General features: G+C 32.5%; 29 protein-coding genes, 5 long non-coding RNA genes and 1 other non-coding gene across 52 annotated transcripts in view; 15 read left to right on the forward strand and 20 right to left on the reverse strand.

The window, feature by feature from the left end:
* Positions 1-2,092, reverse strand: part of LOC25485057 (short-chain dehydrogenase TIC 32, chloroplastic) — a 5,354-nt gene extending 3,262 nt beyond the window's left edge. The window contains exons 1-4 of one of the 2 annotated variants that reach the window (XM_024786652.2): positions 1,869-2,092; positions 1,304-1,535; positions 580-659; positions 185-338 (exon numbers count right to left, since the gene is read on the reverse strand). In XM_024786652.2, the coding sequence (XP_024642420.1) occupies positions 185-338; positions 580-659; positions 1,304-1,535; positions 1,869-1,974 (572 nt within the window). In that variant the 5' untranslated portion in view covers positions 1,975-2,092. The remainder of the gene's footprint in view (positions 1-184; positions 339-579; positions 660-1,303; positions 1,536-1,868) is intronic. The other variant, XM_013614189.3, reaches the window with a different exon arrangement.
* Positions 2,093-6,919: 4,827 nt separating this feature from the next.
* On the reverse strand, positions 6,920-12,113 carry LOC120577921 (uncharacterized). 6 transcript variants are annotated; one of them, XR_005643860.1, is made up of 7 exons: positions 11,363-12,112; positions 9,773-9,938; positions 9,639-9,691; positions 9,456-9,532; positions 7,460-9,289; positions 7,309-7,376; positions 6,920-7,212 (listed from the first exon to the last, which is right to left on the reverse strand). It is a non-coding gene; the product is annotated as an uncharacterized lncRNA (long non-coding RNA). The 6 variants fall into 6 exon arrangements; XR_005643862.1 differs by having other exon boundaries at positions 7,460-7,634; positions 9,254-9,289; positions 9,639-9,938; positions 11,363-12,111; XR_005643863.1 differs by having other exon boundaries at positions 7,460-7,634; positions 9,254-9,691.
* A 3,513-nt stretch (positions 12,114-15,626) lies between these two features.
* On the reverse strand, positions 15,627-20,765 carry LOC25485058 (short-chain dehydrogenase TIC 32, chloroplastic). Of its 3 annotated transcripts, none has more exons than XM_039829922.1 (9): positions 20,587-20,765; positions 20,066-20,297; positions 19,375-19,454; positions 19,120-19,273; positions 18,907-18,985; positions 18,728-18,826; positions 17,946-17,952; positions 17,585-17,620; positions 15,767-15,964 (listed from the first exon to the last, which is right to left on the reverse strand). In XM_039829922.1, exons 1-9 carry the CDS (start codon positions 20,690-20,692, stop codon positions 15,912-15,914), a joined length of 846 nt encoding a protein of 281 aa, XP_039685856.1. In that variant the 5' UTR covers positions 20,693-20,765; the 3' UTR covers positions 15,767-15,911. The 3 variants fall into 3 exon arrangements, with proteins under 3 accessions (XP_013469646.1, XP_039685856.1, XP_024642447.1); XM_024786679.2 differs by lacking the exon at positions 17,946-17,952 and adding an exon at positions 18,513-18,604 and having other exon boundaries at positions 15,881-15,964; positions 17,585-17,631; positions 18,742-18,826; XM_013614192.3 differs by lacking the exon at positions 17,946-17,952 and having other exon boundaries at positions 15,627-15,964; positions 17,585-17,631; positions 18,742-18,826; positions 20,587-20,764.
* LOC112422901 (uncharacterized) lies at positions 16,265-17,082 on the forward strand. The gene is made up of 2 exons (XR_003013353.2): positions 16,265-16,580; positions 16,696-17,082. It is a non-coding gene; the product is annotated as an uncharacterized lncRNA (long non-coding RNA).
* A 2,457-nt stretch (positions 20,766-23,222) lies between the features above and the next one.
* LOC25485060 (uncharacterized) lies at positions 23,223-24,620 on the forward strand. The gene is made up of 3 exons (XR_005643864.1): positions 23,223-23,362; positions 23,445-23,582; positions 24,330-24,620. It is a non-coding gene; the product is annotated as an uncharacterized lncRNA (long non-coding RNA).
* Positions 24,621-26,825: 2,205 nt separating this feature from the next.
* LOC112418765 (uncharacterized) lies at positions 26,826-28,533 on the reverse strand. The gene is made up of 2 exons (XM_024775559.2): positions 27,503-28,533; positions 26,826-26,835 (listed from the first exon to the last, which is right to left on the reverse strand). Exons 1-2 carry the CDS (start codon positions 28,531-28,533, stop codon positions 26,826-26,828), a joined length of 1,041 nt encoding a protein of 346 aa, XP_024631327.2.
* A 522-nt stretch (positions 28,534-29,055) lies between these two features.
* Positions 29,056-29,924, reverse strand: LOC25485061 (glutathione S-transferase T3). The gene is made up of 2 exons (XM_039831300.1): positions 29,310-29,924; positions 29,056-29,190 (listed from the first exon to the last, which is right to left on the reverse strand). Exons 1-2 carry the CDS (start codon positions 29,922-29,924, stop codon positions 29,056-29,058), a joined length of 750 nt encoding a protein of 249 aa, XP_039687234.1.
* A 3,186-nt stretch (positions 29,925-33,110) lies between these two features.
* On the reverse strand, positions 33,111-37,068 carry LOC25485063 (short-chain dehydrogenase TIC 32, chloroplastic). Of its 2 annotated transcripts, XM_024786683.2 has the most exons (9): positions 36,876-37,068; positions 36,348-36,579; positions 35,671-35,750; positions 35,055-35,208; positions 34,479-34,557; positions 34,314-34,398; positions 33,732-33,743; positions 33,605-33,640; positions 33,111-33,423 (listed from the first exon to the last, which is right to left on the reverse strand). In XM_024786683.2, exons 1-9 carry the CDS (start codon positions 36,979-36,981, stop codon positions 33,371-33,373), a joined length of 837 nt encoding a protein of 278 aa, XP_024642451.1. In that variant the 5' UTR covers positions 36,982-37,068; the 3' UTR covers positions 33,111-33,370. The 2 variants fall into 2 exon arrangements, with proteins under 2 accessions (XP_024642451.1, XP_013469651.1); XM_013614197.3 differs by lacking the exon at positions 33,732-33,743 and having other exon boundaries at positions 33,605-33,651; positions 36,876-37,065.
* Positions 37,069-37,207: 139 nt separating this feature from the next.
* Positions 37,208-38,428, reverse strand: LOC11425108 (uncharacterized). Its single transcript, XM_003592206.4, has one exon. The coding sequence runs from the start codon at positions 38,117-38,119 to the stop codon at positions 37,379-37,381; it is 741 nt and encodes a 246-aa protein (XP_003592254.1). The 5' UTR covers positions 38,120-38,428; the 3' UTR covers positions 37,208-37,378.
* A 1,176-nt stretch (positions 38,429-39,604) lies between these two features.
* On the reverse strand, positions 39,605-45,974 carry LOC11419752 (uncharacterized). The gene is made up of 10 exons (XM_003592207.4): positions 45,796-45,974; positions 44,856-45,084; positions 44,449-44,591; positions 44,262-44,306; positions 43,923-43,976; positions 43,198-43,302; positions 42,892-43,095; positions 41,831-41,916; positions 40,198-41,258; positions 39,605-40,077 (listed from the first exon to the last, which is right to left on the reverse strand). The coding sequence occupies exons 2-10, from the start codon at positions 45,040-45,042 to the stop codon at positions 39,899-39,901; spliced, it is 2,064 nt and encodes a 687-aa protein (XP_003592255.1). The 5' UTR covers positions 45,043-45,084; positions 45,796-45,974; the 3' UTR covers positions 39,605-39,898.
* Positions 45,975-46,691: 717 nt separating this feature from the next.
* On the reverse strand, positions 46,692-56,055 carry LOC11424175 (U-box domain-containing protein 32). Of its 2 annotated transcripts, none has more exons than XM_013614198.3 (8): positions 55,688-56,055; positions 54,306-54,433; positions 53,436-53,551; positions 51,590-51,717; positions 51,333-51,448; positions 49,722-50,252; positions 47,675-48,427; positions 46,692-47,245 (listed from the first exon to the last, which is right to left on the reverse strand). In XM_013614198.3, exons 1-8 carry the CDS (start codon positions 55,881-55,883, stop codon positions 47,066-47,068), a joined length of 2,148 nt encoding a protein of 715 aa, XP_013469652.1. In that variant the 5' UTR covers positions 55,884-56,055; the 3' UTR covers positions 46,692-47,065. The 2 variants fall into 2 exon arrangements, with proteins under 2 accessions (XP_013469652.1, XP_003592256.2); XM_003592208.4 differs by having other exon boundaries at positions 53,436-53,557.
* A 1,571-nt stretch (positions 56,056-57,626) lies between these two features.
* LOC120579339 (uncharacterized) lies at positions 57,627-66,046 on the reverse strand. The gene is made up of 2 exons (XM_039831302.1): positions 62,143-66,046; positions 57,627-58,696 (listed from the first exon to the last, which is right to left on the reverse strand). Exons 1-2 carry the CDS (start codon positions 66,044-66,046, stop codon positions 57,627-57,629), a joined length of 4,974 nt encoding a protein of 1,657 aa, XP_039687236.1.
* A 2,420-nt stretch (positions 66,047-68,466) lies between these two features.
* On the forward strand, positions 68,467-73,327 carry LOC11429199 (GDP-mannose transporter GONST3). Of its 2 annotated transcripts, XR_003006466.2 has the most exons (3): positions 68,467-68,691; positions 71,299-72,475; positions 72,952-73,327. XR_003006466.2 is itself a non-coding variant. In XM_024769354.2 (2 exons), exon 2 carries the CDS (start codon positions 71,299-71,301, stop codon positions 72,418-72,420), a length of 1,122 nt encoding a protein of 373 aa, XP_024625122.1. In that variant the 5' UTR covers positions 68,467-68,691; the 3' UTR covers positions 72,421-72,719. The 2 variants fall into 2 exon arrangements, 1 of the variants encoding a protein (XP_024625122.1); XM_024769354.2 differs by lacking the exon at positions 72,952-73,327 and having other exon boundaries at positions 71,299-72,719.
* A 2,475-nt stretch (positions 73,328-75,802) lies between these two features.
* LOC112416170 (uncharacterized) lies at positions 75,803-79,181 on the reverse strand. Its single transcript, XR_003006483.2, has 5 exons — positions 78,950-79,181; positions 78,783-78,841; positions 78,159-78,213; positions 76,746-77,415; positions 75,803-76,124 (listed from the first exon to the last, which is right to left on the reverse strand). It is a non-coding gene; the product is annotated as an uncharacterized lncRNA (long non-coding RNA).
* An 848-nt stretch (positions 79,182-80,029) lies between these two features.
* Positions 80,030-83,263, forward strand: LOC11428503 (uncharacterized protein At3g49055). The gene is made up of 5 exons (XM_003592212.4): positions 80,030-81,026; positions 81,686-81,762; positions 82,074-82,185; positions 82,281-82,397; positions 82,780-83,263. The coding sequence occupies exons 1-5, from the start codon at positions 80,310-80,312 to the stop codon at positions 83,125-83,127; spliced, it is 1,371 nt and encodes a 456-aa protein (XP_003592260.2). The 5' UTR covers positions 80,030-80,309; the 3' UTR covers positions 83,128-83,263.
* A 2,498-nt stretch (positions 83,264-85,761) lies between these two features.
* Positions 85,762-86,630, forward strand: LOC11424176 (uncharacterized). Its single transcript, XR_003008737.2, has 2 exons — positions 85,762-85,963; positions 86,195-86,630. It is a non-coding gene; the product is annotated as an uncharacterized lncRNA (long non-coding RNA).
* Positions 86,631-88,717: 2,087 nt separating this feature from the next.
* Positions 88,718-93,007, reverse strand: LOC11419753 (kinetochore protein SPC24 homolog). Its single transcript, XM_024769355.2, has 5 exons — positions 92,684-93,007; positions 90,008-90,149; positions 89,810-89,911; positions 89,191-89,264; positions 88,718-89,069 (listed from the first exon to the last, which is right to left on the reverse strand). The coding sequence occupies exons 1-5, from the start codon at positions 92,871-92,873 to the stop codon at positions 88,963-88,965; spliced, it is 615 nt and encodes a 204-aa protein (XP_024625123.1). The 5' UTR covers positions 92,874-93,007; the 3' UTR covers positions 88,718-88,962.
* A 7,582-nt stretch (positions 93,008-100,589) lies between these two features.
* LOC11424177 (uncharacterized protein At4g17910) lies at positions 100,590-102,494 on the forward strand. Its single transcript, XM_039831307.1, has 8 exons — positions 100,590-100,619; positions 100,732-100,858; positions 100,938-101,042; positions 101,157-101,283; positions 101,375-101,426; positions 101,518-101,562; positions 102,112-102,210; positions 102,271-102,494. Exons 1-8 carry the CDS (start codon positions 100,590-100,592, stop codon positions 102,421-102,423), a joined length of 738 nt encoding a protein of 245 aa, XP_039687241.1. The 3' UTR covers positions 102,424-102,494.
* A 1,724-nt stretch (positions 102,495-104,218) lies between these two features.
* On the reverse strand, positions 104,219-104,335 carry LOC112418842 (U5 spliceosomal RNA). The gene has a single exon (XR_003008919.1). It is a non-coding gene; the product is annotated as a U5 spliceosomal RNA (small nuclear RNA).
* Positions 104,336-106,702: 2,367 nt separating this feature from the next.
* On the forward strand, positions 106,703-113,266 carry LOC112417123 (protein FAR1-RELATED SEQUENCE 5). Its single transcript, XM_024772076.2, has 5 exons — positions 106,703-106,709; positions 108,685-108,778; positions 109,044-109,125; positions 109,216-110,906; positions 113,173-113,266. The coding sequence occupies exons 1-5, from the start codon at positions 106,703-106,705 to the stop codon at positions 113,264-113,266; spliced, it is 1,968 nt and encodes a 655-aa protein (XP_024627844.2).
* Positions 113,267-114,230: 964 nt separating this feature from the next.
* Positions 114,231-118,536, reverse strand: LOC11420485 (uncharacterized). Of its 2 annotated transcripts, XM_039829923.1 has the most exons (6): positions 116,963-118,536; positions 116,433-116,491; positions 116,138-116,266; positions 115,798-115,933; positions 114,877-115,213; positions 114,231-114,570 (listed from the first exon to the last, which is right to left on the reverse strand). In XM_039829923.1, the coding sequence occupies exons 1-5, from the start codon at positions 117,665-117,667 to the stop codon at positions 114,902-114,904; spliced, it is 1,341 nt and encodes a 446-aa protein (XP_039685857.1). In that variant the 5' UTR covers positions 117,668-118,536; the 3' UTR covers positions 114,231-114,570; positions 114,877-114,901. The 2 variants fall into 2 exon arrangements, with proteins under 2 accessions (XP_039685857.1, XP_013469655.1); XM_013614201.3 differs by lacking the exon at positions 114,231-114,570 and having other exon boundaries at positions 114,585-115,213; positions 116,963-118,532.
* A 3,515-nt stretch (positions 118,537-122,051) lies between these two features.
* LOC11418800 (60S ribosomal protein L36-2) lies at positions 122,052-123,578 on the forward strand. Its single transcript, XM_003592219.4, has 4 exons — positions 122,052-122,210; positions 122,318-122,424; positions 123,007-123,206; positions 123,329-123,578. The coding sequence occupies exons 2-4, from the start codon at positions 122,323-122,325 to the stop codon at positions 123,360-123,362; spliced, it is 336 nt and encodes a 111-aa protein (XP_003592267.1). The 5' UTR covers positions 122,052-122,210; positions 122,318-122,322; the 3' UTR covers positions 123,363-123,578.
* A 4,535-nt stretch (positions 123,579-128,113) lies between these two features.
* Positions 128,114-132,914, reverse strand: LOC11421138 (protein NLP6). 2 transcript variants are annotated; one of them, XM_013614204.3, is made up of 6 exons: positions 132,499-132,641; positions 132,095-132,129; positions 131,289-131,854; positions 131,063-131,110; positions 129,868-130,774; positions 128,114-129,534 (listed from the first exon to the last, which is right to left on the reverse strand). In XM_013614204.3, exons 2-6 carry the CDS (start codon positions 132,117-132,119, stop codon positions 128,381-128,383), a joined length of 2,700 nt encoding a protein of 899 aa, XP_013469658.2. In that variant the 5' UTR covers positions 132,120-132,129; positions 132,499-132,641; the 3' UTR covers positions 128,114-128,380. The 2 variants fall into 2 exon arrangements, with proteins under 2 accessions (XP_013469658.2, XP_003592270.2); XM_003592222.4 differs by lacking the exon at positions 132,095-132,129 and having other exon boundaries at positions 132,499-132,914.
* Positions 132,915-140,687: 7,773 nt separating this feature from the next.
* Positions 140,688-145,640, reverse strand: LOC11418801 (signal peptide peptidase-like 1). Of its 3 annotated transcripts, none has more exons than XM_039829924.1 (5): positions 145,414-145,640; positions 144,121-145,044; positions 143,257-143,457; positions 141,539-141,643; positions 140,688-140,860 (listed from the first exon to the last, which is right to left on the reverse strand). In XM_039829924.1, exons 2-5 carry the CDS (start codon positions 144,916-144,918, stop codon positions 140,777-140,779), a joined length of 1,188 nt encoding a protein of 395 aa, XP_039685858.1. In that variant the 5' UTR covers positions 144,919-145,044; positions 145,414-145,640; the 3' UTR covers positions 140,688-140,776. The 3 variants fall into 3 exon arrangements, with proteins under 3 accessions (XP_039685858.1, XP_039685859.1, XP_024625128.1); XM_039829925.1 differs by having other exon boundaries at positions 145,292-145,559; XM_024769360.2 differs by lacking the exon at positions 140,688-140,860 and adding an exon at positions 140,931-141,425.
* Positions 145,641-152,713: 7,073 nt separating this feature from the next.
* On the forward strand, positions 152,714-164,087 carry LOC11434305 (pectin acetylesterase 9). The gene is made up of 13 exons (XM_013614206.3): positions 152,714-153,355; positions 153,466-153,548; positions 157,100-157,229; positions 159,934-160,013; positions 161,130-161,216; positions 161,319-161,443; positions 161,544-161,604; positions 162,462-162,521; positions 162,597-162,674; positions 162,780-162,885; positions 163,096-163,244; positions 163,587-163,724; positions 163,812-164,087. Exons 1-12 carry the CDS (start codon positions 153,199-153,201, stop codon positions 163,716-163,718), a joined length of 1,248 nt encoding a protein of 415 aa, XP_013469660.1. The 5' UTR covers positions 152,714-153,198; the 3' UTR covers positions 163,719-163,724; positions 163,812-164,087.
* A 4,877-nt stretch (positions 164,088-168,964) lies between these two features.
* LOC11434306 (pectin acetylesterase 9) lies at positions 168,965-179,227 on the forward strand. Its single transcript, XM_003592227.4, has 13 exons — positions 168,965-170,118; positions 170,229-170,311; positions 173,621-173,750; positions 175,600-175,679; positions 176,287-176,373; positions 176,476-176,600; positions 176,702-176,762; positions 177,619-177,678; positions 177,754-177,831; positions 177,937-178,042; positions 178,251-178,399; positions 178,738-178,869; positions 178,959-179,227. Exons 1-12 carry the CDS (start codon positions 169,962-169,964, stop codon positions 178,861-178,863), a joined length of 1,242 nt encoding a protein of 413 aa, XP_003592275.2. The 5' UTR covers positions 168,965-169,961; the 3' UTR covers positions 178,864-178,869; positions 178,959-179,227.
* A 2,043-nt stretch (positions 179,228-181,270) lies between these two features.
* LOC11429200 (tripeptidyl-peptidase 2) lies at positions 181,271-198,072 on the forward strand. Of its 3 annotated transcripts, none has more exons than XM_024769372.2 (34): positions 181,271-181,729; positions 182,869-182,947; positions 183,039-183,112; positions 184,311-184,420; positions 184,521-184,601; positions 185,460-185,546; positions 186,278-186,420; positions 187,247-187,397; positions 187,474-187,596; positions 187,744-187,827; positions 187,929-188,116; positions 188,206-188,380; positions 188,477-188,598; positions 188,694-188,773; positions 188,960-189,018; positions 189,574-189,728; positions 191,073-191,251; positions 191,664-191,776; positions 191,847-192,017; positions 192,186-192,314; positions 192,410-192,510; positions 192,592-192,709; positions 192,841-192,920; positions 193,194-193,266; positions 193,719-193,804; positions 193,896-193,947; positions 194,029-194,163; positions 194,350-194,418; positions 195,171-195,263; positions 195,460-195,567; positions 196,181-196,279; positions 196,863-196,955; positions 197,325-197,525; positions 197,706-198,072. In XM_024769372.2, the coding sequence occupies exons 1-34, from the start codon at positions 181,381-181,383 to the stop codon at positions 197,862-197,864; spliced, it is 4,119 nt and encodes a 1,372-aa protein (XP_024625140.2). In that variant the 5' UTR covers positions 181,271-181,380; the 3' UTR covers positions 197,865-198,072. The 3 variants fall into 3 exon arrangements, with proteins under 3 accessions (XP_024625140.2, XP_003592276.3, XP_024625143.2); XM_003592228.4 differs by having other exon boundaries at positions 195,460-195,555; XM_024769375.2 differs by having other exon boundaries at positions 185,469-185,546.
* Positions 198,073-198,122: 50 nt separating this feature from the next.
* Positions 198,123-201,283, reverse strand: LOC11430321 (cytokinin hydroxylase). The gene is made up of 4 exons (XM_003592229.4): positions 200,904-201,283; positions 200,486-200,715; positions 199,566-200,174; positions 198,123-198,764 (listed from the first exon to the last, which is right to left on the reverse strand). Exons 1-4 carry the CDS (start codon positions 201,184-201,186, stop codon positions 198,336-198,338), a joined length of 1,551 nt encoding a protein of 516 aa, XP_003592277.1. The 5' UTR covers positions 201,187-201,283; the 3' UTR covers positions 198,123-198,335.
* Positions 201,284-207,643: 6,360 nt separating this feature from the next.
* On the reverse strand, positions 207,644-210,525 carry LOC11428504 (cytokinin hydroxylase). The gene is made up of 4 exons (XM_003592230.3): positions 210,255-210,525; positions 209,888-210,117; positions 208,665-209,273; positions 207,644-208,072 (listed from the first exon to the last, which is right to left on the reverse strand). Exons 1-4 carry the CDS (start codon positions 210,523-210,525, stop codon positions 207,644-207,646), a joined length of 1,539 nt encoding a protein of 512 aa, XP_003592278.1.
* Positions 210,526-227,723: 17,198 nt separating this feature from the next.
* On the reverse strand, positions 227,724-235,344 carry LOC11419754 (DNA-directed RNA polymerase III subunit RPC3). The gene is made up of 14 exons (XM_003592233.4): positions 235,123-235,344; positions 234,912-235,050; positions 234,522-234,643; positions 234,357-234,435; positions 234,056-234,207; positions 233,230-233,371; positions 233,078-233,142; positions 232,498-232,609; positions 230,515-230,637; positions 230,306-230,343; positions 230,103-230,195; positions 228,875-228,958; positions 228,640-228,798; positions 227,724-228,044 (listed from the first exon to the last, which is right to left on the reverse strand). Exons 1-14 carry the CDS (start codon positions 235,189-235,191, stop codon positions 227,904-227,906), a joined length of 1,518 nt encoding a protein of 505 aa, XP_003592281.1. The 5' UTR covers positions 235,192-235,344; the 3' UTR covers positions 227,724-227,903.
* Positions 235,345-237,811: 2,467 nt separating this feature from the next.
* Positions 237,812-239,257, forward strand: LOC11421575 (uncharacterized). The gene is made up of 2 exons (XM_003592235.4): positions 237,812-237,990; positions 238,532-239,257. Exons 1-2 carry the CDS (start codon positions 237,915-237,917, stop codon positions 239,050-239,052), a joined length of 597 nt encoding a protein of 198 aa, XP_003592283.1. The 5' UTR covers positions 237,812-237,914; the 3' UTR covers positions 239,053-239,257.
* Positions 239,258-239,833: 576 nt separating this feature from the next.
* Positions 239,834-242,757, reverse strand: LOC11425110 (tubulin beta-8 chain). Its single transcript, XM_003592236.4, has 3 exons — positions 242,229-242,757; positions 240,918-241,187; positions 239,834-240,788 (listed from the first exon to the last, which is right to left on the reverse strand). Exons 1-3 carry the CDS (start codon positions 242,620-242,622, stop codon positions 240,103-240,105), a joined length of 1,350 nt encoding a protein of 449 aa, XP_003592284.1. The 5' UTR covers positions 242,623-242,757; the 3' UTR covers positions 239,834-240,102.
* A 7,357-nt stretch (positions 242,758-250,114) lies between these two features.
* Positions 250,115-254,102, forward strand: LOC112416234 (zinc finger CCHC domain-containing protein 9). Its single transcript, XM_024769394.2, has 3 exons — positions 250,115-250,754; positions 250,841-250,949; positions 253,448-254,102. Exons 1-3 carry the CDS (start codon positions 250,248-250,250, stop codon positions 253,618-253,620), a joined length of 789 nt encoding a protein of 262 aa, XP_024625162.1. The 5' UTR covers positions 250,115-250,247; the 3' UTR covers positions 253,621-254,102.
* Positions 254,103-264,320: 10,218 nt separating this feature from the next.
* Positions 264,321-269,226, forward strand: LOC11418803 (eukaryotic translation initiation factor 5B). Its single transcript, XM_039829926.1, has 4 exons — positions 264,321-265,674; positions 265,863-266,001; positions 267,915-268,000; positions 268,904-269,226. The coding sequence occupies exons 1-4, from the start codon at positions 264,418-264,420 to the stop codon at positions 268,940-268,942; spliced, it is 1,521 nt and encodes a 506-aa protein (XP_039685860.1). The 5' UTR covers positions 264,321-264,417; the 3' UTR covers positions 268,943-269,226.
* Positions 269,227-269,879: 653 nt separating this feature from the next.
* Positions 269,880-272,203, forward strand: LOC112416236 (actin-depolymerizing factor 7). The gene is made up of 2 exons (XM_024769405.2): positions 269,880-271,083; positions 271,788-272,203. Exons 1-2 carry the CDS (start codon positions 270,842-270,844, stop codon positions 271,936-271,938), a joined length of 393 nt encoding a protein of 130 aa, XP_024625173.1. The 5' UTR covers positions 269,880-270,841; the 3' UTR covers positions 271,939-272,203.
* Positions 272,204-286,005: the final 13,802 nt, after the last annotated feature.

Below are 286,005 nucleotides of genomic sequence, written 5' to 3' on the forward strand. Positions count from 1 at the left end.
AAACTTCATATTGAACTATATTCTTTTCAGAATCAAACCGATAGTAACGTTGATTGCCTTAAGAAAATAAAATTAAAGTTTCCGTTATAATTACTCTTTCGCACATACACAAAATAAATTCCTCTTCCAGTTTTAAAAACTTCCAGCACATCTCATCATGATTTGAAATGAAGCTACCAATTACCTTGATTGTTCATTAATTTTGTCAAAACGGATTCCTTCAGAATATGCAAATTTGTGAGCTTCTGAGGAGACATTAACAATTCTTCCTTCAGTCTTACTTTCACTAGCTGTTTTCTTCATAGTGTCCAACAAAAGATTTGTCAAGAGAAAATGACCTGTGGAATTATATTACATAAAAACAGAATGTTCATATCTTCCCAGTCTAAGCATTAAAAGAATCAGACATAAATAAATCTAATGACCTTCGCTCCCTAGAAACTACTGTGACTTGTGAGTGCCAAAGTTCCCCACCCTCCCAATTTTCATGGAAAGATCGCAATTGACAAGGAATTCATGTTACAAAAAGAACAAAAATAGTAAATTTGAAGTAAAGAATGAAACATGTTTCACAAATACCTAAGTGGTTTGTTGCAAACTGTAGTTCGATGTTGTCATTGGAAAGCATGAAAGGGCATGCCATGACTCCTGCATTGTTTCTTCCAATTGCAAATAAACAGATCAGAAAACATTACTACTACTGGTTTTCCATTAATGATCAAGACTAGAACATAGACATTCACGGTGAGACAAAGCAAGTAATTAACAACTTTAATAGAAACCAGGAAAAAGAAATAGTAAATGAAAGGCAGAACTGCATCAGGGGTCATTTTCTTTAGTTCGTGTCAAATTTCTCATTTATCTTTAAAAATGTTTACAGTGTTGAACCAAGTTAGACTCTTAGTTTACTTATGTACAAATTTGTGCACATGATCACTGAACGATATACGATGAATAAATTTTTCACCACTCAGCAACACCATTAGACCCTTGTTGACAACAGCAAGGTTAAAATCTTAGATAAAAACTAAAAAAGATCATTGATTTTCATAAATTAAAAATGTAACTTACTTCTTAAATGGACAAGTAAGACTTTTGGTAAAATATATAGATGAAAAATGAAATTTGGCCAAACATTGTTGATGTTTTTAAACATAAAAGACAAACTTGCGGTGGAAAAAAATTGACTAATTTGACTCGGAAAGAGTACATGTTTGAAACTTACAAAAAATAAAAAAGATTCATGATGCAGTTTTGCCTAAATCAAATTGATAATGAAATCCATGTCACTTTCTCTTCTTACATCAATATGTTCAACGGAAGACCAGAGGAATTAAATTCGGATGCAAATTTCTTGACAGATTCCAATGAACTGAGATCTAACTCCATGACATCAATTTTTGCTGAGGGAATCTCTTTAAGTATTGCTTCTCTGGTATTATTAGCATTAACCTTATTTCTAACAGCCATAATCACATGGACACCATGTAAAGCAAGAACACGCGTAGTCTCAGTGCCAATACCACTGGATGCTCCTGTTAACATACCATCATATCCATATACCAAATAAAATTCCAGTAATAATTAATCATAGCCAGTTGCATGAATTTGATGTAGCAGGCATAAACATAGAGAATATAAACAAATAAGTCTTGACTATGCCAATTTCAACAGGAAATCAATTTTTGTTTTGGATCTTCATAAAAAAAAAAGCTTGTAAAGCACTCCTCAGGCCTAAAGCTACTACAAGGTATTAATTCCCAATAACTTAGCAACATAGAAGCAATAAAAACTACTATTTAACAAAAGGGCATGCTTGAAAAATGAAAAAAAAAAAAAAGTGTAAGAAAGAGTAGTAGAAGAATCACCAGTGACAATAGCAGTGAGGCCAGTTGCATCAATTCCATGAGTAACTTCTTCAGCAGTTGACTTCCATGAAAACCCAGATACCCCTTTCCTGCTGAATGGCCACATGATGATAATCTCTCTTTCTCCGTCACAAACTCTCACCACTTTGAGAAACTTATGCTGTGATTTGATTTGATATCATCACATGATTTTGATCTTTCTTAAATTAAATATGTTATACTATAGTCATTAAATATTATTTTATCTATAGTATTATTTTAATTATGATTTATTGGTTAATTTGATTTTGAAGATTTCTTTTTAATATCATTTAGTGCCAACCCCACTGATGCATAAAGAAAAGGGAGACTGTGTCATCATACACATAAAAAAATGATCATATTGTTTCATGTGAGTGCTAGTTTCTATCTCATAATAATGTGCACTTTAGATATTTAAATACTCAGTCTAATGCAATTGGTTGATGCGTAGTGTAAGTGATTGTTTAATCTTGAGATGTCAAGTTTAATTACTTTTTGTTGAAATGAGTTTGTGGACTTTTTATTAGTCATCGATTTCAAACAATACAAACCTCACATCATTTCATGTTATTACGTGACTATGTTGAAGATGTGTGGAAGTGGAAAGTAATTAATAGGGTCACAAACTTTTCAGCCTGACTAGAAAATGAAACATTTTTGCAGAGAAATGATCTTTATTTATAGGATAGTCAAACGGTCTTTGTTTGCATGGAGAGATACCCTTTTGGGAAATAATTAAGAAAGACAAAAGATCAGAAGAAAATAATGGATTAGAAACAAAAAAAAAGTGTAATAGAGGAGGATCAGGATGGACCAGTGGCAATAGCAATGCGGCCAGATGCATCGTTTACATGAGTGACTTGTTTCTTTCAGCCGTGCGTCACAAAACAGTGAGAGAAATAAATATTTTCTTTCATCCTTTTCGATATAATAAATACAGTACATGTGTTGCTAAAGATGCCAAACATAAAAGTACAAAGAGAAATAATAGCAACACACATTTTACGATAACACTTGGGTGATATTGTGGTTCGACATTGGTCAACCACAATGTCACAAGTGATGGATTTCTTCTTTCTCTTTCACAATGATGTTTTATTTTGTACGTTTGTGACATTGTGGTTGACCAATGTCATCTTTCATAATGTCACCCAAGTGCTACCCACATTTGAATGCACACTTTTCAACACATTTTCTTAGATTGGTTAAAATCACATGAGTCCCACCAAATCATGTAGGATCCGTATAAATTTGGTGGAACTCATATGAATTTTAATCAATCAAAAAGAATGTGTCGAAAAGTGTGTGTTGGTAAGATTTCTCAAGTCCAAAATAAGTTTAAGGTTTAAATGTGTGTTTAGTCCCTGCACTTTCGCCCAGTTTTGGTATTGGTCCCTACGCTTTTTTTTGTTTGGCATTGGTCCCTGCACTTTCTAAAACTTTTGGCTTTAGTCCTTCCGTTAACTTTCCGTTAAAAAAAAAAAACCAAAACCAACGGTGTGCCACGTGGCCCAATCATGACACGCCACGTGGCACACTAAAAAACAAAAAAAAACAATTTTTAATTATTATTTTATTCATTATTTTTTTACTTAAAAATATCATTAGTCCCTGCACTTTCAGCATTTTTTTATATTAGTCTCTGCACTTTGGCATTAGTCCTTGAATTTTTTTTTTTTTTTTTAAATACTTTCAATGAAATTATTATGTTTTAATTATTGTTTTGTTCATTATTTTTATTGAGAATAATCATAAAAAATAAAATAAAAAAATATTTGTTAAAAAAAATGAAGTAATAATTGTATAACATTGCAAATGAAAATTGTATCGTATTAACATCGTAATAATAGATAAAAATCAACAAAGAAGATGGAAATTAAATTGCACTTTGGCAATATAGTCTCCCCCATAAATTGATTGTAACAAAAAATTAAATTCCTATATTGCCAAAGTGCAATTTAATTTCCATCTTCTTTGTTGATTTTTATCTATTGTTACGGTGTTAATACGATACAATTTCCATTTGCAATGTTATACAATTATTACTTAATTTTTTTTAACAAAGATTTTTTTATTTTATTTTTTTATGATTATTCTCAATAAAAATAATGAACAAAACAATAATTAAAACATAATAAAAAGTATTTTTTAAAAATAAAAATAAAAAAATTTCAAGGACTAATACCAAAGTGCAGGGACTAATATCAAAAAATGCTGAAAGTGCAGGGACTAGTGATATTTTTAAGTAAAAAAAATAATAATTAAAAATTGATTTTTTTTTTGTTTTTTAGTGTGCCACGTGGCGTGTCATGATTGGGCCACGTGGCACACCGTTAGTTTTGTTTTTTTTTTTAACGGAAAGTTAACGGAAGGACTAAAGCCAAAAGTTTTAGAAAGTGCAAGGACCAATGTCAAACAAAAAAAAGCGTAGGGACCAATGTCAAAACTGGGCAAAAGTGCAGGGACTAAACACACATTTAAGCCTAAGTTTAATAGAGACCTCTTTAATAGAGAAAAAGAAAGTTGAATAGAGACCTCCCTAAAATCCTCCTAAAAAAAAGTAGAATGCAGATATTTTGGATAAAATAAATATGAGTAAATAGTCAATTTTCCTCCGAAATTGTAAGTTTCGTCAATTACCCTCCTGAAATTAACAAAACTTCAATTACCCCCCTGAAATTGCATAACGTTAATCAATTTACCCCTCCGTCAAATTTTTCTGTTAACTGTTTACGGTTATGATCAAATACCCTCCTGAAATTTTGCACTTATATGCAAAATGTCCCCTAAACTTAAAAATTTATATTTTTTTTCTTATCAAAAATCATACATTTAGTTCTTCAAGTAGTATATTGTACCTATTGTCATAAAAATTCTATTCACAAGAAAATGAATGAATATATGCCAAAGAAATCATGGTTTTGTCATGTGTAGCATTTTCATTCATATTTCATATTTATCAACAAGGAGCAAGATAAATTTTTTACAAAAAAGGTAAAACTAAAAACCAAACATTAAAAAGATATCAAGTTGTTGAAATAAACCAAGACAAGAATGCCATAACAGCAGAAAATTGATATCTATCACATAACTTTGTAGTACAATGTGATATACCGGCTTCATGCAGAAGGTCTATGACATAATCTATTTAACATGTTGCATCTAATAAATATGACATTTCCTGCATTATAAAAATTATATCATTAATTAATTTGCAAATTCACAAATCTAAATCTTGTTTCTTCTTCCTTATGCATATATTAACCTATGAATTTTCTTTATGGATACACAATTATCAAAGACTTTTGTACTTTAAGACCGCATACTCTAACATAATTACCAACTTGTGTAAAAAAAGTCTTCTATATATGTATATATTTAAAACACATGAGAGTAACATACCTTCCATAAAGATTTATATGACCAATAGCTGCATAAACATACATTCCATAAAGATTTATATGATCAATAATTGTTAATTGTTTGCCTTTAATATCTTTTGAGTCAAGGATAAAAAAAATATAAATTTTCAAGTTTAGGGGCATTTTGCACATAAGTGCAAAATTTCAGGGGGTATTTGATCATAACCATAAACAGTTAACAAAAAAATTTGACAGAGGGGTAAATTGATTAACGTTTTGCAATTTCAGGGGGTAATTGAAGTTTTGTTAATTTCAATGGGGTAATTGACGAAACTTACAATTTCAAGGGGAAAATTGACTATTTGCTCAAATATATATATATATATATTATCATGTTCACGTCAATTTCTTTACATCATTTTGAATTTTTTTTTTCAAAAATTAAGGAAGGACGAAATTTTATCCTTTAAAATAGTATTAATGGTTTATTTTACGGTTGTCCTCATGAGATGATTTGATCTCAATACCTTTAATTTACAATGAGCTTCTACCCATGAGTTGGTACCTCAAAGATCTTCTCTAAAAAAAAATAAGCAACTCAAATATCTTTTCGATCAATTTAAATAATGTATCAATTTAAGATTTAACAAATTGACAACAATGATACTGCGAGGTCGAATATTGTACTTCTTCGCTTGAGTTCGAAGTTGAGATCTCATAGTTGTGTGTAATTTTCAACTGGTATTGGTAACTAGCTCAAAATCACTCTCTGTGTAATAACCAAACATCTAGACAAAATTCAATGAAAAAGAAGGACATGACTAAATATGAAAGGTATTAAATACATTATCGGTCTTGACTTTCTTCAACTGTACTAAATCATCTTGAAATGTACCTCGATCACTATCAACGATTTGACCATTCACCAAACAAAAAACAAATAAAAATACGTTCATCATTTTCAAAAGTCACTGATCAATATTTTTTTGAGAAAATGAAGAGAAGGAGGTCAAAAATGTCTCATCAATAACATGAGAAGTGATGCGGTTTAGGGGGTTCGTGTCTGTCTGTTGCCCCTTGTAGTGTTGTGTGGTTGGGGTCTGTTTTTTGGGCTCCTTAGCCGTCGTTTGTTTTGGCACCGTAGTATTTGTATTTTGTAAGTTCTGTTACTACTCGCGAGCTTTTGTGCGTCTTGCACAGTCTCGACGTGAATAAAATTTGTTGTTTCTAAAAAAAACGCGAGACGTGGAAGTTGCCTGTTAAGATTGAAGATTTGTAGGGTTGTTTCAACAAATTAAAGGCGGGACATATTGAGATGGTTATCATGGATGGCCGGTATATAAATTTATTAAGTTACATTTTACTACATCGATACCGTCGGAAAAAAACCTTGAAACACTAAACATATCATAAATACTGTGGAAAAAAAACAAAAATGTAACATTTCAAAAATAATTAGATGTTGTGAGGAAAGTGGTGAATCATTGTATGAGACACTTCTACTATATAGGTTGGTGTGCAGACACTATAAGCAGGCTCATGAGTTGAAATATTTTTCCCTTCAATATGCTTGTATTGAAAAGCAAGACTAAATCCATGTGTTATATATACTTGAACGGTTAAAAGAAGCATGAAGTCAATACTATAAATTTGTGTGCCACTGTAAAATGTTGAAAAATATTATAACTTTGACTGGCGTCAATCATAATTGGTTTCATTCTTATAAGATTATGCAGGTGAGAATGTGCTATAGGAAATGGGCTATATTTATCCTACTTCAAACCTATAAATCCTTAGAAATCTTTGTACCGACCAGACTAATAACTTGAATGGCACTTTGGCGGTGGCCGCATCTTCTTCACCAAGATCTACAACATCCAATTAGTCCACACTGGCAGCAGTTCTCTTAACAATGCCTTTGTTAGTTGAATCATCCTTATGGTAACACCTTCAATTGTTTCCTGGATGATTAATTGAACAAATAATTAGTCAAGGTAAGTTAGTTAAATAGATCTAGATTATATGCTAGTAAATGAATTAAAATAAAAAATATATACCAGTGGGGCTTAATCAGCCAACTGACACACAACTTCTTCATATTGAGCTTCCTCTCATCATTGGCAAGCTGAGCAAAATTGAATTATAGATTAATTGATACCAAAGTGATTAACAAATAATAAAATTCGGTTACTATATATATTAATGTACATTTATCCCATGCAACGATAGGAATTGCTTGGTTATCTCCTCATCCTCAGTCATTTTTTTAACTGCATAGGTGCGCCAATTCCGATATAAGTTGGCGTCACTCACTTCAACCCTAAACAACATCCGTTTGTCGACACCCATATTCAGTTCTTGAGGGTAGGCAACAAATGTTTCCCTAAATAGACAAAATAATAGACACGTTTCAAAAAGAGTAATTTGAAAGTGGGCATTCCTAGAGATTGTGCTTGACTTTTAATCAAAACAACACCCAACAAAATATATCATCTAGTAGCAATAAAAAAAATTGAATAAAGAAGATCGATAACAACAATTTTAAAGATACAGTATCGTGTCAGTTCAAAGAATTTTGGTTTAGCATTATCCAACAAACCGAGGCCAAGAATATACCAATATTTCCAATCATTTCTAATTAAATGATAAGCATACATATATACAAAGTGCGTTGCAGCAGCCGCACCTATGCTTTCTAATTTCAAGTCTGACGTTCAGTTAGCATGACAATAGTAATATATTCAGCTGCGAAACCTGAAATAGAAGGTCGAAACTGAACAGGGTAAATTAGTGTGGACCATACATATAGTCCACACTAATGATAATGGATGCAAGCTAATAGAAGCATATACTAATTGGAAGAAGATTTTCAACACTTCAATTGCAGGATTTTGGTATCTCTGCAGCCCCTCTATCTGCTGAGTTTTTTTATAAAGCAGAATTTTTCGCAATCCACTTTTTCACATGATCATGTGCCCGAAGGGGACAATACACCACACAAAGTCATAACCAATGGCAAGCTGAGCAAATAAAACACCAAAATTTCCTACCAAAGACATGCCATACAAACCAAAAACAGGTTGCTAACTCACCAATACATGAACCATAAAACAACCATGGACACCCTAGGACTCAAACAAACAAAAATAGCAGCAAAGTAGAACTTTCTGCTGGACCAAAACCAGAAAATTAGCAGCATGGTAGAACTGTTTGCTGCATTGAAACCAGAAAATAACGCTCCAAAATAATCTAAAGGCCTGCTCATTACGAAAGAAGGAAACACCAACATGTATATCCAGGGCTACAAACAACCGGAATGCACACAAATCTACGCCTACCAAAATTTGTGGTTATCCGAAATAGATGATAGAAAGCGATAACCTGAAAACCTCCTGCAAACAGATCAACAACAGCCTTGCAGAAACCAAACAAAGCTTAATTCACAAATCACACCACCCGTCGTCTGCTCATCAAAGATCCTTCCTTTGCTAGACAATCAACCTCTTGGTTTGTTTCCGTCAGGATATGGACAAATTCAACATCTTTCATAACCGAAATCAGATTTTTTTAATTTGTTACAGTAGAATCTCACTAACCACAAACTCTCACCAATTCAAAACAATATCAAACACAGGGTGGCAAGATTTGGTCGTTAATTTAAACCACAAAACAATAAATTAGCATTGGATAGACTACATATAACCTTAGCAAGTTGAAGCACAGACATATAGAAATAAAATTCATGAGCTATATAACTAATGACCATCTCAATTTGCTTTCATGATAAAATAAAATATCTTATCAATATATTATCTTATCAATATCCTTATGCATTCTTAGTACTTGATTTCGTCAATATCTCTTTATTCACGATATCCTTGACAGTGTCTTTCTCAACATGACCAATAACATCTAAAAATATGATTTCATTTTCCAAGTATATATGAGAAATGAACTAAAAACTCATGAAAATAAACAATTCAAAAGAGAAGAGTAACTAACCAAGTATCTGATCCTTCTTAGAGCATGCTAAAATCTCTGGAAAAGGCACAAATTGAAAGTGACTTTTTGGTATTTCAGTAGCAGAAGTAACTTTGAAAACAACAGTTCCTCCCATAAAGTTTAGTTTATATTTATGCTTGGTAATCTTGAAAGTAGGATCATTTTGTGCAATCATGAATTTTTCAAAAAGATAGACATATACCTTCTCAAATAGTTTTCCAAGGGGCGGAAAGAAGCCAACTAATAAAAGGACGACCAAGAACAATTACACATGTTAATCTACATAACCACATTGAAAAACAAAGACCAAATCAAGTCAAAATATGCATTTTGCAATCAAGTATTTACTTCTAATTTAGCCCAAACATAACTATAGTCCGTTTACCTCAGTTAGTGTAAAAATGCTTCATTGGTGATTTCTCCTTCTATATCATTTTGCTGACAAAAAAATAACAGAAAATAAAAATAAAATAGCACTAAATGTGTTGTTTAGAGAGAATAAGAGAAAGGTGCCATTACACTTGTCAATTGATGCAACAGTCGCAGGCGACCTGCCACTGCGAGCAGCATAACAAAAGTTTATCAGCAGGAGACTATTCATTGAACACATGTCTTTCCTTTGTTGCATTGTAACTTCAAGCTGCTCAGACCCTCTTCGACTGATACGTGACATTAGAAAACTTATCTGCAATTTAGATTTTATATTTTTAAAATGTATAATAGCATGTTTTTTATTTCAATTACCATTCTTAATGTATTACATGAAGCTAAATCATACTATAACAACTTTTGGACCACTGGTTCTAGTAAGAGACCTGCTGCTACTTGTTCTAAAATCAATTAATTGGCCATATTTTACTTTTTAAAGTTAATTGTTCGATTTAGACATGTGATTGAAACAATTACTTAAACACACATTTAGGCATTGAAGAATGCAAAAGGAGTTGAGACAATTTCAAATTCTAAATCAATCAAACCAATACTATATTTTTATAATCTTGCTAGCAAGTCATGGCATACAAATAAAAAATCAATCAAATCACTTAATGTCAAATGCTTCAAAAATAAGTTCTTAAAAATGCAAAGAAACATATCAATATCAACAAATAGAGAACAAAACAAACCACAAAGTTTTTAAAGTTACTATCCTACACATTGACACATTGCAGACTCTAATAAATACAGTATACTTTGTTTTTATTTTGGGCAATTATTGCGTTTATTCGACTGATCCACAAACTGCGAAAATCCCTTTTTTTCCTATCTCTATCCCGATGAGCCGAAACCAAAGCTTTTATTTTCTGTTGCGAAATAGTTCGAATAAGTTTTGAATGAGCTCCGCGAAAGCTTGATGTAAATAAACTCATTTTTGTCCTCCGTTTTCGAGCGATAGATCCTCGTTTAACTCTGGTCATTGAATAAGTGAGACTTTGATGAATAACTATTTTCTTTTTTTCTTTCGGTTATTCTTTTATCCTTACCTAGTCTATTAATAACAAAATGGATTTTTCCAATGTATAAAATAAGTGAGACATCTGAGTTATTGAATTAAATTAAAATCAATACAGTTGATCTAGTATAATAAATATAGTGATTGCAAAGATAAAAACAATGAAATAAGTGATTGTACAATACTCACAACGAAGTCCTAACATAAAAAAAAAAAATGCTTTCATCATAGTGATGCCCTTAGAGCTCTCAACATTGAGAATCTGATCAAGAATAATGGCCAAATAGGAATTAACTTCATAGACTGGAGAAACCATAAACAAATTCAGATAAATTATTTACTGACATAAATAAGAAAAAATAAGGGTTAACATCAAATCCTAACATGAAAATCCTTTGAGGAACCAATAAACCCTACATCTGTGATCATTTTAGTTATCTTCTGCTACAGTCTTCAATCCACCCAATTCACAGTTCAATAAATTCGATCAACAATCACTGACATTCATAGCTAACTGTTGGCAAATTCATTTCAGAACAAATCAATAATGATAAATCAAATTTTCCAGAATTAATCAACCCACTACAATAATGAAAACGAAGAAAGAAAAAAAAAGATCAAATGATTGAAACATAAGGAAATATGAAAATCGAAAAAACCTGTAAAAATTGATCTCCTCTCGTTAACTCCACCGCAATCCACTCTCGCTACCACAAACACCATCAATTTTTTCCTGAACTCGTGAACAAAGGGAAGATCCTGTCACAATCGCTCACTGAATCTCTTTCGGTTCCACTTGTTATGCTGCCACCGCCGTCTCAGTTTCGGCGCTATGCATGAGTAAGGAGAGAGAGAGAGAGAAGAAAAAGAGGCTGGTAATGAGAATGAGAAGAGAAAGGGAGAGAAGTTATGTTGTAACAGAGAGAAGAAAAGAAGAAGCTTTGGAGCAATTTGTCAATTCTGCAGTGTGAACCGTCCACTCTTGTGCAGTGTGCACCGGCCAATGCTTTCCACCAAAAGGGTAAAACGGTAATTGGCAGACCAAATTGAAAAACTTGGGGTTTTCCCGCTTCAATGCCATCAGTACAAAATGGTATTTCTTGCATAGTGAATTCTAGGGCAAACTTGCAGCATTGTATTCCTTTATTAATATATAGATTTGTCCTTAAACTTGCTTTAAATCATTACTTATTATCCAAGTAATTGTTCCTACTGAGGAGGTCATGAAGTGGATGGAAAAGCTTTAAGAGTCTAACATGTAGTTTAAAGCTCATGAAATTTTTAAGCATTTTTTTTGTGTCGTGTTCGGGGTTTGAATCCCGATCTTGTATATATTATGAATTGTCCTTACCAATTGAGTTAAGCTCACATTTACGAAATTTTTAAGCATTAACAACAAGCAATATTTATTTATTTTTGACAAACCAATATTTATTTTTATTAAAACATTGTTGTTTGTTTCTTCTTTTAAGGCTCATGTTATTAAATATCCACATGTAGTTAAAATAAAACCATTTTTCAAAGATGAATTTGAGATCCGGAGAAGAAAGAGAAAGTTAAAGAGTATGAGAATTTTCCAATTTTATAGGGATAAAAAACATATTTAACTATATTTTATTTACTTAAATACTGTTATGGACTAAAGTATATTGTACAATATTTTTATTGAGGAATGATGAATGGTGCGAATTAGTTTGTTTCTTTGAGTCTTTCTTATATTTGACATTAGTTTGTTCCTTTCTTATCTTTGAATGTAGTTGTAGTTTATGATGATATTATATATTTTCATCGAGTCTCTTTTTCATGACTCCAATGGCTCAAAGTGACTAAGAATCGCCTCCAAATCCAGTTTGGAACACGACATATGTTCCCCCTCCTTTGGATTCTCCGCGTCCCACGGCTTGCACTCGCTGCTCCTTTCCTTTGATACCACAAGATTAGCACTTATAGTGGCATGTTTATATGCTATGTCAGTCCAAGCAGCTAAATCTCCACTTGCTATATAATTGAATATTATTATTATTAAGGTTTGATATGTGACAAAATAAAAAGTGAGAAAAGCAAGATCAAATCTAATAGAAACTCAAAATTAATGCTAGTGGAATCAAAATTAATTGTACCTCTTTTCATTGGTTTATGTCAACTATTTTTTATTGAATAAACCGATACATTTGAAATTTTTGAATAAGCTAAAGAAGATACCACCAAAAGTCATTAAAATAAGGGTGCTGCTAACCGGTGCCTTCGGGACACTGGTTAAGAAACAATAAATGAATAGATCATATTTATTTTACCTTAATTAAAATGATATAAATAAGTCAATTAATTAAAATAAAAGAGAGTTGTATTTAATATTACATCAAATTTCCTTTCTTTTATTTTTCTTATGATTTTAGTTTTGGTAATTTTTTTCACGTGGATTTTACTTCTTTATCCTATTAAAAATATGATTTCATTTCCTTTAAATAAGTCAACTAATTAAAATAAAAGAGAGTTGTATTATTTTCATTTCTTAACAATTTTTTTTTCGCGTGGATTTTACTCAAATGAATTTTCTTTTTTCCGTAAATTTTTTATGAATCATTTTTTTCTTTCGAACCTCCGTGAATTTTTTATGAATCGTTTATTTAAAAAAATAAAATAAGGATTCAATGCTTTTATCGCAAAATAGGAAATTTGACAACGTATTGAATGCACATTTTCCTTATTTTAATTAGTTGATTTATTTCTCACTTTAATAGAGGTAAAACAAGTGTGATTGATTCATTTATGTTCATTTATTGCTCTTTAACCAGTGCCCCGGAGGCACTGGATAGCATTGCCCTTAAAATAATATCAAAACACAAATCCAACTCATTTAAACGCAAGCACGCGCGTACGAGCGCATGCGCGCGCACACGTATTCACATCAACCAATGTTTTCAATAATAATAATAATAATATATTTACTTCACATAATTTTCCTGTTTTTATTGGGTTGAATTAATTATGGTTAATAAGTAAAATATCCTTTAATGATATAATACATAATTCTAAATTTACGATTTGCGAAAATTATATGAAGTACTCCCTCCGTCCCATAATATAAGCAAAAAAGATAAACTTTTATCCTATTTAATCTTGTTTTTTAAAAAAAATCTCTTTTCCAAGAAAAACTTTTGTTTATTCTCATAAAATTAAATGCAAATTACATTCAATTTTCTATCTCTTTCATTTTTTCCATAACCAATAGTCAATGAAAATTGTTTTTACGTCTTCCTATAAAACTTTTTTCAAAGAAAATACATAAAACTATACTCTAAATTATTATGTTTTAGTTTTCTTAATAAGTGTGATTTTTTATTTTTTTTCTTATAATTTTGAACTGAGGAAGTACAAAATAGCATGTAATATAGCCAATGAAATCTCGACCGTGGATCCACCAATGATTAATGTTTTATTGAATGATTGACCTTTGGTTTCTAACAAAGTGTCATTTGATCGGGTGAACCGGGAATGTGTCAAACTTAGGAGAAGTGAAAGTAATTAAATGATTCAAAACATGTTAACTGGTCTAATTGAAAGATGTAAAATCTGATTAAATTATTCTACCTTCATTTCTTTTTAATTGTCACATTTTGACATTTTATACAAATTAAGACAATCAACAATTGATACTACTTTTGATGTAATAAGCTATACTTTTATTATAATGACTTTATTCATTTAATATCTCATTTCATATATTTCTCTTTCCACAATAAATAACTAAGGACAATATTGATAAAACAACATTTAATGTTGCATTGAACTTTGAAAGTGACAGTTAAATAGGAACAAAAAATTTCTCCAAAAGTGACACTTAAAAAGGAACGGAGGTAATATGAATTAGCGATTTAACCATTAATTTAGTGAGTTTAATAAAGTGAATTAGGGAATTTTTGTGGTAATGACTTTTCTTATGATAGTACTAGTAGATAAGGTTTATTAGGAAATTTTGGTGGTAATGACTTTTCTTATAATAGTAGTAGATATGTTCATCTTTTTTTTTTTCCTTCTCTGAGTTAATATGTCTTCTCAGGACCTATTATGTATATCATCCAATTTTTTATTTTTTTTAAGAAGAATGTATATCATCCAACCTGTATTTGGTTGATTAAATGTATTCAATAGTAATAAATTGAATTAGCAAAAAAAAAGAGTTATCTAAATATTTTATTTTTTGATAAAGTTTTTGTTACTTTCTATTCTATGCCTTGTTGTAATTAATTAGCAGGTGAGTGCAGTTGTACTGATACAAGTCTCATTAGATCTTTACCTCGTGTGACGCACACGGTGTCAACAATTTTAAATGATATTTACAATAGATCGAGATTAAAAAATGTTAGTATCTGTTATCTAACACCGATAATTGTGTTAACGTGACACATCCGTTAGCAATGATTGAACAACAGACTAAAAGTTTTTTTTTTTGAAAGAGCATGAGGCAAAAAGTTGAAATGCTAAGTAATATTCCATCTAATCTTTTTTATTAGAAACAAAAGTAATAATTGACAATAAGGTTCACTATTACCTTATACAGTTTTTTTTTTCTGAGGAGGAACTATTACCTTATGTACTCTATCAACTTGCATTTTTTGTGTTTGGTTGCGCCTTTTCTCTTTAACAAAAGTCCTTTTACTCTTGTAAAATAAAGTTACTAAAGTATGAATTAAAAAAATAATTGAATTCAAAAAACATAAAAAACTTCATGTTAGTTAATTAATAAACCAATATTCTTTTCTCGCATAATGTTTTTTTTTAAAGGCAATATCTGGTTAGATTTAGGAGGTCCATAAGGACCCCTATTTCATATATTAATTATGTTTTAATGCATTTCACACAGACTCAAGCAATGAATGTCACTTCCATTGTTATATGGAAATTTGGTTATGAACAATATTATTTGAATATGTAAATCAACAACCATTTGACAACCGGATAGAAATACATCATTTATTACTATTAATGTGACTATAAGAGAGATAAACAGTTAATTAAAAAAAAAATAGTATCTATATGGTACACATACGGTGTTGGACACCAAAAAAGTTATCCAACATTTCTCTTTGGTTATTCTATTTGTCCTTAATCAAATTCATGCTGAAATCCCATAGATTGTTAGCCAAATCAGCGTCCCTTCCCTGTGATCTTAATTTTGCCACATTACTCTCTGAAAAATATTCACCACTAACTCCCTTCACTTGCGGGTGCAATGCTACATAGCATGTAGTGGCTGCCCCCTACATTTAGATAAGAGAAAGTTAACATGATACTGACTACTAAGTTAACATGATCTGCCGGTTCTTTAACTTATTTCTTTTATTTAATTTTGTCCCATAAATTTTAACCTTATCAAACACGTTCTTTAACTTATTTCTTTTATTCAATTTGGTCCAATTTTAATAATTTTAATCCCCTAAAAAAAGAGACCGTTGGATTACGGAGATCTATCAAATTTTATAGTGTATCACAAACGCTTAATTTATTTACTTTCTTCTTCTTCTTCCCTCATCTTCATCTACATTCATCCTTCAATCATCTTCATAATTTTTTTTTTCATCATCTTCAAAAACCCAATTTTTTTTTCTTTCAAAAATTCATCACCACACAGATTTTCGTGCTCCTAGTTCTTTCAGTATCATCTTTATCAATTTTCATACAAAAATTGAATCAAAGCTAAAATTAAAAACACAGCTTAAATTCAACATCAAATTATGCTTTTAAAACCCCAATCTTCATGTCTTCCATAACTCAGATCTACTCCTTCTAATTCTAATTCCAATTCCAAACTGCTTGCCACAATAACTCGCAAATCACTGTTCTGCACTCATCTAACTCGCTATTCACTGTTCTGAGGTTTGAATAACTTTCAACTATTTTCATCGCTTCTGTGTCAGAATTTTTTCTTCCTTTACCACATCAATTTTCACACTTTCTTAACTTCAAAGTTTGAATTTTTATCTCATTTCAGATATGGGTTTTGCAAGAAATGACGATTTCGCTCCATAATCTCATCTGGGTCGTGCTTATTTTCACCTTCTCATATGGGTCGTGCTTATTTTCACCTTCTCAACCATGGGGTTTCAAGCAGCCGCCGCAAGGAACGTGAAGGGAAGGTTGTGCAAGTTTATGGCAGGAAATGGGTGATTCATATTGAGAGTATAACTCGTGAGGATTTGTTTGTGTTATTGTTGATTATTCAAACTGTTGATTAGTGAATTTGTTTGAAACTTGATTTTGTTGGTGGTTTGAATGTTTTGTGGTTTAGATGACCTATTTTAGAATTTGAGAAGTTTATGATTTTTGATTTAGATCTGAATTAATTTTGAATGGTTTAGATTGAATTATTTTTGATTCATTGAATTTCTGGATTTTGTATTGAACGTGTATGAATATCATGATGAAAGTGTAATGATTTATTTTTGAAAGAAAAAAAAAATTGGGTTTTATGAAGATGATGAAAAAAAATTATGAAGATGATGAAGGATGAATGTAGATGAAGATGAAGGAAGAACAAGAAACTAAATAAATTAGGTGTTGGTGATCCATTATAAAATCTGATAGACCTCCGTAATCCAACAATCTTTTTTTTTATAGGATTAAAATTATCAAAATTGGATCAAATTGAATAAAAGAAATAAGTTAAGGGACGTGTTTGAGAAAATTAAGATTTATGAGACCAAATTGAATAAAAGAAATAAATTAAGGGACCGACAGATCAATTAAATCAAAGTGAAATATCAGAAATCTTCTAATCTATGTTTCGTTATTGGTCCCTTAATAAATGTTTATAGCAACCAATATTTATTTGAATTGATCCTCGCATTTATAAATCATAGGTCATACTGATTATGAAATACCTGCTGAACATTTTTCATCACAAGTTTCCCAATCACCTTTATTATACCTGTTGCATAAATCAAACATAAGTAGTAATATCCATAAAACTGAGATACTGTCATTACTATACATTATTCCCTCCGTTCCTTTATAATTGTCACTTTTGCATATAAAATTTGTTTCCAATTAGTTGTCGTTTTCAAAGTCTAATGTATCATTAAATGTGGCTTTGTCTATATTACCCTTATATATTTATTGCTGAGAGAGAAATATATGGAATGAAGTATTAAATTATGGGTTAAATATGTTTTTGGTCCCTACGTTTTGCACGATTTTGAGAATTAGTCCTTACATTTCAATAAATGTTTTTAAAATCCCTACATTTTTCCTGAGTTAGTGTAAATAGTCCCTGTTGTCAAATTTCTAACGTGATGCCAATGTTGGCGGTTCAATCTCGCCGGAAAACGGCGGAGAACTTCACCACGATCTTTCTCCGCAGCTTCGTAGATGCGGATCGCCGGTGTTCGTCACACTTCCGGTGAAATATGTTGGTTTAGAGGGGAAGATTTGGAGGCCGAAAGCGATGATGTTATCGTTGAAAGCGCTTGTTGTTGCGGGTGTGGAAGGTGTTGTGGTGGAGATTTGGTGGGGTTGGGTTGAACTTGTTATGATGGCCTGTGTTTCATCAACATGGCACTGATGGCAGGGATCAATTGCACTAACGGAGAAAAAATATAGGGATTTTAAAAACATTCATTGAAATGTAGGGACTATTCTCAAAATCGCGCAAAATGTAGGGACCAAAAACATATTTAACCCTTAAATTATTAAGGTTATTAGAGAAAAAAGATAAATTGTTGTATCAAAAGTAGTAAAAGTATTTGTTGTCTTGGTTTATGTAAAAAGTCAAAATGTAACAATTAAAAAGGAACAGAGTAGAAAACAAACTCATTTTACGGACACTGGAGTGCTAGTGTTGTAGAGTGCCGGTGTGCAAATAAAACATCTATAAATGTAGTAGATGAATGATAGTTTGTCTCCTTGTAAAATCCACGATAGTGCCACATAACAACGGTAGATAATGCAGAAAAAAATCATTTAGAATGCCATGTCACAGGGCTTTAATAATTTCTAGACAAATCATGAATTGAGCTGAATAGTACAAGATAATAGTTACCGTCGATTACACTCATATGGCGGGAAAGATTGGTGAGAATGATTCCTGGATGAAGAGAATTCACAATGATATCCACCCCATCATCCTGATCAAGATGTAACAAGTAATGTTATATATATCAAAACAAAGAGTCACTTTTACACACAAAACAAAGAACTAGCATACCTTGAGGCGTCTTGCAAGCTCATTGGCATGTAAAATGTTAGCAAGCTTTGACTGTCCATATGCACCCCATTTGCTGTAACTGTAAACAAGGAAGCAAACATATTTACCACCATTCCACTCTTAATTCTTTATGCAAATAAGGTGAGACAATTGTGCTAACAGCACATCTCGTCATGATTTGAACTTAGGTTACCTATTGGATTTGGTTATTACCTTGATTGGTCATTAATTTTGTCAAAACGGATTCCTTCAGGATATGCAAATATGTAAGCTTTTGCGGAGACATTAACAATTCTTCCTTCTTTTTTACTTTGGTGTGCTGTTTTCTTCATTGTGTCCAACAAAAGATTTGTCAAGAGAAAATGACCTGTACAATTACATAATTTACATTACTTAAAAACAGAATGATCACATCTCCACAGTTTATAGGTTGACTGGACCTTAAAACCAAACATATTTCCCACATACCTAGGTGGTTTGTAGCAAAATGCAGTTCAATGTTGTCTTTGGACAGCATGAAAGGGCATAACATGATTCCTGCATTGTTTCTTGCAATTACAAATAAACAAACCAGAAAACATTACTACTACTAGTTTTCCTTGAATGAACTTGATCAAGAAAAATAAACTGGAACACAGACACACATGGTGAGGGAGAAAAAGTAATTAACAACTTCAATAAAAATCAAGAGTCAAAATAAATAGTAAATAAAAGGCAAATCTGCACATGGGTCCTTTAACTTAATTTAAAGTTTCAAACACGTCTTTTATCTTTATTCCTGTGTCAAGTTAGCCCTTTATATTTACAGCGTTCAACTAACTTTCATTCTTAGTTTACTTCTGTTACAAATTTGTTTACACGATCATTGAACAATATACGATAAGGAAATCCCCAGCGGTTGGCCTAGTGGTGTAGGCTTAAGACCTTGGAGTGCGCTCCTCTCAAGGTCTCATATTCGAATCCTTATGTGGGCTAGTCCATAAAGAGTTTTTCTGTAAACATTAAATAAAAGACAAACTTAACATTAAAAAAGGACTAATTTGACACGAAAAAGAAAAAATAAGACTCATTTAAAACTTTAGGTTAAGTTAGAGGAATCCTAGTGCAGTTTTGCCTAAACAAAAATGGTCCTGGGATCCAAGTCAATTCCTTTTCTTACATCAAGATGTTCAATGGAAGACCAGAGGAATTAAATTCGGATGCAAATTTCTTGACAGATTCCAATGAACTGAGATCTAACTCCATGACATCAATTTTAGCTGAGGGAATCTCCTTAAGTATTGCTTCTTTGATATCATTAGCAGCAACCTTATTTCTAACAGCCACAATCACATGGACACCACGCAAAGCAAGAACACGCATAGTCTCAACTCCAATACCACTGGATGCTCCTGTTACCATACAATCATATCCATGTAAAGTCACACAGAAGAATACAAACAAATAAATCCTGACTATGCAAATTCAGCAGCAATAATCTTGAAGTTAAATTATAGAGTCAACTATAAAGATCATTTGTTAATCACTCCTCAAGTCTAAGTAATGAAAAGCTACATATATACATACATACAGGCTAATAATTCCCAATAACTCTGCAACATAAAACTACTATTCAACAAAGGGCATGCTTGAAAAATGAAAAGTTAAAAAAATGGTAAGAAAGAGTAATAGAAGATAGACCAGTAACAATAGCAGTGAGGCCAATTGCATCAATTCCATGAGTGACTTGTTCAGCAGTTGAACTCCCTGAGAAACCAGAAATTCCTTTCTTGCTGAATGGCCACATGATGATAATGGAAACTCTCTTCTCCGTCACAATTCACAATGTCAATAGTGCAGATCATGCTTTGGATTCAACTAAATATTTTATAGTGTAGTCATAGACTTGAATGTTATTTATAATATTAATTTTATTTGGTATTCAGGTTGATTTGATTTTTAAGCGTTCTTTTTAATACTATTCAGTGCCAATCCCACCGACGTCATCATTCAAATAAAAACGCAGTCCATGTTATTATGTAACTATGTTGAAGATGTGTGGAGTTCATTCCAATGCACAACATATATATGATATTATATATAGCATATATAAATGTGTCTATTTCTACTGCCAAATTCATTTAATTACTATGCAAATATCATAGGATAACCAGTAGAAAAGTCATGGTTCAAGACCTTATACAAATCATCAAAATAAAATACTTTATCAAATCATACATAAACAACACCCTATAGGCTATAGTGACCTAATCAACTTAATTTACTTTCTGGCTTGAATAATACGCTTTAAAAACTCTAGGAAGATAAACACACATAATGAGACAGAACAAGTGACTAACAACTCTAAAACCAAAAATAAAACAGTAAAAATAAATCTGATAATTATATGACAAATGTAATCAATCTCCTCTTCTTACAGCAAGATGTTGAATTCAACTTGGATGCAAATTTCTTGACAGAATCCAATGAGTTGAGATCTAACTCCATGATATCAAGTTTAGCAGAGGGAATGTCCTTGACTATTATATCTTTGACATCTTTAGCGGCAACTATATTTCTCATACCCATAATCACATGAACACTGTGCAAAACAAGGACACGAGTAGTCTCAGCGTCAATGCCGTTTGATGCTCCTACTACCACAATGTCCATATATCACATTAAAAATACTCACACATCATGAGAATTATTCATTAAGAATTCAATGTAGCGGTAGCATCACAATTCTTGATATAGCAAGAAATTGCTGTCAAAGACAATTGATGCGGCTGTGGCTGCAATTGAGACATAACTTTTTTGCCATTGCAGCCACAATTACAGTCACACACCATTTTCTAAAACCTTGTTATGCAGTATTTCATATAATATTTATGCAATATGTGGAAGTTAGGGTATCCATGAAAGTCATTAAGGATTTGGATAAACAATTTAATTAAGCATAAATGTTTATCATATGAGTGCTTTTGTACATGTTATTTCTATAATAAAAGATAAAATAAAGTCAAATTATTTTCATAATTTATATATGCTATAAGCTCTTTTCATAAGATATCATGGAGATGGAAATAACTTAACTTAAGGGCATGTCATAAGTTGTTTTCATAAACTCTCTCAATCAATCGGTCTCATTAGCGTTTACGCCAGCAGATAAACTCATATAATCCAATCGAAACGTTGGTCTATTAGCAATATAGAGTTGGTAGGTAGTAAGAATTTAGTTGCTCGATTAGTTGGAAAGACAAAGGGGAATGAAAGAGCTAAAGAGGAGGAAAGAACAGTGACAATGGCAGTGAGGTCAGTTGCATCAATTCCATGAGTGACTTGTTCAGCGGTTGATCTCCATGAAAACTACTTTCTTGTTGAATAGCCACATGACGATGATGATGTCGTGTGTCACAATGCAATGGCGGAACACGAGACTATGTCGCTAGATATCTAGATAAAATGAGAATACACAATAATAATACAAGATAAATCCTTTATTATAAACGCCGGTCTTGCCATGCTGGCATCTTTGCCCTAATCTCTCCCTAATTTCTCTCCTAATCCCATATTAATTGCTAAGCTAAACTGCCAACCACCCAAGTAAATCTCAACCGTTGTTAAGAGGACGTTTCATTTTCCCTCCCAAGCTTGCATTAATTTCGGTCATTCCTGCCAATTACCCACTGAAATACTCCCTCCGTCTCTTAATAAATGACCTAGTTGACAATATACATTATTAATTTGACATACTTTGATCATACTTTTTTATTAATTTACAAAGATAAGTAATATTAAGATGTTGTTGGATTCGTCTCGATGAATATTTTTAAAATATTAAATTTTTATAATTTTTTTTAGTAAAGAATTGAAGATATCAAAGATAAAACATATGCATTGGTACGTGTGTCAGAGTCAACTAAGTCACTTATTCAGAGACGGAGGAGCATCCATTAAACATTTAATGTGGCCTTCCATATCTCTCCATGCAGCAGGTGAATTTGTATTCTACGAGAAGTCTCTCCAACTCCCCAATTCATTGTGTACACATGTCACCATGATTCAAATTCATTTTTGTCTATGAGTCCGGTATAAATAGTGGTGTGCACATACATTTGTGGTACAATTAATCTTAATGGATTTCCATAAAATTTCTGTTCTAATCAATTTTTTTTTTTTTTTTAAGAAGCTAAATTAGCCCACCTAAATCAGCATCGGAGAGAATAGAAGTTTGAGATCTCGAGGAGGAGCACACTCCCAAGTCCCAAACCAATACCATCAGACCAACCCAAGTGGGTTTCCTGTTCTAATCAATCTAATCATGTTTCATTGAATATATTTGGTTCTAATCAGTTGTTTGGTATTTTTTTGTGCAGCTCCTTTGAATCTAATTCCAGTCACTGATTTTGACAAAATTGTGAATGAATTACGACTTCAATACAAAAGGATTTGCATTGAGTTTCATGTTAGGGATGTAAGAATGCTTCAGTGTCGTTTTTTTCCTGTGCTGGACTTGAATCAATGTGGTAACAATTTGTTATTCTCTTTTTATGCAGGGCGCTAGAAGGCCTACTCAAGGAGCAGCAAGGATGATCTTTAATTTCCTGTTTTCTGTATCACTCAGTTTCTTAAGGTTGTACCAGCTACGCTCCTCCTGTTTACCTCGCCATCGTCTTGAATATTTTGTGGTTGAGGTAATTTTCTCTCATCATTTTTATTCATGTGCAATTCCTTTTCTTTTGAGGATAGTTGGTTTATCTTCAATTGTTGACCTTGAATGGTTAAAATGGATTATTGATTTCGTTCTAGGTACAAATTGTTTTCTTAATTTGCTTTGAATTGGAATAGTGAATTTAGGACTGTTCTTCATCGACAACATGGTTTGGGCTACAATTACATTGATGTTGTCCCTCTTCACTATTGCAGATTCAAGTGTGTATTTTCTTTAATATTCATCCAAATTCCCTCCTCTACAATTTATCCCATCAACCTATAAATAGAGTGATTACTCATGACTCTGACATTGAGAAGGGCATATATAACTCCATTTTGCATATTAGTTTTAGTCCTTTTTATTTTTGAAATAATATTAGCTTTAGTCCTTGATATCTAAGTTCTTTGTATATTCCACAATATTTTATCCCCAATATAATGGAATTGGGGAGCCTAAAAACTATATGTAATAGCACAAATCATCATTTGAAATATATGAATCTTTTTCTTTTTTTTTTTGCAAAAAAAAGCTTAAGTGTGTTCTATTGTATGAATATGAACCTTTTGTTGTTTTTTTTTTTATGCATAAACTTTTGATCATAAAGATAAAATAGGGTGTTGAATAAGTGTTGGGGAATATGAGATGTGTACATGTATCATTGTATTGTTGTTTATAAGTTAAAGCTGTTTCTTTTTTACTGGTATTAATTTTTTTTTCACATTGACAGATTCATATTGTAGCATTTCATAAAGAGAAGAAATAGGATACTCATAGCATGATTCTCAATGGAAGAAAGATAGTAGTAGCAATGACCAAAAAATAGAAAGTTTAAGCCACTCCACATTATTATTGTTGAGATTCTGAAATGGGAAATTCTATTTTTTGATGCTAAAAATGGAAAATTCTTTGTATATATCTCTAAACTTACATATAAATAATTATTCTTCTGGATTATATAATCCTCCAGCATGCATAGTACTTCCCTTAAGTTCGTGAACAAATCGCATAGCAGGATATATCTTTTGTTCCAAAAGTGAAGTGTGTATTTCATTTGTTCTTTTAGTATAATAGTTCTCATATGATAATCTTTGTTTATGTTTTGTTATAAAGTCAATTACAAATGTGTGTGTATATGGAAATCAATCACCCTCAGTAGTAGTTCTAAGCTATTAATTAAATAACTTCCTTTAAGCCTCAATGTGGAATCTCTAACAATTGATTTAGTCATCATCCAAAAAAGTACATGGGTACCATACCACCTATAAGTGGTTGTTTAAAGGGATCCTATTGTAAACTGATAAAAGGACATCTAATTTTAATTAATATCAGTAAAATATGTAGTTGTTTAAAGCGAAATTTTTTTCATACCCAAGTTATTTCTTTCACCGTCTCATTTTAAAATTCCTTTCAACTTTTAAAGAAGACAATTTCCAATATTTGTTTCATTTGCCATGACAATCAACAAGCGTCAGGGAGGACAATCACCTAAAAATGTTGGAATTTATTTGTCAAGTCCTGTATTTTTGCATGGTCAGTTGTAGTTGCAATTTCAAGAGTCACTTCAAAACAAGGTTTAAAATACTAATCGTTGATGGAGATGGGAGAGAATACTACAACGACCTCAAATGTTGTTTATCACGAAGTCTTTCGTAATATATCTTGATGATTAAAGTTCAACCCTTTTTCATGTGTATTTTATCATCTATTTTTGTTGTTATGTTTATTGTATAAGTGAACATGTTTTTTTAATTTTTATATGACTTCTATTTTTTTTTTTGGTCAAGTATATGACTTCTATTTACTATATATATTTACATTATTGCGACTTATTCGTTTAACTTCTTCTCAGAAGGACCCGTGCGGTAGAACGGGTCAACAGTCTAGTATAAGGTAAACAATCAAGATCTTGAATGTGTGAGGCGTTGTCGTTCGCTATAGTTCCTAATTTTATCAAGGGTTAAAAATGTTTTTTATCCTTATAAATATGTCAACTTTTCGTTTTAGTCCTCTAAAATTTTCCTTCGATTTTTAATCCTATAAAATTTTCAATCTTCACTTTTGGCCCCTCTTTTAAAGTAAACTTATATGTAGAATTCATATTATTTAATAAAATTTTCCAGAAAAATTCAAAATATTAATATGAATTTTTATATTTTTTACGGTTAAAAATTCCTATTTAATTTGTGTTTTGTTAAAAAATTCTAATTTTTTAAAGGAAATTTTTTTAGAATATTTTACACATTTCTGCATAATTTCATTAAAAAATACAAAAACTAAATTAAAAATAGGGACCAAAAGCAGTGATTGAAAATTTTATAGAGACTAAATATTAAAGGAAAATTTTAGAGGGACTAAAACGAAAAGTTGACATATTTATAGGGATCAAAAACATATTTAACAAATTTTTGGTACGAAATGTTGTTTGGTACGGATCAGCATCTAACAAATTTTTGGTACGAAATGTTGTTTGGTACGAAATGTTGAAGAGAAATGATGTTTGGTACGGATCAGCATCTAACAATTTTTTTTTTTTAGGGGCACTATTTGTCATTGTTGATCATAGTAACTAATTGGCTTATATCAGATGTGTATACATAGTAAATTAGTGCAATGGGTTGGAATTTAATGTGTGGAATCTATTGTAGGAAGTTGGTTCAAGGAATGGTTGTCCTCTTGTCCTGAAAGTGATGTTCTTTTGTTGGATTATTGAGTCTTGTTTTGGTACGTACAAGTTTATTTTTGCTGCATTAAGCGTCTGGTATAGTTATGTTTTTGTACTCTATCTTCCTTCATTTTATGTGCTTGGTTGTGCTTTTTCTGTTTAACAAAAGTCCTTTTACTATTGAAGAAAAAAATTTAATAAAAAAATGAATTTAAAAAACTATAATATCAAAATCTTTCATGTTAATTAATTAATAAACCAATATTCTATTTATAAGAGAATAGGCTAACAGAGAGATAGGATATAAGAAATATGTTCGATGATCATTATTGATATGACTGAGTCATTATATACAAGTGTTGGTAAGCTAATAAAGAGTAATTAATCATGGTTCATGAAGGACGACCATTGACTAGTGCTACCTAATAAACAATAATGATATTTATATCAATAATACTCCCTCCGTCTCAAAATATAAGTAAATTTTACTTTTTAGATTCATTTAATCAATGATGTATGTGGTTCATAATATAGACCACATACATCATTAATTGAATGAACCTAAGACCATCTACAATGGTTAAACACAATAATACCATTCAACACCCACTTTTTCAATTCCCAACACTCCACATCATTTTCTCTCTCTTCATTCAACACTCATTCAATTTTTACCTCTCCAATGGTTTTTTCATTCAACACCCTACCCCACCACCTTTTATTTCTTAATTATTTATTTAATTTTATATTTTTGTTTTTATAATTACATAAAATTAAAATTATCGATTATAATTAAATTAAAATAAAGATACACTTAATTTTTTTTTGTTTCTAAAAACAAAATTTATTTAAATAATTTATTTATATTTTCTTAACTTAAAATGCAATACAACAAACTAAGCACGCAACACACAAATAGCTTAAAATGCAAGACAACAAACAAGCACACAACACACAAGTAATTTATTTAGTACGATACAAATCATCTTCAATCATGAAACATTCCAAACTTTGTCCATATGTGCTTCACTAGATCTGCTTGCAATTCGTGATGAACATTTGGATCACGCAACTCGGATCTAGCACGCACATGATTTGCAAAAGTGGGTAACACCTCGGTCGAGTATGGTTGCTGTGTACTAGATCCACTTCCCTCAGATTGCTCAAAATCGGTCCAACGTTGAGCATATGTATCTCGTTCATCCTCAACAATCATATTATGTAATATGATGCATGACCTCATGATTATACCCAAATCAGCTATGTCCCACAAGCGAGCTGGTTCACGGATGATTTTAAATCGAGCTTGAAGCACACCAAAAGCACGTTCGATGTCCTTCCGACAGCTCTCTTGATGTTTTGCAAATAACTTATCGGGTTCACTTTGAGGAAGCCTAATTGATTTGACGAAAGTTGGGTAAGAAGGGTAGATACCATCAGCTAGATAGTATGTCATATTATAGGGACGTTGATTCACAAAGTAATTCACCCTTGGAGTCTTTCCCTGTTCCACATCATCGAACACTGGTGACCGGTCTAGAACGTTTATATCGTTCAACGTTCCCGGACATCCAAAAAAGGCATGCCAGATCCATAGATCATGAGATGCAACTGCTTCAAGAATAACTGTGGTGGTTCCCTTATCCCCCCTGGTGAATTGACCTTCCCATGCTTTAGGACAATTTTTCCACTCCCAGTGCATGCAGTCAATACTCCCGATCATCCCTGGGAACCCTCGCATTTCACTAACATGTAGTATTCTTTGAAGGTCATCTTGGGTTGGTGCTCTCAGATACACTTGCTCATACAGTCGTATGATTCCTTTACAGAATCTACGTAAGCACTCCAATGCTGTAGTACCTCCTATTTTTATGTATTCATCTACCGCATCTGCTGCCACACCATATGCTAACATTCGCATTGCTGTGGTACATTTTGCTAACGGTGATATACCTTCTTTGTTGGCGGCATCAACTCGCTGGGTGAAGTAGTTATCACTACTTGAAAGGTCTCCAACGATTCGAAGGAAGACATGTTTTTGCATCCGGTACCGACGACGAAACATTGCATCGTCATATGTAGGCTCATTGGCAAAGTAGTCGTCAATGAGTCTTTGGTTTGCCCCTGCATGATCTCTCTTTAAATATTTTCTACTACGAGATCCACTACCTTCCTCTATTTGTTTTCGACGCTGAATAAATCGGTTGACTATATACGTGTCTTCAGCATCACGTTTTTGGAAGTAGGCTTCCAAATCAAAAGGATCCATTGATAGGTTTTTTGGAAGAAGATATGAATGAGATTTGTGAAATTGAAAGTAGATTTTAATGAGACTTGTGAAATTGAAAGTAGATATGAGTCCCTATATATAAGTACATTGTGTGGTGGACATTGACGGATTTGAAATAAGTTATAGTAGGTGAAATAATGGACACACAGTGGACATAATTATTAAAGCAAATAAGTCACGGGGACTAGACAACACTGACAATTATTAAAGTAAACATTGGGGACTAGACAACACTCTGATAATTATTAAAGCAAACACTACGGACTAGACAACACTGACAAATAATGGGCACACAGTGGACATAATTATTAAAGCAAATAAGTCACGGGGACTAGACAACACTGACAATTATTAAAGTAAACATTGGGGACTAGACAACACTCTGATAATTATTAAAGCAAACACTACGGACTAGACAACACTGACAAATATTAAAGCAAACAGTCGGGACTAGACAACACTGATAATGTTGACTGAATACAAACAAATATTTGATTAAAATTAATTTTCAAACAGCTCACGCTCCAAATTCTCCAACAGCTCCTTCTTCCGGTCATCGAGATGCTCTTCGTCCCTTAACTTTAGATACATTTTCATTTTTTTAGCTTGAGTCTTTTCTTGCAGCAACTTGTTTTTCTGTTTTTTCACCAAATTTAACTCTTTCAATTGTTCAATCTCTTGCTCTTTTAATTCTTTGAATTGAACCCATTCCTTTTCCACCTTCTCCAATGTCTCGCCCTTGCTTTTCATTTTACCTTTTTTTTAGCTGCCTCCCTACCCATTGGACGAGCACTAGATCCTACAGAGTCCTCGTGAGATCTCTTAGATCCACTACTCCCTGACCCTACATTTCCTCCCATCTGACTACCATAACGTGGTTGATCACGGAGAGCGTGCCATTCTTCTTTCAAAGTAAATTGAATATTCTTCCCACCTGCAAACAATTCCTGCGCTTTTGTCAAAATATCATCTTCCGACCAACCGCTTCCTTGCATACGCTTAGCGCTTTCATAAGCACCAATCCATTTATTTATTATTTTGCTCATATAATTAAAACGGTTTCGGCAGGCAACTAGATCGCGGGGAGAATCGAATGAGCAATACTCATTACAATACTCAGCAATTTTACCCCAATATGTTTCTCCTCTCTGGTTTCTCCCGACAACACTGCTTGTTCCATATTTAATCCATGCACTTATTAGAACCAAATTTTGTTGAGTGTTCCATGCTGGTTCCTTACTTCTCTTGCTCTTAGGAGTTGAATCTTCTGGAGTGACTTCATCAGAAACTGCCATGCCACCAGGAGTTATTTGTGTTGAAAATTCAGGATATTGGGTTGCATCAACACTAGGAAAATTTTCGTTCCCCATTGGCATATAACCATTAAACGGGGGTGTTTGAGATGGATATCTCATCATAGATCCATGATATGGATGAAAGTTTGGAACAGAGGATGACTGGTTGAAATTTGGTGAAAAACCAAAATTAGGTACGTTTTGATGTATGTTTTGAGGACGTTGGTTATAAAATTGATTTGGATTTGGATAATTGTTGGGATTTTCGTAGTTATATGGGTAATTAGAAAAATTTTGGGTGTTGAAATGGTTATTATTGGGATCCATTTCACAAAAAATAAGATTAAAACTTCACTTAGTTTGCTAATAGAAAGATAATAATAAGATGAAGATAGTGAAAAACTTGATTTTTTTTTCTGTGTCCAAATCAAATGATCCAAGTCTCTATTTATAGAGGAAAAAAAATCATGAATTTTGGTATTTTTTTTTTTTTTTTAAAATTAATTTACAACGAAATAATTGAGGTCAAATTATTAAAATGATAAGAATCCGGACAGCCAATTAAAACGTGCCACGTGTCCTTATCTTTCAAAAAATCATTTTCTCTCTCCGCGCTCTGCACGCTCACGCGCCCTGTCGGCGCGTGTTGCACACGCGCCAGTTTTCAGCCAATTCCGCGCTGCCACGTGTCCTGCCCGGCTTTGTTCAATTGTGTTGAATTGGTTCACCTTCTCTCTCTTCTCTTCCCTCATTCAACAGCCTTTCAACACACCATTGGAGGGGAAATTGATGTTGAACCCATCATTAAACAAACCATTGCATATGGTCTAAAAAGTAAAATTTGCTTATATTTTGAAACGGAGGGAGTAATAAAGACTAATGATATTTACATTAATTAACATATATTTGATCACTTTTCTCTCTTTTAAAAACATCAATATATGCTTGACCAAAAAAAAAAAAAAAACATCAATATATGGTTAGATTTAGGAGGTCAATATTTGGACCCTTTTGCAAGAGGTCGATATTAGGGGACCCCTATTTCACGTAGAATCACAATGTCGTTAAAAATATATGACAATCAATTACATGCATTTCACATAGACATGAACAATGAATGCCATTTCCATATTTTCTTTTTGAATGATGCTAAAGTGCACGACAGTTGTCTCGTGCAAACCCCACGAATTGTTTTGCAGCATTATATTTGATCTAAAATGTCCTCCTATTAAACTATGCAGCCCTTCTCTTGCACGCTACCACCGAACTCCCTTTCCCACTTGCAACTCTGCTGAGAGTCACGGCAACAACAATAGTGATGGCGAACCTATGGGGTTACCGGTGGGAGCTAATGCAAAAAAGATGTCGACATGGGAACCTATGCTTGACAAGTTAAGAGTTAGACTTAACTCTTGGGGCAATAAGTATGCGAGTCTTGGTGGAAGGATTGTGCTTCTTAATTCGGTGTTGAACTCGATTTCAATTTTCTATCTTTCTTTTTTCAATATCCCGGCTAAAGTGTTAAAGCAAATTGTGAGAATCCAAAGAGAGTTTCTTTGGGGTATCGATCGAGGGGAGGGAGGAAAATATGTTGGGTTAGTTGGCGGCGTATTTGCAAACCAAAGTGTAAAGGTGGCCTTGGTGTTAAAGATATTAAGTTGGTGAATCTTAGCCTTCTTGAAAAATGGCGATGGCATTTGCTCCAGGAGGATTCTTCTCTTTGGAAAATTGTCCTTTCTGAGAAATATGGGAGTGGTGTTGGTGATTTGGTGGTCTCGGGAGACAATAATTGGCCTCGTTTTTGTTCTACTTGGTGGAAAGATGTGTTGTCCCTAGAAACGAGGATGGGCTCAAATTGGTTTAGCAATTATGTGGGGAGAAAAGTGGGAAATGGTAGTATGACTTGCTTTTGGAAGGATACGTGGGTGGGAAGCATGCCGTTGTGAACAATTCCCTAGATTATTTCTTATTTCGGAGCAGCAGGAAGCTAAGGTGGCGGACATTTGGGAGGGTGATCAGGAGGGGTGGAGGTTTATATGGAGAAGGGAGCTGTTCGTTTGGGAACATAAGCTTCTTGCCACTCTCTTGGATTACGGCAAGTGAGGGGGATAGCATTAGTGAGCTGGAGAAGGGTGTGTTTCGGTTGTTGTGCAGGAGCTCGGCGCCGTCCAAAGTGATTGCCTTTTCTTGGAACTTCTCATGGATCGCACCCCACTAAGCAAAATCTGGCTGTGCGTAATTGCTTAGGGACTGATGTGAATGTGATGTGTGTTCTGAGGAGCTGTTGAGGAATCTGCATCTCACATCTTCCTCCATTGCTCGGTGGCTGATCGGGTGTGGAAAATGGTGATGAATTGGCTTGAATTTCATTTAGTTACTCCACCGAATTTATTTATTCATTCAGCGTGTTGGTTGGATGGGGCTAATTCAAAGAAGATCCGCAGGGGTTTTTGGTTGATTTGGCGGGAAAGAAACGATAGAATTTTTAATAACAAAGAAAAAGGTATGGATGAGATTGTGGAAGAGGTAAAGGTGATGTCGTGCATTGGGTTTTAAGCAAGCAAAAAGTGGCATCTTGCCTATTCTATGAGTGGAATTGAAATCCGAGGGAGTGCCTTTTGAGGTAGTGTAGTTGGGGTGCTCGACGAGGGGCTGTTTTGAGGCGTGTTGTGCCGCTGTTTTGATCTGGTTGCGCAGCCTGTGCTGCTGGCTGCAGTTTTGGCACCTGCAGAGGCTGTTTTGGTCTGTTGTTCGGTGCTGTTTTTATCTGCTATGTGGTTCGGACTTCTGGTGTTTTCTGCTGTATTTCCGTGTTGGCTGTGGAGCGCCTATGTGTATGCACTGGGTTGTATTGTTGTCCTGTTTCTTAGCCGTTTCTACAGTGCTTTTGCAGTCGGACTGTCATATATAATATGCTGTTTTCAAAACAAAGTGATGGCAAACCTAACTGAAATGACAAAGACAACCATGACGGTGATGATGGCGACAGTGACAACAAGATTGTTGACGGCAACGACGATGAAGACAATCACAACAATTATCTCGTGGTAGCAACTAATTTGTGCGATGACGACAAATGCGACGGTGAAGACAACTGCAACAACAAAAACACCGATGGTGATGATGAATGCAGCTACAATGAAAGGCAACAGGGAAGACGACTTAGAGGAGTTGCTTAAATGGTTAGTCCTAAAACATGTAGATGGGGTTGCAGTAATATAGAAGTGGTGAGATGGGGGCGGAAACCATTGGAGACGTGGGTTAAAACATAATAATTAGTGCATGAGTTAAACTTGTCGTGCAATTGTAGCTATTGTGCCATATAGCACTCTCATTTTATTTTGGGTCTATTGACTACACTTGCACATCTTAAAATTTCATTTCCATTCTTATACAACACTTGGTTATTCTATTCCTTCGTAATCAAATTCATGCTGAAATCCCAAAGTTTCTTAGCCAAATCAGCGTCCCTTCCCTGTGATTCTCTTTTGGCCACATTATTGTCTGAAAAATACTCACCACTAACTCCCTTCACTTGTGGGTGCAATGCTACATAGCATGTTGTGGCTGCCCCCTACATTTAGATAGGAGAAAGTTAACTTGCAACTGATTACTAAGCAAAAAAAAGTGAAATATCAGAAATCTTCTAATCTGTGTTTCTTTATTGGTCCCTTAATAAACGTTTATAACAACCAATATTTATTTGACACGACCCTCACATTTATAAATCATAGGTCATACTGATTATGACATACCTGCTGAACATTTTTCATCACAAGTTTCCCAATCACCTGTATTATACCTGTTGCATAAATCAAACATAAGTAGCAATATCTATAAAACTCAGCTACTGTCATTATGTAGATATTAGAAAACAAACACATTTTATGGACACTAAGCGCTAATGTTGTAGAGTGCTAGTGTGCAAACAAACAAACCAGAAAAACCACCCAATTCAAAATAATCAGATAAAAAGAAATAAAGTAATAATGTATGAATGAGTGGTGAAAGTTAGGGGACAGACTGACACATATTTAACTTCCTGAATGATTTTTTTGTTGTACATTATAGATGAGTTGGTATAGCAATGAAGTGCAAACATTACTTCATCTCATCCACACTACAGTATAAAAAAACGTAGGAAAAATGACACATGAATTAAGAAACGTAGTTGGTTTTGTTGATTTTATAAATATTATGACTTACTTTAGTAAATTACCTTCACCCATGGTCTGAGAAAGGGAATTATACGAGTAAATAAATGATTAGGGGTATAATAGGAAATATAAAACACCTATAGTAATGTAGATGAATGATCGCTTGTCTCATTGTAAAATCCAAGATAGTGGCACTTAACAACGGTAGATAATGCAGGAAAAAATCATTTAGAATGCCATGTCACAGGGCTTTAATAATTTCTAGACAAATCATGAATTGAGATGAATAGTACAAGATAATAGTTACCGTGGATTACACCCATATGGCGGGAAAGATTGGTGAGAATGATTCCTGGATGAAGAGAATTCACAATGATATCCACCCCATCATCCTGATCAAGATGTAACAAGTAATGTTATATATATCAAAACAAAGAGTCACTTTTACACACAAAACAAAGAACTAGCATACCTTGAGGCGTCTTGCAAGCTCATTGGCATGTAAAATGTTAGCAAGCTTTGACTGTCCATATGCACTCTGTTTGTTATAACTGTATACAAGGAAGCAAACATATTTACAACATTTCCACTCTTAATTTTTCATGCAACCATGGTGAGACAATCGTTTTAACTGTAAACATGGAATCAAATATGCACAGCACCTCCTTTCAACAAGTACTACAAGAATCATGACTCCATCGTTAATTCTAACTGCAACTGAGATGTGCATAGGTATAGTCTACAAGACTAAAACTATATCTATGTGATCAATATCATATCAACAGGTTTTTTGTATACTATTTCTTATCTCGCTTCTCCTCCAAGAATTGCAGAAAACCGAAATACATATTATAATCACAAACTTCATATTGAATACTATTTCTTTCTTATAATCAAACCAATAGTAAAGCCGACTGCCCAAGAATAAAATTCTCTATTATAATTGCTCTCTCTCACACAAGTAATTTCCTCTTCCGTTTAAAAACAAAATACAAAATAACAGTACATCTCGTGATGATTTGAACATAGGTTACCTATTGGTTATTACCTTGATTGGTCATTAATTTTGTCAAAACGGATTCCTTCAGAATATGCAAATGTGTAAGCCTCTCCAGAGACATTAACAATTCTTCCTTCTTTCTTACTTTGGTGTGCTGTTTTTTTCATTGTGTCCAACAAAAGATTTGTCAAGAGAAAATGACCTGCACAATTACATATTGGTTTCATGTTTCAAAGACTCATAACCATTTCTTCCCCTGTAGTGTGTGTGTGTGTGTACTATCACCGAGTTCTTGATCATCTAGATCAGAAAGAAAGACATTTCATCACAGTTGCTCCCACATAGGAATTCATCTTAGAGTTGAATGGATATGCATTATTAGTGTAAAATAGATTTACACTGACATCCAAATTCCAATTAAAACTCGTAATGTTTCCATGTAAGCACACTTTGTAACTGTAATTTAAAAATAAATTGTAAAATGAAGGTATCTCATTGGACGACAGTGTAAAACTAATTTACACTGCCAGTGCATGTCTCCTTTTCTCTTCATTTTATTAGAAGAATAAAATATTAGTAAATTTTAAGTGATTGCAATATGAGTCATCAAATTAATAAAAACTCGGCTTGTTGGACCGTAAAATCAAACATATTGCCCACATACCTAAGTGGTTTGTGGCAAACTGTAGTTCAATGTTGTCTTTGGACAGCATGAAAGGGCATGACATGATTCCTGCATTGTTTCTTGCAATTACAAATAAACAAACCAGAAAACATTACTACTACTGCTTTTCCTTGAATGAACATGATCAAGAAAGATAAACTGGAACACTGACACATGGTGAGGGAGAACAAGTAATTAACAACTTCAATAAAAATCAAGAGTCAGAATAAATAGTAGTAAATAAAAGGCAAATCTGCACCTGGGTCTGTTAACTTAATTTAAAGTTTCAAACACGTCTTTTATCTTTTTTTCTGTGTCAAGTTAGCCTTTTATCTTTATCCTGTTCAACTAACTTTCATTCTTAGTATACTTCTGTAACAAATTTGTGTCATTGGGAAATATATGATAAAGAATTTTTCACCACTAAACAACAAAATTAGACCCTCGCCGACAACAATGAGGTCACAATCTTATACTAAAACTATAAATGAGTTGATTTTGATAATTAGATATTGTAACTGTTATTACGGTGTAATTTAGATGTTATCTTGATGAATTGAAAACGCAATTTACTTTTTCAAATGGACATGTAAACTTTAAATTAAGTTAGAGGAATCCTAGTGCAGTTTTGCCTAAATAAAGATGGTACAGGGATCCATGTTGGTTCCTTTTCTTACATCAAGATGTTCAATGGAAGACCAGAGGAATTAAATTCTGATGCAAATTTTTTGACAGATTCCAATGAACTGAGATCTAACTCCATGACATCAACTTTAGCCGAGGGAATCTCCTTAAGTATTGCTTCATTGATATCATTAGCAGCAACCTTATTTCGAACAGCCATAATCACATGGACACCACGCAAAGCAAGAACACGCGTAGTCTCAACTCCAATACCACTGGTTGCTCCTGTTAACATGTCATCATATCCATATAATAATTTATCATAGCCAGTTGCAAGAATTTGATGTAAAATCACACAGAATATAAACAAATAAATTTTGACTATGAAAATTTCAGCAGCAATAATCTTGAAGTTAAATTATAGAGTCAACTATAAAAATCGTTAAAAAGCTTGTTAATCACTCCTCAAGTCTAAGTGAGGAGTGATTAAACTCTGCAACATAAAACTACTATTCAACAAAGGGCATGCTTGAAAATTTTAAAATTAAAAAAATGGTAGGAAAGAGTGATAGAAGATAGACCGGTGACAATAGCAGTGAGTCCAGATGCATCAATTCCATGAGTAACTTTTTCAGCAGTTGAATTCCCTGAGAATCCAGAAACCCCTTTCTTGCTGAATGGCCACATGATGATGATGATGGAAACCCTCTTCTCCGTTACAATTCACAAAGTCAATAGTGCAGATCATGCTTTGGATTCAACTAAATATTTTATACTGTAGTCATAGACTTGAATGTTATTTATAATATTAATTTTATTTGGTATTTAGGTTGAATTGATCTTGAAGAGTTTTTTTTAATATTACTTGCTGCCAATCCCACTGATGTCATCATTCAAATAAAAACGCAGTCCATATACAAAGTGTGTATTTCTACTGTCAAATTTATTTAATTACTATACAAATATCATAGAATAACCAGCAGAAAAGTCATGGTTCAAGACCTTATACAAATCATCAAAATATAAATATAATACTCTATCCAAATCATACATAAACAACACCCTATAGCTACCTAATCATTCCTTAATTTACTTTCTGGCTTGAATAATACGCTTTAAAAACTCTAGGAAGATAAACAGGTATTAAAAATCCAAACAAATTAAAGCACCAAAAAGCCATATTAGCCACAGCAAGTGCTCTTCCAGCATAAATCCTTTTATAAGAACCACTGTGCTCTTCTCCAACCTTGGAAATCTCATCTCTAAGCCAATCCACAATAGTGAAAATCCTCCTTGAATTATAAATAACAGGAACAAAAGCTCTTATTGGAGAAGAAAATCCATTTGAAAATGCAACACCTTCCATAAAAACTTGACTAGCCAAAAGAAAAACATGTGGTGTAGCTGCTTTAATACCTTCCTTATCACCTTCAAATATTCCATGTAAAATATATGCTATAGGAGCATATAGTCCAATGATTGCTCCTATGAAAACATAAATTTTAAGGATCTTGATTTGTTGAGTGAAAATTGGTGGTTGTTCTTTTGAAGGGTGAGATGGAAAAGCAACTTTTGATATGAAGCACATGTAGATTACTGAGAAGAGTACAAATCCAAAATCTTCAGGGCTAACCATGCCACTGGCTGATAAGACAACAACAACAGCTAAACAATTGAGTTGTCGGAATGAGAGGAAACTAGTCTTTCTTTGTGGTGTGCTTGTTGATTTGTTGAGTGATTTGTCTTGTTCTTCTTTGTGTTCAATTTCTTGTTCTTCTTTTGGTAGGCTAATGTCACAGCCAGTTGGTCCAACTCCACCAGACATTTTTGTGTGTAGCTCAAACAACAGATTTTGTGATCAGGATATTTCTGAGATGGTTTTTTTGAGAGGGAGAATTAAGGGAGGAAGTAGAAAGATAAGGTTACATTAGATGATGGGGTTGAAATGAAGGACAAATGGTTGGTAAAGGGGTAAGGCTCGTGTTCGTGGCTTGAGAAACTCACCTATGTTTTTTTAGTTAGGACATGTGTGATTTATTGATTAAAAATTGTGAGTTCCAAGCCTAGAGATTTGGTGTCACACTAATTATAATTTTGTATGTACCTCCTATAAGAAAGGAGTGAGTGTTTGATTTGAGTATTCTCTCAACCATGTGAATACGTAATGAAGTTAGTTATGGAAAATAGTGAAATTTTGGAGGGAACGAAAGCAACATAGTCATTCACTCATTTCGTTTGCTGTAAGGGTTAAGTGTGGCCATGCAATGGGCAAAATTTTGTGTTCATACGGAAAACAAGTACATTGACAAGTCGAAATTTACTTGATATACAATAAAATTCTGAGAATCAAATCAATAATTATAACCAAATTAATAAACTTGATATATTTTTCTTTCTTTCTATTTTTAGGTCTAAATCGGACCGAACCCAAATTCTATTGATTTTAGTGTGTTTCATTTGCGTAAAAAAAACATCGCGTAATTTAAAACCATTCACTTGCATAATTCAAAACTGATGGCAACTTGTTGTTTAATTTTTTTTTTTTGTGTAAGCCAGAGTTTGAACCCTGGACTGTTCAAATTTTTTTTGTTGATATGAAATTTACTTCTTTTTTTAAGGAATGAAATTTACTTTTGGAAAGTGGGTTTAGAGCATATGTTAAAATTGATAAGTTGAGCAAGTATTTTAATTTCAACAATTTTAAGCTAAATGCCTATTTTACTGATATTATCTTTTGACAATTATCATTAACAATGTCAAAACAGAGATCAACACAAATGAATTGCGTCATACGTAATCTCTAAAAAGAATTCATATGAAATTCTAATAAGATTCCTACACAAGTCATGTAAAAACATGTATCTCTTCGGTAATCTTTTTACAACCTCAATGTTAAATATAAGAAGAAGAAAAAAATACATGTATTGAACGGGGAAGAACTATCCACAAATGTAGTGTGTGCTTCTTGTTACTTCCTATCATCTCTAGATGAAAAATCTTGAAACTACTATCATTTTTTAAGGTGGAAGGCTTGTTTTAGGAGAAGTTGCAAAAGCAATGTAAGTCATCTTCAAGGGATGGCTTTTTTAGTGCCATTTTCTTCTCCCTATAGTTGGTTATACTAAGATTCCAAGTACGAGGCCATGCCAACGGCTCATTCATAAGAGAAAGGGTTCTGCTTCTTTATATGGCAACTCAAGTACATGTCTAAACAACTTTCAAATGCATCAAGATTAAAAACCTTAACACGCTGTACATAGTAGAGGAGACAGTGGTAGGGCACGACACTAGGGAATATCAAGACGGGCAATTTTGTCTATAAAAAATGACGTTCTTTTATAATAATAATAACATAACAAATTTATTACACAAAATTTTGATAAAAAATGCTATAAGAAAAAATAAACCTAATGCACAATCCCTGTTTGAAGGAAAAGGACAGGAACACAAAAATACTTTCTGGCAAAACTACCTTCAATTTGCTGACAGAAGACCGTCAGTAAAATTTTGAACCTCTGCTGATAAATTAATTGGCAAGAAATCAATCAAATTTGAGCAAATCTGTCGTATAAATAAAAATCCACTATTTCTTTGTTTCTTCTATTTATGCTGCAGCTTTTAGTCTTGGAATGTACTTTATCTTGATTCCTTTATCAGGCCTCATTCTAGGTTTGGATTTAGCAACCGATGTTGCGCAATCCTTAACTGGTTTGAACCCATGAGTTTCTGAATCAGGTGAAATAACTAATTCCACATGATGTGACGAAATTGCTTCTTTCCATCCTGCATAAAAATTGTTGGTGGATATTTAAATAGAACAACTAACAACCAAGCCATGTATAGTTTCAATAATAAAACATAATAATATAAGAAAATTGATATGTATAAATTGGTAAAACTTACTTTGTCCAAGAAAGGCTTTTGCAGCATCACTGGACAACCGAAAGCCTTCTGAATCTGCTTTTGGCCCGACGTGAGATTTGTTCCCATAACCCATATTGCCTCCATCTATATCACACAACCTTAAATTACTTTGCAATGACAAATTTTGATCAGCATTTCCATGGACTACATCAACTTCTGTCTCAGCACTTTGAAGTGGCGGTGGATTTTTAGTTTCGTGCTGGCTCACCGGTCTCCAAAGCTTAACTCCTGACTGATTGTTGCCTCCATGAAAGGAGTCAGGTTTAATTGGCTTCTCCTGAGCAATATTTTGGTTTGCCAAATTCTCTATGAAGCTGTTTGCTTGAGATGTGACAAGATTATTCTCTGATTGGCTGCAATTGACCAATGTAACAGATACAGATCCAATCAAAACTTCGTGAGTCTTAACTTCATCTGGTTCTTTGTGCAGTTTGGGTTTTAAAATCACTGTATCTATTTCTGGTTTAGGTTTCCGGCTCCAAACTTTACCACTATTAACTATAGGAGCTACCCTTTGATCACGGTTGGTTCCATTTCCATATTTTGGAATGACTCCAGACTTAGACTTTTGAGAGTTTTGGCTTGCATGCAAACCATTGACAATAGTACTTTGCGACTTAGGATGCCTTAGCCATCTGGCAGTCATTATGCGTCGAGGATTATGTCTGTGTGATGTTTGTCTCTCTAAATTCCGATCAGTGTCACATTCATAACCTGACTGTGCATCCGATTTAAATGTCTGTGGCTCCACATTCTGATTAGTGTCACAATCATATGCTAACTGTGTATCCTCATCTACACCTTCATTGGTGTCTGGGCAATGATAAGTTACATGTGGTGAAGAAGCTTGATCAGCAAATGCATGTGCTCTATGAGCTTCAAAGTCACATGCAGCCAAAGATGGTTCCTCCGGCGATACCTCCTCTCCTGCACTTCTGATGCTCCCTTTAACTTCTACGTCATTTTCAAGTTGGTCCCTCGCCTTTTGTTCTTTAAGCCTAAGCTTTTTCATGCGTTTTCTCTCCAAAACCTCTGCTTGTCTGTAAATAAATAAAGGGACAATGTAAAATAAATATATTATCCATAATGACTAGTTCACACTATCACGTGAGTACATTTCCGCCAACATCTTTAGCACTTTTTGAATTTGCTAAATCAACAAGTTGAACAATTACTATTTTGTTGATTAATTGTGTAATTAAGGAACGCATTATCATTCATTTATAAATAACGCAATAGAAAAATAAGTACTTAGAAAATTGTGTATGAAATCAAAGAAAAAGAAAATGCGTCATTTCCTAGCTGCGCTAGTTTTATGATTATATGAATTCCCTTATTTCAGCTATTAAAAATTACAAGAAAGTTAAGCTCCACTCAAGAGTCCTAAATGTCCTTTAAGTCAAGGTGACTGGTAATGTAAAAGAGGGTGATAAAAAACATGCACCCAAGACAAACATTGTAAACAGATGGAAAAATGGATTGAATATTACACTGCAAATTTGTATATATCTATTTCAACCAATTAACTCTTGAAATATTTTCAATTCCTTGCAACCTAAAAGTGGAAATGAAACTCATGAATCACACAGGACAGAAGAACAAGAACTGATACCTTCTCTGAGCAGCTTCCTCCTCCTCCACCAGCAGCTTCTGGCATCTCAATGCTTCGGCATCTTTGTCTGCCAGCCACGCCTTTACCTATGTGAAAGGAAATTCACATTTTATCACAAATGTAGTTAAGAATATAATCATGTTTAATGTTTGAATATGAACAGAGGATATGCTATGAACTTAAGTTCAACTAGCACATTTTTATTCTTCAAAATCAAATTACATGACATCCTATGTAGCTATTTTCTGGACTCATATGTTAACTGATAACTCCTAAAAAGAGAAGATGCATCAGAATCATATAGGTTTTTTAGCAGCCTTAGATACTGAAATATTATTCCATATTCATTTTCCCTTTCTACTCGGTTCTCTTCTCGATGTATGTAAACTCTCAATCAAGAAAGAACTATAGGTTTTTTAGTGTACATAAACTAATATTTTAGATCTTTTTCGTAACAATTATTTAAAGAACAAAACACGATTAAATATGGGTCTAGTGGTACAAAGGGAAGAGTGATAATGAAAACTAACCTAATACCATTATGCCAATAATATAGAATAGAAATCTGGTGGAATAACCCTTTGTACATAGCTAACAATAGCTATAAATGAAGAGTGTATTTGTACACATTAGCCAGTGGCCCTGCTATTTGGTGAAGTCTCTATAATGGCTTGGTATTACTATCATTAACATGACCCTCGTGCAATATCATGCCGAGGTTTGAAAATAAAAATAAAGAAATAAACCCAACTTACAGATAACCAAACAATAAAATCAGGGTCGGCCTTCAAACTTCCCCAAACAAGAGGGAAGTCTGGCAAAAGCCATAGAATAACAAATCGTACACCCGATACTGTTGGTTAACAATATTATTATCATGCAAGATTTATCTGCAATTCTCAGGTATATCCTGATGATGAATCAATCTTCTTAGACAAAGCACAAGAAACACGTCTTCAACATCAAGTATTGAACACAGCACATGAGAGAGAGAGAGAGAGGAAAGAAAAATATTTTTACTACAAAAGGGAAAAGTTTTTGAAGCTAGGAAAAACCATTACCAATTTCTGCTCTAGCAAGAAACTTGTGCAAGCAACTAGGTTTTTTGGTTCAAGCCCAATCTTTTCAGCCTCTCCATCAAAAACATGTCTTTGCATTGACACTGCTGTTCCACATAAAAATGTATTTTCACTGGAATCATCGAGAATATTGAACAACTTTTGGGAAGATATAGGAAAACTAGAAGGCCTGGATTGAACAATATCCTGCAAATAATGTAGATATATATTGCATTAATAAACCTAATGAATGTATGCAGCAAAAAACAAGAATGAATGGTTGATAAGTACGACAACAATATTTCTTACCAAAAGGGAGAAACCAGCCCTGAGATAATACTGTGGAAAAGAGTAAAATCCTTGTTGTGTTCTAAGAGTTGAGAGAGCTTGTACAATTGAAGACCCTGGAACCTCCTGGAAAGCATTTTCGGTGGGGGAAGACAAGAATACAATATATTTAGATTAATTAGGGAAAAAGGTAAAACTAGAAAACAAGAGCTGAAAAGGGGAACAGCGAGAGACTGCTATGACTTTGTAATTGTATATGTAAGCCGTCTTTGATAAACTTTCAATTTCAAACATTAAGACTACTATGTCTTTGTGTGTGTGTGCGCGCGCGCGCGTGTGTGTGCGTGTGTGTATGTGTATATATATATTATTTCCAGACATGAAGAACAAAGAACGTGTTTAAAAATCATATTCACGTTGAAAAGGCACCTTTAATCTTTCAACAAACAGAGGATCATTTTCAAATCCAATATGACAATTAGAAAGAACTAAGATGATCAAACAAATCACGATACAAAGTATAGCATAAATGAAAGAATGTGAAAGAATAAAGTGAGTATGTGAAAAAGGGAAAGAAAGAAGAAAGTATGAGAGTCTTGTGTCACTCGACCTCCCCCCACTTTCATATATGCTAATCAAAGATATTTGACATATGACCATTACGTGTGCAACAGTGCAAGGAAAATCAAATTAAAATAACTATATAAAGAAATAAACTAGTGAAGTACAGAGCAAAACGATTTTACCTCCAACATCACATTCTCAAATGACACAACTTCCTTTGCCTCTTCTACAGAGAGCTACACGAATTATTAAAAAAAAAAAAAAAAAAATCAGCACATCAAAATAAGATGTATTCTTCGTAGGCTAGTTCTATTGTGCGGAAGTGAAGTAGGTGTTGTACCATTCACAAGTATGTTTTCACCCTTGGATCAATAAGTTCCACCATTGCATCAAAGTGAGATATGATAGGACCTATTGATCAAATGGTTGAAAATTATGTGCGTGGTACAACACTATTTTACTCGTGCACCATAGAATTAGCCTTCTTCATATATGAAAAATTGACTGTAATGAAACATTACCTTATCCCAATATGCCCCTAAAAGATCCCTACTTATCTTAGAGTCCTACAATATATAAGAAGCATTAGGTCAAATTGAGGAAGACATGAAAAAGAAATAAACATGAAAATACACTGGCAGCAAAAGCATGAAACTATGAACAACAATATGAGATAAGTCCTTCAACTTATGAGATATAAAGAATAACCTTATCAAGCTTTTTCAACCGATGGTGTACACGTTTATGCCTTCTATAATTAATGGGTGAACAAAACTCTCTGTCTTTGGTACACTTGTCACACTTTAGTAGTTGAACCTTTGCAGGAGAGAACAGAGGCCACCCTGGAATTTCTGCCAAATAAATCAAATATTATTCAGAAAATTTGGGTTTGGAATCAGATGTATTAGTAACGGGTGATGAGCTTTAAAGTAGTATGCATGTTACATACAATTCTACTAGTGTTGTATACTTCAGTTACAAATGCAACTGTAGGTTTTTATTTTAATGATTTTAGTTTTAATTAAGGCTAATCACATGGCTGATACATTCCAATACCCGAGAAATGTTCAATTCAAACAATATAATATTACCAAAATTTCTTATTATTGCAATACCTTGTTGCTGTTCTAAAGCATGAAATAATTGAATCCACTGTGCTGGCCTGTCACCACCAGCCCTAGGAAAGGAAAGGAATGGTTCTTTTCCAACCGCTTGTCTTATCAATGTATCCAAAGAATCATTTCCGACTTCCGGTTTCATAAAATTGGGAGTAGCTGAGGCAGTAAGTTTTGCAACTGGCATCTATTCAGCCTAAACCTAACCAAGAAACTTTACAGGATTCCCCTGCACAAAGTATATAAAATAGTAAGTGTGAAAAATTAAAATAAATTTCAAATGAACAAAAAAGAAATGCCAGGACCGGTGTTGTTAAATAATAGTACTGTAGCACTATTGCATGGAGGAATTTGAACAATGGCTATTGTTCCGTGACTGTGATACCTATTTAGTAGAAAACATTGTGAAATATCCACAGCTATAGCGGTGCTATACTGTTGTGCAGCAGAATTTGAACAAATCTCTACTTTCCGTGATCCTTACAACATAGCTCAGCACATTGTTATGTCCAAAATGCTGCTAATTACTTTACTAATGCCAAACGAACCATAATTTTCATATTTTTGAATCTCTAAACATATTAAAGTCGGTAAGAAATAAAAATGTATCCAAACTCAACAATGGACGTAGAAACTAAACATTAACCCAATTAAATCTATTCATTTTCATTCTGCGTTGATGAGCATAACCTTATCGATTAATCTTAGATTCACTAAACTAATCACAATTAGCGACCACAACAAACAAGATCTTTCAAATACATATAAAAATAGAAAGGTACCTACATGTTTAAGCTTATCTCTAATCATCAAATCAAACTATAAATACAAACACTGCAAGGTGAATCAATTAAAATAAAATAAAATTGAATAGATTAATCTCGTAAAGCGTGATCTAATCTAGATCGAGGATTGAGCAAGAAAAAGTGATATGACGTACGAGAGAGAGGAAGAGATCGATTGGAAGTGACGATCCGGAAAGAATTGAAATCGGCGGCGTAGGTATTGAGAAGAAGGAAAACGATCGAGAAAATGGCGGTAGAAGAGAGAAACTCTTCTTTCCTTCCTGCACGCTGCACCTATTGTAGTAGTCGTAGTAGTAGGGCGAAAAAACAACGTTTCTAACAAGAAAAAATAAATTTAAATTAATTAATAACTTTTTAGGTGGAATTTTTTATTGTTTGTCAAATTTTTAGCTGGATTTTTAATTACTATATCCTTTTGATTAGATGTTTTATTTATTTATTATATCCGATGGTTGATATTAAAAACATCATAAATCTTTGTGGAAAAAAAAAAATTACATCAAATCGTTCAACTCTTAAGTGTGTTACATCATGTTTTGAGATATTGTCCATTTTAGGTCGTTAAGTAAACTTCTATAGTTTCATTGAGTTGAGAAATGTGTACGCTGACTCTTGATCTTGATTCTCACTATAAGTGTCGGGAACAATTTCAATATCTAAAATCGTTACTTTGTGTGGCTTGGGACGATAAGTTGGGGGAATTCATCAAGGAGTTTGGCCTCTAACTAGAGTGGGTTAGGAAAGAAAAAACAGAATAGAACTATGATTTATTTTTTGAAGGAATCGGAATAGAACTATGATGTCAAAAGGATTATTAGGGTGAACATTTTCCTATCTAGGCATATATCATTATGATTTTTGTCTTTTTCAGATTAGATGTATTAGCTTGTAATTGTTGTGGGGATTTTGGTATTATCCGGACAATATCTTAACTATGCACAAACATATTTGAAACATATTTTATGCTGAAATTTATGAAATCCAGTCATACACCACAAAATTACCGCAGAACCAAACAAACACCTTCAGATATTTGGAATCCTCAATTTAGACAGCTTGAAATTTTAAATATTGATAAGAATGAAAGTGGGTTCTTGAAAATTACATGACAATCCCTCATTTTAGAAAGATCCCAACCCAAGGAGAAGGTTTCGTTAAAAAATATATCTTCCCCCCCCCCTCTATCACCTACTTTCTTCACCCGAAAATACTTGTCTACTGAGACTCACAGGGCAAGGCTACTCTATAGTGAAATTATCTAAGGTAAGCAAGTAAAAGTGTATATACCCTTCATTTATCCCAACTCTTATATTCAAGAGTGAATACACTTTACTTGCTCACTTGAGAAGAGCTTTTTTCAAGTGTAATTTACATCACTATGTGTGCAATTATAATGAAAAATATTCACAGTTGCTGCCACTCCAGAATGGCATTATGTAATGCATAATTAGGTACCAAATCTGTGTGTTCAAGTTTGAGGTTTGTCATAGGGGAAGTGTTGTGACCACTGTCCAACCATCCCCTTATTGCCTCTTCTTCATATGTAAAGCCATCTGCAGCTATGTATGGGTCTTCCATAACTTCCTGTAAAACCAAAAACAACTGCCATGATTATCATTGTCGTTAACAGGAAAGGAATTAAATGGTCATGTTCTTATATTACGTCCCACCCACCAACAAAAGAAAAATACAAAATGCTTTGATTTCAGGATTTGGATAGCTGTTGTGAACAGAGTTTGGGAGTCTACAAATGACTACCCAAACACGCACCAAGTATGTTAAGGGATCATTTTGGTTGTAAATGTGTCTGTAGCCCTTTGCATTTGTGATCCCATCTTATTATATCTCTAAATGTTTCAATTTTTCTTGAGAAAATATGGGTTTCTGGTTTAGAAGGAAAAAATTCCAGTTGCCTAGCATTTTCAATAAATAAGGACCAAGAATATTGCATACAATAAAGTTAGGCTTTTGATAAAAATGAATCTGGAACAGGTTATGAGTTATGATCTTCACCTGGACAATGGGGCACACAAAATGAGAAGGAGCTCGTTGAAGCTTCTTAGAAGTCAACTCTTGTCTCCTGTCAATGCAAATAGTTCTGAATGGTTTAAGAACACTCCAGATTTCTGACACAAGATCTGGCCGGTTCAGCCAAGTCTTCTCACAACACCTCAATGCTAAGTATGCCAGTTGTGTGGTTTGATGAAGTGGCCACTCACCAGCTGAAAAGTCCAACACAGTTTTAAGATTTTCCATTTCCAATGCACATTTCATATCTCTAACTAGCCCCGAAAGTGGTCTTCCAGTTAGAAGTTGCAACAGTATGATTCCGAACGAATACACGTCTGACTCTGGTGTAAATTTACCAGTGACAAGACACTCTGGATCCACATACGCCAAATGTTTATGTGAGTTATTACATACTACTGTGCCTGTGTCAGCTGAATCCATACTGTGCTGGACTAAAGAAGGAATCCCCAGGTCACCAAGTTTGGCAACAAAGTTAGCATCAAGGAGAACCTTACTAGGCTTCAAATTCCCATGGATAATACAAGGCTTGCTGGATTGAAGGAAAATTAGAGCTGAGCATATGTCGGTAGCAATGGATATTCGAATTTGCCATGGAAGTGGAGTCCTGTCTTTGCAGGCAAGATGGCTTTCAAGGCTACCATTGTTTAGATATTCATACACAAGTGACTTAGACTCTGCGCAGCTTCCAATTAGTGTTAACAGGTTTGGATGTCGTACTCTACTTAAAACCTCTACCTGTAATTCAAGCAATAATATAGCCGTGGTAAAATAAAACTGTGAGTTTCTCATGGAAGAAGAATCTATGACAACAGATTCATTAAGTAAGGATTATTTGGACCATAGATACTTGAAAGATCAGAGGATAGGAATTTTAGAATACAAATTTTAAAAAGAGGAATGCTAGCATCCCACCCTTTAACACACCCTTTAAACACACTACACTATATTGAAGCCATGTCATATGTATATTTTAAATTGTTTACTGGTTACCGGGTGTGCAAGTTGAGATACTTGAAAGATCAGAGGATAGGAATTTTAGAATACAAATTTTAAAAAGAGGAATGCTAGCATCCCACCCTTTAAACACACTGCACTATATTGAAGCCATGTCATATGTATATTTTAATTTGTTTACTGGTTACCGGGTGTGCAAGTTGAGATACAAAACTTAATCCAGTAGACCAAAGGACTCACTCAAGAAAGGGGAAAGCATCACAACAGAATAACCAAGCGAGCCAACACGACACAGTGGCCGTGTACAACAAGAGTGGAAAAGAGAAGGGTGGTGTGATGGACTTATTTCATAATAATTACACGAGGAGGAAGAGGGATCTGTAATGGGTGTAATGGGTGGTGCGGTAGGTTTGCGATGGGTCTTCGCGGTGGCGTTTTGCAAAAGAAAAGGAGGATGTCGGAACTCTTTGTGACTGGTTCCAGATGGGAAGAAATATCATCAAATTTCTACTGCAATTTAGTTTCATTTTCTAAAGGTTTCTGAAATAGGTAATGTGATGCTCATAGAACATTGATTTTGTTTCCATTGTCGCGTTCTCTTTTGTGCTCTTAATCTTTTTTCTTTTCTTTCTAAAATGTTCTAATTTTAGTGTTTTGCCATTGGGTTGTTTTGCAATTCTGAAAAGTTGTATCAGATTTCAGCAAGGTAAATCGTAATAGGATGCAGTTCCAACAGTTTCGGTAGGAGAATGAATCTAGAAGATGAAGGGTTGAAAGGTTAAATCAAAATAATAATTAAAAAAAAAAGGTCAGCCCCTGTCAATGAGAAACCAGTAAACAAGTAAAAAATTAAAATAAAGAGATGACATGGCTTCATTCTAGTGGAGTGTGTTTAAGGGGTGTGACCCTAGCATTCCTCTTTTAAAAAATTTAGTCAGATCAGAAGAAACAGTTAGACCCAGCTATAAAGAGAACAATACTTTGAAAACAGGAAAAATGATAGGTACTGATCAAGTGACAATCACAACCGATTCTGAGATCTTTTTTGGGTCTTTAAAAGAGAATATAAGATTACCTGATGCTGAAACTCTAATTGGTTTTGGCAACCATAAGAGGGTAGCATTTTTATGGCAACTGGCATGTTGCGAAGCAGTCCCTTGTAAACACTTCCATACCTTCCCTCTCCAATTTTCCAAGATTGGTCAAAATCCTGAGTTGCCTCATTGATCTCCATAAAGGAAAATGCAGGGAATTCTACCACATAAGAGGATGTAGTATCCACTTCTCCAAATTTTCTCAGCACTTCAACTTTCCTAACTGCATTTGCATGTTCTATCCTTAGCTTATCTCGTTTTTCCTTGAAACTTATCAAAAGGTCCACTGCTGATATAATCTTCTCTTCCAACTCAGTTACCATACACTTGGACTCGAGCATTTGGTTTCTAAGAGTTGAACTTTGGTCTTGGACCATTTGCAATTCACATATTATTTTATCTCGCTGGTTCTTCATTTCTTGTACGTCTTGTTTTTCCCTTGCCAATTGTACTTCAACTTCTTTTCTACAACTTATCTCCTTAGCACGCCAGTTCTGTAATTCTTCATCATCCTGTAAAAAGTTCAAGTTGAAGCACATTTCAGGAGAAAAATGGAATCAATTTAGTTCATGTTCATCCATAATCAGATAGTGATTCATAGAGCACACTTATTACACATTTATGCATGCATGTTCATAAATGTCCAAGCATGGACATTCGCCACATTAATCTGATTATCCGTTACAGCTGATATTCAGGTTCATGTTTTAAAATAATATTTCATATACATAACATCACGGTGGTAAGGATCCTGGTAATGAAGGCATTGTGTCTTACAGCCTAACCTGAATTTGGAGGAAAATGTTTATCCAACAAATCTTTATGCTTTGAAATTTAGGTATAAAGCTGTGGCTAAAATAGAAAATGAATAAGAGAGAGTAGAACAGCAAGAATGAATGACAAGCTCCAGAATACTTCAAAATGACAGTTAAACTAGAAAGCACTCTGGTGATTGAATGAAACATGCTATATTTTCTATACAACAACACACAACGGCCAAGCCGTATCCCACTATGTGGGGTAGGCTACAGCCTACATGGATCAAATAGTATACCCTGATTAGCAGCCAGAGCAAAATTTAACAAAGAAACTTTTTAATAGGTTTAATTTATTTAAGACAAGACAGAATCTGTTTTTCTTTCAACCTCAATAGTACTATTTTCTACTTTCCATCTCTATAATGCCTCTACAACCAAATCCTTCCATTTTCATGTTCTTAGCAGCTATGATAGTTTTTCCAGTATTACATTCATTTTGCTTACCTGTTCCCTTTCATCTTCTTGCCTCTTGCAAAACAATAATTCTAAAATTACCAAAACTGACAGAATATGTCAGACTACAGATTGAAATGAGCATATTTTTCAAGATAGAGACCAATATCCAAAATCATTTCAAATTTCAATATACTCTGATCTTATTTATAAGAAACCATGACTTTAACCAAAAAAATCCTTTCAAGAGCAGGAGGATGTCACACAGGCAAAAAATTGTCCTACCACAAAATAATGGAAGCAACCAGAAAATGTAAAGGCATGCATGAAAATAGCATATAGTTATGCAAACAAGGTTGAAGGAGATCAATCACCTCTCACCTCATGAACAAGCAAATCTGTCAACTTTGTTCTTGCAATAACACTGTTAAAGGACCATTCTGCATTTAAAGAACAGCGGGAATTGCCGTTTTCAGTCTCTTCCATGTCACTAGAATCTGCACAACCATTTCACAAGTTATATTCCCTAACAATCTCTATAGAAAATGATAAGTTACATGAGCTGAAAATAAAAACTACGCTATGTTCAAATTAACAATAAAGGAAATGAGAAGAAAAGAAACGTTCATCAAGAATACCTAAATATTTCAATACATCAGGAATCAATTCTGATTTAATCTTTTCAGATTGTTTGGCTTCCGTATTTGAGTCGAGCATCAACACTACAGGGGCAGTCACTATTCCAGGCGTGTTTTCACTGTCCACCCTGTTTTATTGTTCACATTTCACAAAGTGGAAGAGACATCACATATTATTAACTTATCGAGTTATTACCAAAATTACAGAATATTGCTCCTTTCTAAAAAAAAAAAAAATCAGAATATTGTAAAAATAACTAAGTGGAAAGATTAAACGTGGTTATAATGGCATCTGAAGGAAAATGAAATAATTAGTTGGAGTTTTTGTATATTCAGTTCTCTTATAAAGCTAATTCAGTTTGCCTTTTAACTTATCAATACATGGAATGTAAAATACAAATACCTGGCAATCATTAATAAAACAAAATTAGTCATTCTCCTTTACCTATTTCTGTTTACCTATGTGTTCTCTGCCACTCTCTGTACAGGTTTTTTAACCCTCTTCTACAGCATATATATATATATGTATATATATATTGATCTTAAACTATCCCATTAACTTTCTAAAGAATGACTTTTTTTCACAAAGCAATTGGATTAAAGCTCCCATTTCATATAGCATCTCAACAAAATGTATAAAAAAGGCGGCCAGGTGCACTAAAGCTCCCGCATATGCAGGGTCTGAGAAGGGGTCCCACCATTTTGGTGTATTGCACACAGCCTTACTCTGTTTTTTGCACAAGAGGTTGTTTCCAGGACTTGAACATGTGACCTTTCAATCACGTGAAGGGATGTGTTGGAAATTCTGCCTTTATTGCGGTCCGCCCCTTGTCGCCTAAATTGCGGCCTTTGGTTTGCCTTCTTTGCAGCCTCCAACACCTTCATTGTGTTGGCTTTGAGGGGGTGGATTTAGTCCCACGTCGAATAGATAGGACTCTTGATAAGAGTTTATAAAAGGCGGCACTCCTCACCTTACAAGCCGGTTTTGTAAGGATGAGTTAATCCCCAAATTTCAACAACTGTCTAATATACTTTCCATATGTATAAAAATATAAACTAAATGCCCAAAATCCTAAATATTATTACAAATGTCAAATTTATCTAAAATTTGATCAACAGATATTAATGGATCCTAATACCTCCCCCATCACTGCATGGACATAATTGCAGAGGTTGTATCTTTATGAAGATAAAAGAATAATTAATGACCATCTTTTTAAAGGGGATGGAGAAATTATTAGTTACTTAGGGGAAGTGGAAGGCACTATGCCATACGTTCCCCAATGGGGGTTCAAACTCTATCTGTTTGAATTACAAAGCTAATTGGTCACCATTGTGCTAACCCCCAGGGATACGACCGTTGAATCTTTCATGAATAATAAAAAGTAAAATATATGAATCTAATCGTGTGATATTTTAAATAATACTCCCTTCGTCCCAAAATAAGTGTGCACTATGACCATATTTTTCTTCAATATATAAAAACAGATTGTAGCATGTAAGATGTTGTCGGATTCGTTTCGATGAATATTTTCAAAATATCAAATTTTTATAATTTTTGCTAATACATAATTAAAGATATTAAAGATCAAAGATGTTCATTGGCATGTGTGCAACAGTCAATAAAGTCACTTATTTTGGGACGGAGGGAGTAGAATGATAGGAATGTGATATGATCTTTAAGTGCTCTTTCATATTTGACCATTCAATGGTTGTGATTCACTCCTCACGTTTCTCAAACTAGACTAGCATAGTAGATGGAAAGCCACACAACGGGCAGTTTCTTATTTCCTTCCTGTAATGAAAGAGTCAAAAGAAAAAACAAAATCAGATTTGGAATTGGTACCCCATCTTATGTCTGTCTGCAGCTGCTCCCATTACAAGACATCTAATATTGTGTTGAGCAATAGCTTCTATGATCCCTTTCTCAATATCATCCTTCTCAATCAACAATTTAGAGGCCTGTACCTACACAAATATGCTGTGTGATGTAAACAAAGTCTAGACCTCTTCAAGAAATAGTTACTAAAGAGGGCAACAAATAATTTAAACTGTAATTTAATTCAAATTTGAGGTTCCCTGACATCTTTGGAGAAGGTAGTTACCACTTTTGTTGTTATATATATTTAGTTGCCTTTGTTTTTGCTACAACATATTTAGTTGTCTTTTTTTTTTTGGTACAACATATTTAGTTGTCTATATACAAGAAAAATGGCTAAACTTCCCCCTCCAACTTAGTGATGTGTGCACTTTCGTTCTTAAACTTTTAAAATGCTCAACATGATCCCTAGACAGACTGTACATAAATGTGTAGTTTAGTTCTTCTGAATAAGTTCCCATCAGAATTGAGGAGAAAATGTCATATTTTTAGGTTTAATGACCAGAGTGCACATGAACCTAAATTGAAGAAGGTAAATTGGAATTCTCCCATGAAGAAAGTTGGTACAAAAAATGGTCAAATTTATTTGAGCATGACAAGTTCTGCTTATGTTTGAAAGAAGGACTAAAGTGCACATTTTTAAAGTTTGAGGATTTTATTGCACATTTTTAATGTTTGAGTACTAAATGCATGTGATCCTAATCCTAAGTTGGGAGGGAGTAAATTGGACTTTTCCCAAACAAATACAATTAGACTACAGATTCAGTGCCAGCAGATAACAACGATACATAGTAAATAGCTTGGTAATAGAGGTAAAAAAATTAGAAAAAATAATACCCCTGCTGGGACCAGAGTGAGGATGTACTTGTCTAGGAGTTCGTGCACTGTTTGACTACCATGCTCTTGGAATGCCTTGGTTGCATGGTCTTTAGGTTCATATTCAAAGACATTTGTTTCTGCTTTACCTTTGAGAAAATTAAACGAAAAAAAATGCACTTCGTTAAATATTACCAAGCTATCAGATAAAGCCTAAGCTACTCTAGCTAAAATGCAAATTTCAAGAACAGGTGCATTACAAGCTAGATCAGCTATGCAGAACCAGAACCAAAATAAAGCATATAGATTAACTATGCAGGTAAGTTAAGCTCAAACTTTATATTTTTGAGCAAGTTGAAATCAAAGTTTTTATCTTGTTAACCCACTTGAGTTGGCCTGTCGGTGTTGACTTGGGGCTTTGGAGTTTGCTCCTCCTCAAGGTCTCAGGTTCGATTCTCCCCGGTGCCAATTTGGATGGGCTAGTTTAGCTTATTCAAAAAAAAAAAATTATCTTGTTTCGTGTAAGTACACGAGTAAAGCTTGAGCTTCATCTTTTTTAGCAAGTAAAACCTAAGTTTCAAGCGCGTTCTCAGTTCAATTCATTGACTCTCTTTCGTGCATACTTTGAAACCATAGCAAACTAATCACAAGTCAAAGTTTAGTCCACTCAATTCAATTAAGGTTCCATCATTACTTTATCAATTACTTATTGCCAATATATCTGTCTTCTCAACTTCATCCTCCAAGAGTTCAATTCAATAACATTATTACCAATCTTCCTTTCTTCTTCTCCAAGGTCATGGGAATTTTTTAACTAAAAGAAAAAAGTGAAAAAAAGAGAAACAAGTAGACCAACCAAAAACATGGGTTGTTTGGATTGACTTATTTCAACTCATCAACTAGCATAGGTAAATGTGAGACTGTTTAGGAGAGCTTATGAAAACATAAATTCAACTTTATTTATCTTTGGTTACGAAAATATCTTGGACCTGTTTGGATTGACTTATTTTTGAGCTTATGCAAATAAATAAGCTTTTTAGTATTATTTATTAGCTTGTCAAGGTAGTTTATGAAAAAAACAGCTTATGAAGATACAATTTTCGTTAGTAAGAACTTATGAATAAACATAAAAGCTTATTTGCATAAGCTATTTTTCATAAGCTCAAAAATAATCCAACCCAAACGGCTCCCTTATATATAAGGACTTATGTTATAAGTGCTTAATTAAGATGTTTATCCAAAATTGCCTAAATCCAAAATTCGCAACCACTGAATCCAACAAGCAAACAATAAATTGATCAATTAAACCACCACACCAACAAAGACAGTTATGTGATGATCATAAAAACTTCCAAAAAATTAATAAAAAAAAGTGGGAGAATTGAAGAGAGAGTGTGACTCACTGAAGGAATTGACAAGGTCAGGTTGATGAATGTGAAGAAGGCAAATACTGTTACCAGAAAATTTGTGAGTTGTCCAATGCAATAGTTTTTTGTTCTTCTCAGCGTTCAATCCCACCGCAACATAAACGGTGTCGTTTTCTTCAACACCCTTCACTCGTTCTTCTGTAATCGATACTGCTTCTTGTATGCTACCCATCAGATCCAATAACAGCCGATACTGTTTCCGGTGGATTGGAAATCGCTCCGAGTCAAGGGGTAACTCGGTGGGTGAAGGTAGAAGAAGACGAAATTGAAGAGTGGTGAGGACTGAGTGAGAAATTTTGGAGTGAAGTAGAAGTAATTGATCTTTATGGAATTGATAAGCGCTAAAAGCAATGTAATTTTCTTTTTATATGGGTGGGTGGGTCCCGTAGGTAGGTTAGTGCGTTGGTGAACCATGAAACAACTTTCGATTATTGGCCTGCTTACAAGACAAGCGTCCATTTTTATTTTTATTTTAAATTAGGAACTTATCACTTAATTACCAGGAAAATTACTACCACTAATTTAAGTAGTATGTTTTACTAAAGTATTGTGATTCTGACTAAATCCTTTTTATGCATAATATTCGTTCAAGAGTTGGAACCCCAGACACTTCACATATTCATTTTATAAAGTTAATTATAGCCATTAAATTATCTGATAAAAAAAAATATAAGATTCATTCAGTCTCCTAAAAGATTTCATTATCCCAAAATATTACTAACATAAGAAGATAAGATCCTAAATAACAAAGAAACTACATCATATTAACAAACTAAAATTGGAATTTACACTAATTCCTTGTCTTAATATCCTAACAGACCCTATGCTCTTATAAGATGAGTTTTTTTTTTTTTTTAATCAAAATTTGACAAAGGAATTTTTTATTAATAATAGTGATCACTAACCACTAAATTTACAACTCTTGAAGAAAAATATGATTCAAACATATGACATTTAGCATATAATAAAACATATTAACAACGATGTAACTTATTACTGTAGATTGAAAAAAGTTGTTAAACACGTGAAACTTCAAAAATCACTTCGGATTAATTAACAAAGTAATGAATTTAAAATTAGTATATAAATACTTCCTCCGTCTCAAATTGTATGACGTTTTGGTTATTTCACACGTATTAAGAAATGTAATTAATATTGTGTGGGGAAGAGAAATTATGAGTTGTTTTACAAAATTATCCTTAATAAATGGTATGGAAAAGATAAATGAAATAATTGAAATAAGAGAGAGTAATTAATAGTTAAGGATATAATAGGAAAAGTAACATTAATATTTCATTGAGATTATAAAACGACATAATTTAAGACAAATTTTTTTTCCAAAGCGACATACAGTTTGGAACGAAGGGAGTAGCTTTTAGTTTTTGTTACATTGTGAATATAAAGAAATTTACATTGTCATTGATGTGTCTAGCTTAAAAAATATTTATCGTTAAAGTCAATTTTTTTATAAAATATTTATCGTTAAAGTCAATTTTTTTATAATCTAACGGTTATGATTGATAATGTAAAAATTATTTACATGGCGAAGTAAAATAAATTAAATAATTTTCTTCAAAAAAAAAGAATTAAATCATTGTTTATGGTCCTAAAATCTACAGTTTTTAATTAAAAAATTCTAATTTTTAGACTGAAAAAATCCTAATTTTGATTTCATAAGTAATGAAAAAGGTAATAGTTCTTTTTTTTACTAAAAATGGTGGTACTAGTTAGCATTTAAGTTGCTTCCTTCAAAAAAAAAAAAGCATTTAAGTTGCTCTTATGTGAATGTGCACTATCATTAAAAAGTTATGCTATAAAAAATAAAACTTTTTTTGAACAAACAAAAATGAAACATATATATTAACAAACCGAAAACTCTCCGTAGTACAAGGTGTACTAAGGAGAGTCCAAAAAATTACAGATATACAAAGTTCAACAAAAACTTAGGCCAGACCCAAACAATCCAAAGCCTTGACCACCACAGATCATAACCGAAAACAAAAACGATATTACTAGCTTTTAGCCAACACAAAGAGTGTCGCTTCACTTTATCCAACAACTGATCAATAGAACTACTTATATTAGTAAACAACCTTTGATTCCGATCATTCCAAATGATCCACGCATAAAGTAACCAAACAAGCTGCAAAAGAGAGCGTCGAGCCCGCACCCCTCCTGCTGAATGAGTAAACTGAAAGAAGTGCTCTGAAACCAATAAGGGATCTGGACCTGAGACACCAAGCCAAGACCGAACCCGAGACCACAAACAACCATAATAATCACAAGAGATGAATAAATGCTGAGAAGACTTCAAAGCGTCGCACCCTAACAAATAGCCCGCAACAGTGGCTGGAAGGATACCACGATGCACCAAATTTTGCCTTAAAGGCAAACGGTTCTTCAGCAACCTCCAAGCAAAAATAGAGACCTTAAGCGGAACATGGTTGTGCCAAACCAAAGCATCAGCACCATCCACCTGAGGGCTATCCTGAGAAGTCAACAAATGATAGGCACTCCTGACTGTATAACCTGCAGAATGATCCAGTGCCCATCTCCATGTATCTTTCTCATTAGACTGCAAAGAAACATGACGAAGTAAAATAATACACTCCCCCATCATCTCCTCCTCCCACACCCACAACCTCCGCCTCCATCTCCAACCCTCTCCCCCAACGCCCCACCCACTAGAGAACATATGCGCAATCGAACAAGACTTATCTAAAGTAATGTCAAAAAGGCGCCTGAAACGCACACAAAACAGGACATCACCAACCCACACATCACGCCAAAATAAAGTATATACACCGTCCCCCACCATATAAGACATTCCCTCCTGAAACCAACCACCACCAGAAACCTCCACCCTATCCCAAATGTTAGCGATTTCTCGCCACCACGCATAACCACTCCGGCCCCCAACCTCCAACCTCCCATCCTCCTCATCATATCTCGCCACCAAAATCCTATACCATAAACTACTCCTCTCTATCAACAGCCGCCAACACCATTTACCTAACAATGCAATATTAAACTCCCTCAACCTCTGCACCCCCAAACCTCCAAACTTCCGCCGCGAACAAATAGTGGTCCAACTAACCCAAGAGAGTTTCCTATGCACCTCACAACCCCCCCAAAAAATTTTAGAAAAAATAGAATCAAGGGAAGAAATTATACCTGACGGAGCCTTGAAGAAGGAAAGAGCATAGACAGGAAGAGAGGTCAAGACAGACTTAAGGAGAACCAACCGGCCACCAAACGATAACCGACTATTGAAACCTGACAGTCTCGATTTAATGCTACGCATAAGAGGTTCCCAAAAAATCAATCGACACGGATCACCACCAATAGAGAGACCCAAATACACAAACAACACTTTCCCCACTCGAAAATGGAGGACAGGGGCAACCTCATTCAACCAGGAATCAGAGACATTGACGCCCACCAACATGCTTTTATAAGGGCGAGAACACTAAGGTAAGAACTTCCCTAAAAAAAAAATATACTGAGGTAAGAACAAAGAACAACTAGAGAAGATTAATGGAGATTGCAACGTATTTTTTTTTGTTACATTGCAACGTAAATTGCTAGAGTGTGTTGTATTGATTTTTTTAATTTTTTTTTTAATTTATCTATTAGTATAAACATTTGTAAAACTGTTTGAAACATTATAATAAAACACTTGTATAAAGACCGGTAAACAAATTATTTTAGGGGAAACACTTAGTTAATTTTTTTTTATACACTTAGTTAAATTGTTGTAACCAAAAAACACTTAGTTAAATTGTTTATCCAAATAAAATTAGCGCAAATTGATTAAAAAAAGAAGAGAAAAAAAATCAATCAAACGAAAAATATTATGACGGGCAAAACCAAAACTTATAATCCCCGTTAACTTAGTTCAGTTGGTAGGGATATTGCATATTATATGCAGGGGTCGAGGTTCAAACCCCAAACATCTTTTTAAAAAAGCATGCTAATATTATCAAACAAGAACCAAACCCAATAACAAATCAAAGTTTTATTATTTTTGTCACAAAAAAAAAACAAATCAAAGTTAAAAAAAAAAATCAGACACCAAACTAACACGTAATTTTGCTTTAAGCTCTGCAACGCACTCTTATGGTTTTATTTTTTTTTGAAAGAAACGCACTCTTATTGTTTTTTGAGGAGTGATATTTGAACAACCATTTCATACAACTTTTGGTGATAACTTTTTTTTTTTCTCTCTTTTCATTGGTTAAAAACAATGGAGATAGAAAAAGGAAGAGAGAGAATAAAAGGATAATGTGAGTATGAGAGAGAAAGTTGTCAAAAAGTGGTTGTACAAATATCATTTCTCTTGTTTTTTTTTTTTTGTTGTTGAAAGAAGCCAACTCTTATGGTTTCTTCAACGGTATCAAAACGCACAACCTTCTGTCACAAAAATTAGATATGTTTTTATAGATTTTTTGCTCTAAAGAGTTTGATGATAAAACTACACACAATTTGTGAAGTGTGAAAATTGCAGGTTTAAATCCGCTCTTAAGCAAATTAAACGTGTCTCAAGACTTTTACCACAGGAGATGTAAATTGTAGTTATCAGATTAGGGGATGTATTGGATTAAGATTCTATGGGATTTTAAAAGACTTTTTAATTATGAAAAAATATTGTGGTATTCAATAAAGACTTTTTGCAACTTAAAAAAAATCTTGTTGTATTCAATCAAAACTCTTTGTCATTTTAAAAAGTCTTGAGGTATTCAATCAAGACTTTTCATCACTTAAAAAAAATCTCGTGGTATTCAAAATTATTTAAATTTCGAAGGATGTTTAATAAATTGGATTTTGTGAGATTTTGTAGTGTAATTTTAACAAGAAAAAATCTTTTATAAAAAGATGAGATTTTTTGAGATTGTTTTTCTTTTAAAAGTTATTATCTGTTTCTTCTCCCCTCCCCCTCCCCATTCTCTCCTTTCTCTCTGTTTCTCTCTCTCTCTCTCTCTCTCTCTCTCTCTATCTCTCTCTCATCTCTCATCCCCCCTCTCTCCCTCTCTCTATCTCATAAAAAAATAAAAAATTGTATTGAGAATATTATGATAGAGAGTATGTTGTAATCAATGTTCCGCAAATCGAGTGTTAACTCTCCGAGATTATCGAGTTTACGTTTTTAGGTACAAAAATTGTGTTAACTCTGAGGTAAACTCGGTTTCTGGTAAAATCGGAAGGTTTGACGAGTTTGACTGAGTTAACACTCGGTAAACTCGTGTAACCTTGACCGATTTGTAAGGGCTGACACAATATATTTTTTTGAAAGATTTGTAAGTGCTGACATAATTTTAAATATGTACAATTGAATTTTGTGGAAATAACATTTTTAACAAATAAAAAATGTGTATTGAGAATAATGTGTTTGAGTGTTTTTTAGTCCCTTAAAATCTTATAAAATCCATAAAATTCTTAAAATTTTAAAATCAATAGTAAAAGAATTTTTTATTGATTTTATTTTTCTTTATTCAAACGCTAGAATTTATTTGTTCGTTATTTTTATCATTCACGCTTGTAAGTTTGTTCTTTTTTCCCTAAAATTTACTGAATCCTTTGAAATTTTAAAATCCCATAAAATCCTTTGAAATCCTTGAAAGTCAGTGTGATAAATCATCTTGAGTGTATAATGTATTTTACATAAAAAGTCTTTTAAAATCTCATAAAATCAATATAATCTCATATAGTCTTTTAAAATCTTAAAAACTTTTTTTATTAAAATAATCTTTTAAAATCCTAATCCAATACACCTCCTAAGTTTATTCTTGGAAGATATAATGTATGGATTACCCGAGTCAGGGACAGCCGTATGTATTGCACATTGAGAGTCTTGTGATATTACTTAACTAAAAAATTATCTTTGTAATATCATATATACATAGTAACATGTTATAGATATGCATAGTCATCAATATATAAAGTTAGTGTAGATGAGAAAACTTGTCGTATAATTATTAATATATTTGTTTTGGGACTTAATTATATATTAGATGTGGTAACTACAGTCGTTGAAAACGTTTTCTCTACAATAAATATTATTAAGAATTGAACACGAAATCAGAAGAGAAATGAATGATTAAATTATTGCTTATTTAACTATATATAGAGAGGTTTTTAATAAAATTGAAAATGAGAAAACTAATTTTAAGATATAAAAGTTGCAGACAACAATTATGATGTCTTTCTTTCTTTAAAAAAAATTATGATGTCTGTTTTAAAAAGAAAAATGTACATTTAATGCTATAAAATTTATATACTCTGCCCTTACAACTCAAAATTTTTGAATCCGTCCTTGAGTCTCGTAAGTACAACTTTTTTTTTTTTTTTTTTTTGACGGAAAGAAGCTTATAGCTTTTCATTATTAATTAAAGTATGAATACAATGTGGAATATTAAGATGATAATGGAAACTAGCATGATTTAGTGCTTCCCTAGCTAGATTATGAGCAGCACTATTGGCTTGTCTCCTAATGAACTTCACATCAGAGTTCGCTAAATCAGTCATTAAAAGATGTCTACAATCGTGTATTATGGCCATGAAATCTGAGACACCATCCCCCTTATAGATATTCTCTACCACCACTTTTGAGTCTGTTTCAAAATCCATATTTACTAAATTTAGGTCTTTCGCCCATCGCATAGCATGTAGGAGTCCTATAGCTTCTCCCATTTCCACATCAAGTAAAGGTGTGAAACACTCAGTACGGCTTATAACATGATTTCCATTTGCATCTCGAATGCAAGCTCCAAAGCCTACTCTATGGAGAGAAGCAGAAAAGGCAGCATCAACATTGCACTTGAATCTCCCAACACTTGGTTTTGACCACTTACTTATGTCGAAATGCGGGTTTGCTGGTGAGCTACGAATCCTTGTCTCTTGCGCGGCCTTCCAACTATTTAGGAAAGCCACCGCTCGGTCACCAATCTCCTCTGTTGTTTCTACGATATTATTCCACACTTTATTGTTCCTGTGTCTCCATAAGCTCCAAAGGGTAACCGCAAAAATCTGCTGATGAGCGATGTCTAGCTGTTGGAGTAAAGAAAAAATTATATCAGCACAAAAGGCGTTATGAGACCAAATCTGCTGAATTGAAGGCCAAAAACCCAGTCGCTGCCAACACCCAACACTCTTACTACACGCAAAAAACAGATGTTTCCCATCTTCCTCATGATTGTTGCATATGGCACAAGTTGGGGGGCACTGAACTCCTTTTGAGATCAACCGCATACGAGTTGGTAAGCAATTTCGACATACACGCCACAAAAAATTCTTAATCTTCGGTGGGAGTTTAAGGTTCCAAATTATATTCCATTTCCCTGGAACCCTATGCTGGAGCAGAACATCGTTTCTATTGATAATCTCTCGATATGCGCTGCGTACCGAGTACAAGCCATTCTTTTCAAATCTCCAAGTTGCTTTATCTACTTGAACTGATTGTAAAAGGGGAGTTTGTAGAATCTGATTCGATGTTTCAGCATTAAACACATACCGGATAAAATTCTCATTCCACTCCTTTGTGTTTGGCTTGAAAAGATGACCAACAGTAAGAGCATCCCACATGATCTGCACTTCTGTAACAGGCTGAAGACAAAGCGGATCTTTTAACCACGGTTGATTCCACACTGAGATGGTTTCTCCCGTTCCAATACTCCACTTTAAACCATGCTTAAGATAATCTCTAACAGACCACAAGCTTCTCCAGACATAACTTGGGTTGTGTCCTATAGAAGCACTAAAATAGTCACTATGCGGAAAATATTTAGCTTTGAGTAATTTAGTGATCAAAGAATCCGGGTTGCTTATCAACTTCCAGGCCTGCTTTCCGATCATGGCCAAATTAAAAGCTCGGAGACTTTTGAAACCCATACCTCCAAAAGTTTTAGGAACAGAGAGGCGTTCCCAAGATAACCAATGCATGCCTCGTGAATTTGCAGAGTTGTGACCCCACCAGAAGGCGTTAAGCATCTTCTCAATTTCACCAATGAAAGTGCTCGGTAGAAGGAAAATGCTCATGACGTATGAGGGTATAGATTGCAGTACAGATTTGATAAGAATCTCCCTCCCTGCTTGCGATAAACACCTGCTGCTCCAAGAGTTAATTCTATTCCAGATCCGATCTTTAACAAATTTGAAGGTTGCTTTTTTGCTCCTTCCTATCATTGATGGAAGACCGAGATACTTTCCTGTTCCCAAAACTTGCTTCACCCCGAGAGTTGTTGCGATACGATTCTGGCACTCTGTGGGAGTGTTCCTACTGCAATACATTTCTGATTTTTGCAAATTGATCGCTTGACCGGAAGCAGCTTCATAAGTAGTTAGAATATTCTTCATTACCGATGCTTCCTGTTCAGAAGCTCTGAAAAAGAGGAAACAATCATCTGCAAAAAGAAGGTGTGAAATAGCTGGAGCACTTGTGCAAATACGAGTACCCGTAATGACACCTCGTCTCTCAGCATCCCTAATGAGAGCAGATAATCCTTCAGCACAGAGAATGAAAAGATAAGGTGATAGCGGGTCACCTTGCCGAATACCACGACCCGGAATGAGAGGTCCAACTTGTACACCATTGACCAAAACTGTGTAATCGACGGTCTCAACACAAAGCATAATCCATCGAATCCACTTCTCTGAAAATCTCATCTGAATCATTATATCACGGAGATACTCCCAATCTAATCTGTCATAAGCTTTGCTGATGTCTAACTTGAGAGCAACATCACCTTGGGACCCTTTAGTTTTTGCCTTCATGTAATGAATTAATTCAATAGCCACAAGTGCGTTATCAAGGATTGATCTTCCTGGAACAAAAGCAGACTGAGATGTAGATATGCATTTGTCAAGGACATTTTTGAGTCTGTTAGCAAGGACTTTAGCCACCATCTTGTAGACTACATTACATAAAGCAATGGGTCGCCAATCTTTCATGGTTGTCTGAGCATCACCCTTTGGGATTAAAGCAATGTTTGTAGAGTTCAAATGTGGAGGGAACACACCATTTTCAAGCCATTCACATCCTGCTTTGTGAATTTCGCTGCCACACATGTTCCAAAAATTTTGATAGAAGCCGGGATTAAACCCATCTGGTCCTGGGCATTTGTCCGCTTGCATAGAGAACGCCGCAGTTTTGAATTCTTCCAGTGTAAATGCCGCAGTTAAGAAACAATTATCATCATCAGAGATGGAAGTAGCTACTTTGGAAATTACATCTGCACGAGTGCTTGAGAGTTTAGTGAACAAATGCGAGAAATAATTACGGGCAATATTTTGTAGTTCATCCTCTTTTCGACAAACGGTGCCATTTGAATTTTCGAGGTGTTCAATGCGGTTCACTTTTCTGCGTGAGGTAGCTGCTGCATGGAAGAACTTGGTATTTAAATCCCCTTCTTTATACCAAAATGTTTTTGCCCTTTGCTTCCAAAAAAGATCATCCTGTACAAGTAGCTTGTCCAACTTATTTTTGAGAGAATTAAAATAGCTGACATTTGCCGCTGTCACATGAGTTCGAAGCTTTTCTATTTTCTTTTGAACTTTACTGATGTCACGGCGAAAATTGTTGTTATTACGACTCCAATCAGTCAGGTCTTCAGCGCAATAACTCAATTTTTGCGTGATACCTTCTTCAGGATAGAGCTTCCAACGTTGCTGCACTTGTTGTTTAAAATCAGGTTCAGCAAGCCACGCATTTTCAAACTTAAAGCGATGTGGATTTCTGTTGACAGCAGTAACCGGTTTGCACGTGAGCCACAATGGGTAATGATCAGAAGATGTCGTCGAAAGGCATTCAACACCTGCGTTTGGGAACATGTTACACCAATCAGAATTTACAAGTGCTCTGTCTAACTTCTCTTCAACAGCTCTGGCGGTGCCGAGGCTTTTGAACCAAGTGAAGGCGTAACCAGTCATGTGTAAGTCAAACAGACCCGCGTCCAATACTGCTTGCCTGAAACCACGGATCAGCCAAGGCGCTCTCTCTGACCTACCTTTCTTCTCTTCAGATGACAGAATGTCGTTGAAATCTCCAATAACACACCATGGTAAAGAAGAAGTTCTTGCTAAATTCTTTAAGAAAGCCCAAGATTCTTTTCTTCTTCCATTTTCCGGCATCCCGTAAAAACCAGTCAATCGCCATTTCCCGATCAACAAATCGTCCACTTCAACATCAATGTGATTTTGAGAGAAATTTGTAATAGTACAGTTAGCAGAATTTTTCCAAAGAAAAGCCAAACCTCCTCCCCTACCAATTCTATCAACCGTAAAGCAAGAATCAAAAGACAGAATATACTTCAATTCTTCAATTTTATTTAAAGCTGCCATTGTTTCAGACAGAAAAATTCCTTCCGGTTTGTATGTTCGGACCAGGTACTTAAGAGTGGGAACTGTACTCGGGCTGCCCAGGCCCCGACAGTTCCATACGATAAAACTCATTTTCCTTGGCGGGCCTGGTGACCAGGCTCCGCCATTACATTATCGCTTTCAAACAGACAATTATCTCTCATTACAATTTCCTCACTATCTATTGCTAGAGAGCCTATGTTTGTCTGAACAGTATCAACATCAGAGACTTCCATTTCAGCACCTGAATCATCCACCCGGCTTCGCTTCAGCTGTTTTAAACCATCATCTTTTGTGCTTAATTTGAGTGGCAGCGCAGTAGTCATCCTTAGCTGCCCCATAGGTTGAGAGTTAATTAAGCTGGCAGGAAACTGAGTATTTTGTTGTTGCAGAAGAACAAGAGTTTCCATATTTTGTATTGGGTTCTTCTGTCTTGCTTCCTGCACCAACCTTGCAATTCTGGCTTCATCCCCTTCCTGTTCAGCATGCACTTCAGAAGATTCTCCTGTTTCTGCTAATTGAAGTATGTTTGGGCCTGGTGCAGCAGCTGCGACTTCCACGACTGGCCAAGCATTGAAATCTGCACTAAAAGGGTCAAAAGTAAACCATTCATTGCTGTTGTTTTGTGCCCCAATGTATTTTGCAAATATCAGCTCCTTTGTGACAGGGTTTCTACCAATCTTGACTTTTCCGACTCGACTATGGATCTTACTGCAAGCTGGGCACTCCCCACCTTTCTGCCTCTGTGCACCTGTCTCTTGTCTTCGCAGCCAAGGGTTTGTGAACACTCCTCCTTCTTGAGGACCTTGAAATTCAGCTTTAAGACTTGGTCCCCACTTCTTTGGTCCTTCAATAAATCCTGCTTTAAACCTTTTAGGGCAAAAAGCATCAGTGTGGCCTAGCAATCCACAAATGTAGCAGAAATTGCCAAGGTTTTCGTACTTAAAAACCACGGTCACTGGATCAGCACCTTCCCTTTCAAATTCCAAACACTGCTTCAGCGGTCCATTGACATTCATGGTAACTCTAAGGCGCATGTATTTACGCCATGTACCATAATTGTTGTTAAAATCATATTTCAGCAATTTTCCAACATGGTTTCCCAAGAGATGACCCATTGATTCAGTCATAAATCCAAATGGGAGGTTATGAGCTTGAATCCATATGTCCATCATGTCAATAGGCATAGTAAGTGGATTTTCACCAAATTCGAGCTTGCGTAGCAGCATAGGGTAATTGTCAAAATGCCAGGGTCCCGTGTGTAAGACTCTTTCCATATCTCCCTGATCGAAGAACTGGAAAAGGAATCTGTTATTCTCAGTTAAGGTTGCATCCATTTTTTTGTCAGGCTGCCAGAGATGTGCAAGTCTGTTTCGGGTAGCATGGAATCGGATAGGTTTGTTACTAAGCCATCTCCCAACCAGACAGCAGTCATGTAAATCAGTGTTGGTTTGGCTTTGTTCAGGCTGAGAGTGAGCATTGGATTCATTGTGGGAGGTATTTGGTGACATGTTTGTGGTGACAGAACTTGTGATCAGGATAAAGAGGATAATTAAAAGTCTATAGTTGTAAGGCATATGATAGTGATTGATCCTCTTCTGAGTGTTGCTATTTAAACATGTAAGGAAGAGCTTGATTTGCTGATTTTTTGAGTGGATCATAAAAGCTAATTCCTTATTCTTCCATGATTGAATATAAATTAAAAATAATAACTGAGAATTGATCAGTGAAATGTCAACCCCGTTTTTATTTTTAATTTCTATTAAGAGTGCAATGTTGAGATAGGAAGTACAATTAAGTCTGTCAGTACAAGTACCTTGCAAAGAGTGCAATGTTTTGAATAATAAAAGATTGCAGAGACATTTGATACATTAGGCATAGATTTATAATTTTTCATTTTTCAACGCGGATTAAAAATCTTATTTCATTGGATGTTGACATGGTTATTAAAGAAATATAGTCATCACATCTAAGATAATTTGTAATGTTTGTTATAACAAGGTGGAAAGTTTACTAATGTTAAAGTATATGATCACTCTTTTTTTGATAAGGTATATGATCATTCTTATTAGTAGATTAAAGACTTTTTAATCCTCGTGGTCATAGTTGAGTTGATAGGGATATGCATTGTTATATGCATGAGCTAGAGTTTGAACTTGAGAGAGATGAATTCTAGTAACTAGACTACTTGAAGAAATTAATAAATTAATAAAGCTGTTAAAAATGTACAAAAATAAAGAAGATTATTAACCCTCAAGTTTGACGAGGCGTAAGACGATGGATGAAGGACAATTTGTGTGGCTGTAAGGTATGCAGAAGAGGACCCACCGTATGGTTGTGTGGCTATAGCCACACAAGATTATTGCCCCATTTTTAATTTTTAATTTTTATTACAATCAATCAACGCATGCGTTCTCTCTTCTTCTCCTCGATTCTTGTCAAAAACACATAAAACCCAGTTCTCTTCTCACCAGTCTCACTCTGTATCGCGACTCACTCTCTCTCTCTGCAGTTTTCAGTTTCTCTGGCGTCGCATCTCCACCAGTCTGATCACTCTCTCTCTCTCTCTCTCTCTCTCTCTCTCTCTTGCTACTTGCTAATCTCAGTTCTCACTCACTCTAACTAAGGTAAGCCAATTCATTCTCCAATTGCCTGTTTTAGGGTTTCAGAATTGGGAATTAGAATTGGAAATGAAATTTTGCTATGATTAGAATTGGAATTTTGTTACGAACGAGCTGTTATAAGAATGAGTTACTTTTTCAGTTGAAACCAGAGCCAGGAGAACACGAGAATACAAGTTATAGATGTTGAGAACAAGATAACAATAACATTTTTCCAAGAGAAATCTTTCTAATAGCTTAATAACATGTTAATCTTTCATCAAAGTATCCATATATGCCTTGAACATGTCCAAAGAGATATCTAGATTTGTTGATAGCATCACTAAATATAGTTTACAAAATGCAGCCTTCATTTCTGCAAGGAATTAATGTTGTTACTAAAATACTATGTATTGCATTGGCTTTCATCTCAACATTCACACTGATAGCACCGCCTGTATAAACAATATTGCATAAACCTCTTCCCTAATGACAATGCTATAAGTCACAGAAAGAGAAAATCACTTAAAGTTTAGTATAATTTGCATATATTTGCATCAGTTTCTTTGAAATTCTAGTCACACTAATATCTAGATCCACCCCTGCAGGTATGTAATGAATCTATGGTTTTTTGATTTAGAAGTTTTGTAATTTTAGGGTTTTTTTGTTGTAATTTGTGGATTTTGTTATATTCTTCAAAATTGTGAATTTTTGTTGGTAATTTTATAAAATTATAAAAATAAAAATTAGTAAACCATTTGCAACACTTGAAAAGTCATATATCTAATGCAAAATGCCTTTTTGCGAGCCAAGTTTTTTAAGATTTCTCATCTAGAACCTCTAATTTTACAGATCCACCATAAAGGTATTCTTTTTTGTTTCAATTTCTCATTTTCTAGGGTTTCCTTTTTTAATGATATTCTTTAGTGTTGAATTTGAGTTTTGATTTTCCATATGCAAAGTGGTATGCGTCAGTTTGCAATCTTATTATTATGTATTGTATATTCGTAAGTGTTGTGATCTGCAATGATGAGGCTTGAATGTGCAAATATTCTTAAGTGTTGAACTTTAGTTTATAAACAAGCAATTGGACTAATTTTCCAACAATATCTAAGTTCCATAAAACCTAGAACTCAACTTCTTATTCACCCTTTTGACCAAGCTTACACAATCAAATTCAAGTTCTACTCCTCTTAAACAAAAATCTATAAAGAGAGAGCCTCTGCTTGCATGGGATCGTCAAATCCCTTCGAATTGTAGTTGGTGATGTGAGAGCTTCACCTTCTGCGAGCAGGCACCCACTCCCCAAGTACCTTCTTCTTCTTGACCCAAATTGGTTGGTATCACTATTAGCTTTTATCTTGTCCGAATTTGGTTTCCTCCTTGGGATTGTTGAATTATTATCATCATTAGGGTTTCTACACTTTAGTCCTCTAGGTTATTGAATTTAATTAGCCTGTTTGAAATCCTGAATACATTTACAACCATATTATATTCTATGCATTCCCTTCTTCGGTTCTGTTCCGTGTTCCGATTCCCGACAGTTAGAAGAAAAGACACTCACTCCTGTCAAACTTTCATTTCATTTCAAAATTTAATAACTAATTAACTAACAGTTATTATTATTATCTGATTGAAAATTGAGATGAGTCTGAGCTACTGCAGTAGTTACGCTCTTCAATCTAGCAGAATCACAAAATGTACTCTCGATCGTAATTATACCCATCATGGCAAGGATGTGAAACTGCATCTTCATAATAATAGATTTCAAATTATTTAAATTTCCTTGTTTTATTTTACTTTATATTAATTTTTTGTAGATGGTTTCGTTTTTAATGACATGGAAGGTTGCTTTGTGTTTTTATTGTTTATTGTTTATTGGAACAATGTTGTTGCCATTCATTTCTTGAATGTTTCTATATATTTGGACAAACAACTTAATTTAACATATTTTGATTAAATGTTTATCAGTTAAGTGTTTATGTATAATTTTCTTTATAAAATGAAATAGAGTGTGTAGTTCAACTTTTCTCATATAGGTTGTAAGCTATTTTGTTTTCATAAATTTTCTTGAAAATTTATTTAAATACACTGGAAAATCATAAGCTATACAAACACTTACACAAGCTTTTAAACCTTACGATAAACTCAACTAAATTGTAAATAAGTTCTTCCAATGCAATTTCAAAGTTCTTATCTTTGAAGGTTTTCATATTTTTTTACTTGTTGATTATAGGCAGGCATATTGTTCCCACCAATGTGCTCAAAAAACCTATTGAACATGAAACCTATTATAGAATTTTTGTTCACACACACTCTGAGTAGTGAGGAATTGTGGGTTTAAATCCACGCTCGAGCAAATTAAATGTCTCTGTAGTCTTTTACCATCTGAACTGTAACTTGTAGTTACCGGACTTGGTTTATGCTTGAAATAGTTGATGTATGGATTAACCGAGTCTTGTAAGTACAACTAAGATGATAAAAAACCGTAGAAACATTTGATATACTGGGGCGCGAATTCATAGTTCTCGACTTCTCAGTGTGTGTAATTTCGCCGTTTAGACTCTTTAAGGTGAATTATTTGTTAAGTAGATTTTAGATTAATAATGGTGAATAATTTTGCTTTTTGTTCAGATGTCAAAAGTTGAAAAAAACCCTACTAGTAACGTGAAGAATTTGAATATGAATGTGAATGAGAATGATAGTGTTGCTGGAAATTGGTACACTTCAATTGTTCATAATATTTCAGTGTATGGCGTTGCTGCTGGTTACTGTTTATCTGCATCTTTGCTGTCAATTATCAACAAATGGGCTATCATGAAATTTCCTTACCCGGGTGCGCTTACTGCGTTACAGTACTTCACCAGTGCTGCCGGAGTTTTGCTATGTGGATGGCTCAAGGTTGTCGAACATGACAAGCTTGATTTGATGACAATGTGGAGGTTTTTGCCGGCTGCTGTGATTTTTTACCTGTCACTGTTTACTAACAGTGAGTTGCTGTTACATGCCAATGTAGATACTTTCATTGTGTTCCGATCGGCTGTTCCAATTTTTGTTGCTATAGGGGAGTCAGTGTTTCTGCATCGGCCGTGGCCGTCTTTGAAGACGTGGGCTTCGTTGGGAACTATATTCGCTGGAAGTGTGCTTTATGTTGCAACTGATTATCAGTTTACTTTTGCGGCTTACATGTGGGCGGTGGCGTATTTGGTTAGTATGACGATAGATTTTGTTTACATAAAGCATGTGGTTACGACGATTGAATTGAACACTTGGGGTCTTGTGTTGTACAATAATATTGAGGCTCTTCTGCTTTTTCCGCTGGAATTGTTGATAATGGGTGAGTTGAAGAAGATACAACATGAGATCACTGATGAGTCTGATTGGCATTCGTTCCCTGTGGTTTTGCCTGTGGCGTTGTCATGCTTGTTTGGTCTCGCGATCTCTTTCTTTGGATTTTCGTGTCGCAGGGCTATTTCTGCAACTGGATTTACTGTTCTCGGTATAGTGAATAAGTTGTTGACGGTCATGATTAATTTGGTGATATGGGATAAGCACTCGACGTGGGTGGGTACAGTGGGACTTTTGATTTGTATGCTTGGTGGGGTTATGTATCAGCAATCAACAAGTAAACCAAAGGCTGCAATACAGGAAACTACACAAGAAGATGAGGAACAGCTGAAGTTGCTTGAAATGCAAGTCAATTCTGAGACCAACATTAGTGATACTGAAATTAATAAATCAAGGGAAGGAAATTGAAATTATGTTTATGTAACAAAATTTCTATACTTCCTCAAAAGTATATTTTTCACAGGTATCCAATCCAAATTATATCATTTTTTCACAACAGTCAAATCCATTATTGGTTTACCAATGATATCTCAATGAATGTCATGCTCATCAGATTGCAGTATGCAGCATTTTGTTTACGTTATATTGGCTGTTATGTTTTAAGTAAGAAACTAAACATAGAACAAATTATTCCAGTATGTTCGGATTGCGTTACTTTATAGAGTTTTATTTGACAGACAAAATGATTCTCAAATTGGTTCTTTTTATATTTAAGCTTTCTAGCTGTGTCATTTTATTATTCCAATTTTCAGTTTTTTTTTTTTTTCCTTGCTTGAGATGCTGTGATTATTGTTATCTCTCCAATCACACGACACAGTTTAAAAGTGCTGATACTTTTTAGGATGTGTATAACTATACTTAGTTGCAGCATGGAGAAGCTTTATAAAATTATAAGTTATAAAATCTGATCATACTTTATCTTGTTATGTGGAAATGCAGCTTTTACTGCCTTAAGATACTTCACTGCATCGTAGAGAAGTTTAGAAGAGCGGTTGTTTCCGGGGATCTTCATCAATATTCAGAAAATAAGTGATGGAAGGGAAGGAAGATTGTGTTTTGCTTATTGAGGAACGAGAAAACGAGGAACAGGCATAACCCTATTTTATAGTGTGAATCCTAATCAACTCTGAAGCAAGGGAAGATAAACAATGCAGAGAGAGAAAGAAGATACTGATTTGGGTAAAAAATAGTAGGCTTTTAAGTGCAGTTTTGCTTCCCCTATTTTGACAGAATTGGAATTTTACCCCCTCCTATTTTAAAACTTGGAATTTTACCCCCCCAATTTAATGTTTTTTGGAATTTTGCCCCCCCACCACATTTGAGTGCATTTTTGCTGATGTGGCAGTGGTGATTTGGATTTTAAAATATTACTACCTCCGTCCCTAATTATAGGGTCCTTTTGAAAATAACGGGAATTAAAATAGTGGATATTTGTATTAAATATGTTTGTAATTACTATTGTTTTTACAATTTTATCCTTTAAGAGAGAGGGTTGATTTATGTTTTCAACATGTTATTTATTGCTGATTGAAGAAAAAGATGTATAATAAATAAGGGCATGTATGTAAAGAAATAATTAATGTAGTTGGAAATAGGAAATAAGTTTTATAAAAAGGGACAAAAAAATTTCTCAAAAGAGTCTTATAATTAGGGACGGAGGTGGTATCTTATTATCCACCTAATTAATTTATTTAAATTAAATAATTTTTAATTACAAAAAATAAATAACTTTTTAAAAAAATCGAAAAAAATTTAAAAAATGCATAAAAAATTCTAGAAAATAAAGATAAAATGTAGGGAATAAACGAAAAAAAAAAATCCATTAATATTGTTTAAGCCACATCAGCACAGCCAAATCGGCCAACTCCCGAAAAATATTAAATTGGAGGGGTAAAATTCAGATTTTTAAAATAGGGGAGTCAAAATTCTGAAAAACATTAAATTAGGGGGTAAAATTCCGATTCAGTCAAAATACGGGGGGCAAAACTGCACTTAAGCCAAAATAGTAAAATTGAACGAACATGAACGAAGAGAAGGTAAAAAATAGTAGGCAAAATTACACTTTTAGTCTCTTAACTTAATTTCAGGTAACAATTTGGTCCTTTATCTTTTTTTCATTTCAATTTGGTCCTTTTTGTCCATTTTCATATGAATTTTTAAGCTTAAAATTCATGATTTTATTTTCTTATCGTCTTTCAATCTTCAAATATATGATCCTCGTCTATGTTTGCATAAGAATATTAGATTTGAAGCTTAAAAATGTATATAAAAATGGACAAAAAAGACCAAATTGAAATGAAAAAAAGATAAAGGATCAAACTGTTATCTGAAATTAAGTTAAGGAACTAAAAATATAATTTTGCCAAAATAGTAAAGTTGAACAAACGCGAACGAAGAGAAGGAACAAGATTTAGGGCAAATAAAGAAGGAACATAGGAGTGACAAGACATTTTTACAAAACAACCCTTCTTTATTAACATAAATTTTTGAAATTGCCCTTCTTATAACGTCTCTATTAATATCAAATCAATTTGATTTTTCAAATAAAAAAAATTATTTGATTATTATGTGTTTTATTTTTAGAATTGCAAAGAGAGAAAAAACAAGAACACCAAGAACAAGGTTCAGCCCTCAACAAAATTTTCAAACACTTGTTGGAAAAAATGTTAGAAGCGTGTTTCTCTACACCAAAAATCTTCTTCAACAAAGCATATAAATGCTTATGTGAATGGTACAGATGTAAGATATATAAGAAGTTTAATGACTTCTAATTTTTTTTTCTTTCTCTTACATGATACTTCTTATGTTTGATATTTTAATATATTGGAATCGCTAAAGAATGCCCTAAGGGCACATGTATATATTAGTATTTCCATCCGTGCAACGCACGGACGAACAAATATTTTTTGTGGTGTTAACAAATTATTACTCTGAACGATGAAGCAAGAGCACAAAAAAGTTATTTACAAAATTAAACAGTGTGATTAATGTATATTGAATAATTCAAATTGACCATGAAGCTTAAATATACACATATTCATACCTGATAAGTTATTTTCTACAAATAAACACATTAATACAATTGTTAATCACAACATTTAATTGAGTGGAGTTTGTGACTTTAACATTAATACAATTGTTAATCACAATATTTATACCTACAATATAAATAGAAACATAAACTAAATACCTATAGCCCCCAAGTTTGACGAATATGAAATTTTGGACTTAAATTGTATACTTATAGCCCCCCATGTTTAGGGAATATAAAATTTTAAACTATCCTCAGATGCTTATAGCCCCCATGTATAAGACATATTGATTTGTTTGAGGTTAGCATTGAAAAATAGAGTGTTTGTATATTATTAATGAGAGTGGAAGACTGAAAATACACTATTCAGAGGAAGATTTTGTAGCCTCCTGTGTAGTGTTTTACATTGTTTTTATTTATTTATTCAGGGCCATGAATTTATATCTATTTTGCATATTTTCTTCAATATTTAGTTAACTCAATCATATAATTGATTTAGGGAATATAAAATTTTGAACTACCATCAAATACTTTAAACCCTTGTATAAAAAATATTGATTTGTTTGAGGTTAGTATTGCAAAATACGGAGTGTTTGTATATTATTGAGAGTGGAAGACTGAAAATACATTGTCCATAGGAAGATTTTGCACGTCTCCCGTGTAGTGTTTTTCATTTTTTTTTATTATTTAAACAGGGCCATGAATTTATATTCATTTTGCATATTTTCTTCAATATGTAGTTAACTCAATCATATAATTGAAGAAGCGACTTATAAATTTACAGTGATATGAAACACAAAATCAATTATACAATTATGAATAAGAACAATACAATTTTGGTTTAAAAAATTAAATTAAAAATTACTCATAATCTATACATAGACTTGTTGTAACTATATTACTGGACTAATACCGTGTTTTTAAGAACACATCACAGTAATTCAAAGTAACTTATCCTTAATAAAAGGTGAATAGAACTTCCATCCACTTTTGCAAAACTCTAGTTGCAAACTCATGCGACTCATAAAATTCCCCACTTGATGATTTGGTAAGTCCTCTTCAATTCAACAACTTTGTGTACCTGCAGAGTAATAAGAACACAACAAAGTAAATTATCTGTAATAAAAGGTGAATAAAACATTTGTAAAATCCAATTTCAATTATAAACATCAAACAAATGAGTAAACATAAAAATGGTAATTTAGCATCCATGAGAGACTCATATCACCTTTTTCTTTAACCTCGGCACTTGATTATGAGTAAAACAATGTTACAGGAAAAAACTTAACTATCATCAAGGTGTTATGTAAAAAAAAAAAAAAAACAGTGAATAACATATTGTTATTGGGTGCACCTTGTTATAGTATTTGTTGTTTAAATAATTTGAAATAAGTAGAGAAGTACGGTTTTGGTAACCCTCCTGTGTTTTTGGGTAGATTGAGAAATTATCCTAAATAATAGGTACAAAAAGTAAAACCATAGAGGAACGTTGAAAATACTTTGTATCAGCATAAAGGCAAAGTAGAAAATAAAAAACCAAAATAAATCTCGTTGAAGAGTTCACCAAATCAATGCATTAGTAAGAAAACAAAATTGTAAAGCAATGCTTTGATTTAATGAATAAGCATAATTATATTAGAAAAAATAAGTGAACAGAGAGCACAAACGGAGCCTTCATTGTTGAATTAAGATAGACTCTTACATGCATATTTTGCAAGCTTCTTAGGAACGGTTTTGGCAGATAACATATTTCGTAAGCTACTTTCTAGCCTTACAACCGCCCTTGGATGAAAGACAATGAAGATCATTCATGTCCTAATATTTTTGTAGTTCATGAAAGTTTCTATTTGCCTTTACTCATAAGTGTCTATCGATGCATTTCTTGAACTTTTCATCTTTTTCATAGTAATTGATTATTCATATCTATCATCTTCTTTCTTAATTGATTATTCCTATCTGATCTCTTCTTTTTTCTTTTTTCTTTTTTGAAAAGGTAAAATATGGATTAAAAGACACTAAGCACAATTAGTGCAACGATGTGCAAAAAAACTACATAATCTTTGTAAGTAAGCCTCAATAAGGAATAGAAAGCACCAATTACATCCCTAATAAACAAAATTAGACCCCAACCATCACTTTTGGTGGTGAGGTGTTTGATATGGCCACCGCTGAGGATGTGATTATGCTTGATATGGGCTCTGTTTTTTATGACCTCATAATTGTTATCCGATGAAGATAAAGACCTTGGAGATTCATATGAAGGAACATGCCTCCTCCTAGGAGATCCTTTCGAACTATTTCCTCCAACAAAAATCATTCACAATAAAGAAAATTAAACACAAAACTGAAACCAAAGTTGTCCAAGTTTGTATCTGCAATTTAAAAACAAATACATGAAGTAAGGTTTATATAACTTGGCTGAGGAATCAAAGAAGAAAAACCAAAACAGGACAAAAAGCTTTTTGATTATTCAATCCATAATTGGATAGCGAAATTTAAAGATCATAAGACAAAGAAGAAAGAGAGTGAGACTTGTTCATACAAACAAAATATGACAATAAATTATTTCATCGAGACAAAATCATTATTAGACAAAAGAAGTATAATTTAAAGATTTCCAATACATTTATCAAACTGGGGAAAAGTTTATGAATTAATTGGTTATATACTTTCAAAATGAGTCTAAGAAAAATTATATATAGTAATTTGAGTTTGATAAGTTGTATGCCATTTCTTATTATCCTATAAAAATAAGACAATTATATATAAACATTGTAAATGAACAACTCCAAAGAGGCAAAACAGTATACTCATTACCTTTATTTTTGTAGCTCAACTTGTAATGATTTGAAATATGTTTTAGTAACTTATGATATTAATTTTGCACTCTAATGTCTTCAAAACACTCTCAAGAATCAAGATACATATATCAAGAATCAGGAAATGAAAAACATACTACAACTCTCAAACTTTTGTTTTTGTTTTTGATAAATCAAAACTGATTTATCAACTCCAAACAACATATAAGAAAAAACATAAGCTATGAAAAATCTGCTCATTAAGTTAAAAGAGGATAAGAACATATATGGAGCTGTGAAATAGGAAATCACTTTACCTCAACAAAAGGATAAATCAAAGGAAAAAGTCAGAAGATGATTGAAACATACAACCTGCAATACACGAAACTTTATAATACCTCATAAAAATAATCAAAAGATGAAGAAAATCAATATAAAATAAAGGCTAAAATATGGTTTTAGTCCCTGCAAATATGTCTCGTTTTGGTTTTAGTCCCTGGTAAAAAAAAAATTGTTTTTGGTCCCAGCAAAATTTTTTGTTTTTTAAAATAGTCTCTGACCCCACTTTTGTGATGATTTGCATACGTGACACATTATAACTGAACCAATTTTGTAGTTTTTGGTCCCTGCAAAATATTTTGTTTTTAAAAAAGGTCCCTGCAAAATTTTTTGTTTTTGAAAATAGTCCCTTCCAGGAACTATTTTCAAAAACAAAAAATTTTGCAGGGACCAAAAACAATTTTTTTTTTACCAGGGACTAAAACCAAAACGAGGCATATTTGCGGGGACTAAAACCATATTTTAGCCTAAAATAAATGTGTCTAGTTCAAAAGAGATATTATTTTTATTGTTGGACATGGTACAAACAATTCATAACCCATAATCAATAAATTTAAATTTAATTTCATGACACTTGTAAAATAAATTAGAGAACAATCTACCTCATATTATCATTGACTTCATCTCTTGATTCTCAGAACCTTCTTCTTCAACCTTTCTCCTTTAAGAAACCCAAAAACACAAACACAAAGTTCAATCAATCAGATACTCAAAACAAAGAAAAGTAAAATTTCAACCATAAACACTACTATCTATGGACACAGATTACCTTCATGTGTTTGGTCGTAAGTAAAATCGGCCTGGTAGCGGTTTGCGATTGGAATAGAGGAAGAGGAGAGCGGAAAAGAGGATGAGGAGAGAATGAATGAATTCGTAGAGAGAGAGAGTGAGAGGTTTGAGGGGAGGATTCAAAATTTGAATTTGAATTGAGTGAGACTTGTCTGAGGGTTGATTTGGTGTTTATGGGGTTTGTCTCATAGCTTGCAAAGCTGTTTATTTTGAGCGTGATAACAGGGAAAATTGTTGAAAAGCATCCCTTTTTTTATGTTTATTGCATTAAATGTTTCTGAAAAAAGCTCGAACAGTGATGGGTTAGAGGGTTGGGCTGAGCATAAGTTGGGCCTCATTTCAAATTGGATTTTGTTTGTTTCTGAAAAATAGGTCTGAATTTTGGAGGGAAATTAAGCAATTTAAATTTTGTTGGTTAAAAGTGAATTTTGATAATTTAAAAATGGGTGAAAATGATATTTTTGATCCAACTTACTAAAAATGATGATAAAATGAGATTATAAAATATGATGATATATTATAGATGGCTTAGAATTTTGACACATTGGATTGAAGCAATATTTTTTCCTATTTGTGTCTTCACATTTGTATATTATTAAGATTAAGATTCCAATGTATTAGTTTGTCTTATTAAATATAGGATCACACTTATTTGTTTAGAGTTGCCTTTAAGTCTCTGCTGCACGCCAATATGTTTTTAGGAATCTTAATCATTAAGGATTTACATTTAGAGTAATTTTGCATGTTAATCTAGTTGACAAGGCTATTCCATGTTCTCCTTTATTATATGTGTGCTAAAAGATTTCTATTATGAACCCAATTAATTGTTACAAAGTTGACTAATTATAAGGTTAAGAGTGTCATTCTTTCTAAATTATTTTTAGATCTTATGTATTTTCAACTTGAGATTCAATTTTTTTTTTTCCTAATTATCTTGAAGCTTAAATTTGTAGTTTTTATCCATACATTTGATTTTTTAACATTGAAATTATTGTTCGACTCATTTTCAATTAGATGTATATAAATATAAATCACTTTACATTTAAATTACTTTATACAAAATCAATCTCACTAAATCATTCATTCAAAATGAATTGTTTTCATGGCATAACCAATTACCAAATTCATACTTAGTTGAGTTGGCCATTAGATCCAACCAACTAACTAAATACTGTAGAGCAGCCCCGCCAAAACATCAAAGTAACTACCAACCTTCTTCTGTTGACTGGTAGTTTTGAATTCTAAACTCTCTTCTGTTTTTCCTCCTCATTAACTTTATTTTACTTCTTTCTTCCTGATGAAAATCCCACATACCTTTATATAATATTATCATTTGCAACATGGAACAATCCTATCAACCATCCTCCAATCAGTCCAAACTCAACAATCCAAATTCACCCTACACCTCTGAAGTTTCCGACCATAGTCTTCATTCAGATAAAGTTCCTTACTTTGAAACTGTTTTGAGAGAAAAACAGGATGTATTGGAGGGAAATGAAGTGGAAGATATCAAAGAAAGAGTTGAGAAAGAAGAGAAAAATGGGTTGATGTTAAGGGCTTTTGAATCCTTCACTTCAATAAAGGATTCTTTATCTAGAGTAAAAGAGAGTTTAGAGGGAAAAAAGGATGAAACTTTTGTCAGAGAAATAGTTTGTGTGGAATCAGAGTTAAGAGATGAATCGATGGTGTTATTATTGGAAGAGGCAAGTTTTATATCAAGGCTTGCAACTGAGGTGGAAACAAAGGTGGAAAATTATAAGGAGTTAAGGAAAAAGGAGAAGAGAGAGTTGGAGAATAGTTTGATAAGCTTAACTGAAGAGAATAGGGATATCAATAACTTGCTTAGGGTTGCTTTGTTGGAGAAAGAAGCATTGGAGAAGAAAATAAAGGGACATGATCATAAAAGGATGCCTCTATTGCAGTTTGCTGAGTTTGGATTGCAGAAAGTTGGGTTTAGATTCATGATGGGAGGTGGTAATAATGAGCAATCAATGGATAGTACTTCTGAGGCTAACAATTCAGATAGCAGTGAGTGTGAAGTGGAAGTTGTTAGTTTGGTAATCTCTTATTATCCTTAATTCTGTATGTAAATTTATAGGCAAAATACATCTTGCGGTATTTCAAGTTATTTAATTATATCAAATTTGTCTTAAAGTTTTATTGTGCCTCACATAGAGCATTTAAGTTCCATTTGGTGTACATTGTCACAATTTTTTTACACATCATGTAGAAGATGGGAAAATGGTACATGTCGGATAAGTGGCGAACCCCGTTTATACCACATAAGTAACATAACAGATAAATGTGTATATTTGTAACGTAATGTGTAAAAAAGGGTAACATTGTACACGTAATGGGACTTATAGGACTTATGTGAAACAAAAAAGACTAATCTAGTACTAGTTTGCCCAAACTATTCTTTTCTTCCAAAAATGTGTTCTCTTGTGATATCACATACATTTATTTCACTGATAGAAACAAAAAGGAATATCATAATATTACTTAATAGTTATTAACTTCATTGATAGCAGCAGTATTACTGGAAGTATTATGTTAGGATGTAGAATAATAGATATTAGAGTAGTTAAAGTAGTTAGAGAAGTTAGTTTGTTAGAGATGATGCGTACAAATAGGAGAACAAAAGTATCTTTGAACATTTGTAATTTTTTTCTTGCAAAAGGTTAGTCTATTCTGAAATTTTTGGTCATTTTCCAAGGCCTCAACAGTGGAAAGGATAATGAAGAATCTACGCCTTGAAATCACTCAATTGAGAAAATCTTTGGAAGAATCTAGGTACTTTTACCATATAACTATGTTGAACTCATATTCTTGTCCATCACATAGTGATATTTTTTTAAGCTAAAACTGCATAATTCATTAATTTGCAAGAAAGTGAGTGAAAAGGGCTTTGCATACAGTTCTATACAAAGCCCTTTCACAAATGCTTCATGCTTTTCTGTGATAATGCAAGCTAAAATGGGTAATTTCTTCACTCTTATATAAATCCAAAGTCAAGTGTGGATATTTTATAGTATTATATTGCTGCCACAGTTCAAAATTTTAGTTTGGTTTTGGATAATTTATTATTATGAACTTAATGCCAGGTCAGACACAGAGCGCCTCCAGTGTCTCACAGAGAAACAAACCAAAGAGATTGCAGAAAACAAACTCTACATCAAGGAGTTAGAAGATAGAGAGAGAATCTTAGCTCAAAATGTACTCACCTATTTGATCAATAAATGTGACAATCACTCTTTTGCAAAACCTCTCTTTCTCACTAGCTTTTTTCTTTTTTTGTCTAACTGTAAAAGGTAGAGGAGTTTTTGATTGAAATCAAAGAGACAGAAGAAGAAGTAGCTAGATGGAAGGAAGCTTGTGAATTGGAAGTTAAAGCTGGAAAGAAAGAGATTGAAGAGCGTGACAAAATGGTAAAGATTTCTTTTATCCTTGCCATATCAATAAAAACAAAACTAGTTATTTTCTACATGTTAAAGCATGTTAAAGAACCTTTCATTTGTCTAGAAGTCCTAGCTCAACTAGCAAATGCCGAAATTGCAAGACCGGACATCATGACCCGGGTTCGAATTATATACATTTTTGTAGTTGAGAAAAAGGGACATGCATTGTCAGTGCAAACTAGTTTTACAACGACATCCAACAAGAATTGAGTATGTGACAGTTATTTTTAAAAAGCGGTGATAATATAGGCTTACATGATAGAATGATATGTTCTTACTCAATGACGGTGTAAATGCATATCCGTTAAACTATAATCTATATCTTATTGATAATGTTTGAATGTTCCATTAGGTGGCTGCATTGAAACAAGAACTGCAGAAAACAAAGGGTGCTTTGGAGATATCCAATGGGAAATTAAGACTAAAAGAAGAACTGGCAATGACTGCAATAGCTGCACAGGAAGCAGCAGAGAGATCATTGAAGCTAGCTGATAGTAGAGGAGTTGAACTGCGTCGGTGGATAGAGGAACTAACCAGACAACTAGAGGAATCAGAGAAACGTGAATGTAATAGTCATAAAGTGAGTCGACGAATATGTTGGCCATGGCAAGTTTTCAGATTGAGTTCTAGCAATATTGCTACCTCTAGAATTGGAAATGCCAAAAGGATGATACCAGAAATGCAATCCTTTCTTCAATGAAATGTGTATATAACATAATTTTCTTGAACAGAACAGTGAGTTGAATCATTTTATAGTTGATTACATGATGTTTTTTTGACATCATTAGCAGCAACACTTTGAGTTAACTATCAATAATCAACTAACCATTTTATAATTCAATGAACTATGTGCTATTACATTATTATTATTATTATTATTGGCATACTTATAATCAAATATCACTTTAAAAAATTGATATATTTTAGGTGAATGACTGAAACAGACATATTTCATACTTATTTTCTACGTGTTAAAAGAGCATTTCTTTGCATTATTCATAATCTCATATGACTATAATATACATGTTTGATAACATTTTTTTTCTCACGAGTTTATAGTGTTTTGTACTGACATATTTTTTATAGCGATTGAGTTTATCATTTATAACTTTCTCAATTTTTTCTTTATCATCTTAATTAAAATAATTAAATATTAATATCATTTTATATTTATCATTTAATTCAATCATTGAGTTTATCAAATACAATAAGTTGAACACACTAATTTATATGTTATCCGGTTACTTTTTTGATATAAGTTTATCCATTACCAACTAACTTATATAAGTTATCCTCTATTTTCACCAACAACGAAGATCAGATTAAACAAAATAAACTAAACTCTCATTATATGTTGAATGAAAGTTTGAATGTATCTCCACAATTAGGAGTGAATCACCAAATTAATCTTTATCTTTATAAGTCACTCTTAAATTAATTTCTGATTTTGTTAATATTTTAAAATAGTCGTATATTTGTCAAAAGTTTATGAGTTAGACCGCTAGCATGTGACAAAAACAATGACCAACTTCATAAACTTTTAAGTAAGACACTGATTTAAAATAGGCAACGGCTACGGTAGGTGATCTGTTTAGTCTCCTACCGTATGAGACTTGATTTATTTTTTTGCAAAAAGGATGTCAACCATTGGATTGGATGCACATGGAAATTTTTGAATGGTTGAGATTTGTAGGTTATGTGACCCACAAGGATTGTATTTTTTAAACATATATATTAATTTTTAAAAGAACGTAATTAATTTTGAATTCACATTTAACAAATGATGTTTTTGCCTTGTTTATTCTCTCCCGATGAAAATCCCAGCAAGCATTTCTTTTCCATATTTTCCCAACAAGCTCATACATTTATCAATTCTTGGCCTTCACCAACTCAACGATCTTGGAAATTTTCACAGAATAAAAACGGATAAAGGAAATTAAATGCTTTTGTTCATCGAATTTATGGTTGGGCAAGCTTGATAAGGTGTTTAGTTAATTTTAAAATCCGGGTTATGTTTTTGTATTATAATTAAATTTTAGTGAAAGAGAATAAATCACTTTTAAGAATGTTGCATCCGTTTATTACAGCTTTTTAAAAAAATCAGAATCTAAAATCAACTTCAAATGAGAAGTTGTTAAGATCAAATTCTAAAAAAATTGATTTGTTTAGAGGAGAGAGAAAATATAGTTTAAAAGATTGAACTAATTTTGTAATAAAAAATCTCTTTTTGTAAAGTTGTATTCAAACAAACTAAACTATTTGTTTAAAAAAAATGATTTTTGTTATGGTAAACAAACACAAAATACATTCTGGTTTTTCATAAAATCTCTAAATTATTTTATATCGAAATCACTTTTATTTTAATCTGTAACAAGCGGGTCCTTAGAGCCTGTTTGTTATATATTTTTTTTAAAAATAATCACTTTTAAAAGTAGCTATAACAAACGGATGCAATACTATTAAACGTGATTATTTTTCTTTTAAAAAAAGTGATTTTTTTCTTAAAAAAGCTATAGCAAACATGCTCTAAGAATCGTTTATAAAAAAGTGAATAAATCCTTTATATAATTTTTTTTTAATAAGAATCGTTTATGTAATTATTAGTAATACTTATTGCCCACTACAGTAGGTAGACCATAGTACATAAACCTACAATTACATGTAATATTTTTTCTTTCAACAATTTTTTTATTTTTTTTGTAATATTGCATAACTTAATAAGCATGCGCACGTTAAACAACACTTTTAAAGTGGGTTCTCATTTTAGTTTCTCTAAAAAATTTATTCAATTTTTAGTTCTTAAAAGTTTTTCATCTTCACCTTTGGTCCCTCCTTTAAAATAAACTCATGTAGAATTCATATTTTCGAATAAAACAGAAAAATTTATAATATTACAAGAATCTCTCTAAAAAAAATAAGAATATTTTAACTTAACATCAATTAAATATGAATCTTGTCAAAAAAATCAATTAAATATGAATTTTTATATTTTTTACGGTTAAAAATTCTTATTTAATTTATATTTTGCTAAAAAAATATAATTTTTTTTGAAAGATTTTTACAATTTTCAACACATTTTAAAAATACAAAAACTAACTTAAAAAATAGGGACCAAATATAGTTATTAAAAATTTTATAAAAACTAAAAGTTAAAGAAATTTTTTTAGGAACTAAAATGAAAAGTTATATATTTTAAAGTTATAAGCGAAAAAAACATATTTAACCCTTTAAAATATTACTAACTAATTAGAGATTTTCTCTTTTGTCAAAAAAAAAATAAAAAAAAATTAGAGATTTTCTTACATAGATAGGTATTTAATCCAATGGAAAAAGAAAAAAAAAAACTCAAATAAATTACCCTCGAAAACGAAAAACTAGTCATCGTCTTTCCCCTTCAGCGGTGTTAGGGTTTGCAGAGTTGCTCTTGTTCAATCGCAGCGTCTTCATTTTCTACTAATTACACCACACAATTTATCAATTCACCTCAACTCGAAAAATCCACATATATTCACCGCATCGTGCGGAGCCTCGTTACGGTACGAAATTTCGCTTATCCATTCCTACCGATTGCATTCAATTAGATAAAAATCTTATCAAACCCCTTTTCATTTTCACACTGAAAAGATTACAACTTCACTTCTGCACCATTGCTACTGATACTTCATATTTTCAATTTCAAAATTCACTTTTTATTTTATTTCAAATTATATTTTGATGTAGTTTTGATTATTGTGATTGACCCTTTTGCAATTTGATCTAAAATGCAGAAAAAATTTCATTGTAACTAAATTGGAAGTTATGGGTCATAAAGAAGAGAAAAGTAGCAATGTGAAGAAAATAAATTCAGCATGTGATGTTGATGCTTTGAAAAAGTGTTTGGAAGAGAACAAAGGGAACTATGTTAAATGCCAGTCACAAATTGAGGCTTTCAAATCATCATGCTCTGTCAAGAAACCAAATCCTTCTCTTGATTCTTCACCACCACTCAAGACTCGAAGTGTTTGATATTATTATGTATTAGATTACTTTAATTTTGATTTTGATTATGATTGTAATATTGAAGGGGAATAAAATGAAATTAACTTTGTGTCTCTATAAACTTATCATAAAGCTGCATTAATATGTACTACTTTGTGACAAAATAGAATGTTCGCTCAAGTTGTAGCTTTGCACAATTATATATTTATAATGAGTTTAATATTTTGTTTTTTTGTTATTTCTGGTTCCCAAGGGAAGTACGGGTTCTAGTAATTCAGAGGTCGGCAGCTAAGCTGACAAAAAATTATTCCACCTAGGAATCAAACTTGTTCTCGCGGACAATTTGTTTTAGGGGAAGCTCATCAATCACTTGATTTATTGTGTTCAGATGATGTTAGTGATTGTTAACTTATTTTTGTAAATTCAATAATATCTGGTTTAAAGACTGACTAATTTAAGGGATCAATATGATCGTCCATTAATGGGTGCTCAATTGATCGTCCATTGGTAAGTACTCAATTGAAGTCAGAGCAAGGTCCTGTATAGACTAATCTAATACAAAAATTGTTGTCACCTGAATGATTTGTTAACTGTTTATAGTGAGAATCAACCTGAATTAATCATTTTATGTAATCATCATGCAATGAACTAATGTTGTTTGCTGTGTTGATCTGATTGTTTATTGAGTACTAAGCAGTTTTAACCTGTTTTCGGTCCTTTTTTAGTTTTCTTTATACATTACTCCCTCCGTCCCGCAATAAATGACCTGTTTGAAAATGTGCAATTTTGACCTAACTTACTTTGACCATATTTTTATACTAATATACAAAGATAAATAATATCATATAAGATGTCGTTAGATTCGTCTCGATGAGTATTTTCAAAATATCAAGTTTTCATAATTTTTTTCCAATATATTATTCAAGATATTTAAACTCAAAATTACGCATTGGTATGCGTAATTGGGTCAACTGTGTCACTTATTAAGGGACGGAGGAAGTATCTTTTTCTTGGCTTCTTTATCTATCTCTTGAATCTTGCTGCATTTTGAAGATTCTAGCTTGGGATTCATTGTTGCTGTTGTTTAATTACTACATGGAATGAAAGTAAACTATACTTAAAAAAGGGTAAAGCACCAAAGCCCTTTGCGCAGTGTGCAGAGTATTATACTTTTGCTACCAATAGTTGGGAGTTGAATGATAAATGTTGGATGGCAAATACTTGCAATGACATCATCTGTTCTGCTTTACACTTATTCATAAACGGTGTTTATTAACTAGCCCAGGCAGCATGTCATTAAAAGTTGACAAATTCATGTCACAATTGAATATCAAAACCAAGTCATGTAATCAAACTCTAGTGAACAAGCATGACCTTACCATTCAATTCCAAAAATCTTAGATCAAATATAGCATGTAACAGATTGAAATTTAAAAATAGAGGCATATAAGAGCTGAATTTTTTCATATTTAATAAACTCTTTGTTGGGGGCTTAGCCCCTCCTTTAAATAAAATATAGAAAAAGCTCTTGTGGTAGTCTTTTACGTGATGAGAGTGTAAATTGGTTAGCGGGTTTTTCTAAATATCTGACTGTTTAACTTCTTTTGAGGCCAAGTCATGGGTCGTTCTTAAAGGTTTGTCCTTAGGTAAAGTTAGAGGTTACAAACTGAGTTGTGCTTGAATCCTTCCGTCGTGGTTAATCGCCTTTCAGGCAACAAAAATGGGCATGTTAATGGCTACCAGTTGATTATGCATAATAGAATAATGCTTGGTAATTTTGTCAAGTTCAACATTTCTTTCAAGTAGCAAATAAGAGTAGGGATCATCTTGTTTCAACGTGTTATTTCAGACGTAGTTTTCTTTTTTTGTTTCCTTTTAGCTCCTCTTCCATTCAAAAATAAAATAAATTAGAAGGGGCATGATGTCTCATTTATACGTGAATTAGACTAATCACATTCGGGAGATAATTATAGTATCTGAGGACAATGTTGGCGAATCTGAGCTGCTACTACATTCCTTTTTTATTGCCTTGATGAAGAAAGGAAAGAAGAACAACAGGAAGCCAAATTGGCAGAATAGCAAAATTGCTCAGATGAGGATATTAAGAAGGTACAAAGAAATCATTCACATGGACTGATTTCAGCATTTCCTTTGACACAAGCTATCTACACTTACATTATTCTTCCGGTACAAATATGTAGATCTCTTCCAAGGTCATTGTTTGATGAAGCAAGAATATGAGCAAAATAAATTAGATATGCGTTATCGGTTTATCTTTCAGTTTCATATGCTCAGTATACTGCACATTAGACTATATAACAACAAGTGGCCAACCATGTGAAGATTCAAACTAGTATTTACTTCATGACATGACATGAAAATACTCACCAATGAAACTTAGTGGTCAGCAACTCTATTAAAATTGTAAGGCTTTCATTTCATGATACATTGAACTTTTCAGTCATCAAGTGAATTGTTGGATTCCTAACATAGCACTCAATTTGAGAAATTACATAATGTTACAAACATGATCCAACAGAGACATGTTTGACATGCATTAATCACTTATTGTTTTCCAGATGTCATTACATACATCAAGGACAGTCAGCTGTGATGTGTCGTATTCAAATTTCTCCGCCGCATTTTTTTCCTTTTCAACAATATCTGCAATTTAAGTTTAAGGAGCAAACAATTCTTGTCTTTTCAAAGGACAAAAAAATCATTTACAGAAAACCTGAAGAAGAAACATGGGGAAAAGAGAATGGTACACTCAACAAAAGGATACAGCCTGAAATTTTTGACTGATCGTCCAAGTTTGGAACAATATTTGTGACAGAAGCATACATCGAAAGTAGCATCCTGAAACAAAATATAATAATAAATATAAGTTCCAATTTATATGGGAAATGTAAAAACCAAGAACTGTCTTCAGTTTGGGACAATTAATTGACTTTACTGTTAACATTGAGAAGCCACATTCATGTAATTGAGACCATAATATCGAAGCGGACATGAATAACAAATAGCAATACATATATGAGGCCAGATTACAATCTTAGAGCCTGTTACTTCTCATGTTTCTTGTTTTCATTTTCAATTCAATCAATAAACATAAGAGAATATATATCCAATATTTTCCTCACCATTTTCTTCTACAATTTCTGTAAACAGATCTGACATTTTTCAGAAATTTTGAAAAAGCCAAAACATTGTTTTCATTGTTTCCGGAAATATATTATTTATAGATTTGTCTTCCATCTTCTCTCTATTACAATTGTTCGCTACATGAGTCTTCAATCTCTTTGTTAGCAATTTAAAATGAACATAAATTTTGGAAAATGAAAGCTGAAAATGTTTTTAGAAAGTAAACAGGGTCTTAAATTCAAGTTTTGCAATGCACATACCTTGTCCTCTGCTTTTCTTGCTCAATTTTCAGTAATTTCTTTTTCTGCTCTCGGACAGAAATTTGTTGTTGTTCTAGATCATCAAACTCGTTGCTAATGACTGTGCTGATACAAAATGGATGATAAGATACATCATTTCAAGAAGATTAAAATCTAAAAAGAGCATACAATTGAAAAGCAGAAAACTAATAGACTTATCTAAACTCCTCTTTCAACAGGCTTTCTTTTTCAAGTTCTTCATCCAGTTCTCTCTGCAAAAGCTCCAGATCCGCATCAGCAGCAGTCTCGGATCTAGCATGCTCAATTTTCTGTTTGTGCGAATCTATTTTTTTCTGATAATCTGATTCAACTAAGCATTGGTCAAGCACATAATACAATTATACAATCAAGAATATCTACGCATAATAGATAGCATTGATATGAGCTAGTTGAGCTAAAAGGAATTACTTTAGATGGGTGGCTATTAATAGTGCATCACGGAAAATAGCAAGAAAGAAAAATTCCGCTATGTGGAATACCGGATAGCGGAAGCCACATATCGGTTGGAATAAATCAATTATGTAACTAAAAAGCATGCTATATACAAATAAAAATAAGCTGAATACAGATAAAAATCAACTGTATAAAGTGACAAAATTAACTCAAAAAGCTCAATTGTTCATAATTCTGACTAGTGATTACTCAAAGCAGTAAATAATGATTGAACATAAAAGACAAAAGATCTATTCATTCTGGTCCCCTTTTCCAATATAATCATCATTCTTGTTGTCAAATAGTGAATCGCATCTTTCAACTTCTACTTTAGAATCCTCAAAATCAATTTCTTCTAGTTCTTATTGATTTTTGGTTTTGGCCATCCTTATATACAACTTTCCAATTAAGGGCATCATCATAGTAGGAGACTAACAGGAGAATCACTGAAAACTCATTAGAGATGGAGCAGGACATATAGAAAGGGAATGGAGGCAGAGCTCAACAGCTGGGGGGGTTCTGAACACTGCCACCCTTCTACAAAATAACATAGTCCTCATAATAAAACCATACCAGAACACAATGCCAAGGTAAACTCTAATAACCATCTGATTCTTGCAAGATAACTTCAAAAAAAAAAACACACACTCAATTAGCACAAACACTTCTCCATATTGACAAGCCCATCATGTAGAATTCTACAGGCTTCCACGGTCTGCGTCCTGTTGTGCTGACCAGAAACTTCTGCATAAACAGTGCAGCTGGATGTGCACCACCACCTCCAATCTATTAATTATGGTGAATTAATCTCATCCACTTAAATGCCACCCACTTCCTATGATCTACTTTCTGCCACCAGATCAAACTTGTATTTTGAAAGCACTGCATCCCATTCCTCCAGACCCACGATACAACCGTCTCCTGTTAAACCATACCACCTCATTCATAAACTTTATCATAGTTATATACGACTCCCCAAACATATTAAAGGCTGAGAACTATTGAGATATTGGCTACTCAATTCCTAGAATTTGGACCTTCAACCAATTCCACAATGAGATCTTTACCGATTCCAACATCTCGTCCAACTCAAATGATTTTCTCCCAAAAACCATTTTATTTCTGCTTTTCCACATCGCCATTGACCCCCTGCTCACTCAACATCGTCAATCAATTTCTCTTCCCTTTGAAACAACCTCTTTTTCCAGCTGCATTTCCATTCCCGTGTTTCTTAGACAAAATTACAAACTCCATTCACCTTAGCCTCGTTGTTGTTTGCTATGCTATACAATCTCCAACATCTATCTTGAAAGGTGCCATCTACTATCCATTTGTCCAACCAAAATATTGTATAGCTGCCACTTCTCACTAACTTTCTCATTCTATCCAAACAGCAATTATTTTGAGATTCCCATATTCCCTTTTCCATCGCTTTGCTGTCTCGCCACCAACTGGATTCATTACCAACCACACGCACTCCATCTTGGCTTCCATATTTAGCCATTATCGCCTTTGTGCACAAAAGTTGTCTTTCCACTTTGAGTCTCCACACCCATTTTACAAGAAGTTCTAAATTAAAACCTCTCAAATTCTGTATACCCAACCCACTCTCCCCATATCTCTCTCAACACACTCTGTCCCAACTAACGACCCAATGAATTTTTCTACTTATCATCAAAATCTACGTACGGCGCTATAGAACTATAGTGCCGCTATTTCCGTATTTTAAAGCATTGCTTTAGAACGAAACAGTTCCATTGTCATACCAGACACTCACACAAACTACTTCCAGTTGAATTACAAGTGAACTTTGTATCAAATCGAACAGCATTTCTTATTTTCCATTATTATGACTTAACTATGTAACTGATACCACATCTAAGACAATGATAGAGAAAGAGAATGCAAATATTGAAAAACCATATTGCAAACTTCCACTCCATTTTTACATAGTTATACTCTTCAAGTTTTGAAACTGTTAACAAACACCTTAATTGCACATGCAACACCTCAAATAAATAAATAAATTACACACTAGTACTAAGAGATCCAATCCAATAGTTCTCCATATAACAATCCCAATTGCCAAATAAACATAACATAGCAAATAATCACAGCCACAGTAAGTGTAAGAAACATGAAAACTTAAACCTAAATCCCAATTTTTTCTGACTATCATTGTTTGTGAATTTCAACTATTAATATTCATACCAAACTTAAAATTAGCAAAGTAAAACACCAAAAGAACAAACAGCAAATAAATAATGATGGGCAACACCAAAAATCGAAAACCCAATAAAAAAAAAATCATAAAAATGAAAACTTTAACAAAACAACCCAAACCCCGTAATTATTTTGTGGTAGAAACGGAAGAGATAGAAAAAGGCAAAAGAGTAAATTGACCTTGGAACGAGGAGAGAACCTCATTGAGGTCGGAGTGGCAGGAGGAAGAAACGGAGAGTGTGTGGTGGAGACATTGAGAGATGATGTTGAGATCACGGTCATTAGCGGGATCTTGCAAAACCTCAATGAGGTCGTTGCTTATGGAAATAAGCTGATCCACGTCGAAGTTTCTAGAAGAATCAGAAGCCATTTATGTGGAAGAAGAAGAAGGTGGTTTTTCTTTCGTTCGAAATTGGAAGAAGAAACGAAATTGGAGTTGATGAAAGTAAACAAGGTTTCAAAATTGGGGTTCTTTTTTTTTTTTTTTCCTTTGAGTCGGAGGGAAACACTTTCTTTTGATTAAACCAAGAGAAATGACATTCTACGCTCATTGTGACAACTTTTAAATAACTTTCTCTCTAATAGTCACGTATATTTTTATTCTCTCTATTTCTTTGTCTCTCTCCATTGTTTTTGATAGATTGTCACCAAAGTTGTCATCTATTGGATGTACAAATATCACTACTCTTAAATGAATATTCCCTCGGTCTCAACGATTGAAAAAAAAAGAAGTATAAATTGCATTTTTGGTCAGTTAACTATTTAGGTAGTATTGCTTTGGTCCTTTAATTAAGATTCGATTTATTTTGGTCCTTTAACTTTCTCTCTGTTATACCTTTTGGTCTTTTCCGTTACTTTTAATTCAAAAACGTTAGTGTTTCTTCATTTTTTTTTGGAATTTTTCCTGGATTTTTGTTGTTGAAGGTTGATGGAAATGATATGAAGATGAAAAACAGGAGAAGAAAATGAAAAAACTCTAACGTTTTTTAATTAAAACTAACGTAAATGACCAAAATGTGTAACAGAGAGAGTTAAGGGACCAAAATAAATCGAATTTTAATTAAGGGACCAAAGTGATACTACCTAAATAGTTAAGGGACCAAAAATGCAATTTAGCCTAAAATAATTGATCCATTTTATTTTTTTTAATACAATGTTAATTATTATTTTTTAATTATAACTTTAATTAAAATTATTTTCATCAATCTCAATTCAATATATTCTACTTTGCATTTATGATAATGAAGAATGCATAAATACTTGACAAGACACTCAAAATTATTTTCCTCTCTTCATCAGATGGAGGAAATAGTTAGTATTAAGATTAGATTTTTAAAAAAGTTATATAACCCCTTTCGATAGGAGTTGGAATCCTCTTCATTTAAAGAACATCGTTAATTGAAGAGAAATGGACCATTGAATACAATAATTTTTATTGTCAAATAATCTAATAGTTAAAATTCACCTTTTTAAAATAAATAAATAGGATGTTGTAACACCCCGTTTCCCAAAAATCAATTAATTAATAAAACATGCATCAGAGTAATTCCCAAACGGGCATGTCACACTTCATTTTCAAAATTTTTTAAGTAGAATATAAAATCTATTTAATAAACGTCCTTCAAAGTCATCATTAAATTTGCAGCGGAAAATTTGCATCAAAACAACAACAGCAACAGTTTAAATCTCCATAATTAAATCTTTGGCATAAAAGCCTTATCAACATAAATTCAACAACCATAGGGCTACGTCAGCAATATTCAAAATTGATACATAGGAATGAAAAACAATAAGAAAATCCCATCCCGTACGTATCAGAGCCCTAGACACTTTGAGCCACCACTTCTAATAAGCTTCAATACCTGCAAGTTACCCATACGAAAGGCAACAATTCCAAGCAGAAGGGGTGAGATTCACAAACAATAATAATAGATATATAAATCATCAACTTAATTAAATAACGTAATAAGCAACATATATTCCCACAATAATATTTATACTTCTTCAACTTTAATAACTCTTACTAAATCAACCAACAACGACAACAACAACTCGACCACAACAACAATATCTCCATCAACAACAACGACCACAACACAACCTACAACAACCACAATATCACCATCAACGACAACATCATCCACTACTTCAACGACAACAACGGCGTGGTACTATTTTCAACACATTGAATGACTAAGCATTCCGGGGCATAAGCCCCCCACAATTTGAATGATGAACATTCCAGGGCATGAGCCCTCAACAGATTGAATGACAAGGCAATTCCAGGGCATAAGCCCTCAACGGTTGAATGATTAACATTCCAGGGCATGAGCCCTCAACAATTTGAATGGCAAGGCATTCCAGGGCATAAGCCCTCAACGGTTGAATGACGAGCATTCCAGGGCATGAGCCCTCAACGGTTTCCTAATCATGAAAGGACTCGACTTGTGTATATCAGCATACAACTCAACTACGACAGCAACAACATAGGCAACGACAACGATCGTGCATAATAACTCACTCACTCCCCAACTTGGTCAACATCAACAACCTATGACTCCGTTACTTGGAAACGACAACTCGCCACTTACAACTCGAACCAACACATTGTACATTCTAATTGAATGCAGTTAAGTATAAACCAGCGATCATTAACAATCATAATCAATCAACAGCAACACAACAGTATACGTCAGCATGATATGATAATATTTTATACAATCCAACGATGTCTAGCATTATCACATAAACCAAGTATTACTTATACAATTTTATCACATTAATAACCTCAATTTGCCATAACCAGCTTCACAGTTCATCATTTATATCCTATACATCTTTCATTGCTATCTCAAAGTTCAGCTCACAACCTCTCATGCGACAAAGCCACATGAAAATCCTAAACAAAGCAATCTGTCAAGCACTAGCTCGCGAGGCGAGAGCCTCTACTCGCCACGGCGAGTTAGGGTAAAACACTCTAGATTCCATTCTGACTCTATTCTGAGTTCAAACTCAATCTAAAACTTTGCCTAATCATTAAGGTACATGTTCAGGCCCTCATAAACATCTAAGGTTAAACTCACAGCTCAAAATCACGAGATCTTGCAAGCTCTCTGGTCACACTCGCTACGGCGAGTAAACTTGCTCGCTATGGCGAGCTGCGAAATGCAACTCGCGAGGCGAACAACTCCTGCTCGCGAGGCGAGCGATGATCTTCATCACTCGCTACGGCGAGGATCATCTCTCGGGAGGCGAGCGATGAATAACAGTACGGGCAGATTACAGTTTTTCTCAAAAATTCACCCAAACCCATTGTTCTAACCTTAAAACTGATTCTAAACATCAATATATGAAACATCTAAGGTCTGTTCATCATTTCTACATCAATTCACCCTAATTCCATCATTTAATCATCAATTCTCTCCTTAACCCTAATTCTCAATCCTCCAAATTCATTCATAACTTTTGTCAAACAGAATCAGAATTATATAAACTAAAATCATTGCAAGTTAGCCTCACCCTTACCTTAATTCAGATGAACAAAGCTCTACAATTCTGATTTTCTTCACCTGGCTCTCCCTTGGTTCTCTTGCTTTCTCTTGTTTTCTCCCAAAACTGATGTACGTGAAAACAGTTTCTCTCCTCTTTCTAACTTCTCCCTTTTCTTTTCTAAACCTAATTCAACTTCCTCTATTTCCACTTAATCCCACACAACTCTCCTTATTTCTAAATCAGCCCCTTGAACTCCAAATATTCTAAATTCCCACTTATTCTATTAAATAGTAAAATAATTCATTTAATAAAATATGACACACCACATAATCAACATAATTATATAAAATCATATATAAAAAGACTTTAAATCAACCAATAATAATTAAATAAAATTGGGGCGTTACAGATGTTGTGTCTGATGTTCGAACTCGACCTATAAATATAGAATGTAATGTTTATATCAACTAAGTCAAGTTCACATGGACAAATACAACAATATTAATTGAATAATATGATTATATTCAATAGATTTATCTCTCTTGAAATGATAGTATCTATTAAATAGAAAGGATCTTTAACTCTCTCAATAGGACTCTCATCGGAGTCTAATGATTCCTGGTTTGGATTTCAGTTTAAAAAATGTTCAAACCGATCAAATTAGAATCAATTCAGTTTGGTTTTCAACATATCAATTTGATTTGATTTTTCAATTTCATCAATTTTGTCGGAACCGTTTACACTCTTAACTCTCATTTTAATAATGTAGATATATGCTTGCAAATTTCAATTACAAGTTTCTCTATGAGTATAAAAAACAAGTTTCTCCAAGAAAATTAAACAAATGTAAGAAAAATATATATATCTCCTGCTCAAGAAGATTTTAAATAATTGTCATTCAATAATGAATATAAGCTGTGTTGTTTAACGAGGTATTAAGCATGGTGTTTCTGATTTTAGTGCAATTATTAATGACTGCAAACGTCTCTGTGAACTTTCATGTGAAGTTCGGTAGTGTAACGTCCACTTTTGTTTAATTAATTATTTAATCGAGTTTAAACGAGTTATATTATATTTATATAATATATGTGTGAATTTTGTTGATTTATGACGGTTTAGATGATTTGGATGATTTGGATGTGTTTTGATGATTTGATGAGATTATGAGACTTATTTTATTGTTAAATAAAATAAGATTTGAAAATAAAATAAAATATTTAGTTGAGGGCTGTTTTGAGATTTTAGAGAGTTTTTGAGGAGAAAGTGAGATAAGATAAGATATTAGGAAGAGATATAAAAAGGAAAGACCTAGTCTTAGAAAAATTAGTACGTACGACTGTTTTTGGAGAAAAGGAGGAAAAGCCAAGAGAAGAGAGAATCACCTAGGGGAAAGTTGCGATTTCTGCAAAACAAGGTAAGGGTGAGACTAATGATTCAATAATATTGATTCTTATGATTCTGATGATCAATTAACAAAGTTAGGATTGAATTATAAAAGTTTTGAAATTAGGGTTAATAGGAGAATTTGATCATCCGATGATGTTTAACTGTTAGATTGTTGTAGAAAACGTCCCTTGACCTTAGATTATGCTTAGAATGAATTCTGGAACTGAAATAGGGCTTAGAACCAAGAGATTAGATGAATTTTTGAAGAAAACTGCATTCTGCCCGAGCCAACATTCATCGCTCGCCCTAGCGAACGATGGTCCTCGCCTCGCGGGTGATGAAGTTCATCGCTCGCCACGCGAGCCTTTTCCCCTCGCCTCGCGAGTTACATGTCGTAGCTCGCCACAGCGAGCAACCTTACTCGCCATAGCGAGCATGACCAGAGAGCATGTTGATTTTCGTATTTTGGACTTTTGAGTTGAACTTTAGATGCTTTTGAGTACCTTTAGATGTCTACTAAAGATTAGAGGATGATTTAGAACAAGATTGAACCTGGAACAACCGTAGTTGGAAACCTGGCCTGTACTCGCCATGGCGAGCAGATGCTCTCGCCTCGCGAGCACTTTCAGAACTGAGTGCTTTTGAGATTGTCGTGACCTGAGTTGATTGAATTGATTAGGAATGGAACTTTAGGTAGTAATGTGGCCTATTTAAGATGTTAACTGAGATCTGTGAAGCTGTTATGAATTGTTAAGCTGTTTGTAATGTGATTTAATGATTAAATGCATTGCTTGATTTATTCTTGAATAACCTTGAAGTTGTTGAAAATGAAATTGTTGTTATGGAATTATAATGCTGTTGTGATCTGATTATGCTGCTGTCGTTATTTAACTAAGTTGCATGAGTCATTATAAGATGAATAGATGTTGTTGAACTCCAAATTATTGGATGCATATTGAGATGTTGATTAAGATTGTTTTAGATTGATTGAGTCCATGCACTAGCATACTTGTTGGGGGCTCATGCCCTGGAGCTTTGTCCTCACCACGAATTGAGCTTTGTCCTCACCACGATGCCTTAATAGTATATTAATACTATGATTGTTGGGGGCTCATGCCTTGGTACCACATGCATAAAGAGGTTTTTCCTTCAACCCCAACAAACATCTCAAACAACAGTTAGTAACTACTCTTAATCATAACAATTACTAATCTTTTTTTTTTTTTTTTATCATCAATTCATTCCTTCTATTCATTTTGCATATTCGTTAGCAACTTGACCGGATCCTCATTGCTTGAAATATTGGCTCTTACACTAACCATCCCTGTAAGGCTTTGTTTGCGAGTTGGATTTTGGAGGGGATGGGAATGGAATGAAAGGCTTATGGAGTGGTAAATCTTGTTTGCGAGTTTTAAAAAAACAAGTGAAAGGTTTTTTTTTTGGGGGGTTTCAAGGGCTTCAGTTGTCCAATTTTAAAGTTCCCCCAAATTGAGAGTTTTGGGGGTTAAACATACAAATTGACGATTTTGCTCTCTTAATAATTCAAAATTCCAATTTTAGACATTACTAAAATTATTACAATCTTTTTTAAAAACAACTTATTCAAAATTCCAATTTCAGACATTACTAAAATTATTTCAAGGGCTTCATTTGTCCAATTATTTTGCCCTCTTAATAATTCAAAATTCCAATTTTAGACATTACTAAAATTATTACAATCTTTTTTAAAAACAACTTATTCAAAACAACTTATTTATATAAAACAGTTTATTACGACCTCATTTTCAAAAACCGCTTATTCAAAACAACTTATTTATACAAAACAGCTTACTACGACCTCATTTTCAAAAACAGCTTATTCAAAACAACTTATTTATATAAAACAGCTTAGTACGACCTCATTTTCAAAAACAGCTTATTCAAAACAACTTATTTATACAAAACAGCTTATTACGACCTCATTTTCAAAAACGGCTTATTCAAAACAACTTATTTATGCAAAACAGCTTAATACGATCTCTTTTTCAAAAACAGCTTATTTATACAAAACAGCTTATCACGACCTCATTTTAAAAAAACCGCTTATTCAAAACAACTTATTTATACAAAACAGCTTATTACGACCTCATTTTCAAAAAAAAACTTATTCAAAACAACTTATTTATACAAAACATCTTAATATGACCTCATTTTCAAAAACAGCTTATTCAAAACAACTTATTTATGCAAAAGAGCTTAATACTTTCTCTTTTTCAAAAACAGCTTATTCAAAACAGCTTATTTATATAAAACAGCTTATTAAGACCTCATTTTCAAAAACCGCTTATTCAAAACAACTTATTTATACAAAACAGCTTATTACGACCTCATTTTCAAAAACAACTTATTCAAAACAACTTATTTATGCAAAACAGCTTCATACGATCTCTTTTTCAAAAACAGCTTATTCAAAACAGCTTATTTATACAAAACAACTTATTACGACCTCATTTTCAAAAACCTCTTATTCAAAACAACTTATTTATACAAAACAACTTATTACAACCTCCTTTTCAAAAAATCGCTTATTCAAAACAACTTATTTATACAAAACTGCTTATTACGACCTCATTTTCAAAAACCGCTTAGTCAAAAATCGCTTAAGACAGTCTATTTTTCAAAAACAAATTATTCAAAACAACTTATTTATCCAAAACAGCTTATTATCACCTCTTTTCATAAAACAGCTTATTTATGCAAAACAACTTATTACGACCTCTTTTCAAAAAACAACTTATTTATACAAAACAGTTTTGGATAAATAAGTTGTTTTGAATAAGATGTTTATGAAAAAGAGGTCGTAATAGGTTGTTTTGCATAAATAAGTTGTTTTGAATAAGTTGTTTTTAAAAAAGAGATCGTAATAAGCAGTTTTGCATAAATAAGCTGTTTTGAATAAGTTATTTTTTGAAAAGAGGACGTAATAAGTTGTTTTGAATAAGTGGTTTTTGAAAATGAGGTCGTAATAAGCAGTTTTGTTTAAATAAGTTGTTTTGAATAAGCGATTGTCGTAATAAGCTGTTTTGTATAAATAAGTTGTTTTGAATAAGCGGTTTTTTTTTAAAATGAGGTCGTGATAAGCTGTTTTGTATAAATGAGCTGTTTTTGACTAATCCTTAACCTTTCATTTCTTTCCACTCAAAACTCGCAAATAAAGCCTAAGTGAGTAATGTTATGTTGTGGGTCAGAGATAATTCAAGTCAATTTTGAGGAAGCCAATAATATGTTTTCCTTCTCATTCTTTACAAATTGAGTTTTTGTCAAATTCACGATTTTCTCAAGGAAGCTAGTAATTGTTTTTCCTCGAATAGGTGCATTTGGCTGAATATGGTGTGCATTGGAATTTCTTCTTTACGCTTGCTGCTATCTCAATCCTTACATCCTTTATTAACATTCCTCCACAATATTCTGGGGTTTTTGGATCACTTGTCCTAGTAGGTACTTTTTTTCTTTCTCATCCTTATGTCATCTTTTCTGAAATCTGATTTTCTTATAAAATTGAATCAATGATTTGAAGGGTATCAGTTCTGTTTGATGCATGGTTTAAATCATTATTTGCTTTCAAATGAAAGAGGAACGGATATCATAAGTCAAAACAAGGAGGGGATTTTTAGCATATTTGGTAAGAATTGCGACCTTGCGTTGTTCAATCATCATAATACAATTTCATGTCTGATGCATTTTACTTCTGATACATGGTATTTGTTACAAATATCTTTCTTTTTTTTTCCTACAGGATATTGGGTTATGTACCTTATTGGTGTTCATATAGGAAACTATCTTCTCTTTGGAAGCCATTCCACTGCATTTAAGAGTAGCAGATGGTTTCAGATGAGAGTTTGGGTTCTATCAATCCTGTTCTGGTAAAAGGAAAGCTTAATCCCTAACTTATTTATCCTTTTGAATGAAGTCTACAGAATTAAACTTATACCTTTTTCATGATGCCCGAGTCAGGTTATTAACTGTGCTTCTAGATAGGCTTGTGGAAAGAATTTCACGGAGAACGGTATGTCTCACCATGTTATAGTTTCTTACTCGAAGGGGTTTCTTTTGGCACCAATGGATGAAAACTAACTAATTGTTGATAATTTGTGCAGTGCAACCTGCCATATGTTACTATGGTGTTGGCTGACAATCTACAGGTCACTATCACTCTCACCTCTGTTCTATTCATTGGATCAGTGTTTAATATATTGTGATGGTTTGTAGCTTATATTGTAGTTGTCACTTTAGGATTCTTTTGTTGGCTTGGCTCTATCTTGTTTAGTGTTTAAATTATATTTATTCAATTGAATATTTTTGTAATAATCTGACATACTTAGTGCAGTAATGACTTGTTAAATTTGAAAAAACATAGATTAGTTTCTTAAAATTCTTTTTATACACTGTCAGTGATTGGTGCGCAGGGTGTGTGTGAGTGTTGTATACTTCAGGTTATCGACTTTGATTCCTACGATAAAAAATAAGAGTAAACATTTCTACACATGCTTCCAATCATATCTTAACATGTAGATATTTGTGGAGATAAAGTGGAATCTTGGTGTAATTTGATGTGATGCATGTGTTAAAATGAATGTTTTAAAGTGTAAGATGCATAGATACTTGAGCTACATACGGCATTGTAATTGATAATTTGACATCTGATTTTGGATTTGATTCGAGTATTTAATCCGAGTGTCACCCATTTTCAGCTATTGTCAATTCTAACATTGGCCGATCTTATTCCTGGAAGTAAAACTACAGTACTTGAAGAAGCATTTAATCGGAACTTACTCGCTACATTTCTTCTGGTAAACAATATAATCCTCGGCTATTATTATATATGCCTTTCCTCTAACAATTTTATGCAGGCAAATCTCCTCACAGGGTTGGTAAACTTGTCGATTGATACCCTGTCCGCTTCATCGACCATATCTGTTTTTATCGTGCTTGTTTATGCTTATATTTTATCAACTGTGATTGGAATTGCTGATTATTTTGGTATAAAGTTAAAATTTTGGTGAAGAAGCTATTTGATATGTTGTATAATTTGTCATAGTTTATTATAACTTATAAAAGATTTATTTATTTATCATCAGTTGAATCTAGAACACGTGTGGCAATTATGATTGGTAGTAAAATGACAAATCTCATCTTAATGACATTTCATATTAAGGATAAATAATCATCTCGTTGACCACAAAAAAAAAAAAAAAAATTCCCTTTTCCCTGCACTGCACATGTAATGGAAAGTGATTGACCACTATGAGAAAATGCAACTTACAACTCATACTTTGGTGTTTTTGTGTTTGATATGTTTCATTTTCATACCTAGTTGGTTTATGGCTTCCTTTTAGTAGTTTCAACACTTTACACTGAACAGTGAATAGTGAAATGAGGTAGGGGTTAAAAGAAGCATCAATGTTATAGGGACAACAGAAAGAAGGTGAAAAGAAATGATGAAAAATGAATTATGGGGATCTGAGTATATAGCTGAGGTGATGAGGACCTGCATGCTATGTGCTTTTTCAAGAAGGGGTGGCTTACATACATTCACATGTTAATCCGGCAGAGTCTGGTCGATTGGACCATGGTCCTAGCTCCATTTCTGTCCTTTCGTATGTCCTCATCGTCACATAATGCTAAATTCTGGTGTTTGTGATATCTTTTTTTTTTTTTTTAGGCAAAATTACACTTTTATCCCTTAACTTAATTTCAGGTAATAATTTGGTCCTTTATCTTTTTTTTCATTTTAATTTGGTCATTTTTATCCATTTTCATATACATTTTCAAGCTCAAATTAAATATTCTTATGCAAACATAGACAAAGATCATAGATTTGAAGACTGAAAGACCATAAGAAAATAAAATCATGAATTTTAAGCTTAAAAATTCATATGTAAATGGATCAAAAGGACAAAATTGAAATGAAAAAAAGATAAAGGACTAAATTGTTACCTAAAATAAAGTTAAGGGACTAAAAATGTAATTATGTCTTTTTTTTATATTAAAAATCATGCATAACGAGGTAGAAAGCATATATGCACAAAAGATCACATAGAAATTGTTTATAAAAATGTTTTTTATACACCCAATGAAGTAAGATAAAAGTCCACATTAGAAATTGTGAAATAAACCAGTTAGTTTTAATTGTTGGATTTAATCTATGTTATAGTAACTTAATAGATATGTGAATATATATCATGAAAAATTGGTATACTTTGCAATTTCACGTGTTTGAAAATGGTGACTATGAAGATTTTTCTTATCAAGCTTCTGATGAATCAAGCTGTCACAGTGTTTCTAAACGGTTTGATTTGACATCAAAGGGGAGTATCTAGCTTGGTTGGTGTAGCCCAATTTTGCAATTAGGTTACAATTTTCTGTTGCTGATACAATTAGGCTACAATTAAAGTAACAAATGGAATTTCACTGCTTGAAGTAGTGTTAGTAGGGGCAGCTTTGGGCCCGTAAATGAAAGTTGTCACCATATATTTATTTGTCTGTTTTTTTTTTCAACTGTAAGTTTTTCGCGCGCCTGCCTTATACAGTGAAGATTATAAAATTTGGATGCCAATCTTTAAAAATACTCCTGATTTTTAAAAAATTTATCATGATTTTATTATATATTAATACATAAGTCGTCTTCAATTAGTGGAATAATGCATAATATCCACAACAAATGCAATGAAAAAAAATGTCTAAAACCCCAAATATAAAATGTGATATACCTACAAATTATTAACAAAAACATTATATTAACATCAATAATTTTCATTTAACCCATGGATGAAAACAAAAATTTAACTAATATTGCAGAGCCCTCAATTAAGAGGGCTCTTCCAAAAACTAACGTATGCCGTTAAAAGTGACGTTGACACGGTATTCTTTAGTAAAAGGCGAAAGAATAGTTCGCTATGTCATCATCACACGGCTCCGTGAGAGATAAAACTTGAAGTCCATTCATTTTATATGCAAGCATCTTAGTTTAGTTCATGCGTTAAACGATGTGGGACTTTAGATAGACACCCATTCACTTGGCTCATTCCCTTTCTTTCTACCCTCGACAATATGAACTACCTGTTGCCACAATCCACACACATCTATTTGGAATGTTCAACTGATATTTTCTCTTCAACTTCCTATGTTTAAATCATTTTAGTAATCCTCTAGGCAGGAACTCCCCGGAGACCTCCTCTACAAGAAACCAAGAACTTTGATCAAAGAAACATATATTGAATTGGTTGTTAAATGCATCCATGGTAACTTGCAAGTGGCTGGAATTTCTAATGCAATCCTTCTAGTCTCCCACAATATGATCAACGTGACCAAACTTTTATTGGAAGAGATGTTCATATAATCATATTTATTGTGTCTCAAACATGCTTTGGATGACAGATTCATGTGAAAAATAAGAACAAATACTCGTCCTATACAAGTCTCCTCCACCTGAACCAACACATATTTTGTAATAATTACTTTAAGTTATGGATGAAACTTGAATGTTTTTCTGGAGTATATAGGCATATAGCAGTTCAACCTAAGAGATTTCTTAACTAAAATTTCTGTTCTTTAACAAGATTGTACAGTTGCTTGAGCAACTAAAGAAGCTACTCTAGAATATTGCATCTGATGCAAATACATTTTTTTTTGTCTTGTAAATAAAGGAACTCTCTTCGACATTGATTGCAGGGTGCTGTGATGATAATTTTCTCAATGAATATATTAATAAATAGGAGAACCTGTACTCATCAATTTAATCCCTTGGAAAATGATTCTGGTTCAGAAAATGAAAATGATTGAATGTACCACTAGTATTGGTGTGAGGCACCGACACATGATGGACTCTCATGCACACATTTAACTTGAAGTGTTTGTGCTAGATAACTACAAAGTCACTCAACAAAAGACTTTGAAGCCTTAGTTTTATGCAGATTACCCAAGTTATATATATAGATCATTTATTTCTTAGCACTAAAATCACTCTTAATGATGACACACCGATACGCTACTAAATAGTACAAGTAATCCGAAAGACATCAACATGCTAATTTTACATTTCTATCTTGACTTACAATACTCTTATTCAACATGTACCAAAAGCTGCAAATGAACTTTCAGTACATGTTTGAATGTGTTCAATTCTATATATATGCTTAATTTTAGAGTATTGGAGGGCATTTAGGATTCTACATTACACCTTTTCAAGCCTTGATCTAATCGGCAGAATGTTCTTAGCAAAACCACCAAAATTTGAGCTTTTTAGAACCTCAACTCTGTTTGCAGAAGCTTGAGACTGATATTAATTATTACTATTCGTATATTAAATTTAAATGTAGTAAGAAAATTAGACAAAAATTAGGCAAAATCTATGGTACACTCAATAATTTGAATGTACCGGTACACCAAATACTTATATTAATAGTTAAATGGGTTTTTTTTAAAGAAAAAATATTACTTTCTATCATTTATAATTATAATAATTAAATCTTAATTACCAAAAACATCAACGAAATAAAATAAAAATTTGAGTGAACCGGTACACCAAATTGTTAAATTAATGATTATATGAGTTGTTTTTTCGAAGAAAAAGAATTATTTTATGTCATTGACAATTATAATAATTAAATCTTATTTGCCAAAAGCTTCGACGAAATCAAATTTACTTTTTTTGAGTTTTTATTAATCATAATAAAGAATATTGATTATTTTTTATGAGAAAATATTAAAAATTTAATATGACTCTTATAAACAATAAAATGATATTTTGTCTATTAAAATAAAAATAATCCTTAATTTATAGAACGCTGGGGAAAAGAAGTTCCCGCAAAACTAAAGGATTAAGGAGGAAAGAATTAGGACGAAAATACATTGGACCGTAAGGGGGGTGTATTGGATTGAGATTTCAAAGGATTTTAAAAGACTTTTTTGTTTTATAAAAGTCTTCTGGTATTCAATCAAGATTTTTAAGGAATGTAAAACATTATTGTGGTATTCAATTAGGATTTTCAAGATTTTCTAATGAATCCAATGAAATCCAGTGGTATTCAATTGAGATTTTGCATAACTTAAAAATTGTCTACTGGTATTCAAAACTCTACGGATTTTAATGGATTGTTGTGAGTAATGGATTTTGTGAGATTGTTTAGTGTAAAATGTACCTACTAACAATCTCACACCTAACCTTGAGACTTTTTTATCACCCACACATAGCCTTGAGATTTTGTAATACTCTTCCAAATTCTTTTTTTTTTTCTTTTCTTTTTACGTTTCTTCCAAATTCTTTTCTGTTATACTGTAACAATGGCAGGTTATATATTTTGTTTGGCAAACTTATTGTCGAAATCATCATGCCTCTAACTTGCACTTTTCTTAACATAACTTTTACGTTCATTAAAAAAAAGAATGTACCGTATAATCTTGTGGTTAATTTACCATCTACCTATATATCAAATTATTATAAAAATCACAACTTTACATTCATTGATATTATAATAATTTTTCTACTTGCATTTTTCTACCTGTAACATGCATTTTTCAATCAAATTATTATAATCAATAAACTAACATAACTTATTTTTAGGTGTATTTATTTTGATATCATATGTCCAGAATTTTTAAGATCAATCAATTTGCTAGTAGTTTATTATCTAATAGTCTTTTTTTTGAAGAAATATTACACTTATTGATTCAATGTTTTTTTTTTCCGGTTGATTTATAACTGTACTTTTGTTTTTTGAGATTTTTTGGTCTGTACTGTATCTTTAAATTTATTGACCCTTTTAAAATCTTTAAAATCCATTAAAATTCTTTAAAATCTATATCATGAATCCATTAAAATCTTGCAAAGAATTTTGATTGTAAAAGTCTTTCAAAAAAAAGTCTTTTAAAATCCCGCAAAATCAATACAATCCAACAAAGTCTTTTAAAATCTTCAAGATTTTTTCTATCAAAACAGTCTTTTAAAATCTCAATCCAATACACCCCCTTATTAAAATTTATTATAAGCGAAGATCAACAATATTTTTTTTAGGGAAATTCTATGGTGAAGTCATTCAATTGACTTTTTTGGTGAAGTTATCTTACATTCAATAATAATGCGCCACGTGTCATTTGTGTTGATTGTTGAATTGTATGTTGTATGTACCTGCTAAATATGTTCCACCGTAGACTAGCTTTATTAGATTTTTTGAACTATCAAATTAAGCACCTCACTAGTGTTATTGTGTTGCCTTTCACACTATATTTATTTATTTTCTCCTTTTTGACTTTTTCTTCCTTCTATTTTGAAAAATATTTAAATAAACCTTTTTATAAAAGCCACATAGGATCTTGTCAAAAAAAAAAAAAAACACCACATAGGATAATCCTTTTTATAAAAAAATATTTAATTATTAAAAATAAATAAATCCAGGAAGATTATGAACATCATCACCATCTTCATACCTTCATCATCTTCTTTATTGAACAAAAATCAAAATAGCTACTCAAATACACCTCCAAATAGCATAAATCTCAATATTATCTTCATCTTCATTTTCTTCTCAACACAAAAGTCAATTACCCTAATTTAAATCCAACACTTGATGGACATGCGATTAGTTGCAGAATTGTACAGATTGAATCAGGAGCAGCTATGCTTCTAGTAGTGAGAGCAGTTGGTATAAATCGATTTTTGGACAGAATTGTACAAAAAATGATGACTTTTTCAATTTTAATTTAAAACGATTTATATAATCATCATTTTCGACGTTTTAAATTGGTATAAATCGCCGGGTTTAAGTTTGGATTTTGATGGTCTGAAACGGGTTTAAATGACCCGGCTGGAGGTTGAAGAAGACTTCCTTATTTTTTAATCGTATTTATTGTTATAAATATGAAGGTGGCTGTTCACATGGGAAGGTATAAAACCTTCCCACCATGGGAAATGTGCTTTTTTACCTGCAATAGCCTGTCAAACAAGTTGCCATTGGTTTTGTTTGGAATTGAAGCTGAGACAAAAAATGATTAATGACTTATTATATTATATTGTGAACCACACCTCCCATTCTTAAAAAATAACTATTCACACCACAAAATCCAAACACACAAAACACGGTAGCAGCTCCACTCCATTCTTCTCTCCTCCTCCTTGTTCTTCAACACACCGCTCACATCCACACACCGCTCACACCTCTCCTGCTTGTTGAAGAGAGGCTTGTTATCTACCTTCTTCTCTTTGTCGAAAATTCCACACCTTCATCCACTTGGTTGCTGAAAATCTTCAGATCTGTTAAACTGAACAGATTTCGCCGGACGAAAAGCTACCGCCGCTAGAAAAGCCGCCGCTGCCGCTGCTAACGCTACCGCTACGACGTCGTTTTCATTCCTCTTCTCCAGGTCTGTTTTTTTAACCTAATTTTTTATTGTTAGAACATTGTGTTTTGTGATTGGTAACTTAAACATAGAAATTGATTTTTAGTTGGTCTGAAAATTATTGATTTATTTTTGGTGGAATATTCTTCAAATTAATTCCTTCGATGAGGATATTGATGAATAAAAATATGTTTTTCTTCAATGTTATTCTTTTATGCTTTGCGCCTGTTATATCTTGACTGATTTTAACTTTTGACCAACTTTGACTGATTTTTTGTTATCTTGGTAGAAACTGCATTATGGATATTGATGAAATCCTTAGTATTTTCCAAGAACGAGACCACACTGCAATTGGTGGGAGTGAATCTGAGGTATGTGTGTTATTGCCTATTATTTTTGTGGTATACTATAAGATTTTAAAAAATTGAAGAGGTGATTTTAACTATCTTGTATGTGTATAGGGTTCAAGTAACCGCTCTTTATCGGAGAGTGATGGTTGTTCTCCCGGAGAAGATTTTGAAGAGACTAACGAAGAGGGCGTAGGATGCAATTTTAAAGATGAAACTGCCGTGGACTCGGTTACTGATTTAGAGAAAATTAATTTCAAAGAAACAAGTATTGAGAACTTAATGAGGTATCATTTTCCAGATCGTGAAGTTGCCTTCATGTTCTACAATTGGTATGGGTGTTTTCATGGATTTGCGGCTAGAAAGAGCAGACTGATTAGAAATATTAATGGTGAAGTGGTTCAACAAACATTTCTTTGTCATAGGGAAGGAATTAGGGAGGAAAAGTACATCAATTCAACATCTCGTAAGAGAGAACACAAACCATTGAGTAGGTGCGGATGTCAAGCTAAAGTACGAGTTCACATTGATGTGAGTTCCCAACGTTGGTACATTAAACTCTTTGATGATGACCATAACCATTCCTTTGTCAAGGAAAAATTTGAGAGGATGCTTCCTGCACATAGGAAGATGAGCGAGTATGACAAATACCAGATGAACACAATGAGGCAATCAGGAATTTCAACGACCCGAATTCATGGTTATTTTGCGTCTCAAGCTGGTGGGTATCAAAATGTTGGTTACAATCGAAGAGACATGTATAACGAGCAAAGGAAGAGACGTATGCGTTGGAATTCTGATGCTGAACAAGCTGTAAATTTTTTGAAGCATATGTCATCGAAGGACGATATGATGTTTTGGAGGCACACGGTTCATGCAGATGGTTCACTCCAACATCTGTTTTGGTGTGACGGTGTCAGTTGTATGGACTACTCCATTTTTGGTGATGTGTTGGCCTTTGATGCAACTTATAAGAAAATAAAATACAATACACCGTTAGTCATATTCTCTGGAGTAAATCATCATAATCAGAGCATTATTTTCGGAAGTGCAATTATTGGTGATGAAACTGAAGACACGTATGTTTGGCTTTTGAAGATTTTTGTTGAAGCGATGGGAGGGAAACTTCCGGTCTCGGTCATTACTGATGGAGATTTGTCGATGAGAAATGCAATAAGAAAAGTTTTTCCAGAAGCACATCATCGTCTTTGTGCTTGGCATCTGATACGAAACGCCACTAGCAACATAAAAAACCTTCACTTTGTTTCAAAGTTTAAAGATTGCTTGTTAGGTGACGTGGATGTTGATGTGTTTCAGCGTAAGTGGGAAGAACTAGTTACAGAATTTGGCTTGGAAGAAAACCCCTGGATGTTGGAGATGTATCAAAAGCGGAAGATGTGGGCAGCTGCTCATTTTCGCGGTAAATTTTTTGCTGGTTTTAGAACAACTTCTCGATGTGAAGGTTTGCATTCTGAATTTGGAAAATATGTATCAGCTCTAACCAACTTACATGATTTTTTTCAACAATTTTTTCGTTGGTTGAATTACATGAGATATAGAGAGATAGAGGCTGATTTTTCATCTTCTCATGGTGATATTGTCGTTCAAACTCAACACCATCATTTAGAGAGATCAGCCTTTAAGTTGTACACAAAGACAATCTTTAGGCTATTCAGAAAGGTGTTAGAAAGAGCATGTCGCTTTGACGTACATATTGTATCACAAAATGGTTCCATTCACAACCACATTGTGCGTAGATATCCTAGACAAGATATTGAATGGACAGTTTCATATTGTGAGCATAGGTTAGTCTTTGAATGCACTTGTAAGAGACTAGAGACATTAGGCATTGCTTGTGAACATGTGATGTGTGTTGTAAAATTTTTGGGTATTGTAAACCTTCCTGGCATTGCTTGTGAACAATGCTTTTCACCCTGTAATATATGTCATTTCTGGTTTTCGCCCCTATAAAATTTTCGGTTTGATTTGCACCCTTGTAAAATTTTATTTTTCAGAAAACACCCCTAATAGGCCATTTTCATAATTTTTTTAAAGAAATTTTGGTTTTTGAATGGTCTATTAAGGGTGTTTTCCAAAAAATAAAAAATTTACGAGGGTGCAAATCAAACCGAAAATTTTATAAGGGCGAAAAACAGAAATGACATATATTACAGGGGTGAAAAACACTATTAACCCTACTTTTAATCCTTGTAAAATTAAAATTTGCTTAATTGCGCTTAAACTTTTAAATTTGTAACATATTTTTCACATACTTACTTAAAATATTATACAAAGTTCCTCCGCAAAAAAGTAACTTAAAATTTTATTATTAGGTCTAAATTTTCATTAATATAATCTTGAAAATTTGGCTTTTAGAAAAATTCATATTTAATTCATTACATGTTAAAAAAATTACAAAAGAGTGTCTTACGATGTTATAAACATGCATGGAAAAAATCTTTCAAAAATTTAGAAGTTTAAGCATAATTAAACAAATTTTAATTTAACAGGGACTAAAAACACTAACAGAAAATTTTGTAGGGACTAAAAAATGTGATTTATTTTTATAGGGACTAAAAAAAAAACTGCAGATATTTATAGGGACGAAAAACTTAATTAACCTTGTTTCATTTAGTAGTTGATTGTAGGATAATATATTGATTGACGGGAACATCATGAATAAGTAACTCCAAAGGCTTGGTCTAGTGGTAAAACGACAGGTCTTGAATCCGAGAGAACCTGGGTTCCAGCCCCGCTAGTGCTTTTGGAGGGAGGTAAATGTAAATACCTTTGTAAGTGCTCCTTGAGCCCGAAGGTCTTCCCTGCTTTGGACTGGGGCACCATCCCCTCACCCTAAAATTTTTGCAACCAAAAAAAGAACATCATGAATAAGTGACTATTTTCAAAATATCAACAGTAATGTCCACCGTTAAAAACTCATGACTTTTTCAAAATATCAACATTAATAAGTGTTTTTTTTTTTTTGACAAGATTAATAAGTGTTCTTATTAAATGTTTTTTTATTAAATCGGATGACTCGGTTATATAATTCGGTCTCTATAAAAAAAATATATCTGTGTTAAATTGGATTAAATCGGGTGACTTGACATTTTTTTTAAGAAAATTACACTTATAAAATGTCACAAATTATTGAACTAAAAAAATGGTAGATAAATAAGAAACAGCCAACATTTTTAAATGAATATAAAATACCTTACATTTAACACTATTTTGATGAAAATGACATTATTTACACTTATATATATGTTACTATTTTTTTAAAGTAATGTCTATTACTAATTATGTAAATATAAATATAGTAATAATTTATTCAAAAAATATATATAAAATGGTAATAATAACACTACGTTATTTCTTATGTAAAAAAAATTATACTCATAACTAGCATTAAATTTTTTTGATATGCCATAAAGAATCAATTAATGCGCAACTGACAATCTTTAACTAAGATATTTCATATAGCATTTCTTCAAAATAAAAGAAAATCATACAACATATTTAATATGCAATGATAATTTATATTAATCAGTTTCGATTTAAAAACTACGTGACAATTAAATGGATTTATGACATATAATTTAATGAATTAACCTGCTGTTGTGATGGTAAAGGAATCAATCTTTTATTTTTTTTTATTTTTTTAATGCTTCATCTTCTAGCTCCAAACGGGTCGTAATGACCCGGTTTCAACCCATGTGACCCGAAACTAAAAAACTTTACCTTTAATTCATTTTATCACGAAAAACTCAATTCGAACACATAATCATGAACAAAACAACATATCCTTTTGATTACAAACAATTTTCTGCAACTTTAAACACTCAAAGTGAATTAAATAATTTTTATTTGAACAAAAAAATATCCAAATTTGGAGAAAACGAATTTGCAAAGGAGAGGTTAACAAATCGTTGATATCATGGAATAAGAAGATTTGAGGTGTGTTTGGATGAAATAGTTCTCGCTGTTGTTGTTTTTATGAACGTTTTGGGGGTGGTTGGTGAAATGAGTCAATTCTATGCTGTTGTTCTTGACATTTTGGTGTGGTGGTAGGTTCACTTTGGTGGATCTGCAACTTCATAAAACACAAAACACATTTGCAAATGAGAGATTGAAAATGAAAGTGTTTTCATGGAAATGTTATTGATTGAAATATATATTTTTTTAATTATGTAATTTCATTTATTTTTTTAAAAATTTGGGTTTTTTTTTCTCCTCTCATGAAGATGATGAATATGATGAAGATGTTGAAGAGTGATTTAATAAAAATCTGTAAGAGAGAGTATGCAAATGAATAAATAAAGAAAGATAATTAGAGAGAAGAGAGAATTGAAATTAACAGAAAAATCATGTGTAGATGGTATACCACAATAACATAGAGACTAATTAAATCTAACCGTTAAGATCATGTCCTTCTACTTACGGTACTGTAGACCGCCTACATAATGCAGTTTTCTGACGTGTCTAGGGTTAAAATCTGATTGGCCCATTCAAACGACTGCACTGAAGAAGTCATTTTCCTGACTTCTTTGTATAAGCTCCCTATTTTTTAATCCTAAAACTCTCCGCTTAATTCTTTCTAGCTTTTTATATATATGAACAGCATAGTATGGTTTATGAATCACTCGATGTGGGGCTTTACTCTTTAGTCTTTAGTCAGCAGCACCGACTCACTTGACATCTTCCCTTTCTGTTGTTCACAATCTTCCCGTTCTCACTCATCCACGCACCATTTGGAATGTTCAATCGTTTCTCTTCAATTTCATATGTTGAAAATAATTTAAGATTTTCTTCAACATGTCAATGAAGTTTTCCTTCCACATAAAGACACCAAGATATACATTTATGCTTTGTTTACTAATATATTATTATATTATATCCCCCACGGAACCTATGCTTCAAATATTTCTAATTGTTGCTTCCTATTTTAAATCACATTAAAAGACCAAGAATGATTCTTTTGTATAGATGGAACTAAGAATCAAAATAGAAGCTGCATACTCTACGTGAGATTTGAATTTCTCTCAATCCTAGTCAGCCGCAATATGATGAAACGGACTAAATTTTCATTTATGTCTCAAACATACTTTACCTTGAATGAAAGATTCCTGTGGATGAAACTTAAATGATTTTTCTGGAATATAGTTCAACATAAGAGATCTTTTACAAGATTGTACAGTTGTTCAAGGATTTAAAGAAACTACTATAGAATTGTGTCTGATGCAATTACAGTTTTTGTCTTGTAAATAAGGGTACTCCATTTTCCATTCATTGCAGGGTGCTATGCCTATGATGATACATTTCTGAATGAATATGTTAATAAATAGGAGAAATTGTACTCAGCTTTCAGAGATGTAAGCGAAACTAGAAATGCAAATTTCACTTTATTCATTGAATGCATTGCTGAGTTGGTCATCTTTCCAAAATATAATATCTATAGGCAGTGTAAACCTGAAACAGTTCAATACAGGTCTAATGAACAACTCCAACTTACATAATTAATTCAAACTGAACAGAGAAATTCTATTCTCTTACAATTACATCAAGTATATCCTCCTTCACACACAAACAAAATCAGGAGTATCCTGTCCTTACATATATGAAGCTTAAGAAGAGAGGTGATTCCCAAAAATTTCTACAATAAGAAACTTACCAATCTTCACTTCATGTTATTCCCTCTTCTATCTAGGTAAACAAAACACCAAAAATCGCAAAAGAATGAATGAATTTTAGTTCAGGATAATAATTCATACTTACTACACATAAATTACATGATCATCATTCATCTCTTCAGCACCATGTGACCATGCTCATCCTTATCAAAAAGACGCTCAATCAACACATCCCAGCTTTCGTTAACCGTACTCCTATTTGTTGAACTAACAGAAGACTCGGCCTCTGACCTTGAACTCTCCTCTCCCTCCTCATCAAAAGTTCCATATTCTGATGGTGGCGTAAAAGCATGTGGAATGTCTAATGTTTTCGCTCTTTGTAATGCAGCTTTGTATTCTTGGCCGTGTCTTGTCATTGTTTTCTGACGCTGCATGATTTGCTTTGCAGGTACTTCCATGGTATTATCTTTCTCCATCATCAACTGCAATTGGCAGTGGCATAAACAAAATAGCAAAGATGTCGTCGATATATTAAATAGAATGCCAAATTAGTGGAACTTGATTGATTACTTAGGCCTTCAAGAAGCTCAAATTGATATAGACATCGTTTGTATAAACAACTTAATTTAGCTTAAGTGTATATGTATAAGATATTTCTATAACAAAAGGTAAATTAGAGTCAATATGTTTTCATAAAATATCATGGAGAATTTGTGAAGCTGAAAACAATTTATGGACATGTCATAAGTTGTTTCCATAAGCTCCCCCAACTAGTCTCACAAGTGCTCGTGCCAGTAGATAAGCTCCAATAAGTAATAAGGCAATCCAAATAGGCCGTAAGTAAGGGGAAAAGTGAAAACCTATAATAATTTGTATGCATACTTGAAGGACATATGAAGTGATTACATCTCAAAATTCATATTTCTCATATTATTCTAAGAATTTCAAATCTTAAAGCCAAATCTTAATTATAGTTGACACAAACACGGAGAAAAGGAGAGCAGAAACCAAAACTTTGATTCCACCAAAGAATGAAGTGCAAAAATTACAAGGTTGAAAGACTTACATCCAAAGCCCTTTGGGCTTCTTTCTCTATCCAAATAATGGCATGATCTGACGTAGCATTGCAAGAAAGGACGATATGCTCGAACCTTCCATCTACTGGCACTGCTGTTCTCACAACTGGAGGAAACCTTCCCAATCTGCACAGAAATGTAAAGCCAAACGAAAAGGCTGTGTAAGCATGTTTTTTTGATGTAACTGTATTCGAATATATATATCAATGGAAGAAACAAGATAAACATATGCTAGACAATCAAAAAGATACAGTGTGTTTGAACTGAAGGCAATTTCCAAAATTATGGTTACAGTTCCGTATAAGCACTTTGTGGAATCCTTAGCCATACCTGAAAGGCTTTCTCTCAACAATGTGATACAAGCGACCAGGTGCATAGAGTCTCCTTGGATCTTTTAGCATCTTCTCCTCTGGTATACATGTATCCCTCATGCACCTTAAGCACAATAAGCATGGCAAACTGCAAATCCAAGAAAATAATATCTTCTGATGAAAACAATAAAATTGCTATGAAGAATCAACACTAATTTAACTGCTTAGACTTTAGTATAATAGAACATACTCTAGTCGTACATAACAAACAGAATAATAACGAAGTTAGTCGTATATTGGATCTTACAACATACCAGAAAAGAGACTTGAATATATCTTCCAACGGGGTGGCTGTCCTTGGTAAAAAGTCATCCTAACCAAGGAAAATAGCGATTAACTTCAAAGTACAAGATTCAGCATGAGTCAGGTCAGCTTGAATAAGTGTAAGGAGTATAAGCAGAAGTTTGTCATGCCACTTAACCTCAACAGTTGAAATTAACTAAAATTTTAAATTATTTTGAGCACATGTATATAATAACTGTAAGCAACACACTTTTCATAAGAACAAATCCTTTACTATCTCTCATAATAAAACAACAACAATCGAACATTTTTCCATTAGGTTGCTATCACATAAAATAAACTTCAGGAAAATATTTGTCTTGTGTAAAACAGTAAAGTTCGTGAAAATCCGCCATAAATTGTTTCTCACTGGCACATGATAGATTTCAAATTAGCCAGCAAAAGCTTTAATTTAACATTCATCACATTCTGCTAGATGCAAAAATATTCAAAGGAATGACAAGGATTCTTCAACTAAACAAAATAGATTTTGATAACTTGCCTGAAGCACGACAGAGTTTATGACATCTGCATATCTGACTGCCAAATTAAGTGACATACATCTAGCAGGAGCAATAGCATAGCACCTGACTCTCTTCCTCTCAATATTTCCAAGTCTATCTCGATTCTGCACAACCACCATGCTCAATGCTGCAGCTACTCCTGATCCAAGGGAATGTCCAGCAAAAGTAAGAGTATAATTTGGATACTTCTCTACTAATTCCCTCAAAATTTCACACTCCGCATCCATAACCCATCCAGCAGCCTTTAACAGCCCATTGTGAACATACCCCCCATCAAACTTTCTCTTCCCCAATTTATTATCTAACAGAACAGCATAATCACTTTCCCTTGCCAAATTTAGTCCCCTTATAGCAAGAACTATATCAGCATGATCATGATCAAGATACAATATATACGGTGGAGCCCGTCCTCTTGTATCTTTGTACGTCTTTCTAAGTAATAACCAATCAGGGTTGATTCCATAGCCACCAGGAGGCGCCCAAAGAGGGTTTCGAAGATCGTCTTCATACACAGCTAAAATATAGCGACAAAGACGTGGGACAGGCTCAAATTCTTGTGTTGCGGCAAATCCCCAAGTTTCACTATCATGGCCTGCAGTGTGGAGACATCTTTTCCACGCCCAACGAACGCAAGCTAAACAATACACGCACTCAACAAGAGGCAAGCCGCAGATAATCGACATTGTGACTGCAGCCTAGGCATCTACTAAGTATACAAAAAAACAATATTGGTTTTCTGCCAAATGGCAAATTTCCTTAAGGTACAAATATAGATATCAAATTGTCTCAAGTTGAGGTACAAACAAAAATTTCAGAGTAGCACTGCTACTCTATTTGTTGTACAATAAATAAAATATTGACACAAAAAAAAAAAAAAATTGTGGTACCCCAAAAATAGAGAAGAAAAAAATTAGTATTGGATGAAAATTCAGGTAGGTATATATAGCTGCAGTATACAGTAAGAGAAATGATCAAGGGGTGTTATGATCTGTGAGGAAACTATGCAATATACAACAATATTAACTTCCTTGTGATAACTACTATAGTATTTGTTTCCACTCAATACAAGAAAAGTATATTACTAAGGAACAAAAGAGATTATACAATCTGAAGAATACAAAAAATAAAAATCACATAAAATTACAAAGGAGGTTTGAATTTGATGAATATGAAAATTGGAAACAGAGATGCCTTACAGGGAAACCCGGAAACTCAAAGTCAAAGTTGAGGCAAAAATAATGATTTTGATGAGAAATACAAAATTAGAGAGTGGAGGAAGGAAAAACGAGTTGTACGAAATTTAGATGTTGGTCAAAGCAGTACCCAGGAAACCAAAGGCATCAAAAGATGAAACTTTGTTTGGAACAACGTTGGAGGAGGATCTGATGAGGGATCATAAGGACAGCTTTATGTTTACCTTGTCCCTGTTCTTTGTTCTAACCTTTTTTTTTTACTTAAGTTGTGAACTTGAATATTATTACTTGTCAAATATCATTATTATATCCAAACAAATTGTAATCAGCAAAAAAATTGATCAAATACATAAATTTCCTGCCCTGTTTGTTCACAAAGAAATAAATTGGGACCATGAGAATGATAAAGTGGAGTGGACGCGATGTAAAATAAGAAGAGAATTGTTGTTGGCAGATCTCGTTGGACTCAGAAACACGAGTAAAATACTAAAATATCTTCCGATAGTTAATTGTCGAGGAAACACGAAACCAGCTGCAGTTAACTACCGAGGTTTTTTTCGATAGTAAACTGCCGAGTTTTTCCTCAGCAGTAAACTACCGAAGTGTCCTGAAACCAAAGCAGAGGCAGTAATGAATAATGAATGAAAGTGTGTGTATATATATATATATATATATATATATATATATATATAACGACAATTATTTAGGTTCTTATTTACTGGAATTTTTTCCATCCTAATGGAGGTTTGTTTTGGTAGAAACTCACCTAGGGAATTGAAAAATAAGATGAGATAAGGTTGGATGTAAATGATTTTTTGATGAATATTAATTAATAATTATATTTTAAAAGATTAAAAGATGTGTTAAATTAATACTTCCCCGTCTCACAATAATTGTCTTTTTACCCATTTTTTCGTTTTTTTAAAATAATTGTTACTTTAAAATACCAATGCAACATTTATTATTTTTTCCATTATATTACCCTAATTTATTGAACTTCATCCAACTTAACTATTCCTCCATTAACTACAATTAATAAGGGTGTTTTAGTAAATGATATTAATTTTACCATCAAAATCAACATAATTAATTATTTTCTTAATAACCGTGCGTCAACCTTAAACGACTATTATTTAGAGATGGAGAGAGTCATTTACATTGACAGAAGGAATCAACTATTTCTTCACCATATTAAAGTATAATATATTAGAGTAATTTGATAGAATATACGGTTGCTATTGGATGGAAGTCATTTTACATTTTTTTTTAAAACTCGGTATCCGATTCAAGAATCGATTAATCTGAGGGGATTAATCCCACCGTCCACTTGCGGGGAGCCCCGTTTAAAGCCAAAGCAAGCTCTGTATGGACTTAGCCCACCGAAATTGCCACCAATTCCATAAAATTTTCCATCCACCTAACTTCATCACTTCCATGATCCCTAATTGATTGATCTCAATGAATATACTTTTCGCATCATTTTTTTATATCACTTTTGTTGATAAGGAATTAACTCACCCGTAAGGGTGTGGATTCAACTTCCATTAAGTATCATGCAAGAGCTCTTTAAACCTTCAGACATGCCTTGACCTTGGTGAGTTCATGAGTCGAACTCACTTAATCTTTTATTTTTAAAAAAAAAAAGGTAAATAGGATACACATTGACAATATTGCAAAATGATTATAAATTGTCATGCAGTAGCAATTATGTAGTGAAAAGGATATCTTTGCTAAATCACAAGAACATGACCACTTCTTCCATCTACAACAGATGCAGAGACCACGAAGAAACATTCTTTCACTGCATCAGGGACTGCATATTTTCCAACATTGTCTGGCATAAAATTGGCTTTTCTAACCGGCATTCTTCTTGACCTCTTCTGTGATCGAATGGATAAAGGATGAAATTAACTCTCACCGTTCCAATATTTTTCTCGCGGGTCTGTGTTGGATTTGGAGGCACCGCAATCTTATGTGCCTAAACAATGAAACATGGTCAGTTTATCCTCTCAGCAATGCTATTAACAGTTCAGTGGAAATTATATCTCGCTGCCTAAAGAATGTCACAAGCTCTTCCCCTCTGCCAAGGCTGGTCCGTTGGAACAACGAAAATCATGTCTGTACTATTCTTAATGTCGACAGCAGCTGCATCGGGGACCCAATTAGAAAAGGTTTTGGAGGTGTTATTCGCAATTACACATGAAATTATGTAGCTGGCTTCTCGGGTTTCATATCTAGCCCAAACGACATTCTCTTTCCAGAACTAACAACATTGTACCAAGGTCTTAAATTGGCAGTTAGCTTCGATTTTGAGGAATTGGCTTGATATTTAGACTCTCTTCTCGCATTTAACCTCATCAAGGGTCACACAACCCAATACCATGTTTAGCCGTGATCATCCAGGATATCAAGCACCTGCTGCATTCTAGACATCATTCGCTTCATCACACTCTCAGAGAAGGCAACCAAAGTGCGGATTTTTTAGCGAAATTAGGAGCCTTGGTAGATGGTAATTTGACATATCACACCTATCCTCCTGAAGAGATGTTTTCGCTTCTTAGGACTGACGAATTAGGGACTCTTTTCAATAGGAACTAGCTGCTTTCTTTCTGTTCCTGTCCTTTTTTTCTATTTTCTTTGTTTTCAGTTTGTTCTTTTTAATTAGCATTGTAACAAAAAAAAAAAGAATAATTATTGAGTGGATCCAAGGATTTGGACCCTCTATTTGGTCACACACACAAAAAAGTGGACATGATATAATCATTTGAAAATGAATGATATTTAATTATTATTTCTTCTAGCTTTTTCCTTTTTATGTGTGTGTGACCAAATAGAGGGTCCAAATCCTTGTGTCCACCCAAGAGTTTCTCATTGAAAAGTGTGAAAAAGTTGCACATTCAACTTTTTAAAAGTAAAAAAAAAATTGATTTCAATAAACAAACTTATACTTTTAACATTTTTAATTAGTCAAAGATATTTAGTTAGCACGACACATTATTAATTGAGAAATGATATTTGTACAACCACTTTTTGATAACTTTTGTGTCAGTATCTCTTTTCTTTGTAAAATTATGTATGTATCAAAACTCAAAAGTTGTCAATCAAATAATTGTTCAAATAACACAACTCTTATTAATTTACGATGATGGAACACATCCATGCATTAACTCTTTTAAAATAGATGATACATTGGTCCTAAACACATTACAAAAATATAGAGAAATGATATTTGAACAATCATTTTTTACAACTTTTGTGACAACTTTCTCTCTCATACTAACGTTATCTTTCAACTTTTTTTTTTTGGTCAAGTAGCCTAGTGGCTAGAGCTCACACAATTAAATTGTGGAGAAGTGGAGTGTCTGGGGTTCGAACCCCAGCCCCTGCATATATATGCAATATCCCTGCCAACTGAGCTAAGCTCACGGGGATTACTTTCTCTCTTTATTGCTTTGATTTTTGTGTCACTACCTCATTTCCTTTGTAAAATTTTAATTGTCACAAAAATTATCACATATATAGATGTTCAAATAACACAATTCAAAAATATATGACGAAATATAATCACATTGACAATGTATCTCTATTAAACTAAAATATAAATATAAATAAGATACATATGTAATTAGTCTCTAAATTATTATCACTCATCTGCAAAATAAAAATTCTCTATCTTCAATTTGATCCATGTAATAAACCATAGAAATAAAAAAAATAAAAAATATATATATACACACACACACATTTTCTCTCCCAATTTTTAAGGAACAAGGGACTAAATTAAAAAACGGAAGAAGGTAATTGTTCCCACACTAGCCTCTTATTTTATTTTTCAATAAAAAAGGAGCAATAAAAGATTAATGGGCCTATGCCGGCCTTTCCGTGAAAGTAAACACGAACCCACGACCCGACTTAACTCTTTGCAATAAAAAGCGGAAGCAGACCCTCGAAAGAACCCTAGCTGCTTAGCTTCTTCACTTCCACCACCGCACTCTCTCTGGGGTTAGGGTTTCTGAGATCACCGTCACAACAGGTATTCATTTCTTATTCTCGTTCTTCGATTATCTCAATCTCAAGTTTTCATCTCCATCATTCGACAATTCTCAAGCGTTTTTGTTTGTTTATTTTTTTTTTTGACAGGAGAAATGGCTCCTAAACAACCAAGTACGGGTCTGTTTGTTGGATTGAACAAAGGCCACATCGTCACCAAGAAGGAATTGGCTCCACGTCCTTCAGCTCGCAAGGGGGTCAGTCTCATTTTTTCTCTTCTTTTTCATTTTCATTGTAAATCCTGTTATTTATAATTTTTAATCACATTATCATTCCTATACAGTATTTGTTTTCTAAATTTTTGGTCAGATCTAGTTTATGTTAGTTTTAACGTTGAATTACTAGCTTAAGGTTTTAAGTACTTTTTACACTCTTAGTGTCTATCAAAGACCTGTTTGGATTGGCTTATTTTTGTTCTTATGCAAGTTAATAAGTATTTTTTTTTTTTTTTGTATTATATGTATTAATTCATAAGCTTGGCAAGGTAGTTTAAGAAAAATCTGCTTACGAGGATATACAATACCCATTAGTGAGAATTTATGAATTAACAGAAAAGCTTATTTTATTGCATAACTTATTTTTCATAAGTTCAAAGATAAGGCAATCCAAACTGATCTTAAATCAGTCTGAGAGATGTATCAATAGAAGGAGAAACATGTGATGTATTGGGCAAAATTATACACTATCTATTCACCATAGGAATGAACGAAATAATGTTATAAGATGAAATGGTTTTTGTATTCTGTTCATCTCCCTAAAGATTGTTTTTATTCGTTCAGAAAACAAGCAAGAGGGTGCACTTTGTGAGGAACCTCATCAGAGAGGTTGCTGGGTTTGCACCTTATGAGAAGCGTATAACTGAGTTGCTCAAGGTTGGAAAAGACAAGAGGGCGCTTAAGGTTGCAAAGAGAAAGCTTGGAACCCACAAGCGTGCAAAGAAGAAGAGAGAGGAGATGTCTAATGTCCTCAGGAAGATGAGGTTTGTTCTATGTTCTTCTATTAATATTGCTATGCTTGGTATTTAGTTTATTATAATATGCATTCCCGGAATGTGTTCTTGTTATTGGTTTCTGCTTATATTTAGATGTTTTCAATGTGCAGGGCTGGTGGTGGAGCAGGAGATAAGAAGAAATAGGTTTTGTTTACTTTTGTTATGGGGAGACAAGCTATCTAGTTTTTCTTTGCTTCAATTTTCTCAAGTTTTTATCTTTATTGTTAGAAGAAATGTGCTTTATTTAACTGAGACATGTGAGTTAATCATATTTTTGCAAACGAACTTGGCATATTTTTGTGTATCACTAGATATCAAAATATTTTATGGGTTTATATTTTTATGGAGTTCTTGTTTTCATTATACGTTGTACGGTCTGAGAATGATTGATAGAGTAGTTAACCAAAGGGAATTATAAGTAATTAGGAAGGCGATAACTTCAATACAGAGGAAGAACCGAAGAAGAAAACGAATAATGTGTTTTAACATTTACTCCCTCCCTCCCTAATTATAAGACCCTTTTGAGAATTTTTTTTGTCCTTTTTTATAAGACCCCTTTGTTATTTCCTACTACATTAATTATTTCTTTACATACATGCTTCCATTTATTATACATTTTTTTTTTCAATTAACAATAAATAACATGTTGAAAATATAAACTAACTTTCTTTCTTAAAGGATAAAATTGTAAGAACAATAGTGATTACAAACAACTTTAATACAAATATCCACTATCTTAATTCCCGTGATTTTGGTAAAAGGGTCTTGTATATAGGGACGGAGGGAGTAATTTTTATAATCTTTTGAAGACCGAAGTTTAAAATTAGATGGTTTACTTTGTTTTATCTTTTTCACAACAACCATGTATGAAATGCAAAACAGTATATTTTGGAAATGGGTTAATTAAGTTTTTGGTCCCTATAAATATCTGCCGTTTTGTTTTTAGTCTCTATAAAAATAAATCACACTTTTTAGTCCCTACAAAATTTTTCGTTAGTGTTTTTAGTCCTTGTTAAATTAAAATTTGTTTAATTATGCTTAAAATTAGCTCAAAATTTTATTTTTAGGTCCAAATTTTCGTTAGTTTTATGTTGAATTTTTGGCGTTTTAAAAAAATTATATTTAATTCATTACATATTAAAAAATTCTAATTTTTTATAAAAGAGATTATTATAATGTTCTTAACATGTCTATTAAAAAACATTTAAAAATATAAAAATTTAAGTATAATTAAACAAATTTCAATTTAACAGGGACCAACACATACTTTTAGTCTTTGTAAAATTAAAATTTGCTTAATTGTGTTTAAACTTTTAAATTTGTAACATATATTTTTCACATACTTACTTAACTTAAAATTTTATTATTAGGTCCAAATTTTCATTAATATAATTTTGAAAATTTCGCTTTTAGAAAAATTCATATTTAATTCATTACATGTTAAAAAAACTAAAAAAATTTACAAAAGAGTGTCTTACGATGTTATGAACATGTATGTAAAAAATATATCAAAAATTAGAAGTTTAAGCATAATTAAACAAATTTTAATTTAACAGGGACTAAAAACACTAACAGAAAATTTTGTAAGGACTAAAAAGTGTGATTTATTTTTATAGGGACTAAAAACAAAACTGCAGATATTTATAGGGACCAAAAACTTAATTAACCATTGGAAATTAAAGTGTAAGTAGAAAGTGTTACTTACAAAGTTTTTTTTTTTGAGGGAATGTTAATTACAAAGTTAAAATTTAGATAGTTTACTTTGTCTTGAAGAGGAAATTTTGACTTTGTTCTTACTTGTTCTTTCTCAATGAGTAGTATGTGGATCAATGCTCTTCAAGACAATGGAAATTTGTTCAATGAAGGAAAACCCTGAATTGCACGAAGCCCTTTTCATAAGCACTGACTACCATGCCTCAGTTTGTTTTGTTAATAATCGCCATCTTTCTTCGTTGTTTCCTCTTTTTAAAATTGACAAAACCTGTTGCAAATCAAAATCGATCCACTTTTGTATACCATTCTCAGGGTTCATTTTTACCTTATTTTCAAGTTTTGGTTCCTTCTCACAATTCTCTACTCCAAACTATCTTTATTGTTAAACGAATACACGACTGGTTCGTGGTGTAGAATTGACGTGGTTATTCATTAATGGTGTGTTTGGTTTAGAAGAGATGTTGTGAAGAGAGAAATAGGTGAGAGTATAGGAAGAGAGAAAAAGATGAGAAATAGAGTAAATTTGGTAAGTTGTTTGGTACAATAGAGAAAGAAGAGAAATATAGAAGAAAGAAGTGTGTTTAATTTTTAAAAAGATCAAAATATCCTTATACTAAGAAAGTTTTTTTTAACAATTATTTTATCATATTTCAATTTTATAATGAAGTTAATGTAGTTTATTTTAATTTAACTTAATTAATAAATTAAAATACTTTTTTCAAACAAAAATAAATATTAGATTTATTTTTATTTTTATTCAATCTACGACAAAAAAAATTAAAGACCTAGACTCTTCTTCGACAAAAATTTGTAGCATTTGAAGGCAAGGGTAAAGTTGTAATAATAAAAAATGATGGGTCCTACAACTTTTTAATCTCTCTTCTCTATATTTCTGCATTCCAAACAAAAGAAAAGTATCATCTCTTCTCTCTTCCTTATTTCTCTTTGAAAAATTAAATATAGTCTTTAATGAAAACTCATGAGAGTGAGGTTTGAAAGCATGCAGACTTTATACGTTTCGCAACATGTTCATTGACTGTGCGGGGTAGATGAGATGCACTTTGCACGGGATGCCTTTGTTAAATAACAGCTCTTTTATCGCTTTGTTATGGATTTGTTTTGAAGAAAGAAATCTTGAAGCCGTGAATATTGTCCAAAAAACAAATTGAACAATATTCACCTCACTCCCACGTCATTTGAAATCTTGAAGATTACAAAGGACTTATGATACCAAAGTTTTTTGAACAATATTTACCGTTTCAAGATTTCTTCGAAACAAACTTTGTTACAAAGGACTTATGAATATTTATATTGATGAATATTCACCTCATTTGAAATCTTGAAGATTACAAAGGACTTATGATACCAAAGTTTTTTGAACAATATTTACCGTTTCAAGATTTCTTCGAAACAAACTTTGTTACAAAGGACTTATGAATACTTATATTGATGAATATTCACCTCATTATCTTGAAGATTACAAAGGACTTATAAATACTTATGTTGATGTGGAGCCAACTATCTATAATCTCTATATCTTTCTCCTCTACTTGAAGTCCTCCTCCCACTTCTTCCTTCAAATTGAATGATGCATCTAGTCCGGTTGATAATATATGGAGTGTAGGAGCTATAGTTTAAGACTCACATCGTTTTGTAAAAGCGGCTGCTACAAGGAGCTTTGAGGCGCTTCCTGAAGCTAACATTGCTGAAGCTCTTGGATTTCAGTTGGCAATTCAATTTGCCTATGATATGAGTTTTTGAAACATTGTCGTGGAATGTATTTCTCTTAATGCGGTTAAGTAGGGATGAGAATAGGCTAGGCCGAGTTAGGTTTTGCAAGGCCTGAGCCTGGCCTGTCAAATTTTTTGAAGGCCTGCGGCCTGTCATAGGCATACTTTTTAGACATGAGTCTGGCCTTTTGAAAGTCTGATACGGCCTATTAGCCTGTTTAAAAGCCTATTTCATATGAACATCTTTTAATAAGCAATACGATCTAAGTTTAAATAGACTAGCAAACTAATATATCAATTAGATTATACTCTCTTTTGATATAATAAAGATGAGTTTTTAGAGAATTTACTATATATTGTATCATATTTCAATTATAGTTTATAATAATATATTTAAATATGCAAAAAAATTAATGTATACTAATAAGCTTAAATTACTGAAAAAGTTAACAAATTTTTATTTTAATTAAAAGTACAAAATATAATATAATAATAAATAATATTATTGATATTTACTTAAATAGGCCGGCCTAATAGGCCTATTTTTTTTTTGAATGACATGTGGCTTGACCTGTTAAGCTAAATAGACTTTGAAAAAAGCCTAGGCCTTCTCTGTTTAACGAAAAAGCCTGACCTGCCCTGGCCTGACTTGTCGTAGGCTAGGTCGTAGGCCTTTGTAGACCGGCCTGCCCTATTCCCATCCCCAGGTCAAGGCTTCACATAGAGGTGACAATTCTTATTTTAGCTTGGTGATTAATGATTGTAAGAGTCGTTTGTTTTCTTCTTCTTTAGCTTCTCACATGCGAAGAGTTGGTATCATTGTTGCTCATGCTCTAGTCAAGTTTGCTTTAGATTCGACTAATACTGTTTAGATTGAGGAAATTCTTCCATGTATTGCTTTTGTTGTTGCAACCGATTCAGTTCACGTTTAAATGAAATTGTTTCTGTTAAAAAAAACAAATAACAGCTATCTTTGCAGCTAACACTTTTTCTTACAATATTTTAAACGACCAGCCTTACAGAAGGCACCGGGACAAATAATTTAGAAGTATCTAGATTTTTTTTCATAGAATTTGCATCATTAGGAAAATGAAATACCAATCAATTCTCTCTCTCTCTTTTTTTTTTCTCTCTCAAATTCCGAGGAAAATGAAATACCAATCAATAATACATTAATAACCCAGAAAAACATGTGCCAAGAAGGCCATGACAAGGAAGAAGACAACCAATGACAACGAAATCGACAGATAGGAGATGTGGAGGACAATCTTAAGGGCCCCATTGATCCTCTACAAATCTAAATAAGTGGATAGGGCATACACATATTGATATTCTTCTAGAAATAGAACCATAACAATTTTGTTTCACTTATCTAACATTACTCTTATCACAAGACGCCTGTGACAGCTAAGGCATCATTTTATGCAGTGTGTGACCAGTTGAAGATAAAAATAACACGCCATAAGATTTGGATTTCATCCAACATATGGACTGAACAATTCTAAATTTCAATATCAACATGATTTTTAAACTTGACCACGTTATGTGTCATCAAAAAATCCAAACTATTTTATCATATGAATTATTCTTAAATCTAATCTCAAACTTTTTACAATTTGAGCAAATCTTAACCAAAATTAATAATGTTTTTACCTATCTTCCTAAAGATTACAAGAACCTAAACAATAGATAACAAACTTAACTATGTACGGACACTTGTCACTCCCCTGAACTCTCACAGGAGCTTCCAAGATTCGATGTTATGTCATGCACTAAAACCCGGATTATGTTGCTTCCTCCGGATGATCTTGAAAGATACATGCACTCCTGAAGGTCTGCATCACATGCTATCAAAACCCATTCATTATCATCGTCCATGTACTTGATATCAAATGTGCCAACCTCAAGTTTCAATCTTTTGGAAACTTCTTCTTTCAATTCCACAATGCCACAGTTCAAAGAGACCCTAAACCTTATGATATCTTCTCTATATGTTGCCTTAATAGTTACAGTCTTCATTTCTTTTCTAGCTGCAAAAGGCGTCGCTGAATTATTGATAGTATCTATGCATTGTTTAGGAGGAGCCAGATGTGATGAACCTGGAAAGTTGTTACCACAAGCTTCTGGAGCCATATCCTCCAAAATGGCCTCAGCTACTGAAGGACACAAATTTCTCAAGTCTTTCGAACTTCCAGCGTCCTCTATTAGCAATCCTCCAAATGGCTCTTGAAGTTCTGCTATCACATTGTCCACCATACGGTGAGCAGTTGGAGAGTTTAAAGCATTAGTCGGCTGCATTCCTGGCTCTGGCGATCTCCTCAACACAACATGTTGTTCATTGTTGGATGGAATGAACAGATCTTTTATGGTTGGAATTTCAATTGGGGGACTACCGTGGCATGAACCATGAGAAGTAGGGTTTGTGCTATCTTCGCTCGAGCCACTCCTAGTTCTATTCCTTTTTCGGTCCTTTCCAATTTCCTGAATAGTCACGCCTTTACCATTAATCACTTCTTTCTCAAGACTATGTTTCCTTCCTCCTAGCAATTGATTTTCCATTACAATCTGTAAGTTTGTTTCTGATACTTTAGAGGCATCAAATTCATTCTCTTTCATCTGAGGCTCTGACGGCCTATTGCTTAACGAGCCTTGCTGGCTGGACTTATTCAGAGTAGAAGGCTCAGGAAATGAACTAACAATTGGAAGTTGATTATTACCAAGAGAATTCAAATCAAACGCTCCTTCAGCGCCTTGGACAGATTCAATAACACGTTTGAGCTTGGATAGGGAACGGTTAACCTTGTTGATCTTTCGAGATGGCCAACGAGATATCCCATGCTGCCTGCAGATACGCTTCATTGTAGTAGGGCAAACTGTACAACAAGAATATATCCAAGAAATTTGTGTTAAAGCTACTGCTTTCTTTCATGATTCTTAGATAACAAACTACTACTGTTTGTTTTTTACAAAAAAACAGTTTGTATGTTTCGATTGCGTAATACATTCTTTGGTAATTGTATATTTCCAGATAGCAGCAGATTTGTAAAGATAAAATAACCACAAGATGCACTTCATTGTAGTAGAGTATGCATGTGTATTCTTAGAGAATTATAAAATGTTAATATTAGATGAATATATGTTTCCAGCTAGCAGCAGATTAATAAAGATAAAATCACATCACACTATATGTCAGAGTATGAACGTACCACCAAGGCTCTTTGCAGCATCTTTAAGACTCCCAGCAAAATAACGTTGTAGAACTTCAAGACTAATTGATTTCTCAGTTTTTCCACGTTTCCTCTCTGAGGGTTTCTTTATGTTTTTATTCCCTAAGGTAGACATCGGATCAACACTTCCACCTACATTTTCACCACGAACCTCTGATGGATCCTGTGGTACTCCCTCCTCTTCGTCCTCCATATTTGGTGAGGCATCGGGTCTAGGTGGTGATTTAATAGATTGAGCAATAGGAATAGATTCGGTTCTAAGACGAATGCCTTCATCAGTTGCTTCAATAATTTCAATTGAACCATTTTCCTCGAGTTCAACACCAGCAGCAATGTTAAGACTCTGAAAATGCTGTTTCATTGTTGAAAATATGGATCCCAACAGCGTCTTCTGTTCATGAAATTCAGTGATCCCAGGAGGCAGAAAAAACTCTAATACATAATCGTCATTTCCTGTATGAAAACTCCGCAAACAGATTGCAAAACAGCTTGTTAACCCAAACATGAGAGCATAATGAACCAAAGGGTAATCTGTCTTGCAGAACTGGGTAATGTTTGTGCAGAAGCTCATGGTTTGAGACAAAAACGCCCTACCCGCAACACCTTGACCTTGTTGTAAGTGATGCTCGACACATGCCTCTCTGAAGCCCCATAAATGAGCATCTACAATATAGGCTGCTGCCTCAGTTGTCGACATGCATACTTGCCCCATGCAACTACCATCAAAACTCGAACAACTTTTCTTGAAACCGCCACCATGAGCCAAAACACTCCTATGCCTACAGGGAACCCATGTTTGGGCTAGAGGTAGATTATGAGTTTCACACACCACTGTCAATATCTCTAAGATCTCCGATAATGCATTTTGACGCCCTTCATTGCAAATCTGATTTAAAAGCATTGCCAAGTTATATCTGTGGGAATCCAGGGGTAAGCGATAGAACAATAACAACTTTATCTAGATATAACAGATTGGGATGCATCATACATGATTAAAAGAAATCAGGATATGCATTTACACTAACATACAATGAGAATCCAGTATTTTCCAATTATTTTTAAAATGCGGTTACAAATAGGCTTATGTTGCAAGTGTGAATCATTGTCATTGGCTGTCGGTGCAAAACTAATTTATACTGACTGCGTACCTCCATTAACTCAAAAAAAAAAATACCTGAGTGAATGGATGGTCCAAAAACTCTGAGCTCCTCAAATTTACTGCCTGAAAGGAAACCAAAAGCAGGTGATTGAGGAATCTAAATATGTTTATAGTTATTCAAAATCTCTACCATTGAAAACTTGATATAAAATGTATAGATATCAGTTCGTCACATGGTAATCACAAAACATAAGAAAATCATAATAATTAGGATAGATGGCAAGGTTGAAAGAAACTCAACCTCTAGGGCTTTGCAGATTTTTTCAACCTCAGGAGCATAGTTAATCTTTAGTGAAGTCATGATCAACTCTATCACACCGATACACGACTGCAACGAAGGTTCAAATACAGGCAAAGCCAAGGTTCCACGAACGTTGTAATGTTGAGCATGATCTCGGCGGGGATACTCTTTATTAGAATAGTACAGAACATTGGGAGACCATTCTGGTAGTTTCTGCTGAAAAACTCGACCAGGAAGTCCTAGAGTTCCATCGTTCTCTCCATCCACAGAAAACATGTACATCAGGGAGACCGTTCTATACTGATTGAGTCCATTACTATGCGGATCAAGGACAAAGGGTTGACCTGAAGTTGTAAGTACATACCGATTACCATTCCTCACAGGTGCCCAAACCTGAGCCAGAACATTCAGTTCAGTCCACTCTTTAAAGTAACGAAGCGCTTGTGTCATCTTTTCCTTGATTACACAATATCCATCCAAATTCTCTATTGGTGGCAAAAGAGGTGGCAAAAGTGTTTTGTTGTCGTCTTTCTCCACCAGCTTCTCAGTTATTGAATTTGAATCACCTGAAAAACAGTAGCTTTAGTTAGAAGAAATGCAGCTCTCCCATAAACTGCAAAATAAAATACATGTTTAGCACCACATGACATTGGACTGGATTATGAAAACTTCACAGCTATTATATTAATAGCTCAAAAATACAATTATATCTAGAACTTTCAATTTCAAACCTTATAAATACTCAGAATCATAATAACAAATGTAGCATGTACTTGTATAAGGTAAAAGCCCAAGAAAGCAATTACCAGGCAACTCTAGCCATGAAGCCATGAAACTTCAGCTGTTCAATTTAGAAGAGGGAGACAAAAACAAATTCAATTTCAATCACATAAAGTCCTTCTACATAATCAACACGAACTTCAAGCAGTGTAGTAGGTTATTGATATTTTTTTATTAAAAAAAATTCTTTAATACAACCAAATTCACAAGTAAAATTAGGCACACACAAACTCATTATACATTAAGGGAAAATCATTATAAACTCTAAAATTCACATATTACATTTTAAAATCAAACAAAGCAAAATTAGTTGCATCAAAATCAAGTTACAGTCAACTAGGAACTAATTAAGCAAGTTCAAAAGATTCATAAAACTTTCGAAAATGAAGTCAACAGAAAAAGAATCTAAAAAGAACAAAACAAAACATACAAGAGAAGATCTTGTGGCAATCAGATAAAGCTGAAGCTGCAAGTTTGCCATCTTCTCCATCAGTAAAAGTCCAAAGAGGAGAAGAAGGTTGATCAGAGATGTTTGAAAATAAAAAAGGTGACATGGGATTGGTGATAAAGGACATGTGATCCAAAGGCCATGATGTTTCTAAATCTAGGTCAAAATCCATAGAACAACCATGTTCTTCTAATGATGTTTTTGTCTTGGGAGGAAAGTCTTGATTTTCTTCTTCAGGTTCTGACATTTTTTCTCAAGATCCTGTTTGTGGGTGTGATGCAAAAGTGATAAAGATTGGAACTTTGTGTAGAACAATTTCAGCAAAGGAAATGAAAACAAATGGGTAAATTGAAGAATGCATAGATAGTATAATGGTTCTACCACCTGCAAGTTGAGACAAAAGTGTGAATAAATTATTCAATAAACTTAAAAGAAAAAAAGAAAAAGAGCAACTTTTTACTAATTAATCATTAAACAATCATTTTCGTCTTAAATGTATATTTTGTTATTATTATAATTTTAAATTTGTTGAAATTATAGAATATTATACATGCATATCTTTTGTTATTAATTTTATAGATTAAATTGACTATTTTATGACTAAACTAACTAACCAATTTAAATAGCAACTAAATTGATTAATGTCCATATAAGTATACCTAGTTGATATAGACAAGACAATACATTACGTTATAGTTTAAACTCTAAATATCTCATTTATTCACTTTAAAAAGTGAATTCTAACCACATATTTAACAAAAAAGAAGATGTATCGAGGAATGAAAGACAAACTGCAATAAAATGCGCTGCTAACATTTTTTAAAATCAAAATAGTTTTCTTTATAGGAATAGGAATGACCGACATGATTATTATTTATTTACTATAAAAGTTACTTTGCCATTGTGATTTGTGGGCACCAACTACCAAAAGGAAGGGTAATTGCACTTGTCTTTGTCTTGGATTATTTTATTTGTAAGTTGTAACAACAGTTTCAAACCACTAGGGTTCGAGGAAAGGAACAAAAATAGGAAAGGATGGAAAAATTGACTACGATACAATCCTAAAGATTTGTAGACAAAGATGATAAATCCTGTTATGTGGTTGTAGCAGCATATAAATGAAGTTAGTTGTTTGTATGTTTGTGATGTGTTGTGCTTGTGTACATGAAAATGCATGCAATCACATTTCTTGCTGAGAAAATGGTTGGTTCGAATTGAATGGTTCCCACTTCCCATGATAAGAATATGCCATGCCCTTAAGATTACACTTTTTTTCCTTTATGATGAGAATGGTTGAGATATTCCATCAAAAAATGCTTGATATTATGTTGTAGAACGTTGTTTTTTCTTCCACAAAATCACACAGGAATAAGAGGTTGATTTGAGGGGGGAGTAAAGTGGTGAAAAATGTATGTGGAAAACAGTGGAATAGATTCTTCCATGTCACATTTCTATCTAGTGAAATCTTCACTATCCATAAAAGAAGATATAGATACTTCAAAATATTTAAATAAGATTTGTATGCATTTTTAGTCAACTTCTTTTTGGAGTTATAGTCACGTTTTTTTTAAGGGAAATTCTACGGTGAAGTCATTAAATTGACTTTTTCAGAGAAGTTATCCTACATCCAATAATAATGCGCCACATTGTTGAATGATGTCATGTGTGTTGACTGTTGTATGGTATATACCGTGTATCTGCTCAATATGTACCACCGTAGACTAGCTTTTTTGAACTATCAGATTAAGCAATTCACTAGTGTTATTGTGTTCATAATCTCCTTTTTGATTTTTTCTTCCTTCTATTTCAAAAAATATTTAAATAAACCTTTTTATGATAATCCTTTTTATAAAAAAATATTTCATTATTAAAAATAAATAAACCAAGGAAGATTATGAACATCATCACCATCTTCATACCTTCATCATCTTCTTTATTGAACAAAAAATAAAATAACTACTCAAATACATCTCCAAATAACATGAATCTCAATATTTTCTTCATCTCCATTTTCTAATCAACACAAAAGTCAATTACCCTAATTTAAATCCAACTCTTGATGGACACAAGTAGAGTGTTAATTGCGGCTGCTATGCGACAATATATACTCTCAGTGGATTAGTTGCAGAATTATACAGATTGAATCAAGAGCAACTATGCTTTTAATTAATTTCCAGCAATTAAAAAGTAATTTTTTATCAAATTGAGACGACAAATCTCTATGATAGATGCACAAAAGAAGTGATGTGGTCAGGCTGAAAATTAGTATGTCCATCATGTTATTGGTTCAGCGAGTACTCGTTTATGGGGCAACAATATTGGTTAAAGTATCAACGACGTGAATTGAGAGGAAAAATATAATTATCGTAAATATGGTGACTTTAACCCAATCCATTTTTTCAATTTTAATTTAAAACAATTTATATAATCATCATTTTCGTCTTAATAGTTTTTAGGCTTAATTGAACCTTAGGTACTCTAACTTATTTTTTTGGCTTAATAGGAAAATGTTAACATTAAAAACGTACTAATAAGTAATAATTACCATTAAAACGCCCTTAAAAAAACTAGCATTTCCGTTTCTTCTTAAAAAAAAAGCATTAAAAACGTATTAAGTGTGATTCAATTTATACAGCTAGCATTAAATACGTATTAAGTGTGATTGCAGAATAAAAATTATTATATTTTTTTAAAGAAGAAATATTGGCATTGAAAATTTATTTAAAAACAGTATCGAAAATGGCTAATTAGCTCGGAAATTTGCGTTAATAACGATATCGAAAACATCTTACGTTTCAGAAAAAGAAAAAAAAAATCAAAAACATCACACAGAAATTTACTTTAATGCATAAGTTTTTTTTTTATATATTATACACTTTTAAATTTTTAAAAGGAAGTCATTTTCTTGAAAAAAAGGTTTTATATTAAATAATGACAAGTTAATTTGGAGAGTAAGAGATTGAAAATTTTTTAGGCATTAATTGTATGTGGTTGAATCATGGAAAAAAAAGATAAATATTATTCATATCTTTAATATAAGATAATTATTATCATATGTTTTATTTAAATATAATTTTTTAGACAATGATTAAATATATTTTCTTAATTATAAACATTTTTTAAAATTGTATAAGATAAATAAGTTTCCATAATATTGTGTGCAACCTATAATATTCTAAAAAAAAATTATGCAAAATTTAAAACAATTTAAGATATTGAGTATAAAGTATTTTATTTTTAATTTAATTCAAAAAGAAGTGTTGAATGGGAGGGAGGTCTGAGCTTTGAGAGGGAAGTAGGTGTGCAAAATCAAAATTGTAACCACCATATCATCTATCTTTTAATGTCTAAAATCGAAATATATTATATATAATATATATAAGCATGTTATATCTACATTTTTTTTTATTATGTAATTTCTTTTTCTCTCATGAACATGATGAATAAGTTGATGAAGATATGATATGAAGAAGATGAAGGAAAGATGAAGATGTTGATTTAATAAAAATCTGGAAGAGAGAGAATATAAATAAATAAAGAAAGAAAAATAAAGAGGAGAGAAAATTGGTACTAGAAGAAAAATCATGTGTAGATGGTGTACCACAATAACATAGAGATCAAGTAAATCTAACCATTAAAATCATGAAATAAAGTTTTCCTTCACTTACGCTACCGTAGACCGCACTACACTGGAACATGATTAGGGTTTTTGACGTGTCATCATTTAAAATCTGATTGACCTATTCAAACGACTTCACCGAAGAAATCATTTTCCTGACTTCATCATAGAAGCTCCCTTTTTTTAATGAAATATAATTTTGATTCGGATAAATGTCCATTAATTACTTTATTTCAAGAAAGAAATATATCAAAACTCTTCAATTTACATACTTATTCTTTGCTAATGTGTTATATTGAATAATTTCAATATGAGTGCTGAAAACACTTCCACCTTCTAGTGCTAGTCACTGTTATAAACAAAAATTTACAAATTAGATTAATTTAGTTAGACTAATTTATTATGTGAAATTAATGACGATCTCATCATTTTATGTGAGGTTCATTTCTAAAGTGTAGAATCTATATTAATTTCATCAAATAATAGAATCAATATTAGAAAGAATATTAATAAAACAATGTTCATAACATTTTTTGTAATACTACCTCTAATTCTATTTATAAGAAAAATTTGACTTTGTAGTTTTATTGTTTAATTAATATATTCAGTTTATAAAGATCGGATACTACTTATTATAGTCATTGGAATGCGAGACAAAATGGAATTTCGACACAATATGATTGACATAGAAAAAGGTATAACCAAATCTGTCCACCCTTCTTCTTGATAAACCAACCCCAAGCAACATGTTTAATCTACTCCACAACGTGTTTAATCTTCACAATATGTTTAAAAATTACACGATTTCTATCTAGCCAAGCTAACCATAGTATCGTTAACCAAATAAGATATTTTAGGTCTCAAATCTGTAGTTTAATTGATGAATTAAGGGACATCAAAAGAGTTTAAAATTGGAAGTTCCGAGTTCAAATGCTGAAAACTAACATAACTAATTTAACTTTAATTAACATTTCTCTATTAAAAAAAAAGATAAGATACTTAATCTCTTCTGTATTTTCCTATTAAACAGACAAGTTGCCTCTTAAAATATTTATTATTTTCTATAGTAAAGTACTATGTAGATTGTACCCTAAAAAAAGTACTATAGACTACGGATACGAGTATAAGAAATTATGAACCCCATAGAGTTTTAAATTCCGGAATTAAATACCTAATTCAGTATATACTATATTTAGGAATCGACGAAAAATTAATATATAGTAGTAAAATCCAATGCAACAAAGTCAATGTGCAAATGAATCCTTAGTGACATCCAATATAACACCAGTTTTTGTTTGATGACTGTGGATAATGTTTGCTTGTAAGTTAGCATCACTTGAAGATTATTTTATGTTTTACAGATTAAAATGGCAAGTAAAGAAAGAACGAAAGAAAACAGACAGGATGAAGATTAATTAAATTATATAATTTCATTTAAATACACATCTTTGACAGAATACACTTAATGCATAGTGATATGGACTTCACGTAAATCTAATCACGAAATAAATTAATTGATCAACGTAATTATGTAAGGTTGGGTTTGGTGTTTGTGGTGTTCATACACTAAATGACACTTTATTTGTAAAAACAATTTTTTTATCACTCTCTAAACTCAATGGTGGAAAATGAACAAGATGATATATTGATACTCCTTTTTTATCAATAATTAATGAACAATGACATTTTAACAATCATTTGGTACAATCTTTTTGACAATCTTTTTTCTCTCTCTTTTCATTGGTCGAAAACAAAGTAGAGAAAAAGAAAGAGAGAAAATAAGAATATAATGTGAGTATGAGAGAAAAAATTATCTAAAAATTATCACAAAATAATTGTACAAATATCATTTCTCATAATTAATTGATACTCCTTAAATCATTGTGTGTGCTGTAATGAAATTAAATTAAATCTACTATACTGTGAGTCCAAAACATATAGGCTGGAGCATACAACTTGGTGGCTATCTAATCTAACCGCAAATGAGGGCATATTGATTAATTTATGTTCCAATCACAATCAGGTACAATGTGAATGAGAATATATAAATATATTTAGCTTAGTTACTTAAATTGTCTTATATTTTCCTTCAAAAAAAAACATAGGGATGTTTATTTAAAAAAAAATAACAAGGATTAGATGAGATTAAAACTCTTGATAAAATAAAATGATGCCCTATATATTCCTACCTAACTAGATTGGTCGACCAAATAAATACTTTTACTTTGAATAACCGGTTTTTTTTAGTTGTACGACTTTTTTTAATTACTCCTTGTAGAATAGTATATATTAATTTAAGCATATTTATATTTTGGTCAAATGCATCTATAGGTCTTTAAGTTTTTCATTTTTTTCAAAGTCGTCCTTTAAGTTTCAAAAGTCTCAAACAAGTCCTTTTAATTTTTGAATCGTTTCAAACAACCTATTGTAGATAACATAGTTGGTAATTGCTTCCTTGATCTCATCTTTGGTACCAAATCTGGCTCCTAACACCCACTTAAAATTAGTCATCTTTTTAGGCATGACAAATGGTGGATAATGTTTTTTGTTGCTATCATCTAAATTATCACCATCATCCTCTAAAGGACTTGTTTGAAACGATTCAAAAACTAAAAAAACTTGTTTGGGACTTTTGAAACTTAAAAGGACTTGTTTGAGACTTTTGAAACTTAAAAGACGACTTTGGGAAAAACGAAAAACTTAAAAGGACCTTTAGATTTGACCTTATATTTTTAATAACTACATGTAAAATGTAAATATTTAATCGATCCGGGGGTTGAATATAAAAAACAATCGAATAGATCAAGTTTGCAAGATTTCAAATAATAATTCAATAATATGCATTTCATTATCATGGTTCTGATTTAAGGAAAAACTTCATAAAACAAATATATGCCACTTGACAAGACAACCCACATAATTGTAAAAAAAAAAAAAAGACAACCCACAAACGTTCCTTTTATATATTTGCTTAGATTAGAATAGATTCAAGTTTTTCTAATGAACCTCTTTACTTAATTCAGTCAAAAAGGCACTACTGCCTCTTTAATTATATATTTTCCAACAAAAAATCTACTACACTCTATAACATTTACGATATTGTTGGACTGATTCAAGATGTTGCCTATATTTTATTGTTTCCCCCCACTATCGTGGAATGTCACTAATCATCTACAAATATACTAAATCCTTAATATGCAATATTCAGCGCAACCATAATATTATTTATTTATTTTTAATGAACCTCAACTATACTAACTTGAGTGGGATTTAATATTAATCGTTCATTTGCATAAACGATGACGTATGAAATGATGGAAATTATTGGCCCTATTTGACTTGAACATAATTCTTATTAGTTTATGTCAATTGAAGTGCTGATATTTGATAGCAAAATAATATAAGTGGAATTCGGTACAAGTGGTGTGGCCTTTTTAGAATTGCTGATTGCAGAGATAGTACACGTTTATTGAAAAAGTTGTGATACAATGCAAATTTGACATTATTTCTCACAAGTTGTATACTAACTGGGATTATAGTTTCTTTAATCCCAATATCATAACAATACCTCGTACAAATCCTAGAACAAATGTTGTATAGGATATTCAGGAGAAGGATCCAAAATCATACATGTGAAACAGAAAGAGACAAAAACTCTACTTAAATCAATCTACACTTTACTTTGACTAAAAATAATATGAAAAGCAGATGAAAATATTTTTATTAGTTAACACCATTACATATATACTCGGATTGATGTTGAGGGCGGAGAGATAGCACCATTACATTACATAAAAAAAAAAAAAAAGATTGCTATTGGAAAATTTACAATTGCAGGTTTTGTAAAGAGTTTCTGGACAACATTTTTAGAAAGGAAAAAGAAGCGTTTGTGGACCTAACCCAATGCAAAACAAGTGAAGAACCAGCTGATAGTCGTGACTATGATTGGGAAGAAGTGTTAAGTTGAAAATTAATTTAGCATTTTTTTGAACAAATATTAGTATGTTAAATGTTACGAGAATATGGCGGCGGATGTCTTAGCCAAGAATGGGCAAGGTTAAGCCATGTTTTCCTCTCATTGGTGGGATGCTCCCCCTCCTTTTGTTCTTCACCTTCTCTACGGGGATAGTTTTGGGCTTCCTTTTTCTAGAATGAACATATAAGTCTTCTTTGTATACGGTTCAGGCCGCTCCTGAGATTTATAACATTTCTTATTTGATAAAAAAAAATGTTGGTATTTTCTCTCTTACTAGGATTTGAATTGAACTTTAACTCTTTTAATCTCTTAAAACTTAGCCAAGGGAGTTATCCATCCCACAAAAATTAATTTAGTGTGACTAATCTTCATACACAAGAATTAGAAAACTTCTAACTGTTAGTTTAAAATATCTCAATCTCTTACCACTCGGACCAACTAAATGTCGATATCATGTGCAATGTTGTAACTATTATTTCCTCTTTTATGGACACATAACCTATTATTTCCTAAAAAAACTACATTGATGATATTTTCTTAATAGTTACTATTAACCTCAAAATTGTGTTTACTAAATTAATCTCAACGGAAACTAGCTTTCTTAATTGTTTTTTTTTACCCGATCCACATGGGCCAGCCACAATTGTGATAAAGATAATCGTTCTTTAAGCTGCCAAAACTGCTCTCCCACACCCCATCGGCAGTTGCCATTCGCTGTCCAAAAAACGCTCTTTATGAACGCTAGTCACCTGCCGTTGGGGGGATTTAGGGCTCGGGAGAGCAATATTTGCAGCTTAAAGAGCAATTATCTATGATAAGTAAAGCAACATAAGAATGATCCATTGTAACTTAGATGCCATTTTGACCATCCCTAGCATCAGTTCAACAGTATACATAAAAATAAAAATATAAAACACAAATTTTACACATTTGAATGCTTGCTTCTAGAGAATTTTGTGCAGATACGCAATTCCAAACACATTTAGAGTTTTTAATAGCAAAGACTGGAAAGAAGCACCCTTATAACTTTGCCATTTCCCAACACAAGAATGGTCCTTTGTATGCAAATTGAAACCATGTTATAGTTTATTTGGTCACCTCAGGATAAACATCTTTTACGTCAGGTTCGAGTTCGCTCATCTTCACTATCCCAAAGCATGTTGACGTATTGAAGGCTTATTAAAAATAAAATAAAAATTGCTGTATTTTGGAACATATAACTTCAATTTTATCTTTTCCAATGCAGAAATGTAATCTTCATCTTCTTTCCTTTTATTTTATGGTATACGAATAAAAAGATCAAGACATGATAACCTGAACATTTAATGGCAATTTTCTTAAGTAGCATGATTAAAGATTATCAGTGAATTTACAACTGTCATATTTTTGCTATAATAAAACCACCAATTAACAGATTAAACTTCTACCTCGCGGTCCTTATCATTGACATTCGGAATGTTTCCTTCCCATAACTCGAGTAGCTCATTTTTCATCCAAGAGATCACAATTACAGGTCCCAAGGTAGAAGGCACCTACACAAACAAAGATAAAGAACTTTGTTAAGGGTGAAACAGACAGTTCGGTTTTGAAGCCCCATACTACTAGTTAAAAATTAAGAAGCTAGCTGTAGAAAGATTTGCAAAATAAAAAATTTACTTAATTACATATACAAATTTAATATAGGATGCAAAATGGGATTGGTTCCTCTATCTCTATGTACTATTTATATTAATATAGGATATTTACATTGCATGAGATGAATGAGTAAATGAAGATTCTTCTTGACTCTTGAAAACATAGCTCCATTCACAATCATGAGATTCATGACCATGGATTGTGGTATTTCATAGTTTGAAATTCAACCAAACAAATAACTTAGAAAAATATTTGGGTATAGATGAATATGAGGTATGTAATGTAACATGAAGTTTATGCACAAACTGGACAATAAGTGACCTGACAATTATTTTGACAATATCTGATTTAGGTAACAGATTTTGACAAACAAATTGCATGCATCAAGTGGCTCAGTGCCAGTGGAGGAAACAGGTTCACATAGATAATGGATTTATGGATGAATCTCTGATCCTCATATCAACAAAACGGGGTTTGGACTTGCATATTCCGACAAAATTATGTACTCGACTATAACACAGTATTTTAGTATGAATAGATAGATAAAAATAGTGTTCTTATAAACTAGAAAGAGAAATAAATAGTGAAAATTATGTAGATTAAGCAATAACTAAACTAAACTTTCATTAATATGTTCCTTAATATGTTCTATAAACTAAACTTTTCCCACAGTCGAAACAAAATAAGATACTCCTTCTGTTCCTTTTTACTTGTCGCTTTTTCAGAAATTATTTGTTCATTTTTACTTGTCATTTTAATTAATTACTGTTTTGTGAATAATACTCTTAATAATTGATTGTAGAGAGAGAAATAAGTGAACTGACATAATAAACAGTTAAGGATATTATAGGAAAAAGATAAACTATTTCATTTTCATCAAAAGTACCCAACAATTTATCAGTGTTCTTGGTACGTGTAAATAACAAAAAAATGACAAGTAGAAAGGAATGGAGGTAGATTTTTCCGATTAAAAAATGACAAGTAAAACATTAATTTCGTCCTTTAGTTATGCTATTGTTCCGATTTTTCCCTTTGTATTGTTGGGAGTCGTCATTCCTCTCTCCTCTAACTAATTAAGTGCTTTGATGGCTGTTCCTTGCGGTTCACTACCAAAAGAAAGTTGTTCCTTGTGGTATTTTAATTGACTCTCCACTACCTATAGTTCACATTTATAACGGCACACAAAAACTGTTCGGTGAATTTTGTTTCACATCCTAATAGAGAGAGAGAGAGAGACGCAAAAATTAAATGCTTATAGGTTTATCTATAAAAAAAACTAATTATGGATATATACGTCAGAAAATAATTAACGCAGAGGATAATTTAGAAAGAGGTATTACATTATGGAGAAGTAAAATTCTCAAAAAGGTCTAATAATAGGGGACGGAGGTAATAATTGAGAGTAATAACAGAAGTTATAGAATGAATTACTATTAATTAGTATTGAGAAGTATAGTCGACAATAACACATATACGATGATAATTTTTTTTTTTGAAAAAACAGAATTACCAGATAAAGAAGAGCAGGTTGAGGTGAGTGACTCAAGACACCAGCTGCTAAAGCAGTTACCAGGCCAATGGCATATCCAGGCAGCGCATACCATATGTATTTGTGCCCCTTTGAAGAATGTAAATCAGTGAGATTGATTGTATCCCTGCTCTTGCGATAATCAAAGCAGAGAACCAAAGCCAGCAGCATCCCAGGGATGGCCTACAAAAAGATAAGCAAACATCATGAAACACCAAATACAGAAGCTTAGAAGAAGTGGGACTAGCAAACTTTATTGAATTCAGGATTAGCTTAGGTCGACACAGAACTGTAATGATATTTTAAGCTTTAAGCCACAGTATTTGATGGTGTGTATGCAAACAAACACACGTGATGCACTGAAGCACAGAGAAAGCTTCGATCACAATATGCTCCCTGGCCCCTACGTAAATATTGCATAACTCACAACAAAAATTTCACTCAAATTAGACAAAATTGGCAGAATATGCCCAATTCAACCTACTTGATGCAAGAGAAGTTAGAGAAAGGAGAGGGGGAGGAGGTTACAGTAAAAACTTCAGTATTGTGAACAATGACAACCTCTTCTTTTTCATGTTCTTTTATCACTACTCTTGCATGATATATGGCAGAATATTTCACCATGAAGGTATTCAAAAATCATAGTAAGTGAAAATCCACACAACCCACATAACACGTAACAAAACATGGTTTAGCAAGAAAACAAGGAAGAAAAGTTCATATCAGTAAACGCAAAGCAACATACTCCTTCATGTGAAGTAAGCAATAAAATACAGTCTATCCGTTAGAAACAGTTAACACATAGACTCATAGAGTAATAATTCTAAGAGGGTAAGAATGTGATACCATGTCTCCTAAACCAAGCATCATGAAGTCGGATGCACTCTGTCCTGGAACAACACCGCCCAACAAATTTCGTGGAAAGACAATCTTTACAGGTAACTCCAATTTCTTTGTTATTAGTTGCAACCCAGGAAGACTTAAACTATTAGCAACAGTGTGCATAGGATTTGATGCTTGCTGTGTTGCTACAGACACCATGACATTTGCCCCGAAAAATCTTTCAGAGTAGAAAACCCAGAAAATGTCATATACAAACAAACAAAGGAGGAGCATTGCACAAATCTTGATGTTTGGAAGACGCACATGGCTTACAAATGCAATGCATATAGATATTCCCAACAGATTGTTCAGTATCCAATGACCAGAAACAAGCCAAGCAACTACTGTAAAAGTGCATGTAAACAATAGCATTGCTTGGATTCGTGTAAAAGATTTTGAGCAACAGCGTGAAACATAAGGATCAGCCAAACCAAACTGTGACTTCAAATAGGCAGCATAAGGAGACAGGACGAAGAAAAGGGACGACGCAGCAGCTATGGCAGTAAATGCCGTGAGAAACTGTGAAACCGATGAGAACAAGTAGAACATCAGAACCAAGCTAAAAGAGCTCATAACCGGGATCATCAATGCTTGAGACCTATCCAATGTAATGGATGCTTCTGACATGTGATGATTACGCTCCATTTCTTTCCCATAATTTAGAGCTCGAAAAGCAGCTCCAAATGTCACAGCTACAGCTGTGGCGATAAGCGTAACCGGTGCAGGCTCTAGCAAATACACAAGCTTCCAAAGGGATTCCATCTACAATTATCTTTAATTCCAACTTATATTCATAGAAACACAACCAAATACCTATAACTTCGCAGCCAAAGCTGCAAAGTTTTTTTTTTTGGAATGCAAAAACCTAAACAGTTAAAACCGTGCAACCTGCATATAGAAAAAGAAGATTATAAACACATGCACGCATTTTATTGAAAATAAATAAATAAAAATCACCCCTTCCAGAACCCCCTTGTTCAATTTTGTATTACTACAACCAAATTTAACATTCTTTGAATCTTGAACTATCTGAAGCAAACGAACCCAACAGAAAAAATTGAAATTATAATTTCTTTTAACCTAATTTGATGATCAATGTTTTCTTTCTACCTAGTAATTAAACCTAATAACATACCTAAAAACCCTAATCAACCCATTAAATCGATTAAACGGATCGATTTTCCAAGAAACGATCAAAATTGAAGAGGAAGATTAAAGGCGTGATCTGAAATTGGGAAATTAGGGTTTCGGGACTACCTTGGACTGTTGAAAGAGGTTTGAGAGAACCCTTCGCTGAAACGAGGATACCACTACCCTTTTTCTTGAGAGTGAAGTGAATCTCACTCTATTCCTATTTTCTATTGCACCCCTTTACTTTACTTCCTTTCCAAAATCCCCCCTTTTTGGATTACGTTTCTATATCATGAAGGGGCGATTCTTTCTTTTCTTTTTATTAGTTGAATTGAAGGGGCCAAATTCGGTGCAGAGCAAAAAATATAATCCCTCCGTCCTAATTTATAAGCAAAAAAAACATTAATTCACACTTATTAAGACAACTAACACTTAGTGATTTGAGGTATAATTTTTTGTGTTCCTTTGGAATAAGTTTCATGGAAATATGTAAAAATAATTCTCATTGGTTAAAAATTATGGAGAAAATAAAAAGGTGAACAAATTAAATGCAACATGTATTTAATTTTACATTGGAAAAGATGATTTGTTTGAAATAACATAAAAATAGCATAAAAGTTGGTTTTTTTTGCTTATATTTTGAGACAAAGAAAATTAGATTTTTTTGCTTATATTTTAAGACGGAGTAAATTCTTGTGAAAAAAAACAAAAAATATAAATTAATAAAAGGGTTTTTTTTTAAGGAAAAAACTACAAATCATTAAGAAAAAGTATATTAGAAAGTTTTTTTTTTTTTTTTGGAAAGCTAAGGAGCAATGAGACAAAAAAAAAAAAAAGAGAGTGAAACATCTAAGCTCTAAGGAACTAGGTTCGCATAAAGTTGATAGAAAGAAGGTTTGTAATGTCGGTGGGAAGGGAGTCGTGGACTAAGAGATGAATGCTAGAAGAATCTTAAAGTTTAACTAGAAAGTCCGCACAACTATTTGCTTCTCGAAGATTGTGAATAATGCGAACATGTCAATCTTGAGGAAAAATGTTTTTGATGTCTTGAATAAAAGTAACAACATATTTGTGAAACCTTTGAGTTGGAAGCTTGAGAAGATAAACGCACTGAACAGGATGTGTGAAACAAATTATACCATGGTAATTCGACTCCTTAACCAATAATAGCTCGTGATGAATAGCATGGAGCTCAGCTATCAGAAAAATGTATCGATAAAGCATTTTGTAATTAAAAGAAGAAAATTCAAAAATTTGACACCATTCTCTAACGTCAAACCGGGTTGCAAGACCATTTGCAACAAGAGCCTCTTTGATAATATGATACTACTCAATCTCATCGGTGTTATTGCAAATTTGATGAATATTTTTGCCAACATTTGATACAAATGAGTATAAATGAAACCAACTTTTAGAAGAGTTATTGCATTTAAAGATTCAATAAAGACATGAGTTTTTTTAATCCTCTACTCCACATCGATTTCAAACAATTGAAAATTCCCTGAGAATGTGTTTGGATGAGGAAATTGAATTTTTTTAAAGAATTTAGAATTATAGGCAATTTTCATTATCATACTTTTGTTTAAAATGTTTTTTGAAAGACCATTCTCTTTCATTTTTCAATACTTTTATTTGGATGGAGTAATACAAAATTTCATTAACATCATTTTTGGGGAACCTTTATAAAATTTATTTTTTATGGCCAAATCTGGGAATTGAAATTAGGAGTCAATTTGTAGTTTTTGAAAATTTTGGTGGGTCAAATTGCAATTTTTGAAATTTGAGGGGTCATTTTGCATTTTTTATGAAAATTCATATATTCAATGCATTGAAAATTGAACTATTTAACTTTTTTAAATAACAATTTCTTAATCCAAAATCCTTAAAGAATGCACTCGTTGGCAATACCCTTCTTTATAAACAAATTGAGTCTATCTTAATTTTTTCTCCTCCTCATACTTTATCTCCCTTGTTAGAATGAGAAGGAGAACGAGCTAAAATATTACTCAGTAAGAAGAAGATCAATAGTAAATTGCCTACCTCCCTGAAGCACCAACTACCATCCGAGTCCACATAACTACCAACGGTTTAGTGCAAAGACACCATGTGGTATGCTCCCCATGAGCCGAGGGATAGGTTGTGAACACCACAAGTCGTTCTAAAAGTCAACCATTTGATGATTTTTTTTTTTTTACGCAAATCAGACGGGGTACTAGAAATTGATTTAAGAATAAACAATATACAAATTAAATCCCATATATACATATAGAGTGGTGTGAAGGAATGTGCCTGCACAAAGTTTTCATAATTCTTTTTAGTGGTATAATTTGTTTTTATACTATGCAGAAGCCAGAAGGGCATGCCCTTGCACCCTTCACATAACCTTTGTTTCTTAACCCAGCCAATCACACAAGTAAAATTCTACAAGTTGCTTCCCAATATAAAAAAGTCTGCTCAAATAAAGAACAAATGGTCAATTTAGTCTTTAAACTATCACCATTTTTCAAATTAAGTCTCTAAATTATATAAGTATAATACATTGTCTCTAAAGTATATAAGATTCGTCAATTTAATCTCTGTTATTGAGATGTTTGTGACTAAATTGATGAATTTTTATATACTATAGTGATTAAATTGAAAATTTTATATAAATCAAAAACTACAATTATATTTACGTAGTTTATGGACTAAGTTGGAAAACTAAGGGGGCGTTTGTTTTTGGGAAACACAAATTATTCCCAGGAATAACATACCTCGGAATGAAAATATCAAAATTTGATTCTTGGGTATTTGTTAAAAAAAGTGTTTGGCAAATAACTTGACATTCCTGGAAAAATTGGAAGTTACAATTTTTTTTTTTAAATCTATGCATAATATCATGGGAATGCACATTCCCATCTCTTTACATGGGAATATATTCATGGAAATAATGGAAGTTATGGGAAGTTACTCCATTCCCAGGAACCTTTATACCTAGGAATATTTTTTTCTCAACCTCATAACAAACATGGATATAATCATTCCCTAACCATGTATTCCCGGGAATGTCATTCTTAACCTTGAAACAAACACCCCCCTAACAGTGATTTATAGACTAAATTGACAGTTTATTCATTCCAATAAAAACAAAATACAAACACGCATATATTACAAAAACACATCATACACTACTGGTTTATATAGATAATGCCCTTACTATTCAAAAAATTTGTATCCGTCGATGTGTACGCGTCCAAATTACAAAATACTTGTGATCAAACAATTATTTCCTCTTACTTACGGTTAAAAGTTGAACCCAAACCAAATTTTTACGCCCTAACAATTGCAATGACTCAAGGGACTTTAAGGGCCATAAGTACTACAAAATCACAAGATTTACAAATATAATGATTTTACACAAGTAATAACGCAAAATATGCAATTTTACGGTATGATAGAGCGAGAGATAAACTGTTCGAGCTATTATCCAAATTCCAAAGGTATTAAATAATGTTTAGACCGACAAAAATAATTTTGTTTGCTGCTGCATAGTATATGTATAAAATAGTACTGACTGATAGTGATTGAACATGACATTATTTTGGCTGCATGTGGAAGTCATGCATATTCTACACTACATTTCATTGCTTGCCATTTCCAAACCTCATTTATTTTCTTCCGTAATGAGTTGTAAAACAAACTTATTTTTCTTTCTTTTTGTTGATAAAAAACAATATAATGATTAAGAACATAATGAGAGTATAAAAAAGAAATTTGTCAAAAATTTACCACAAAATAGTTGTATAAATATCATTGCTCGATCTTCATTTAACATAAGGCAACATTATAAAAAGAAAAAAAACGCCAAGTAAAAAAATAACACGGTCAACTCTCACTCGCCCACCCTATCACACACAAAATAACACTGGCATACAGTTACACCGGTAAAAATGTTATCACATAAAGTTTTTTTTATTTTGGTCAAGTTATCACATATAATTTATTTCCAATAAAAATATGATTTTATTGATGTCTACTCCTAGTTCCTAACTCTACCGAACAATTTACAGAATAAATTACGGCGAACACAAGTTGGCAAACAAAAAGGACCTACCACGATTAGGTTCCCAGGTTGCAAAGTCTACACCTCTTGCTTTCTTTCTATTTCTACTCTCATCGTCGCAATCAAAAAGACCTCACAGCTGTACCTGTACTAGTAGTCTTGTTAGAGAATGCGGCTAATGACCCAAAAATCCCCACCTCACCTATAGATACATAGATTCATAACTTATGCTATGTTCCAAAACATGCATGATGCATTGACTTTATACACTACCATACACCAACTCTAATATCCAATAATATCCCATGAGAAACCCTTTCGGAAAGAGAAAAGAATCTCATAAGAAATAAGAAATCTTTTTTTTTTTTTTAGCTTTCGCACCGGTTTCCGACCCACTAAAGGTGAACGACTAATCCGGCTTATGCGTAGTGGCATGCGCACTGGCCAAGCGTTGTTCCTCCTGAGAATCGAACCCGGTATTCCCAGGGTACGTCCTTGGAAGGAGCTCCTTGCCACTGAAGCCCAAAAAATCTTTGAGTACACAATGCTATATGAATGAATTTAATGTTATATGATAATCAAAATTGATTTTAAATGGATTAATTTATTTTGCACTTTTTTCCCCTAATAATTTTCACATCCAGATATCATTTCACCACAATTTTGCAGAAACTTCAATTGTAGCTTTACTATTGACGTGTGTTGTTCTCAATGAGAAAACAAATACACCAGCTTAGTAAAATTGTTTGTTGCTAAAAGTGAACCGATAATAATTTATTAAAATAAAATTGATATATAAAGGGTATAAACGGTTTTACACAATCAACAAATTACAAAAATCATATGTGTAACTTTAAAAGTAGGTATGATTAAAATAAACTATTTTTAATGATTGAACACTTACGATTAATTCATAAATACTATATAGAGTAAACTGTTTGTTCGCCAAGACATCATGAAATGCCTAATATTTTGCCAACTACTTCAGTCTATGACTTTAGCTTAAAACACGACATGTGGTTGTTAAATAGTCGATAAATAAACTTCGCGATGTTATAACAACATTTTCTCTATTAAGAAATTTAACATTTTCCTATAAACAATATATTTGCACTAATAGTATTTAGGAAAGAGAAAACGAGAAATATTATGAACACTTTTTAATAAGATCATTTACTATGCTAAAAAATTTTCAATACCCTTCAACACCCATTTTTTCAATTCTCAACACTCCAAATCACTTTCTCTCTATTAATTCAACATCCACCTCTGCAATAGTTTTTTCATTCAACACCCTACCCCACCACCTTTTATTTCTTATTCTTATTTAATTTTATATTTTTGTTTTTATAATTACATAAAATTATCGATTATAATTAAATTAAAATAATACAATTAACTATTTTTTTTGGAAAAACAAAATTTTTGTAAAATAATTTATTTTTATTTTTCTTAAATTAAAATGCAAGACAACAAACTAAACACACGACACACATATAAGTTAAAATGCAAGACAACAAACTATGCATACAACACACAAGTATGATATGGATTAAAGTCGTTTGGAACAGAGGATGGGTGATTAAAATTTGATGCAAAATCAAAAGGGTTAAATATATTTTTGGTCCCTATAAATATGTCAATTTTTCGTTTTAGTCCCTCTAAAATTTTCCTTCAACTTTTAGTCCCTATAAAGTTTTCAATCACTACTTTTGGTCCCTATTTTTGATTTAATTTTTGTATTTTTTAATGAAATTGTACAGAAATGTGTCAAATATTCTAAAAAACAATTCCTAAAAAAAATTAGATTTTTTTAACAAAACACAAATTAAATATGAATTTTTAACCATAAATAATATAAAAATTCATATTAAATTCATGTTTTGTTAAAAAATTCTTAATTTTTTTTGGAGTCATTCTTATAATATTTTGAATTTTTCTGGAAAATTTTATTAAATAATATGAATTATACATATGAGTTTACTTTAAAAGAGAGACCAAAAATGAAGATTGAAAACTTTATAGGGACTAAAAGTTGAAGGAAAATTTTAGAGGGACTAAAATGAAAAGTTGACATATTTATAGAGACCAAAAACATATTTAACCCAAACCAAAATTATGCATGTTTTGAAGATGTTGATTTGAAATTGATTTGGATTTTGAGGATGTTGGTTGGGAAATTGATTTGGGTGTTGATAATTGTTGGGATTTTGGTAGCTAAATGGGTAATCTGAAGAATTTTGGGTGTTGAATTTATTATTATTGGGATCCATTTCACTAAACAAAGACTAAAACTTCAAAAGAAATGCTAATAATAAGATTAAGAGAGTGAAAATTTTGGTTTTTTTTTTTCTGTGTCCAAATCAAATGATCCAAGTCTCTATTTGTAGAGAAAAAAAATATCACGAATTTTGGTAAAAATAAAATAAAAATTTGCTATGAAATAATTGAGTTCAAATTATTAAGAAGATAAAAATCCAAGCAGTCAATCGTAACAAACCACGTGTCACAGCTTTATCCATAATTTTTTCTCTCTCCGCGTCCCCCTGCCAGCGACGCGCCTTGTCGGCGCGTATCCCACATGCGCCCAACTTGGCAAACGGCGTCGGGCCATGTGTCCCCTGCGGTCAGACTTTCAAGATACTTAAACCTTTCATCATCTCTCTCCTCTTCCCTCATTTTCAATACCCTTCTCCAATGATTTCAACATATTGAAAATGACATTCAACAAGCCATTGTAAATGGTCTAAGACATTTTTTTATTTGGTGAAAGTCACGTGTATCTCACCATTTTAAGTAAGTATTTATAAGAAAATGTTTATATCATTTCTCTATATAAAGTAGGAGTGATATAAACATCAACATTTTAACACACGCTAACATGAGTAACATCCCCTCTCTTATTGACACTTTATAATTGATTCATTTTAAACAATGAGACCCACATGAATTTCATTATGAGTGAATGCTAAAAATAAAATGTTGATATCATTTCTCCTATATAAAATTCAAATAAATTTTGCACTTTTTAAAACCGGTTCTAACCAATTCAAAAGTGAAATAAAACCTACACACAATTCTTATGAAATATTTTGTTTTTAAGCAATTTATATAGAAATGCATTTGGTGATATTGACAATTTTTATTTTTTTTGGGATAGTGGTTACTAACTACCATAACAAAACATAAAAAGACATTAGTTAGCCATAACTTGAACTCAAAGTTAGCAAAAAAGTAAACCCCACCATTGCAACATGGTTTGGTTATGGTTGTCATCTTGATCCATATTCTGTTTAAAGGTGGGTCCATCCCACACCACGCACACTCCCTTCCTTCTCAAAATTCCCTTCTCATCAATTTTTTCTTCTTCCAATATATATCAATCAAATAATACACTTCCTTCTCAATACGACAACGCGCACTACACTACACTCCTTATAAAGCTTTCTACAAACACATATTCTCACATTTCATTCCTTTCACGCTTCTCTTTCTCTTTTCACTTTCCATATTTCTATCAACCTTTTACCTTAGATTGAGCGTGCATTTTACTAATTCTCCATTTTTGTCATCACTAATTTTAATTAGTAATTAATTTATTGTTATGGCCACTTTTTCCTTTCCAAATAAATTCATCTATATCCCTTCAGCATAGCCAAATCAATGAAGCCTCGATTTCAATTACGTGGATTTCCATTTCCGTTTATTTTTCTCTCCGAATCCATTGTGATTTACCATTTCTACAATATTCTTTTACAAATAGCAAAACAACAACAGAGTAGTAGTAGTGATACAACAGTTATATTTAGATCTCACTTTCTTCTCAAATCTCTTTTGTATTGAGAGAATTGGAATCAAGTGGAAAAACTATGATTCATAATTCGTTTTCTGTTACGATGAACTTCGCGGTGGCGTTTGCATTATTCTATCTAATCACGGTGGAGTCATGGCGTGTTCACTCACAAGAACCGAAGAAGCTTTATGTGAACATGACTCTCGTTAACAACGCACGCGAAACCGGTGCTTGTAAGTTTAATTAATTTTCATTCATTTATTTGTTTATTTTCTATGATTTTGTTATTTATTTTTGGCTATTATTATTATTTATTGAAATTTTGAGTGATGTAAATTTGTAGTTTGTTTGGATGGAAGTTTACCGGCGTATCATTTGGATAGAGGATTTGGAGCTGGTGAAGACAATTGGCTTCTACAATTTGAGGTATATTCATATTTTTCTCATTGTTCTATTGAAGTTATTTTAAATGATATATTAATGACTTTAAAGGATATTGTCGAAATTGTTACGTCGAACCTTTTTTTTTTTTTTCTTTCTTTTCTGATTACTCAGTTTGAATCTACAATTACGTCGAGCCTTTTTTTTTTTTTCTTTCTTTTTTGATTGCTCAGTTTGAATCTACAATCTCCTCGTTGTCTTTGGATGACAAAAAATGTTAATCAAAATTGCATTAAACTTTCATATGAATAACTTGCTTAGTTTATGTGCAGCAATTTTTTACTTGCTTAGTTTATGTATAGCAATTTTTTACTTGCAATCAAGTTATAAGATCGATTATTACATTCGATTTAAGTATAAAAGAAAGTTAACACATTTGAGTTCATCTAGTTGTATCGACTTAAGATTTATGAGTGTAGTCCTTTTTAAATCTGAGGTTCGATTCTCCAATGTTAATTTAAGTGAGTTAATTTACTATCTTAAACAAAAGCATAAAAGAAAGTTTAGTCAACAAAAAAAATATTAATAAAATTATTGGACTTTTTGAATGAACTTTTTTGACAAAATATTCTCTTTTATTTAGGATAAAAGAGAGTCTAAATAAAAGAGAGTAATATGATGTAAAAAAAAAAGTGAAAGTGTACAAAATGGTGAGTGAAAAAGTTACGAAAGTGTCAGTGTTGTTTTGGTGGTGTATTTTTGGGTTGTGGGGTTAATGTGTGATGATTGATTGGTTGGTTTCAAAATGCTATACGATAGATAGTGTTTTGCTGTCGTCTCCGCCTAGACTTTTGCGCGCGCACTGCTTTATGTTAAACAAGCTTTTTCTTCCAACGCCGTCCTTCACAATATTTACTGTTCATTTTTAGATGAAACTTTTTCCAATTGCATTGTCCTTGACATGACATTTTGTTTATATTTAACCGTGGTTTTAAATTTTATTTAATGCAACAATAGGAGGTTGGATCTAATGGAAAAAAATTAGACTCTCACACCTTGTCAAACAAATGTTTAAATTTTAATAAAAGAATATAATCATTTAAATTTGACACGTGTCAAATGGAACTAACTTTGATAGAGAGATCTATGAATATAGAAAAAAATTGTTTTTTACTAAACAAATAGTATAAAAAGAATTATTAAGAGATTCTGAAGGGAATTGTTTTTTTTTTTTTAGACTAAAAACATTGTTTAAGAAAATGAAATAATTATATACATCCCTTAAAAGAATTTTCATAATATTATTAATTATTTGGTAAAAAAAAGGTAAACAATTTCACAATATTATTAATTATCTGGTAAAAAAGGTAAAATTTCATAATATTATTAACTATTTGGTAAAAAAATGGTAAACATTTTCATAATATTATTAATTATATGTCAAAATTAATGGATTTAGATTTTAGACATTCAAAACATTTGATATATTTTTGATTTATTAAACAAATTATTAAACTTTTGTAAAAGAATTGATAGTTACTGTACATTATAGTCGATTAAATCAAACAATAATTTATTAGCTATTTATTTATTACAGTTTTTATAAATTAGTGTCGAGATTAAATCCTATGTTTTATTAAGGGGGTTAAATCATAGTACGATTTTAAAAAATTAACTCTATAGTAATTGATATTCATAACATAAAATTTGGACAAATATTTTTTTTATCTGTCATAGTATTAATTAGCACGTTCTCACCAAAAATAAAATCGACATACAATTATAGTTCATAAAATCAAAACCAGCAATAATTGGTATATAACTTTTTCTATTAAAAAAATAAAATTAAGTGCACATGTTGTTCTTTTTATAACATGTCGCATATGAAGTTTGGTCGTTCAAAATCTTACATTTTGTCATGTCGTTGGTTTTATTACTGCAGTACATCTACCTTTCACATGTGTGGGTTGATGTTTGAAACCGAAAACTTTTGTAAAAAAAAATAATCTTAAGAAATATGTTTTTGTAAAAACAAAACCACTTTTTGATGTATTGAAACAAAAAGAGTAATATGATAAATTGATGATATGATATAAAAGAGAAAAAAAAAGAAAAGCAAAATATTGAAAGAGTGTTGAAAGCTAAAGACCGACTATGTATCTTTATTGTATATGTAATGTTTTTAAGGTGAAATGTGCAAATGTTCTTCTTGTTGTAAATTATAATTTATTTTGTATCTAAAAAAAATTATTATTTATTATTAAGTAGTAATAAGTACATCAATGTGTCAACTAGAAGGTTTAAATACATTAATGTGATTTCTAAATTATAATTTTGACCATCAATCTGGTCCTTAGATCATTAAGTAAGGGACTAAATTGATACTCCCTCCTTTCCTTTTTAAATGTCACTTTTGGGGAAAATTTTTGTTTCTATTTATCTGTCACTTTCAAAGTTCAATGAAACATTGAATGTTGTTTTACCAATATTATCCTTAGTTATTTATTGCGGAGAGAGAAATATATGAAATGAGATATTAAATGAATAAGGTCATTATAGTAAAAGTATAGCTTATTGCATCAAAAGTAGTATCAATTGTTGATTGTTTTGGTTTGTGTAAAATGTCAAAATGCGACAATTAAAAAAGAACTGAGGTAGTATATTTAGTTTAAGAATCTTTTAGTTGAATTTAAAAGTATAGAGATCAAATTGGTGAGATAATGATAGTTTATGAATTAAATTAAGCGAAATGTTGTATCCAACGAAAGAATGTTTCACTAATTATCCCAAGAGGCTTAAAAAAAGGCTAAAATATGGTTTTAGTCCCTGCAAATATGCCTCGTTTTGGTTTTAGTCCCTGTAAAAAAAAAAATTGTTTTTGGTTCCTGCAAAATTTTTTGTTTTTTAAAATAGTCCCTCCAAGGACTATTTTCAAAAACAACAAATTTTGCAAGGACCTTTTTAAAAAACAAAATATTTTGCAAGGATAAAAACTACAAAATCAGTTCAGTCATCGTGTGACACATATGCAAATCATCACAAAAATGGGGTCAGGGACTATTTTAAAAAACGAAAATTTTTGCAGGGACCAAAAATAATTTTTTTTTACAGGGACTAAAACCAAAACGAGGCATATTTGCAGAGACTAAAATCATATTTTAGTAAAAAAAAACTCCTTAATTTTTGTAACCACATTGCATGGTTGGTGGGACCTTTTTTTTATTTTTTGTTACCATTATAATTAGCTCACGCGATGCATTCGCTACAATTTCTATCGTGATGTTTAGCATCTCCGTTAAATTAAATGTTTATTCTTCATAATTAATTGCGTGTTTCGATAACGTGAAACGAAAGATAGAAAGCACCGTTACTGTTGAACCATATATAGGTATGTCGGAGAATAAGTTTCATACTACAAAACTTACAATCCAAGCAAAGACATTGAAATTAAAATCTGAAATGACAAAGTGGATGAAACAGCAGCTAGTTATTTCAGTTAGCTCTGTGGAGCCCAAATCTCAACTGAAGAAATTACCCCTTTAGTTCTGCATTCATAAATTATTAATGATCACCGCCATATTTGTGGTACTTGCCAGGGAGGTGGTTGGTGCAATGACTTGAAATCATGCTTGGAGAGAGCAAAAACTCGCAGGGGTTCAACAAATTACATGACCAAATATGAGACCTTCAATGGTATTTTAAGCAACAATGCTACCGTTAATCCAGGTAAATCAATATCTGCTCTGTTTTTCTTTTCATCTTTCATTTGAGAATTATGTTAATTAACTCCATTCACTTGAATTTCAACGTTCCTTAACTAAATATCTTATTGATATAAAATGCCAAAAAATAAATATATAGAATGTTCAATTTTTCAAATTTAAATTACAGGCTGTATTAAATTATAGCATTTTCCATATATTGTTTCTTTATTTTTATGTTCATAATAATTTGTATTAATTGAAGTTTAAATTATTTGCACACCCTAATCAATTGTTCTAGTTACGCCACCGAATACTCTAAAAACCACCAACACTAAGTCATCTTTATGATCCATTGGCATAATGAGATATCGATATTACACAATAATGTCTAGTATTATTTTGCTAGCAGCAGCAGCACTTTTCTAATTTCTACTAATTGGTAGTAAAATGTATTGGTAGGTATTTGGGTGACACTAACTTAGCTCAATTAATTCTTAACACTTTTGCTGTAGCAATGGTCCTTGTAACACAACTGTTCTTTTGATTTTAAAATGAACGGTCCAGTGACAAATATGTATGCCCAACTGTGTCCACTGAATCTCCACAATAACTAAGCTACATGTTCCTCCAGATTCCCTTTCACGTGCTCTTGTTGTTCCCTTGATTGCTACCTTTTGTTTTTTTTCACCTAACTTTCAATTTTCACTTCTGTTCTCACGCTCTGTTCTGCATAAAAACTTCCAATCTTGTATCTTGCGTGCTTCCGTTGTCCATTTGACATGTGACCGTGTCACGTGAGTTGACAAATATTACCATTCTCGTTTCATAATTCTTACCTCTGTAAATTTCTTGACGTTATGGGTTGAGGCAACTTAACATTTACAAAACCAACACCCCCCCTCTAGCTTAGTATTGAACATGGAGTGTGACTCGAGCAGTCCAATAGAAAAATATAATAGCAGATCATTCAATAAATCTTGAATAAATTATATGCTATCTTAAATTTTTATATTGGATCTAATTCATTATTATTAAACCGGTTTACAAGGTAATGACTAGTCTCATGTATAAATCTATGTCCAAACTTTCTTTTTTTTAATATGGGACTCTTAGCACCCTCTCATGTCTAGGAGGGGACATGAAGCGTGACCCAAATGGTGCGATAGTGAAAATCTAGTAACATGTGGTATAATCGATCTTGAGACTTTTATACCATATTAAAATTTGAATTGAACTTGGCTCAGTATTACAATATCAATTTTTTAAGATGATGGTTGCCCTAGATTATAGATTATAAATTATGGTTGCCTTAGAAGACATACCTTAGAGCATCTCCAATGGGAGGTCCTTATTTACCAAGGATCACTCCCCGTTAAGGACTCTCCATTGGAGGAAGAAAAAATGAGTCTCCATTAAGGAACATATAACTGTATAAGGATCATCTCTCTCTCCTAGGCAACTAACGGGTCCCACGTTTAAAAGAAGTAATAAAATTTGTACTATGTTGTCCCACTTACTAAAGAAGTAATATTTTAATAATTAATAGTTGTTTTAGTTTAAAAATAATAATTAATAGTTGTTTTAAATATTATTTTATCAATTTGTCATCATTTTAAATAAAATGTAATTCATGCAAATTATTATTATTATTTTTTAACGAAGAAATGTAAAATTTGTAATGTTAATTTTTCCATTTTCAAATTATTAGCAAATGTGGCAGAAATTTAAGTTCATACGAATAAATAAATATTTTATAATTTAATTTTTTTAAAGATTATATTTAAATATTATGTGGTAATTTATAATTTAATAAATAAATTATTTTTGTTTAATGATGTAAAGTTATCGGTGCCTATATAAGTGTTTTTTATTGAGTCCTTAACGTATATTTTGGGGTAATGTGACCATCATGCGAACTAAAATAGTTGTGCATGCGTAATAATTAACAAATACCGTTTGGCGTTTGCACGTATTTTGGGGTAATGTGACCATCATGCGTTACATTACATATCAAAAAATATAGGCACATCATGTGACTCCTTAAATAAACGGGACCATCATGTGACCAGGTAATGCAAAAAACGGTATTTGCCCAGTATTATTTTGATAATTAACAATGCTAGTTTGTTTTTCCACCATTGATAAGTTTGTGCGTGGTGGAAGACTTGTGCCTATAGAATTGATCATATATTTTTTTTGAAGGAAGAATTGATCATATCAATTGTTAACTTTTTTAATTAACAATGATGATTACCTATTACGCGGTTATGTATAAGAAATTAATACTTGAGTTTGATTAATAATTAAGATAAGTCAAATTAATATTTGAGTTCGATTAGGGGATATTGCATATTATATATTATATACAGGAGCTATGGTTCGAATTCCGAACACCACACTTCTCCATAATTAAATTGTGTGAGCTCTAACTATTAGGCTAAGCAAGACTTATGTCCTCTAAACTCAAATTAAGACTTGAGTTTGATAAATGATTAAAATAAGTAATTTGATTGGATTTTTACTTACTTATAATTGAACTCCGTTTTAGCCATACATATATCCTCTTTCCGAAATAAATTAAAGGGTTAAAACTAAAAAAAAAACAGAGACATTTACTCATTTTTTAAAAAGTGTTTTTTTTTTCGTTTCCGTTTGCTGTTTTATCTTTTAAATTGTGTAAGTTTTATTATTAATTTTATTTTCATTTGCCCGTGACTCTGTACCAGACTTTTACAATTGGAACAGGGTGAAGCTGAGATACTGTGATGGAGCTTCATTTACGGGAAACAAAGTGTTCAATAATGGGGTAATTTGATGCGAATGCGATTTTTTTTATATACCAAACATTTTTTAATTCTTGTAATTTATTTAACAAATATTTTAAATTATGTACCAAGGTAATATTACATTAAACGATTCACGAGGATATTAGGATTAGTCATCTACGCGTACAAAAGTCTTTAACGTTTTTCATAAGCCAAGAAATTTTAATATGAGCCATTAGGGTTGGGAATAGGCCAGGCCGACCTACAGGGGGCTATGGCCTGACCTGTTTAAGCCTGGTCTGGCCTGACCTGTTTATTAAAAAGGTTAGGCTTAGGCTTTTTAAAAAACCTATTTAAGTAAATAGGCTATCAAAAAAGCCTATGAAGCCTAATAGGCCGGCCTGTTTATGTATGTTAGGCTTCATAGTGGACTTTTTAAATAGGCTTTAAAGCTTTATAGTGAAATAGGCTTTTAATGCCTTATAGTAGTGATAGACAAGTCTTACACTGAAATAGGCTTTGAGGCCTATTAAGCCTATTTAAAAGTAGATAAAATGGAATGTTTAGTGACTTTAATAGTAAGTAGGCCTGTAAATAGGCTTTCAGGCCAGGCCAAACTTTTAAATAGGCTAGGCCAGGCTCAGACCTGCAAATTTTTTCGGCCATGCTCAGGCCTATAAAAGCCTGGCCTGGCCTGACCTATTCCCAACACTATGAGCCATCTTCTTTGGTGGCCCATCATAAACTAATATTTAAAAATTTTAATATGAGCTAACTTCTTTGGTGCCCCATCTTCTTTGGTCATCCTTATTTTTACGATTGAAGTAATGATTTAATTGATATTGATTAAAACAATAGACAATAGGTAACTCTTATTAAAGGACATCAATCGAGCAGCTGACTTAAACATAAATATGAGAAATGTCTGCCTCAAAAAAAAAAAAAAACAGAGAGAAATGTCATGAGTTATTTTTTATAGTACAATGTCATGAGTTTTATTTCTGAACTGTCGTTGAAATTTCTAATAATTTTAATTATTGATCTACGATTGACCACTTAAGAAGTTGGTCCACCGAAGAGTTCACCTTGCCTATGTAGTAGTTCTAAATTCAACTTTACTAATTTGTTTCTCATTGTGTTTGTGTGATGAAAATCAGACAACAAAGCTTTACTTCAAAGGGCAAAAGATTTGGGAAGCCCTTATTGCCGACCTTCTGCCAAAAGGTTTAGGAAAGGCACGCAAGGTATACATATAGTTACTCTTTATGAAAGTTTAGGTTAACTGACTATATCAGATTATTTATGATTTGAATGAATTTATAATACCAACTTTGTATGTTGTTTAGGCTTTGCTTTCAGGCTGCTCAGCAGGAGGTTTGGCCACCTTTCACCATTGTGACAATTTCACCAAGTATTTGCCAACCAATGCTAGTGTTAAATGCTTGAGTGATGCAGGTTTTTTCCTTGATGGGTATGTTAAAGACTTTTGCACCCTCTTTTTTTGCTATATTTTGAGTCATTTCAGCAAAATCTAAATACTAACAATCTCTTTTCACCCTCTTTTTTTGCAGAAGAGATGTCAGTTTGAACCACACCATGAGATACTTTTTCAAAAGTGTAGTTAGGTTGCAGGTAACCTTCAATAAATGCGCCATTTATATACATACTTGTGTTTTGGAAATTGAGTTAATTTTAATCATTTACAAAAGTTTATATGCTTCCTGAAGGAGAAATGAAAGCGATTAGTAGACGAAGTACATAGCATGTACTAATTAACAATTATTGAAAGTATAGTAAGCATTATGCAAAGTTTGCAAACTATTATGAGGATAAAATTTACCAGTTGCAACTTGCAAGTTGCATTCTCGATAAGTTAACTTAAACTTAATGATTTTTGACACAAGATTTGGCAACATATTTTCATAAAGTTTGAAAACTATGTGAGTTGCATTAGATGTCAAAGATGCAGTGCAGCGATCCCAAATAACTTTCAACAACCGAACCAACAACTGAAGAAGTAGGTTTATGAAACTTGGAATTGGCCTTTGTGAAGATTTGTATGCCAGAAGAAAGATAATCGGTAAAATCATGAAATAACACAAATGATATAAGGAAGCCTCTATTAGGATTTCTTATTACAATATTAGTTGCCGAGTGGCATCATTTGTAATTGATATCACTTTCATAGAGTCGAATGATATCATTTGTAAATATTAGCTTCAGAGCTGACATATGTTGTGTTTTACAATCATTCTATTCTAAATATAGAGCTATGCACATAATAGTCTAATAAAAAGCATAGTGCTCAAATGGATATTTTTAACATCCTTCATGTTTAATACTTCTTACTCATTATTTCAATATCCTATGAAATAGAGAAAGGAAGCCACATGCTATTCCCTATATTGAATTTTTCAAATTGCATAAGAGAAAGAAAAGTGGGCAACAGTAAACGGGCTTACTTGACATAGTTTTGTCTTGTGTAACAGGGGTCAGTACAGAACTTGAATAAAAATTGCACCAGTGCGATGCCTTCTTATCCAGACCTAGTATGTTTCCATGAACTTTCATCATTAGCTCAGGATGATTGTACAAGATTCTGACATATTTCGTGTTTCATGCAGTGCTTCTTTCCACAATATGTGTTGAAATATATATCAACACCATATTTTATCTTGAACTCTGCCTATGATGTATTCCAAGTAATGGTTTCTGAGATGCATTTTGTTCTTAACTTTCTATGATGTACATTATATTAAACTCACAATTGGTGAATTATGAAATTAATAAACTTAAAATGTCAACAGTTCCATAATATATTGGTGCCACCTTCAACTGATCCCCGCGGGCACTGGATCCACTGCAAGAAGGACCCAGCGGCATGCACACCAACCGAAATTAATACATTGCAAGGTCCCTCTTTCAATTATTCTGCCATCAATTTCACATCTTTTGATATAGCTTTTACTCATTCTTTTTATAAGAAGTTTCTTTTTATTGTTAATAAGCATGTTAGTATCTTTTGTCAAAGAATTAAGTAGTTTACTCCATACACATCTTCAAATTTCATCCTCTTAACTGTGAATAGAACTGACTTTCCTTAATTCAATGCACTTTACTCAGGTTTTAGGCTCAGCATGATTGCTGCTTTGAAACCCTTCTACTTTTATTCAAACAGCGGGGGAATGTTTATAAATTCATGTTTTGCTCATTGCCAAAGTGAATCACAAGATACATGGTCTGGAGCTGATTCTCCAAAAATAAAAAACACGGTACCAATCTCTTTGACGACAAGACATAACGATAAACCTGTTTATTGTATGTGAAACTTTAACTAATTTTGGGGTGAACATTTATGCCGTGCTACATAGTAACCAACTTCTGATAACTACTCAAACCTACGATATTGGAAAAGGAATCTGAGGTCTAATAGATGATTAGTATAAGATTTTTGAACTATGTTAGTGTTGTAGTATTATATATGTTCAATTCCATTCTTTGTACAAAATTTGAGTCTTACACCTGGAAAATAAAGTGATATTTAAAGCTTGAACTTTCAGCATACTGAATTTTTTTTAATCAGTAACATGGTTAATCGACTCTACATTTTACAGACTATTGCAGAAGCAGTCGGTGATTGGTATTTTAGTAGAAACAGAAGCAAGGCAATAGACTGTCCATATCCATGTGATACAACTTGTCGTAATTTGATACCTGCACCTGCATTACATAATTTAATACCTTAAGCTCAGGTAATGCCTTAAAAAAATATTGTAGTTCTCTTGGATACCATGGCGAGTTTATGGTCCATTGATCTGACTCAGTTTGAAATGTTTCAGGTCATTTGGAAGATCAGACTGGAATTTTTTCCAACAAGCTTTCCAGTTCTCCTATCTGAGGTCCCTGAAGTAAAAGGATAGAGGGTGATTTTTTTTTTTTTATTCAAAACCATACAAGTATACACAATGCTGAGTGCTAGGAGATAGAAAATTCTTGATAAAGGAATGAGACAGAATATGTAATTTGAATGATACTTTTCAATTATGTCATTCATATTACTAAATATATACTTTTTTACTTGATAAAAATCAATCGGCTTTTGTCTGGTATCTGAAGAAGGTTGTCATCATCTACATGTTATTCTATAATCTTAGGAGATGGTAATTATTCTTTGTGGTTTTCTTTGTTGAGCTGTAAGCAAGCAGTTTATCAGTTCCTCACTGCAAATAGCAATCCAAAGCAACCTCTGGCATTAGATTTTAAGTAGGGGTGGGCATGGTTCAGTTCGGGATGAAAACTGAACTGAACTGTTTCAAACCGAACTGAACTGTTCCGAATCGAACTGAACTTTTTTTGAACTGAACTGAACTGTTATTATTGATACCTTTGAAAAAAAATATGAAAAAAACAAATGAAATTGAATTTTAGTTACTAAACTGAAATGTTCCGAACTGAATTGAACTATTTCGAATCAAACTGAACTGTTTTGAACTGAACTGAACTGTATCAGTTCAGTTTCAAAACTGTTGGTAATTGTTTAGTTTTTTTTTTTGTTTTGTTCAGTTTTTAGTTTTTTTGCCCACCCCTAATTTTAAGTTATGCCGCGGTAAGAATGTAGCTCATCAACTTCCATAAATAGTAGAACATATTCTTAGTGTGGCAGTGACCTATCTCAGATCCTCAACTGAGACGGATTTCTGATCTCTAAAATTAAATATAGATTCAAACTCAAGATTACTGTATAAGGTGGAAGGGAGTCCTAACATCCCATACAAGCTCTTTTCGATAGTTTGCATGCTTAACAAAATTAAATATATTCCTTAATTTCTATTACATTGATCACAAACACTATTCATTTTGTGAACCCACCAAATTGAAAAGGACATATCGAGAAGATAAGAAAGATCAATATGATACTCCCTCCGTTTCAAAATGATTGTCGTTTTAACCAATTACACACAAATTAAGAAATGAAATGAAATGATCATTAGACTTATCATTTTTACTAAATTGCTCAATAAAAAGACAAACTTAAAGTTTCATTGAAAATTGTGCGAGAGAAAAGTTGGAGTATCTATTGAGGGTAAAGTTGGGAGAAAAAAAGTAAAGTTGTATTGGAAATGTAAAGTGACATTCATTTTGAAATTATATTTTTTTGCTAAAGTGACACTCATTATGAAACGAAGGGAGTACCACCTAATTGACTAGACATTTGGTTTAGGTCTTTTCAAGGTCTTGAGTCATAGTAATATTTAGATTTGACCGAGTAACTGACTCAGATACATGAATCAAACACTTATCTTTTGCAAATCAAACATACCATAAGCTATGCCGTGATAATCAGACCATCAACTTCCATAAATAGTAGAACATACTTGGATGAGCAGTTAATTCTATGACTTTATCTTGACATCGTGATTTTGTTCAACATGTATTTAGTACGGGACTAGTCCACATGTGACGTGTATCTAGGGATGGCATAGGTTAAGCCGAGCTAGGCTTTGTAAGGCTTGAGTCTGGCATGCCAATTTCTTTAAAGGCCTAAGCCTGGCCTGCGGCTTGTCATAGACTTACTTTTTAAGCCTGAGTTTGGCCTTCTGAAAGCCTGATACGGTCTGCTAGCCTGTTTAAAAGCCTATTTCATATGAATATCTTTAAATCAACAATGTGATCTAAGTGTAAATAGACTAGCGAACTAATATATCAATTAGATTAAACTCTCTTTTGATAATCAACATGAGTTTTTAGGGAATTTAACTATATACTGTATCATATATCAATTCTAGTTTGTAATAATACATTTAAATATGCAAAAAAATTAATTTATACTAATAATCTTAAATAATATTATTCTTATTTACTTAAATTGGTCGGCCTAAATGGCTTTTCGAATGGCCTATGGTCTCACCTATTAAGCTAAATAGGCTTTTAAAAAAGCATAGACCTTCTCTATTTAAGAAAAAATCTGGTCTGGCCTAACCTGTCGTAGGCTATGCCGTAGGCCCCTGTAGGCCGGCCTGGCTTATTCTCATCCCTACGTGTATCTATGATATCATAGAGGTTTTGAGTTTTTACGAGGATGTGAATGCGATTTTTTAAAGATTATATTTTAGAGATTTTATAAAAAATCAGAATTTATTTTGTGTTTTTATTACTGGAGTAAAAATCATTTTTTTTTACATAAATAATTTAGTTTGTTTGGATACATTTTATATAAAAGGGATTTTTTGTTACAAAACTAGTTCAATCTTTTGACATTTAATTTTCTCTTCCCTTTAAAAAAAATCTATTTTTTGAGAAGCTGCTCTGAACAGCTTCTCATTTGAAGCTCTTTTAAAAAAAAAAAAATTAGATTCTGATTTTTTTAAAACAGTAAAAAACACATGCAATACTGTGATTATTTTGTTTAAAAAAGTTTTTTTTTTTTTAAAAACAATAACAAACGGGCTCTTAAATATTTTTCAAAATACTTTTTTGATAGACGTCGATCTAGTAAATTATTTCCTTGTAAGATTTATATTATCATGAGAGAAGTGGGAGTGATTTAAGTTTTCTTTAAGGGAGGGAGGGTCAAATTTGAATGAACTCAAAGATATGAATGAATAACATATATTATACTATTTTGGGTTGTTAAGTAGATTAAAAATGAGATAATACATAATTGACTAATTTGAGTCAATTGATATAGTCACTAATTTCACTAATTTGAGTCAATTGACTAATTTGAATGAATAACATATATTATACTATTTTAGCAATGTTGAATGATGTAAGAATATCATTTTTTTTAAGGAAGTAGAAATATCGTTTTGTTTTTTTATATATAAAAAAAAGCAAGAATTTGTTAAGTTTTTTGAGGAAAGAGTTTTTTTTTTTTTTTTTTTGACAATTGAGGGAAGAGTTTGTTAAGATGTATGTATTAAAAAAGGAGTGAATCATCAACTTCGTCCCTGAATTTTCACGGGTCGGCCAACTTCGTCCCTTAATTATGCGAAATATCAATTTAATCCCTAAATTTGTTAAATGTCAATCAAGTTAGTCCTTCTGTTCAAACGGAGCATTAACGGGGTTGACGTGGCCGTTAACCTCTCACATATCAGGCGCCACGTAGGCAGGGACTAATTTGGCCGATAATAACAAACATTTCGAAGTACTAAATTGATTGATCTGCAGAATTATTTTTAGTTTCTTCCGAAACGGCTCTTTTCTTCCCAATGGCTCTGTCTTCCCCAATTGTATAAAATTAGAACCCTAATTACACAATTTGCAATCTACATTCTAAAATCACCTAAATTTCCTCCAATAATAAGTGGTCTAGTTCTTCCCCAATTCAGAAAACTTGAAACCCTAATTTTTTTGTATTGAATCTGAAAGCCAAAATCCACAAAATTTCTTGAAGCAAAACTATTGAAATTGAATCTGAAATGAAGGGGGTGGGAATATGGGAAAAAATTGTTATGAAAGTCGAGCTTCATCTTTAAGCTCCAAGTTTAACGGTGATGAAAAGAGGTTGAAGATGATTCAAAAATGTAACATTTATGTAATAATATTTTCATCATATTAGTCCTTGAATTATTTCACTATCTATCAAATAGATCCATACGTTATATTAAAAACCATCAAATAAGTTCATGAATTGTTTAATCAGATATCAAATTGATCCTTGAAGCATATGGGTACAAAATTAAGTAAAAACGCCAGAACACACAAATTGAAACTGAAATATTACATAGGCAAAAGTCATAGGTCATAAGTCTGAGAAATTACATAGGCAAAAACAACCTAACTATGGGGCATTAACAAGTCATAAGTCTTAAACGACAAGTTAAGCAAAAAGAAACCCAACTACGAGGCATAATTCAAATAAACCTAAATATTACAAATCCAAAACATCTATTAAACTTCAAGAAGCATCACTTCTTTGGAAATTCGGGAGTTGGTATAGACTCCATGAATTTAGATAATCAATCATATCAGTCCTTCAATTAATATACTAATTGCCAAAACGATCCTTAAAAATTAAGAGTCATACCTGTCCAACATTTGCAACAACATTTCCTGCAGTTTCTGCATCTCTAGGGTGAATACGAACATAGAATCTTGATAAACAATTTAGGCTAAAATATGGTTTTGGTCCCTGCAAATATGTCTCGTTTTGGTTTTAGTCCCTGCAAATTTTTTTTGTTGTTTTTGGTCCCTGCAAATATGTCTCATTTTGGTTTTGGTCCCTGGCTCCACTTTTGTGATAATTTGCACACGTGTCACATGATGACTTAACCATTTATTAGAGAAATAGTCCCTGCAAAATCTTTTGATTTTGAAAAAGGTCCCTGCAAAATATTTTGTTTTTGGAAATAGTCCCTGCAGGGACTATTTCCAAAAACAAAATATTTTGCAGGGACCAAAAACAACAAATTTTTTTTGCAGGGACTAAAACCAAAACGAGGCATATTTGCAGGGACCAAAATCATATTTTAGCCAACAATTTAAAAGGCGTTACCTTTAATCACAGCCGAACACATAAACTTCAAAAACGTCAGAATCGCCGGTGATGATGATGATTTTGGAGGGGTGAGAATGGAGAAAGTTTTAGCGGAAATGTGAAAGGTCAAGGATGTTTTTGATGTTTCTGACTGAAATGTGAAGAAGGGAGGTATCGGTAATGCTATGGCAAAATGGGAAAAGCAGAAAAAAAATAAAGTGAAAAGTGAAAATTGGACTTTTTCCAATTCAATCAAATTAGTCCTTGAACACGTGGCTTCCTTCTTGCCACGTGTACAAGACAACACAGCATGCAGGGCGACATGTCACCATGGCTAACGGAGCACTTGGACGGAGGAACCTTTTTGATGGACGTCTGACAAATTCATGAACTAAGTTGATATTTCGCATAATTGAGGGATGAATTTGACCTTCCCGTAAAAATTTAAGGACGATGGTTCACACATTAAAAAAGCAAGAGTCGAGAAAACAATAATACTATCACTCGAATCAAATCCACCTATCCAATTCCATCCCGCTTCTTCTTCTTCTTCTTCTTCTTCTCTCTCTCATATTATGGATAATCAATTCACATTCATGCGTACACTCCCTTCTCCATTTCTCATCCATCTTCACCGCACAACTAACCCAAACTTCATAAGAAGATTCAATTGGTCATTTGTCTCAATTTCCAAACCAATGTTTAATCTTTACTCTTCTTCCTTCACTTCTTCTCAATCTGCTGCTGAGGAAGATCACAACGACGGGAACAACGACACTAACGGCACCTCTTCTTTCCGCAACTTCAAGCTCAATCAGTCCACTTTTTTGGCTTCTCTTATGCCTAAAACGGAAATTGGTGTCGATCGTTTCCTCCATTCGTATCCACACTATGATGGACGCGGTGTTCTCATCGCTATTTTTGGTACCTTTTTTCCTTAAACTGCTTCTCTTTTCGTTTTGTTCTTGATTTTTAACTTGACTTTTTCAAATTCCTTTCTAATTCATTTTTTCTTCTTCAAATATATCAATCAATGATACACTTCCTTCTCAATACGACACCGCGCACTGCACTACACTCTTTATAAAGCTTCTACAAACACATATTCATTCCCTTCACACTTCTCTTTCTCTTTTCTCTTTTCACTTTTCCATAATCAACCTTTTACCTTAGATTGAGCGTGCGTTTTACTAATTCTCCATTTTTATCATCACTAATTTTAATTAGTAATTAATTTATTGTTATGACCACTTTTTCCTTTTCAAATAAATTCATCTATATCCCTTCAGTATAACCAAATCAATGAAGCCTCGATTTAATTACGTGGATTTCCATTTCCGTTTACGTTTCTTTCCAAATCCATTGTGATTTACCATTTCTTCAATATTCTGTTAAGACAAATAGCAAAACAACAACAGAGTAGTAGTGATGCAACAGTTATATTTAGATCTCACTTTCTTCTCAAATCTCTTTTGTATTGAGAGAATTGGAATCAAGTGGAAAAACTATGATTCATAATTCGTTTTCTGTTACGATGAACTTCGCGGTGGCGTTTGCATTATTCTATCTAATCACGGTGGAGTCATGGCGTGTTCACTCACAAGAACCGAAGAAGCTTTATGTGAACATGACTCTCGTTAACAACGCACGCGAAACCGGTGCTTGTAAGTTTAATTAATTTTCATTCATTTATTTGTTTATTTTCTATGATTTTGTTATTTATTTTTGGCTATTATTATTATTTATTGAAATTTTGAGTGATGTAAATTTGTAGTTTGTTTGGATGGAAGTTTACCGGCGTATCATTTGGATAGAGGATTTGGAGCTGGTGAAGACAATTGGCTTCTACAATTTGAGGTATATTCATATTTTTCTCATTGTTCTGTTTAAGTTATTTTAAATGACATGACAACTATACTATATGATTTGAAATAATATTTTAATGTTTTGAAGGATATTGTCGATATTGTTACGTAGAACCATTTTTTTCTAGATTACTTGGTTTGAATCTACAATCTCCTTGTTGCTTCTGATGACAGAAAATGTTAATCAAAATTGCATTAAACTTTCATATGAATAATTGGCTTAGTTTATTATTAAAAAAATATTTCTTTATATGTGTGAACAAACATTATTTCTTTGATCCTGTGATTAACCATTTTCTTTGATCCTGTGACCATATTAGAATTTCTCTTTACTATATTTACCGTTCATTTTTAGATGAAACTTCTTCCCTTCATTTTGTTAATTGTGGCATTGTCATTGACATGATTTTTTTTTGTTTATACCGTTGTTTTAAATTTTTAATGCAACAATAGAGGCGGGATTATGGAAATTTTTTTTGACTATCACACTTTGTCAAACAATTGTTTAAATATTAATAAAAATATAATCATTTTTGTACCAAAAAAGAAAAATATAATCATTTAAATTTGACACGTTTAAAATGGAACTAACTTTGATGGAGAGATTGGTTGTGGTCGGGATTCGAACCCCAGACCTTGCATATATATGCGTTGTCCATACTAACTCAGCTAAACTCACAAGGGCTTGATGGAGAGATCTATGAATATAGAAAAAATTGTTTTTTTACTAAACAAATATAAAAAGAATTGTTAAGAGATTCCAAAGGGATTTTTTTTTTTGACTAAAAACATTGTTTAAGGAAATGAAATAATTATATACATCCCTTAAAAGAATTTTCATAATATTATTAACTATTTGGTAAAAAAAATGGTAAACATTTTCATAATATTATTAATTATATGTCAAAACTAATGGATTTAGATTTTAGACATTCAAAACATTTGATATATTTTTTATTTATCAAACAAATTATTAAACTTTTGTAAAAGAATTAATAGTTTACCGTACATTATTGTCGATTAAATCAAACAATAATTTATTTATTACAGTTTTTATAAATTAGTGTCGAGATTAAATCCTATGTTTTTTAAGGGGATTAAATCATAGTACGTTTTTAAAAAATTAACTCTAGTAATTGATATTCAGAACATAAAATTTTGACAATTTTTTTTTAACTGTCATTGTGTTTTTAGCTGTCATAGTATTAATTAGCACGTTCTCACCAAAAATAAAATCAACATACAATTATAGTTCATAAAATCAAAGATAAATCAAAACCAGCAATAATTGGTATATAACTTTTTCTATTAAAAAAATAAAAATAAGTGCACATGTTGTATTTTTTATAATATGAGGAGTGTTGTTTGAACAACCATTTAGTTGATAACTTATGAAATAATCATAATTTACAAAGAAAAAATATATATTTGCACGAAAATCAAAATAATAGAGAAATAAAGTAAAAAAATATATAAATGTGAGAGAGAAAATTGTTACAAAAAATTTTCACAAAATAAATGTTAAAATATAATTTCTCTTACAACATGTCGCATATGAATTATTAAAGTTTGGTCGTTCAAAATCCCACATGTTGTCATATCGTTGGTTTTGTTAGTGCAGTACATCCACCTTCCACATGTTTGTGGGTTGATGTTTGAAACTGGGAACTTTTGCTAATATGCTTAAGAAATATGTGTTTTTGTAGAAATTAAAACCTCTTTTTTATATATTGAATGAGAAAGAAATAGAAAGTAATATGATAAATTGATGATACGATATAAAAAGAGAAGAAAAAAAAGCAAAATATTAAACGAGTCTTGAAAACTAAAGACCCACCATGTATCTTTGTTGTATATGTAATATTTTTTTGGTGAAATGTGAAAATGTTCTTGTTGTAGCAAATTATTATTTATTTTGTATCCAAAAAATAATTATTTATTATTAAATAATGAGAAACGAGTAAGTCTGAAGACTTATTCTAAATCTTGACCTTTAATTTTAATAATAATTAATTGTTATGATCTATTGCATTAATCCTTAGCGTGAACCTTTAACATCCCTTCTCCTAAACTAAACATCACATGAGATGAGAGTACATGGCCGAAACAGAGATCTCAAACAAACAGTGTAAGCCACCATGATTATCATTATCTCAACAAGATATTTTTTGATTGAATCCGATTAAAGACTAATTTTCTAACCGATAGAGGATTGTGATGTTAATTGAATCAGGTATTTTTTTTTATTCATAAAGATGATATAAACCTTATTTTTGATAGCCATAGATCATATAAACATAAGAATTGAATAAAGGCACCGGATGTTAGTTAAAGGTATGTAGAAAATGTTCATATGCTCACTGGTACGGGATTGTTTGAGAAGAAGGAATATTTTATCTTATTTTCTTGAAAGGGAGAAGATGGAGTATAACAACCAAACATTATGGAATAATAGTAATTAATCACAACCATTAAAATTAATATCAAGATCTATGGTTATGTTTAGGAGTAACTCTTTAAACTTACTTTGGAGTCGATGAATCTCTTCTCTTAAGTAATAATCAAAATATTTCCCGTGTTAACTAGAAAGTTTCTAAACTACGAAAAATACATCAACGTGGTCTATAGACTATAATCTTGTCCATATATCCAGGGCCAGTCTTAAGATTTTTGGTGCCCTGGACGAATAAGTTATACATTGTTAGTTATTCAAATATTTTTCCTCTTGTATTTTTTGTTGCAAAAGATTCATTGAAAATCAAGGTTCTCTAAACATATTATCAATAGTATTTATTAATTAAAGGGAGTTAAAAAGAAATATATCCATTTAATACAAACTACTAAATAAAAATAATAATTTTGATACCCCTTATAAAATGGTGTCCTAGGCTGCCACCTCTCCCGCCCACCCTCAGGGCCACCCCCGTATAAACCAGTTAACTAGGGATCAAATTGATGTATTGAATCTAAAAATTTAAGGATCAAATTGGTGAGATAACAATAGATTATAGACTAAGTTGAATGTTTATTCTTCATAAATTATGTGCTTCGATAACGTGAAGGGAAAGATAGAAATCACTGTTATTGTTGAACTATGTCGGAGAATAATGTTTCATACTACAAAACTTACAATCCAAGCAAAGACATTGAAATTAAAATCTGAAATGACAAAGTGGATGAAACAGCAGCTAGTTATTTCAGTTAGCTCTGTGGAGCCCAAATCTCAACTGAAGAAATTACCCCTTTAGTTCTGCATTCATAAATTATTAATGATCACCGCCATATTTGTGGTACTTGCCAGGGAGGTGGTTGGTGCAATGACTTGAAATCATGCTTGGAGAGAGCAAAAACTCGCAGGGGTTCAACAAATTACATGACCAAATATGAGACCTTCAATGGTATTTTAAGCAACAATGCTACCGTTAATCCAGGTAAATCAATATCTGCTCTGTTTTTCTTTTCATCTTTCATTTGAGAATTATGTTAATTAACTCCATTCACTTGAATTTCAACGTTCCTTAACTAAATATCTTATTGATATAAAATGCCAAAAAATAAATATATAGAATGTTCAATTTTTCAAATTTAAATTACAGGCTGTATTAAATTATAGCATTTTCCATATATTGTTTCTTTATTTTTATGTTCATAATAATTTGTATTAATTGAAGTTTAAATTATTTGCACACCCTAATCAATTGTTCTAGTTATGCCACCGAATACTCTAAAAACCACCAACACTAAGTCATCTTTATGATCCATTGGCATAATGAGATATCGATATTACACAATAATGTCTAGTATTATTTTGCTAGCAGCAGCAGCACTTTTCTAATTTCTACTAATTGGTAGTAAAATGTATTGGTAGGTATTTGGGTGACACTAACTTAGCTCAATTAATTCTTAACACTTTTTCTGTAGCAATGGTCCTTGTAACACAACTGTTCTTTTGATTTTAAAATGAACGGTCCAGTGACAAATATGTATGCCCAACTGTGTCCATTGAATCTCCACAATAACTAAGCTACATGTTCCTCCAGATTCCCTTTCACGTGCTCTTGTTGTTCCCTTGATTGCTACCTTTTGTTTTTTTTCACCTAACTTTCAATTTTCACTTCTGTTCTCACGCTCTGTTCTGCATAAAAACTTCCAATCTTGTATCTTGCGTGCTTCCGTTGTCCATTTGACATGTGACCGTGTCACGTGAGTTGACAAATATTACCATTCTCGTTTCATAATTCTTACCTCTGTAAATTTCTTGACGTTATGGGTTGAGGCAACTTAACATTTACAAAACCAACACCCCCCCTCTATCTTAGTATTGAACATGGAGTGTGACTCGAGCAGTCCAATAGAAAAATATAATAGCAGATCACTCAATAAATCTTGAATAAATTATATGCTATCTTAAATTTTTATATTGGATCTAATTCATTATTATTAAACCGGTTTACAAGGTAATGACTAGTCTCATGTATAAATCTATGTCCAAACTTTCTTTTTTTTAATATGGGACTCTTAGCACCCTCTCATGTCTAGGAGGGGACATGAAGCGTGACCCAAATGGCGCGATAGTGAAAATCTTGTAACATGTGGTATAATCGATCTTGAAAAGACTCTTATATCATATTAAAATTTGAATTGAACTTAATTCAGTATTACAATATCAATTTTTAAGATGATGGCTGCCCTAGATTATAAATCACGTTCAAGCATTCTCATTTCGACTTTTTTTTTTTATTTTAAATTCTCATTTCGACTCTTAACATGCATTATATGTTATTTATTTATGAATTTTGAATAACTTGTGTTATAAGGGTTGATCGGTTGGTAAAAAGGCACAATGTTAAACAACTCAAAAGTAAAAAAACTATGTGCAACTTTTACGACAAAATTAGTATAGGTACTTTATTTTATTACTTTTGTCTTCACCTCTCCGATCATTATATCCAGGTCAGATGTCGGTAATGTGACCATCATGCGAACTAAAATAGTTGTGCTAGATCCGTGACCCGTGCTTTGTTTCTTTCATACATGTAGAATTCAGAAAAACCAAATTAAAAATCTCGTACAATATTATTTTGATAATTAACAAATTATTACGCATTTGCACAATATATTAGTTTGTTTTTCCACCATTGATAAGTTTGTGCGTGGTGCTGCCTATAGAATTGATCATATATATAACATCCTAATATCAGTTTGCAGTTTTATCTTTTAAATTGTATAAGTTTTATTATTATTAATTTTATTTTCATTTGCCTTTGACTGTTGTACCAGACTTTTACAATTGGAACAGGGTGAAGCTGAGATACTGTGATGGAGCTTCATTTACTGGAAACAGAGTGTTCAATAATGGGGTAATTTGATATGACTGCGATTTTATTTTATATAACAAACATTTTTTAATTCTTGTAATTTATTCAACAAATATTTTAAATTTATGTGCAAAGGTGATATTACATTTAAAATGAATCACGAGGATATTTGGGTTAATTATCTTCACGGACAAAGATGAGAAATTTTAATATGAGCCACCTTTATTGGTCCATAGTAAACTAATATTTTAAAATTTAACGACTACAAACGTCGTTTTATGGTAGTAGATGTGTTAATGATCCTCCTTATTTTTACGATTGAAATAATGATTTAATTGATATCGATTAAAATAACATAAAATAAATAGGTAACTTTCATTGAACGACATCGATCAAGCAAATGAGTTAAACATAAATATGAGAAATGTCTCCTCTTAAAAAAAGAGAAATGTCATGAGTTCTTTTTTATAGTACAATGTCATGAGTTCTATTTCTAAGTCGTCGTTGAAATTTCTAATAATTTTAATTATTGATCCCCGATGGACCACTTACGAAGTTGGTCCACCAAAGAGCTCACCTTGCCTATGTAGTAGTTCTAAATTCAACTTTACTAATTTGTTTCTCATTGTGTTTGTGTGATGAAAATCAGACAACAAAGCTTTACTTCAAAGGGCAAAATATTTGGGAAGCCATTATTGCCGACATTCTGCCAAAAGGTTTAGGAAAGGCACGCAAGGTATACATATAGTTACTCTTTATGAAAGTTTAGGTTAACTGACTATATCAGATTATTTATGATTTGAATGAATTTATAATACCAACATTGTATGTTGTTTAGGCTTTGCTTTCAGGCTGCTCAGCAGGAGGTTTGGCCACCTTTCACCATTGTGACAATTTCACCAAGTATTTGCCAACCAATGCTAGTGTTAAATGCTTGAGTGATGCAGGTTTTTTCCTTGATGGGTATGTTAAAGACTTTTGCACCCTCTTTTTTTGCTCTATTTTGAGTCAATTCAGCAAAATCTTAATACTAACAATCCCTTTTGCACCCTCTTTTTTTGCAGAAGAGATGTCAGTTTGAACCACACCATGAGATACTTTTTCAAAAGTGTAGTTACGTTGCAGGTAACCTTCAATAAATGCGCCGTTTATATACATACTTGTGTTTTGAAAATTGAGTTAATTTTAATCATTTACAAAAGTTTATATGCTTCATGAAGGAAAATTTTGAGGTTTTCATTTTCTAAGATGAAAGCGATTAATAGACGGAGTACATAGCGTGTACTAATTAACAATTATTGAAAGTATAGTAAGCATTGAGCAAACTATTGTGAGGCTAAAATTTACTAGTTGCAACTTGCAAGTTGCATTCTCGATAAGTCAACTTAAGCTCAATAATTGACACAAGATTTGGCAACATATTTTCATAAAGTTTGAAAACTATGTTGGCTGCATTTGATGTCAAAGATGCAGTGCAGCGATCCCAAATAACTTTCAACAACTGAAGAAGTAGGTTTATGAAACTCGGAATCGGCCTTTGTGAAGATTTGTATGCCAGAAGAAAGATAATCAGTAAAATCATGAAATAACACAAATGATATAAGGAAGCCTTGATTAGGATTTCTTATTACAATATTAATTGCTACGTGGTATCATTTGTAATTGATATCACTTTCATAGAGTCCAATGATATTATTTGTAAATATTAGTTTCAGAGCTGACATATGTTGCGTTTTACAATCATGCTATTCTAAATACAGAGATACACACATAATAGTCTAATTAAAAGCATAGAGCTCAAATGGATATTTTTAACATCATTCTTGTTTAATACTTCTTACTCATCACTTCAATATCTTATGAAATAGAGAAAAGAATCCACATGCTATTCCCTATATTGAATTTTTCAAATTGCATAAGAGAAAGAAAAGCGGGTAACAGTAAACAGGCTTACTTGACATAGTTTTGTCTTGTGTAACAGGGGTCAGTACAGAACCTGAATAAAAACTGCACCAGTGCAATGTCTTCTTATCCAGACCTGGTATGTTTCCATGAACTTTCATCATTAGCTCAGGAAGATTGTACAAGATTCTGACATATTTCATGTTTCATGCAGTGCTTCTTTCCACAATATGTGTTGAAATATATATCAACACCATATTTTATCTTGAACTCTGCCTATGATGTATTCCAAGTAATAGTTTCTGAGATGCATTTTGTTCTTAACTTTCTATGATGTACATTATATTAAAGTCATTGTTGGTAAATTATGAAATTAATAAACTTAAAATGTCAACAGTTCCATAATATATTGGTGCCACCTTCAGCTGATCCCCACGGGCACTGGAACCATTGCAAGAAGGACCCAGCGGCATGCACACCAACCGAAATTAATACATTGCAAGGTCCCTCTTTCAATTATTCTGCCATCAATTTCACATTTTTTGATATAGCTTTTACTCTTTTTTTTTTATAAGAAGTTTTTTTAATGTTAATAAGCATGTTAGTATCTTTTGTCAAAGAATTAAGTAGTTTACTCCAACACATGTTCAAATTTCGTCCTTCTAATTGTGAACAGAACTGACTTTCCTTAATTCAATGCACTTTACTCAGGTTTTAGGCTCAGCATGATTGCAGCTTCGAAACCCATCTACTTTTATTCAAACAGAGGGGGAATATTTATAAATTCATGTTTTGCTCATTGCCAAAGTGAATCGCAAGATACATGGTCTGGAGCTGATTCTCCAAGAATAATAAACACGGTACCAATCTCTTTGACAACAAGACATAACAATAAACCTGTTTATTGTATGTGAGATTCTAACTAATTTGTTGGATGAACATTTATGTTGTGCTACATAGTGACCAACTTCTGATAACTACTCAAACCTACGATATGTGTATAATTGGAAAAGGAATCCGAGGTCTAATAGATAATTAGTATAAGATTTTTGAACTATGTTAGGGTTGTAGTATTATATCGTTTGATGTTCAAAATTTGAGTCTTACACTTGGAGAATGAAGTGATATTTAAAGCTTGAACTTTCAGCATAGTGAGTTTTTAATCAGCAACATGGTTAATTGACTCTACGTTTTACAGACTATTGCAGAGGCAGTCGGTGATTGGTATTTTTGTAGAAACAAAAGCAAGGCAATAGACTGGCCATATCCATGCGATACAACTTGTCGTAATTTGATACCTGTATTACATAATTTAATACCTTAACCTCAGGTAATGCCTTAAAAAAAATATTGTAGTTCTCTTGGATACCATGGCGAGTTTTTGGGTCCATTGGTCTGACTCAGTTTGAAATGTTGCAGGTCATTTGGAAGATCAGACTGGAAATTTTTTTATAACAAGCTTTCCAGTTCTCCTATCTGAGGTCCTTGAAGTAAAAGGATAGAGGGTGATTTTTTTTTAATTCAAAACCATACAAGTATACACAATGCTGAATGCTAGGAGATAGAAAATTCTTGATAAAGGAATTAGACATAATATGTAATTTGAATGGTACTTTTCAATTATGTCATTCATATTACTAAATATATACATTTTTACTTGATAAAAATCAATCAGCTTTTGTCCGGTATCTGAAGAAGGTTTTCATCATCTACATGTTATCCTATAATCTTAGGAGATAGTAATTATTCTTGGTGGTTTTCTTTGTTGAGCTGTAAGCAAGCAATTTATCAGTTCCTCACTGCAAATAGCAATCCAAAGCAACTGCTGGCATTAGATTTTAAGTTATGCCGTGGTAGTCAGAATGTAGCTCATCGACTTTCATAAATAGTAGAATATATTCTTAGTGTGGCACTGACCTATCTCAGGTCCTCAACTGAGACGCCTATTTCTGATCTCATAAAATATAGATTCAAACTCAAGATTACTGTATAAGCTGGAAGGGAGTCCTAACATCCCATACAAGCTCTCTTCGATAGTTAGTTTACATGCTTAATGAAATTAAATATATTCCTTAATTTCTATTACATTGATCCCAAACACTATCCATGTTGTGATACCACCAAATTGAAAAGGACTACCATTGAATCATTGTCGATAGAATGGTGGCAATGTTATGAATCATATTGAGAAGATAAGAAAGAGCAAAATGATTTTAAGTCATAAGGCTCACCACTTAATTGACTAGTCATTTGGGTTAGGTCTCTTCAAGGTTTTAAGTCATATCAATATTTAATTCTGACCATGTGAGTAACTCAAATACACGAATCAAACACTTACCTTTTACAAATCAAACATACCATATGCTATGCCATGATAATCAAAACATAAACTTCTATGAACACTAGAACATATTTGGATTAGCAGTGAATTCTATAACTAAACATTGACACCGTGATTTTGTTCAACATGTATTTAGTACGGGACTAGTCCGCATACGCGTGTGTCTTTAATCTCATGGAGGTTGAGTTTTTACGAGGATGTGAATGTTATTTTTTTTAAGGGGTAATAGTCATTTTGATTCCTGAATGTGTAATGAGTAGTCAAAATAGTCCCTCAATGTATCAAAACTTCAGAATGGCCCCTGATGTTAGAATGTTTCATTAATATGGTCAGATTAGTCCTTCAATATACTTACTTATTTGTCATATTAGTCCTTATAAGTACATGCTTATTGTCATTTTAGTTCTTATATGAAAAGAGTTATTGTGAGCATTAAGAGATTATTTTAGTGTCATAGACTATTTTGACTATCAGAGTGCACAATCAAGGACTATTTTAGAATTTTGATTAATTGAAGGATCAAAGTGACTAATCATTACACATTCAGGGACCAAAGTAACTATTGCCCAATTTTTTTAACTTATTTTTCAATATATATTTTTGATAGATGTTGATCTAGTAAATTATTTCCTTGTAAGATTTAGATTATCATGAGAGAAGTGTGAGTGATTTGAGTTTTCTTTAAGGGAGTGAGGGACAAATTTGAGTGAACTCAAAGATATGAATGAATAACATATATTAGTCTATTTTGAGTCGTTAACTAGATTAAAAATTATATAATACATGATTGACTAATTTTTTTTTTTTATGGTGGCTGGAATTTAAACTCCGACCTTATATATACTATGCATTATCCTTATCAAATGAGTTAAGCTAACGATGACACATGATTAACTAATTTGAGTCAATTGATATAGTCATTAATTTGACTATTTTTTGAGTTTAATCAAATTTAAAGAGATGGTACTAATTTGGTCCAAAATTATGATATGTCCTTGTTGTTTTAGAAGGATGTACTAATGTTTTTATAGTTTGTCATTTTTCGGATCCAACTTATATAAGTTGATAAATTCATTTTAAAATGTAAAATGAGTAATATCAACCATCAATTATTAATCAACAAATTAAATATATACTACGTCTTAACAACATTGTAGGTCCAATTCCTTCAAAATAAAAAACGTTGTAGATCCAAAAATATAAATATTCTAGTCATTTTAATTTTATCATATTATTTATAGTCATTTTATCATTGTATACTATTATTAATTTAGATGTTATAAATTTGTTCCCATATATATTGTTTTCAAATGTAAGAATATCGTTTTGTTTTTATAAAAAAAAAAATAGAAAAACCATGAGTTTGTTAACATGCATTAAAACTTGTGATAGAAGGTGTTGAGTTCATAAAACAATAACACTACACTACCACCCGAATCAAATCCACCTATCCAATTCCATCCCGCTTCTTCTTCTTCTTCTTCTTCTCTCTCTCATATTATGGATAATCAATTCACATTCATGCGTACACTCCCTTCTCCATTTCTCATCCATCTTCACCGCACAACTAACCCAAAATTCATCAGAACATGCAATTGGTCATTTATCTCCGTTTCCAAACCAATGCTTAATCTTTGCTCTTCTTCCTTCACTTCTTCTCAACCCGCTGGTGATGACAACACCAAAGACGGGAACAATAACACCAATGGCACTGCTTCTCTCCGCAACTTCAAGCTCAATCAGTCTACTTTTTTGGCTTCTCTTATGCCTAAAACGGAAATTGGTGTCGATCGTTTCCTCCATTCGTATCCACACTATGATGGACGCGGTGTTCTCATCGCTATTTTTGGTACTTTTTTCTTAAACTGCTTCTCTTTTCGTTTAACTTGAAGGGAAATTCAAATGTTAGTGTCGATGGAGCATGTAGTCAGTTGGTTTAAGGCTATGTTTGGATAAAAAGATAATTTAAGCATTTATCATATAAAAGCTTACGTATAAGCAATTTCTGCAACAACCGATAAAAAAAAAGTCAAACTGTTTTTATATAATCTATTATCTCTTTTCATAAGTTATCCTGTAAAGTTTATTGAAATAAGTTGAAAACAGCTTATCGACATCTCATAAGCTGTTTTCTTAAGTTCTTCCAAACTGTAGTACAAGTGGTTATGCCAATAATTAAGCTCAAATAAGCCAATTCAAATAGGTTGTAAATGTTGAATTTTACCCTTTCACTTGCTTGTTAATCGAATTTGTATTTGTTGATTTGGTGGGGAGTCTGAATTCATTTGGTTTGGATGAGCTACCTTTCATGGTATCATTGATTGCCAGGAAATGATAGATTAAAATGGTATCATGGATTGCCAGGTGAAGATAGATTAAAATATCGATAATTGCCAGCAAAGTAATTTACTATTTGATACACTCTTCTCAACACGGATTTGACTCTTCTTAAGTGAACAACTAAGTGTAACATGAGTAATATAACCGTTGATGAACAAATTAACAGTTGATATTATATGCACATGCAGAACAAATCATGACTGTGTTGAAATATCAACCCTTAATTTCTCACTTTATTAATAACTCACTTTAGTGGAGCCAAACCCTTTCAATACATTATGTATTATTATCTCAAAATCATGAGCCTCACCACTTTGAAAATGGGTTCAACATGATTTAGTAGGATCCATATAAATTTTGGCTAGTAATAGACATTGTGTTGCTAGTACTCTACTAATATATAAGCAAAAGAACTTTCGACTAAACTCATAAAGACGAACTTGTAATAATATGATTGGACCACTAAGTTCTCTCCCTAGCTTGGGGATATGTAATTTGCTTATTTTTAAACCGTTTTGTCGACTAGTATCTATTGTGCATGTATTATGATATGTTTAGTCTTACACTATAATTGGTATTGCAATACACCATACTAGTTCATATGGCAAATGTATTTAATCATGAGATCTGCATGTTTTCACTTTTCAGATTCTGGTGTAGACCCAGCTGCTGCTGGATTACAAGTTACCTCAGATGGGAAACCAAAAATTCTTGATATCCTTGATTGGTAAATAAATCAATTGGACTTTGTATTTTCATTTGAAATATGCATTATTGGTTTTCCAATAAATATGTGATACATTTTTTTTAATCTTCAGCACCGGGAGTGGAGATATTGATACATCAAAAGTGGTGAAAGCTGATGCTGATGGTTGTATTTCTGGGGCATCAGGTCAGTGATAGGGAATCAATTGAGGTCAGGAATTTGTATATATGTCATACCATTTGGCTGTTAGCAACTTGTCATTAACATTCTACATATTTGAACAATAAAACTTCATTTCTCTGCATGCTTCTTACTAGTATTATTATATTTCTCCTTGAATTAACGAGTGAAGTCACAATTGTTAACTTTTTACACTTCTAATTTTTGAATGGGAAAAGGATGGCCAAAATAAACTTGAACCTGTAAACTGGATTATTGGGAAAAACCCAAGTCCCATATCAGATAGATAAGACTCTTGATAAGAGTTTATAATGAGGAGGCACTCCTCACGTTATGAGCGGGTTTGCTAAGGATGAGTTAGGCCTCAATTTCAACATGGATTAATCTGAAGTCAAATTAATACCAGGATTTTGTGTGCTTTGAATACTTGATTTCTATTGCCTGATTAATACCAGGATTTTGTGTGCTTTGAATACTTGATTTCTATTGCCTGACTGATGTAAGTGTTAAAGTTAAGAATCTTTAGATATCCCTTTAATTGTACGACTTCCTAGATTGATTGTATAACTCCTAGAGTATTCAACTTCCTAGGCTAGTGCTTACTAAATAAGCATTCAATGTATTTATTGTAAAGCCATTATAAATACAAGCTGTGTGATCTCATTATAGACACACAGAGAGTTTACACACAGACTTCACATATTTTACAGTAAGGAATCACAAGTTTTCCCACGTCAACCGTTCTGATGATTTTTCTAATGAGATTCTTGATGAGAGTTTATAATCAGGAGGCACTCCTCTCCTTATAAGCCGGTTTACTAAGGATGAGTTAGGCCTCAATTTCAACATGGATTAATCTGAAGTCAAATTAATACCAGGATTTTGTGTGCTTTGAATACTTGATTTCTATTGCCCGATTAATACCAGGATTTTGTGTGCTTTGAATACTTGATTTCAACATGGATTAATCTGAAGTCAAATTAATACCAGGATTTTGTGTGCTTTGAATACTTGATTTCTATTGCCTGACTGATGTAAGAAATCACAAGTTTTCCCACTTCAACCGTTCTGATGATTTTTCTATAGCATCTCATCGTTCTTGTTTGCTGTTACTTTTCTCTCTTGCTTGTTTCTTCTTCCCAGTGAAAGAATGTGGGAGTAAGTTATTGTCTATTCTTTAAGCATTCATGTAAAATTGGTTTAGGTGCTTCTTTGGCTATCAACACTTCATGGAAAAACCCTTCTGGTGATTGGCATGTGGGTTATAAATTGGTTTACGAGCTTTTTACAGAAACATTGACCTCTCGTTTGAAGGTAGGAATATAATTTTCTTAAATGCTATAGTTGCTCTTTAGACTTAATATGGCCAATCAATCAAATTTCCCCTTTTCTACTCTTAAAATTTTATCTGCAGAAAGAAAGAAAGAACAAGTGGGATGAGAAAAACCAGGAGGAAATTGCCAAGACTGTACAGCAACTTAGTGATTTTGATCAGGTAAATTCAATTTTTAGTTTTATACTTTTTATATATGACAGAGGCAAGTTACTGCATGTGTTGTCGTATTATTACTTTTGACCTGTATTTTTTTATTGTCCAAGTATTTTCCTTCTTTTTTTCAAGCCTATGTTAATTTTTTTTTTGGATAAAGCAAGAAATAGGTTAGGCATCAAGGAGGCCAGAAATATCCCAACTAGGTTGGCACCCAACCGGAACTCCATATATATTATTAAAAAAGGGAAAAAGATATATACACGAGGGGGGACTAGGCCAAAATCCTCAGCAACAAAAATAAAAACGAGAAAGAAAAAGAAAACAGACAACCTAGGGAAATCGAAAATTAGGAAGGTCGTGTCGTTCCCTAAAGAAGTCTAAAGACACCGATAATGGAAGAGTATAAACCAAATCGAGCCAACCAAACCATGGCCAATGGAAGCATATGTTAAATACTGTAAACTGTTTTTGAAAAAAGAAGGGGAATTTATTCTCTTCTTTGATGACGGTTGTACCTTTTCTATCATATTTCAGCATTATATAATTGTCAGTTTCTTTCTGCAAAGGCTGAAAAAAAATACCGTCTCATACCCTTAAGAGCACCAAAAAAATATGAAAGGAAAACTTTAACAGTGCCTATGAACATAAATTAACATTCTGGGATGTGTGATTATCTTTTCCTTTTTGCTACTCATACATATATTTTATTTGATTTCTTTATAGCTTTAGTTGCATTAAGAAGTTGCAGATTATATGTTCTCTAATTTTGTCAATAACTTTATGCTTCTGCAGATATAATATTCTTGTTTACATATATAAATCTTCTTTTCCATGTAACATGAAATGTGATACATTTTCTAGCAACATCAGAAGGTGGAGGATGCTAAACTCAAAAAGGCTCGTGAAGATCTCCAGAATAAACTTGATCTTCTTAGAAAGCATTCCGAGGTGGTTAAATGAAACTATTGAAACATGAACCTATTAATTTATTATAATATCCATTAATTATATGATATTCATATTTATTTTTTTTTCAGACATATTTTTCTTGTTGAAATATAATATTGTGGATAAATGGTTGAAGTGCTGTGGTGAATGATGCATTACAGTGTCCATAACTTCTTCTAATGCGATGTGAATATGGGATGTAGCTATTTTCTTGCCTTCGTTGTGGGTGTCAACCTATGGTTTTCTTGGAGGCTTCTAAATTGGGTATAGATGGGATAGGGGAGCTGCAATGTTTAGTTGATATTCTGTTTTGTGTGCTGCACAAGGATCTCTTCTTACTTGTGACTACAACCAAGTCAACAAAGTAATAAAGGGACTGATTAGGAGCTAATTAGAAGCTAACTTATAGACTAATTGCTTGCTTAACTGTAGTAATCTACAAGATTGCCTTTGACCTTGGCCTGTTATTGACATGCGTGCTAAATCCAACATTACTTTCTCTGTTTTATAAGTGCTCTGCTGCTGTTAATTCTGCTCACGACTAGTAGCAATGATAAATATTTAAAAAATGGCTGTTGCTATGTGAAATAAAGTTTGACACAATTCATTCATGGCAGAAACTCAAATTACTTTTATACTGCGTTGTGCTTATTTACTTGCCTTTTGATCCTGCTCAGTGTTTAGTCAATTGATTTTTTTAATTTAAAAGGCAATGTTGTTTTATGTTTTAGAGCTATGATGATAAAGGGCCGGCCATAGATGCTGTTGTTTGGTATGATGGAGAGGTTTGGAGGGTCGCTCTGGACACACAGAGTCTTGAGGATGATTCAGATTGTGGGAGGCTTGCTAACTTTGTACCCTTGACTAATTATAGGTAGTGAGTACATTTGATTGTTAGTGTTGGTCTAAATTTTAATCTCAGGCGATTGCTTTCTTTCTGAAAAGTCTTGTTAAATTGGAAGATTCTCATTTTTTGACAAAGGATTTCCTACTTTTGATTCCCCATTTTCCATACACATCACAAATTAGTCAACTTTCTCCTTTTTGTCAAGACATATAAGCCTCTTTAATTTGTCTTTTCAACCTTTTATTGTTTGTTGAATCAAACATGTTGTCCTATTGAGTTTCTATGAATTTAGTTTTCCCTTGTCACTCATATTTCAAAGAAATGCTGAGCAGGATTGTAAAGATATATAGCAGAATGATGTACATATTTAAATAGGTCATAAAGTAAAATGCGAAAGTATTTCTGATTTTGTCTTTGATTTAAAATTTTATTCAGAAATAAATTTTCTTTCGAAGCTGAATGAATGATGAATAGGACTTGCACGGAGTTCTTCTGTTATTTTTAAATCATTTCTTTCTTCTGAAACATTAAAAGTTTCATGTTATGTGCATACAACATATTACCTAGTATTTACGTTTTGGAGATCACAGTCTCAAAGCTTAAGCTGTTAGGTTAAGACACTAGAATGATTTTTATATTACATTCTCTAACACACCCCTCACTGAAGAGTCCTTTGGATACGACAGCGATCAAATTATGGACCACTTGGTTCTATAGGTTTTGATACCATATTATGAACTAGCCGTACCAAAGCTTAAACTATTAATGTGGATTATTGAAACAGTTACCATTTTAGTTCTAATCCTCCTGGCAGGTGTTCAAATTTAAAATGATTTGAATCCTAATTCTCCAGGAGTGAGAGGAAGTATGGTGTCTTCAGCAAATTAGATGCTTGTGCATTTGTAGTGAATGTCTATGACGATGGAAATATCTTAAGTATTGTGACAGACAGCTCTCCTCATGGCACCCATGTTGCTGGTATTGCTACTGCGTTCCACCCAGAGGTACGGACATGATTTTACCCATAGTGCAAATCCTATGAAAAACATTATTCATTATAATGTATGGTATTATTGTTAGGAGCCTTTGTTGAATGGAGTTGCACCCGGAGCACAATTAATCTCTTGTAAAATTGGAGACTCTCGTTTAGGTTCAATGGAAACTGGAACTGGTTTGACTCGGGCACTGATAGCTGCTGTGGAGGTGCTTCAAATGATTACTTTTCCTCATTGCATGAATATCTTGCATATCAATTATTGGAATGAATTCGTCTTGGATATTTGTTATTTTGTTTTCGTATTCTGTGATGTTTGACATAAATAACACATTACATTCCTGTTTCTTTTACAGCATAAATGCGATCTTATAAACATGAGTTATGGGGAGCCAACATTGTTGCCAGACTATGGCCGCTTTGTTGACCTTGTGAATGATGTATCTTTCGAGACTTCCATTTTAAGTTTTAACTAATCCAGTTATATATGTGTTATTTTCCATTCTCTAAGCTATAGTTGCTTTGGGTTATTTATATTTAGGTGGTAAACAAGCACCGTCTTATATTTGTAAGCAGTGCTGGTAATAGTGGGCCAGCGCTAAGCACTGTTGGTGCACCTGGCGGTACGTCTTCAAGTATCATAGGTGTCGGCGCTTATGTTTCTCCTGCTATGGCGGCTGGTGCTCACTGTGTTGTTGAACCTCCATCTGAGGGGCTTGAATACACATGGTATGTTTGCTTATCTGTGAAATTTTTTAATTGGATGATTCCCTAAATATATATTTCACCTGCTTATGCTTGGTTTGCATCGTTGTCAGGTCTAGTCGAGGACCAACGACTGATGGAGATCTTGGTGTCTGCGTAAGTGCTCCTGGTGGTGCTATTGCTCCCGTTCCAACATGGACTCTTCAACGGCGTATGCTCATGAACGGGACATCAATGTCATCTCCATCAGCCTGCGGGGGAATTGCATTGCTCATAAGTGCTATGAAGGTTCTAGAATGTCATTCTTATTTAGATTGTATGATTTAGTTCGTGGTACTTTGTACACATTTCCTTAATATCCTGATGTGTATAATCTGCACGCAGGAAGAGGGAATTCCCGTTAGTCCATATAGCGTGAGGAAGGCCCTGGAGAATACATCTGTTCCAATTGGTGATTCACCAGAGGATAAGTTATCCGCTGGGCAAGGGCTTATGCAAGTTGACAAGTTTGATATCTTCCCTGTCTTTATCTTAAAAAAAATTGCTGTAAATTGTAATATTATACGTTTGTTATTGACTTTAAACAAATAATCAATGACAGGTGTTACGAATATATACAGCAGTCTCGAAATATTCCATGTGTTTGGTATCAAATAAACATCTATCAATCTGGAAAATCAAGTAAGTTCACATCCTTTCCTGGAAATTTTGCCTTTTCCATTCGAGAAACAAGAGGCGGGAAATTGATATTTTTTTGCCTTTATATGCATTTATTCATGCTTGTACAATTATAAAATCATTAGAATATAATAGCAGGCATTCAAAATTGAAAAGAATTATATCCCCTTATATAACTGTTGATGACAGATCCATCATCACGGGGCATCTACCTGAGAGAGGCTAATGCTTGCCAACAATCTACTGAGGTGAGATCATTCTCAACGTTGGTGTGTGTTGACCATTAGAGCATATTTTGAGCTAGATCCTTGAAAACTATAGTTTCTAAATCGGATTAAGATTGGATTGTGGGGAAACAACTAACTGATGACTGATGGTTGAATCTAACTCACGTGCTTGGGTTGAATAAGAATTTGTTGATTTGACAAACATAAAATATAATTTACTTTGATTTCTACGGTGACTTTAAAAGGACCCTAAAAATATTTGCTAAATTCTAAGTCTAGTCCATCGACCCACAGACATCAAAATTTTATACAAGTTTTGTGATTTCTATTAGAACCGTGTAATATTCTATAGTTTTCACAATTTGATATATTTCCATTTTTATCTTGTGTCATATTCGCATCTCATATCACATCTGTGCTTCTTAGGTGCTGATATTTGATGCAAGTTTCTTACATATATATTTTATCAAATCTATGCACATATAATCTTATCATCAGTTAACTATAAGTTTTAGTGTAATCCCTTTGTACTCTGAATTGGTTATTTTCTTTATAATTTGTAGTACTTATTGACAGTGGACTGTGCAAGTTGATCCTAAATTTCATGAAGACGCCAACAAGCTTGAAGATTTGGTTGTATTTGAAGAGTGCATTGAGTTGCACTCTTCAGATAGCACAGTTGTGAAAGCTCCTGAGTATCTACTGCTCACTCATAACGGTCGCACGTTCAAGTTAGTCGATTTTCCTTCATCATCTTACTCTATTCGTCAATCCCTTTCAACTAATTTATAGCTTGTTTAACTTGTTTATAAGAGGTCTTTGGTAAAAGAGTTTATTTTATTAGTTTATAGTGTTTCTCCTCTGGTTGAACTAGCTTATTATTTTTTCTCTTTTTGTAACCTTGGCGCAACTGGTAAAGTTGTTGTCATGTGATGGAAGGTAACGGGTTCAAGTCCTGGAAACAGCCTCTTGTGTAAAAACAGGGTTCAAGTTCTGCGTACAATACACCAAATGGTGGGACCCCTTCCCAGACCCTGCGTATGCGGGAGCTTTAGTGCACCGGGTTGCCCGTTTTTTTATATTTTTTTTTATCTTTATATTTTTCATTGAATTTCTGTTTTATCCGTTGTTAAATAGAACAAAAAATGGTAAGTAGTAATTTGGAAAACGATATTTAGTCTTTTAATATAAAGTTACACTTAAAATCTATAAAAGGTGCATCCATAATTATATTCCCACATATTTTATTTTAAATTAATGCAATTAATAAAATATATATTTAAGGACTAATTGTACTAAATAGTTTATATTTAAGATTAAAAATAACAGAGAATATACTTTTGTCTACACAACAAAAATAAATTTTATGATAAAAAAATCATCATATGAAAATTGGAATGCACTCAGTCTAAATATTTTTTACATCGATAACTAGTACAAAATAATCTTATAGGGGGGTGACTTTTAAAATGGTTAGATTAAAGTCTAACATTTTTTATGATGCGACAAGTAATGATTGATTGACAATGTGTTTTTATTTTTTAAGCTACTTAAATAAATCTTTAGGCCTTATCATGTTTGTTACTTAAATTTCACCACCTCTTTAATCATAACAAAGTTGTACACACCCATAATATTTTTAAGTTACGGATGTTGCATATATAGTTTTATGTATTTGCAATTGAATTGTGGCTCATTAGCGCATTACGTAATAGATTTTATTTGTGATGCATTCTTTATTAACATTTTCATAACTTGAGGCTTGTATTTGGGGACATGAACTTCCCATCTGTAGTCTAGAAACTCGATAGTGTTTTTTGTGAAAAAATGTCTATTGTTACTTTCAAGGGCATATTCATCATTCAACCTTTTCGTTATCCTTGAACTTGTCTTTCTATAATCTATAATCTTCCACATTGCCATCCTCAAAAACTTGTCTTTCAAACAATTTCATCAGAAACATTAACTACTTATGTTTCTTTCTCTCTTTTTATTTCAACTAAGTTGCTGTTCGCTAATCCTAATCTATAGTTTTGTTTCAATATAACTCACAAGTTCTCTTCTTCTACTCTCAGCATATTAGTGGATCCTACCAATTTATGTGATGGTCTGCATTATTACGAGGTCTACGGTATTGACTGCAAAGCACCATGGCGTGGTCCTCTTTTCAGAATTCCAATTACTATAACCAAGCCTGTGGCCGTGATCAACAGACCTCCACAAGTTTCATTTTCAGAGATGTTATTCGAGCCAGGTGTGCATTAGTCAATCAAGTTAATCTGTATGCTTCTTTTGAGAAGAGTTTATAAAGAGGAGGCACTCCTCACCTTACAAGCTGGTTTTGTAAGGATGAGTTAGGCCTCAAATTTCAACACTTCTTTCTTCTGGTGGCACACTAAGGCTGGAATTTGGATTTACATTTACATGGACATCTTAATATTAATGTTATACATTCCAACCTTGATGTTTGAGCATTTTCTTGGAACTTTTCCAACCTTGATGTTTGAGCATTTTCTTGGAACTTTATCTCTTACCCTATACGCAATGTTTTTAGAAATTTTTCTATGTTTTAACTATTTTTTTTTTATCAAATTAAGTATCCAATTCCGGTTTATATTCTTAAGTCCAAAACCAATGCTTATTGTCTTAATTTTTTGTTTCATTAGGCCATATAGAAAGGAAATATATAGAAGTGCCACATGGTGCATCTTGGGTTGAAGCAACCATGAACATATCAAGTTTTGATACCCCCAGAAGATTTTTTGTGGATACAGTTCAGGTACTGTGTACAGCCTAAGATTATGTGAAGTTAAGTACGGACCTTTTTTTAACATGCTTTCTACATACAGATATGTCCATTGCAAAGACCTTTGAAATGGCGGAGTGTTATAACTTTTTCCTCCCCTGCTGCCAAAAACTTCACCTTTAAGGTAGTAGGTGGTCAGACATTGGAGCTAGTCATAGCTCAGTTTTGGTCAAGTGGAATAGGGAGTCATGAGACTACGAATGTGGATCTTAAGGTAACAATTCATGTTTGTATGACAAATTTATTCTCCCCTCCCAGATATTTAGTTATGCAACTCTAATTCCTCTCTTTAACAACTTGCGGTGAAAGAAGAATTGAGAAAGTGGGAAATTCATCACGTTTCACCGAAGATACGATTTTACTAATTAATATAAAATTCCAGATTGTGTTTCATGGTATAAAAGCTAGTCAAGAGGTAATTGTACTTGATGGGAGTGAAGCACCTGTCAGAGTTGATGCAGAAGCACTACTGGCATCCGAGAAACTTACACCTGTAGCAAATCTAAATAAGGTTATCTTGTAAAATTTGGTTCCTATTCCTTTATGTTTGTGATTTGGGACACTAAAGAGGTTAACCTCGTCTCCCAATTTATGTTAAACTTGCAGATAAGAGTCCCATATCGACCTGTAGATTCTAAGATCAGCGCACTTTCAAATGATCGTGACAAACTCCCCTCTGGAAAGCAGATGCTAGCACTGACATTAACGTGAATAATTATACATTCCATTATCTGTTTCATTTATATTCATGAGCTTTAGATGGCCTGTTCTCAAGGTTATGATTTCAGATACAAGGTCAAATTGGATGATGGAGCTGAAATAAAACCTCAAATACCATTTCTAAATGGTCGGATATATGATACTAAGTTTGAGTCTCAGTTTTATATGATTTCCAATTCAAATAAGGTATTGCGAAATTTAATTTCCTTTATGCTTTTAAAGATGAGGATTGGGAAGGGTGTTTTATTTGTCGTTTCAGATACTATTTCTCAGGCAAGCTGTTCGTTTATTTTCATGTTTATACATTCTGATTATAGCGAGTATATTCAAGTGGAGATGCCTATCCAAACTCTACAAAACTCCCCAAAGGAGAATACAGTTTACAACTATATGTAAGGTAAAACTCCTTCTTGGAACGTCTACTGGACAAACCACACTTGCCTGATTGTTCCTTGTGTTTCTTTCCATTTAGTTCATGGATATTCTGTTTTCTAATATCTCAGAAATAAATTTTGTCGTTAGTTATTGAAGATAAGTTTTGTGGTTTTAAGGACTTTGAAGGCTTGGTTAGCTGTTAAAGCCTGCAATAAGAAATTTGGAGTTTTAATAACAAGTGGAATATTTCTAGGCATTAAGCATTGTATATACTCATGATGTTTTATTGTTTCAGGCATGAAGACTTGCAGATTTTGGAAAAGATGAAGCATCTGGTGTTATTCATTGAGAGAAATTTGGAAGATAAGGTAGTATGTTGTATTTTGAAAACATTATGGTATCCCTTGTATCTTTCACTCTAACTTCAGTGACATTTGTAATAACATGGTCATAAGTATTTTAATGCATTTCATCCCTCAAACTGTAAACCTCTGGTTAACAGGCATGTCAATGATCAATTGTAATTGTTATGTATTCTAAAAAATTTAAGCACGTGGCTGAATTAGAAGTAACATAGAAGTATTGCTAGATGAACTCAAGTAGGGAGAATTAGAATTAGGTGTTTCATGAGATTACTTATTCCCAAATTCAATTATTTTTTAAGATCTCTTAAAATTGTGATCCCCCATTAACGCACACATCTCACAATACCTTAAGAGGATATAATTTATAAATTAAAATACATCATTAAAACTAAGGTAATTTATTACATTCCTTCTATATATTTAATTATTATTAGTATGTTTGTCTTTATTTTCAGGACATCATACGGTTAAGCTTTTTCTCTAAGCCAGATGGCCCATTGATGGGAAATGGTTCCTTTAAGTCCTCAACATTAATTCCAGGGTACGTTGCTGGGTTACAGTCCCTAGCTACCTCTTAAAGGTTTACATTTAAATTTCACCTTGTTATAGTGCTGACATTTGCTTATTGATAGCATAAAAGAAGGATTTTATCTTGGTCCACCACCAAAAGACAAGCTTCCCAAGGTATATTCTCTTTTCTTAACCACTTGGGTATTTCCATTGGACAATTGTTAATATGTAACAACATTTATGGCATTTCCACAGAACTCTCTACAAGGATCTGTATTGGTCGGGTCAATATCATATGGAAAACTGTCATTTGCCGGACAGGGGGAGCATAAAAACCCAGAGAAGCACCCTGCATCATATCGAATTTCCTATATAGTTCCTCCAAATAAGGTTGACTTATTCTCTACCTTATGCACTTACCCACTTGAAGATCTTGTATGCTCCAATTTCCACAATCTCACACACGCGTGTTGGTTTGCACACGCACTCAAGCTGCACCGGTGTATATAAACTAGCATAAAATGTGTGATGTATGTTGATGTCTAATCACACTCTCTTATTGCCTTGTGTTTGAAGATTGACGAGGACAAAGGAAAAACTTCTTTATCTTCCAAGAAGACTGTTTCTGAACGTTTAGAAGAAGAGGTATGAATGTTAGTCATATTCGGCACAAGAGCTTCGTTGTTTTCTATCCACATTTTTTGGCATGGCTGAATATGCATTCTTTTACGTCTATTTGCTGAAGTGTTATAAAAAAATTAAGTGTTTTGTATTGTTATCTACTTTAAATTTTCAATAGTTTAAAGTGTTTTTCAAATGAGTACATGACCAATAACAACAAGGACTGCACATGGTTAATCTTTTAAAGTTGAAGCTAATTATCTTTACGGATTTCACTCAATAACATTTTAAAACATTTTGCATTTGTTGATTTTTCTATTGAAAACCCATCTTCTTAGAATCTTCCATATTATCTCAAATATAATTAAAAATGGGTTAATAATATAATCCAAAACTGACAAATTCTAGTTTATATTTTCGCATGCTTTGGAGGTAGCCTTGTGCTGTTGTTGTACTTTTCTTTTTTCTGTAATGATCTTTTTAATCAAAATTAATGCATCAGAAGTTTAATAAAAAATGATAGATAAATCTTGGCTGTCATGATGAGTGGAAGATGTGTACATTTCTGTTTATGTCCAAACAGTTTACACACACAAGATTATCTGGTGTCTTTGTAGAGGGTCATCATTTTGTTTTACTTTTCCATCTCTCCATATCCAAAAAATTCACTTAAAGTTCTTAGTCACGAGTGACAGTGTAGATTATATACTGTAGATTTCAGATAGTATATGTTTTGTCCTATTGATAACTTAAGTTAGCCTTGGCTTGTCTATCAGGTGCGAGATGCAAAAATAAAAGTGCTAGGAGGGATAAAACAAGAAAGTGATGAAGATCTCTTAGAATGGAACAAGTTGTCTGTCTTGCTCAAGGTATATAAATTTGATCTAAACTCCTAGTTTAAATGGTTGACTCACCTTCATTTGTTTCAGGACTCTTAATTATATTGATTTGCTTTTCATTTTAAATATTTTTATTTATATTTTTTGAAAAATTCATTCGGCTGTTTACTATGTATATCCTAGATTACAACTAAATAATAGCAAAATCTGTTATGTTACCTTGTAGTCGGAATATCCAAAGTACACTCCGTTGCTTGCAAAGATTTTGGAAGGCTTTGTTTCTAGGAGTAATATCAAAGACAAATCCCATCATCATGAAGAGGTACATACCGCGGTAATCAAATGTTTGATAGTATTTCCTCCTTTCCCAGTCTCTAGTTTTCTTTCCTAAGAGTTAGCTACTTTTATTATCATTTGCTGAAACAATATTTTTGCCCCTTCTCCTAAAATCTAATATCTTTGAAGCATGATCTACATGATCTGAAATTTTGATCTATCATTAATTTCACAAAAAGCTTAGTTGTTTAATGTGTATATACGAGACAAGACAATACTTACTGTTAATGGATCTTGAAACACGTGAACACAAAGGGTGGGGATCTAGTAACTCTAAAGAGTGCAGTGTAAATATTGCATTTTTACACTCTTGATTATCTTTTTCGCATGATTCAAAATTTGCCAATCAACATTCTTTAGTATCTTATTTAACAGTCAACATTTATATTTTGAAAGCATGTTATACATTAATGTGAAATCCTATTTTCCTAGCCGTGAAATTATGTAATTATCATGCATAAAAAATAAATTACCAAGTAAGTTTTTAAGTTTTCTTAAATTCATGACATTGGGTTGATGCAACTCAGTGTTGATAAATAGTTGTTCAGTTTTGTGTTGTGTATATGATTTAAAAAGGCTTATTCTGAGACAATTACAAATATGCATTGCAGATAATTAATGCAGCAAATAAGGTGATCGACAGTATTGATAGAGAAGAGCTGGCAAAATTTTTTGCACTGAAAAGCGATCTGGATGATGAGGAAGCACAGGTACTTAACACTTTTCATGTGCTTTTAGTTATCCCTGTCACCTACTTATGTATCACTGTAGTCCTCTATTAATTCAAAATAAAGGGAGAAAAAAAATTAAAATCAGGAAATAGATCTTATGAAGTTTGCACGTCCATGCAGTTAAATCCAATGGTTAGAATATGTGTAACCATATTTATCCTTTCTATTTAATTGTGTATAATGCAAAACTTTAGGGTTCAGATCATTTGCAGTTGATTTTTTAACTGAAAAAATATCCTAATCCATATAGTTGACACGGCAATTGAGTGATATTTGTTCAGAAGTTTTGCAGTCTCACATTATTAACTATGACTTTTGTGCTTGATTTTTGTAATTATAGATGTTGATGCAATAGTTTGTCTGAAAACAATGACATGATACTTTGAACATTTTTATACACCAAAAGTGTATTAAAAGTTTATTCAGTTGTTGTTCAGCTAATTTTTTTATGGAACCTCATTCTGCATGGAAAAATAAATTTTGGTACCACATTTACTACTTACACTGTTGTTTTTTAGTTTGCATGTTATTGTTAATTGATGATATTTTAATCTAACTACAGAAAACCAAGAAAAAGATGGAATCAACCCGGGACCAGTTAGCAGAGGCACTTTACCAGAAGGGGCTTGCACTAGCAGAAATTGAGTCTTTAAAGGTTAGAGATTTTATACTATTTAAATCAATTTATGCTGTTGTAAAATATAACTTGTTAGTTGTTAGTAACTCCAGAATTTAGAAAATATCCCTGTACTGACTACTGAGGCAATTTTTTCCCCTCGCTTGAACTCAAACCATAGACATAAAGAAGTGCTACTCTTCTTTTGAGTTTGAAATTACATTAGATCAGTCTAACTACAATTTTCATGATTTTGCCTGCTTGTGCTATATAAAATTCGGAAGACTGTATTTGAGTGTTATGGTGTTACTGTGTTAAAATAAATAAAAGCTTTTCAGATTGATATTAATGTTATTTACTTTTATTATCAATTGAAAGTTGACATGCTTGACTTGTACATTGTCAAAGGAGGTAGATAACTCCCCGGCTGCAGCTGCAACAGAAGATGCAAATCCCGACGAGCAATCAAAGGATGATTGCATTCATCCAGATTTGTTTGATGAAAACTTTAAGGAACTGAAGAAATGGGTTGATGTTAAGTGCACAAAATATGGGATCCTGTTGGTGACACATGAGAAGCGTAGTCAAAGGATTGGGACAGCATTGAAGGTATTTTCTTTTTCAAAGTCTTGTTGTTACAGAATCATTTGTTCCCTTTCTCTTCTATTCTTTTTTCTCGTTTCTGAAAGTGTTTCTATTTTAATGATCAAAGATTATTGGTAAAGGGACAATTCTTTAATAAACAATGATATTAATCTTATCAGAACCTTGTTTTTCAACTGGATGCAGGTACTAACTGACATAATTCAAGACGATACTGAGCCTGCGAAGAAGAAACTATATAAACTAAAGCTCTCTTTGCTTGAAGAAGTTGGATGGACTCATTTAGCTACATATGAGAGACAGTGGATGCTTGTACGTTTTCCCCCTAGCTTACCCCTTTTCTAGGGTTTTCCATCTGTGAAACAAGTTGCTGTGCAATGGCATTTCTTGCCGGTTGCATCAGCATTCTTAGGTATCCAATCATGTTTGGTATGAGTTTCAATTATATATGCATCAAGGGATTTCCATTTAACCATCCCTTGGACATTGTAATAATCACAAAATTAACTTGGATTTAATGATTCTTTTTCTCATGATAGTTTATTATATTCAATATTTTGAATTTAGAATTCAGTATGTAGGGATGAATGCATATAGGAAAAATTTGTGATCTTATTATTGATATTTCCAACATACATGTAATATATAACCAAACAAAGGGATTGCTAAAAAAAACTGGCTCCTAAAAAAATTGGCTCCTCAATAACCAAAATGGAGGGCCGCATGGTTGGAAAGCCGATCAGTTAACTATTCCCTCTGAAATGAAATATTAGTAAAAAAATTCAAAAAAGTATAATTTAGTGAAGTAAGTATATCCTAATTAAGGGGTTGAACAATGAGTGGAAGTCCATGAGCTGGCCTTAGGGAGAGCATGATGGCTGGTGAATGTTGATAACTTGGCGAAACCTTAAAAGTGAAGTTAGAGAGAAGTATTGTTAACACTATCTTGTACTCCATAAATGTCAAGTTTCTACCAACACACATTCTCCCTCCAAATCCAAAAGGTAAATACCCCATCTTGTGTTTGCATCCACCATTAACATCATCCATGAACCTCTCTGGTTTGAACTCATTCACATCATCTCCCCATAATTCTGGGTCATGGTGCATCGCTACTACATCAATCCACATGTTTGTTCCATTAGGCACTGTTACATCATCAACTTGAATATCTTCTCTTGCTTGTCTTTGCACATTTGGTGCTGGTGGGTATAGTCTTAGAACTTCATTCATCACACATTTCATCTGCATGTATATAAGCTCATACATATTAAAAATTGAACAAATTTGAGTTTTCAATTAATCCTAGTCAAATCTATACATCTTTTGCAAAACATCATGACATGCACATATTTAGTCTATATTTAATTATTTATGGGATCGTGTGCTCCATTTGATTTAATTTTTATTTAGTTTAGTATGAAAAGAAAAAAAGAGACCGAAGTCTTTTTTTATCAATTTCAAAGTCAATCTAGTACATACCGCGTCATTGTACCGAAAAGAGTCAATCTAATAAATTACGAAAAAAGTGATACTTTGTTTTCCATAACTTGATTTATATTTTCCTTAAAATATTGAAGTAATAGCCTTTTGCTGCTTTAGTATGTTGACGTAATCGAATCATAGTGTTGGTTCATAAGTTCCCAATCATAGAAACTCGTCACCTTATCAAGACAAAATAATATAATTTTTTTTAGGGGAAGACAAAATAATATTGACAAGTGAAAAAACTTTCATTATATCAAGGTAAAAAGGTTCACGTGTTCGTGCTATATGATATCACATAAATATAAAAATATACATTACAACAGAAATATTTGAAAGGTAAAAATTTCAAAATTAAATGATTATGAAAATTCAAAAATATTATTGATTAAAGTTAATATAGATGAATTAATTAATCGTTAAAACAAAATTGAACAGAAAATTAGGGAGTTATTTTTTAATTTAATTCTACCAAAGGCACAGTTTTTTATTAAAAAATTGATGACCAAAAACTATACACTATATATAAAAAGAAATACTATATATCAAAAACTTAATTACCTTCTTTAAACCAGAAAGCATAGTGATATCAAGCTCATTGTTTCCCACAACTTCTTTAATCTCTTCTCTTAATTGATTTTGCCAATCTTCATGTGTAGCAAGAAGCAACAAAGTCCATGTGATAGCAAGTGCTGTTGTTTCATGTCCACCAAAGAAGAAAGTCTTGCATTCATCAACTACTTCTCTTGATGTAAGTGTCTTTCCCAATTTTCCATCTTCATTATTTTCTTTTAGCAACAACCCTAATAAATCTTTTTGAGAATTTTGTTTAGGTGAATTTTTCCTAGCTTCTACAATTGACAATAAGAGTTTGTCGATTTCTTTGCCAAGTTTTTTGGCCTCTAAGTTTTTCTTGACATTAAAGTACTTGCCAAAGGGAACTCCTACATATCGATTGGTGTTAAAGAGAGTCATTTGTAAGGCTCTTAATTTGTCAAACACCTCTTTAGCATTTTCATCCTCCGCACCAAAACTTGTTTTTGCTATGATCTCTCCGGCTATTGTTATAATTTCTTTCTCCATGTCGATTTCATGGTTGCCAAAGTTTATTTGGCTAGTCCATCTATCTATCATTTGATTTGTAGACTCAATCATCATGCTAGCCATCACCTATATCACATTGCACGAGATATAGTATAAAACTTATTAGAATATGCCAGTGGCAAAAGTTAAAAAAAATAAAAATTAATTAATTAATTTTGACTAAACAATAAAATTAAGAGCCGTTTGTTGTATTGGCAGCCCTAAATCAATTTGTATGGTGGGACATTATATATATCTTATTACATGGGTTGGTGATGGAATTAGTAAAAAAGTTGAATATTCAGCCAGGTACAAAATTCTCTTTTGTATATTCAAAATGCTGAATGAGAGTATTTTTATCCCTACAAATTCCATACTAAGGATAGAAAGAAAGATACCTTGAGGTTAAGGGGATTGAATGCTGGTGCAACAATGTGACGGTGACGTACCCAATCATTACCCTCGACCATGACCAACCCACTTCCAAACATGGGATCTCTATCATTTCTAAAAACACTTGGCTTTCCCCATCTCTTTGCCATCACTTCTGTTGACATTTTCTTCAAGAATTCTGCATTCGCAATGTACAAAAATGGTTCTGTACCTAGCCAGTAAATGAACACCTTACCTACACAAACAAAAATTATTCTCATAATTAAGATTGAGTTTCTATGTTAAAAAGGTTTTTGTTACGGTATTATAGTTGCACCAACTATATTTGCATGCTTTTTGCTGTAATATTAAGGTTTTGGTCAATATAAAATCAACTAAGTAACCCAGACTGCTGCCACAATTTAGAACAATGGGGAGACTTACCGAATGATTTTTGCCAAGAAGAAAAGTAAGGAAAAACTTGTGAGTGAATATCATTTGTGAGATTTGAGGATGCAACGCAAGATTTAATGCTATTCTTTCTTTTCATCTCTTCAATGTTTCCAAATGGAAAACTTGGAGTTGGTCCTCCAAACCCATTTCTTTTAAGCTTCTTGTGTATTTGGATAGGGAAAATCCACCAAGAAAATGTTAGTATCAAGAGCAATAAGAGGCATAGTGTTGCCAACAAGACAACAAAGATGCCACATAGCCATATAAACTCCATTTATCTATGTATATATTGTATGATCGTATTAATATAAGCTTTCTTTTAAAAGGATATCGATAAGCTTCTATATATATCTCTCTAATTTGTCTCTATATTTTAAGCTTCTTTTTAATATTTGGTGCTTTGATGTTGGAACAAAAGTGATTTGGGTATTTATAGAAGAAAAGGGATTGGGTATTATTTGGAATCCCGTGGCATTTGACTATGAACCCTTTGACCCTCACATGGTATAGATTTGAATATCTCTTTCTTCTTATTTGGTCCAACTTTTGTTTCGTTTCAAATGTTTTGGTCGGAATTGTTTTCAAATATTTTTAGTGGGACCAAACCAAAGAGATTATCGGCGGCATAAGTTAACAAGTTAATCATCATTTTATCCTTAATTTTTTTTATTTTAAGAATGTCCTAAAAAATTGTCAAGGATGGATAAAATTTTGTATAGTGGCAAATATTATTAGTTACTCTATTCTTAGTTATTTGTCATTTTGTGGGAATTTTTGTTTATATTTATTTGTCATTTTAAAATTCAACACAACATTAATTTTCTTTTTAATAATGCTCTTGAATATTTATTTTTCAGCGAGATAGGAGTATATCCGGTCTCATATATTAGGAAAAAAAATATTTTTTAGGTTTATTTAATAATTAATATATTTTGTTTATAATGTAAATCAAATACATTAATTATTCAATAAATCTATAAAAAAAAATTCTATATAAGAGACCGGAGAGAGTACGAGTAGTGTACTAGTAAGATAATGAATAGTTATGAGAATTATAGGTAAAAGTTTATAATTTCATTGGTATACGTGGACTTAACTTTAAAACAAGTAAAAAGAAACATGTGGAGTAGTTAAGAGTTAAAAAAATGTTAGTGGTAGAGATAGAATTCGGGACCTCTTTCATAATTTTATTTTTTCTTTCTGAACCTAAGTCACTAAACTACTCATTTGAAAGACATATGTTGGTAACTTGATCTCTATAAAATGATAAATTAGTTTATGAAATGGAGGATTGTCTTTAGGGGCAAAAATAGATCATATCAATTAGTCTAGCCTACATCACGAACAAATCAAACCACACTTTTATAAATAGGGAAAATCTATTTAGTAAAAAAGATCAGGTTATAATCTAAATGAAAATTTTTCTAGGGTCTATTAGACCGGCATGTTTAAGTAAATATGAATAATATTTTTTATTGTTATTGTTATCATTATTGTATTAAATTATAAAATTGATAACATTTTTGATAATTTAAATATATTAGTTTACATTAATGTTTTTACATATATAAATATATTATTATAAAATAGAAGGGACATGTAATAACATATAAAATCATATTCTCTAAAATACCATCTTAAACATTTAAATGGAGTTTAATTTTATTAATTGGTCTATATGTTAACTCGTTAGTGTATATTTAAAGATATGACTTTTTTTTTCTTGAAAAAAAAGATATGACTTGTTACTTATTTAAATAAGTTAATCTCAAATATATTGTTAACTATATTAACGAGTCATATCAATTTTTCAAAAAATCAAACTCAAAAGTCATATCAAATTTTCAAAAACTCAGACTCAAAACTAAAAACGAGTCTATGACTAATAGCAATCCGACCTAAGTATTAAATTGTTTGACCAAATTAAGTTTGAGTTTTATAAAGTCTAATTTAGTTTAGTCTATTCACACCCCTATTTTTTCATCAATTAATCATATAACAAAAATATGTTGAATTAGCATAGTGTTCAAGACATGTTAGTGGATTGCAAATGGAAACATGTTTTCATAAATTCGTTTAGAGACTTCACTAGACTTTAATTTTCTAATGCAAATTCATCAAAATTGATTAAATGAACACTATTAAAGAATAAATTGACCGTCTTCAATTTTAAATGATTATTTATGATTTGGTAAGTTTAAAAGAGGAAATTGTCTTCAAAAATGAATTGTATAGTCGACCTTAGTTTTCTAGTGAGAGAAACTTCAACTTCTCTTTAAACTTTCTTTCTTCTTCGTTTATCGAGGAGGGGTGGTTTTAGGTCATTTTTTGATCTAGAATCACCCCTCTACATCTTTTTTCCCCTTTTCTTTCAATTTAAATAAGTGGTTTTCACATCTATCAAGTTTTTTCTTGTGTTTTTTTGTGATTTCGTCGTCTAAGTGCGGCGTTTTGTTGTTCGTCGTCTTGTGCATCGTTTGATTTCGCGTCTTGTCGCGGTGTTTGTTCAGTTCCTATTGAAAGATCTACATCAATCAATTACAAACTCAAGCAATGATTTGGACGTCAACGTTGCAGATCCGGAAGCATAGGTATTTCGGTGACTTAGGTTTTATCATATTATTTGTAGGCATTTTGCCGTTGTATAATATTAATTTGGGTGTTGTGAGTTTGTTCGCATATTCACCCTTTACGTTTTTAGCGATATGTGTATATGATGTACTCTATCATTTTGAATGAATTGATATCGTTTTGTTTTTGTCAAAAAAAAAAAGAAAGAGGAAATGGTCTTATTCATATAAGGTGTCATTTATGGTGGGAAGGTTTGCTAGTCTTCTCATGATGAGAAAACTATAGATTAGTAAGGTACTTTTGTACATGGCAACTTGTTAATTTGTGTTTATTTATGAATATAACCATGCATTAACGTAATTTTTTTCTTTTTTTTTTTTATGAATCAAGACAAATTCTTTTTGTTATAATTCTTGACATGGGTCCTACAAGGGTGAAAAGTTTTAGTTTTTTTTTGATCTAGTTGCCTAGTGGTTAGAGTTCACACAATTAAATGTGGAGAAGTGGGGTGTCCGGGATTCGAACCCCGGCCCCTGCATAAATTATGCAATGTTCCTGCCAACTGAATTAAATTCATGGGGATGGTGAAAAGTTTTAGTTATTAATGGGCATCTAAGGTTATATTCGTTTATGTGGAGGAGAAAATTTAAAATTTGAAAAATACTGAAAAAAAAAGTCTATTGCCGGGTAAAAATTGTTTCCCATCCCATGATGAGAAAATTTGACACTTCTTCTCCCACCATACACGTCATCTTCAGTTCATATTAGTGTGAGAAACAAAATAGTACATTTTCAACTCAACAAAAAGAATAAGGTTGTTGTCAACGTGGTATATTATTAGTACTCAGAAACAAATCTCACCACCGTCTTTTGTTTCCAAATAAAGAAAGAAAGAAAAATGTGTACTGCGTGTGCACTGCATCGTGAACACACGAGCTCTACGCGCAGGCAACACTAGAGTGGGCTTTATTTTACCCTTTATTTTATTACTAGTCTACACTCCTACTGATACATGAGCGTATATAATACTACTGTATTACTTTCATTTGAATACTATTTTCTTTTGCACAACAATATTTAAAAGGATTTAATTTATATGCATCCAGAAGTCTAACCAAATATATTTTCCACTATCGAGTAATCATAACTATCAAATCAATAAAATTATTTGACTTTCTTCCCAATTAGAATTTTGACCCGTGCTACACTCAGGTTTATTATAAAAGGATTGACATACGAATAATAAAATGCAATAAGTAATTGATAACGGTGAAAAAAATAAGTTGTAAGGTCACGTCTTTCCATTTGCAAAACTCTAAATATCAAAATATATAATTTTTGTGTTGTGTGTGAAATTTTTACACGGTTTAGATTTTTGTTTGTTTGAGAGAAACACGTTTAGGGCTTGGTATATATAACCAAGTTTACATGGAGATTACGGTAGCCGAGTTTGCATGCAAATTAGGGTATTCTGTTTGTAAACGTATTAAATAAGTGTAAAAAATATTCTAAAAAAATAAAAAAAGGCAACAAGTAGGAATGAGATAAAGACATGAAATTGGTTAAAAAAAAGTGTACAAAATATTGTGAAAAAAAGCATGAAATTAGTGCGATGAATTTTTCTAGTATTGTGTACAAAATATTGTCAAAAAAAAGGCAAAAGGATAGCAAAAAAAAAAGAAGCAAGAGGATAGAAATGAAATTGGTGCGATCCATTTTTTTAGTATTAAATAAGTGTACAAAATATTTCCTTAAATAAGAAAGTGTGCAAAAAATTGGCAAAAAAAATAAAATAAAATAGAAGGCATCAAACGTGATCATTGATATGCTCATAGTTTCTAGAATAAACGTGCAGCATCAAATAAGTGTAGAAAATATTTCCTTAAAAAAAAAAAGGCAAGACAATAGGAATGAAATTGGTGCGATGCATTTTTTTAGATTTAATTTGTTAGGTTAAATAATTGCAAACCTAATAAAGCAAATGAGTTGGATTTGTCAAAACAAAAAATAAAAAACAAATGAGCTGGAAAAAAAATTAGGTTAAATTGCTGCAGACCTAACAAAATTAATAATAAATAAGGATTCTATATCAATTAGCAAAAGAGAAATGATATTTGAAGATCCATTTTTTGACAATTTTTTATATAACTTTCTTTCTCATACTCACATCATTTTTTAATTTATCTCTCTATTGTTTTGATTTTCGTGCAAATACATATTTTTTCTTTATAAATTATGGTTGTCACATAAGTTGTCAATCAAATGGTTGTTCAAAGAAGACTTCTCTTAGCAAAAACGTCGAAATTGTTGGGAGAGACGATGTAATTGTGGTTTGAATCTGATTTCTCCACTTTTCCACTTGAGTGTGTTTTTTTTTTTTTTTTTGGTGTCCGGAGTTCGAATCCTGAACCTTGCATATATTATGCATTATCCTTACCAACGTTACGTTTACGGGGACTTGTGTGTGGATTTTTAATGGTTATTTATTATTTTGTCAAACACAATCTAATATTTAGAACAAATGTGCATAGAAATTAATACATCTTAATTCTAATTAAATTTTTTGTTGATATTAATTCTAATTAAATTTCTAGTGAGTAAAAATAAAATAAAATCATTATCTGCGAAATGAAGTAATTGCAAAAGGTGAATAATGAATGTTATATGATCAGGGAATAAGGAAATCAAAATAAATAACTTTATTAAAAAAAATTGTGATGTGTATTAAAAAAATTGTTCAGAAGATTACATTGACAAAAATAACTATTCGTATTTTTGAGACAAAATTTCTTAAATGAATTTCTTAACAAATTCTATTAGAGCACTAGTTAGTAAGTTATTTTATAAAAGCCAACATTTCAATGACACTCTTTTATATAATTAAATGAGAAACGGAATTTAAAAATGAACACTTCTTATATCTTTATTTCTGAAAGAAATTTGGTTTTAGAAGTAAAATTTACCTCCCTTCTTTCAGTTATATATTAATCAATTGCTATTAATGTATATTGTTTACTTTGATTATTGAAAAGAAATATTGTTTGCTTTGAAATATATAGGAAAAATTCTAACTAAAAATAATTTGAAAATTTATCACAAAAAGTACAATTAAATCACCTCAGAAAAAGTAAAGTTAAATGAAATCAATGCTTCTGCTAGAACTTATAAGCAAAAATTACAATGTAAAAACATCACATGGTAACCCTGATATATTATTAATTAAATAAAAAAGAAGACATGGAAATGGAATTATGGATACACTTAGAAGAGTAGCGCAAAAACTAAGGAAGCAAAACAAAACCTGATTACCTCATTTAACAAATTGAAAAATTCAATGGGATAAAACTAAGGTGAAGGAAAAAAATAAAAAGGGCAGCAAACTAAAATTTAGGTAGTCAATAACGCACCATAGCGGTGAAGCGGAGCGGTGTTAGGTCACGCCAAGACTGGAAATAGCAGAGCCGTTAGCAATGGCGGCTGTCCCATGTGTTATAACGGGGTAGTGGGTAAAGGGATTTGACCCACTATTTTGCTTTTAACGCGAAAACCCCAAATTGACCTTAAATTTTAAATCTGTTTCAAGGGTGATTTGAGAATTTCATATTAACCCTGGAAGTTTAAAGTGTTGTCAGGTTGGTCTCTTACTCAAATAAAAATTCAATTAAATCTTTCATTATTTAATTCATATGACCTTATAACTCTGTATAACATGATGACGTGTGAAGTTAAACTCTGCCAGAGATACTCATGTGTGAGAATCAGAATAACGCATAAATATTGACAATGTTTAAGGACTAAATCGAAGGAGAAGACATAATTGTCCCCCCTTCAAAACTTTTAATCTGAAAAATCACTAACCCTAATTTTTTTTTTCCTTCCATTCCAATTTTATTAGGGTGAATCATATTCAATGAGGAGCAAGAAGAAGAAAATGGGAGGTGGTGCACATGCGTCACATTGAAGTCAACCATTTTTATTGCAGATGAAACCTTAGTACATCTTTATTGTGGCAATGGTAGAAGGATACCTAAAATCCATATTAGCTTGAAAAACTAGTTAAGACTAAGACAACTTATGCCCTTCTACAGATAAAACTAAGAAACAAAGAACAAAGACATTACAGTGTAGAATTCAGTTGAAGATATCCTCTATAGATTATCCTAATTAAGGGGTTGAACAATGAGAGGAAGTCCATGAGCTGGCCTTAGGGAGAGCATGATGGCTGGTGAATGATGGTAACCTGGCGAAACCTTAAAAGTGAAGTTAGAGAGAAGTATTGTTAACACTATCTTGTACTCCATAAATGTCAAGTTTCTACCAACACACATTCTCCCTCCAAATCCAAAAGGTAAATACCCCATCTTGTGTTTGCATCCACCATTAACATCATCCATGAACCTCTCTGGTTTGAAATCATTCACATCATCTCCCCATAATTCTGGGTCATGGTGCATCGCTACTACATCAATCCACATGTTGGTTCCATTAGGCACTGTTACATCATCAACTTGAATGTCTTCTCTTGCTTGTCTTTGCACATTTGGTGCTGGTGGGTATAGTCTTAGAACTTCATTCATCACCCATTTCATCTGCATATTGGAGGAATAAATAAATTGAACATTAAAAAAGTATTTCGTCTTGACCAAAAAAAATAAATTATATTGTTATGGCCAAAAATAGACTTTTAACCCTAATCTCTCTTAACCTAAAATTATCTTTTGTTTAACAAATTTCATTTAAATAATTATCTTTTCGACAAAATATATTAAAATCATAGCTCAATTGGCAAATGTGAATATTGTGAAGTTAAATACTTTCACTAAGACTTAAACTAGAGAAATCACAATAATTATTGTAATTATTGTAATTACTATGATACTACTATCATTCTGAGACTGGTCGAGGAAAATACCTAGAGCATTATTACAATTTTTAATGGTGTTTTTTCTATAAGACAAAATGACTTCATGTGCATGCATGGTATTGAATTGTTTATATATTGATAAAAGAAATTGAGATTTTATGTTATAAATAGTTTTACCGGCCAATATACGATGCCTTCTATTAATCACCATAATAAAAATCTTATAAAGTCACGACCAAATAAAAAAAATCTTTATAAAGTTACTTCAAGTGTGTGTGTGCGTGTGTCACCAAAATATATAGTGATTTTAGATTTACCTTCTTTAGACCAGCAAGCATCGTGACATCAAACTCATTGTTTCCCACAACTTCTTTAATCTCTTCTCTTAATTGATTTTGCCAATCTTCATGTGTAGCAAGAAGCAACAAAGTCCATGTGATAGCAAGTGCTGTTGTTTCATGTCCACCAAAGAAGAAAGTTTTGCATTCATCAACTACTTCTCGTGTTGTTAATGTCTTTGCAGATTGGCTAACATCACTATTTTCTTTTAGCAACAAACTCAATAAATCTTGGTAAGAATTGTTTTTCAGTGACTTCTTTCGAGCTTCGACAATAGACAACAAGATTCTGTCGATTTCTTTGCCAAGTTTTTCAGCCTCTAGATTTTTCTTGACATTAAAATACTTGCCAAAGGGAACACCTACATACCTATTGGAGTTAAAGAGAGTCATTTGTAAAGTTCTTAATTTGTGAAGCACCTCTCTAGCATTTTCATCTTCCATGCCAAAACTTGTTTTCGCTATGATCTCTCCTGCTGTTGCTATAATTTCTTTCTCCACGTCGATTTCATGTTTGCCTAATTTTATCTGGCTAGTCCATCTATCTATCATTTGATTTGTAGACACAATCATTGTTCTTGCCATGGCCTATCAATTTGATGGGTGAAACAAATTAGAATTAGTAAAAATTGAAATAGATGAAAATTTAGAGACAAAAAAAAGATAAATCCATTTATATTTGTTGCTAAGTGTCATGGACATCAAATATTATTATCAAATTTTTTTCTTAAAATTTTCATCTGATAAATGAAATTACAAATGTCACATAAATGAAATTACAAATGAATTCGATGAAATATATTTTTGAGTTGATGATGAGTTTCACAAAATTGTGAATAGCTATCATGCTTATTTTTAAGAATACTGCTACATGCAGCGACAAAAACTATCCCGAAAACTCAAGAAAGCAACGTGTTATACTCATAATGGGTCTATCAATAGAAATGTTTTCGGGATAAATTCTGGATGAATAATTCGTTTGATCTAGCATTATTGTATTTTTAAACTCTAAATTCTATTTTTTTTTTCTCCACCAAGTACTTAAACTTAGTTTTATTTTTGAAAATTACTATAACACATCGTAATTCTACCAAATTAATGGGTGACCATACATATATGCAATACGTGAACATTCTTCCCTTGAAAGCCACAATCATAAAGGTCAAAATTATATACGTGCTTATATATTTGAGAGAGAGAACCTTGAGGTTAAGAGGATTGAATGCTGGTGCAATAATGTGGCGGTGACGAACCCAATCATTGCCCTCGACCATGACCAACCCACTTCCAAACATAGGTTCTCTATCATTTCTAAAAACACTTGGCTTCCCCCATCTCTTTGCCATCACCTCTGTTGACATTTTCTTCAAGAATTCTGCACCCGCAATGTACAAAAATGGTTCCGTACCTAGCCAGTAAATGAACACCTTACCTGCACAAACAAAAATTATTTTCATTATTAAGATTGAATATTTCTAGTTCAGAATATATATTGTTCAATATAGATATAGAACTAGTATTTTAGTGATTATACAAAAATTAGTAGTATATATGTTATAGGAAACTTACCATGTAATTTTTGCCAAGAAGAAAAGTAGGGTAAAACGTTAGCGTGAATATCATGTGATAGATGTGAGTATGCAACGTTATCTTTTATTTTCATCTCTTCAATGTTTCCAAGTGGAAACCTTGGGGTTGGTCCTCCTAACCCACAACTCTTAAGCTTTTTATGTTTTAGGATTGGGAAAACCCACCAAGAAAATGTGAGTATCAAGAGCAACAAGAGGCAAAGTGTTGCCAACATGGTAACAATAATGCAATCTAGCCTTATCAACTCCATATGTTTTCCTCTGAAACTCTATGATTTGTGATTTCTTTATTTGATGATTTGATTGTGCTGATGAAAATAAAGTGCTACATGTTTGGTATTTATATATGGACTTATGGAGTGAACAGAACAATGCGTGGGCTTTGACCGAGGAAGGAAAACAGTACTTGGCTAGAAAATTGCTTTTCTGACATTAAAAAATTCGCATTGACACAGATAAATGACCAAATTATCCTCAACGGTAGTTAACTGCCTCTTGCATATCCGGCAGCAGTTAACTGCCGCTGGCCGCAGAGGTAGTTAACTGCTTCTGCCTTTGCTGCACTTAAGTCCAGTTCTAGTTGTGATTTTACGTTTTTCGGTCGAAATATCAAAATAAATCGAGACTTATTCGGAATGGTACGAAACTTTTCATATCATCTATATGTATTTTTGTAGAGGTGTCTGTAAAGTTTCATAGAATTTTGAATGAGTTTAGATTTATTTTGATTTTTCGAACGAAATGCGTAAAGTCACAACTAGAACTGGACTTAAGTGCAGCAAAGCCAGAGGCAGTTAACTACCTCTGGGGCCAGCGGCAGTTAACTGATGCCGGATATGCCAGAGACAGTTAACTGCCGCGGGGGGTAATTTGGTCATTTACTTGTGTCAATGTGAACTTTTTGATGTCAGAAAAGCAATTTTCACTTGGCTAATTCTGTTTTGCGGTTGCGGATAAAGTAAGGAGTCTACAATACGAATGAGACGTGTTATTTGAACAATTATTTTTGTGATAAATTTTGAGACAACCATATATTAAAATATATATATATATATATATATATATATATATATATATATATATATATATATATTATAAGTATTAACATAGAAACTAAAGTAATAGAGAGATAAAGTAATAACATAAGGCAAGTTCTATGGTACATCCAACAATTTAAGTGTATTGGTACACCAAATCCTTAAATTAATAGTTAAATGAGTTATTTTTTGTAGGAAAAAATTATTTTCTATCACCTATAATTATAATAACTAAATCTTATTTACCAAAAACGTCAACGCAATAAAATTTGATTTTTCTGAATTCTTATTACTCATAATAGGGAATTTTGAGTATTTTTTTACAATAAAATGTAAAAAAATTAGTATGATTTTTATAAAAAATGAAATGATGTTTTTTTTTTTTCATATAAAATGATATTTTCTAAAATATATATGTCAACAAACACCTATTTTCTTCATAAAAAATGATAGTTAATTTATAAAAATTGTAAGCGAGAGTACCGGTACATCGTAATTTACGGGTGTACCATAGAAGTCCCCATAACATAATACTAATATAAGTACGAGAAAAAAAGTTTTGACAAAAATTATCACAAAATAATTGTATAAATATCGTTTCTCCTTTTGAATAGAGGTAGAACATGAAAACATAATTTAAGTCCGACAATTAAAACGTTAACTTAGTATTATATAAACCAAATGAAAGTTGAATTTGATCTGCAAATTGAGATTGAGTTGAATTTAAAATATATATAATTCGACTTGTTTGATTTATGAGTAGTACCAACTCCATTACATACACAATCTTAAAAGTATTTATTTATTTTTAAATTTGTATAAATGATTTTTTTTTATTTTGTTTTAAAAAATTGGGAAATATTATTAATAACGACCATTTTATAATTTCTAAGATAAGATTTAAACAATATCTCTTGAAATTACATGTTCAAATTCTTACCATTAATACGACACTTTTTGAATTCTATGTATTCTTTTTTTTGGTCAAGGAATTATATGTATTCTAATCAATTATGTTTAGTTTTCAAAAAGCGTTAAACATTTTACAAATAGTGCAATTTTCAATTTTAGTATTCTGACCGGCTCTTTTTTATTGGTTTTATCTGCTCTATGTATTCTAATAATCAATTATGTTTAGTTTTCAAAAAGCGTTAAACTTTCTACAAATAGTGCAATTTTCAATTCTAGTATTATGGCCGGCTCTTTTTTATTGGTTTTATCTGCTTCAACTTTAAAAATCCTTAACTTTTGCTCTTCTTTTTCCGCTGGGTTTGGGTGACAATATAAGCAAAGCACACTGTTTAGTTTTGTCTCATTATTCTAAAAACACTCTTCAATTAATTCAAAACAAGTGAAATATGAAGACTCTACAATACTATATACAATCTGAGTATAATTTAGAAAATGTATTTGTTCTTATATAATCTATAAAAGAAAAGAAAAAAATTATCAACTAACATTTTAATATGTATATGTAACTATGCATACTAGTTGTTTAAGGTAGTGACTGGTCCAATAAATAAAGCAATCATTAGCCCATGCAATTAGTGAGTAAATTGCTACTATCATTCTTCTTGTAATAAGTTCATATAATAATTAAATATATAAAAGTATTGTTTTCTTTTTGACAAAAATAAACATGTATGTTCATTAATTAAAATTGATAGAGTACATTAAAACAATACAAATAACAATACAAATTTAATGTCGCTAAAAATGAAAAGGATGAATCTGCAAACGAATTCATATCATCCATGTTAATAGCATAAAACGACTAAGTGCATATGCCTACAAATATGATTATATTCAATTCTCTATAATATTCATGTCTTAGGATCTACAACATTATCGACGCCAACGTCATTGATTCGATATGCAATTGATCAAGACTAATCTTTCAACATGAATAAAATAAACACCGCACTAAGCTGGAATAAAAATACACATATCTCAAAGACAAGAAATCAAAAAACAGAGTCGTGCTAAGACGACGAAATCACAAAAACTAACGAAAGAAAATTGAAAATACGTGGATATCACTTATTTAACTAAAAGAGAAAGAAAAAGAATTTGAGAGGTGAATTCTAATCAAAATTGATCATAAATGACCCTCTTTGATAGATTAAAAAGAAAAAAAAAATGGTGACTTGTAGGGTTTAAGAACGAGAGAGAGACTTTTTTATGTAAAAAAATCATTGTCATAAATGCATAGTGGCCACCTTGCCATATAATTATTCAATCAACTCAACTTGCTTTCTTTTTTTAAAATAGTACAAAATGATACTAGTATTTATTTTGTGACATTTTTTCTTTTCCTGACATTGGAGTTAACATTTTTTTTGACAAAAACAAAATATATTCATTCATTCAAATTGAGAGATTACATCATTTAATATCGCTAAAAACGTAAATGATGAATCTGCGAATAAACTCACAGCATCCAAGTTAATAGCATATAACGGTATAATGCCTACAAAAATATATGATAAAATTAAAGTGACCGAAATATTCATGGCCTTCGGATCTGCAACGTTGACGCTCAAATTTTTGATTGAATAATCGATCTTTCGATATGAATCAAATGAACACCGCACGATGATGGGAAATCAAACAACGCCGCACAAGACGACGAACAACAAACCACCACACTTAGATGATGAAATCACAAAAAAACTTAGATCTATGTGAAAATCACTTATTTAGATTTAAATAGAGAGAAAAAGATGAAAATAGGTGATTTCAAATCAAGAATTGACCCAAAACCACCCCCTCAATGAAGAAACTGGAAAAGAAAACCTAGAGAGAAAAAACCAGGGCCGGCTTTTTCGAGAGAGGGTTTAGGTTCTCTTTTTCCTTTTTGTTTGTTTTTGTTTTGACATTGGAGTTAACATGGAACGAAGAATGTTTCTTGTTGTATAATCCCTCTCAACATAAATATAAAGAAAGTTGATGTATTACCAAATTTATCTACTTTTTGAGCCTTTTTTATTTTTATAAGTAATGTCAAAGAGAGTAGTTGTTAAAGGGTCTATCCGAGTGAATTTATTTTATTGAAATATTCTCTTCAGTTTATTACGAGTTACACATTTTCTTATGAATTTAATGCATTATCAATAAAGAAAATTTCATTGATAGTGAGGTGTGAGGTTTGATTGTTTGATAGTGTCCTGAGTTTCACACCGATAATGTAACAAAATTAATCTCTTTGTTTATTTCATATGTGGAGTTATATAACGTGAAAGATGTACTATATTATTTATTTAGTAGGGCTTGTAACATTCTCTTTTGAACACTCTTTTTTTAATTGGCTTAAATTAATGTAGGTCCTACACTTTAAAAATAGAACACACATAAAATGGTGGAACATACATTAATTTCATTCAATATAAGAAAAAATGTTCAAAAGAGAGTGTTACTAGCATTTTACTTTGTCATGACTTAAATCTTGATTGTTTAACTTATTAACTTCTTTAGCTTTTAATTCAAATTAGTAGAACTATCTAACCCCCTAAAATGAAAGATATTAACTCAAAATTATTTATATAATAGGTTTAAATGCAATTTTGATCCCCCTATTTTCAAAATTGTTAACTTTTGATACAGATTTTTCTAAAACATAATTTTTAAGGGAGTTTCTACTGTACACCCTTAAACTAAGATGTACCGGTACACCTATTTCATAAATCAATACGTTGATGATTTTTTTATGTAATAAAGAGATATTTGTTGACTTTTATATTTTAGAAAATATTATTTCATAAGAAAAAACATCATTTCATTCTTTTTAAGAATCATACAATTTTTTTAAAATTTTATCGAAAAAATAATCAATATTCACTATATTATGAGTAATAAAAATAAAAATAAAAATTGAATTTTGATTTGCGGACACTTTTGAGAAATAAAATAGAATTATTATAATTATAACTGATAGAAAATATATTTTTTTTCTAAAAAATAATTCATTAAACTATTAATTTAATATGTAGGTGTATCGGTGCACTCAATTTTGTTGAGTGTACCGTAGAAATTACCAATTTTTAATCCCTCAATTTAAAAAGTCAACAAATCTTTTGGTCCCCCTCATGATGATGTGACATGCTCATTGATGACATGGAACTTATGTAGAATTGCTTACATGATTTATCGTTTAGAGTGGTGATACATGTACATCCCCATGTGGCAATACACCTCTTCCATCCACACAAAATCCTGACATGTGGTAAGGAAAAGGGAGAGGAGATGAAAGAGAAAGTATGGTTGTGAGATGAAATTACCAAAATGTCCCTAATGCATGGAGTGTACAATAGGGTGTATGATTAAAAGGTATTCATGTAACATTTTCCTATCGTTTAATACCTCATTTCCATGTCATTTTAATTATAAATTATATTACAATTATCAAAAAACTAAATAACAAATTATTATTGAAATTAAAAGAGAATTGGGGGAATAAAAAAAATCTGAAATCCCCAAATTAATTTCCACTTATTGAAGAACCTTAACATCAAAAATCCCTAAATTGATTTTATTTTCCTTCTTCCTTCAGCATTGTTTTTCTTCATTTCATGTCTTGCTCGTTTTTCCTTCTTTATTTATCCTATAATATGTATATTTTGTTCCCATGTGTGTATTGTTTGAAAAAAAAGCTTAGTTCTTATTTTATCGATATTGCTTCATTATATTATGTTCCTATGTTGTATATTCTGTTTGAAAATTCTGCATTATAAAGGACTTTTGGCATATTCTGCGTATATTATGTATATATTCTGTATACACGAAGAAGACAAGAATTGAAGTAAAACGATGTGGAAGGAAGAAGAAAGAAGGAAAATAAAATAATTTTGGGGATTTTTTTGGTTTTAGGGTTCAATAAGTGGAAATTAATTTGGGGATTTCAGATTTTTTATTCCCCCAATTCTCTTTTAATTTCAATAATAATTTGTTATTTAGTTTTTTGATAATTGTAATATAATTTATTATTAAAATGATATGAAAATGAGGTGTTAAATGATAAACCATGTAAGTAATATCATCTAACTCGTAAGATTAATGAGCATGCTACCTCGTCCCTAGGGGGAGGGGAACCAAAAAATTTGTTGACTTTTTTAAAAAGGATGATAAAAAACATGTTTTAGAAAAAAGGGTATCAAAAGTTAATAATTTCGAAAACATATTGATTAAAATTGCATTTAACCCTACATAATAGTATTAGTTAAGATTACGATATGGAGGAAAGTATTGTATTAAAAATTGTAATTGACATTTATTTTAGGATAATTTGACAAATAAAAATAAAAATTGTCTAAAACAGTGATAAATAACAAGGATCAATAGAGTAATGGACTAATATTGAATATAAATAAACCTTTATTTTGGTCCATAAACTAACAACCTCTATTCTATTTGTTCTATCAATTATAGAAATATAATAAATAGTTTCTAAAGTACTAGCATTCCATCATGTTAGATTGTATTTGACCAGATAAAATTTTGACCTTACTATGGATATTATAGATTATAGTTTATAAGTTCATATAACCAAAATAGATTAATTTAGTTAAAAGTTTTCTCACGAACTTATACAATTTTGGGTTAAAATATTTTTGATTCATAAAAATATACTAACTTTTCGTTTTAGTCGTCCTGATTTTTTATTTTTTTTTACTTTTAATCTTTAAAAATAGTGAATAACTAACTTAGAAGGGATGAACTGATAGTTAATAATGAATAAATTAACATGTTGAATTTGTAATGTTGCATAAAATTAACGGTTAAACTATCTCATGAATATGAAAAGATATAAATATATATTTTTAATCAATATTTTTTTATACAGAATTGAACGAGTATTATATTAGTACTATTTTTCGTGGTGATCGTTGGTTAGATATATTGATTCCCGCGACATGATTGAATATTTTCTTTTATATTTTTCCAATATTTTTAAAAAATGTTTTCCCTCGATAAAATAATTAAAACATTTTCGTCGTACTTTTCTCCAAATACAGTATTTTATTTGGCCCATCCGTCCATGGAGCTTTAATTTAATTTTTCAATAAGAGAGTGAAATTGAAATTGCGGCTGAGGATGAAAAGGAAAAAAAAAAGTGGTCAAATATGCCCATGTCCAAAGATTTAATTCAGTTATTTGTTCGAATTTTAACACAAGATTTATATAACTCTTAACTTTGCTTAAACTATCCCTCAAAAAAAAACTTTGCTTAAACTAATTGAATTGTTTAACCCTTGAAAAAGAAAGTCTATTAATGAAAGATCTAGTTGGTCAACCTTTTATAAACGTGCCTTGAGAATACGCGGCGTACGGAGAGAGGTACGAGGGACACACTATTTATTTTTGCTTATTCCACCATCCTCTAACAAGTGTTTATCCTATCTAATTGGAATATGACCTAATATAATTTAATTAAATATTTGAATTTATCATAAGCATGGCGTAGCACAAACAATAGATACTTCATCCCATCTTATATAGATAAAAAATACTCCCTCCGTCTCAAAATTGTATGTCGTTTTTGGGAAAAAAATTTGTCCAAATTATATGTCGTTTTACAATACCAATGCAACATTAATGTTACTTTTTCTATTGTATCCTTAGTTATTTATTACTCTCTCTTCTTTCAATTCTTTCATTTATCTTTCCTATATTATTTATTAAGGACAAATTTGTAAAACAACTCATAATATCTCTTTTCCACACAATATTAATTGTATTTCTTAATATGTGTGAAATGGCTAAAACGTCATACAATTTGGGACGGAGGGAGTATATTTTATATTTATTGAATAACTTATGTATTTTCTATATCAATTATTCAATATATCATAAGGAGTAATTAAACTCCTTAACTATCTGTCATCGTTAGTTTAACTTAGTTAGTGGGAACAATGCATAATATATACAAGGTTCGAACTTCGGCCACCACAACAAAACAAAAAAAAAAAACTCCTTAACTATCTTGTTTAAAATTCAATTTCAGATCAATAATATTAAAAAATATTTGTTAGAAGGGATCAATCCTTTAAAAAAATCGCAGTTACCTTAAAATGATTAATTTTTACACTTGTGCAAGAAGATATTATACTATCTAGAACAATACCAAAGAAAATAGAGATGGATTAATAACTCTAGATCTGTCTGAATATTTTTGATTGAAAGAGGAAAGGACAAATGAGGTCAAATATATGATAATTGTTTGGAAGTACTCCATCCATTTAGCATATGGTTTTTTACGGGCATCAAAAAGGGTTTGAATCCAAACGAGATGATTAATGAACGATAAATGATATTTGTACAATTATTTTTTAATAATTTTTGTGATAATTTTCGCTCTCTCACAATCACATTATGTTTTTACTTTCTCTTTTATATTGCTTTGCTTTTAGTTAAACCCAATTTTTGGAGTTCTAATGATCTCTTTAACAGTGTTCTACATCAATATAAATTGTTCTAGCAAAAAAATGGTCCATTTTTTCAATTAAATTTTAAAAGGTTAACAAAGTAAACTTCACTCATATTTTTCATCAAGTCATGAAAATTAATTATATATTTAACTGAATTGAACATCAATATAAATTGTTCTAGCAAAAAAATGGTCCATTTTTTCAATTAAATTTTAAAAGGTTAACAAAGTAAACTTCACTCATATTTTTCATCAAGTCATGAAAATTAATTATATATTTAACTGAATTCCTTAAACACCGGCATAAATAGCTCTTTTTGCTTAAAAATATGATCGGATGGAGTATTTTGTTTTAGGGAAATGCTAACCGGTGCCCCCAGGGCCTGATTAAGGATATGAAAAAGGAAATTATATAGTAGTTAATGTATTGAAATTGTGTAATTAATTTATAATAAAGTCAAAAATAGTTTCCTTTTATGGTAATAATTCTCTTTTATGATATACTTAACCAGTGCCCCAGAGACTCCGGTTATCAGGACCCTTTGTTTTACGTGTATTAAGAAAGAGTGATGGGGAATTTCATGTGTTCATTGTGTGTGTGGATCTTCTTAAAATAACCTGTGTTTATTAAAGTATGATCTCGTTGACATGTTGCCAGTTAGCTTCCTTTTTAAAAAAATAAAAAATTGATATGCTAGTTAATTAGCTTCCATTTTATAAAAATTAATTGATATAAATGCAGAAAGTAAGAACTTTTGGCCTAACCCATTTACATCCTATTTAATGAGATATAGTTATGAAATGGTAGTGTTGATAATGCATTGTAGTACTAGCTAGTATACTTTTTTTTTAGGGTACTTTTTTAGCTATACAAAAATTGAGTTGATGATGATGGGGGTAGGTCACTTACCTCTTTCCCTGGAGTGGAGCAAGAATGGGAGGAAACGTTTATAATGGGAATTATACATGAACAGTGCCTATTACAAAACATTACAAACGTGCAGATTTCCCAGTTTATTTAGACAAACAACCAAAAGATAGAACTTGATTTGTGCATGTCTGTCTGTGTATGCATGGGTAGATACAGTGTTCAATTTGATATTGTTTCATATTACATTAGGTCGGTGTGTTTATAGCACTAAAGGACGTAATTTTTGAAGACGTAAATTTTGAAATAAAATCCCATGCAAGTTTGGTGTAACTTTTTGGTTATAATTCATTGAACATGGAAAAAACACCAGCTATCAATTTTAGTCATATTTTTAGTCTCATTCACATATCATTTTTTTCTTTCAAAAAGTTTACTGGTAAAACTCATTTTAGTCTCATTCACTCTATGAATGGAGCTATATGCAACATGCAAAAAATCCGGTGCAAGAAATAACACATGATGTGTTGTGGGAGAAGCCTCCGCTGACAGTTGTTAAATGTAATGTTTTTTTATTTTTTGAAGAAGCTAAAATGGATTATATTACTAAAAGTCTGGAGATTTCAGCACAAGGAGTGCCAAAACCCCAGCTGAAAGAGTCAAAATACAAGAAATAACAAAGAGTAGTTGTTAAATGTAATGTTGACTGCGCATTTTTTAACAATAACTCTATCATGGACTATGGTTTATGTTTCAGAGACTCCATGGGTCATTTTCTGCTTGACATGTCTAATTATGAGTTTCTTAGAGTCACTCCATCTGAGGCGGAAGCTACCGGACTATTTGAAGTAGTCAAACTGGCTATTGCTCGAGGCATGCAATCTTATCTTCGAATCTGATTGCAAAATTGTGGTGGATGCTGTGAACTATAGTGTCAACCCCCACAATGAACTTGGTGACATTATTTTTTATTGTAAACAACTTTTGTCTTTGTACACTAACTTTTCTGTGCGTTTTGTAAGGAGGCAAACAAATAAGGTAGCTCATAACATAGCTAGAGCTTCCTTATCCCACCCTAGCCCCCGTATTTTCTCTGATGTACCGTCTAGTTTGAACACTTTATTATTGAATGATATGAATTAATTTTGCCGTTGCTAAAAAAAATTTACTGGTAAAACTCACATACCTAACACTACACATAGAGAGATCGTTTGAAATACACTTCTCATTGTATCAAATGTTCTCGTATCTATCGTCTAAGTCAAACATGGATTCACCATGGGGGTAATAGGGTCATTCGACGCCACTTGCCTCCTCTTGCTTATTGTATTTTTAACCCAAAATTAGATATTTACATTGTTTGACCCCACTTATATAGTATTATTGTTTTCACATAGTCCATTCATAAAATATCACAAAACTAAGATGAAATCTGGTGAGTATTCTTAAAACACTACTTAAGAAATTAAAGGAAGTAAAAAAAGTTGTTGTAATTATAATATCGATAAAAACAACGCTTATTTTTAAGATAAAATTTTCTTTGATGAAATCTATAATCATTTCTCTTATAGTATATTGTTATAAAAACCATAAAACTTGTTGAATGACAAAGAAAAGAGAGACATATGCTGAAATAACCGTGTGACTGAATAGCACTACGGAATGTCTATTATATAGAGTTAAGTAGCTTGGAGACTAAGCTATGATATATTTCCAGAATAAATATTCTATCTTAATTTACTTAGTGAATAAGGAAAATATATTTACAATGTAAATATAATATTTACTATTTATTTAATCAATAAATATCAACACTCCCCCTCAAACTGGAGCATATAAGTCAAATGCGCCAAGCTTGCCACATATATAACTTGTTCTAGGATCTCGCAGAGATTTTGTAAAAACATCTGCCAACTGGTCATTTGAATTGACAAAGCTTGTGACAATATCGCCTGATTCAATCTTCTATCTGACAAAGTGGTAGTCTATCTCAATATGTTTGGTCCTCTCATGAAAGACTGGATTTGAGGCAATATGCAACACGGCTTGATTGTCACATATAAGTGTCATTGGTCGTGCTTCTTCAAATTGAAGTTCTTTGAGTAATTGCTTCAACCAAATGAGTTCACATGTTACTAGTGCCATAGCCCTATATTCTGCCTCAACGCTTGATCTTGCAATTACATTCTGTTTCTTACTCTTCCAGGATACCAGGTTTCCCCCAACAAGTACACAATACCCAGAAGTAGATCGTCTATCAATAGGTGAGCCTGCCCAATCAGCATTCAAGTAGCCAACTATTCGAGTATGTCCTTTATCCTCATAGATGAGACCTTTTTCAGGAGCACCTTTGATGTATTTTAGAATCCGGATAACAACATCCATGTGTTACTGGCAAGGAGAATTTAAGAATTGGCTTACCACACTAACCGCAAACGAAATGTTCGGACGAGTGACTGTAAGGTAATTCAATTTCCCAACCAATCTCCTATACCTCCCTGAATCAGATAACGACTCCCCATGATTGGGTAGAAGTTTGACATTAGGATCCATAGGAGTATCAACTGGCTTGGCGTTCAAAAGACATGTTTCTTCAAGAATATCCATAGCATATTTTCGTTGTGATATTACTAGACCATCCTTAGATTGGGCTACCTCAATACCCAAAAAATAACGAAGTTTACCAAGGTCTTTTGTCTGAAACTGAGTTGAGAGATGTTGTTTCAACTGGTGTATTCCCTGCTCATCACTAACAGTTATGACAATATCATCTACATAAACAATAAGACAAATGCATCCTTGGGCTGAGTGACGATAAAAAACAGAATGGTCAGCTTCACTACGCATCATACCAAATTTTTGTACTACTGTGCTAAATCTGCCAAACTAAGCTCTAAGAGACTGCTTAAGACCATAAAAGGATTTGTGTAGTCGACATACCATATTAGATGACTCCCCTTGAGCAACAAACCCAGGTGGTTGCTCCATATAGACTTCCTCTTCAAGATCACCATGTAAAAAAGCATTTTTGATATCAAGTTGATGGAGAGGCCAATGTCGCATTGCTGCAATGCAGAGAAGAAGTCTAACTGATGCCATCTTAGCAACAGGTGAGAAAGTGTCACTATAATCCAACCCAAAAATTTGAGTGTATCCTTTGGCAACCAACCGAGCTTTGAAACGATCAATCTTACCATATGGACCAACCTTCACCGTATAGATCCACTGGCAACCTACCAAAAATTTCCCAGGAGGGAGAGGAACCAGTTCCCAAGTACCACTGCTTTGGAGAGCACACATCTCGTCAATCATTGCTTGCCTCCACTCAGGGTTAGATAATGCTTCACCTGGAAATTTAGGAATAGAAATAGAGGACAAAGAAGACAAACATGTGTAATGTAAAGGAGAAAGACGGTGATAACACAAATCAATATAATGAGGAGATGGATTACGTGTTGGACGGATACCTTTACGCACATCAATGGGAAGATCAGACTCAGACTCAGGTAGCGGGACCGAATCTGGTGATGGAGATGGTGTCGGAGGAGAATCTGCAATGGCCTCTGAGATATTACCAGGTGTAGGAACAGGCATAATAGAGGGTGGTTGACGACGGTGATAAGTTTGTAATGGGCGAGACACTGACGGATCAACTGTAGGTGGATCTAGTGGGATAGACTCACGAGGTTCAGGTGGAACAATTGTAGGTGGACCAGGAATAATTTATGGAAGAAGGGGTTCAAGATGAAATTCCTGAAGAGGTTCCAAAGTCATCTGGTTCGACTCAAAAAATGGATCAGACTCGAAGAAGGTAACATCAGCCGATACAAAGTATCGTTGTAATGTAGGAGAGTAGCAACGATAACCTTTTTGGGACCGATGATAACCAAGAAAAACACACTTGAGTGATCGAGATGACAACTTATCAAGGCCAGGAGAGAGAGATTGTGAACAAAACATGTGGACTCGAAGACACGGGAAGGAAGTGGGTTAAGAGGGGAATGTAGAAAAATAATCGAATGAGGAATTTTGTCATCAAGGATAGAAGATGGCATACGATTTATAAGATAACATGCTGTTAAAACAACATCCCCCAAAATTGGGATGGAATATTTCAATGGAGAAGTAGGGTCCTAGTGGTTTCAATGAGATGTCTATCTTTACGTTCGGCTACCCCATTTTGTTGAGGTGTATGAGGACATGATGTTTGGTGAAGAATACCATTAGAAGCCATAAAATTTTGAAATTGATGGGACAAATATTCACGAGCATTATCACTTCTTAAAGTACGAATATACACACGAAATTGAGTTTTAATTTCTCTATAAAATTGCTCAAAAATGAAAAATAATTCAGATCTATTCTTCATTAGAAATAACCACGTACAACGAGAAAAATCATCAATAAAATTAACAAAATATTTAGAGTCTAAAGTAGAAGCAGTATGAGAAGTACCCCAAGCATCATAGTGAACTAAAGCAAAAGGGGATGAAACCCGTTTATTGACTCGATTAGGAAAGTGACTACGAGTGTGTTTCCCTAACTGACACGACTCACAATTTAAATTAGTTAACTTAGACAAATTCAGCATCAACTTCTGAAGCTTGGGAAGACTTGGATGACCCAACTGAGCATGAATAATAAGTGGTGAAGTTGTGGCAGAGCATGTCGTGGATGATAAAGAGGGGTAGTAAAGGCCTTGAGATTCATGTCCGACGCCAATCGTCCTTCCCGAAATTCGATCCTGCACGACAACGTTATTTTTAGTAAAGGTAACAATACAATCATGAGAACGAGTTAAACGACTGATGGAAAGTAAATTAAATGGACAACTAGATACGTAAAGAACAGAAGACACTAAGAGGGAAGGTAGTATTTGGACAATACCAACCCCTTTAGATCGGGTTTGGGAACCATTGGCCGAGGTTATAACAGGTAAGAACCCATACGTACAGAGAGAAGAGAAAAGACTTTTATTACCTGTAACATGGTCAGGAGCACCAGAATCAAGGACCCATCGACCAATGGAGGATGATTGAGAGAAGCAAGCAGATGAATTACCGGTGTGTGCAACCGAAGCAGTATAACTAGGATTTGGATTCCTCTGACACCACCGGAGAAAATCTTCGTAGCTGACCTGAGACCCCTGAGTTTTAGATGTTGCTTGAATATTGTCAGAAGGAGAATCTACCTGGTCCGTATTCACTTAAGGCTTACCATGCAACTTCCAACAACGATCAATTTTGTGTCTGAATCGATTGCAATGCTCACACTTATGACGAGACTTGGATGAACCTCCGCGAGATCGATTCTGATTATTACTAAGAGATCCAAGGGTAGTTGTATCACCTGGGGAAGGAGTTCCAGATGACTCGGTGGAATACTTTGTTGGCACTCAAAGAAGGATAGATGTGGCAATATCCATATCCGGAACATCAACATACGCCAAAATTTGATCCCGAATGGAAGAGTACTTGGGCGGTAAGCTCATTAAATTCATTAAGTGCAGTGTGAACATTACCAATATAGGTATTGATAGAACCATCTATTGTCTTTGAATGAATGATGTTCATCATTTGGAGGCATACTCCATAGAGACGTTGTATGTCATTGGTGTAGAGTTTCTTAGCCTGACTCCAAACAGACTCACACGTGACATGAGGAAGAAAGATCGGTTTGATGTCTGGATGAAGTGTGGACTTAATAACACTGCACAACTGAGCATCAATTTCTTCCACATTGATTTCTAACTTTTAGGTACCTTGTCAATCGATTTAGTGAGATGGTCTTCATATTCTTGACCTTCAACCCACAGTTGTATATCACCAGACCAACTATCGTAATTTGACCCGTTCAATTTTTCAATTGAAAGGGGAGATGTGATGTAGTTGGTAAATATACTTTTGTTAGCATCAGAGGTGGTACTTTTGACAGATTCAGAACTGTTTGTTGGAGAAGTGCCAGACATGGTGAACGGTTAAGAAAAATAACAGCACAAATTGAAAAGAATGGTTGTTTGTATTATATCACGTAATTCCGTGAATTGAAACTGAAAACTGACACCGGGTCTGAAATCAGTGAGGAATTTTGAGGCCGGAGAGCGAAACAGCAACCAGAACAGAAGCAGCGTGAAGACGTGTCAAGGAGATTCAGATTTTGGCGGAGATTCAAAGGTTGGTTGCGGCGGATATTTCGGTGGCAGGCCGGATTCGTCAAGGAGATTTAGATGGTGGGTTTGATTTTCGGAAAAGTCGCCGGAAAAAGCAGCTGCGGCGGCAGCAGTGGTAGTTTGGAGAGGAAAGCGGGCAAACCGGAGTTGAAACATGGTTTTACGAAGAAAAAAAATTGCACCGAAAGACAATAGGTCAACCAGGTATTCACGGTGTAGGGTTGTCTCTCAATAGGCTCTAGATACCATGTTGAATGACAGAGAAAAGAGACATATGCTGAAATAACCATGTGACTGAATAGCACTACGGAATATCTATTATATAGAGTTAAGTAGCTTGGAGACTAAGTTATGATATATTTACAGAATAAATATTCTACATAATATTCTATCCTAATTTACTTAGTGAATAAGGAAAATATATTTACAATGTAAATATAATATTTACTATTTTTTAAATCAATAAATATCAACAAAACTATTATCATATTCTAAACTATTCTTATATTTGTTTTAAAAAAGCTCTTTGACCGACATTGGTTGTTGAAAAAATAATTAATTATGTTTATATTTTTTATACTATGCTAGAAATGAAAAAATATTTTTAAAAAATCAATATTTTTGAGTAATTATAAACATAATTTATATAATTTTTATACACTTACGCGTTTATATAATTTTAAATAAAATTTTATGATATAACTTTGACCTCACTTATTTACATTTCTGGATCCGTCAGTGATCTAAGTTGTATTCACATGCTTTTTTTAATCTCGTTATGTATACATATAAAGAAATAGAAAAACAAAAAGAATTAGAACACAAGAGATAAGCTAAGATGGCAACATGTAATACTCTTTCATTGAAAGCAACATCTCTTGTTCCGCTGCAACAATACTTGAAGTTGTTCAAATTGTATTAGAGGAGGGTTTTGAAGATCATCAATGGTTCTTTTAATTTCATGTTCATATTAAGGGGGCTCTTGTTATAATATTTTAAAATTAAAAATATATTAATTATAAAATTTATCTTAAAAATATAAGTTTTAACTTTTAATTAAGTCATAATTGCATCACTTTTTATAAAAAAAATGTTATTTGTTTAGGTTGATTAACCGATGTCCAGGTACACTATTTAACATTCTCCTATTATAAAATTAGTTATCATTCTCTAAAAAATTACTCTTTTAAAAAATGTAAAAGATTTCTCCAATTTTCAATATTTTCCGCCTCCAAAACTCTCCCTTCTAAACTCTCAAACAAAGCCTTCATAATTTCTACTTTTATGAAGAAATTAACAAGAAAGGGTTAAAGGTGCTTTACCCCCTGTAATATAGGTCGTTTCCAATTTTCCACCCTGTAAAATATTTTTTTTTATTTACCCCTTGTAAATTTTGTTTTTTAAAATACCCCCTGTATTTGTTTTTTTATGACCTATTAAGGGGTATTCCAAAAAAAAAAAAATATATTACAGGGAAGTAAATCAAAAAAATAATGTATAGGAGGAAAAACCGAAAATAACTTATATTACAGGGGGCATAGCACCATTAACCCAACAAAAAAATGAAAATATACGATATATCTAGTGTCAACTTTTTCCGTCAAAAGCAAGTAAACTATATTTATGTACTATAATAGGACATTGTTTGAACTAAGAAATAGAAAGTACGCCCAAAGAAGATCCAAATATACAAAATTTCACATCCCAATCAAACTCCAACAAACACTGTTACAGTGTTTTTTGGCTCAATAATTAATATTGGGTCGAATTAAAATATGACAGGTAAAGAAAAACAAAAAGTTTCTTTTTTTTTTTTTGAAGGAAAAAACAAAAAGTTTCGATAAATGCGACAATAAAAACTCTTAACACACTTGGCTATATTTGTTAAAACTAACTCGAATGACAACTACAACTAAACTAGGTATCTATTTTGTTAACCGTAAGCAACAAACTTAACCAACACAAAAAGAAATTAAATATCTGCTACTAAAAGTTAAATACCAACCAATTACATCAAAATCCATATTTTTAGCTAAATTTAATCCGATTGTATTCGGAGTAAGGTTGGATTATAAAATATCGAATTTGTTATTCCTCTGAAGAAGTCACATTAACTGTCCCAAAATTTATATTCAGAAGTCATGGAAAAGCATAAGAGCATCATCAAGTTTCATCAATGATGATTTCAAGAGAAGCAAAACATTTCGTAGCCGTTCGTATTTCTTCTGCAGTGGCGCGGACTCATTACGTGTCTTCTTACTTATATTCAAAATCTGGAAACAGCAACAACATTAGTTTGGGAACATAACGGATCTCAAATGCAGGAACTGTGGTGTGGTCAATACATTGAAATATAAACATAGCATGGTTATGAGTTGTAGTATATTATTGCTATACCATCAAAATCAATAATGTTAAACATTTTGCTTTCATGTCTCAGGAAGAGCGAAAATGCAAAAAGACAATTTTCCCAAATTTTCTGACAGCTGTCATTATTGCAGAAGTCCATGGAAACTGAAGCTCCAATAATAGTATAGCAGCTAGGACCACTTACAATTACACTCATGCAATCCTTTTCTACTTCTTGTAAGACTCCCATGAGTTTGAAATTTAGATTTAAATAAATATTGGATAAAAGGGCGACATAAAAAAATCAGTGCAAACCTTGCAGTTATTTAGATCAAAATAATTAGAATAGCGTCGCTATTAGTTGCAAATCAAAAAACGGGGACTGAGGAACCACCATTCAGTATTGCCATATTAAGGTTTACACAACAACCAACACATATTTCATATGATAACCTAAACTTAAACAGCTTTATTTAACTGAGGTCCATATTATACAACTTCAGTGTTACTAATACTAACCTCTTCATCCTTTTCCTCCTCAAAAGCCATTCTTAGTTTCAAATTTAAGGCACCGTGGTACATCTCGTCTAGAACATGTTCCCAAAGCAGAGGCTGATTAACTTTCCACATTAAAATTGGAGATGTCCCATTCTGAGATGTCATGCTGACAGTTAATTTCTGCAAAGAAGAATAAATTAGGGAAAGATTAAATATTGAAGAGTTTGTGAAAATATTAAAAAGGATAATTGGTCACCTCCATCTGCAAGTAGTTTTCCCTCCATAACTTGAACAGTAACTTTGGAGCTTCCTTTTTCTCAACAAGAGTAGCCTCCGCAATCTAAAAAGAAAAGAGAAGCATTGGAAGGCCATAGAAGTGCTATAGTAATAAAATTTTATATGTTTTCAGTTTAAAAAGAAACAGGAATTTATAAATTATAATCAGTAACATACGATACCAATTTAGCACTCTCTATAATTGGTATTTGGCACATGTAGCACATGGAGGAGTGTCAATGTGCATGACGTTAATAGATATCGTTATCTAACAGCTTTTGCAAATGAGGTTATTAGTCATTTAAATAGGTTTGCATTTTTTGAGAAAATATCATGCATAAGCTTGTCACTCAATTGGGCTGGTCCAAGTCTTTAGGAATTCGTTGTGATACGAGGTTTGACCCACGGCTATCTGTTCCCCTCCCGTACGGAAGTGTTTACACTAACAATTGGGAAAACAAAATAGACTCACGAAACAAAGAAATAACAAAATAATCATAGTACAACCGGAAATTTAATATCATAATCTACAGTTTATGCTTTAAGACTGACAACCTGTTTGAAGACTCGATTTAGCCCTGAAAATGAAATATTTCTTTTGTAATTATGAGGATATAAATGGTTGTTGTTAGTACCCAACAAAAAATAGATGTGAGTAAAAAATAGCTGAATATCAGAGGTTGTTAAATTATTTCAGCAGTCACCCACTCCTTAATCTCCTAAATCAACACGATAAACATGGATTTTTATCAATTTGGTGTCTCCAAAACACATTTCTTCTTAAACATTAGGCATCCATAACTAATGAGTAGCTGTTTTATAATTTTATTCTTTATTCTTTACTGGTAATCCATTTTTATTTTAACAGTTTCCAATACAAATCATTAAAAACAATAAATCAAATGACAATAAGGTGAGTTCTTTATAAATGTAGAAGCAGGAAATAAAAAGAGGAAATCTATCCCAAATCAAATATTCCCTAAATTTCGTTGTTAAAGTTTTCACATTTAGCAAGCATAGCCTAAACATATTACTCTGATAGTTCGTCCTTCGGAATCTAAGTGGGTTACGGCAGCTAACCATAATGCAGAAGTAACAAGCTAGCTAAACTAGAATCTCAAACTGCCTACATAAAGAAAGATTAATAAAGTCCCCTTTGTTTACTGGCAAGGTTAATATTTGACAATTTCATCAATGAGAGTTATTACCTGATCTGTCGGACGAAACTGATTTTCCTTTAACAGATGCCTGAACATTCGGTAGGCATCTCTTCCATACCTTTTTAACACAATTGACTCAACCTGCAACATAGCACACAAAAGCACAGTCCTACATAAGTAAATCATGAATAAATATATGTGCATGAGGGAGGGAGAGAGAGATTTATAAACATAATAAAAAAATAAAAAACCTCTTCATTTCGAGCCAGATGAATAATGCGCTTAAAATCTGGAAAGGAAAAGAAAAAGTTATGAATTACAACATGTTAAAGGAACCAGAAACCAGAAATTGGCAAGAGTTTTTTTTTTTTTTTTTGCGTAATTTACTAAATAAAAGGGTAGGTGTATATTTTATGCCACAACAAAATAGTCGAACATAAGATATAGGATATTGGTGTACCAACAATATTCTGGTTTGCACAACCCAACTGAACAAGAGCAGCTTTAACACGATCCATGGTCATAGTTCGGCCATTTTCAGTCTTCATAACCTCTGAGGAAATTGTATCCAGTGTACAGGGAGCTGAAATATAGGACAAGATAGTGTAAGCCCCTGAGAATACAATGAGATACTAATTGTGGAGGCCTTGTTTGTATCCAGCTTTGCAATATTTATTTTTGTAAAATTAAAATATAAAAAAATAAAAAATGAAAAAAACTTCACAACTTCTACCAAAATCATGAAAGGTATTTATCAAGAATTGTTTGAGGATCATAGGAGTGGGATACACCCAACATTCACCAAAAACGCTGCATACGGAATTGCATATGATAACCACTGCAGGACCATAGATTACAGACATATCAAGGGAAAGAACCTTATGCAGCTAATAAACCTACAACATTTCAATTACTGCAACCCAAATAAAAGAATTGAGCTCAAAGGAGAGCTTTGGATTGTTAGCGGCCAACACTCGGTGGGATTTAGTCCCACATCGGATAGATAGGATTCTTGAGAAGAGTTTATAAAGATGAGGCACTCCTAACCGTACAAGCCGGTTTTGTAAGGTTCAGTTAGGCCTCGATATTCTTTTCATGGTATCAGCATGTCGGGTCCATCGTTGGATATTCTTTTCATGGGATTTAGTAGCCCTGATCAAAGAATGAGAAAGGAATGGCCTTTTTTTTACTAGCAAATGTTAGTAATTAGTTTGTTAGATTAATATTTACTCCTTCGTCCGGGTTTGAACCACCTCCAACTCTTTTTCCCTTGCTCAAACCAGTTGTGCTACCCAGGAAGACCAAGGGATCAAAATCCTTTTATCCGGGAGACCAGATAACTGAAAAGAGGCAAGAAGGCCCAAGAAGGAGTCCGACTTGGAAAAATATCTATAATTTAAATTACAAAAAATGTGTAAGTGAAAACTAGAATCTTAACACAAAACTGTGGATATGAAATTTATAGAGAAGAAAAATAATTAAGGCATAGGGTGGACTAAAAGGGAAATTTCCTGTCCAATCTTGCAAAATTTAATATGAAAGTGTCATCCATTATCAAATTAAGCAAAGATGTAAAGGTGACATATCTATTTCTAAAGAATAAAATAAGAGGCCTGAGAGACTACATCGAATAGATTGATCCAAAACTTTGTAATTTGGATCTGCTATTGTAGGCATTTGCACCTCCCCTGTGATGAAACCATATTTTCCTTTACGTCTTGTATCAATCTTACGTTTTGGGACCACTCCATGTGATTTTTTTCTGTTGAGACGCTGAACCTCAACCTCGAGGCCATTATAAGGTCCCTCATAGCCATAAAAATTGGACAAACCATTGTTGGGACCACCTCTACCAAAGAAACTGCCCTAGCCACCACCCCCTAACCGCTGCTGCCAGTGTTGTTGGTGACAACGGGTCTGCAGCTGCCGGTGCTGTTGTTGTTGTTGACTACTTCTGGTCCATCACCATAGGACCATCACTACAGGCACGACTCGTAATAGCCGCCTTCTCTTCAGCGGCAGATCTGGTGCTGTTATTGTCTTTCATGCATTGCTGCACACCATTAGGGAGATGAAAAAACAGGTCGTGAAATGCTCTGAACCCCGTAAAAGCTGCGGATCACTTTACAGCAGAAGCCTAACCTAGAGCTCGTGATGATACCATAATGAAAGTAATTGAATAATACTTCCATGTCTTATTACTACAGTCTTGGACTGTTTATATAGGAAAAGAAACTACAATGGTAATAAAGACTAATAATGTCATAATCAAAAAAATAATAATAATAAAGAGAATAAAATAAAATCATAGATAATCAAATCTGACTTCTCCTGATTCTTCTACAAAATTAAAAAAGTAATAACAATCTAAATATTTATCGGCCAAAAGACATGAATACTAATATCATAGATTTCCAGTATTCATAAAGCAAATCTAGATCACCTGATTGTTCAATTTTCACGTTTTTATCTATATTTCTTGTTGCCTCCAAAATTGCACTTAGGACAGTAGCAGCTCCATCATCCATCCGTGCTCTTACATTCTCAATCAATGCCTAGAAAATGAATATAATGTTTTAAGTGTATTCTTCAAATATTTATATCCAGCAGAAGGCAAACAATTCCACCTAACTCATACAAACACAATAACTTAAAATTAAGATCCATGAAAATACTATAATGCTTTACAACTAATATTAAAAAGAAAACCAATAGCACAGAAATAATAATACATGTCTTGTTGCCACAGTTAATACTTAAGCAAGAGAAATAAAGTACCATCAACAAGGAAAAGTAATAAATGCTAAACTGCTTTACTCAAAACATTACATAAATAACCAATTATGTGAATATAGCCCTCACCAAAACCATACGATCTCATTTCTTGGCTGATTTCTTGGCAACCCTCTATAAGTTTGTTGAATCATTGTAAGTTTTTTTTTTCCATAAAAAGTGAAAAAAGAAATCAAAGAAACACTAAAACTAGGTGGGTAGTTCAAATAGGAAATTTATAGGAAATGAACCTTGTCCCTAAGATAACGTATGAACTCCTCAAAATTTGCACGCCAAAGAAATGACTCCTCTTTTGCTGCACCAAATTTTTATACATGTTAAAAATACCACTAGCAGAATAATAAGTCTACTCAGTTATCGCAGAAGCTGACAATAGTCTTACCAACATTTTCTGCAACACTTATATCAGCTAGCTTTGTTTCTCCATCACTACTACATCCTGTATATGCAGTAAGTGAAAATCTGATCATATCCCCACGCTTTGCAGCTTCCACAACACGATGTTCCTCTGGCACTTTGAAAACCTATAGGTCACAAACGATGAAATGAAACAGTATCAGCAAAATTCTTATTCAGATTACAAGAGTGAACACTATGTTGTGGTATTTTCAATCAAAATGGTGAATGATGACATAAAAACCCATGAATTATCTATTTTCTAACACTCATTTTCTATTTTTCATATATGCAACTAATGAATCATAAGTCTACCTATAGAAATCCAAAACAGAAAACAATTAATGAAGCATTAATTGAGTATAGTACCTAGTAAATTGAACTCATTGCTAACATTTTCTTAACCTAAATTCATGTTTAACTGATGTTCCAGAAAAAATACTCAAGTTGGGTATCATTATCATAGATAATTACTAGATATTTCCTTGCTCAAAAGTCAAAAGAAAAATAAGTAAAAGCTTAAAATGTAAACTCATTTTTTATAATGAAGACAAATCACAAAAATTAGAGAGAAATGAATATACTGAATCTCCCAAAACAGAAGAACAAAAAGCAAAACAATATATAAAAAAGAGAAAATCAATCCAACAATGCTTCCTGATTCCTCAACATAACTGTCAATGACTGAACCCCCATTAGAAAGGGCCTGTGCTTTAAAAAAAAAAAAAGACACCAAATGCCTAATTTATCTCCAAATCATTGATGAAGGCCAACTCGACCACTTATAGAAAATTACACAAGTAAACAATTACCCTGGCCTTCTTATTAGAAGTAGAACGGCCCTTCTTATCATCTCCCTTTTCTTCAACTATTTTAGCCTCGGGGACTGGGCAACGTTCAACGTATCGGGCTCTAAGAAGTCTACAAAGGCTCTCTCGTACAGCATCTGGAGCCATTGCATTTTCTGAAAGTGAAAGCACATGATTTTGAGATAGACATATTGCAAAGGATTCACAGTTTTGTGACACATAGTTGAGCTAAACAAGTTTGAATTTCGGTACTCTTAACATGTAAATGTGAGAAAATTAACCATTTAAAAATAAAAACACATGCCTTTATCTTGACCCATGTCAACCAATTGTTTCAAGGTAAGTCTACCATCGCGGAGCAATCCCTTGAGAATCGTTACACACTGCAAAACAATTGAAAAAATATATACTTTCATCATTTTAAGCCTTGAATCAAAAAGCTTCAAAGAAAAACAAGGACCAAACCAACCTTATCATCAAGTTCCTGCGACACTATCTCCATGAATTTCGGAAATCTCAGTCGATGGACTATGTTATCAAACAACACCAAGTACTTCGGCTTAACAACTCTCGACCCGTCTTCATCCCCAGCTACATTTATAATCATCACCAGACCAATATTGTCATATTCATTAATTGACGTGGCAACACATCATTGTATTGCACATGTAAAATAATTGTAAACCAATTGTAAACCGACAAAGTATACTAACTAAATTATAAACTATAATTTGATTGCAAACACACTAATTTGATCGCAAATACGCGTGATTTATCAAACTATGACACAACAACCAAATTTTACAACAACATAAAATTTTGCAGCGTAACTAAGACCAAAACCGCAATTTAGAATTACCTTCAGTGAATGCTTGAACACAATTGTGTTGAATTAGGACAAGCAATGAGTTCTTAACATGCTCATTGGAAAGTTCGGTGTAGCGAGTAACCAATTCCAACGTGAGAGGTCCATTGTTAAGTAGTTTTTCAGCAACATTCTGAATACACCGAAAAATCAACAATATGTTACATGAATAAGCGATTAACGAGAGAGAGAGAGAGAGACATACGGCGACGATTTTGCCGAAATGGGCGGTGATGAGATGAACGGCGAACTTGATTCCCCACTGTGAAACCATTTTCTGGGGAGAGAGACGGCGGAGAAGATTGAAGAGAAAGGCGCGGGAAGGGAGTTAGGGTTTTTCAGCAGTCGTGGCCACTCTTAGGCAGGTTAGAGCAAGGCTAACGTTATATGTCTATCACAGCGAAATGGTAAGGTTTTTTGCAGTTGAGTATCTGGTCACGAGTTCGATTCTCATAACTGCCTTTTTTTCCTTCTCGTAACTGCTTTTTTTTAGTTGAATACGAGAATTATTTGGTAATCCAAGGATATGAAAAACAATAAATATAAATATAAAAAAGTTTTTTTTTCACCTCCATACTTTTCGCACACCCTCCACGTTTTTCAAATTTACTTAGTACCGATTATATGTGTTTATCTTTTTCGGATTATAAAATTAAAAAAACGTCTGGACTACAAGTAACACCAGCAAAAGATGCAGGATTTGACCATTGAAAATATAAATAATTATATCAAAATATCAGTATATATACAAATGAGTTTTGTTCCCTAATCATATACAATGAGCTAATCTTTTACGAGATCTATGGTATCATATTCCACACTCTAAAGGTTATCATCTTCAACTTTGATAACATGTTCAACTTTCTTATCATCTTCATCCTTGCCAAGGTTTTCAATCATCATCACATAGTAGAATCAACTGATGGTGCTTCAAAAACACACCAGGAGGAGCCACATATGTTGGTCTTCCTAGCATTTGGGAAGGTTCATTCGGTCTTTGTTGTTCTTTCATGATGACGGTTGATCCATGCTGTCAAAACATAGATCAAACCTAATTTTAATGAGTAAACCACCAAATCGTTCACTAACTATGTGAGACACCCTCAAATAGTTTTATGAGGTTATGAATATTTCAAAAATGTCTTCGATTCGTTAAGTTGGTCTTAAAATTTAACCACTTACTATCAATTAAGCTCACATATTTTAATAACTTAGAATTAATTGGATCGATATCGTTAAACACTTACAACTAGTTCGGTCGCTAACATGTTTTCATAAGGACTAATTTGAGTAAAAATTGACATAGTCAACGACCTTTTTAAAATATTGATAATACCATGGATCTATTTGATAATGTCTTATAAAGTTGGGGATTAATTTAGTAATTTATTCTAATTTTAATTTTTTGTTCCTCACTGTTTCAGATTAGGCCGAACTCTAATCGGCTACTATGACAGGAGACCATAATATTTTTTGGGAAGGAGATAGAAGACCATAATTATGTTTCATTAGAAGAAGAGAAAAATTTGATCTTCCATGTGACAAGAATTTTTGAATTTTCCACACGAACCATTAAAAAAGCAATCTTATGTTAGCTTTTTTCCCATATAATGGTGTGATTAGGCAGACGGATGGTAGCAGAAGTTGAAGGTGAAGCCACAGAGTCCGCCACTGATTGTTGCATCTGACTGCTATTCATATTCAAACTACTATTCGGTTGAGATTCCATCACTAGCGCGGTTCACGCCTTTGTCTCGCAAAGACCATGTTATTCACTTTCTAGTTTCTACCAAATAAAAAAGACAACCTTATACGATAGTACAGTGTTTCTAATTTTTATGTCAACATCAACATGTGTTTATAGGAAAATGTTTAGGTGACACGAGTATCAGAGGTCGTTACAGCAGCCTTCTAGACTCAAAACTTGCATATGAGGTTATTAAGTTAGAATATTGCGAATCAATTTCGAATCAAAAGGTGTCTATATTTTTTTAAGAATGATGTTTATTATGAGTAAAAATGAACTAGGCATGTAGTCTCTTAGTTTTATATCATAGTTCATTTAAAATTTTGATATATAAATTAAGAAATTTCAATTAATATTATGGAATTAAAAAAAATATTGTATCTAATTAGGGTCCTGCTAACCGATGCCCCTGGGGCACTGGTTAAACATACCATAAAAGGCAATTATTACCATAAAAGGAAACTGCTTTTGACTTTATTATAATTTAATTACACTATTTTAATGCATTAACTACTATATAATTTTCTTTTTTATATCTTTAACCAATACCCCGGGGCATCAGTTAGCATTTTCCATATTTATATAAGAAAAAGAAATACTAGATTTTAGTGTACCTAATTTCTCCTTTCATTTAAACTCATTGTTACCCTTCTTTATTAATGTAATTGCAAGTATATGATAGAAAAATAATAATGAAATATAATGACTTTTTTCATCAAAAAAGTATAAGCATATATTTTATTTTTAACATATTACTCTCCATTTAAAATTAGTATTAGCAAAAAAAAAATCATGCAATTCAAAGGAGACACGTAATACGATACCAAGTGATTATGTGTTTCCTTCAACAGCAATAAAAATGTGAATACGTGTTTCCTTCAACAGCAAAAAAAGAAGTGATTATGCGAAAGCATATTTTCATTTTCACTTTTACTGGCCAAAAGCATATTTGAATTTTTTATTTAATTTTTTGACAAACATATTTGAATCTTATGACACATAAGGTTTGACAAACTTCTATGACATTACTTACTAGTTCTTTTTCATCCCCCCTTCCCTATTCACATTTAAAAGTCTGTGTCTAGTACTTTTTCTTTCTTTTGCGTCATAATTTCCGCAGAAAAACCGCTATAAATGCACTAGCCATCGACCCTCAAAACACCATTCCTCCAAAGCACAAACTTGCTATCAACAAGTTATTACCAACCACTTTTGGCCAATTGTTCAAAAATCTTTCTTCTACTAGACATATGGCCTCTAAATTTATCTTAAGGAGTTTACTTATAGCTTCCCTAGCAATTTCTCTTGCTGTGCAAGGCACTCTTGGTAAGTCTTCAAATTTATCTTCAACACCTTAACAAGAATATCATCATGTTTCTCATTCCATCTTATAACAACTGTCACACTTACATACAAAAAAAATGTTTCTAAAAAAGAGTGTGTCATTTTCATTTTTCAACATAGTTTTAATTGATGTTTACAATTGTATCTTCTAATTAATATTATGTTCATCACTTCCAATCAATTATTTTCTACTTTCATTTATTTATGATAATGAAAATACACCAATGACTAATAAGAATGATTTAGTGAAATCTTCATTCTATTTGCTTAAACAATCTGAAATGGTTGTTGTGGGACGGATGAAGTATATTAGTACCTCTTTCTCAAAGAGTTTATTAAACTAAACCATTTCAGTTTAAATTGGAGACTAATGTTAATTGAATGTGTACCTCTACGGCCTTAAATATGATCTGCAGCTGAAATCTTAATGTCCCTATAGCTGTAGCAACATAATAAAGTTGTAGAGGATCCAATTTCATAGATATACTAATGAACCAATATGGCAATGGTGAAATCGATGCAGGAGGGATAGAATGTGAGAATCTGAGCAAGGAAACATGCTCATTTGCTGTTTCATCTAGCAGTAAAAGGTGTGTCCTTGAGAAACATGTGAAAAGAACAGGGGAGGAAGCATACACATGCAAAACATTAGAGATTGAAGCTGATAAACTAAAGGATCACATCGAAAGCGACCAATGCATCAAAGCTTGTGATTTAGACAGAAAATCACTTGGAATTTCATCAGATTCTCTTCTCGAGTCTAGCTTTACAAAAAAGTTGTGTTCCCCGCAGTGCTACAAGAGTTGTCCAAATGTTGTTGATCTTTACTTCAATCTTGCAGCTGGTGAAGGTGTGTTTCTTCCTAAGTTATGTGAGGTTCAAGGTGGAAATGCTCGCCGTGGAATGGCTGAATTGAAAAGCTCTGGTATTGTGGCACCAGGACCTGTGCATTCAGTGCAGTTTGTAGCTGAACCTCCACAGCCATTTAGCTCTGTGCAGTTTGCAGCTGAACCTATGGTTGCCCCATCAGACCCACCATACTAAATGTGTGTTTGGATTCACAATGAATTTGGTAGGATCTCGGTCGGTCTGCAAAGGAACACTAGAGTGTCAACAAAAATCATGATGTCACAATGATTTCTCTTCTTCAAATGTAGTGTGATTTCAAATGAAATAAATTGATTAATTAATACATAGCAAAAGAAATTTAGAGTACTAGCTTATTAGATAGCTTGTTACTCTTCATAAATATTAAGCAAATTGAGAGAGGTTTACTATATGTTTAATTTAATAGTTTGTACTAATATGAAGTTTGCACCTACATAGGAGTGTTTTGAAATATCGCTCTATGGGGTAATATGTAAGCAGTTGGAAGTGGAATAATTTTTCGACCAAAAAAAGAAGTGGAATAATTTTCTTTTATATAACAAATGGAAGAAGATGAATATTATAAGTATTTTCTTCTTACATTTAGTTTTTGGGTACATGGGAGCTAAACTTTTCCTTACATTAAGAATAACTTCTCTCTTCATGAGTTCATGTCTCTAACCTGAAAAGATTATGTATATATATAGTATGTGCACGTCAGAGGAATCTCGAACAATTTTTATCCATTACAAAAGCAATCACTATAGAATCTCTACCCTCTCAAGACAATTCTGTTTCCAATCCTTCAACATAACTGAAAACAGAAAAGGTATCTCTTATTTTATTTAGTAATAAATTAATTTCTTAGATAGTGGCAAGTGTATATTTGTTAGCAACAAACCGAGCAATAATTTTGTGCATGTCAACAAACCAGTTTAGTTGTAAGATTAAGAATCAATTTGATTAACAGAATATTTGATCACTCAAGAAGCATAGAGATCCAACCATTAACATGAATAATATGGAAATATAGGCTTCATTTGACAACAAATGAAAACAGGGATAAAAGTACGAGCCTGAAACTACAATAGCAAGCCGAACAACAAATCCAGTACCCCCGAAAAAGGTATTCAGGTTGGGGGATCAAAAGTCAATATTAGAGTACTAGTATTATGTCACAAGTCACAACAAACACAAACATAAAAGAACCCTTCACAATACTACTGTTTAAGCTTCTTCCTCCTGAACTTCCTCCTCCTCATCTTCATAGTCATACCCCTCTTCATCTGCAGTAGCATCTTGGTATTGCTGGTACTCTGAGACAAGGTCATTCATGTTGCTTTCTGCTTCAGTAAACTCCATCTCATCCATACCCTCTCCAGTATACCAATGCAAGAAAGCTTTTCTGCGGAACATAGCCGTGAATTGCTCACTCACCCTCCTAAACATTTCTTGAATAGATGTGGAGTTACCAATAAAAGTAGAAGCCATTTTAAGACCAGTTGGAGGGATATCACAGACAGTGGATTTCACATTGTTGGGAATCCACTCAACAAAGTATGATGAATTCTTGTTCTGAACATTGATCATCTGCTCATCAACCTCCTTGGTGCTCATCTTACCACGGAACATGGCAGATGCTGTCAAATAACGACCGTGGCGAGGATCAGCGGCGCACATCATGTTCTTTGAATCCCACATCTGCTGGGTCAGCTCAGGTACAGTAAGAGCTCTGTACTGCTGTGAACCACGAGAAGTGAGTGGGGCAAATCCCACCATGAAGAAATGCAAACGAGGGAAAGGAATGAGATTGACTGCCAATTTGCGAAGATCTGAGTTCAATTGACCAGGGAATCGAAGACAACATGTAACACCACTCATTGTGGCAGAAATTAGATGGTTCAGATCTCCAACTGCAACCAAACAACACAAGGCCCAATTTAAGATAATTATCAAATCATACATTATACATTAACATATAATAACACAGTATTATTAGCAAAAACTTAACAGGAAAAAACATAGGATTATGATGAACTCACAGCTTGGAGTAGTGAGTTTAAGGGTGCGGAAGCAAATATCATAGAGAGCTTCATTATCCAGAACCATGCATTCATCAGCATTCTCAACAAGTTGGTGGACAGAGAGTGTAGCATTGTAAGGTTCAACAACAGTGTCAGATACCTTAGGAGATGGGAACACAGAGAAAGTAAGCATCATTCGATCAGGGTATTCCTCCCTGATCTTAGAAATCAAAAGTGTTCCCATTCCAGAACCAGTACCACCACCAAGGGAGTGGCAAACCTGAAAACCTGAAAGATTCTGAATACCATGTTAGAAATCCCACATTCAAGTAAAAAAACAGTTGATAATAACAATTAAAATAGAAATCCATACACGTCCAAGTTATATCGCAACTTCTAAACCATATGCAGAACACATCAAAATTATATAATCTACAGCATTAAACTAATTTAGCACAACACAGAAATCCAATCATGCTCTTACATACTAATTTAGAATACAAGTTATTCAAAACACAGTGGTAAATTATAACAACCTTTCGTGCAATCTACACAATCAAGTTACCTATTAATACAGCACTTCAAATCAAAATAAGCACAAACAAACACGTCCACTCCCATATCAAATTTGATTATCAACAGTTAAGCTTCATTCATAATTGGTTATGCAAGTTTTTAAGGAATGACACGCTAAATTTTTGACAGACATGAAAATAAAATTATCAACAATTAATAAATAAAATAGTACAATCAAGTTACCGAGTCTGATTGATATATAACGCTTTTAAATATACAGAAACACACAAATTCCTAAATCAAGGTTCAAAACTCTACAGTTTAGCTTCATTCATAATTAAGATTACAATAATCAAGTTACTTATTAAGCACAAACAAACACATAAATTTCTAGATCAAAAATCGATTATGTGCAATTTAGCTTCATTCATAACTATTTATACAATATTTAACAGAATAACACGCTAAATTGTTGCATAAACATGCAAAAGAAATCATCAATAATTGATGACTAAAATAGTAAAATTAAGTTACTGATTACTATAAAGCTTCAAAATAAGCACATACAAACACAAAAATTCCTAGATCAAAGTTCGATTCTCTACAATTTAGCTTCATTCATAATTAACAATAAATATTTAAAAGAATTACACACTAAATTGTTACATAAACATGCAAACGAAAATCATCATAACTAAAATAGTAACTGAAAAAAAAATCGCAGAAGAAAATTTATCATACTTCGAAAATCAAAAAGAAAAAAAAAAGACAATCACAAAAACAGTTAGAAGCAGAAATCGGAAGAAAGAATACCTTGAAGACAATCACAATTCTCAGCCTCCTTCCTGACAACATCAAGCACCGAATCAATCAACTCAGCTCCTTCTGTATAGTGACCTTTCGCCCAGTTGTTTCCGGCACCGGACTGTCCAAAAACAAAGTTATCAGGCCGGAAAATCTGACCGTATGGACCAGATCTGACGCTATCCATAGTCCCTGGCTCCAGATCCATGAGAACAGCTCTAGGAACGAATCTTCCACAACTCGCTTCGTTGTAGTACACATTGACTCGTTCGAGTTGAAGATCGTTGTTCCCTTGGTACCTACCGGTAGAGTCGATCCCGTGCTCAGCGCACACAACTTCCCAGAATTTGGCTCCGATTTGGTTCCCGCATTGTCCTCCTTGGATGTGAAGAATCTCACGCATTTTGACGCTGAGTTTGAAGAACGAGTTTTGGAGTGAGAAAGTATAACGTAACCGTAACGAGTTCTAGAGAGAGAAAAAAGGAAGAAGAAGGAATGAAGTTCCAGAGAATTCTATGTGAAATGAAGTGAGTGAAAGAAGAAAGTGATTTTATAGCGGGATGTAACGGGTATGTAACGGCGTTACTTGGAAATTGTGTTGTTAACGGAGGAATAGACGGTGCTGTTAGATTTAAGTGGGAATTTTGAAAAGGGAAGGAAAATTTTGAATTTGATAAGGAGGTTATGATTCTGTGTAGTCTTGCTTAGTTGTTCGTGGTATATAAAATGGACACGTGGACGGTTTCGATTTCGTGAGGCTTCGTCCAGCCGTTAATGCGTTAGACCACCCCCAATGGGGTTATTGAAAGTCATTTTCAATTTATTGAACCATTGGAGAAGGGTTATTGAAGATGATGTGGATGAAAGAGATGATGAACCAATTCAACAAGTTGAAAGTCTGCCACGGTATGCCACGCAGCGCGTTTCTGTTGGTTCTTTTTGGTGTGTGTGCTGCATGCGCCGACAGGGCGCGTGGACGGATGTTGGACGCGGAGAGATAATATTTTGTGGATAATAAAGGGACACGTGTTGCTTCAGGATTGGCTGCTTGGATTTTTTTCTTCTTAATAATTTGGACTCAATTATTTCATTGCAAATAATTTTATTTTATTTTTTTTACCAAAATTTGGACTCTACAAAAAAAACCAAATAATTTGGATCGTTTGATTTGGACACAGAAAAAAAAAAACCAAATTTTTCACTCTCTAAATCTTATTATTAGCATTTCTTTTGAAGTTTTAGTCTTTGTTTAGTGAAATGGATCCCAATAATAATCAATTCAACACCCAAAATTCTTTTGATTACCCACTTTTGCAAATCATGTGCGTGCTAGATCCGAATTGCGTGATCCAAATGTTCATCACGAATTGCAAGCAGATCTAGTGAACCACATATGGACAAAGTTTGGAATGTTTTGTGATTGAAGATTATTTGTATCGTACTAAATAAATTACTTGTGTGTTATGTGCTTGTTTGTTGTCTTGCATTTTAAGTTATTTGTGTGTCGCGTGCTTAGTTTGTTCTATTGCATTTTAAGTTAAGAAAATAAAAATAAATTATTTAAATAAATTTTGTTTTTACAAAAAAAAAAAATGTTAAGTGTATCTTTATTTTAATTTAATTATAATTGATAATTGTAATTTTATATAATTATAAAAACACAATTATAAAATTAAATAAGAATAAGAAATAAAAGGTGGTGGGGTAGAGTGTTGAATGAAAAATCCATTGGAGAGGTAAAAATTGAATGAGTGTTGAATTAAGAGAGAGAAAATTATGTGGAGTGTTGGGAATTGAAAAAGTGGGTGTTGAGGGTTATTGAAAATTTTCAACCATTGTAAATGGTCTTAGGAGGAAGTGCGGTCTGACGCACTTTAACTTTTGGATGAAAAAAACGGTGACGCTCGTTGTTAGCAAGTGAGGAAAACGTGCTATTTTTTTTATGTTAATTACACTTTTTTTGATAAATTTAAAATTTGACTTTGTCAAAATATAAATATAATCCAACAATTCTTATGTGATCGAGATTAGTTGATTGTGATAGAACCGTTGTTGTTGAGATTGATGTTGGTGGTGGTAAATGCAAACAATTTAACACTCAAATAAGTTGGGTAGAGGTCTTGTATGTTGCGTTTGTGGTAAAGAAAATATTTTATAGAAAAGAACAATCGTTGAGGATTAAAAAAGGAAAATAATTTACAAATTTAATTTATGAAAAGTTGCTTTGTAAAGTTTCAATGTGTTGAATACATGGATTTTAAGATAAATTTTTTTTCTTTGAACTTCTTAAAAAGTGTCCTTAGAACACTTGTTAACATTTTCCCACGGACATCTTGATATGGAGCTATTGACGAGTGATGGAGTATCTATTACAGATGACATTGATCAATGTTCGATGACCACGACCACTACTATAGTTAGCCGTTGATGTGTTACAAAATGGCAAGCTTCATAGGGGGCTGGTAAGGCGTTCTAAGATAGTGAGGGTTCAAGGTTGTTGTTTTGGACATCTATGTAATCGGATCGTTGTGTATTTGGACCTTACACAACGAAGGTCATGTAGGTAAATTTTCGAGTTTGCATAAATATATCAAAAAGAGAATTTTAAAAACATTTTTTTTATTTATTATGATAAACACATAATTCAATAATCTAGATAATTCATGGAGAAAAAATATACTCTTGGGATAGGAGGTGAATGCATGTGAAATTTATGAACAAGTGGGTTTTTTTCTTGCCTTTGGACCACGCAGCACGTGAAAAGCTAGCTGCACGTGATTGCGGGATGGATCATGTCATGTGATCAAAGCTGCACTTCTTCTATTCTACTAGGCTTCTAGCAAAAGCATGACTTGCTTTCATGTGGTGGTTAGATCTGTTTTTATCATTTCTGGTTAATTCAGTTTAGTTGTAACTTGTAAGATGTTGCTCTTAACATTGAGGAACTAAATTCTTATTGTTTTATTCAGGGATTATATTGATATATATGTTCATAGTTTAGACAATATCGTAATAGACATTAGGTCAATTAATGGAAGAACTAAATAGTTGGACACAGGATAGTTTATGAATCTTTTAGCAAGTACAAGCATTATTAGGTTAGGTTAGGTTAGAGATCAATTTGAAAGTGTTGGTTGGTGGGAGAAATTAATTATTTGAAAATTGTTATATTTTTCGGATAAGAAGCCTAATACCGCGAAGAGTCTTTTTTTTTTGACAAATAATACCGCGAAGAGTCTTAAATTTTGGTTTTCATTTGCATGGATATTGTTTTAGACATCTTTGTTTATTTTTTTTATTTTTTGTTCTAATATTTGTCAACTACGATTACTATATTATAAGAAGATAAATATACTGAGAAATGTGTTAGAAATTAGAATGCCTATTTTCTCTAGTTTTATATCAAACGATGAGAACATGATACAATAAAGAGTAAGTGCATAAAATATCATACTTCTTTTTTAAAAATAAAAAAAAAAAATATCATACTTCTCTATTCTCTGATTCAAATGGAAAGCAAGCAAGAATAATGAGCAACTGGCTCAAAGATACTCTTATATGTCCATATTGTAAATTACAATATTGACGAATCTTTTCAACTAAATTTTGTACTTTCATGTTTCCTAGTATCCCTGAGATTAAATTTTGGATTACATAGCACGCAAGTAATTGGTGCCTAAAATGAACCACATACATATGGACATATATACTTTAATTTATAATAATGTCCCTGTGTTTCCCTTTGATTTTAGTCCCTATCATCAAAATGGCAGTTAGTGCACTCAATATTCCACCGTGGTGTGCAAACTTTTCTTTTACTCCAGCCAAAGATTGATGGTGGAACCCATAAAGAAAGAAACCCAGGAAAACGTGTAGGTTCCTTCTTCAATGGACAAGTATGGAAGCAAAACAGTCATATTCCAATAGTGATATTAAGAGCAGAGGTATTGATCACAAAAACCCTTCATGACAAAGTTATCATCATCTTTCACTCTTTTCCTTATGGATCCAATGTCCAACTATAAAATAATAATCATTATAAAACGAATTGGTGTACTTCATGGCTTTCTTTATGTTGCTTTGTTTAGGCCTTCATTGTTATGATTAATATTGATTGATATTTTTATAATGACATTTGCTAAGCAATGCGAATGCAATGACTGATAGATGAATGTCTGAATCTATAGGTGCACTTTCTCGTCAACAACTAAGTGACATAACAATTAATTTTTTTTTTTTAGATAGACGAAATGACAAACCATTGTAAACCCACACACATAAATGGAGGTATCGGGGTTCGAACCCCTGTCATAGCATCCGGCTTAAAAATTTCGGTATTTTTGCCAATTAAACTAGGACTTATGGATACATATTAACTTATCATTACGTGTCTAATATCCATGTATATTCTAAACAAACAAAAAGTATGCCATACTTGAATAACAAGCGATCTTGCGGCATGGGATTTCCAAGTATATCATACATAATGAGGCATTTCAAATTTCCTAACAAGCTTACATTTGCATTTAGTTACATCTTATTAGTTATTATCACAAGATCATTGTTGAGAAACAAATAATGGAGATCTATGTAAAAAATAAAAAATAAAAACAGCCCTAGTTTTTGTGAGAGAAATTCCTTTTCTTTCACTCATCGAGGATAGATAGTTTTGAAGTTTTTTTTTTTTTTTTTTTACCTGAAATCACTATTTTGCATCTTTTTCCCCTTTTATGTCAATCTAAATACTTAGAATTGATTATAGAGCCAAAATTGATTCTCATAATAAAAACAAGGGTTAATATGTCTTTACCCCCTGTAATTGGGACGAGTTCCGGTTTACACCCCTTTAAAAAAAATTGTTTAGATTCCAACCTTGAAAAATGAAGATTCTCCACAAAACACCCCTAACCCCATTAGACACATTCCATATGCTGACGTGGCACGTCACTGCGTAATTAATTTAATTGTTTTTTTTTTAAACCTGACATGTGTGTAATGGTTTAAAAAATTAATTTAATTTTTCATTTAAAATTATTTTTAAAAAAGATAAAAAAAATGAAATTAATTTTCAAAAATTTTAAAAATCAGAAAAAAAAAATAATCGGATTTTATTTTTCAAAAATATAAAAAAATCAGAAAAGACATTCAGATTTTTTGGAAATTTTAAAAAATAGAAAAAAATCAGATTTTTTTTTTCAAAATTAAAAAAATTCTGAAAAATTTTAAAAAATGAAATAAAGTATGGAAAACTTAAAATATATATATATATATATATATATATATATATATATATATATATATATATATAGACATATTCCAGAATTTTATTTTATTTGAAAATATTGTGGAAAAAGATTATCTATTTTTTTAAGTTTTCAAAAAATATTATCTAAATTCTTGAAAAATATTTTTATTTTTTGTATAAAAATTAAAGAAACGAACTTTATAATTTCGAAAGAAAATTTTGAAATTTTTTTAAGTTACAGAATTTTTTATTTTTTATAAAATAAAGCTTCTTACTTTCGAAAAAAATATGAATTTTTCCAAAATTTTTTCATTTTTTTAAGAATATTTTCAATTTTCCAGATTTTTTTAATCCATTTTTATTAATTTTTTAAGATTTTTAATGATGTGTAAAGCCATTACACACAGGTTTAAAAAAAAAAAAAAAATTAATTACACAATGACGTGCCACATCAGCATCTGGAGTCAGATGGGGGCCATGGGTGTTTTTTGGAGAATCTTCATTTGTCAAGGTTGGAATCTAAACAAATTTTTTTACAGGGGGTAAATCGGAACTCGTCCAAATTACAGGGGGTAAAGACATATTAACCATAAAAACAAAACATCATAAAAAAAATTGGGCAAACCACGTTGGACCACTTCAAACTCAAGCAAGTTTAGGAATTTGTTGTTAGTCAAAGATAATTGACCCGTTTGTACTCTTAAAGCTCACATGGACTCCTCGAAAACTAATATAGTATCGTGTCTTGCTTATTGGTGGATGTGGGAGTTGGATCATGATGTATTGGATATAGGTAACAAAATTCATATATGTGGGTATCCATCCGAGCGAAACTCAATTTTACGGTTTTTTCTCACTTTGACTGAGTTTGAGTATGAGTTTGGATTTTCCTCAATTTTAAAACACAGGTCAGGACGGGTAAAGGGGATATAGGTCCTCACCCCAAACCCATCATGAATATGTAAAATCACGTTATTACCCCTTTTTATATAAATAGAAACATAAACCCCTAAATCATTTCACTCACACAATCGCAGTTTCAATCTTTCAGATGACACTCACTTATCGTAATTTTCTCTTTTCTCCTTATGTATCTCACACTCTCGACCTCTCTCTTCTCCTTCGCCATAATCACTGATCGTCATCATCTCTTTGTTGGATAATGCTTTACAACATTGAGCAAGTGATTTGAAGTGATTCGATTTCGTCAGGGACGGGGATGTGATTCGATTTCTCATCCCAGCTGAGTATGGGTAGGGTGACGGGTAAGTATATGAGTATAGGGATGGGGAAAGTAAAACTCGTCCCCACACCGCTCCATTGTCATCCCTAATTGAATCCTTTTATAAAAAAACTTTCTTAAAGATGTTGCCAAAAGGTGTGTTTTGTTGGTCGTAACGATAATACAAGTATATGATGCGGAAAACGTGCACTTAAGAAAGAGATTGTTAAATTCATGCATGCGTGATTGCTTTCACATCCATTATGAGATAGATTATGATATACAAGATATGTGATGCATATACCCAATACCTTAAGATTTTCGATAAAGATGTGGTGTCTTGGTATTTAATTGATGTTGAATTATTAGTTTGTTGTTGCTGTTGACATTTTTCGAGAATCGCGAGGACCTCGATGTGATAAATCTTATGATTTGACTAAGTAATTTATAATTCAAGTATAAGGTAAATAAAGCTCGACCATAAATTATTCTTCCTATTATTTGAACTCAATTTTTTAAAATGATACTTTGATTGAATCTCATCAAGCACTTGAGTTTAATTAGATAGTTTAATTTCCTATTAATTAAACGAAAATAAAAAAAGACCATTGTTATCATTTAAAAGACTATCGTAAGAATAAAAAAAGTTATCAAGTTTTTGGTTCTTTAGAAAAAAGGGTCCCGATAAAATCTTATAACACGCAGTTTTAGTTTTTGCTAAATTTAAATTTATTTAATTACCTTTTAATTTTTAAATTTTTCAATATTTTTTTGTAGAAATGTTTAAAACACTACACGAAATTGATTTTTAAAAGTTCTCCATCTAATCATATTTTTAAGCAAAAAAATCTTCTTAGATTCATAGAACAACAATTTAGGTACATTATCTACTCAATAAACATAAAAAGTTGTTGTTTGCTTATAAATATGCCGAGATTATTAAAATATGAACCTTTTCTTTTCTTGGTACATTACTTTTTCTTTTTTACAAAAACAAACTTAAGTAATAGCAGTTGATCACAATACAATATCATATATGATCATAAATTTAAAAACTAACATAAGATAATGAATAATGATGCTACAACTAACATATGGAAAACATGATTTATTTGCCTCTCAAACTTGCTTTAAAGTTTTCATGATTTACAAATGAAACTTTACAAGCATTTAGAATAGTGCCAACATAAAATTGGTGTTGAAGTTGCTAGATACGCCATGAAATTTTAAATTCATTTTCTTTTATGAAAAACAATTTTCAATGTTCTAAACACGTTTAAAATTAAAAAATTTAAATTTTTGCATGAAGTAAAACCACCATTTTTTTTTGTTTCTTTGTTTTGATAGAATATCACTTTTGTTTACCAAGATTAAAAATGAAATTTGCTATTTTACAAGAAGAAAAATAAAAGGAAAACTAGTAATAAAAAAATCAGGGGAAAAGAAAAGGAAGAAAACCCTTTTGGATTTGTTTCATCTCGTCACCACAGCGCAGCCGCAAAGGAACTGTTGCAGACTTAAACCCTTCGAAACCTAATTTCAGAGCAACCAATCAGCAAAAATGGTGAGCCAAAGACAACGACTCGCTAAGAAACGCTACAAAGAAGAACACCCCGAACTCTTCCCCAAAGTCGACCCAACTCCACCAAACGACCCATCAAAAAAGAAGAAAAACAAATTCAAGCGCAAAAAACCCGACTCAAACTCCAAACCCCGAACCGGAAAACGCCCCCTTCGAGTTCCCGGTATGAAACCCGGCGACAGCTGTTTCATTTGCAAGGGATTAGACCACATCGCTAAATTCTGTACTCAGAAAGCTGAATGGGAAAAGAATAAGATATGTTTGCGGTGTCGGCGTCGTGGTCATCGAGCTCAGAATTGTCCTGATGGTGGTTCTAAAGAGGATTTTAAGTATTGTTATAACTGTGGTGATAATGGTCACTCTCTTGCTAATTGTCCTCATCCTCTTCAAGAAGGCGGGACTATGTTTGCTCAGTGTTTTGTTTGTAAGGAACAAGGGCATTTGAGTAAAAATTGCCCTAAAAATGCTCATGGCATTTATCCTAAGGTATATTGGTTGGATCTTACTATGTTACTTATCATTTAATTATGTTAGTTTTGTTCAGTTAATAATATTTGTTGTTTATATGATAGGGTGGTTGTTGTAAAATATGTGGTGGTGTCACACATTTGGCAAGGGATTGTCCTGATAAAGGGCAGAATGGATTTGGTGATGGTCGTCCTAAAGGGCCTGTTCATAACTGTAAGTTTTTTCTTCAGAAGATGCTGAATGCATCTTTGTACTTTTATATTTGTGGTTTTGATGTGTTGTTTTTAATCTGTTTGGCATGTGTGTTTCTTTTGTTTACCTATGAAGCACGGACACGAACACGGCATAGTGACACATTAATATAGGTTATAATTTGAGAAATGAAATGATTAAATGTAACCACATGTATTGGTGTCATGTTGGACACCGGACACACCCTTCAATTTGAAGTGTAAGGGCTATATAGTTGTTTACTTCTCTAAATAAACAAATGGTCGATGCTAGTTCTGTTTTGTTGTGCTATGGTTAGATCCTCTGTACAGTTACGATCATTAGTTTCTGGTCATAATGTCTAACTGCCAGTTAGAGGCTGCTGGTATTGGAGTCGAACTGTTTTCACAGTCCTTTGCTACTTAGGATAAATGGGAACAGTTGCACCTGCACGTATGAGTATCTGCATCTTATGAAGATACATACCAGTCATGTCAGTATTATTAATTAGCGGCGCTATACTGCTATAGTGTAGCGTAATTTAGATGAACCGCTATTATTCCACTATACACTATTTAGTACAACATATTGTCAAATAGCAGTCTATGTTGTCAATAGTGTGCTATAGCAGTGTAGCGTGGCGGTGCCGTCCTCCACTGCCACGCCTTAGGCCCGCGAATCATCGAGAGAAGTGGTAATAGTGTCCGCTATTAGTGGTTGAAAACTGGCGCCATCCCGTTACTGTAGAGGTTTAATGGCCGCTGTTGCATTTTTTGGGGGAAATTCTCAAAGACCCTTTTTAAATTTTGTTTTAATTTGTTGAGGGTATATTGATACTTCCGCACACTTTGAGTGGCCTAATATTGGAACCCACATGTTTTATTGTTCGATTGTGGCTGCTTTTTATTCTTCTTTGTTCTTCTCTGAGTTATGTTTTTGATGGGATGTCATTTTGAGTACTTTTAGAACTTGATTTTGATGGAATGTTATTTTCATTACATTTAGAACTTGATTTTGTTGGGATGTCATTTAGATTACATTTAGAGCTTATTTTGATGAGAAATACAAAGCTATTTAGAGTACACTGAGTGGTCTAATATTGGAACTTGATTGCCCCTTTATTTTTGTGTACTTTGCGGTTTTTGAGTATTTATATGTTGTTGGAATTCATGTTTACTTTGTACATGCTTATTTAGTCGTCACAATAGCGCTCATCCCGCTAGGGTTCAGCGTTATGCACTTTAGCCAAACCCTAAACCCTAGATAGCAGCTATAGCAGCACTATAGCCTTACTTTGTAACGGAATTTTAACAATCCGCTATTTTCCATTATCCACAATTGACAACACCTGTCGTATTTCAACTTGGTATAGAACTCGGCCCAATTGATACAAGTCGTTGTGTGTGTGTATTTTGAACATGAATCCCAACTTAAATCCTGATTCGCTATGATGAATCCCGATTTATTGTAATGAATTATATCCTGAATTAGTGTAGCCAGTCAACCAACTAATTTTTTTTTTTTGTCAACTTTGTATAGCCAAACCACTTTTCTTTGTTATTTGGTTTATGACTTGAATTGAATCTTCAATTATTTTGAGGTTTGTATATGATATATGTATTAGCTTATATTTTTGCTGTATCACTTGTTTTTACTTAAAAATATCATATTTTTATTGATTATGTGTCTTACGCTTCGCAATGAGAATCAATTTACTGTTCAGAAAATAGGTATTTGATTTTACAATTTGTCAGCCATGCAGCTCCAAAAGTACTGATAGTTTTCCTCTTAAGTCCTTTATTTTTGATATCATGAAGTGGCAAGTCTAGCTGGATAATGGTTATTTATATTATAGAAGTTTGAAATTAGCAAGTTTGATGGTGGTTGATATATTGATAGTTTGCATATCAGAATTGTTAAAATCCATGTTATGGGGAACACTTGTCGGTTGTTATATGTTTGAAAGTTGATAATCATGAGGACATGGACTATCCAACCTTCTTGATTTAATCTAATATATATTGATATCACTTTATTTTATTTTATCAAATTTGTTTGACTGAGCAGTGGGCATTGTTCTTATGCGAAATGATCAATATCATTGTTCAATACTTTCATTTCTTGTTTGAGATTTCGCCCATAGAGAGATGTGAGAGATCTTGTTATAAGAAAGGGGAGTGATATGAATGACTATTAAATGTTTAAACCCATGCCAAACACGAGTTGAAGTCTTTTCATAGTCACAAATGTTTATATTAGAAGTTATAAATCAAAATGAAGTCAAATGTTCAAAGTGAAGTATGCACTTTAAATGTAACTTCTTGGAAGTTATCTGTGGCCTTTCTTGCCTGGGCCTGAGGTTTTTCCGTATATCATCAATTTAATTGCATTCAGTTGTGATTTCTTCTGATCTATTGGAATGCTATGCATTTATTGTTCTCTGAGAAAAAAGGTGCTTCTATTAGATGTAATATGGTTGATAACTCCATTTTTTCTTTCAGTATTGAGAACCGACGAGAGGCCCAGTGGTCAGGTTACCAAATTTGTGAGTGGAGATGATATGGACGACGACTTCACAACAGAAGTAAAAAGCGAGGAAAAGAACAAGTCTGCAAAGTCTGAAGATGGCAATGTAAAACCAAAGAAAGGTCCTAAAGTCGTGAACTTTGATTAGGCGTATGTTTGAAATCACGATGAGTTAAACGTAATCAATGTGGCATTGCGATTTTGCTGAAGCTCCAAAAGTATAGCTTTTGTCAAACTCGCAGCAAGTGTGATACTGCCAAACTCACTGAGAATTCAGACATGCACTTAGGTAGTTACCTCTTAATGTGTTGTGTGGACATTGTTTTTCATTATTCATTTTCTTTGTTCTGCTAGTACTTAAGCCTACACTAGGACCCTGCCATGCATTGCAATCTCATGAATCTCAACTAGATTGAAATCAAATGCAATTTTTTCTGCAAGTCCTAGGTGGCTCTAAATTTGGGAGAATTGAGATGTAAACTAAATTATCTTTCCTTGCTGATGATTCATTAATCCTAATGTGCTTTCAAAAGGAAACTAAATGTAACTATTTTATGGGCATAGCTACTAGTTTACCAGCCCTACTTTTATTTGATTTATATGGTTGAGTTATGTTCCATTATTTTTCAATACTTTGCATTTGCCTATGGTTGATGTTTGATAAACAGTCAACAATAGTTTGACATACAAAATCTCAGTTATACATGTATGATTACAGTAATATCTAGATGTTTATGATAACACAACCGCATTGTAATTTTTTTCTATTAAATAATAGAGGCCTGTTTGTTTTAGGTTACACAAATATTTTTTATTATTTTTATTTAAATGATTTTGTGTGGTAAAAGTTGTTTTGATTTTGCTATTATTATTTTGGGTTAATAGTGTTTTTCACCCCGGTAATATAGGTCATTTCCAGTTTTCGCCCCTATGAAATTTTCGGTTTTATTTGCATCCTTGTAAAACATTTTTTTTTTTCCGAAAAACATCCGTCCTCCATCCAACTCATCAAATGAGCATATGTGGCGTTGACTTGGCTTTTTTAAAAAATTTTATTTATTTTTAATTGTCTACATCAGATTTTATTTTTTAAAATTTTTGAAAATAAATTTTCAAAAATAAAAAAAAATCAGAAAAATATTCAGATTTTTTTCCAAAAAAATTAAAAATCGAAAAAAAAATTCAAATATTAAAAAAATCAGAAAAAATATTCGGTTTTTTTTCGAAATTAATTTTTTTTAAAGATTCTCGAGTTTAATTTTCAAAATAAAAAAAACAAATTTGAAATTTAAAAAAAAAAAATCATATTTTTTTCCCGAAAAAAAACAGTTTTAAAATTTTTTCTACAAAAAAAATTCTGGAAAATATTTTATTTTCAAAAATCTGGATACAAATTCAGTTTTAAAATATTTTATTTAGAAAAATTTCAGATTTTTTTTCGAAAATTTTATTCTAGATTTTTATAAAATCATTTTCTAATTTAAATAAAAAATTTGGAAAATATTTTTCGTTAACAAAAAAAAAAATCCTGAATTTTTTTATTTTCAAAATTTTTAACTTAATTTTATTTCTAAATTAATATAAATGAATTTATATTATAATTTTTTTTTAAAATAGTCACAAATGCCATGTGTAGCCTTAGAAAAATAAAAAAAAAAATTAATTATACAGTCAGCACGCCACAAAAGCATATATGCACAGTCAGCATGCCACACATACGTCAGCAAATATGCACAGTCATATGGGGAAGAGGTGTTTTCCAAAGAAAAAAAAAGTTTTACAAGGATTCAAATCAAATCGAAAATTTTATAGGGGCGTAAACCGGAAATAGCCTATATTACAGAGGTGAAAAACACTACTCCCTCCGTCCCAAATTGTATGACGTTTTGGGCATTTCACATATATTAAGAAATGTAATTAATATTGTACGGGAAAGAGGTGTTATGAGTTGTTTTAAGAAATTATCCTTAATAAATGATATGTGAAAGATAAATGAAAGAATTGAAAGAAGAAAGAGTAATAAATAATTAAGGATATAATAGGAAAAATAGCATTAATGTTTCATTGATATTGTAAAGTAACATACAATTTGGGACAAATATTTTTTTAAAAATGACATATAATTTGGGACAGAGGGAGTATTAACCCTATTATTTTTAAAAGTACATTTTATTAAAATCTGTTTTTTACGGGGTTCAAGTTTTTTGAAGAGTTAAGTTTCTCTAAATAATGCTAGAAGAGATTTTATTTTTTATTTTTTATGAAAATGCAGACGAACTCTAATTGATGTTTGTTTACAAAACTCAGTTCCTAACAAAATGTCATTTTAAACAGGCCAACTTTTGCAGCCGTTCTCATGCTAAGAGCCTCCACAGTCGTAGTTCCTTAAGAGTCTTCATAATGGAGATCCTCAACTTTTAAGTCTTAAATGGGTTCCACATGGATACATCATTTTTTAATAATTTTTTAATAATAGTATTTAATAGGTATTCAACCACTTCAATAGAGATCCTCTAACAAAATGTCTAATAGGGTCCCACAAATATTATTTAATAGCCATGAAAATTATTATTTTAATAAAAAGTGATGTGGATCCATTTAAGAAAGGGGGTCTTAAGTTAGATATTGGATCTTTTAAGATCCCCAATTTTTTTTCACAATGGGCTACCTATTAGATACCAGGTCTTAACCATTGTGGATGCTCTAACAATGACTCCTTAAATGGACCCCACGAGACACATCACTTGTTTATAAATTTTTAATAAAAGTACCTATTAAGGATTTAATGACTCCAATGACAATACACTGATAATGACTCCAATGAAAAATATTTAAATATGTCCCACTATCTTTACATCATTAAACAAAAATAATTTACCTATTACTCCTTTTTACAGGTGGGACCGAGTAGTACACATTTTATTACTCCTTTATGCATGAGATCAAGTAGTACACATTTTATTACTTTTTTAAACATGAGACCCGTTAGTTACCCAGGAGAGAGATAGTCCTTTTATAGTTGTTTGTTCCTTAACGTGGACTCATTTTTTCTTCCTCAAATGAAAGGTCCTTAACGGAGAGTGGTCCTTATTAAGTAAGGACCCTCCATTGGAAATGCTCTAAGCTCCATAATTGAGATTTTTGATTTAAAAAATGACCACAAAGCACTCTATGCTTTTGACTGGGAAAAAAATATATTTATAAGTTGCGTTTTGTTTTTGTTGACAAAATTTATAAGTTGCGTTGTTGAGTACATATTCAACAAAGATTTATATCGACATTGATTTAGAAATATTGTTTTTATCTATTCTCATTTTCACAAATGTCGATCAACAATAAAATTCATGGTGAAAGCTTGAATTATGTCAAACATATCATGAGTCCTTGCCTACGAAATCTTTATTGCGTCACCGTAGTATTCAAATGGATCTTTGCCCCCGGTGTAATAGATATACAGAGACAATTTTACAATGCTTGCGTGATTTTGCTGTTTTGTTTTGGAAATCTTTGGGATTCGTAGACCATAGCTTTTATCATGAGAATGTGGTGTATGAGTGGTTGCGTAGCGGTATACATGGTGTTAATATTTATTCTTTCTTGGCTGCGTGTTGGTGGTTGTGGCGCGCGCGGAATAATTTATGCCTTGCAAATGAGGTTATTTCTTCCTATAGCTTAAAACTCATAACTGTGAACTTTGCAAATTTACTAGCTCAGTGTTTTTCAAAATCTAATTTGACTACCCAACCGCGTTTGGTAAAGTGGAATGCCCATATTGGACAATGCTCGATTTTGAATGTTGATGGTAGTAGCATTGGGAATCTTGGGGTATCAGGTTTTGGAGGCTTGCTTCGAAAGGATAATGGGGCGTGGATCTGTGGTTTTGCTGGGAATATTGGATTTTCTAATATACTTCATGTTGAATTGTTGGCAATGTATCATGGCTTGCGGCTTACTTGGGAGTTGGAGGTTACAAACTTGGTGTGTTATTCAGATTTGAAAACAACCATTAATTTAATCTTTGCGACGGTTAATGATTGACACCATTATGCCCTGATTATTCGGAATATTCAGGAGCTCCTAAGGGATTGGCAGGTTCGTGTTTTGCATACTCTAAGAGAGGGAAATGCGTGTGCAGATTATTTAGCTAAACTTGGTGCAGGTAGCCATGAGTCTTTCTGGTCCATCAAGTACCCTCCTGCTGGAATCAACCTGCTCCTACTAGCTGATGCTAGTGCGACCTTCTTTTCTTGATAGTTTTTTCTTTCTCTTTTTTTTTGTTTTTTTCTTCTCCGATTGTTCCAAAAAAACAAAAAAAAGCATATCTGCATATGTTTGGATCTAAGTTGTAAAGTTGTAACTCGAGATCTACTTAAATGGTTGAGCTTGCATAACATATATTTTTCGATACAACCGATCATATCGAAATTTAAATCAAAACATAAAGTTTATACTTAAAAAATTTCATACTTACATAAAGCTTACGTTTTTTTACTTAATTTTTTTTGGTTGAACGTGACTAGAATCTAATTTCATTGTTAGATTTTTTTTTTTTGGCCAAAATTTCATTGTTAGATTTTACTTGTCTTCAATTGTATATGACATACAACAATACTTATACCCACAAACACACATACCGAATACTTTATATTAAGACGCGTATACCTAAAAATATATAAGTTGTTAGCTGAGAGCAAAAAAAAACTAAATTTAAGGTCATTTGAATGAAAATTGGTCAAATGAAAACCAGTCAAGTACAAGGCACCCGAGTCTTCTCAAGTTCACATATGTTCACGAGTTTTCTAAGAGTATTATAAACATTCAAAATTAAGTGGAACTTGATAATTTATAACACCACTACCTACAGTTAGGGAAGGTTACTTTATAAGTCCCCTCATATCTTTTTAGGCCCCCTAAAGTTACAAAAATACCCTCAAATAACACATCCTATACATACCTACGGAAGGTGAATGTTTTTAATTTTATTTTTGCAGCTTCTGTACATACCTACCGGACAGAGAATTGAGGCAAATATTTAGGAAACTAATAGGAAAAAAAGCCTGAAACTGAGTCCACGAATTCTCCATTGATGAAAAACTTTTTAAACTTTATAGTTGGAATCTTTACAAAGGAGTCTAAGATGCTGTGATTTGCCATCTCTATTTCTCTGCCTACCTTTCTCTATTAAATAAGTTATTTATAAGTTTAGAGAAAGAATAACTTGAGAAAAGGGGTATGGTACATGAGTTATTTATAAGGAGCAATGACACACATGAGTCTACATTATGTTAAAAGAATATGTGGAAAAATATCAAGCTCAAAAAAAGAATTAAGTTCTTTTGGCCTTCCTAATAATTTGGGATTTACACTATTTTCCTTTCCTATTTTCCACTTTGAATGCCTCAGCAAAGTCAGAATTTGTGGGCAATACCAAGAATATGATGCAAAACATATAAATAGGGAAATTGTATGAAGAAATTGTGGTTGATGTTATAATAAAAATGAAAGTGAAACTGCAGCAAAAACGATAAGAGTAGCGATAAATTTACAACTATTTGGAAAAACTTTGATCACAACTTTCATTTTCTCTCTTCTTATTGGTCCAAAACAATGGAGAGAAAAAAAAAAAAAAGAGAGAATAAAAATATAATGTGAATATGAGAGAGAAAGTTGTCAAAAAATTGTAATAAGGTGGTTGTACAAATATCATTTCTCAAACGATTAAGGGAAACTGCAACGAAAAAAATGAAAGTCATATTTGTCCGAGAGGTATGTACAGAAGCTGCAAAAATAAAAATTAAAAACATTCACCTTCCGTATGTATGCATGTACATGTGTTATTTGAGGGTATTTTTGTAACTTTAAGGGGCCTAAAGAGATATGAGGGGGGCTTATAAAGTAACCTTCACAGTTAGGGCTAGAAAATGGGCGGGTTCAGCCCTAAAGTCCAAATTCGACCCAAACCACATTTGCCATACAGTGGCCCATCTCCATCCATTTTATTCATGTTTAGATAAGTTTCAGGTCGACCGAGTTTTCAGGTGGTTTTATATGTGTATTGAGAAAAATATCCATGAAAAAAAATAGTGACAAAATTATAGCATATCTTATCAATTTTTACTAACTAAATTAAGGTGTGATTTGATTGGATGTCTACAAAAATGTTTCTCACCTTAAGTGCACATATAAATTAATCTCATAAATTAGAAAATTGCTTTTTTGACATAGAAAACTTCATAAAGACATAAGTAAAATACGTTTATGCCCCCAGCGGTAGTTAACTACCGCTGGTAGATGCGCCGGCAGTTAACGCGGAAGTTCCAGCGGTCGTTAACTGCCGTTGGTTTTTTCCTCCCAAAACCAGAAAACCCCTACCTCTCCTATTCATTCATCACTAATACCATACCCAAAAAAATCCCCATTTCAAAATTTTTGTGTCAAAATCTTGCTTCCAAATCATTGCTGATCGATTGCTAGGACGTTTCTACACACAATATGCATCAAATAACAGGTATCACAACGTTAAAATCCATTACATTTGATTGATTTTTCTGGTTTTTTTTTTTTGTACTTTCACGAGCTTAAGCGGCAGTTAACTCCCGCTGGGTGTGAGCGGCTGTTAACTGCCGCTGGTAACTTTTCAAATTATTTTTTTCCTTTGTTTTTTTTTGTTTATGTTATTATATGATATTAGATACATGTTTATTAATTAGTTTAGTAATTGTATGTTGTTTATTTATAGATAAGGTTGAGAATGCGGGTGATTGAAAACCTAGAGTTGTCGATTTCATTAAGGTTGAAGCTCCCGCTAAGGACGAAGCTTCCGTTAAAGTTGAGGCTTCAAACGTCAATTCCGATGTGTGGAAACTTCATGACAACGAAGTGGACACGGCTCATTTATTTTTGACCCGAGACACTTGGAAAGATAAAGACGAATTGCTCGGTTAGGTCCGTCGACAAGCAAATAGGGCTGAATTTACGGTTATCATTAGAAGATCTTGTGAAGGTAGAAATGCTATGTTGGAGTTGGTTTGTGAACGGAGCGGCAATCACAAATTACCGAAGACAAAAGTGAAGCATGAAGCAACGGGATCAAGAAAATATGGGTGTTTGTTCAAGGTGCGTGGATATGTCGTGAGGGAAAACAATGCTTGGAAATTGACTATTCTTAATGGCGTTCACAACCATGAGATGGTGTGGTATGTAGTAGGGCACCTTCTTGCCGGAAGATTAATGGAGGACGACAAGAAGATTGTACATGACTTGACCGATTCTTCGGTGAAACCAAAAAATATTTTTACTAATTTGAAGAAGAAAAGGAAAGAGTCTATCATAAATATCAAGCAAGTCTACAATGAACGTCACAAATTCAAAAAGGCAAAAAGGGGTGACTTGACGGAGATGCAATATCTAATCTCAAAGTTGGAAGATAATGAATATGTTTATTACGTAAGAGAAAAACCGGAAAGTCAAGCCGTTCAAGACATATTTTGGACTCATCCAACATCGGTAAAGTTGTTTAACACTTTTCCGACTGTTTTGATAATGGATCCCACGTACAAAACCAACTTGTATAGAATGTCATTGTTTGAAATAGTTGGAGTCACCTCAACCTATTTGACATATTCGGTTGGTTTTGCATTTATGACGTCGGAGAAGGTGGATAACTTTACTTGGGCTTTGCAAATGTTGCTTAAACTTCTTGAACCAAATAGTGATATGCTAAGGTGGTAGTGACCGATAGGGACCCGAGTATGATGAAGGCCGTAACAAATGTTCTCCCCGATAGTAGTGCAATACTTTGTTATTTCCATGTTGGCAAAAATGTTAGATCAAGAATCATCACCGATTGCAAAGTTAAACAAAATGTTGTTGTGGTGGATGGGCAAAAGAAGATTGTCGACGAGGAGAGTCATAATAAGTTAGTTGATACCATATTTGATGCATGAGAAAAATTGGTTGAATCTCCTACTCAAGAGGTATATGCGGGTAATATAGTTGAATTCCAAGATGCTTGTAAGGATCATCCAAAATTTCTTGAATATGTTGAAACTACCATTTTGAAGCCTTTTAAGGACAAACTAGTGAGGGCATGTGTAACACCCCGTTTTCCCAACTTGAATTTTTTTACATAATAATAAGAGTAATCAACTTAAACAGGATGTCACGTTACTTTAAAAGATAAATAGAGTAAAATTACTATTTATTCAAACATCTTTTATCAATAATTCAAATTACATCGCAGCGGAAAACATTTCATTATTCAACAAAATGGCACTACGGCCTCAACATAAACAACTTATTAAAATTCTATTCTAGGTGGTTCATCAAAATAATTCATAAATATATGTAACAAATGAAAAACAGTGCAAAGATCCACATCCCATTACGTATCAGAGCGACCCTAAGACAACGTGTGAGAGAGTCAACTCACATCAACAACTAATTCTGATTATCTGCACGTTACCCACGTAGAGACAACATTCAAACAGAAGGGGTGAGATTTCACATTCAATAATAATAAACATATAATTCTTTAAAAGAATTCAACAACACATAACAACATCTATTCATCGTTAGTAAAAGTAATAAACAATAATTTAAGTAAAAGAATTTATCAACATAAACAACAACAATTAAACAATGTTAATGCTTCACATAATTCCAACTATAAATCATCAATTAACTTTGAATCATCATTAACAATGCTTCACATAAACAACATAATCAACAACAATAAATAATATTGATATTTCACATAATTCCAACTATTTATCATTAATTATTTCGACAACTTGACAACACGACGACAACACCGACAACTCGACATCAACGACAAGAACATCAACTTGAAAAATTCAATATGCATGTTGATGGTGCTCCCAAAAAAGGTATCAACCAAAGGAGCTCCCAAAAATGTTGTCACCACCTCCAAAAAAGGTGTCAACCAAAGGAGCTCCTAAAAATATCAAAACTACACGTAGGATCCCATCTAAGTGGGAGACTATTGATTCTCAACATCCAGAAAGTCAATCTTCACCACGAAAAAAATCTTCACAACCTAAAAGAAAAGGTGCCCGCATCGGCATTTCTCCGGTTCCGGTTCCGGTTCCTAAGACTAGCTTGGTTTCAAGAAATTATGATCCATCAAATCCTATGTATTACATGCCAAAATTCATGAGACCATACATTGAGGGAATTGTGGATGTTATTGGTGACGGACATTGTGGGTTTAGGGCTATTGCCGAACGCGTGAGTTTGACGGAAGAAAGTCATGTTATGGTGCGGAGAGCACTTATTAAAGAGTTGAAAGAGCATAGGATCAAATACATCGAAGTATATGCGAGCGCGGACTGTTACAAGTACATTTTGGACGGATTGCATCCTCCCAAAAATCCTAGTAGCTTTGCACCTCCCGACAAATGGTTGACATTGTCGGATATGGGACACATCGTTGCATCTTGTTACAATAGGTCGGTGGTGGAGATGACTACCCTTGATATTGGAGTCTCTGAGACTTTTTTTCCCACTTAGAGGTGCGCCTCCGATTAATCAGAAAAGCAACATGATTTTCCTTGGTTTAATCCCAAATTATTTTGTCATTCTTTCATTGAAAGATGGTTGTCCATTACCTCCATCATCCACGAAGTGGAGAAATCATAGGAGCGATGAGGCAAAAACATGGGATTATGAATTCTTGGATCAACACGATCATTTCCGAGCACTCATGGAGATTGAGGACAAAGAGAGATCGGTTCCACCAAAAAAACCAACAAATGAAGACAATCAAATTATGTTTGATGACACTCCGGTTAAAGAAAACGAAGAATTTGAAGATGTTCTGGAACATTTAGATGATTTGTTTTTGTTAGATGAAATATGACACTTTTTGGTGGTCGATACGCGCCGACGTATTTTTTGGGATATATAATGTAATGACCAATTTTTTGGGTGATATGTAACTAACCTTTAACTATTTATATTTGAGTTTCACATTTATTAGTAATTAATGTACATTACGTGTAATGTGTTGCATAATGTGGAAAATTTGACGGATTTCAAACAACTGTGAAACGTTAACGCATTATCGGGTTTGTGTAATGTTACCGAATAATTGATAAACTATGAAATATTGATGTTTGTGATTGCTGGATGTTGTTGTTTTGGTTTGATTTCCTCCGGAATTGCCGTTTGAAATTATAGGTAAAACATGACAAATTTCCTGGAAAAAACCAGTGCAGCCTGCACTGATTCTGTTAACTGGTGTGAGCGGCAGTTAATTGCCGCTGGGTCCAGCAGTTGTTAACTGCCGGCGTACTATTGAACGGCTGTTAACTACCGTTGGAAACAATTATGTAAATTACTTATGTCATTGTGAAATTTTCTATGTCAGAAAAGCAATTTTCTATAAATTATTCATTAACCTCAATATAAATTATGGGCTTTGCCCTCTCTTGTACCATAAAAAAAAAAAAAAACTTCAACATAAATTATATATTTGTCAATTCTAACTTTTGACTAAAATTTTCCCTAAAAAAAAAAACTTTTGACTAAAATTTGTTACTGTAATTATTTTGATTAACACTGTATTTTTTTAATTAGTAAAAAAAATTGTACAATATTGTGCAATAAATAAATTTTGTCGACAACTAGGGTACCAGAAAGAATGGTGGGTAATTTACCCAACCAATACACATTAGCCACATAAGCACATTTGTAAGTGGTATCCATCAACTATCTTGACCCCACCAATAAATTGCTCATTTTCATTGATTGGTGGGTAACCATTCTTCAAAGGTAATCTAGAAAAAACCATAAATTTTTCACAAAAATAAAATAATAAAATCATTGTCCCGCGGAGAGCAGTGAAAAGAATCCACACTACTAAACCCTAATTTGTAACACTATTTCGCCGCAATCGTATAATTCACTATCTTTACATTCCTGAATGAACAGCGAATTCGGAGAACAAAAAATGCTGAGAGAAGAGAAACCAGAAGCATTTGCTTCACCGGAACAGAATCCTGAAGATGGTAGCAGTAAGAAGAAGAAGAAGAAGAGGTGTAGATGGAGAAAAAAGAAGAAAATCAATGAAAACCCTAATCCTCAGCCTCAGGTATGTTCTGAACCCTTAGTAGTAGATGCCCCAATCTCAGAACTCAAATCAAACGAAGAATCTGTTACTTTACCTGATTCAAATAATATCGCTACGAAAAAGAAGAGGAAGAAGAACAGGAATAAGAATAAGAATAAGAGCATGATCAATGCTGAAGAACCAAAACCTGCGTTAGAGCTAGGAAAGAATGAAGAACCAAAACCCGCTTTAGAGCTAGGAAAGAATGAAGAACCAAAACCCGTGTTAGAGCTAGAAAAGAATGAAGAACCAAAACCCGCGTTAGAGCTAGAAAAGAATAAAGAAGTAGAATCAATTGCAGTTGCAAAAACTATGACTAGGAAGAGAAAACGAAAAAGTGTGCAAAATGGGGCAGAATCCAATGAGCATAATATTGAACAGGCTGAAACTGCGGTTCAGATGTCGATACTAGATACAGAAGTGCCTCCGATTGACAAAGCAATAGCTGTGAATAATCAACATGTAAGCTTAGATGAACTGGAAGAGAGGTACTTTGAGAGAAAAAAGACGAGGAAGGAAAGAAGGAAGGAGTACTTGGAGATGAAAAAACTGAAGAGTGAAGTCAAAACTAACGGGGAAGAAAAAATCCAGAACGATACACCTGAAACCCTAGCTCAGAGACCTTCTGACCCGATTACAGAACCCTCAACAGACCCGACTGTTGTAATGGACACTCACCCTGCAACCCCAATAGTCGCAGAACTGGAAGAGAGGCACTCTGAGAGAAAAAAGACGAGGAAGGAAAAAAAGAAGGAGTACATGGAGAGGAAAAAACTGCAGGGTGAAGTCAAAACTAACGGGGAAGAAAAAACCAAGAACGATACACTTGAAACCCTAGCTCAGAGACCTTTTGACCCGATTACAGAACCCTCAGCAGACCCGGCTGTTGTAATGGACACCCACCCTGCAACCCCAATAGTCGCAGAACAGAAGATTGCAAAGAAGAGACACAAGAAGAAGAAAAGGAAGCGTGAAGCGGTACAATATTCAATTGCTGAAACCTCAGTTCAGGGAACTAAAGGAGTCACTGTCACTAATGCTCCCAATGGTCAACATGGGCAAAGTTCTATGGTACGTAATACCATTCATGGATTTAGTTTAAGTTGTTGTATTTTATTTTGTGTTGCTCTAGTCTAGTTTAGAATAATCAAAAACAGTTCATAAAGAATGATCCCACCCAAATTTTAAGTTGATTCAATTTGAAGTTTAGGATTATCCTGTTGTAGTAGTACATAAATGGGTTAACTTGGCTTCTGCAGTTATGCTGGGCATGCCGAGAGACTGATCACACCATACAACAATGCCGAAAGCTTAAATCTCTCTCCAAGGATGAGGACGTTTGCTTCTTTTGTGGGGAAATCGGGCACTCACTAGGAAAATGCTCAGTATATATAGCAGGTTTGCTAAAAAAATTTATGTTTTTCTTTCATGAACTTCTTTATATTATATTTTTTAATGCGAGTCTGTAAAAAACCACCCTTTTTAATGTGAGAACCATATAAAATCTATATGTTGTATGAAAATTGTGAATTTTACTGTTTTTCATTGAAGTTTACATATCAGCAACCCGGAGTCATGAGTATATATGCTTGCATAAACTTAATTTATTACTTAATATTGTTAGTAGTAGTAACTGATGAGACAATCTTAAAAAAATTAGTAACCAATGAGATGATATCTGAATGATAAATATTATTTATTTTGCACCATTAATTAAATTTTTTAGCCATGCCTATTTTGGAATACATTATTCTGAAAATATGATTAGGAGTTAGATATAGGAATTTCTCATTCAAGTCATCTAGGATTTCTCAAAGGTTGATATGTTGTCTTGGAGATATCCGTTTTGAGCAAAATGGATCATTTACAATGTATAGAATGAGAGATGCACACATGTGTATTTGAAGGCACTGTTATCAAAGAAAAGATTACAATTACAATAATACTAATTTACCATTTTTTCTTCTAACATTGATATGAGTTTATACTTTCACTGTATTACGAAAGAATTCTATCCAGTCATTCATATTTCCATATTATTTATGATTCATTATATCTAAGCTGTCAATTGCGTGTTAAAGCGGAAAACCAGAGCGGCCGATGGCTGCTATTGGAAGTTTGTTTATAGTGGCCAAAATTGTAGTGTTTGTGGCTGCGACAGCTGCTAAATCCCTCAGATAAAATCCTTTTTTTATTAGCTTATTTTTTTTATCTGAATTTTAATGTCTAGTTGGTTTAGGCCTTAGATGCCTAAACTTTGTTTTTCTGATTTTTTTGTTATTTACTTCTGTGTTTTGCTCATGGCATGTAACTTTTTTATTGTTATCGATGAATACTTCATTAATTTTGAGTACTCAATTAGTTTTTCAGCATTTACATGTATAGTATTTTATTATTAGTTATTTATTGATGAATACTTTATTAATTTTGAGTGCTCGATTAGTTTTTCAGCATTTATATGCATAGTATTTGTTTTAGTTATTTATATGTACTAGCGAAAAGACGGGCACTCACGTGCTCGTCTTTCCGCTTTTTTTATTGCGTTAACGCATGTATATTATCAACGATATTTTATCGAAATTTTCGTGTAAATTACAAACAATATTTTATAATTTTTTTTTTTATATAAATTAAAATTATAAATATAGATATTTGTGACTTTCAAATGTAACAAACTCTACAAACCATATTTATCTTTTCATATTGACAACAATAATATAACAAATATAATAAAGATTCTTATCTTTTTGGGAGAAATTTTGCAAGTATATTAGCCCCTGCATATAACAAACTCAACAGACCATATTAATCTTTAAAAATTCATATTGCAAGTATATTATTCCTTTTGGTAATTTTGGAAGCTATTGCAGTTGTTGTCTTTTGTTTATCTGGCAGAATAGGCTTCCCTAAAAAAAAAACTGGCAGAAGAGGCTACTTCCTCCACAAGGGGATTTTATTAGAGTAAAAGATGTATTTGCATATATTGCTTAGTTATATAAACAGTTGGTATCTGTAACAACACAATATGCCGAGTCAGTCATATTCTGTTGTATTGTTATTATGGAATCTATTTAGAGGTCCGATCCCTTCATAATCAATTTATGCATCTGACTGGATACCGAATCAATTAACAGATCATTTTGCAAGACACTTAAAACGAATTCTCAGTTTATTTTTTAATTATCAATTCTAGCATATTTTAGTTTGCTCTTTGCTACAATGTAAACTTCATAAATCTGTAATGGTACTAGGCTTCGTTCTGTTCTTTCATTTGTTTTCTTATGATTCAAAATTTTTCATCTGTGTTGCAGGTGGAGGAAGGCTTGCTAGGTGCTTATTTTGTAATGCACATGGGCACTTCAGCTATAACTGCCCTGGAAATTGTCACGATCCAAAGGTATTATAATCTATTATTTGGGATTTAGACCACTTTTCCCAGTTTCTTTTTACGGATTCGTACGTCTCTTTGATAGCTAGTATTCAAAGCATACCAATTAATAAGTTAAAGCTGTCCACTAATCCAAATAGCGTACAAAGTATGTCCCCCCAACTTCCTATATATCTATCTAACCAAGTAATTGTACTGCATTCCTGTTCTGCATCTATTCCAAAAAGTACTATGCAACTATGTTTTGAACATCGTACCAAAAATGTAGTTATAACACGAGACTTGTCCATGATTGTCAAATGTTTGGGCAAGGCAGGTTCTACTATTGACTACCTTGATAGACGGTTTACAGCAGACTACACTTCAAATAACTTGAAATACTAACAATGTTTGATGCTGTCCCTCAAAGGTAAAAACTCACGGTCATCCTTATTCTTACAAGTGACCTTATCGGTGTTTGTTTGAGAAAACAAAGGAAAGCAAATGAGTTGAGTTTCAAGGCACTTATATTTGTTTCTCTGTTTTTAGAAGAGGAGTGAGCTACTACTTTTGGCAGACACCATGAATAGTTGTTGAAGTTTTGACTTTTAGTGATTTTAAGTGTTGGTCTACCATGAGCCATCTATCAGAGTGTTTCACCGTATAATTTGTCCATGTTCGAACATAAGTGTGCTACAAATTTTCCATGAGAAACTAGTCAATCGAAAACAATTTCCAAGTTGCTCACAAATGTGTCTAACGTCTTCAATTCTAACTTCTGAGTGATGTCTTCATCATTCTCATATGTAGGTGCCTTTTGCCATTAGTTTATATTGATCTCATCATATCTTTCTTGATCGAAGGATATGTTGATGTGAAGAACGGGTAATCATAACTGTCATGTCTCACAACTGCTTGTTCCATTATTTGTAGGGGTGGCCGGTGGAAGCTGAAAGCATGGTCCAGTGCTGAAGTTATAACTGTGGGAGAAGGGATGAAATTTTCTCATTTAAATAACTTAATCACTTTATTTTTATTGAACACCTTTTCCCTTTATAAAATGGTGTCGTGTTCTTGACAAAAAAAAAATGGTGTCGTGTTATTTTTTGTATCTTTTTTTGAAAAGATTCAAATAATATACCATTTTAATGTTGTCAATTTTTTTTTTTGAGAAATGACAATGGTTACGGATACTTTTTGCACGAAACTTGTAGAAGCTTACACGTTTCTTCACTTTTGCAAAGACAGTTTCTTCACTTTTGCCTTTAAAGTGGGTTGAGTTGAGTAGCTCAACTAATTTGAGCTAAGAGAAAAAGAGTCGGAGGTTTTGAGTTTGCCTTTGACCCCAATCGTTCAAACATTGATAATTATTTGTATCATTATTTTATTATTTTTAAGATAGACTTACATAGGTAGGTTTGTTTCAAATTAAAAAAAAAAGATTTGTGATAAAAAATTTAGAGATTTTTTCTAGAGATTTAAATAAAAAATATGAAGGTATTTATGTTTGGTTACTATCCATAAAAATAACTTTTTTTACAAAAATTAATTTTTAACTAATTTATGTGTTACCTCCTTGTTTTTGAAAGAAATAGATTTTGGAAATAGTTCATCTTAATAGCTTTTTATTTTAGCGTAATTATTTTTTCTTCTAAATTCTAAATAAACACTTAAAAAAAACAAAAGTGATTTATTATTATTTTTTTTATAAAAAAAATCTTAAACAAATGAACCCATAATTTGAAGAATTTGTAGTACATTACAAACAATGGTCAAACGTCCCCGTGAGCTTAATTCATTTGGTAAGGACAATGCATAATATATGCAAGGTCCGGGGTTCGAACTCCGGACAAAAAAAAAAAAAAAATCAAATATGGTTTGTTAATTGAAAAAAACATATAATTACATTTTTACATGATGAAATACAAATAAAAATAGATTCCTACAAGCAAGCAAATTAATGCTTAAAATAGTTTATGCAAACTATTTTCTAATTAGTTCGTGCACATGCAATTCTTTGTAGACAATATCACTTATTGAAGTTTTAAGTGATTTCAACCTTTGTTTCTTTCCCCTAATTTCTCTTGCTCTCCGTTTTTGTCTCTAAGCTCTCATTGCCTCTTCCAAAAATATGGATCTCTTCAATTGTCTCTTTTATTTCTGTTTCTTTCTCAATAATTTTCTTTCCCATTTTTCCGTTGGCTTTCTCCATCAACCGCGACAACATGGTATGTTCTCCATGTCTTTATTATCCTCAACAATGCTAAAAAGAAATTATTCAACACAAACCATGCAAGTTTCGTTCCGTATTTGTCGGAATTCACATGAATTTTACCAAATAAAAAATTAAATTGTATTCTAAGACAATGATATAGAGCAATTGCAAATTACATGAAATTTGAATTCCCTTTAGTAGAGAATCGTTCTTTTGTATGTTAGAACAAATATTTGATGAAATGCTTTATGAACAGATATTTGATGAAATGCTTTATGAAGGGGAAGAAATGGTGTTTTTGTTTGTTTATAATACAATTGGATGCATCTAATTTGATATTTTCTTGTTTTGGTATTTCATATAAATATAATTTTAGCGAGCATATTAATTCATTGGATTAATTGGTGCACAACTGTAGTTTCTTGTTTAGGGGTATAATATTTGCATGTTACTACAATTTTTAAAGGTGTAAATTTAACTTTTTTGAAGGTATACCTAAAGAATTTTGTACATTACACTTTTTTGGCTTTAATAATATATGAATGTTACCCGCTAGTAGTTTCATGTCCACTACATTATTTATGACTCATGCTTAATGTTATGTTTCTTTTATTTATCTATTTCAAAAATGTGTTTAGGCTAACGCAGCATCTGGAATGGCTGTTAATGATGAATGTAAATTGAAGTTTCTTGAGTTAAAAGCAAAGAGAAACTATCGTTTTATTGTGTTTAAGATTGAGAATCAGGAAGTGGTACTAGAGAAACTTGGAGGTAAAGAAGAAACCTATGATGACTTTAGTGCATGTCTACCTGCTGATGAGTGTCGTTATGCAGTCTTTGATTTTGATTTCACCACTGCTGAAAACTGCATGAAAAGCAAGATTTTCTTCATTGCATGGTAATGTTATCTTCCTTAGTTCTTGCATGTTTTTTTTTCTTCTTTCTTTCGTATGGGTATGGTGTACCACTTTTGATGCATGTGGTGTATTGATACATTACGGACTAGGATTTGCTGCTCTAGTGAAACAACACAGTTTCACACAGTTTTCAATAATAGCCATTGGATCTATTGGTTGGTACTATTATACTTTTGTCAAACCTATCTAACAGCTAGCTGGAATAGCAACTGTGTTATATTTTACAGCACTGAATCCATATCTGATACATTATACGCTACTCTTCTTGGATTTGAATGTGATCACGCAGTCAGCATGTTAGTAGTGTTGGATCGAGATCGGACAATTCATATTTCAATTTCGACATTTCTATTTTCTTAAAATCAAAATCTGTATTAAAATCTAAACCACCTGATCTCAACTCAACGACTACTAACGCAGTGGTGACTGCATTAATGTGTGAATTTGCAGGTTTACGGAAATCCAAATCTATTATTTTGCTTTTTACATTTCATTATATGAAATTAGAGTCAAGCAGCGATCTTTTTTGAGCATACAAAGACAATTTTAAGATTATTAACATTATTAGATCTTTACATTTCTTTTGAGAAATAAAAAAGTTATATTAGATAGGAAAGTAGCTGTTTATTTTGCTATTATATATACTTAAAATCGTTACCTTGTTGTTTCACATACTATTAATTAGGTCTCCGGATATATCAAAGGTGAGACATAAGATGGTGTATGCTAGCACCAAGGACAGATTCAAGAGGGAACTTGATGGCATTCAAGTTGAGTTGCAAGCAACAGATCCTAGTGAAATGAGCTTTGATATCATAAAATCACGTGCACTATAAAAAGTGTCATCTAATTATTCATATTTTATTCTTTACCCGTATAGCTAGCTTATGGAGCATAATTTATTTTTTGTGATTTTTTGTTCTCTGTCTTAATGGTCTATGGTTTAGTACTATACTAGAAGGAAGAAGAAAACACTACAATGCATTTCAGATTACATTAGATAGTGTTACTTATTGTATACATTACATTATTTGAATTCTATAAGTGCAGCTGTACTTAGCTGCAAATCTATTTCATTCTCACACTTGTTCTGTTTTTTAATTTGGAAGGGGCCACTACTTCAAAACATTAAAAATAATTCATTGACAACAGTGTAATTTGTTAATGTAATAATGGAAATAGCTTATGTTAACTAAAGGTTGAAGTTAATGTGAAGAAACAGGAAACATAACATATCTGTGTAAATAAATGAAAACATAAACTTACTATGCGCTAATAGAGTGAAAAGAAACTCATTTTTGTATAATGTATGTATATTTACTGGTTTTTAGCATAGTTTTAAAACTTGGCTTGGTCATCGACTCGGCAGGGGTACTGGATCACTGGTTGAACCGCATGACTGAATCGGATTAAACCGGATAACTCGGTTAGGTGACCCCGTCTTAAGATTAAATTTTTTATAAATATTTAACTAAATTAAAAATATATATCAAACTAGATTTATACTTTATTTGTTAATTGTTGAAGTTGTAGAACATAAAGATAGAAGAAATTATCTTATATCTATCAAAAAAGTTATTTTATAAAAATTTAATGTTAATTTCCAATTTTTAAAAACATAACATTGCCCTTTAAAATAATATAATTATCCAAAAAAAAAAAAGGTAAATAAATAACATTGCTTTGTAATTGCCGTGCAGGTTGTTGAAACATTAAAATTGGGCTTAAATGGATCTTCTACAAGGAATTCTGATACGGTTTCAGGCTTTAAGTTCTTTCTCTCCTTCCATTGACAGAACGTCCCACAACCTTTATTCTTCTTCTTCTTGTTTTTTTTTTTTTTTTTTAAGAATGCAAGCATTGAACCGGACGGTTCTATAAACCGGCCGAGTCACCGGTTTTGACCAGTTTTAAACGAGCCATGCCGGTTTACACCGGTCTAACTGCATGACCGATCCAACGTGAAGCTCGAACCGGATACCCTATCGATTTACGGTCTGATCGGCCGGTCCGGTCCGGTTTTTAAAACTATGGTTTTTAGAATAGAAAAACCAAGCTTAGTTAAAAGCTCAGGTTTTTTTTAATAATGACAAAATGTGGATACCAATACCCATGAGACAAAACTAACCTTTTGTTTTTTTGGGTCATGTTAACCGGTGCTTCGGGGCACTGGTTAAGGAACCTAAAAAAAGAAATTTTAAAATAAAAATAACACATTTTATGCTTTTTAGAAGTTGACAACACAAATTTCAATGCAATACTTACTATATTTGTTTTCTTAACTAGTGCCCGGGGGCACAGGTTAATATTACCCTTGTATTATTTACCAAACAAGATAAAATTAATCTAAAATTTAAATTTTCTTAGAAAATATATAAGAAAAATGCATGGTTGGTCAATAAGACTAGTTAGTGTAGATAGAATTTAAATTTACTTAACCATCCATTTTTTTTAATGGATGGAAGCCAAAATATCGATGAGGCGAAAATAAAGAATTTTGCTTAACCATCCGTTTTCTTTATGTATATAAGTTAGAATGCCAATTAGACCAAAGAAGAAAGAATTTTGATTGTTGAACTATCCATTTTCTATATGGATATAAGCTAAAACATCAATTAAACCATGAAGAAAGAATAACATCACCACATTTGGTGATCTATTCTTGAGAAACTTTAACAAATGTTTTGTTGCTACGCCAAATTAATCCTTTCAAGAAAGCTAGTCTTTTGAGACTAGAAACACATCCATTGAAAACATTATCTTCCAAAACAAGACTTCGAATCGACAATGATGATGGACTTTTCCGTAAATGAAATTCAATGTAATGTCCAACACTTCAAGTGACTTGAACTTGCTAATCTTGGATGGTAAAGGACCCCCACAAACCAAAGGCACCAGAGACAGTAAGGAAAGAATAATTGGTGGTTTAAAGTTGTTGTTTCCATGGTGTTTTTTTTATTATTTTTTTTTATTTTTAAAGAAGCTAAATTAGTATACCTAAATTGGTACGAAAGAGAATCGAACTTAAGACCTAGAGGAGGAGGAGAATCGAACCATGGTGGTTATATTTGTTACATGACCCTTTGACAATTTTTATAAAAGGTAATGGAGGGAGATTAAGAGGGTATACAAGATAGGAGTGATGAGGAAAGGTATGAAAACAATGGTGAAGAAAAATTGGGTAAAGAAATTGAATGCAATTAGAATCTTGAAAGAAATTCTCAAGAATTCAATAAAAAATAGCAATAAGAAAAGGTCAATGAAACTTTTATGAAAACTTTTCAAGAATATTTTGAGAAAGAATGTTGCGCAATTTTTTTTTTTTTTTATCAATTTTAATTTTTAAAGTAATCTTACATATTCATTTTTTAATAAAATATCTTAAATACTTATATTTTTTTTTGATAAAAGAATGAAAAAAATATATTCATTTTTTCCTGGTCCTAATGTTACATTTAAGAGTTTAGAGGTTTGGAAGGCTTGCGGTGTTGATAAAGTGATCAATGCTTACGAGAAATAGGGAACTACCAATGTTTCACTTCTATTTCATAACCTTTGGTCAAGGTTTGGTCCTCTTGGTCCATTAATTATGTGGAATATTTGGTGCTCAATAAATAAGTTTGTTTTCGTGGCTAAAACTATTTTTGGTAATATTAGGGAGCAAAATGAACTTAAAACTTGTCGAGAGGTATGTTTGCAACGAGGTAAGCATGATACACTGATCGTTAATGTAGATGAGGGTGCACTAACATATCCAGGCTTGGCTAGCTTTGGTGGTCTCATTAGACACATTGATGGGAGCTTCATATTTTGGTTCCATGGGAGTGTTGGTTGGTCTAATATCCTTCAAGCTGAGAGTGGGTATCAAGCTATGTTGGGAGGTGAGATTCAGACGTCTTGTCAGTTACTCTGACTTTTTGGACGTGGTTCATTAGTGAAAAGCGGAACTCATCGCGCTTTCACCAGTATTCTAATTTGTTAGAGCGAATAAAGGGTCTATTTAAGTATGGGTTGAAGGATTTCTCTTCATCATATCCTTCCAGAAGGTAATGCTTGTGCAGATTTCTTTACAAAGTCGAACGACATGAATAGTATTAGTACCAAACCACTTGTTCAAGTTCAATATCCTCCTCTAGGACTTTCTTTAACTCTTATAGTGATGCTTTAGGTGTCTCATAGGGAGTAGTTTTTTCCTTCATTTTCTCATGTAATAAAAAACAAAAGTCCACAACACAATTAAAATAATTTATTCTTGAAAAGGAACTCGATTCTCTTCATCCCTTTATTTTTTTCGAATAATTTATTCTTGAAAAGGAACTCGATTCACTTCATCCCTTTATTTTTTTCGAAAAATACTTGAATGACTTTGAATTTTAGTGACCGATGACTTTTAATGTATTTAATTAATAGATAAACAATTAAAATAAGTTATTTTGACGATAGAGAATAATTGGTTAGAATATATATATATAATCATCTTCACATCTCCTAAAAAAAATAATCATCCTCACCTAAGTGGAACCCTATTTTTTTCCATCTTCATAGAAAATTGTGTATCGTAAAGAAGAATGCAATTCTTCTTCTTTTCCATCGCCATTGATCATCGACCTTAAAATGCCGTTGTTTCGATCCTTCTTCTCTCGTGAAAGGCAGCACCTAAATCTCTTCCGCCTTTACAATCAAAAGTTTTCCCTGCCTCATACCTCTTTTCATCATTCAATTACCGAAAAATTGATTCAATTTTTTTATAGGGTTTCTTCTGTTTTTGTCATATATATGTTTCAATTTAATTTGAAAATTGGGACTCACCGCTTTCACCATCATTCTAGTTTGTTAGAGTGTATAAAGGGTCTATTTGGGTATGATTCAGATGATTTATCTTCATCACATTTTTCAGGAATGCAATGCTTGTGCGGATATTTCTTTTTCTTTAGCTCTTCCCGTGATGCTTTTTGTGTCCCAGGGAGAATATTTTTTTCTTTCCTTTTCTCATGTACTAATAAAAAAAGTTAAATATTTATTTAGTCCTATAAATAACCAACCTTTTATTTTAGTCCCTCAAAAATTTTCGATCATATTTTTTGGTCCCTACCATTAAGTCAACTCATGTCTAGCCTTAATATTTTTGAATGAAAATTTTTAATATTGTTTAGAATATTATAAGAATCTCTCCTACAAAAAATTAGAATTCTGTAACAAAATATGAGTTAAATATGAATTTTTAAGCGACAAAAACGTAAAAAAATCATATATAATTCATATTTGGTTAAAAAAAATTAATCTTTTTTGAAGAGATTCTTATAACATTCTAAATATTTTTGAAATTTTTTATCCAAAAATATAAAGGCTACATAGAGTTGACTTAAAAGCAGAGACAAAAAACAGTGATGGAAACTTTTGAGAAAAAAAGTCAATCAATTTTTTTAGGAGAACTAAAACGAAAATTTGGTATATTTACATGGACTATAGAATCATAGTTAACCCTAATAAAACAAAGTCCACTATGAAAATAATTTATTCTTGAAAAGGGAACTTGATTCTCTTCATCTCCTCGTTTTTTTTTCTTCAAAAAATAGTTGAATGAATTAGAGTTTTACTAATTTTGACGATTTTAATGTATTTAATTGATTGATTCTTTTAAAAAAAAATGTACTTGATTGATAGATAAATAGTTAAATAAATTATTTTGATGAAAGAGAGTAATTGTAACGCCCACTTTCGTTTAATTAATTATTTAATCGAGTTTAGACGAGTTATATTATATTTATATAATATATGTGTGAATTTTGTTGATTTATGACGATTTAGATGATTTGGACGATTTTGATGTGTTTTGATGATTTGATGAGATTATGAGACTTATTTTATTGTTAAATAAAATAAGATTTGAAAATAAAATAAAATATTTAGTTTAGGGCTGTTTTGAGATTTTAGAGAGTTTTGGGGGAGAAAGTGAGATAAGATAAGATATTAGGAAGAGATATAAAAGAGAAAACCTAGTTTTAGAAAAAACACTTTGTACGTACGATCAAAACTTTGGAAAAGGAGGAAAAAGCCATAGAAGGGAGAAGACCAAGAGAAGAGCTGCGATTTTCATCTAACAAGGTAAGGGTGAGACTAATAATTCAGTAATGTTAATTCTTACAATTCTGATGATTAGTTAGCAAGAATTAGGATTGAATTGTAGAAATCGAAAACTAGGTCAAATCCCTAAAATTGATGATCAAACGGTAGAAATTGATTAGATTGTTGTAGAAAACGTCCCTTGACCTTAGAATATGTTTAGGATGAATTCTGGAATCGAAATTAGGCTTTAAACCATGAGTTTAGATGAATTTTTGAAGAAAACTGCATCCTACCCGAGCCAACATTCATCGCTCGCCCTGGCGAACGATGATCCTCGCCTCGCGAGGGATGAAGTTCATCGCTCGCCACGCGAGCCAATACCCCTCGCCTCGCTAGTTACAAGTCGTAGCTCGCCACAGCGAGCAACCCTACTCGCCATAGCGAGCATGACCATAGAGCATGTTGATTTTCGTATTTTTGACTTTTGAGTTGAACCTTAGATGCTTTTGAGTACCTTTAGATGTTTACTAAAGATTAGAGGATGATTTAGAACAAGATTGAACCTGGAACAACCTTAGTTGGAAATCTGGCGAGTACTCGCCATGGCGAGCAGATGCTCTCGCCTCGCGAGCACTTCCAGAACTGAGTGCTTTTGATAATGTCGTGACCTGAGTTGAATGAATTGATTAGGAATGGACATTAGGTAGTAATGAAACCTATTTAAGATGTTAACTGAGACCTGTGAAGTTGTTAAGAACTGTTAAGTTGTTTGTAATGTGATTTAACGATTAAATGCATTACTTGAATTATTCTCGAATAAACTTGATGTTGTTGAAAATGAATTGTTGTTATGAAATTATAATGCTGTTGTGATCTGATTATGCTGCTGCTATTATTTAACTAAGTTGCATGAGTCATTATAAGATGAATAGATGTTGTTGAGCTCCAAATTAATGGATGCATATTGAGATGTTGATTAAGATTGTTTTAGATTGATTGAGTCCATGCATTAGCATACTTGTTGGGGGCTCATGCCCTGGAGCTTTGTCCTCACCACGAATTGAGCTTTGTCCTCACCACGATGCCTTAATAGTATATTAATACTATGATTGTTGGGGGCTCATGCCCTGATTGGTACCACATGCATAGAGGTTTAGATTTACATTGTCGAGTCAAAAGATGTTTTGTTATTGATGATGATTGAAATGATGTGATTACTTGATAATTGTTTATTGAAGATGCAATGATGCTTAAGATTGATTATGTTGTTAATTATGATTTTGAATTATATTGATTGATATTATTGTGTTATGAAATCTCACCCCTTCTGCTTGAAAATGTTGCTCTTCGTATGAGTAACTTGCAGGTGATCGTGCTTAGTGTGCAGTTTGTTGTCGTGAGTGGCCTTGCCTCACTGAGTCATCTAGGTCGCTCTGATACGTAACGGGATGGGGTCTATGTTATGCATGCTTCATTTCCTTACGTGAATCATTTATGATATGTTACGATGTTGATTATTTAATTGAGATATTTTGATGGGGCCTACGTGCCAAAACGATTTACTGATTTCGAATTAATTTCCGCTGCAAAGTTTGAGATATTTGTTGAAGTTAAATTGTTATTTAACTGATTTTGGATTATGTTTCGAATGTGATATCCTGTTATTCGATGTTTACTCTGATAATTGTTTAGAAATTTTTATATTGGGAAAACGGGGTGTTACAGTAATCGGTCAAGAAAGAGCTATATATAAGGTCATCCTAACTTAGAAACCCTATTTTTTTCCTTATTCTCTCTCGCCATTGATCATCACCTTAAAAACACCATCAATTCAATCATCCTTCACTCGCGCAAGGCAACACCTGAATCTCTTCCGCGCTTTCTAACGAAGGTTTTCTCCTGCCCATGGGGTGCGTTTGATTTGCTAAAAAATGAAAGACAGGACAGAACAATTCTAGTTGTCCAGTGTTTGATTTGTAAAACTGTTTCAAGTACAGGACAAACTGGAGGCAAGGGACATGACAAAAACTCATATTTTTGTCCCTCACCAAACCACAACACAACTTTTTGTCCCACGTACAAGTTGTCTAAAATACCAAAATAGCATTTTGTCCCTCAAAAATCGTATAAAACAAAAAATTACTCAATGCCATACAAAATTTGTCATGTGCTGTTCTGCCTTGTGTTGTATTGTTCTATCTTATATTGTTCTGTCCAGTAATTGCTGTTTTGCATACCAAACACACATACCTCTTTTTTCATCATTCGATTTTTCGAAATTAGTTTTTCAATTGCCTAAAAATTGATTCAATTTTTTTTATAGGGTTTCTTCTGTTTGTTTAATGTAGATGCATCGTTTTTATTGTGGGTATTTTATTCAGTTGATGAAATATGTGGATGGGAAATGGTTCTTGCGAGTAATTAATTGATTTTTGATCCAGGGTTTTTGCGGGGTAATGCGTAGGTTCAATTTTGTTGACGTTTTCTCTTTTAATAAGGATCTATGGTGATGTTTGTGTTTCTCATTTGTTTTCATTTAATAGTAGTCCTATGCATGCGGTTGTTCAACAAGATACCAGTTTATCATGTTACTATGTTTTTAAGTTCCTACATCGTATTAACCTTCCCTCCTAAATTATATATCATTCTAGCTAAATTTGTTTGTCTCAACTTATATGTTATTTTACAATATAAATGAATCGACATATAATTAGGTGCGGTTGGTGTAATTTGTTTTGCATGTTATTAGGTTCCTGGTTTCTTGTTCACATTCAGAAACATCTTTTGCATTTGCTTTTCATTCTCTTCACTATTTATTTATGAATATATATTTTTTGTAGACGCATTTGCTTTCCACATTTAAGAACTCTCGTAAATCATCAACATGATAACATGCAACTTCAATTTTGTTAATCTAAACTTAAATTTTGGCCTAAAGGATGTGCTAAATATTACACGCTTGCATATAACAACCAAGCGGTACTTGCACCGACGATGACCCGATTGTTTGGTCAATAAAATGTTTTGGAAAAGATTTAACACTAAGAAACCAAATTCAAATCAACGAGCCCTTAAATTAATGGTTCTTAGAGAAAAATTTATGAAAGTTCCACATGATGCAAGTGATGAAATACTAGGCATACATGGTAGTAGATATTATAAAATTTATATTTCTAGAACATCATTATTTAAGGGTTCTTTTTAGGCAGAAGACATTGTCCATCTTCCATTGTTGTTTAATGTTCAAGAGATAAAAAATTATTTCTGAGTGTGTTGTTGCTCTAGCACATCCATACTGTTTCATGAAAAAAAATTAAAGAAACGGATATTATCAGATTGCATTGTCCCCACATGCATGCTATTTTCTGTTTATATTTTTCAATTAAAAAGAAAAAGTACTTCCTTTTTAATATTGAGAAATATGTGTCTTCTTTGTGATGTGGTTTGTCTAAGTCTTTGTTCTTCTGCAACTGACAAACATCAAGATTTTAATCAATCTTAATTCCTAAAATATTTTTTTTTGTTGGTCAAGAAATTTATCAAAATTTACCTAAAATACAAATGTTTACTCCAAAAATAATTGGTATAATCATGTATTGTCAATAAGACCAAATTGAAATGATTTGGTTATCAATTGCATCAACTTTCAGCCAATTAGTTGATGGTGATGTAATTGATAGTTAAATTGTACCATTTCAGTCTTGTGGACAATGCATGATTTGACTACTTATTTTTTGGTGTATATACTTGTATTTAAGGTAACTTTTGATAATTTTTTTGAAAATCAACCTCAATTGTTTATTTTTGGAATTAAGATTGATTAACCTCTTGATGTTTGTTAGATATAGGAAAACAAAGATCTAGACAAACCACACAAATAAGCCATTTACTTCATAATTTTAAAAAGGAAATATATTTTTTTAATTGGAGATTGTAAATATATATAAAGTAACATACCTACATGGAAAATGCTATTATATGTTGATGACGAACATCATTTGCTTTAATTTTTTCATAGAAAAGTGTAGGTGTGCTAGAGCAGCAAAACCCAAAGGATAATCTTTTATCTCTTGAACATTCAACAACAATGGAAGATGAACTCTTACAACTTCTACCCAAAAAGAACCACTAAATAGTGATGATGTAGAAACATAAATTACATATGATCTAGCATGTCTGTCTAGGTACTTCATCACTTGCATCAGGTGGAACCATTAACTTAAAAACTCATTGATTTGACATTTTTTATGGTGTTAATCTTCTCCAAAACATTTCATTGACCAAACAACCAGGTTATTGCCGGTCCCATTGGCAAGCTTGCTTGTAATGTGCAGGCCTGTAATTTTCAACGCATCCTGTAGGCCAAAATTATGTCTATTTCATCAAATTTGAAGCCGCATATCTTGATATTAAAATGTGATACCACACAATTCAAAAACATGTTATCACGTTAATAGTTTACAAGAATGCTTAAATGTGGAGAACCCGTATCTTTTAGAAGAATTTTAATTCTTTCCTCTAATTCCCCACTTGAGCAAATTTTCCAAGTGCTCAGTGCAAGTAAACATGTCTTTTTTGAGTCTTCTGCATTCAAAACGTAAGAACAATTCATATAGTGACATACACAACAAACAATATTGACATTCTTGCAAAATCTAAATCTTACAATTAGTTATACATTCAAGACGAACTATTCATTCAAATAATTACTCTAATATGATTTTTTTTACCGATGATACTTTATATTGACATAGTACAATTTAACATAATATTACAATTAGTAACAATATAGACTTGCACACTAAAACCCAACCGCTGCAACCCAAGCTTAGACTTGCACTCTAAAAACCACTAGCATACCTGATCCTTAGAACCTGCAACACCATCAAATATGAAGCATCTAACATTGAAAAACGACAGTCCTAGTTAAAGCAAAAATAAAATGTATAACTCTTTCCCCACATTGAGTATAATGTGGGGAAACAAACATAGATTTTTGTTCTTGGTTTTAATGTTCTATTGTTTGGGTACTGTTGGGTCATTGGGGGGAGCTGGGGGACCGTCCACATCGAGGCTTGAACAACCACATAAGGAAGAGAGACACCACACTCTTATCCAAAACTTTAAGGCAATGGGTTTATGGATCATCTTACTTATATATATGGTGTTCAACCTTTACTATTTTATCCGATGTGGGACATATAAACTCACACTTGCAAACCAACACGTACTATACTAGAAGAAAAAACACACTACAATACATTGCATTAGAAAGTGTTACTTATTGTATACGATACATTATTTGGATTCTGTAAGTGCAATTGTACTTAGCTGCTAATCCATTTCATTCTTACACTTGTTCTGTTTTTGAATTTGGATGGGGTCGCTGTTTAAGAAGGTCGAAGTTGTGTAAAACATTAAAAAGAATAAATGTGTTTTTTGTTAAGTAGTGAATGAAAGGTTCGAATCCCAATACTTACAAAATCAAGTGAGTTATGTTCACGTGGACAGAGAATAATTGTGAATGTGAAGAAACCGAGGGAACAAAACATACTCGCAACATGCAATGTAGTATCGTAAATAAATGAAAACATAAACTTATTTTTATTTATATTTTTTGCAAAATTACACATTTTCTCTCTTACATTAACTTCAAGTAACACTTTCGACCTTTATCTTTATCTTTTTCGGATGAAAGTCATACTAAATCCTTTTTTTCCGATGGTATTTTTTATCATGAAATCAAATAAAGAAGACACTTTCATCACAGTCTCTAAGTATTGGATTTTTTTTTCCAGACTTTCTTTCACCAACAAAATAGGCGCCGCTTTGTTTGATTCCTTTTGTAGTTTCGACGTTTTGTTTCAACTTTCAATAGTCATGAGCTTTCGGAACAACTCATGTTGATCCAAATACTCATCTTTCCAAGTCACGCATCTTCTTTCTTGTGATTGTGCCACTCCGTAGATGATGGAGGTAGTGGACAACCATTCTTCAAATAAATAAGCACGAAATGATTCGGAATTGCCCCAAGGCACAAGATGAGAGTTTTTTGATTACCCGGCGATGGTGACCCTCTTAGTGGGAAAAAGTTTCCGAGTTTCTGTAACGCCCCATTTTTATTTAATTATTTTTAGTTGATTTAAAGTCTTCTATATGATTTTTAAATAATTTACGTTGATTTTATGGTGTGGTATATTTTATTAAATTACTATTTTTATTATTTAATAGAATAAGTGAGAAATAGGATTTAATTGGAGTTTTGGGGGTTATACGAGAATTAACTAAATTTAGTGGGAGTAAAGTGAATATTGGGAGAATATATCTATAAAAGAATTAGAAAATAAGAAAAAGTTGGGGAGTTTTTCACGTACAACAGAGAAAAGGGAGAACAGTCAAGAAAAGGGAAGAGAACCAAGAAGGGCTGCGATTTCGATTATCTAAGGTAAGGGTGAGGCTAACTTACATTAATTTTAGTGTATATGATTCTGATTATGTTTTAACAAAAGTTATGAATAAATTTGGAGAATTGAGAATTAGGGTTATGATGAGAATTGATGATTAAATGATGGGATTAGGGTGAATTGATGTAGAAATGATGAACAAACCTTAGATGTTCCATATATTGATGTTTAGAATCAGTTTTAAGGTTAGAACAATGGGTTTGGGTGAATTTTTGAGAAAAACTGTAATCTGCCCGTACTGATATTCATCGTTCGCCTCCCGAGTGATGATTCTCGCCGTAGCGAGTGATGAAGACCATCGCTCGCCTTCGTTTAAACTCTGAAAAGCAGTGTAACACTCCGTTGTTGATTTAAACTCTGATTTTACTTATTAATATAATTGTTGGGAAGTCGGGGTGTTACAGTTTTCAATCAGAGCATCAAGCTCCCTTCGCTTAAAATTAACAGAGCATCAAACCTTCTTCGCTTAAAATTAAGAGAGTATAAGCCCTCTTCGCTAATGTCATAGTTCGACATATTAACAGAGCATCAAGCCCTCTACGTGGTATGAATGATCGACATTCAACAGAGCATCAAGCCCTCTACATGGTATGAATGATCCACATCCAACAGAGCATCAAGCCCTCAACTTTATATGAATGATTATACATTCAACAGAGCATCAAACCCTCAACTTTAATGATTATGCATGGACTCAGCAACAAATGCAACAACAACCAACAACTTCAACAACATTGACAACAACTTACAACTTCAACAACATCGACAACAACTTACAACTTTAACGACATTGACGACAACAGCGGCAACGACAACAACAACGACTTTGCATCATAATATCATAATTCATCAATCAAAGATATTCATATAATAATTCATCAATCATGAACAACATCTTATAACATCATATTCATCAACATATACATTCATATAATAATTAAGTCATCCAACAAAGATATTCATGTCAAACCAAGTTAGATTAATCACAACATAGGTTAAATACTCTTAAATCCCCTTAATTAAACTCAGAGTACTTCTAGTTTGGAGGTTTGAAATTATTCCCTAAGTTTTGGATTGACTTAGAAACGGTTATGCTGAGTTTTCATAAAATTTCACCAAGACCTCCTTGGAGTATTTTCATCATATCTCAAAAACCAAAAATCATTTTCAAGTAAAACTAAAGTCATTAGAAAGCTAACACAATTATCTAAAATTTTCATGTTTACACCAAAGGCCAATTCAAAACAGAAACGTGTGAAAAACACGCAAGAACATGAAACAGGGTATGCATCAGACATACTGAAATTACAGATTTTCTGTCAAAATCGCCTCATGAGCACTGGAATCACCTCATGATTTCGACATACTGAAATCACAGATTTTTCTGCGATTTTCTACTATGGAAGCCTCCTTGGCTCCGTTTCTTGACTCTAAACTCTCCAAAATCGTCCATAATCATCACCATATGATTACCTGTTTGACTCTGATCAATTCGACAGGAAGGTATTTTAAAACACCTCAATTTTGTTTCGATTTCGGACCCTCTTCTCACTTTTTTATTTATTTTTATTTGTTAATCTTTAGTTTTTATTTTTTAATTTTCCATCTTTTACTTTTACCTTTCTTCTTTATCTTTATTTAGTTTTACCTTTATCTTTTATTTTTTATTATTATTACTTCCATTATTAGGTTTTACTTTCTTTTTTTTATGGTAATAAATGTAAAAAAAATAAACAAAGTGTCAATAGGTTAGAAAATCTTTGTCAGGCCTCTGCTCAAACACGCCACCATCAATGGCAAAAGTTACTCAAGTCAGCTTATTCTTTCTAAAACAATTCCAAATCAAGCTAAAACACGTTCCAGCCTTTAACTGTCACTTAATCACCCATCAAGCCAATTCATGGTCCTTTAATCTATTTCCTTTTAAGAATTTGCATCAGCCTTTAAAAGAAAAAGAGGAAATCAGAACTGAGGACACAATTTCAACCGGAGAAAAAAAGCATCATCAAACACTAGCCGCAAACCTGTATACAAAGATCGAATCAAAGAAACATGCATCAAAGAAATTACAACACAATCACAACTCCAAAACCCACACAAACTGCTCACAACCGATCCAACAATTTTCCAAACCCCTCCATACAAACCGATTCACAGCAAACCAAATCGGCCCTTCAACCCCTTTCAACATCACGAACCTCTGCTTCAAATCTAGGTACAATCAGAACCGACAGCAACACATTTCAGTCGCAAATCACCAACAAAATCGGACCCAATCACGTGAGGTAATAGTAGATCCAAAAAGGAAAAAGAGAAAGGTAGAGTTTTTTTTGTGTGTTCATTTGTCTTTGTAGATCTAGATTTATAGACATT

Source organism: Medicago truncatula, chromosome 1, assembly GCF_003473485.1.
Source record: "Medicago truncatula cultivar Jemalong A17 chromosome 1, MtrunA17r5.0-ANR, whole genome shotgun sequence".
Taxonomy (NCBI): domain Eukaryota; kingdom Viridiplantae; phylum Streptophyta; class Magnoliopsida; order Fabales; family Fabaceae; genus Medicago; species Medicago truncatula.

Bases quoted from the DNA above. Each gene is read 5' to 3' on its own strand.
- LOC11421138 (XM_003592222.4), bottom strand. From the start codon at position 132,763: ATGTCAGAACCTGAAGAAGAAAATCAAGACTTTCCTCCCAAGACAAAA. The intron at 130,775-131,062 runs GTATTTTTTTTT...CTTTTAAATCAG, and splicing joins TGGACCATCCATTCACTCAG to ATTTGCAATGAAGGGCGTCA. The intron at 129,535-129,867 runs GTACGTTCATAC...CTTGTTGTACAG, and splicing joins TGCTGCAAAGAGCCTTGGTG to TTTGCCCTACTACAATGAAG.
- LOC25485061 (XM_039831300.1), bottom strand. From the start codon at position 29,924: ATGGGGAACGAAAATTTTCCTAGTGTTGATGCAACCCAATATCCTGAA. The intron at 29,191-29,309 runs GTAAAATGAAAA...GTGAAAAAACAG, and splicing joins GGGAGGCAGCTAAAAAAAAG to AAAAACAAGTTGCTGCAAGA.
- LOC11419754 (XM_003592233.4), bottom strand. From the start codon at position 235,191: ATGGTTTCACAGTGGGGAATCAAGTTCGCCGTTCATCTCATCACCGCC. The intron at 230,638-232,497 runs GTGATCTAGATT...CCTATATTTCAG, and splicing joins CGTGAAAATTGAACAATCAG to CTCCCTGTACACTGGATACA. The intron at 230,196-230,305 runs GTTTTTTATTTT...GCTATGTTGCAG, and splicing joins ATCTGGCTCGAAATGAAGAG to GTTGAGTCAATTGTGTTAAA.
- LOC120579339 (XM_039831302.1), bottom strand. From the start codon at position 66,046: ATGGCAGCTTTAAATAAAATTGAAGAATTGAAGTATATTCTGTCTTTT. The intron at 58,697-62,142 runs GTTTCCATTATC...GGCTGTTGATAG, and splicing joins GGAAGCACTAAATCATGCTA to AGAGGAGTAGTTTATGGTAT.
- LOC11429200 (XM_024769372.2), top strand. From the start codon at position 181,381: ATGGATAATCAATTCACATTCATGCGTACACTCCCTTCTCCATTTCTC. The intron at 192,710-192,840 runs GTATTGCGAAAT...TTCTGATTATAG, and splicing joins TGATTTCCAATTCAAATAAG to CGAGTATATTCAAGTGGAGA. The intron at 194,164-194,349 runs GTTGACTTATTC...TTGTGTTTGAAG, and splicing joins ATATAGTTCCTCCAAATAAG to ATTGACGAGGACAAAGGAAA.
- LOC25485063 (XM_013614197.3), bottom strand. From the start codon at position 36,981: ATGTGGCCATTCAGCAAGAAAGGGGTTTCTGGATTCTCAGGGAATTCA. The intron at 36,580-36,875 runs GTCTATCTTCTA...ACATGTTAACAG, and splicing joins ACTCACTGCTATTGTCACCG to GAGCAACCAGTGGTATTGGA. The intron at 33,652-34,313 runs GTAACTATTATC...TTTATGCAACAG, and splicing joins CCATATGGGTGTAATCCACG to GTATAATACAGGTGATTGGG.
- LOC11430321 (XM_003592229.4), bottom strand. From the start codon at position 201,186: ATGGAGTTTATATGGCTATGTGGCATCTTTGTTGTCTTGTTGGCAACA. The intron at 200,716-200,903 runs GTAAGTCTCCCC...TTGTTTGTGTAG, and splicing joins TTCTTGGCAAAAATCATTCG to GTAAGGTGTTCATTTACTGG. The intron at 198,765-199,565 runs GTAATTAAGTTT...ATATACATGCAG, and splicing joins TGCTTTCTGGTTTAAAGAAG to ATGAAATGTGTGATGAATGA.
- LOC11420485 (XM_039829923.1), bottom strand. From the start codon at position 117,667: ATGTCGATTATCTGCGGCTTGCCTCTTGTTGAGTGCGTGTATTGTTTA. The intron at 116,492-116,962 runs GCAAGTTATCAA...TTCCTTGGTTAG, and splicing joins TAAACTCTGTCGTGCTTCAG to GATGACTTTTTACCAAGGAC. The intron at 116,267-116,432 runs GTATGTTGTAAG...TTGGATTTGCAG, and splicing joins ATATTCAAGTCTCTTTTCTG to TTTGCCATGCTTATTGTGCT.
- LOC11419752 (XM_003592207.4), bottom strand. From the start codon at position 45,042: ATGCCAGTTGCAAAACTTACTGCCTCAGCTACTCCCAATTTTATGAAA. The intron at 41,917-42,891 runs GTAATGGTTTTT...CCTTTCACATAG, and splicing joins TCTTGCTAGAGCAGAAATTG to GTAAAGGCGTGGCTGGCAGA. The intron at 41,259-41,830 runs GTATCAGTTCTT...ATTTATTTACAG, and splicing joins GAGGAAGCTGCTCAGAGAAG to ACAAGCAGAGGTTTTGGAGA.
- LOC11429199 (XM_024769354.2), top strand. From the start codon at position 71,299: ATGTCAAAAGTTGAAAAAAACCCTACTAGTAACGTGAAGAATTTGAAT.
- LOC11434306 (XM_003592227.4), top strand. From the start codon at position 169,962: ATGATTCATAATTCGTTTTCTGTTACGATGAACTTCGCGGTGGCGTTT. The intron at 173,751-175,599 runs GTAAATCAATAT...CTGTTGTACCAG, and splicing joins CAATGCTACCGTTAATCCAG to ACTTTTACAATTGGAACAGG. The intron at 178,400-178,737 runs GTACCAATCTCT...TACGTTTTACAG, and splicing joins CTCCAAGAATAATAAACACG to ACTATTGCAGAGGCAGTCGG.
- LOC112417123 (XM_024772076.2), top strand. The intron at 108,779-109,043 runs GTCTGTTTTTTT...TTATCTTGGTAG, and splicing joins TTTTCATTCCTCTTCTCCAG to AAACTGCATTATGGATATTG. The intron at 110,907-113,172 runs GTTAGTCTTTGA...GTGTGGTGGTAG, and splicing joins GTTTCATATTGTGAGCATAG to GTTCACTTTGGTGGATCTGC.
- LOC11425108 (XM_003592206.4), bottom strand. From the start codon at position 38,119: ATGTCTGGTGGAGTTGGACCAACTGGCTGTGACATTAGCCTACCAAAA.
- LOC11418801 (XM_039829924.1), bottom strand. From the start codon at position 144,918: ATGGAATCCCTTTGGAAGCTTGTGTATTTGCTAGAGCCTGCACCGGTT. The intron at 143,458-144,120 runs GTATCACATTCT...ATCTTTTTGTAG, and splicing joins TGCTTGGTTTAGGAGACATG to GCCATCCCTGGGATGCTGCT. The intron at 140,861-141,538 runs GTAGAAGTTTAA...CCCCAACGGCAG, and splicing joins TCAATGATAAGGACCGCGAG to GTGACTAGCGTTCATAAAGA.
- LOC112416234 (XM_024769394.2), top strand. From the start codon at position 250,248: ATGGTGAGCCAAAGACAACGACTCGCTAAGAAACGCTACAAAGAAGAA. The intron at 250,755-250,840 runs GTATATTGGTTG...TTTATATGATAG, and splicing joins CTCATGGCATTTATCCTAAG to GGTGGTTGTTGTAAAATATG. The intron at 250,950-253,447 runs GTAAGTTTTTTC...TTTTTCTTTCAG, and splicing joins TAAAGGGCCTGTTCATAACT to TATTGAGAACCGACGAGAGG.
- LOC112418765 (XM_024775559.2), bottom strand. From the start codon at position 28,533: ATGGATCCTTTTGATTTGGAAGCCTACTTCCAAAAACGTGATGCTGAA.
- LOC11421575 (XM_003592235.4), top strand. From the start codon at position 237,915: ATGGCCTCTAAATTTATCTTAAGGAGTTTACTTATAGCTTCCCTAGCA. The intron at 237,991-238,531 runs GTAAGTCTTCAA...AAATCGATGCAG, and splicing joins TGCTGTGCAAGGCACTCTTG to GAGGGATAGAATGTGAGAAT.
- LOC11428504 (XM_003592230.3), bottom strand. From the start codon at position 210,525: ATGGAGTTGATAAGGCTAGATTGCATTATTGTTACCATGTTGGCAACA. The intron at 210,118-210,254 runs GTAAGTTTCCTA...TTGTTTGTGCAG, and splicing joins TTCTTGGCAAAAATTACATG to GTAAGGTGTTCATTTACTGG. The intron at 209,274-209,887 runs GTTCTCTCTCTC...TCAAATTGATAG, and splicing joins TCAATCCTCTTAACCTCAAG to GCCATGGCAAGAACAATGAT.
- LOC11434305 (XM_013614206.3), top strand. From the start codon at position 153,199: ATGATTCATAATTCGTTTTCTGTTACGATGAACTTCGCGGTGGCGTTT. The intron at 160,014-161,129 runs GTAATTTGATGC...GATGAAAATCAG, and splicing joins ACAAAGTGTTCAATAATGGG to ACAACAAAGCTTTACTTCAA. The intron at 162,522-162,596 runs GTATGTTTCCAT...TGTTTCATGCAG, and splicing joins TGCCTTCTTATCCAGACCTA to TGCTTCTTTCCACAATATGT.
- LOC11419753 (XM_024769355.2), bottom strand. From the start codon at position 92,873: ATGGCTTCTGATTCTTCTAGAAACTTCGACGTGGATCAGCTTATTTCC. The intron at 89,265-89,809 runs GTATGTGCATTG...ATTTTGTTTCAG, and splicing joins CAAGAAAAGCAGAGGACAAG to GATGCTACTTTCGATGTATG. The intron at 89,070-89,190 runs GTATCCTTTTGT...CTTAAATTGCAG, and splicing joins TCAGTCAAAAATTTCAGGCT to ATATTGTTGAAAAGGAAAAA.
- LOC11428503 (XM_003592212.4), top strand. From the start codon at position 80,310: ATGGAACAATCCTATCAACCATCCTCCAATCAGTCCAAACTCAACAAT. The intron at 81,027-81,685 runs GTAATCTCTTAT...TCATTTTCCAAG, and splicing joins AAGTGGAAGTTGTTAGTTTG to GCCTCAACAGTGGAAAGGAT. The intron at 82,186-82,280 runs GTACTCACCTAT...TAACTGTAAAAG, and splicing joins AGAGAATCTTAGCTCAAAAT to GTAGAGGAGTTTTTGATTGA.
- LOC11418800 (XM_003592219.4), top strand. From the start codon at position 122,323: ATGGCTCCTAAACAACCAAGTACGGGTCTGTTTGTTGGATTGAACAAA. The intron at 122,425-123,006 runs GTCAGTCTCATT...TTATTCGTTCAG, and splicing joins GTCCTTCAGCTCGCAAGGGG to AAAACAAGCAAGAGGGTGCA. The intron at 123,207-123,328 runs GTTTGTTCTATG...TTCAATGTGCAG, and splicing joins AATGTCCTCAGGAAGATGAG to GGCTGGTGGTGGAGCAGGAG.
- LOC25485058 (XM_013614192.3), bottom strand. From the start codon at position 20,692: ATGTGGCCATTCAGCAAGAAAGGAATTTCTGGTTTCTCAGGGAGTTCA. The intron at 18,986-19,119 runs GTAATAACCAAA...CCTTGTTTACAG, and splicing joins AAAATTAATGACCAATCAAG to TTACAGCAAATGGGGTGCAT. The intron at 18,827-18,906 runs GTATGCTAGTTC...CATCTTGATCAG, and splicing joins AGCTTGCAAGACGCCTCAAG to GATGATGGGGTGGATATCAT.
- LOC11418803 (XM_039829926.1), top strand. From the start codon at position 264,418: ATGAACAGCGAATTCGGAGAACAAAAAATGCTGAGAGAAGAGAAACCA. The intron at 265,675-265,862 runs GTACGTAATACC...TGGCTTCTGCAG, and splicing joins AACATGGGCAAAGTTCTATG to TTATGCTGGGCATGCCGAGA. The intron at 268,001-268,903 runs GTATTATAATCT...CATTATTTGTAG, and splicing joins GAAATTGTCACGATCCAAAG to GGGTGGCCGGTGGAAGCTGA.
- LOC11425110 (XM_003592236.4), bottom strand. From the start codon at position 242,622: ATGCGTGAGATTCTTCACATCCAAGGAGGACAATGCGGGAACCAAATC. The intron at 241,188-242,228 runs GTATTCTTTCTT...AGAATCTTTCAG, and splicing joins GAATTGTGATTGTCTTCAAG to GTTTTCAGGTTTGCCACTCC. The intron at 240,789-240,917 runs GTGAGTTCATCA...GTTTGGTTGCAG, and splicing joins TAAACTCACTACTCCAAGCT to TTGGAGATCTGAACCATCTA.
- LOC11424177 (XM_039831307.1), top strand. From the start codon at position 100,590: ATGTTATGTTGTGGGTCAGAGATAATTCAA. The intron at 101,284-101,374 runs GTAAAAGGAAAG...TGCCCGAGTCAG, and splicing joins GTTCTATCAATCCTGTTCTG to GTTATTAACTGTGCTTCTAG. The intron at 102,211-102,270 runs GTAAACAATATA...AATTTTATGCAG, and splicing joins TACTCGCTACATTTCTTCTG to GCAAATCTCCTCACAGGGTT.
- LOC11424175 (XM_003592208.4), bottom strand. From the start codon at position 55,883: ATGGGTAGCATACAAGAAGCAGTATCGATTACAGAAGAACGAGTGAAG. The intron at 53,558-54,305 runs GTATTATTTTTT...ATATTTGTGTAG, and splicing joins TCACTCTGGTCCCAGCAGGG to GTACAGGCCTCTAAATTGTT. The intron at 50,253-51,332 runs GTGAGAGGTGAT...AACTTTTTACAG, and splicing joins CAGATTTGCTTGTTCATGAG to GATGATGAAGAATTACAGAA.
- LOC112416236 (XM_024769405.2), top strand. From the start codon at position 270,842: ATGGCTGTTAATGATGAATGTAAATTGAAGTTTCTTGAGTTAAAAGCA. The intron at 271,084-271,787 runs GTAATGTTATCT...ACTATTAATTAG, and splicing joins AAGATTTTCTTCATTGCATG to GTCTCCGGATATATCAAAGG.